Below are 275,245 nucleotides of genomic sequence, written 5' to 3' on the forward strand. Positions count from 1 at the left end.
ATGAAGTATAAATGTGTTTGAATGATGCAAATGCGAAGAAAACTAGCACAACTAGTATAACTACATACTGTACGCTATGCAAGTATAAATATACCTACAATACTATACAAGTAAAATAAGTGGAACATTTATAAAAAATATATATATAGATGTAGTACTGATATATGTAAAATAGTTTGTGAATAGTTTATTAATAGAACACTTATAGAAAAAAGTACTTTTGCATGATGCACATATAGTACAGTAAGCTCAGGTGAAGTATAAAAACACTTAATTTATATTTCTCCATGACTGCACAAGCAGGCCAAAGGTTGTATCTGCAGAAATGTTGCACTTCCTGCAGTTGTGGAGCACATCAGTGTGTCATAACTGAATAGGAAGAGGATGCAACCAGTTTCCTAATAATCACACATCACATCACAAACACAATGACAGGTGGATGGAATTAATGCCTTTTTCTGCAAGGCCATGACCCATGTGTGCACTGGAAATTTTTATGTGGCAACCAGCATTTTTCACTTACCCACTTCATCTGCTATTTATAAAGACAACCACTCGGTTTCTGTTTCATGCAGGTCTGAGGTGATGATCAAATAAAATTGTCAGATTGTGTTTCTCTCTTGACATGGGGGTATTAATTCAGAAAACCCACCGCTTCGAAGTTGCTTTCTGGTTTGCAAATGTCATCAAACCAAATGGGCCTTTACTTTGAGTCAGTCAAACTATCTTGTGCACTTTGTGATACTCATAAATAGCTTAAAACAAAATTAAATATTTGCTTACAGAGTTCTGTTGTTCACCCTACATAGCAGTTCTTCATCTGAGCCACACCACTCAAACCACACTCTATTCCCATACGCTGTGTTTTAAACCACAGCGCTTTGTATTTAGCCTCAGGTTTCTCTTCTAGAGTATTGAAAATATGGATGGCTCTCAGGTAGCTTTTTCTTTTCTTTTCTTTTTTTTTTTTTTTGTAAGATGCATACTTGCACAAAACCAACATGATTGTTAAATGCATTAAGAGCACCACACAATAGGAAGTAATATGATGGCCCATGATTGTCAGCTACTGTAGTACACTGGTGAACTGAAGTTAATATTTCAGTAATATTCTATGTGGCTTCACTTATAGAGAGTGTGGAGAGGGAGGAGTTCCTGTTTCAAGGAGAACTATTAAATCCATAACCAACAAAAATTCTAGAGAGATGCATTACATCTATAGTTTTTCGTTATAGAGTATTTGTTGCTTTGAAGAATCTGATAATCTGTACGTGTATGTTTTACTTTTATACTTTACAGTACGATAAATGCGAGCACGCGTGCTGTTAAAATGATGTGCTATGAATCTTGCACTGATGTGAAACCGCACCCATCCGCAGTGAGAGGACAGGGGAAGCACACAAAAAAGACCCTCCTTTATTTTTCTGGCTGGAGTTTCTGAGGCGTCTCGCGCCCCCTGCTGCTCTTTCCCAGAAATATCAGTTCATAGAAACCATGCATTTTAACATGATTGCCTACATTCATGGATTGAAACCTTTTATTCAACTTAAGGCTTATTCACACCACGAGCAAAAAATAATTCAATAATAATAATAATTCAATAATAATAATAATAAACTTATTATTGTTATCCTCAAGTTAACTTTATATATATTAGGGAAATAATATTTTAATATTTAATCAGCATAATTTACACATTTTTGCAAATACATTATTATTATATGCTTGTAATCACAGTAAACCTTTCCTTTTATATTATTGAAATAAAGTAATATTTATTCAGTATAATAATATTTATAAACATGAATATATTGCTATTATAACAATTCAAGATGAACAGATGAATGAAATTAATATAATGAGCAGAACATATATGCATATATTTGTTTGACTCGACAAATAAGTTTGACTAGACTGATAAGACAGAGAAAAATTCCAGATAGCATCAAACGAAACAATGATTTCACTCAAATGCTTTTTAATGAGATTTATTTAAATAGGACATTTTTTTATAAGAATGGTTATAACACAGGAAAGCCATCGTAGATGAACATTTCTCTAAATCAGAGACTGTTCACTTTTAATTCATATATTCACACTTTGGTGAAGAAAAAAATCTCATCTGTCAACACAGGCAACACTGCCATCCCTCACTTGTGTTTTCTTTTCCAATAAGGGATTCATAAAACATGAACACAATCTTCACGGAGGCCAAAAAATGGGACATTAGAATTAGCTGCTGTAAACTATCCTACAAACCCAGTTCAGACGCAAAGGTGTTTGATGCACTGAAAAAGATTACCATGCATTGGGTGAGGAAATTACATACAGAAAGGGAAAACTGAGAAAAATTATATATATAAAAACAACAACTGTTCACATACTGTACTGAGCTCGATCTCTCTGGCCATTTCTGATATTAGTGTAAACAGCGTTCATATTTGCCCTATTAGTTTCACAGAAAGGCCAAGTTTTTGTTCCTCACAGCCAGGCTTGACTATGCAGTGTTTCGGTTTGATCTACTCTACATAGTGCTCGACATTCAGTACCAGTGAGCCTCGTAACCACTTAGCAGTTACGAAAAGAAATACAACAGTGCTTTCAATATATCATCTGCCTTCTCTCACACTACAAAAGGTGCATACATTTAACAAGGGAAACGAGAAACAGGTCAAAGCGTTTGAGACTTAAGTTGTTAGTGAGTGAATGTCACTCAGGTTTGCTCTCATGGAACATCTGGTAGTGTGTTCGCTATAACAGCTGTCGTAAAGAGATAAACGTCTAGCCAAACATCAACTAAAACGAGATGGTTCATAAAAACAAGCGAGTGAGTGGATGTTCCAGTCGATCTTAGCTCAAACCAAACACCTAAAATGTCCACATCCGGAAATGCATTTAACAAAGAGAGCAGTTGGTTGAATCTCACGTAAAGAACATTTCCAGGTCATATTTCACCTCAAACACAAATCAATTTGATTTGAATATAGAAAATATTTTAGGAGAACACCGACTAATTTTTAATGGTGTGGAATTTGTAATAGAAAAGAGGGACTAAATTGTTTACTATAATACCCAAATTAAGTTGTTTTGCATTTTGGTAATGAGAATTGTGTTAAAATTTCAATGGATTAAATTAAATGATGTAAACTGGTTTAAAAAATTTAATTTCCTTTATGCAAAATGTACGTTTTTTTTTATCCTTTTAATTTTGGGGTGAAAAATGACCCAGATATTTCCGTGTGAGATTTCGTGTAATTCTTAGTAATTAAGGCTACTGTTACCCTTCCTCTGATTCAGGTGTGCAACGTTCTGAAAAGGTTGTTAACCTCCAGCAAAAAAAACTACAAAAAAAAAAAAACTACAAAAAAAAAAAAGAGGCAAAAATGTCACGTGGCCTCTTCTCATTTTGTTTAAACACATTCTTGAATATCTGTAAATAAATATTTTTCCTAAAAAAGATGCATCCCCCTCCATGTTCCATGCATGTGTGCTATTTACAGCTTGAAATACACACTTCTGCATAAAGCCACCCAACCAAGCATTCCCAAAACACAACATACTCCGCATGGCTCAGACCTGTAGAGCGATGCTTAACACAAGCCAATCTCTACTCCAACTATAAAAACAACTTCAGACAAAAAGCACAAAAACAATCAAAATCAAATAAAAACAGACTACTGAAGAATCTCCACAGAAAGCTCGGAGAATGGAATACATTTCCGAGCAGTTTTGATGTTTAACACTTACAGACTGCAATACTGATGTAGGAATTGTATTTGAATACTCTCTTTTTATTTCAGTAAAATGAAATTAAACTCTAAATAATAGCAAAAATCCAGATGCCATGTAAAAAGGATGCAACATGGAGAGGGGTTGTGGTGATGGCCGAATGGAGACCACGTTCTGAAGCTGGTGACGCAGCAGTTCTGCTCAGTCTTCAATGTACTCCCACAAGTCTTTCTCATAGCCCTCGTGAACGTGCTGCAGCAGCACTCGTCGCCGGCTCTCACAGTATCTACACGGGAGGAGAAACGCAGGGGAAAGTCCTCAAATGTGAGCGGTGTTGAACACATTTCTCACAGGAACCATTCAACAATGAATGTCCCTCATTTCTTATCGAGTTAAACTAAGATAGATAGCTTTCTGTAAGGGCATTTTCACTGGAGATTTGAGAGATAAAATAGGTTTGTGATTGGATAACCAACTCTGACAAGAAGAAAAAGCAGCATGCACATGAAAAGATCCAGGTTCAAGCTTACTTATTACTTACATATTTTCAAAGCCAGTAAGATGCATTTAACTTAACTGTCAATGCATTTTCAATGAAGACAAGATGCATTAAAAATTCAAGTGGCTGCAAATTTAATTGTACACAAACAGATGTGTATTATATAAAATCAAAATGTTCTTTTGGAGTCATTGCGTTATTTATTTATAATCATGACATTCATAATTAGGTTTTTCTACAGAGCTGTCAATTTATTTAAAAAAATGTTTATAAATACATATTTTTAAATACATATTTAAATATATAAATATGTATTTAAAAAAAATAACTACAGGTTTATTAGAAATCATAGGTAATTTGAGTGGACCATGAGGAAGTGAGTGGACCATGAGGGTCGACTTGGGAAAGCAGCTCCAGTTCCCCAGGGAGATAGTGGAAACATCCCTGCGGCCCGACATCGTCATGTGGTCAGAAGCTTGCAAGACCTTCCTCCTTGTGGAACTCACTGTACCATGGGAGGGAGGGGTGGAGGCTGCGTATGAGCGGAAGCGAGCCAAGTACTCTGATCTGGCGGCAGAGTGCAGGGAGGCGGCTGGAAAGCCGTTATATGCCCTGTAGAAGTGGGGTGTAGGGGTTTCGTAGGTTCCTCAACCGCTCGCCTACTCCGCGACATGGGATGCACAGGAGCGAGGCATCGGAAAGCCATGAAAGAGCTGGCAGAGGAGGCAGAGAAAGGCAGCTTCTGGCTGTGGCTAAGGAGGAAGGAGAAGGGTTGGGGGGTAAACACCTAGGGCATCAGCAGGGGGTGGCAGGGAGAGATCCCTGCCATCGCTCCGCCACCATGAGACGTACTGGGGTTAAAGGAGCGAAACGTCGATGAGTGGTGGTCCCCAGCTGACGACCCGCTCAGGCTTACAGAAGTGTTCAGTGAGGTGTCACGGCACACCAGTTCAAAAGGCACTGGAGGAGGTGCGTCAGGCAGTGATGTCCAGCAGGAAAACCAACACCTGTATCTTGATATGCACAATCTGGAGGAATCCAGTGACTACTGTGAAAGGGCAGTTGGCATCCAGGGAAGTCTGGAGGACAACCAGGAAAGACTGGATGACTGCAGGAAAGTCTGCACCGGGAGTGGAAGGCTAGTTACCTAACCCACTAGTCCCATAAAAGGGACACCCTACTCTCACTATGAAAATGAATAAGGAAAAACAACCCGATGGCCCTCCGAGAGGCGGGGTGGAAGAAGGGCCAAGACAGACGGATTTCCCGGTAACGACTGGAACGGATACGGACAAAGATTCTAGGATCACGAGAAGATGCAGGTGTGGGTGGGAGAAAGAGACCACCTTCAGAGGGTTGCGGATCCACCAGGGAAGGAAGAAGTGTGTAGAGGGAGGCCAACAGCAACATTGCTCTGCAACCGCAGGTCAGACAAGAGGAACCCAAGGCCAGGTCGCAAACCACAGCGCTGAGGGATCCACCGTTGCTGTAGAAAGGCAGGTGGAGGACACAGGAGGGCCCGCGATGGACGCCAATGCCTCTGAGAGTGGTACTGACGAAGACACACACAGAGCACAAAGCAACCCCAACAACCGCGTACAAAGCCATAGGACAGAAAGGAAAGAACTCGGAAGGAGGCAGATGGTCAAGTGGCCAAAAGCCAACGAAGTTGCGGTCTGGCAGAAGCTGGACAAGGACCTCAGCCTTATCCTGGAGCACTCATTGCATGGACAGGTGGAAACCAAGCTGAACCGTATCGGAGACATCCTGTATGATGAATGCATAGGCAGATTCGGAGTAACTGCTGGAAAGCGGAGAGCTTGCCCAGTGTGGAAGGGGAGGAGGGAGAGGGAGATCGAACAGTTGGTGAAGAGGCGACGTCAACTCCGAAAACAGTGGAGGAAGGCAAGCAGAGAGGAGAAGGAGGGCCTGAAACCACTGTGGGACGAGGTGAGAAAAGAGCTTGCCGGCCTACGGAGGGCAGAGCGCATCCGTAAGCGCAGAAGGCGGAAGGAGAAAGAGAGGAGTAACTTCTTCAAAAATCCCTTCAAGCATGCCAGACAGCTGCTAGAGGATAAGAGAAGCGGAAAGCTGGAGATTACCAAGTCTGAGCTGGAGTACTACATAAAGGAGCAGTACAGTGACCCAGCGCAGTTAACTCCGCTGGGATCCCCTGGGTATGTTCCTCGCCCAGCTCCCCCAACCTCCCTCTTTGATGCTGCCCTCCCCAAACTCAGCGAGGTAACAGAGGTGGTCCGGAAGGCAAGAACAGCCTCAGCCCCAGGCCCTAACGGGGTACCATACAAGCTGTACAAATACTGCCCAGGGGTCTTGAGACACCTCTGGAATCTGCTGAGAGTGGCTTGGAAAAACCAAGTCATCCCGTCAGAGTGGCAGAGAGCTGTCACAGTTTTCATCCCAAAGGAGCAAAACTCCAGTACGATCGGCCAGTTTAGGAGTATCGCCCTCCTGAATGTCGAAGGGAAGATCTTCTTCTCCATCCTAGCCAAGAGGTTGACCAGCTACCTCACAGGAAACGGGTACATTGACACCAGCTGCCAGAAGGCAGGTGTGCCAGGCTTCCCAGGGTGTGTGGAACACTCAGCAGTAATATGGGAGCAGATCCAAAGGGCGAAGAGAGAGAGAGGTGACCTGCACGTAGTGTGGCTCGATCTTGCTAACGCATACGGGTCAGTCCCCCACCAACTCATCGAGTTCGCCTTGGACTTCTTCCACATCCCAGTCGGCATAAGAGCCCTGGTGGCCAAGTACTTTGGAGACCTCCAGATGTGCTGCACCCACCAGGACTTCACAACAGGCTGGCAACAGCTGGAAGTAGGCATTGCCATGGGATGCTCAATCTCGCCCATCCTGTTCATCGCAGCCTTTGAGATCATCCTCATAGGGGCTAGGAAGATGGTCGGAGGAGTGAAACTGCCGTCAGGACAAAGGCTACCAGCAGTTAGAGGTTACATGGACGATATTACCACCATACTCCGGACAGCAGCATGCACAACAAGGCTGCTGAAGAGGATCGACGAGCTTGTGGGCTGGGCGAGGATGAAGATCAAACCCTCCAAGTCACGCAGTTTGTCGATCAAGAACGGAGTCAGAAACGACAACACCATCTTTGTCGCAGGTGGTGAGAATATCCCGTTGCTGAAAGATCAACCTGTCCGTAGCCTGGGTCGTACCTACACAGCAGAGCTCTCAGACAGGCAGATGGGGGAGACGGTGAGGAAGCAGCTCGCAGATGGCCTGGCCAAGATCAACCAAAGCCAACTTCCCGGAAAGTACAAAGTTTGGTGTTACCAGGCCATACTGTACCAAAGGGTGATGTGGCCACTGAAGATGAGTGAAATCCCCTCATCAGTGGTAAACAAGATGGACGGGCTGGCAAACTCGTTCATCAGGAAGTGGCTGGGTCTACCAAGATGCTTCTCGGAGGTAGGCCTCTTCGGGAGGAACACGCTACAACTACCACTGCGATCCATCAGAGTGGGATACAAGCAAGAGAAGGCTCGGCTGGTGCTGGAGCTGAGGGAAACCACTGACCAGCTGGTGAGAGCAGCGGGCACCCAGATAAGAACGGGAAGAAAGTGGAAAGCCCAAGAAGAGGTCGACATGGCAATCGGCAGGCTGAAGCACCGCGAGGTGGTCGGCAGAGTGCAGAAGGGTCGAGCAGGCCTAGGGAGGGGCAATATTCCCTTGTTCTGGTCAAAGGCTTCCAAAGAAGACCGGAAAGCCATGGTGGTGGCAGAAGTGGCAAGAACTGAGCACTAACGCCTTAACATCAAAGCGGTGTCCCAGGGCCAGCAAGGACGTTGGACGTCATGGGAAGGTCTCACAGACAGGTCCATGTCATGGTCCGACCTATGGAAGATCCCCCAAGCTAGGCTCAGCTTCCTGATCAGAGCAACCTATGACACCTTGCCTTGTCCCCGAAACCTCCACCAATGGTTTGGTGCTGAAGAGACCTGTCCCTTTTGCAACACCAGCGATGCAAGCCTCCAGCACATCCTGTCGGGCTGCACGACGGCACTGTACCAAGGCCGCTACAGGTGGCGACATGACCAAGTACTGAAAAAGCTGGCAGAGGTATCAGAGTCATGCAGAAAGGAGGCGAACAGTAGACCTTTCGCTCGAGGACGACATTCCATCCGCGAGGGCTGGAGAGAGCGTCAGACCCTCCCGCCAGAGAGATACAGCAAGGCTCCTCCCACCTGGAAGTGAGTGGACCATGAGGGTCGACTTGGGAAAGCAGCTCCAGTTCCCCAGGGAGATAGTGGAAACATCCCTGCGGCCCGACATCGTCATGTGGTCAGAGGCTTGCAAGACCGTCCTCCTTGTGGAACTCACTGTACCATGGGAGGGAGGGGTGGAGGCTGCGTATTAGCGGAAGCGAGCCAAGTACTCTGATCTGGCGGCAGAGTGCAGGGAGGCGGGCTGGAAAGCCGTTATATGCCCTGTAGAAGTGGGGTGTAGGGGTTTCGTAGGTTCCTCAACCGCTCGCCTACTCCGCGACATGGGATGCACAGGAGCGAGGCATCGGAAAGCCATGAAAGAGCTGGCAGAGGAGGCAGAGAAAGGCAGCTTCTGGCTGTGGCTAAGGAGGAAGGAGAAGGGTTGGGGGGTAAACACCTAGGGCATCAGCAGGGGGTGGCAGGGAGAGATCCCTGCCATCGCTCCGCCACCATGAGACGTACTGGGGTTAAAGGAGCGAAACGTCGATGAGTGGTGGTCCCCAGCTGACGACCCGCTCAGGCTTACAGAAGTGTTCAGTGAGGTGTCACGGCACACCAGTTCAAAAGGCACTGGAGGAGGTGCGTCAGGCAGTGATGTCCAGCAGGAAAACCAACACCTGTATCTTGATATGTAAATCCTAATTTAAAATAAAATTTGCAACTGTTTTCAGAATTCATCCAATGTGTCAGTCACTAAATCCATTATTACGTTTCTGTAAATTGAATTAAAGCTGAAATAAAATGTGAAAAAGCAATGGAATATTGAAAACTGAAAGAAGTGCAATTACTAAACATAATACTAAAATATAATGCAATTCAAGCTAAACAGAAATTTAAAAAAAAAGTTAAAATTACAATGCAAATTGTGTACATTTAGAAGAAAAAACAACAACAAAAGACACAAATATCGGGATTTTGGTTAAATTTCTCACCTATACTTATCCTGAACTTTCTGTTTAATATCTTGCAAAGAATCCTGGGAGATATCTCGCTCTAGATAACCCGAGAGCACCTCTGTAGCGTTCTCCAAATCAGCCTGATTGTTCTGGAAAATCAACAATAGCAGTAAGATTGTGTTGATTTCTCTGACAAGAGTAAACAAAGTAACGCTATAAGAAACATTAAGTTTGAATGTTATTCCCACCAACAGCAGACAGGTGGAGTATATTGGAAACCTATTCAAAAACAGTCATTATTTTTGCAGCTATAAAACAGTCAACCACATGGTGTTGTGCAATTAAAAAACAACAACAACTTGATTTCCTGCTCACCTCAAAAATTATGGACTGGTTGTTCTTTTTGAGGTAGAAGGCGAAGACGTAAGTGAACATGAGCGTGGAGCGACACTGGCACAGCACATCCACGGCCTTCTTCAGGAACTGCACCTCGATCCACGACATGTTGTGCTGCTGCATCTCCTCCATCTTCTGCTTCACCTGTGCATACAACTTGTGCTCGAAGCGCAGACTCTGCATGTGGTTCATGTAGCGGTTGCAGTAGAAGAGGTAGCGCTGCAGGGCTGCACGAGATCGCTGTGACATGGATAAAATACATTCATTCCAAAGAGAACAACAGTTACAGGCTATGGTTTGCTCTGAACAGGGAGAAGTCATGCTTTCCTGCAAGAGCTAAGCTGAGTCTCCTTGGATAGATAAAGGATGCCACATGTTGGGTCGAATAATGCCTAAAGTACCTCTTGAGCATCTCTGGCTGCCTTTGCATCATCTTCATTGTAGCGATTGCAGTTGTACCTGTAATCAGTGTGATATGTACATGTTACTCCACATGACATGCATATAAAAATATAAGCATTTATTTATTAAGAGGTGAAGCAGACTCACCAAGCAGAGCCGTGAGGTTCCCAAGGGCCGAGACAAACCCAGCAGAACTCTGCTTTACAACTCTGGTTTCGACACACCATGTGATTACAGCCGCCGTCTTTTTCAATGGTCACGTGACATTTGGGACATTCCTATGAAAAACAGGAATACCCACAAGAATTAAAGAGATGTTTTGCGTTTACTGACATCACATAACAATCTATTGCATGCTACTGATTCAAATTTGATTTATATAAATATAGATATAATATTGATTGACTAAAGTACACTTTCTAGATTTTGACTCTTTTGTCCTGCATTTATCTGTTCTGCCTGTCAAATAAATGTAAATAAATGGCCAGACCTGTTTAACAAGGTTAAACAATGCTTTTTTTTCTGGATACAGTATGGGCTTAAAATAGAACAACGTTCTCTTCATCACAATAAATAATAAATGATATCAAGTGAACTGATCTTCATAGATCTCATCTGAGTGTTTATGTACATCTCAGTACCTTGGTATTTGCTGCAATCCAGTTGGATGTTTCACTGTCATCATCACACTTCTTTATCCACTTCCTCAACCACTTGAAGAGAAGAAATATGATTAAAGATAAGAAACACCCCTCAGGACAAATCTAATATCAATTTCGACAATGGAAATAATCAAACCTAAAAATTTGTGCCTAATGCTAACATGACAATGATTAGATGCTAACATACCTTGCATTTAACAGGGTCATGCCAGTTCTCTCCACAATTGAAACTATTTATTTAGAAAAACAAAACAAAAATAAATGAAAGGGAGTCGTTCACCTAAAAACGAAAATACTGTCATTACTTACTCCACCTCGTGTCATTCCAAAGCCAAATGCTGTTATTTTTTCCTGCATATTAAAAATAACAGCACACAGCTGATGTGGAGTCAATAATGACAGAAAAGGGTGCACAGCAGAACAAACTGCTTGTACTAACATCATTGTTGCAGCGTTAACACATAAAGCTAAAGGATGTTGCTGATCCACTGAAGCTCTGCAATGCATTCTGCATCAGACTCTTACCAGAACTGTCTCCCGCATTTGCAGCGAACTGGTTTGGCATCAGGATACTGAACTTTGATCACATGGTGGCAGTCAGGAGCTGGACACCATCTCAACAGTCTGTTACACTGCAGAGGAGCAGAGAGACGGAACAGTTCACTGCAGACAGACAATACTACATATACACACCGGTATTCATGCCATTCTAAAGCTTAAACACAAAGCAACCATATATGATTTCTAGATTTAGCACCAGAATGGTTAATACTTTCTTTATATTTTCTGAGTGTGTTAAAAAAGCCTTGTACACAAGTTAGTTAACAAACTTTGAAAGGAACAGTTTGCCTAATAATTACAATTAGCTGAGAATTCACTCACTTTCAGGCCATCCAATATGTAGATGAATTTGTTTCTTAATCAGAAGAGATCTTTTGAAATTTAGCATTGCATCACATGCTCATCAATGGATGCTTTGCAGTGAATGGGTGCCGTCAGAATGAGAGTCCAAACAGCTGATAAAAACATCATAATAATCCACACCGCTCCAATCCATAGATTAATGTGTTGTGAATTGAAAAGATGGATGTTTGTAATAAACAAATCCATCATTAAGACGTTATTTACTTGGGAACACATGTTAGGAGAAAATTGTTAGCTTGAATGCAATGTAAGTCGCTTTGGATAAAATGGTTTGATTTATTACAAAGATGCAGTTTTTCATGTCACAAGAGGTTAGTTAATTGATGGACTGGAGTCATTGTGGATTACTGTGATATTTTATCAGCTTTATCAGTGATGCAATGCTAAATCTCTCCAAATCTGTTCCAACAGAGCAACTCATCTACATCTTGCATGGCCTGAGCTGAGGGTGTCAAACTTCAGCAAAATTTCATTTTTGGGTGAACTATTCCTTTAGTTTATTACTAAATGTATAAATTAAAAAATGTATTTCTTCCTTCTAAATTAAAATTCTCAAATGCTAAATGATTTGAATCTCTATCCCAGCTAATTCATGGAGTTGCAAGCAAGCCAATAGCATTTTAGACACAGTTTATGCAATAAAAACTTCTTACCTCTACAAAACTATTTGTGATTAAATGCTGATACTTCAACTTCACTTTAGAATCTGTGATCAGGCGCCTACAAAATAACCCATAACATATCTTTTTAAAAAAAATATATAGAAGCTATATATATAAACAAGCTAAATTACCCAAAGCACTTACATTACAGTGTTATCGTCAACCAAAATATCACAATTGTGAGCAGGACACGAGATGGTCTGGAAGAACAAAAGCAAAAATAAAAACCAAAATTAAGTGGGGAATCTGATTGTAACATCAGATAGCAATGAGCTGAACAGAAGCCCACCTGTCCCATCCCTTCCTCGATGATTTTGGTGGTTAAGTAGTCGCCCCAGCACTGCATGCAGAACTTGTGCCCACATTCAAGGCCTGTGAAATACTAGGAAAGGAAACACACATTCCTGCCGAATAAGTCACAGAGTTGTGCAAACTGAGTCACTTCAATGGACTTCAGTTTTGTTATCACAGGCCTTTCTAAGGAACTGGTGAAGATTTAGGAGCAGTAGTGAACAAGTGACCAAAACTGACACTGACCGAGTTTGAATAGTTGAGATAGCAGATCTGGCAGGGCATATCCTGACTGGAGGAGCGTGTGCTCATTGGTCGCATTTTGGGCTTTTTACTGGGGTTAATGACGTGGCACTCTGAAAACAACTTGTCGAGATTTCCATCAAAGTACCTAAAACACCATGTAAATGTAGCTCTTTCAAACAGCAAACAGACCAATCGTAAATGTCCTTTAACCAAGATATGCTAAATTTTTATGACAACATATACAAATATAGTAAAATAAATTAAGTAAAATAACTTGCCTTTCCATAAGCTTCTCTTTGTCCCAGTTGAAGTGACTGAGGAGGATTCTGGTTATCGTAGCTGGGTTCTAAAAAAGACACAATACTGTTTATCCTGTACGTATGCATGCAACATTAAACATGGTGCTAATAGCTGAACATGACAAAATCCATCACAAACATTCACACCTGCACGCATGCATGGTTGAAAAACTATGTGGCTTCTCCTGATCGTAATTCCCCTGGCTATTGGTTCACCTGTGTCTTACTCATATAGCCTCCACAACTACCATAATGCCCTGCCTATGCCCCCTAGTGTGCAGGTGGAAGAACGTCACCCCCATGCAACTTACCACCAACAAAAAACATAACACATATCAAAATTGGCTACAACACTAGTTGAAGAGATTTTTTTTTCTTCTTTAAACAATTAAGATCACTGTTAGAGGAGCTAGGTTAGAAGGATCCAAAATTTATCTGCACTCTAGATTCAAAATATCCCAGCATTCATTGTACAGCATTTCACAGACAGTCTTGTTATTATATTTATACACAGAAAAATTGGTGTAGAAATAAGTTTCACTCTTTATGCTAACTCAGTCTTTATAGCCTTGACATGTTGTTTCATTACTGAAGGATAATATATATCATATAGACCACTAAATAGACAGTTCAGATGGTCTTTTTCTGTTTAAGTGGCTGATGCTTGGTCAGGATCAGCTGCAAAGTGATGTCAATCATCTGGCAACGCAAAATAAGGTTTGACCCTCTTGACTGCTTACAAATCAAAATGCCAAGCTGTTTGTCTGTCAAGCTATTTAGGTTTCAAAAGTGGGTGCCAAAACATACATTTGAGTAATTTCACTAATAAACATTTAATTTTTTTTTTTTACAAATCCACCATTAAGCCTTTAACAGCTCAAGGTATGGATGATATAAAATAGGTTGTATAGTTTTATGAAGATACATTTTGAGATGTTCATCTAATAAACTCCCAACACAACGCTAATACTTGGAGGTTTTCCATAAGCTATACAAATTGATAAGTACCTTATCTTTACTGTTACTTTACTTTAAATAAAGTGCCAAGCGTGTTTTAGAAGCTTAAAATTGTCAAAATCTTAACAAATGTGTCATATAACGTTAGCTGCAGTGATTTTAGTAGTCTTCTTCTTCTTCAAAAAAAAAAAAAAAAAAGTAACAATGCACACTGCCATTTGATTCATGCCACAATTTAAACAAGATTAAATGCATACGATACGTTTAGATACTATCCATAAAAGCTATCAACTAACATAAAACACAATGCCATCTGATTAATAACACAATTTTAATAAGGTTTCAAACATAAGATACGTTTGGTATAGATTACTATCCACAATAACTTCGCTGTAAAATAAAACTCAGTAAGTAATCTGTAAACTGGGTCGCGCTAGCAGAATTTCAGCTGAAAAAAGGGGGGGGAAAAAATAACCCAATGAACGTTATTTTTAATTCACTTAAATAACACAAGGCGCCAAAACATAAAAGCAGTCAATAAATCAAACAAATGGTTACCTTCGCACCATTAGACCTCTCATGTCAGTTAGCAGCTAATGCTAAATGCTAACAGCATCAGTCCTCCACATAAACAAACTTATAAACTCCCAGGAAAACTACAGTAAATCTGTTTGTAATCTACCTGTATGACCTCGTTGACCTCCCTGATGCACTCCACCATGTGCTGGAGGATCTGCTCGGTGGTCAGCACCTCGAAGCGGTAGTCCTCCTCCTCCTGGCCGGGCCCCAGGCCTCCTCCTCCTCCGCCGCCGGTGTCAGCGCAATCTTCGGCTTCTCCTCCAGCCACGGCCGGGTCCAGCAGCTCCTCATCCTCGGCCTCCTCTTCCCCGCTGTCCTCGCTGCACTCCTCCTCCTCCTCCTCTTCCTCATCTTCTTCATCATCGAACTCATAATTGTAGCCCTCGTCCGAGTCCATGTCTCAGTGTTGTAGGGTGAATGTGATAAAGTGTGAGTGTGTGTTGATGTTTGACCTGCGCTTTCCTGACTGAGTGAGCGGATCCCTATTAGAAGACAGGGTTGCCAGGTTTTCACAACAAAACCCGCCAAATTGCTACTCAAAAATAGTCCAATCGCGTTTCGAGGAGGGTCCCTCGATAAGAATTGCGTTCCTGTGGATAAAATACACGTTTTTGGCGGGGTTTCCCAGATAAAATTCGCATTTTAGGGGCTAAATATCACGTTAATGTGGTCGCTCCCACCCTCGTACATGAAAAACAATCCGCGGCAACCGTGTTAAAATATCCCCGGGTAAATAAACTGGGACTTGGCAACACTGATTACAGACCCGCCGCATCACTGCTGCGTCACTGTCTACGTACGGTCATCATCGAATAAAACTGCGTTTACAGATATACAAATTCTTCCTATTATATAAAAATATTATACTGCTTATTATTATTATTTTGTATTTTTTTATTGTAACGGCTTTTATTGGTTGATATAATGTTCGTAATAAAGAAAGAAAGAAATCCTCACAAGCCGCTGTCCTCGTACGAAATCCTATTCATATGCTGGAAATACTTTTTTGTTTTTTACAATAGGCCTAGTCTACCTAATAATTTTTTTTTCAACTTCTTTTCTTTATTACAGTAATAATAATAAATGGTGGGGCACATTCCATGATTGGGGTACATAGGCCCTAAACAACAGTGAAAACAGCCAGTGAAAGGAAATTCTTAACTTCAACGAAACACTTATTGCAGGGTTATTACAGTTTAAATAATGCATAACCTGTAAACAAAATAAAATATAAAAACCCTTATTTCTACTTTCATAGGCAGCATTTATATATATATTTTGTCTACTTTAGTCTGTAAAGCTAAAACTGAAATAAAAATGAATAGAAATGACATTTCTAGTTTTTGATCTTTAAAATGAGCTACTTAATACAAGTAATTCTAATTAATTGAATATCAAATCAATAGATTGTCAAAATTAAGATTTTGTGGGAATTCAATTGATAGAATCAAGAAGGTCTTAACCTCTGAGGTGGGACAAACTAAAATAATTGTATTACAGACATTTTACGTTGTCAAAAATATTGAAAACCCTTGAAAATATTTTCCCCCCAAAAGAAAGATTTATATTTTCCATAAATACAAGAACAAAATATTCAATCATTTCTTCTTCTTGTCATGCTGTAGAAATAGTCCAGATAATGAAGAACATGTTTATATTCTGTTTTAATTTTTCAAGCTTTCTCTAATGAAGTGAAGGTCTTTATGCAAACGAGCCATAAAAAGGGTTACTCTTTTTTTTATAATAAAATCATTTGAATATTGTATTGCCATTATGTTGTAAACTTTAAGTTATTAAAACATCCAAGCATACCCCCTAGACAGCTTAATAAACAAAGGCAAGAGAAACAAGGTCAATCAGAGATTCATATGATTTATTATATTACAGGCAGGGCAGTGTAAGTGTGTGCATTTAAATACATTCTCATTCTTGAAAGTTGAAAGACTGGCAGGGTATTTTTATTTTTTTAAGAATGAATGTTCAATCATTATGTATTTTTCTGAAGTCAGCATATCAGATTTTCATTCCTGAATAGTTATAATTTTTCTCTGTTTATAATTAATACTGTAGATATATCAATATAGCTATACATTTGAGATAAATTCATCACTATGGTACATGATAGAGCTTTTTATTGATAAGTCCCATTGATTTTATATTTATTTTTTTGAACACAACAACTAAAAACAAGACAGTATTTACACTCACGTGAAAAGGCAATGCTATACACAACTTTTTGTGAAAAAGTACAGCTGTCACAGCTTATTAAGTTATTTAGTCAACTTAAAAAGAGTAATTTAATAAAGCAGCAATAAAAGAACAGGAAAATACGATTTTTTTTTTTTTGCAAACCTTTGATAATTTATTTATTACATTTACATCAGAAAAAAATATTTGAAAAAAAGTTTGGTTTTGTCTCATGCAGAATCCATAACCAATTATTAACAATTATCACATGCAACCAAAGCATGGGAATTGTGCTATAAAACAATTGACATAAAAAAAAAAAAAAAATACTTGAGAACCACAAAGCTCTTGTGGTGACAAACTGCTGTACTTTTTCACACAACCACCCAAAAACTCAAACACTTAATCCTGAAACGATATATAAAAAGCAAGTCTAAGTTATTAAAATATTTCGCCATTGAGATAAACCACTATTTATTGTATTATAGCAACAACAGTAGAAATGGTTTTTAAAAAAAGCAGATGAGAAGAAATCTCTCTATGCTTATTTTGCTACTGATTGCACGCCATACTCATACCGAAAGAGATTTTTCACGAAGGACGCGTCTCGTGCTTTGTAAAAGACATCGCAGATTCAAGCGAGCCATTTAAAGGGCGCATTTTGTGACTGGTGCACATCTCGTACCACTCAACGACTCTTCCTGATGCCGTTTGCATTTATGGGCAGTGGTTTTTAAAAATAAATAATAATGACATTAATTATCATTGTACATTAATTTCACAGTTCAAAAATTTGACTTGTATGAGGTTGACTTTTTTGGCAATCGGTGGAAAAAGAAATGATAGAAAACTTGCATGCGTAAATTCAAGTGGGTTTATGTAAATACGAAATGACAAAAGTTAGCAAAATTAAACACTTAACACGAACATACAGTATTTTCTCATGCACAACGAGAACTCATAGATGTCCACCAACCGTCAGTGCCACTAAGTACTCAGTAGGACATTCCACACAATCTTCAATAAAAAAAAGAAAAAAAAAAGAAAAACTACAATCCCCCAAAAATTAACAATGTATTATCTTTCGTCTGAGACGTTTTTGTCCCATTCTTCATTCTTCAAGGTCCTGAGGAAATGTACCCCACTGCTTGTTGTGTGCCCCCTCCCCATAACTCAATTAGGTTAGTTAGTCTTCCCTTTTTCCTATCCCAACCTTTACCTTACATGAAACTGCCAACATTTGTGAAAGCTTGGTGTTCTGTGTCAATGTAAACATAAGCGTAACATTAGATTCAATGTGAATGTAGGGTCATTTGTGCAAGCTTCTCGATATGCTAGCAACATCTTTAGTGTTTGAAGGAGCTCCCCAGCACCTTGTGTAATGGTCCTCCTTCATAATAGCGATGCACAAGACGCAATGCATTCAGACACGTCTTACAACAGTCAAAAAAATGAGGTCTTCTGTTCTTGATGAATCCTTAACTGTCCAGAAGTCTGGAAGGACTGGCCGCAGTGCTACGCATGCATGTTTCTACGATGGGTTCAGAAGGAAAAAGGAAACCGTAGGGTCAAATAAATAGATGAAAATGGGCCACTACACCATAGAGGACAACACGGTTTCTTTAGGGTTGGGACTAACAGTGGAAGTTCGTAGCGCAGATGTATGGTTGGTGGGTAGCACTCCGTCAGGAGGAGAGAAATCGTTGAGTTCTCCAGAAGATGAGAGCGGGAAGGATGGAGAAAGTGAGATGCCGGAGGAAGGGTCGGCCGAGCCGGCAAACGTGCGAGGGGGCTTGGGAACCAAGTTGGGCTCTAGAGTGGCTCTAGCCAGTAGCTGCCTGTCCTTGTCTGCGTTTTCCCCATGGTGTCCCTCAGCTTGGCTATACGATCCCCGTCCAGACTCGGATTCTGCATCGGAGAGCTCAAGAGGTGGAGAGCTGCTGCCATCCAGCCTAAATAGAGAGTCCAGGTACTGGGCGAACTCTAGGACCGCCTGACTGGGAGTGCCGTTAGGCAGCGGAGGAACTGGTGGAAGAGTCTGGGACCGGACACTCTCAACTTCTCCCTCTTCATACTCTCTATCCTTGGGCGTTTCTGGCATAGAACCAGTCCGGGATGCTACTGGGCAGGATTCTTCACTGTTGGGAACAGCTGATAGCTGGCAAGCCACAGGCGTTCCTGAAGACCGCTGGGAGTTCTTGTCCGGGCTGTCTGGCTGATCTACGATAGTTTGTCCGAGCGAGAGCGGAGAGAAGTTGACATGATGGGCGACATTGGAAGGTACTTCCAGTTCTGGAGGAGTTGGGCAGTATGGGCCGGCCTCGCCCAGTTCACGGTCCAAGCCGTCTGCCGCCAGCAGCTCCGTACGGGAACTCAGTGAAGGATTCTCTTCTGGGATGGTAGCATCCAAAGGGAAAGGTAGACTCCCAAAACAGGGCGAGCCTCTCAGGGCGGCAGATGATCGTCGGGAGTCCAAGCTGTAAACGGATTCAGCGTCAGATAGACTTTCCATGATGGCCAAGGGGGCTTTTCGTTCCCGCAGCTCCACGGCCAATCGCTCACGGGCTCCGGTGAGCACCACAGGCACAGGAGGAGGTGGACACTCCGAGAAACCGTCCAGCGAGATCTCAGAACGGGCACAGGAACTACAGCAGGACAGGACAGGACAGGAAGTGGGCACAGGAGTAGAGTAGCATACGGAGAAAATAAACAAGAGAACAGACAGACAGAAAGCATGGAGGGGGAAAAAAGAAGGATGATAACAACAAAATTAGGGAATTAAAAATAGTTTGCAGGGAGGAAAAATGGATATTAAAAAAGAAAAATGCATTAAAAAAAAGATAATGTCATAAAATGCAGGGGAAATAAAAAGTTGAATGGAAGAAAAACAGACAAAAAATATTATTAAAATGATAAAAAATGTATTTAATATGCATAATTTTATATGCATATATTTATATATACATATAGAGAGAAGATGAAAAATAATATGTCATAAAAAAGTAAGGGTAGAAACAAATAAATATTCAACATATTAAAATCCAAAATAAATCATTGAACAGGGAAGAGAAGGAAAAAATTAGAAAGAGGGGAAAAAAAGGGATGTTTATGGTAAGGCAACACTAATGTGACTAACGTCTAGGCTGGTCTTTTTTACTGAACCAAAGAGGACGAGGGGGGAACTGTATAGTACCATACACTGTACCTCTGCAGTCGGCATGAGCGAGAAGGACAGGCAATAGAGTTAAAATCAAATGATAAGATATGCTTAAAAACAGCTAAAGAAAATCTGCATCATCGATCACTCATTGGTGTGTTCTGATTGGTAAGTGAGATTGTTTCAAAATCTGATTGGCTTTCGTGACTCACCGGACACTACTGTTTCTGCGGTGATGTGTGGCAGGCGTGGGCTGCAGTGAATTAGACGCATCGAGGAAAACCGTTTCTGGATTCAGGTCCACTTCTGTGGGACTAACCATTATCTTAGCAGCTGACAGTAAAGCTGTCTTCCCTTTATTATAGTTTTCCAACACCTGCAGGACAGAGAAGAAACAAGACAGATGATAAAAACTACACATGAGAATAAAGATGTGCATGAATATATGAATGAATGGAAAAAAATAAGCAGGTCTCACAGCCTACTTGAAATTTTGAAAAATGTTATGTATTATATATCAAGATGAAACAAATGCACCAGAATACATTTTAATAAGGACAAGGGCTATTCTTTATCACATATTCATTTGTTGCAATGCCAAATGTAGATTACTAACGCATACTTTTCTTTGAATAAAACACTGTGAAAATATGTCATCTGCAATCATACTAGAAATATTTAATGCTTTGGAATTTCAATTCAAATACAATTTTTCTTTCAAGCACTCTTTAGCCAAACAGGGCTTTCACGTTTCATTCATTTTTGTTCACATCCAAGTAAAACGGAGATGTCAATCATGAGACAAATATCCTATTTTATCCCCAATCTAGCAATTTTACATCAGAATATTTGATAGTTTCAAACACAAAAACACAGTGACATAAAATCACAGACAAATCAACAAAAACAAAGTTGAATGGAACAACAAAGTTAAAAGTCCAGTTACACAGCCACAAGATGATAATGCATTTTTATTCATGAATGTATGTAAACATACGAGTATGGCTAGAGTTAGAGACAATAATCAAAGATATTAGTTAATGGATGCAATGAAATGCAATGGAAGAACCTGTGTAAAACAATGATGTACATGTACCATGCAAATAATTTAATAAAATAATAATACAAGCTACATACTACAAATAACAATAAAATAATTGAACAAAACCATTTACTTCAAATAAGAGCAACTGTATAAATTTCAGTCAATTTGAGCCTGTACAGGCAGTTAGAGACAAAAAAGAAAGAAAGTAAGAAAATGGTTGTTGGATTAAGCACAATTTTGCATGTTAGGTCAACCGATTAGTGAGTAAACATGATTTTTAGTCCATTTAGATACATTTTATGCAATATTAGTGCAAATCAAATATATATCTATATATCTCTATATATATACCTCTATATATCACAAAAGGAGATATTTATCCTGGTTATAGATGTCGTAACAATGATGACACAGTGTTCACTGTTTCTTTAAATGCACCATCTGAGGCAGAACTACCACCAACAACAAGCAGTGTAAGCAAACGCTGAGGCCCACCGCAAGAACCACAGGCATAAATCCACCTCAAAGAGTAAAGCTCCAAGCGTAAAAGACCAGGTGACTAACTCAAAACACACGGAGAGGGAGAGAAGCTGCAATGAAAATCTTGCTGCAAACTGCTAAAGCATAAACCAGACACCAAAACAGGAAGTTAAGAAGAACTGATAGAAAGACCAGGAACCTGCAGAAAGGAAGAGAATGCCACCACAGATGCCCAAAGCTCGAGCTGATGGGTGCTTCTGGCAGCGAGGAACAGAGATTATTAGCTGCAAAGGAAGAAAGCACATGCATTTGGCTGTACTGTACATTGTGTAACACACACAAACAAAAGATTTTTTAAATGTTTCTGAAATAAGTCTTTTATGTTCACCAAGGTTGTATTTAATTTCATCCAAAAAAAAGTACAAATTTGTGAAATTTGTTATTACAATTTAATGCTTTCTATTTTAATATATTTTATTTTCATCAGTAATCATTCTAAAATGTTAATTTGCATCTCAAAAAAAATGTCATAATTATCAATGTTGAAAACAGTTGTCTTGCTTACGTGGAAACGGATGCACTTTGTTTTCAGAATTCTTTGATGAATATTAAGTTCAAAAGAACAGCTTTATTAGAAATAGAATTTCTGTAACTTTATAAATATCTTACTGTCACTTCTGATAAATTGAATGCATCCTTGTTGAATAAAATTATTAATATCTTTAAATCATATTTATATTTTACTGACCGCCGACTTTTGATTTAGTGTATATCAGAGGCTTGAGATATAACAAGTGGCACTAAAATTGGTCTCTTCAGATCGGGCAGTCAAGGAACTCAATTTTCTAGAACTGTTCTCCACTGAGAGTTCAGCTGATGTTTCTTTAGACATTAATCCAGTTGAGGGCAACTCTGAAAAGTCTGGATTTATGCTGGTTTTTAACAGGAACTCTGGGGGAGAAGAGGAATCTGATGTGTTTGGAAATGGAGTTTGGAAAGTTGGCTTCTGGAACTGAGGATGGGACTCAGTAATGGATACATCCGAGGAGGAATTTGGAATTTTGGAAGATAAAGAGCCGTTAAAGGGGATTGTTGAGTGTTGGACAGATGAGGGCATTTCTAATGTTGGCAAGTCCAACTCTGTAGAGGCCAATAAAATGTTCGAGTGGGGAGCACATGCAACCGTTGGGGATTCAGAGAGAGATGGAGATGTTGATGGTTGTTGAACAGCACAGAAATTGTCTCCTGGCTTGATATCTAAACTAATAGAAGATGCATCTACAGTAACACACATTACAGGGGTGAAAGTTTCTGTGATAGTGTTTTGAGAGTTTGACTTGGAAGCTGCTTGAAGACTGACAGTATTATCGAGCGATAAACCGTTCCCGTGAGTGTCTGAACCTCTTGGTTGGACAGAAACCGTTTCGTTGGGAGTATCTGGAACCATAAAACATTCATCTGAACAGAGAGGCGTTAGATAGGGATCTGGAAGTGCATTAGGGACAGAAACACTCGCTTGGATGCTAGTTCTCTGGCTTCCAACCTGTGCAGCAATCAGTTTTGAAATTAAATATGGGTTTTCCAGCACCTGTGAAGACAAACCAACACATTTAGGAACGTGCTTTCAGAAGAAAACAAAACAAGACAGTACGACAGCCCAGTTTAAGAGCAAATAGATTTATCATTCAATTATATATGCAGCAGGACAAGTTGCGCACCCTAAGTTTAATATTTAGGATTAGGGCTCGGAACAAACCCCTGACCTTATATATGAGCAATAAGCAGAAGAAACAGCCATGCCAGAAATGCTTTTATGCTCGTGGATGACAGCGATGACAGCAGTTTCAGGGGACAAAAACAAAGACAGACCTTTAAGTCCAGCAAAAACACACAAAGGACACACTTTGGCTAAGATGCTGACACACATATACTTGGAGTCCACTGCAGCCCAAAAGCATTATAAGCAATTGATTAATTGACCCCAAACCCCAAAGCCATTCCATTAACAAAAGCAGATCTGGGAACACCAGAATCCATTGGAACTTACCTTATGTTACATGTTATTTCACAGGGCTGGGCAATTTAGACTAACACTTTTATCTGGTTAAGATGCATTAAATTGATCAAAAGTGACAGAATGATTTCTGAAGGATCGAGTGAGACTGAAGACTTAATTAATAATGATAATAAATAATAATAAATAAAAATTCAGATAATTTAACTTTATAATTTAATATTGTATTAAATAGTAGGCTAATCAACACTATTTACTGTACAGTATAAATACTAGATTTTACTATTTAGCAAATTTTGAGATATCTATCAAAATATTTAAATTCAGCACTAATGTAGTTTAAAATATTTAGCGACGTTTTCCACTTTTTTTATAAAAACATTTTCAACCACACTTTAACGTCCATTTGTCTTTTGAATGATGACGCAAATTAATCATCGTTTTGATTTTTTTGATAAACTGACTGAAACGGACAGTCTAAACTGCTTTAAAGACATTACATTTTGTTATTAAAGTTTAATCAGAGGGATTATCAAAATATCCTTGTCTTAACGCTCTCTTATGATCATATAAAAGTCAACAGCGATGCCAGGATCGCAAAAATATTCTAATTAAACTCAAAGAAACTTTAATAGAAGTGTTTCACAATGTATTAATAATTTATTTCGTTATTTAATACATTCTCCGGTTATTTTGGAAAGTTGACTATTTTACTTAGTTAATATTATTATTGCATTTATACATGCTGGATTCGGTGTTACTCAGATTTGCCCAGAATGGCATTTCGTTAGCTACCCAATCAATGACGTTGCATTTGGCAAATGTAAAAAGCGTGCTCACAAATGCAATGCACAGACACACACCTTGTTGAGGCCGTCCATCACCACATGGGGCATGTGTTCATTCAGCATGGCTGGAGAAATGATGACCTCATCAAAGGCCTTGTTATCCCCCCACAGAGCAGAGTAAGTGGGATCGTCCTGACCACAACTACAGAGAGAGAGAGAGAGAGAGAGAGAGAGAGAGAGAGAGAGAGAGAGAGAGAGAGAGAGAGAGAGAGAGAGAGAGAGAGAGAGAGAGAGAGAGAGAGAGAGAGAGAGAGAGATTGTTAGGGGAATCTTAGACTTACAGGAAAACTCTGTAAACTGACGTGACGCATCTCAAGTTAATTACTGGAATTAAAAAAGGTCCAACTCTTCCTAGCAGCATAGAATGAAAAATATTAAACGATTATTATATTACCAACACTTGCATTTCATTAGGCTTCTACACTTCTGTAGACCCCCAACTGCCATCAAAGATAATGTTTGACAAATACAAAAATGAACTGTTCTACATTAGGTATTTAATTCTGTTTAATTAAATATTTCTCTGTAAAGAACAAAACCTTTTTTGCAAACACTGCAAGAGAAACAGGTTTTACTCATGTACTAGTAGATATTTACTTCTACAAAAGTGTAAGGTCAGCAAGATTTTCTTTTAAATAAATAAATACTCAGTATTCAGCAAGGATGCAGCAAACTGATCGATAATGAGAGACTTGTACACAGTTAAATAAATAAAATAAAAAAACACTATTTTAGCCCAGTTTATATAATTTTATTTATGATTCCATTCACGTCAACTTTCTACAGCTCAATTACTAAAAAGGGAGGTAATCTAAATATGCAGACTGGCATTTCTCAGTGCCAGACATTTCAATATAATACCAGGCACTGGAGTGTACCCCGTATCTGAAGAGCAGACTCTCATTTCCATTAATCCATTCAGTTTACTTCCTCTCTACTCACCACATCTCAGGCGGGTGGTTGTGCACCACATGAATGACCCGTCCCGGTGGATAGAGCGGGGTGGAGGCTGACAGAGCGATGCTCAGGTCACTGGGGTGAAGCCACAGGCGAGAGTTCGAGGGGGTCACACCCTGAGATACAGGAGCTTCATCATCAAGAGGCAGCTCTGATTTAGGGATGCACTTTGTACCCCCAGCAATGATCCGCCACTGATGGAAACAGACAGAGAGACCCAAGCATCATTTCCTGTTAAGAACAGCTAACCACCAAAGTAGGCAGCATGATTATGCACATCAATAAGTAGAAATGCATCACATAGAGGCAGAATTTCTCACAAACTTCCCTGAAACTAATCAGAGGCTGGCAGGAAATATATTTGAGATATGAAACGCTGAGGTGTGTACGCTTTCATCATTTATGCATCATCTCTGCTGCACGTCAGAACAGCGTTGGATTTGATAGAAACAGAAAAAAATTAAATTCTCTGAAGCTGTGTGGTGTATGGTGAGTCATTTATATAAGCTAAACTGAGTAGGTGACTACTTTTCCGGACAGCTGGTCTACTATAAGTTATGTAAGCAAGCACTAACATAGATTTTAAAGTTTGAGGTCAGAAAGATTTTTTTAAATAATTTTCGAAAGAAATTAAAGGAATAGTTCACCCAAAAATTTTATGAAAATGTACTCACCCTCAGGCCATCCAAGATGTACCTTTAGATGAGTTTGTTTCTTCATGGGAAAAGATTTGGAGACATGGCCCAGTGGATCTTTTGCAGTGAATGGGTGCCGTCAGAATGAGAGTCCAAACAGTTGATAAAAACATCACAATAATCCTCAAGCAACTCACTTGACTCCAGTGCATCAATTCATGTCTTGTGAAATAAAAACTGCATACTTTAAAATGACACTTCTGGACAAAATATGAGTCCATAATCCATAATAACGCTTCCTCCAGTAAAAAAAAATCCACCCATTTATTTGTTTAGAACTGTTTTGGCTTGTTTTTACCTATAAACGGAGCATATTTCTCTCCTGATTTAGATGAGACAACTTTTTCTCTGGCGAAAGCAATATTATGGATAGAGGACTTTTATTTTAGTGGATGCAACAGTTTGAAATTTGAAATGTATAGATGAATTTGTTTTTCTTTTTACAACCATGCAGCTTTTCTCTTCACAACAAAATGTAAATTCATGGACTGGAGATTACTTGTGAATGTTTTAATCAGCTGTTTAGACTCTCATTCTGACGGCACCCATTCACTGCAGAGGATCCAATGTCGAGCAAGTGAAGTAATGATACATTTCTCCAAATCTGTTCTAAAGAAGAAACAAACCCTGGCCTGAGGGTGAGCATATTTTCAGAAAATGTTAAAACTTTGAATGGTAGTGTGATTTTAAACCGCACCCAAATGTGAGGCCCAAACCCACAACCCTGAGAAAAGAGATTAATGTTCCACTGAATGAACTAGAAAAGAGATGTAAAAAAGAAAAAAGGTTATAATTAGTAACATAACAATTGATCATTTACTTTATTCGCCCAGGGGAAAAGGAAATGGGTGAAGCACAATGTGAGAGATATAATGAGGGCAGTTATTAATGGCACAATATGATGATAAAAGCTACTGCACCATCACCCATATGCATGGACTCTCTAGAATGCTGTACATATTTAATCATATTTAGTTCAATGTAAACATAAACCACATTTGCTATTATGGCAATAAAATAAATCACTCCTTGTCAGGGTCGTAATCTTCCTTATTTTGCAATCAAACCAGAGTGATTGTAGATTGTTTCTTATATACGGTGTACAAAGTTCTTATTTTTTCCTTTCCTGTACAGTAAATTACCAGTTCATTTCAGTTCGTGGTACATCGAGACTATGTTCTAACTCTGGGAATAAAGCAAGTTAAAGCAGCTCACCTTTGCTTTATCACTCTTCTGTAGGACTTCAAGTAGGTGGCGACGGAAGCCCTCAAGCTGAGAGAGGCCAATCCTGAATGAACACAACAGAAGAAGATTAACATCCATCTGCTCAGACTTATAAATATATGCAAGCAGAGCTGAACACTCATTAACCTGGGGACCAGATCTTTTCCCAATACGACTGAGGTGACGAACTCTTTCGAGTACTCCATTGCATCCTCACTATGAATTAAACAGACACAGAAGCTTGTGTTCAAACATGTTCTTTGATGCCAACATAAAAACAGCGTTCACAGTCTGTTCTACTGCCATGATGTGACGGATTTCAGAGTAATATTCAACAGCTGATATAATGCTGACTTTATATTTAGATTTAGAAAGAATATGTCATAAAAAAAATAAAATAAAAAATGAGCAAAGACTTTTTCAAGTGTGGCAGGTAAGAGTTTTCTCATTAAATCAAAAACTCTGAAAAGGTTTTGAGTGACTCTCAACTCAAATAATATCCTTTCCAAAAGATTAGTGCATGCGGTGGATTTGTGCATCCATGCATGTTTTTGGGCTAATATTTTTCACAACCAATTGCATTAGAGAGAAGGAGATCTGTAGCGTGTGACAAATCAAATTGAGTTTTTTTCTTTTATTTTTTTAATTCACTTAGAAAAGCATTAAAAATCTCAGCCACTCTGAAGCTGCCAAAATAGCTTTCAAATAAGCTACTACCAATGAAACATTTGGTAAGATTTTTTAAATGTTTCTGAAAGTCTTCTTTTGTAATAAAAAAAGGTAAAAAATGTAACACTGCAAAATATTCATGCAATTTAAAATAACATCTTTCTCTTTTCATGTAATGTATTGCTGTCCAAATCAAATTCACACTTGCAGTTGTCACTAATACCAAACACCTTTGTCATGTGACTTGACCACAATGCTGCAAAAAATATGATATGAGATGTGGCAGATGAGAAATTAAAAATCACAGAAAAATGCTTTGTTCCTCATATAAATGAATTTATAACTATGGTTCATAAATCATAACTTAGGCTTTAGGGGACTAGTTTTATAATGCTTTTTGGAGCTTATAAATCACCATTCACTTTCCTTGAGTGGAAACAGAAATTCTAATTTCATGATTCATAGCAAAAAGAAAATAATACAGTTTTGGAATGACATCAGGTTGTAACAGTAATGACAAAATTTTCATTTTTGCAAGAACTAATCCTTTAACACATCAGTTTAATCTCTTATCTAATGTCATCATGCTTCAGTGATGGCTAAACAATGTCTCTCTCTCTCTCTCTCAGATGAGATCAGTTTTCAGCTTTCTCTATAAATGTAGTGTAAAACGGATGCCAGAGCAACAATAGAGAGGTCACACTGACCTGAGCAGGCCGCCGGGAGGGGAGTAGGAGTAGCAGTGCAGTGAAGGATACTGCGGCCGGAGGAGGAAGGACAGGATGGCAGCTGTGCCCGCACCCAGGGAGTGACCCACAATCACCAACCCATAATGCATCGTCCCTTTACCCTGAGATACACACGCAAACACCATTGGTCCTTTTAGTGTCATATGATATCATGCACAATGCAAATGTTGCAAGCAACATGCAAATGTTGTTTGAAGATACTGGGCTGAATCTACTACTACTTTAAGTTTTGTCTCAATACCATGCTAAAAAAAATGTAGAACTTTTTTTAAGACCTGCACAAATTAAATGAATACTGAATATTCATACAGAACAAGACCAGACAATCTCAAAAATGATTATTTTACTTCAACAAGCAAACATCTGACTTCAAAACAGGGTCACTTCACGTTTACTGCATGTTTTATTTAAGATATACATAATTTGGTTTATGTACTTCTATAGCAATACATACAAATTTGAGGTTGACTGATATTAGATTTTGCTCCTACATTAATAACAGAGGCAATAAACAGATTATTTTCCCAAAAGTAGTAAAAATTATAGAGAGATTTTCTTGTGGTTCTGAGAGAAGCCACAATATTTTATGTTGACTTAAACACTATATACAGGTGATTGTGTAACCAAAACAACAATAATTTTCTAAACAAACCATTTCATGCATAAAGTGGGACTTTTAATTATAAACAAGCCCCGAAATACACTATTATTTTGACATGTATATGCATTTTTACTCAAAGCTATTCATTCAAAAAGATGAGGGAGGATAAAATATGTACTCTTACAAACATCTACATCTTGTTTGTGACACTGTACAGGGTACATTTTTGGGAATTTATAACAAAATCTGAAAGCTGAATAAATAATCTTTCAATTGATATATGGTTTGTTAGGATCGGACAATATTTGGCCGAGATACAACTACGCTCTGTGATGTCAACTATACGTATGTTTTAAAGCGTGAAAAATGGTACCACTTACCAAATCTCTCCCGAAGGCTTGAGAGAGAATCATTTCTTGCTCTAGTTTCTTCTTTATGTATTCAGCTGAATAAACCATTCCCTAAATAAAAGGATTCATGAGAATGAGTTTGCTAAGTTTCTTGTGTTCGATATGTTAACTGTTTGCCAGTGTTTGTGTAGCACCTTGTGTCCGAGCCATGTGCCGTGCTGCTCCTCTAAAGGCAAACGCTCAGAATCGCCAGTGAGATCGGTTAAAGCGTCCTGAGAAAGACACAGAGAGAGATATAAAAAGGGTACAGCATCAGATATAAAAAGTACAGCAGGCCAGCCATTATCACAAAAAAAACTACTTGGTTTATTTAGCAATATTGACCATCATGATGTACATCGACCCACCTATTGCATGGCTACTTATCAGATAAATAAATAAAAGGACATGAAATACTTTTTTTTTTTATTTGAGTCCAAGTTATTTTATAATTTGAAATGGAAGAGACCACAGAGTCATACGAGAAACATGAAACTAGCACATCTTTGTAGAGCTGAAGATCTTTGCCCGAACCCGACGGGGATTTATATCATCTTACGCGGGCTCGGTCTGGGCTCGGGCTTGCGCTCCGGTTTGCGAGGTAAACGAGTGGTCATGTGATGTGTTTCGATTAGCGCGAGAAAGATGCGATAATGAATGCTGAGTAGGTGTAACGGAGGCTTGCCTCTGGCGATTACGTTTTGGTTGCACCAGCAACTAAAGCAAAGTCTGAGGTGTGGAAAAGTTTTGACCATGTTTATAATGAGAATAATGAGTGAATAATGACGCACCATCAATGAGCGCAGGAATGCGCTGAAGCCATCTACAGTGGATTCAATCATTTTCCTCCACAAAAACATATAGGCTTAGCCTAATCTCTGTGAGTAAAGGTTTTTCAAATGATAACTAAATATTCATTGAGTCTTAAATGCATAATGTGGACAGAGTATTTACGCTAATGTTGGCATTATTCTTTTATTAAATATCATCTGCTAGTGAGAAGCAAATCCGGCGGAGCCCTTATCTTAACTTCGTTATGGCAAATACGCATCTTAATTTAAAATTTATCTTAATTTAATTTGTTAAAAATGACTCGTTTTTATTGGTGCGTTGGTCTATTTATAGGCTAAATGAGCCTATGTCTAGAATGCTGAGATGTTACGATGTCACAGAGGACTTATTTTATTTCTTTATTCCAACTTCCAACTGGTCTAGTCTACGTTAGTTATTAATAAATTATGTTAAAACATGTATAAATGATTCATTATTGACAAAAAGCAAAAGAGTTATGTGCGTGCGCACATTTAAATAATGTCGAGCTGTAAACGGGTTCGGGCTTTAAAAAAGCTGTCAATCAAAATGTACTTGTCGGGCTCGGGCCGAAACCTGTCGGGCTTGGGTCCTGTCAGGCCTAACATTTAAGGCCCGATAACAGCTCAACATCTTTGTAGGAAATTGATGTATAGTTTGGTGTCACTAGGGCTGGGTGATATATCAAATATCAGTGATAATATCGGAATAATTTTTGAATAGGGAAGTCGTGGCCTAGTGGTTAGAGAGTTTGACTCCTAACCCTAGGGTTGTGGATTCAAGTATCGGGCCGACAATACCACGACTGAGATGCCCTTTAGCAAGGCACCGAACCCCCAACTGCTCCCTGGGTGCCGCAGCATAAATGGCTGCCCACTGCTCCGGGTGCCTGTTCACCTTCACTTACTCACATTATAAACTCCTCTCTTCACTCTGGAACATTTCCCTTAGCATTTAAGAAGGCTTGGGTAAGCCCACTGCTTAAGAAACCATCTCTAAATCCAACACCACAGACCGGTATCCCTTCTTCCATTCATTGCAAAGACACTTAAGCGAGCTGCATTCAACCGGCTCTCCATGTTCCTTGTACAGAACAACCTCCTGGACAGCAACCAATCTTGCTTCAAAAGTTGCCACTCAACAGAGACTGCCCTGGCTCTCAGTTACTGAAGCCCTGTGACTGGCAAGAGCATGAGACACTTCCTGGCAGAGCAAGCCACCCAACTTCTTGTCCATGCTCTTGTTCTCTCCAGACTGGACTATTGTAATGTTCTCCTGGCGGGCATTCCTGCATGTACTATCAAGCCTCTGCAACTGATCTAGAATGCAGCAGCGAGGGTTGTCTTCAATGAACCAAAAAAAGCTCACGTTACTCCTCTCCTCATCAGGTTACACTGGCTACCAGAAGCCGCTCGCATCAAATTCAAGCTGATGCTTGCCTACAAGACGACCACTGGCACGGCACCAACATACCTAAACTCACTAGTTCAATCTTATGTGCCCTCCAGAAGTTTGCGCTCTGCAAGTGAACGACGCCTTGTGGTGCCATCCCAAAGAGGTTCAAAATCACTCTCACTGACCTTTTCCTGGACTGTTCCTAGCTGGTGGAATGACTTCCCAATCTCAATTCGAACATGAGTCTTTACTCATTTTTAAAAAACGTCTAAAGACTCATTTTTTTTTTCGCCAGCACTTAACGAACTAATACTAGCACTTACCTTTTCTTTTCATATTCTAAAAAAAAAAAACAAGAAAAAAAAAAAACCTGGCTACCTGTTCTGTACTGGACTAACTGAGACTTGTCATGGCACTTGTATACTTTTGTTTTCTCTTGTTGATCTGATTGTTTCCGTTGTTCTCATTTGTAAGTCGCTTTGGATAAAAGCATCTGCTAAATGATTAAATGTTAATGTCATGGTGTGTCTGTTCACTGCTTTGTGTGTGCACTTTGGATGGGTTAAATGCAGAGCACGAATTCTAAGTATGGGTCACCATACTTGGCTGAATGTCACGTCACTTTCAATTTTCACTTTTTTTTCATTTTCACGACCCTGTCAAATTTTTGAATATTGAATATTTCATATTCAAGCATAATTTCCCAAAAGTCCCAAACATCCAAAAAACTGAACATGTACAGTATACAGTATGTATATATATATACAGTATGTATAAAAAAAATATATATATATATTTTAAAAAACATTTTTTTTAGTTTAATTATTTCCTAAAATTTTTTATTATTTTACTGCAAATGCATACATATCGAGATATATATGGAATATAGTATGGAATATTATATTGTTTTAATTCTATGAACATACAATGAAGCCTGACCTCATGTGCCTATGTGTAAAATGAGAAAGAGGTGTTAAAAGTACACATGTTGTTGACCCACCTTAGGGGACAACGTCCCTCTGATACTGATCACGACTTTTTTCTTCGCATGATCCACTGCTACAAAGAAGGGCGTCTCATAAACCTGCAAATCCCATCAAAAAAACAGACAATAACTTTTCACTTCACATTTCTCACATTAGCTACAGCTTTTTAAAATTGAACTATTTTAGTCAGGCGGTGACTCATTGATGTGAACAGACATTTATCACACAAGACATTACGCCTCAGGATTTTGCAGGATTAAGTCATGGGAGCTGAAGAATTAATTTAAGATGCCGTACCGCGTCATGGAAGGATGTGTAGACAATCTGGACTTCTTTAAGGTCTTGGTCCAGAAACTGTCGTCGGATGGCAAGAACGTTACAGCCACAGCAGTTGTCCTCTTCAACGGTGATGGAATGAGAGAGACGAGAACCTGAAACTGAAGTGTTACAGCTGACGAGAGAAGAAGAGAAGAAATAATAAAGTCATTAGATTTCAGTCATATGTCCTATAACAAAATTTCATTTAATATCCATGTGAAAAAAATATCAAATATAAAAACAATAAAAATGTGATTTATAATTTACAATAAATCACATTTTATATATATATATATATATATATATATATATATATATATATATATATATATATATATATATATACACACACTCAGATTACAAAAGTAAATTATTCTCAGTTATAAAATGCTCAAAAAATTGAAATATTTAAATATAAATCCACACAATCACACACAATTTCCAAAATGTTGGCACTGTATGCCACCGCAACAGAATTAAAAATAAAATAATCAAGAAAATCCCTCACACACACACACACACACACACACACACACATATATATATAAACCGATTAACCAATTAAACCAATTAATGATTTTTTTTACGTACGAGCAAGTGCTGACAAGTCTGCAGAGTCCACACGCTGGTTGTCTTAAAATATATACGGGCCAGCCATACGCCGCCATGGCAAACAGCATGTAGTAACACACCTCCTTATACATGGCCATCTCAGACTGTAAACAGAAGCAGAGCATCATAAATAATAACCATACATTGACACAAGCACACACATCCATTGCATTCTTCAAATACCGAGTTCTTGAGGTCCAAGTATTTAGTGTTGCGAGTTACAGGTATCCCGGACAGAAAGGCTAAAACATCATTGTTTGCCTGCAAGAGAAAGAGAAAAAAACGTTTTCATTAATGTTAGGACAGTGAGGAATAATCATCCAATCAAAAGCAGTACTACTGATAAGTTAAAGCACACCTGATCCAAGATGGCTGCTCTCTTTGCCCGTTGTCTCTGTCGGAGGAGCACTAACCCAGCAATGATGTCACTTGGCACGATATCCAGATCCCGGAAAAACTCGGCAAACAAGCTGGCCACCTCAGAGTAAGCATCCTGAGAGAGAACATCTTCTGCTGACAATGCCGTGTGTGTGTGTGTGTGTGAGACACTCTCACAGAAACTGACAAATGTGTGTATTTGAGCTGGTGCTGGAGACTTACTGATTGTGTATCTTTTGCTCGAGTGCAGCACATGAAGAACTTGAGTCTCCTGCTCCAGCTGCTAGCTTGACCTTCTTCTAGCCTGTGTCTGAAAGAGATAAAACCCAACTGAGCAAATATCATGAGCAGATTTAGGAATTATAGGTCAACAGATGGGTATTACAAGGATCGAAACACATATCTAGAGACAAGAAAAATAGAGCATGCATCACATAAAATGCATAACTGTATACAAATACACAATACGAGTTGATGTTTAGGAGTAGTATGTTTTTATTTAATGTTATGTCAGCATCTAAAGCTATTTTCATGGCAAAAAAAGATATAACAAATAAAATAAAAACCAGCAAACAAACAACGACAAGTTATATTACACAATATATTTTTTACATTAACATGATAAAAATTCAAAAAAAATTTTTTTTGCCAAAATTATACTAAATAACTCTTTAAGTGAGTTCACTTCACAATAGTTTTCTATATACTTTAAAAGAGGGACAGTCCAATAAAATATGTTTCCAGTTAAAGTTTAAAAATGGGATGAGCACAATATTGCTGAAATTTAACAAATGCTTATTTTACATAATATTTAAATAAAATAAAAAAAAATTAAATTAAAATTAAATTAAAATTACATTTATGCATTTAGCAGACGCTTTTATCCAAAGTGACTTACAGTGCATTCAGGCTAACAATTTTTACCTATCATATTAATATAATATAACATAATATTTACTCAATTTTACTTTACAAAAAGACTGTAAGCAAAAATTACAATATTTTTTATTATTTTAATATTTATTATTAAATGTATTTATTTATTTAATTTAATTTATTAAAAGTATTTAAAATTTGTTTTTATTTTTATATTTTCACTTTTCATTTTAAGTAATTCATGTCCTTTTTCATCTGTATTCAATTTAGTTTTTAAATATTTTATTTTATATTTTAACTTTATCTTTAATTTATTTTTATTACTTCAACTTAAATGAAAATTTGAAAATGTCGCCTACTTTAAATGAGTTTTTATTTTATTTTAAAATTAGTTTAAGAATTGGAATGTGCTTTTGTCATTTGTATAATTTTTTATTTTTTATTTTTTTATTAAGCTTTCATTTATTTTTTATTTTTTTTATTTAGTTATTTTAGTACTTCAACTTTAACTTAAATTTACACTTAATTTTATATCAGCTTTATTTCAATTACCTTTTTTTAAGTTTTATTTTTAGTTAATAACAACAACACTGCATAAAATGTGCACTCTCAGAAATCTATGGTGTGGATTTAAATAGGGTAAAATAAATACTACACTCTTATTGGCTGCATAAAACATAATAGAAATAAAATAATGAATAAATGAACACTTAAAGGGTGGGGGAATTGTACAACTTTGCAAAAGACAGGCATTTAAATTGATGGGTATCCTAAAATAAGCTAGCATGAATACCTGAGGGTGTATGTTGTGAGGTTACGCTGACGGCGGCGAGTTGCTTTCAGCTTCACAAAGGTCCGTCCAGTGGGGTCAAAGGTACACATCATGGTGAAACACACACTGAAGATGACCAACCAATTACACGCCACGATTCCTGTCGAAAAGAAATACATGAATCTTATAGATTCAGTTCAGCAGGATGCTCTTTACTGTAAAACAAACCAGCTGTCTCTTTGTCAGTCCGTGTCCTGTATAGACAGAAGATTGGCATGGAAGTGAAGTGTACTATTATGGGATGGGGGGAGGACAATGAGCGACACTGATTCATGGTCGGCACAGACATGGGAAATGCTACACTAGGCGTATTGTTAGAAAGCGTGCATTGAGATTCCAGCACATAAATAGCTGTAAATGACTTTCAAATTTACAGGAATCTGCTGAGATTAACAAGGGGAGGTTTCATGAGATTTTAACACATGCCTGGACTTGCTGCTGATAGCGGTGATACATGTTAAAGCTAACAGTTTCACAAAAATATTAACAACACTGATAATAATAAGAGGCTGAATGGAGTATAAATAATAAACGAGTAGAAAAACAGCATATTAGAATGACTTCTGAAGGATCATGTGACACTGAAGACTGGAGTGATGATGCTGAAAATTCAGTTTTGCATCACAGGAATAAATTACATTTAAAAATATATATATTTAAATAGAAAAAATATATTTTAAATAATAATATTTCACAATATTACTATTTTTACTGTATTTCTATCCTAAATAAATGCAGCATTGGTGTGCATTAGAGACTTTATGATAACATATTTATTTCGAACTTTTGACTGGTGAGCTAAGTTCGTGGGACTATTAGTGGTAGGTTTGTTTTACAATATTTAAACATAGGAGAGACAGACAAAACAAAAATGCACGGTACGATGTGTCCCAGTTTAGCCTTTTACTGTTGTTGAACAATGATGCAACTTGTCACATTAATACAGAATTTAAAGCTTAAAATGTGGCTCTGATCCCAGGCTTATGATACATTCATTATGAATAGTCTTGTCTTTTGGTCTGTATCCATCCAAATTAAAATAGAGAGAAAAAGATCAAATGTGATCCAAGTTGAGGAACAAAAGCAATTTGTGAAACAACAATATCAGTATATATTAGGGCTGTCAACGAATATTCTAAATTCGAATATGTATTCGAATAGTTTAAAAAAAAAACGAATTTCGAAGGTGAAAATTAATATTCGAATATTAAAAAAATGTGGAAAAAAACGCCCGCGGTAGTAGAGGCGTGGTTGTCTGCTTTGCGAGTGGGTGCGCTAGCGCGCCTGAGGGTTCAGGGACAGGACACAGGAGTCGCACTGTCTGGCACAGCATCACTGCTGAAAGTTGAAGCGTCTTCATGCCAGCAAGTGCAGAGCCCAACTCGACCACAGCAGAGAAAGTGAGGTAAAATTGTTGACCCGCGAGATAAAGTTGTATGCAAGCTATTTAAGATACAGTTAGCATACCATTCGACAACTAGCAACATGAGGTCACATCTCAAAAATGTGCACCCAAATGAGCATGGCATAATGTGTGGAACTCCAGCTAAACAGTCACGTCTTGACACTTAACGTTACTTTGCATCGCCCGCCGCAAGCTCTTTGTCTGCAACACGACAAGAGGCCATAACGGATAAAATAATTTCGTTCATTTGTAAGGACATGAGAACGATCAGTATCGCGGATGAGGCAGGCTTCGGGGAGTTCTGTCAAGCAATGGATCCGAGGTTTGATTATTTATCGTTTCATGTCAAGGAAAAGTTCCATGTTTACCACAGCACAGCTCGCTCGGAGCATTTAATGTCAGTTATATATGCTGTAAAACTTCAATTAATATTAATAATATTTGTTTCAATCACTGAATGAAGCCTGCTATATATGGGACAACAGTCGTGACCTTAAATTACTTGCACAAAAATTTGTTTGTTCATTTAAACCATTATGCGCAGAGAACGTGAGGGTGAGAGAGCTCGAGGTCTGCAGTCTTGGCCATTAGTTGATTTCCTTGTTTTTGTGTAGGTAATACATTGTCATATATGTTTAAACTTAAATAGACATAGATCTATACAAGTAGTTATGTCTCTTTGTATTATTTTGTCCTGTTATTGACGTAATGCGCGTCATTGACAACATGCGCAACCAGATGTTCGAATGGTTCGAATATTCGTGTATTTTTTAGAGGGAATATTCGAACGTCATTTTTGAGCAATTTTGACAGCCCTAGTATATATACACCATTAAGACGATTACAAAATTACTCATTGTCAGAAATGTAGTCATATTTCCGACCTCCCTATATAGTGTGTCACTTATTGTTATATTCATGTCTTACCCAGGGTGAGGTTCTTGGCAGTGATGTCCGGGCAGGGCTGGTAGTACTGCACTAACCAGAAGATGCCCACCACTGCATACACCAGCTCCACTAGCAGGATGGCTGCAGAGAGGAATAACAATTAATGTCAAGTGTTGATTTAAGGCCTAACCTCACGTTGCACTGTAAATTTGCTATGAAACAATGCAACACAAAAAATCTTGTTATGGTAAGCATCAGTATTATTATTGCTCACACTTTGATCATTGATTTGGTCAAACCTCCAAACTTGGTCATATGAAAGCCCGTTTCTACAACGGGATAAAATAATTAAAAATAAAAAGGGCAATTGTGAATTAACCTTCTTTCCGACATTTCAGATTTTTCCCCCCTTGCAATTCTATAAAAAAGTCGGATTTGCAAGTTCGTAACTTATAACTGTGCATTCACACCGCTGCCGTCGAGAGCATCAAAAATCGCTCTGGCCCTCTGCCAACAGCGCTGTAGAACTATTTGTGGACGCTCTGATGTAAATCGAATGCTTATCTTGTATTTAAAAGGGCCGCAAAGCAAACAAGTTTGTTGATCTTGTGCAGACCGACCACAAGGAGGGTAATGTTACAAGATAACCTCATTAAAAATTATTGTGGATGAAGTATTAAGATTCTTTACCTAATAATATACAAAGCACTAATGTCACACTGTAAAAACACTGTGATACAAGTAAAAGTCCTGCATTGAACATGTTACTTAAAGAAGTATAATTAGGTATAAACATTATTTAAAGTATAATCAGGAAAATTGATTTAAAGGTTTAAAAGTGAACTGGGACTATTATTTATGATATTTAACACCAACAATCTCAGACACTTTGGTCCACGCATCATTTGTATTTATTTATGTCCCTGTATGCAAACAGGGACACGTTGTAATGGGAAACCCGCCACAGCAATAATCAACCTCTCCTCCATTTTGCTTGGGAACTAATGTGGTCGGAACCAAAGTTTACAGATCTGCGTTCTCTTGAATCCTCTCAAGCGATGGACTTCTACGTTCCGATTCGTTGCCACCAAACCGCGTCATAGCTTATTACCATAAAGTTAACCTGATTTCAACTCTCCTCAATGCTCTCAATGGCCAAGTCATGCCATTGAGAAACAAGCAGAATTGTGAGATGTAAACACATAAATCTGAACTGCAAGATATCAACTTAATATTCCGAAAAAACTTTAGAATTTCAGTCTTAATTCAAAGAAAAAAACTGGAAACAGGAAGAAACACAGTCAGAATTATAAGATTAAAAGTTTTTATAAAATTCTAATCCACATGTGTGTATCAGAAAAAGGGCAAAAGCACACAATTACTGTGATAATAGTCCACTTCAATTAGATTGATTGGTTTTGGTCCATAATTATTTGGCTAAAATAGCAAAAGAAAAACTCCAGGATAGTGTTTTCACATCTTTCAATCAAAGGAGAAAAAGAGAGAGACTGATAACAGCAGTCAGAAAAGAGGACAATGTTAAATTTACCATCCCACTCAGAGATGCTGCATTAAAAACTCCCTCACATTAGCATTAATACATTTTTTTGTAATTTAATGCAAAGGTGATACAAAGTTATAAATGTACATACATTAATATCAACAACTTGATGATTTACTTTGCTGATGACTGTTTAAACGTGTCATCACAGTCTTGTGAAAGTGTCCACTGCAATGCATTCTGGGATTGCTTTCTCCACAGAGGATACTTGCAGTGCTGCCTTAAAATTTGGAATAGCATTTGCTATGTCTATGATGGATCACTACAGTTAACAGAGCTGACATATAAGATTGCATGTACTGAGAGAACTGATGAAAGATTTTTCATGGTTGTTTTTATATGTGACCCTGGACCAAAAAAACAGTCTTAAGTTGCTGGGGTATATTTGTAGCAATAGCCAAAAAACACTGTATGGTTCAAAATTACAGATTTTTCTTTTATGCCAAAAATCATTAGGACATTATGTAAAGATCATATCCATGAATATATTTTGTAAATTTCCTACCATAAATATATCAAAACGTAATTTTTGATGAGTAATATGCATTGCTAAGAACGTCATTTGGACAGCTTTAAAAGCAATTTTCTCAATATTTTGATTTTTTTGCTCCATCAGATTCCAGATATTCAAATAGTTGTATCTCGGTCAAATATTGTCTGCTAACAAACAATACACCAATGGAAAGCTTAGTAATTCAGTTTTCATGTGATTTATAAATCTCAATTTTGAAAAATGTACACTGAAGACTGGTTTTGTGATCCAGGGTCACACTAAGACAAGTGTGTGCCTTACCCAGCCGTATATAGAGCACGTACTGCACTGCCTCTCTGGGTTGTGTATACAGGATGCTGCCCCTCATGCTCAGCCACATGATGGCGCTCTCACAGATCAGACAGCTGACCAGGATGCCTAGGTAACCCCGACCATGATCCACCAGCGTTACTGAGCAAGATTGCTCTAAACTGTATGGCAGCCCAAAGAGAACCACGGACAGAACCACAAGCCTGCCGGAAGAGCACAGCAACAGCATCACATGAACGTACACATATAAGAAATCTGACATTTATGACAAGATGTGCATTAAAATGATTTCCAATATACAAATAAACCCGTTGGGAAATTTCATATTTCAAATTTCTGTTCCACAAAAAAAATTAATTTGGTTTATAAAGCACCAAAGATTACGTCATGCAATCAATATTTTATCTGCGTACTTAATTATTCTTGTGCTGATACAGAGAATTATGGTAATTCTAGTTTGGTTGCAGGAGTCTGTCACCTCAAAACACAAAAATAAGCATCGTTTTGTTCTTTATTGTCAGTTGGCAAAATGTGTATGAAATAAACAGAACTGTTAATAACAATTAACAACTTATATTGGTGGTCAGTGCCAAAAATTTAGAAAAAAACAATTTGTAAAATAGAAACCTAGAGTTTTATTATGATATTTATGCTGAAAAATGTAAAGAATCAAGTCCAGCTGTTTGTGATGTTGATGCAATTACACATGAAACATAAGCAGAATGGATCTGTGTACGAATGTTAAACTACTTCTTATGTAAACTCTAAACTGTTGTATTGATTAATCGCAATTAATCGTTTGACAGCACTAATATATATACATTAACTTTAATAACAAATATTTTACAAGTAAACAGCATACTAAAATATACTATATTTTAAAAGCTAAAAACTGTTTTAAATATTTGTGTACTTCAAATAAATAACTTGCATCATTGTGCAACTCATTCAAATTGTTGGGAGCTGCTATTATATCACAAGACAGAATGTCTAAATTAAGCCCTTAAACCTTCTGTTGAAGTCACAGTGCTTGCTCTAAGAGCTTATTCTTTACTGGTTTGATTGCTTAATTCGTGCATGAATGTAAAAGAACAAACTGTACAGACAAACACAAACACATACTGACTCACCATATGCAGTGTAGTAGGAACAGGAAGAAAGCCGGTAACACCAGGTCATCACTGCCGACTGACCAGCGTCGCCGAAACAGTACCATGCCCGGCATTACTGCCCTGAAACAAACATAAACACACCCCAGTTGTGAACTGCCTGACACACATGACTCACAAACACACACAGTAAGACTTCTCATTCACCACTTCTTCAATTCTGCAATAAAAGACGAGAGTAACACAAGGCCAAACGAGAAGAAGACTGAACACACGCACACACTAAAAGCATGGAAGTGCTTTTGCAGAAAAAAAACTCCTCAATTTACATTAGAAACAAAACAACAACGGCTTTTCACACATCAAAACACAGCATAGGATAACCATTATTGCGGTGATCGGTGATTTTAAAGAAATAGTTCACCAAAAAAATAAAATAAAAATTATATATATATATACAGTACAGACCAAAAGTTTGGACACACCTTCTCATTCAAAGAGTTTTCTTTATTTTCATGACTATGAAAATTGTAGATTCACACTTAAGGCATAAAAAATATGAATTAACACATGTGGAATTATACAGTATACATAACAAAAAAGTGTGTACTGTATATATACAAACAAATACTTCTGCAATATACTCACCCTTATTTCATGACAAAAACACCATTCAAATATCATTTCATTTTTGGGTGATCTATTTTTTAAATCAGCTTTATAATTGTGCATCAGAGACTGAAACTGAACCTGGTCTGATTGGAATAAGACACTAGAGAGAGAGGACTGAGGGAAATTATGAAAGAGGAAAAGAAGGGCAAAGAGGAAGCAACTCATGAGAATGACAACAGGAAAGAAATCAATATTTGTTAAGTGTAACGTGACTGAGAGTTTACTCATGCTAGCCTCAAGCATACAACTTACCTACTAGTTTTTTGTGAATGTGTTTAGGTAGTTGCCAGGACATTATGATGAAGTTATACATAGCTATACAGTTGCCAGAGTGTATAGGTGTTTACTAGGGCTTTGTTATCCAGTTGCTAGGGTGTTCTGGGTGGCCAGTGAATTGACATACAGTTGCTAGAGTGTTTAGGTGGTTACTAGGGAGTTGCTATGCAGTTGTTAGGGCGTTTTGGGTGGCCAGTGCATTGCTATACAGTTGCTAGAGTGTTTAGGTGGTTACCAGGGCATTGCTATGCAGATGTTAGGGCGTTTTGGGTGGCCAGTGTATTGCTATACAGTTGCTAGAGTGTTTAGGTGGTTACTAGGACATTGCTATGCTGTTGATAAGATGTTTTGGGTGGCCAGTGCATTAGTGCTATAGTAGGGCGTTGCTATGATGAAATTAGGCTGTTCTGGGTGGTTGCTAGGGCAATGTTATATGGTTGCTAGGAGGTCTTTGGTGGGTGCCAGGGCATTTTTGTGTGGTTGTTAGGTTGTTCTTGCTGTCAAGGGCATTGCCATGCAGTTGCTAGGTTGTTTAGGATGTTGCCATGATGTTGCTATATCGTTGAAATGCTGTGGAAGAAATGGCATTGCTAAGCACTTGTTAGGGTGTTCAGGATGGTTGTTCGGGTGTTTCACTGCAGTTGTTAGGGTGTTCAGGGTGTTTTTCGGGGTGTTGCAGTGCAGTTGTTAGGGTGTTCAGGATGGTTGTTTGGGTTTTGCACTGCATTTATTAGGGTGTTAAATGTTGTTAGGGTGTTGTACTGCAGTTGTTAGGGTGTTCAGGGTTGTTAGGGTGTTTTACTGCAGTTATTAAGATGTTGAGGGTGGTTTTCTATGTATTGCACTGCAGTTGTTAGGGTGTCCAGGATGGTGGTTTTGCACTGCAGTTGTTAGGGTGTTCAGGGTGGTTTTCCGGGTGTTGCACTGCAATTGTTAGGGTGTCCAGGTTGATCAGATATTGTGCTGAAGTTGTTAGGATGTTCAGTGGTTTGCAGGGTGTTGCAGTTCAGATGTTACGGTGTTTAGGATGGTTGGTAAATGGCCCAAGGAAAAGAATGTTTTGTTCAAATCTCTGAGCTTAAGTTTGAGCAACAGTATTAATGCATGCCTCAGCAATCACCAGTAGCTACAAGACAAAAACAAACAGAGAGAGAGAAAAAGAGAGTCTTGCGATTGTGAAGGAGGATTACTGATGGTTTCCATGGATACCGCTTTCAGTCCAGACACTGTAAAGCTCTGACCCAGCAAAATTTCATTGTGTGGCAAAATCGCACAATTTACAACACAAATCTCTATCAAACCATTTCATCGGACAACAGGTACTTTCAGTGAACACGGATAATGTTCTGTGTTCTGGGGACAAAACTACATGGCTGATGTGATGGCCACATGTTCGGTTGATCTTTTTGTGGATCGGGGTAAAGGGAAACGCCCTGGCAAAGCACTTCCCCAAAACATTTGTGCTTTTTAGTGGGTGGTGTGGAGCAAAGGTTCAAGTCAACATGAAATCAACATTTACTTCGTTCTTCCATGGTTTATTGGTTTTAATATCCAAGTTTTTTCAAATCCCAAACCAAAACCAATCTTAACACTCAGATCACTGATGATTGTTTTATCCGAAGCCAAACTTTTACAATTTTACCATTTCAAATCCATTTTTAAGATTTCACCCCAAAATCAGTGCAGAAATCATGCAAACATGTTCATATTTTGTCTTTGATTTTAAACATTCCATAAAAGACAGAATGTTCACACTAGGCATACATACACACTCATTCGAAGCAGACATAAATCCACAAACACAAACACACACACTGCAGGTGGAGCTGGAAGATGTTGAAAGAGCCGAGTGGGCGGCAGTGAAAGTGAAACATGATGAGGATGCAGGGTAAAGGAGGACTAGCATGAAAATTAGGAGAAATAAGACAGAAGGCAAGCGAGAGCAAGGGTGAGTGAAGGAGGAAGAGAGAGAGGGAAGGAAGAATCTGGAGCAAGAGATGAGAAGAGAGGAGAGGCAGGGGAGAGTGGGTGTGTGTAGCACATGGTCCTCAATCTAAAAAAAGGACGAGAGTGGTTGAAGCCAAGCTCAGAGTATGGATGGGCGAGATGAAAAGGAGAAAAGACAGAGAAAGGAGGTTGCGGCTACACAGAGATGGTGAAAACACAACAAGGACATTTCACTGGAGAAATTAAAGAGACGGAAAATGAGTCAAGTAGGGATAAACCCATTTGATATTAGAAATCTGGTTGATATTAACTAAAAACTTTTCAACTTGCATGTTAAAGCTCAGTGCCCGGTTGCATGAAACTCCTTAAGCTAATAAATCCCTTAGATATAAGGTTAAGGGTACCCTTAGTGAAACTTGGGTTGCAATAAAAAACCCTAAGGGTTTCCTTAAGGAACTTAAAGGAACACTCCACCGTTTTTTGAAATAGGGCTTATTCACATTATTTCCTACATTTAGATAGGTGGGCAAATGCATTTTTGTGTCAGTGCATGCATTGTTTTAGTTTGACTGGGTCGGCGTTAGCTTAGCTTAGCACAATGAATGGAATCCTTTGTTGCCAGCTAGCATGGCCTGAGTAAAAGTGATCAAAAAATTTTAAAAAACCCACCTAATTACTTCTTGTGGCCTGCGTATTCACAACGAGTACAAATAGCGATCCAGATTAACACTAGGCAGATATTGACTTGGGACTATATTATGGGGAAGCACAGGCGAAGCACTGCTACTTCGGTGCAGAGATATCACGCAACACATGAAATCCCACGAATTCCGTCAACATAGCGGCGTGCAACGCGTAAAAAAAAAACAGAAGAAGAAGAACATACCGGCGTGACCTGCACCGAGTGTCTTCGCTTTTGGATGATTTATTTTGAGAAGTTACAGCAAACATGGTTATTACCTGCATAGCAAAAGGTTGTGAGAACAAGCAAAGGACATACACGAATGTAATGTTTCACAGAATTCCACCTAATGTGGAACTGAGAAATAAATGGCTAGCAGCTCTGGAGATCTGTAGTTCAACGCCTCTCAACAAAATAAAGCAGTATCGTGTTTGCGAAGAACATTTTGCACCAGAGGACTACTTTGAAAACACAGGAAGAACAAAGTGCACATGTAAGTTGTCTTTTATTTCTCTTCCTATATAACCTATATTGCCTGTGAAAACATCAACTCTATGTGAATACAGCTATAATATGGGTCGATCTATACATGCGTCATGATTAAAATAATCACTTACTCTGTGGACAGCTGTCCATTTGGTCCATTCGGCGTGGGGCGTTTTTTCCAGTTCACTTTGTCACACCGGAAAAAAAATCGAGTACTGCAGAATGGATCAGCGCCGTGAAATCCTCTGTAGATGTGACACAACTTCGGGCACGCTCATCTTGATCTGACGTGTTGAGCCGGGTCATCAATGGCAAAAACATGTCCCACCCTCTACAGCATAGACACTCTATTTCCGTCGGCATAGATTGGCATATTCCCCCACATTCACACCACCAGTTCATGTTGGCTCTCATCACGAGCGATCGCAACCTCCTCCTCCTGTCGTTCTATTTCCAAAGCACGCAGCTCGTCTTCTGTAAACTCTGGTTCAAATAGGTATGGTTCTGGTTCTTGACTGTCTGAGAAGTCACCCTCTTCGTCTCTCTCAAAATCAGCCATGTTCATCGCCATTCGTGTACTGTAAGGAAAATAGCCAGGCAGCTACTATTCACGCCGGTATGTTGACGGAAGTCGTGGGATTTCATGTGTTGCATGATATCTCTGCACCGAAGTAGCAGTGCTTCGCCTAAGCAGCAGTGCTTCGCCTGTGCTTCCCCATAATATAGTCCCAAGTCAATATCTGCCTAGGAAATCGCCTAGTGTTAATCTGGATCGCTATTTGTACTCGTTGTGAATACGCAGGCCACAAGAAGTAATTAGGTGGGTTTTTTAAATTTTTTTGATCACTTTTACTCAGGCCATGCTAGCTGGCAACAAAGGATTCCATTCATTGTGCTAAGCTAAGCTAACGCCGACCCAGTCAAACTAAAACAATGCATGCACTGACACAAAAATGCATTTGCCCACCTATCTAAATGTAGGAAATAATGTGAATAAGCCCTATTTCAAAAAACGGTGGAGTGTTCCTTTAAGGCTGTTATTAAGTTTTTCCCCTTAATTATCTAAGTGTTCCCTTAAGCGTTGCTACAAAATCCTTAGTGACCATTTCACCTTAATAAATTTAAGGGTACAAAACAGCTCCCTTAAGTCAACTTAAACTCAAAATACGATGTCTGATTTAGTGTTAATTGAAGAGGAGGAAATACCAAGGCGTGTTTTTAATGATCGTAATAATCCCTTGGAGACGATGAATGGTTGATGAAAGGCTGAAAAGTATTATTATTATTATTATAACCACTAACGAAAACAATAATTGCCTTTTCGTCCTCTGTCCAGTTTGGTTTACGTTTTTTTTGTTTTCTGTTATGTTTGTACTCTCCATAGCAAAAATACATTAATACAAGTGTGATTTTACCAAGAGTTTGGCTTTGTGATTCGTTATGATCTGTTTACTGTTAGCGGTAGTAACTATAGCAACCGCGGCGATCTTTGCCATATGTTGTCAGAAACTAATGTGAAATGCTTAGTATAAACACTTAGGCAAGGGTGACAGTTAAGAGGTTTCTTGCAACGCTCTTAATGAAATCCCTTACCTCAGGGATTTTTTCTCCCTCAGGAAAACCCTCACTTACGGAGTTTTATGCAACCGGGCACAGATTTTTATAGGGCTGGGCAAATTGATTTTATAGTTCAATTTGATTCCAATGCAGATGCATATGATTCGATTTACTGAGAATATTTAATATTTTGGGTCAAGTACATGTAACTTTTTAAGCAAAAAAAAAAAAAACATGGTTTAAACTATATACAGGAAACCCTTTTGGTGCATTACGTGATACATGATATTACAAATCATGTGGGTGTCGCTGTTAGACAGTGTTTTCTCTACTTCCTGTTGGCCTTCTGTAGCAAATCGTAGCTCCGTGTAGCTGTTTTTATTTTATTTTTTCTCTAGAATCTTTATCTTACTATCACTCTCTGTTTTTTAAAGTAGTAAAATATAACTTAATTCACACCATATTTCTGATATTATTGATCAATCTTAACGGATTAACTTTGATCGTTCACTTTTACTTTATATCCATGAGTGCAGTACACCTGCAAAGCGTTAGCACTCGTTAGCTTGTCATTAGCGTTTTCATTCGAACCTATCGCTGTTTTCTTTTCTCCTCTCGCTCCAGTTTTTCACAAGTTCATCAAACAACCGCAGTAAGAATTTTCATCAAGCACGGTGAGTAATGGCACCTCCTGTCATTGTTACTTGCACCTCTTGCCACATGTACAGTTTATCTATCTCTGTCGCTGATGAGGGATTCACATGTGATAAATGCAGGGAAATAGTTAGGCTGACAGAGAAGATTTCAGAATTAGAGACACGCATCCAAAATTTAATTGAGGACAGTAAGAATGTTAGGGCTCTAGATATGGCTTTGGATGCGTCTAGCTCAGGGATTCCTGTACATTGTTCGGTTCCGGAAACAGAGCCCCTGCAGCAGGGCAACTGGGTGACGGTGAGGCAGCGTAGTCGTGGGTCAAAACACCGCTCCTCTGTTCTAATCAAAACATTAAACAGGTTCTCCCCACTCAGTGATGCACCCACTGAGAAACCTGATGAAAGTGCTCTAGTTATTGGTGATTCTATTGTACGGAACGTGAATATAGAGACACCAGCCACCATAGTCAAATGTTTACCGGGAGCCAGAGCGCCTGACATCTTGGCAAATTTAAAAGTGCTGGCTAATGCTAAACGTAAATACAGTAAGATTGTTATTCATGCCGGCGCTAATGATGTTCGACTTCGCCAGTCGGAGATCACTAAAAATAACATTAAAGAGGTGTGTGAACTTGCAAGCACGATGTCAGACACTGTAATATGCTCTGGTCCCCTCCCTGCTTACCGTGGTGACGAGATGCATAGCAGATTGTCATCACTCAATGGCTGGATGTCTAAGTGGTGCCCACAGAATAACATAGGTTTCATAGACAATTGGACGAGCTTTTGGGGCAGACCTGACCTGTTTAAAAGAGATGGTCTTCATCCCTCCTGGGGTGGCGCCACTCTTCTCTCTAGAAATATGGCAAATAGTCTTAGTGTTTATACTTGACTAACTGGGGCCCAGGTCAGGAGGCAGACGGACTGGCTAAACCGACCGTCTGCTAGCTGCCTCCCGTCACAGAGGTCAGTTAATTCTCAGCACATAGAGACTTTTTCACCTAGATATCACACTATAGAGACTGTGTCTGTTCCCCGAACTAGAAAAAACAAAAAACGTCCAAACCAAGTTAAGATTAACAATTTAATTGAGGTTCAACAAATAAAAAACAGAAGCAATATGGATAAACAAATGATAAAGCTTGGCTTATTGAATATCAGATCCCTTTCTACGAAAACACTTTTTGTAAATAATATGATCACTGATCATAATATAGATGTACTATGTTTGACAGAAACCTGGCTAAAACCTGATGATTACATTATTTTAAATGAGTCCACCCCCCAAGATTACTGTTATAAACATGAGCCGCGTCTAAAAGGCAAAGGTGGAGGTGTTGCTTCAATTTAAAACAACGTTTTCAGGAATTCTCAGAGGGCAGGCTTCAAGTATAACTCGTTTGAAGTAATGGTGCTTCATATAACATTATCCAGAGAAACAAATGTTAATGATAAATCCCCTGTTATGTTTGTACTGGCTACTGTATACAGGCCACCAGGGCACCATACAGACTTTATTAAAGAGTTTGGTGATTTTACATCCGAGTTAGTTCTGGCTGCAGATAAAGTCTTAATAGTTGGTGATTTTAATATCCATGTTGATAATGAAAAAGATGCATTGGGATCAGCATTTATAGACATTCTGGACTCTATTGGTGTTAGACAACACTTTCAGGACCTACTCATTGTCGAAATCATACTCTAGATTTAATACTGTCACATGGAATTGATGTTGATGGTGTTGAAATTATTCAGCCAAGTGATGATATCTCAGATCATTATTTAGTTCTGTGCAAACTTCATATAGCCAAAATTGTAAATTCTACTTCTTGTTACAAGTATGGAAGAACCATCACTTCTAACACAAAAGACTGCTTTTTAAGTTATCTTCCTGATGTAACCAAATTCCTTAGCATATCCAAAACCTCAGAACAACTTGATGATGTAACAGAAACTATGGACTCTCTCTTTTCTAGCACTTTAAATACAGTTGCTCCTTTACGCTTAAGGAAGGTTAAGGAAAACAGTTTGACAACATGGTATAATGAGCATACTCGCACCCTAAAGAGAGCAGCCCGAAAAATGGAGCGCAGCTGGAGGAAAACAAAACTAGAGGTATTTCGTATTGCTTGGCGGGAAAGTAACATATCCTACAGAAAAGCATTAAAAACTGCTAGATCCGATTACTTTTCTTCTCTTTTAGAAGAAAACAAACATAACCCCAGGTATTTATTCAATACAGTGGCTAAATTAACGAAAAATAAAGCCTCAACAAGTGTGGACATTTCCCAACACCACAGCAGTAATGACTTTATGAACTACTTCTAAAATTGATACTATTAGAGATAAAATTGCAACCATTCAGCCGTCAGCTACAGTATCACATCAGACAGTGCACTATAGACCCCCTGAGGAACAGTTCCACTCATTCTCTACTACAGGAGAGGAAGAATTGTATAAACTTGTTAAATCATCTAAACCAACAACATGTATGTTAGACCCTATACCATCTAAGCTCCTAAAAGAGGTGCTTCCAGAAGTCATAGATCCTCTTCTGACTATTATTAATTCCTCATTGTCATTAGGATATGTCCCCAAAACCTCCAAACTGGCTGTTATTAAGCCTCTCATCAAAAAACCACAACTTGACCCCAAAGAACTAGTTAATTATAGACCAATCTCGAATCTCCCTTTTCTGTCCAAGATACTAGAAAAGGTGGTATCCTCACAATTATATTCCTTCTTAGAGAAAAATGGTATATGTGAGGATTTCCAGTCAGGATTTAGACCGTATCATAGTACTGAGACTGCTCTCCTTAGAGTTACAAATGATCTGCTCTTATCATCTGATCGTGGGTGTATCTCTCTATTAGTTTTATTGGATCTTAGTGCTGCGTTTGACACAATTGACCACAACATTCTTTTGCATAGACTTGAACACTTTGTTGGCATCAGTGGAAGTGCATTAGCATGGTTTAAATCGTACTTATATGACCGCCATCAGTTCGTAGCAGTGAATGAAGATGTATCCTATCGATCACAAGTGCAGTGTGGAGTACCTCAAGGCTCAGTACTAGGGCCGCAACTCTTCATGCTTTATATGTTACCCTTGGGAGATATCATCAGGAAACATGGTGTTAGCTTTCACTGTTATGCTGATGATACTCAGCTCTATATTTCTTCGCAGCCCGGTGAAACACACCAATTTGAAAAACTAATGGATTGCATAGTCGATATAAAAAACTGGATGACGAGTAATTTCTTACTGCTAAATTCTGAAAAAACAGAGGTGTTAATTATAGGACCTAAAAACTCTGCTTGTAATAACCTAGAACACTGTCTAAGACTTGATGGTTGCTCTGTCAATTCTTCGTCATCAGTTAGGAACCTAGGTGTGCTATTTGATCGCAATCTTTCCTTAGAAAGCCACGTTTCTAGCATTTGTAAAACTGCATTTTTCCATCTCAAAAATATATCTAAATTACGGCCTATGCTCTCAATGTCAAATGCAGAAATGTTAATCCATGCATTTATGACCTCAAGGTTAGATTATTGTAATGCTTTATTGGGTGGTTGTTCTGCACGCTTAGTAAACAAACTACAGCTAGTCCAAAATGCAGCAGCAAGAGTTCTTACTAGAACCAGAAAGTATGACCATATTAGCCCGGTCCTGTCAACACTGCACTGGCTCCCTATCAAGCATCGTATAGATTTTAAAATATTGCTTATTACTTATAAAGCCCTGAATAATTTAGCACCTCAGTATTTGAATGAGCTCCTTTTACATTATAATCCTCTACGTCCGCTACGTTCTCAAAACTCAGGCAATTTGATAATACCTAGAATATCAAAATCAACTGCGGGTGGCAGATCCTTTTCCTATTTGGCGTCTAAACTCTGGAATAACCTACCTAACATTGTTCGGGAGGCAGACACACTCTTGCAGTTTAAATCTAGATTAAAGACCCATCTCTTTAACCTGGCATACACATAACATACTAATATGCTTTTATTATCCAGATCCGTTAAAGGATTTTTAGGCTGCATTAATTAGGTCAACCGGAACCGGAAACACTTCCCATAACACCCTATGTACTTGCTACATCATTAGAAGAATGGCATCTATGCTAATATTTGTCTGTTTCTCTCTTGTTCCGAGGTCACCGTGGCCACCAGATCCAGTCTGTGTCCAGATCAGAGTGTCACTGCAGTCACCCGGATCCAGTACGTATCCAGACCAGATGGTGGATCAGCACCTAGAAAGGACCCTCCGCTGAAAGACAGCGGAGACCAGGACAACTAGAGCCCCAGATACAGATCCCCTGTAAAGACCTTGTCTCAGAGGAGCACCAGGACAAGACCACAGGAAACAGATGATTCATCTGCACAATCTGACTTTGCTGCAGCCTGGAATTGAACTACTGGTTTCGTCTGGTCAGAGGAGAACTGGCCCCCCAACTGAGCCTGGTTTCTCCCAAGGTTTTTTTTCTCCATTCTGTCACCGATGGAGTTTCAGTTCCTTGCCGCTGTCGCCTCTGGCTTGCTTAGTTGGGGACACTTCATCTACAGCGATATCGTTGACTTGATTGCAAATAAATGCACAGACACTATTTAACTGAACAGAGATGACATAACTGAATCCAATGATGAACTGCCTTTAACTATCATTTTTGCATTATTGACACTGTTTTCCTAATGAATGTTGTTCAGTTGCTTTGACGCAATGTACTTTGTTTAAAGCGCTATATAAATAAAGGTGACTTTGACTTTGACTTTGAAAAACTATTACATTTTATTGAAAACAAACTAATAAATATTCAATTGCTATTTTTTTTTTGATGTTATAATTAACACAAATTAAAATAAAAACTGAAATTATTCAAAATTGCTAATTGTTTCTCCAATTTGTTGAAGGCTCAATGAATAAATGAAGACTGTCATGGAAACTTACACTAAATAAGACATTTCTTTTGTGTTATAACTAGTAGTAACTCTTGAACTAAACCGATGGCAACGGCGATCAGTCATGCCACATTAAAAAGCATCAAAAATACATGTATTATTAAAATTTCATGATAAATCTGAATTAACAACAGCCCTACAATATTGTTTTTTGTTTTTTTTTTGGTAAAAATCAACCATCAAAATATACTGCAGAAAACACTTCCAAGAGCTCCTGACAAGAACAAATTGACTATGAGAATCATTTGTGATCCTGGACCACAAAACCAGTCTTAAGTCACTGGGGTATATTTTTAGCAATAGCTAAAAAAAACATTGTATGGGTCAAAATTATCGAATTTTCTTTTATGCCAAAAATCAATAGGATATTAAGTAAAGATTAGTGGTCGACTGACATTGTTTTTTTTGACAGGTTTTTGATATATATACATTTTATTTTATGTATTTTTTTTATTAATATTTAAGAAATTTGAAATCATTTGACAATTGATTTAAAAAAATAAATGTGTAAAATAAAATACTTATACTTTAGATGACAAAGTATTTTTCACAAATAAATAAATATTTAATAAAAATATAATTAAAAAGTAAGTAAACACCATAACCAACAGGACACTCAGTATTCTGGAAACAGAATACATGCCATATAGACAGCCATGAAAGACAGCGGAGACCAGGACAACTAGAGCCCCAGATACAGATCCCCTGTAAAGACCTTGTCTCAGACGACCACTGGGACAAGAACACAAGAAACTGATGATTCTTCTGCACAATCTGATTTTGCTGCAGCCTGGAATTGAACTACTGGTTTCGTCTGGTCAGAGGAGAACTGGCCCCCCAACTGAGCCTGGTTTCTCCCAAGGTTTTTTTCTCCATTCTGTCACCGATGGAGTTTCAGTTCCTTGCCGCTGTCGCCTCTGGCTTGCTTAGTTGGGGACATTTCATCTACAGCGATATCGTTGACTTGATTGCAAATAAATGTACAGACACTATTTAAACTGAACAGAGATGACATCACTGAATTCAATGATGAACTGCCTTTAACTGTCATTTTGCATTATTGACACACTGTTTTCTTAATGAATGTTGTTCAGTTGCTTTGACGCAATGTATTTTGTTTAAAGCGCTATATAAATAAAGGTGACTTGACTTGACTTGACACACAGGCTGATTGTCACACAGAGAACACGCGAACATGCTGGTCTGGATACATTTACACACTTCACAAGATCTCACAGCTATATTCGACCAAGTTTGCAAGGTTTGTGAAATTAAATGTTCATTAGTCATTCAAATATTTGTTTAAATGATATAAGTGCGTATTTGCTTAATGCTGACGGCAAACGAAAAATTATTATTATGTTTGCCTTTCTATTAATAATAAAAGCAATATTTTTTGTATACATTAATTCCTTTGTTTAACCGTTCTATCAGATTATTAGACAAAATTCTATCCGTATTAGACAGAACTGTTAATTACGACTGCAAACAAGACGGAGAATGTGAGCTGTGTGCGCTCATGCACTGCCTTTCTCAGCGCGCCATCAAAATAAATGTCCCGCCTCGAACACATCGGTCAAGCAGAAGAACTTATTTGGCATTTTCAAATATCGGCCGATATATCTGCCTTGGCAATTTATCGGTTGACCACTAGTAAAAATCATGTTCCATGAAGATATTTTGTAAATTTCCTAACATAAATATATCAAACAGTAATTTCTGTTTAGTAATATGCATTGCTAAGAATTTATTTGGTCAACTTCAAAGGCAATTTTCTCAGTATTTAGATCTTTTTGCACCTTCAGATATTCAAATAACTGTATCTCAGCCAAATACTGTCAAATCCAAATAAACCATACATCAATGGAAAGGTTATTAGCCTATTATATGATCTATAAATCTCAAAAGGTTTTGTGGTCCAGGGTAAAATTTTTGTTAATTACAAAAACGTAGGAATGCACCAATCAGGATTTTTACGGCCAATAATAATGATTTTGTTTTGTCATCGAAACCATCCCAATCCCCATTATTTAGCCATTTTAAAATGGTCTGTTTTCCTTTAAAAAAAACTGCAGGTTGGTTAACTGATAATCAAATCAAGCTCAAAATATATTCATCTTAAATTTAAACTTTTTTAGGCCTAATAAAAACAAGTAGGTTCAAACTAAATGTTATATTTATTTAAAGTTTTTCTTAATTCATTTAATAAAGACATTTGATGAAGCACTTCTGCATGAAGTGATGGAAAATGTCTCTGAAAATGTCCCTAGTCTGGAAAATGTGCTGTTACTAAAGCCAAAAGTTATGAGGGAAAAATCATTATGTTTATGACTAACTGTAACTTAATGTGGAAAGAGTGAATGCAAAACATCATCAGAACCGAGAAAAAGGTGAGGGAAAAAAATAAACATGGTCGAATCTGGTCAATAATTGATACACTGGGTAAAAAAAAACTGGATGGTTTGAAGGTAAAAGTTTGTAAAGATGGCAACATTCAGCAACTGGCCCTAAAATGCAACAAATAGTGTTGACTTCATAATGGAAAATAGGGATTATGTATTGGCAACGAGTAGGGGGTGGAACGCAGCGTGTTGAAAATAAATAGGCCATGACGGGGGAAAAAGTGTGGAGTATGTGGCAAGGAGAATGAGAAAGACAGAGCAGAGCAGAGCAGGATCCAGTCAGCTGGTTGCTTTCATGCTGACTCCTTCTATCAACACTGAACTCATAGTAGGACTGAACATTTGCCTTTGTACACTCACACGGGACACGTTCTTGCATTCTGTCTGCGCTATTTTGCAATCATTGGTACATGTACACAGAGCAGATAGACGTCTTTGGTTGTTTTTCAGCATGTCACATCAAGTTAAAAATACTTCAACTTGGGACACACAGCCCATCATCTCAATTTGGTGGCGCAGCAAACACACACATTATAAAGTCGCTTTCACTTTGAAAAATCTTTTATTTTTTAACAGCAAAAATATAATATAGCTATTGATTTTTTATGCTTATCAAAATTTGCTTGGCTCGAAGTAAAAGTATAGTATAGTATAGTATAGTATAGTATAGTATAGTATAGTATAGTGTACTGTACTGTACTATAGTGTAGTCTACTGGACTGTAGTGTAGTGTAGTATACAGTAGTATAGTGTACTGTAGTGTAGTCTACTGGACTGTAGTGTAGTGTAGTATAGTATAGTATAGTATAGTATAGTGTACTGTAGTGTAGTGTAGTATAGAATAGTGTACTGTAGTGTACTGTACTGTAGTGTAGTGTAGTGTGGCATAGAATGGTATGTCTTGTTTACATCATTCACACATCGCTTCATGAGATGATTATCTAAGAGCACATCCTGTACCTTCCTCTTGTGTTGGGCTTGTGCATTTGTCTTTTTTTCTGATTTTCAAACATGATCAAGCTTGAATATTTGCACAATACTTTTGCATCAAATTAAAGGTTGTAACGCTATGATTTATCTCTGAGCTAGCTGGTTTGGTTAGAAATTCCTATGGAGAAAATACAAAGGAAATATATTTCCAGAAGCAAAGCCACAAAAAGTGGGCAGTCACTCCTGTGCTCTACTGCGTGTGCAAATTAGCAACTGTGACCTGTCAATTACTGTACCTTCAGACTGCCACGCCTTCTCAATAAATACCTGCCCTGTGACTATGCAAATGTCTCCATCAAATAATCGACTGTTTCTGTGGTTTAACTGCACTTGAGGATAGAAAATCCCATGACCTGCTTGTTTATGACAAGTGTTTCAAACAACCATCCTGTTGTAAGATGAGGTTTCGGATGACTTTAATGTCATGCAATCCTGATAAAGCCTCAGTTAAGCATCGGTGGGATATCATGACGCCCACTTACAAAGCCCCAAAAAAGTGCTTGAGCCACACTTGAAAACATCAAACTGTCATTGAATTATAGCAAAATAATAGCTTGTGAAAAGCTTGTAGAAGTACATCCAGCCTCGCTCAGTGGCCTTATTAATATGAATGATATGCTAATGCTTGTATTATGAGATTGTACATCCATAACACCTCATCCAAATGAGTCATAAATGAAAGCAGCCTGAAGTGTTGAGAAAATATTTTACTATTTTTTTTTCTGGTATCAGTGTTGTCCACCTCCAATGCTGACTATAATCAAACCTGTAGCGGCTAACAAGAAGATTTTTTATGCATATTAATAATAAACAACATCAAAACAATGAATGACAGCAAATATAATGCACACAAAATTGCTGAAACAAAATAAAATGTGACAGTAAATCTGTACAAAATATTTAATCTGCATGGCCATTATCAACCAGTTCATTGCTTCTGGGTATATTTTTGGACATAATGCCACACATATTCTTTGGAAGAAAACAGGAAGACAAATTAACCCTCAATACGGTGTCAAAGAATGTGAGAAGAAAAAACTAATGATACACGAGTAAACAAAAAAAGTTACAAACAATTACAAGACAGTGCAGAGAGAATGCATGGTCTCGTAATCAACATAAAGCACAAGAATATTTTTCCAACTATGGTTAGAAGCTTTATCGATCATGAATGCACTTTCACACATGCATGACAATAACACCAAAGAAAACATCAATCATCAGACTGATTCATACATGAATCACTTTACAACTCAAGACATTGACTGAAAAGCCTGACCGGAGATGGAAAAGCCGGCACTGCTGGGAATCCTGAATAATCCGGGTCCATTATAATCAATGTGAGGTGATGATTAACTCCCAGAGTCAATTATTTTAAAATCAAACCCAGATTTGTCTGAACAGGTTCACGCTGTGAGACGAACAATGTGCTGAAACAGACTGTTAAATTCAACCTGTTGAAATGAGGACAGATGACAATGACCCACATTATACTGGTCAACCACTAAAAGCAATCTAGATATTTGAAATATACTGTAGGATGCAATCAGTTATGTTAATAAAACTTCAGAGAGACTGACTTTTGCATGGTTCTGCAATTTTTTTCAACGCCAAATAAAAGACAAAGAAAGAGCTGTAATAAAAATTATCTCAGCCCTGAAGATCTATGCATTGCTCAATAATATATTACAGAAGCTAATACAATTTTAAACAATTTGGCTATATATCTCTAGGCCACATACAATCTCTTGCTGTTCTTTCTTTCTTTTTTTTTTGGTGACAGACAGCAGGATGTTGAGGGGACAATATCCCTGTTGTTCTTGCAGAGAGCTGTATTTTTAGAGAACATTTGCCTGCATCATATTACAGAGACTGGATATCATATACACACGACAAATTCCACACCATCAATGTTTTATCACAACACAGATCTGCAAACATGAAAAGGTGGTGAACTGCTAGACTAAAGATCAAACACGAACACTGGATCTCATTCAAGAATCATGAGCAAACTGAATGGTTCATAAACCATTCTCATTTATATTATTTCATTCCGTTTGTGTTTTATTAATGAGGCCCAATGGCAGTAATTACAAAACTAGCTATTTTTTTTACTTCCATCTGCTGTAACCCCCCCCCCCCCAAAAAAAAACAGTGTTTTATTAAATAGTTGGAAATTATTTCTATTTTATTTTCAGTAAATTTCAATTAAGTTTTAGGTATAATAAAGGTATAATTTATAATTAATGTATTAAGATGTATAATATTTAATTAACATTTTGTTTATAGTTTTTAGTATTTCTGCAATCACTGTACAGGATGCACCAGAGGAAGTGCACGGCAATCTTGCAATCATTTCCTAAGTCTGTCTATTGCATCACAGTGAGCAGTTAACAGTTACTCTTTATAAACTGTATAATCCTACAAAGGACATCCTTTGATTGGACGATTGTTTATGCCTCTCTTCACTAGCTAATCACAAGTGTGTTCAATACAGTCCAATATGGAAGGTAAGCCTGCTTCAGAAGACCAAATGAAGCCTCCAGGCAATTTCAAGACCACATCTAGAACTCAGCCTTTGACTGAATAATAATAGAGTTGTTTTGCTTGTTCTTCATGGGGGATGGTGGAGAAGTAGGGCTGCACGATGGTTAAATTATTTTGTGATTTAATACATTTATCACATATATCAAATTATGAAAACTGGTAAACCTTCAGAAGCATCTCTTAAAAGTGAAAACTGCGAAACTCCATTACTTCCAATAATTCCAAATTATGATGACGTTTTTCTCTATATAAAATGTAATATATTGTATTGTCTCACAGATGTTGCATATCCATTTATTCAGGAGGCACAATTGCATATTTGATATTTGAGATTTGCATTTGGATTTATTAATAAGCCTTGTGAGGAAACATGGCTGTCTTGAACTTTCATTTGATTATATTGAAATAGTAGATATTTTAAAGCCATGTCAGCAGCATGTCTGAGGCTATTTTCATAGCAAAAACTGTGTTGTCCATTTTCTTCCAGCTGAGTTGTAAATAATGTAATACCGGTAAATCAGAATAAAATTAAATAGAAAAATACAATATATTTAAAAAACATACATATACATATACACATATATATATATATACACATATATATATATATATACACACACACATATATATATATATATATATATAAACATTTTCTGAAAGATTTAATTAAACAAGTCCTTATGAGATCTTACTAAATAAAAATGTTGCTTGCATTAAAAGCATTGCAGTCAAATAAGATATGCATGTTTTATATAAAAGAGAAGGTCTTGCAGAACAAGTTGGACCTTCACTTTTCACAAGAAAGTTATGATATTTCCAAGGGAAACTAAACCATAAAAACAGTATGGTGTGATATGATTTCATCCATCTGAAATAAATTGGATTGAAAAAAAGTGGGCATTTCATACAAGAATTTAGCCATGCTTGAAGTTTCTGAAAAATAATATATGTATTAAAAATGAAAGCACAAATTTAATAGCCTGTTGACTTTTAAGGCACTTTTGCAGGCATTAGTGATAAAAAAAAACTATATTTTGCCCAGGCAAATTAATCATCTGATATTTGGCCATATCTGCATTCATTTTGATTAATGTAAGCAATCATTATACCTAGATTCAACAGTTGTTATCGACAGACAGTGCTGATTTTCTGCTTTCATTTTAGAAGCAGTTTTCTGTGCAACGTATTTCCCCATATTGTCAGTCATCAGCCACTTTGCTCATTATGGATATCAACCACTGAAAATCCCATAATCGGTTGATAATCTGTTAAAATATGGCTCAAGGGTTAAAACAGCAAAACAACACATACACAGAATGATACTAAAACATGCTCTTTGTCCATATACAAAAAGCTGCACTCAGTAATTAACAGCAATTTCCTCTGACAGCAAACATGCATTTGCTGGACCCTTCAAACCATTGATGGGCTTCATCCAGCCTCGAAGATACAACCTCTCCATTAAGAATTAAAAGCCTCTGGTTCAGAACTTCACTCTCCTTTTCACACTAAGTGTGTGTGCAGTAGACATGAAGATCCGCAATACTGCTGTAAAAAAGCTCAGGTCATCCTGAACAAGAGTCACAAGACAGACATCCTCACCGGCAATGAAATGAAATAACATACTCTTAACTCACCCCATTATAATGTAATCAATTGGGCATGTACCAGAAATACTGGGTGTGCTCACATGCCTGCAGTATTGCAAAACTATTCCTTCACAAATGCACGGTTATTCATGCAGGCTGTGAAGGTATGACCTTAAAAACGACTGAAATGTAGAAAGCTCATGCAAGAATCTAATGTACTTCCAAGAGTACCATGTTAGTACCACTGTACACTACATGTATACATATACGTATAAAACATGGTAATACCACGATACTATAAAAGTACTGTGACAGTACTATAGCATCAACTGTTAAAACACAGTACCTTTTTAAGTAATATAACATTGCACAGAATGATCACCATATTCGCATACCATGCTATAAGATAAATGTACTTCAAATAATACCACAGTGATACCAAGATGGTTAGATGGTTAATTCCCAAAACATAGTAAGGTTATCGTTAATGCGAGAACCATGGTATTTGCCCAAAAACATGGTCATTTTCGTTAGTGCTATAACAATATTAACGGGATTATGTGATAACTAGGCTAGTTATTGTGTTGACAGACAGCTGACAGTACCATAGCACTGAAAGTACTCAGAGCTGCTTCAAAGAATCGCAGTAAATGTACCACATTCAAACGAAAACATTTGTGTTTTTTTCGTTAGGGCAAAAGTAGCTACGCTTTTCTGGCGGAAGCTGCGGTTACCATGGTAAATGTTCATATGGGTCGCCAGTAGAGACTCACCTGTAGTATGAGCGCGTCTTCCCGAGACTTTCTTCTGCATGGACTCGCTTAAATCTCCCATCCTCCGCTAACACACACACACACCGACCGCAGAACCGACCCAGATCACGGTTCCGAGTCAGCCACAGGTCTCAGAACAGCAAGAGTCCCGTCAATATCGCGTCCAGTTTGCATTCACACAAACACAGGAAGGAGTAAGGATGTGTTCAATAGCGGCTGTCCAGAAATGGCTTTTTTTATTTCATATCGATCGCCTCAGTTTCACTGACATTCCTCCGTAACGTCACCGATATTTTCACGCCTTTCCAAACGCGCGTCGCGTCAGAAGCCGCTCCGTATTCCCCTCAAACCGCAGAAATATTCACGCACGCACGGATCAATCATTAATTCCTTGACAGTCCCTCTCCATGAATTAAAATCGTGCGCTAAATCCAGATCCCGCACTGTCCTCCGCAGCAGGTCCCGGTCAGATTGATTGCTGTATATCTTCGCTACCGATCTTTTTTCATTTGAAGCAACGTCGTTGCGATTCTCCATTCCAGTTGCGCATCCTGGACCCGCATCCCGTTTCCCACGTGCGCTCCTGGCGTAGCTCACGTCATCCGTTGGCTGCCGTAAGAGGCGCTGCGTTATTGACGTACGACGCTGCGCTATTCCGCTGCTTGGGAACCACTGGCACACTGCTGGGGCGGGCTTATTAGTGAATACAGAGGAGACTCCTCCGAATTAGTATGCTGGGCGTGGATCGACGTCATTTCCTGAATTTCTTAAGCCTTTGTAAGCAGCAGGGAGTGCCACTGCATGAGAATTAATTAATTAATACATACATTTATAAATTACTTCATAGCATAGTATAGATAGACGGACAATAGATTGGCCTATGCGCGCACACACACACACACACACACTATATTCATTTCAATTAAATTCAAGTATATTTGTATAGTGCTTTTTACGATACAAATCATTCCAAAGAAACTTTACAGAAAATTAAGTTTCTACAATATTTAGTAGTAGCTAGCTTATCAGTGGTGACTGTCAGTTTATGTGCATATGACAGGATTTTTCTGAAAAATTAATACTAAATGTAGTCAACCAGACGATGAACAATATTAACAGCAATTATTATATGATGCAGTCACACTTGTAGCAATATTTGTTAGTTCTGTATATTGTTTCAGGGTTAGCATCATCTGAGGTCCTCTGAGGGGTCAGCATCATCTCTTCTCAGGTGTTCTGGATCCAGACTGGAGCTTGTGAAAATCCTACCTGTGGCAAAACAGAGAAACAAATAGAGACATAATTAGCATAGCTGCTGTTCTAACCAAGTCAAATGAATTCGTTTAACCCAAGCTAAAGAATAATAATGTGCATTTGATCAGATGCGAAAAAGTTCTACCTCCTTTAGTGGATTTTGCTATCCTAGCGTTTTGTGACCTTAGGCAGCATGATGGATTGTAGCGTGGCATAAGGCTAGTTAGGTACGCAGGAGCTAAACCATTTAGGGCCTTATAGGTAAGTAATAATAATTTGTAAATGATACGGAAAATAATAGTTAGTCAGTGAAGAGACTGTAATATTGGGGTAATACGATCATATTTTCTTGACCTGGTAAGGATTCTAGCCGCTGCATTTTGGACTACCTGTACCTTGTTTATTGAAGATGCAGGACAACCCCCTTGCAGTGCATTACAATAGTCCAGTCTAGAGGTCATGAATGCATGAATGCTTTTCTGCATCAGAAACGGGTAACATGTTTCGTAGCTTGGCAATGTTTCTAAGATGGAAGAATGTGGTTTTTGTAACATGAGAAATATGGTATTCAAAACAGAAGTTGCTGTCTAATATAACACCCAGATACACCCCTGTGTATATATAAAATAGTTATGGTGGTTTCTTGGCTATATTTGCACATCCTGGTGGTCAATATTCAATGATTTCATGTTCCACCAGTAAGACCAGAGTGTGAAGGTTGAATTAGCAGAGCAATAGCAGAGCTGTACATAAAATATTGCTATGCACACAACATAAAGAGAGACATATCAGAGTACAAAAGGTGACAAATTATTGGTGCACATCTTGCTTGCATCATAGGCCCAATACTTGTGCTAGATGGGCACATCCCTGCCAAGGACTATTGAACCATTCTGGAGGACCATGTGCACCCAGTGGTTCAAACATTGTACCCTGAAGGTGGTGTCTTGTGTCAGGATGATAATGCATCAATACACACAGCAAGACTGGTGACAGAGTGGTTTGATGAACATGAAAGTGAAGTTGAACATCTCCTATGGCCTGCACAGTCAGTTTTAAATATTATTGAGCCAGTTTGAGGTGTTTTGGAAGAGCGAGTCTGGAAATGTTTTCTTCCACCAGCATCATGCAGTGACCTGGCCACTGTTCCTCAAGAGGGATGGCTAAAAATCCCTCTGGCCACTATATGCAGGACTTGTATCTATTATTCTGATGATTAATTGATTATGTATTGGCCGCAAAAGGAGGCTCTACATTTATATATATATATATATATATATATATATATATATATATATATATATATAAACACAATTGGCACTCCCTGCTGCTTATATGGTTAGATACATAATTTGTATACAGTATTTAGATTTAGATCTAGATAGATAGATAGATAGATAGATAGATAGATAGACAGACAGACAGACAGACAGACAGACAGACAGACAGATAGACAGACACACACACACACACACACACACACAGACAGACAGACAGGTAGATAGACATACAGAGTCATGTTAATTTAAGGGCATGATCTGGCTCTTCAATTAAATAAATAGGTTCATACCAAGCAGTCTTTGTATGATTGGTATGTGGGAATTTGATGTAACACATCTTGAATGACATTACAATGGAAGTGAGGTTGCAAAACCTTTCTGCTCGGGTAAAACCTGCTCAGGCACTCCTCCAAAATGCACTTTCTGTTTTTCTAATGAATGATTGCCCAGGATAGTAACTGTCTTTGTTTGCTGCAAACTATAGGAGCTACATGACGTCAATCAAGTAAAATTACATAAAACTTCAATGCAACATCCATTACACCAGTTCGAGCCAAACAAAAGCACACACACCCTAGCTTCACTGCACCCCCGTTCTTACTGATGGAGTGGTACAGCCCAGTTCTTCTCCTCCTCCTCCTCCTCCTCCTATAGCTGCTGTGTCCTCCATCACTCCATTTCCTTTGATTCTGTTTCTCCTTGAGGACGGATTCAGGCCTTTGTGCAGGGCAGATCTTCTGGTTTCTCTTCATCCTTCTTTGAAAAGAAGACAAGGAGAGCAAGGATTTCAAGGCAACATAAAGAAGGTATGTTCCATCCATCATCATCTTTCCATCCATCCATCAGAACTGGAAGAGAATGTGATGCGCTTATGTGGCCTGTGCAGCATCATAACTGCATCACTACATTACCATCACATGCTCTTTTAACCCATTTTAAGTCCATCTTTCCATTCTCTGCATGGCTTCATTTCTTTTTTTTGTGTGTGATTTTATTTTATTTTAATGTTCAGTTCTCCCCTTCCCTCCACTGGACTCATGCAGATTCACAGGGATATTTCTGCACGCTGCAAACGAATTAGTTCATGTTTATTGCTTCAGAAATAGGTGGGTGCAAAAGGTCTGTAAGGAACATGAATGATGTTAAGAGTTAATTTTTACTTTTGTCCCACATAGCCTAAAAAAAGAGCTTCTATGCACAAAAGACATACATGTTTTTTAAGGTAGCCACGACTAATGGATGATGCCCTTTGGCTGTCTAATACAAGCAAATATAGCACGTGACAGTCAGTAGGCCACTGCATATACAGTAATGTCATTGCTACGTCAAGGTCAAAGACTCAAGTGCTTCATGTGATATAATTCTATTTTTGTGACATATTCACATATTTTTTCAGTCCATACTCATTCGCATTTTTCTGTGGAATGCAAAAACAGAATTTGCTTCAGCAGCTATTTTTCATATAATGTTCATTCCACTGATGTCAAGCAAAAACTATAAACAAATAAATAAATAAATATGAGAAAAGTATAAGAATGAATTTGTAATTTTTTATTTATTTATTTTTTACATTTTTGTTAATTCTTTTAATGTTCTTTTAATATTTTTACATATAGGGTCAGTAAGTGTTTTTTTCTTTCTTTCTTTATAATTGGTCAAAAGTTACAGTACAGATCTTTATAATGTTACAAATAACTGCTTTTTTATCTCTCTATTAATATAAGAAATCACAGAGCACAAAATATTAAACAGAACAACTCTTTTCAACATTGATAGTAATAAATGTTTCTTGAGAAGCAGATCAATAAATCAGAATGATTTCTGAAGGATTACATAACTCTAAAGACTGGAGTAATGATGCTGAAAATTCAGCTTTGCATCACAGGAATAAATTACATTTAAAAATATATTAAAACAGAAAACAGTTATTTTAAACTGTAATAATTATTACAATTTTACTGTTTTTACTGTATTTCTAATCAAATAAATGCAACCTTGCTTGGCAAAAGAGACTTCCTTAAAAAAACTGACTCAAACTTAGAACAGTTGTGCACACAGAGAAATTTAAAACCTCAATCTCTCCCTTTTCTGTATATTCCTAAAAGAAAGCCCAGGAAAAACTGCCGTATTCCTCGATCCCTTGATCCCATTCCCACATGGAAGCAAAAGCCAAAGGAGCATCGAAATCTGCCTCAAAAGCAGAGAAGAAGGAGGTAGTGCCACCGCCAAAACCAGACCCCGTCTCTGCAGAACCTGCAGAGCCCGAGAATCCGGCGGAAGATGGAGCAACCAACCAACAAGGGGAGGCGGAGTCTGCAGGAAGTAGCTGTGAAGCCTTAGAAAGTTTAAAGCCTTTCCTGATTGGAGGAGCAGTCATTGCCCTTGGAGCTGTATTGGTGGGCGTAATCTTATTAGCCAAGAAAAACTGACCCAAGGCCTAAGATTGGTTGTTAAACAGTGGAACTGAATAATTCACAAACTATTAAAGTTTAAATAAAGGGGTGGGGAGTCACTAGCGGAGTGAACATATGTCCTCTTTGTCCTGAACATGTGCTGGCCAGGATTTCCAAATTGCCAAAAATGTCTGGGTTTTGGCTTTGATTTTCATAATGACTGAAATGTAGCATGCAGTCCGGCCAATCATGGCACACGAGAAGATGGGATCTAAACAGAACGGCCAAAGCAATGCAAATTCACATACAATGTATGAAGACTATAGAGACTGCTTCAACAGAGAAACAAAGTCAAAACCCGGGAATTTTAAGCAATGTAGAACTCCTGACCAGGACATGTGCTGGAAACGAGAACATGTGGTCACTCTACACACTAGGCATCTTAATTTTATGCTGTACTTTAATTTCAGTGCTTGTGGTGACATTCCTGCCAGCTATTAAAGCAAGCTAGAGATGCATTTAGGCCAAGCACTTTTCATATAACATTCATCCTAGCTGTAGCCAATGCACTTTTCCACCAAAACTTTCATCCAAGTCACTCTTCCTGCTAGTTGACACCCAAAAACACCCTCATCCATGCCACAATGCTGAGATTAAACCAATTATCCCAAAAATATTTCAGTTAATTTTCAAGCTGGACTTAAACTCATAAGTGCCAACTGTAAGATACAATAACATTAAGATGCACGAGTCAAGGTTAAAAATACAGAATTTTTCTTGATGTCAATAAAAGCAATTGGTTTCATACTTAAATGCTTGTGCAAATCCATATGTACATATCACGCCACTGACATCTATTACAGTTAGGCCTGTATTGTTGACAGAAGGTGAAGAAATGTAAAGAAAATCTAAATTATTTCAAATATTATATAGGTTCATTTTGTATTTGACATCAGCCATCGAACAAACACAGGTCATTCAATAATTCAATAATCTTGCCTGTGAATTGCATACTATCGAACAACTGTGCCATTTCAAGATCTTAGTTTCTTGTTTGAACGATGTTGACGATTTTCTGAAGTGGGCCAATGGAAATAGATGCGTGATGCAACATAGATGCAACGTAGATTATGACGGATCTCGGCCAATAGCTTCAATTTAGCATTTACACTATGATGAGCGCTACACACTACAGAAACAATCCCTTAATGCATGCAGACACGAACAATAAACACTCACACGTCACATGACATACTATTACAGAAAAAGAAATTTTCTTTAAAGTGCGTATATAATGCAATAATTCAAATAGAATTCTGTATTTAAAAGAAAGAAGACTGTGTATTAGTTGTGATACTGAGAGTAAAGATGAGGCTGAGGATGTGGCAACATGGTGGTTGTCTTGGTGATGATAATGATGATGATGATTATGATTTTATTTGTTTGTTCTAATGAAGTTTACTTGTTCCTCTAATGTTGCATCTTTCCTCCTGCCATATGTATTTATTTTACACAACCTTTACACAACCTTGCTTGCTGTATTTCCGCTGTTCCTCGTGTGAATTAAAACAAGATGGCTCCCTTGTGGCTTGATGACCTTATTAAAGGACAATGAAGCATATTTTCCCAGACTCAGTGTGTTTTTTTTTTCTCTCTGGTTATTTTTGGACAGAATTCAATACTCGATGCCTGTTTTTTTCATACTTGTGACAGATGTCTTTTCTATTTTTAAATTAATCTATTTACTAAATGCAGCACAGTCACTATTAACAAGGAATTAGTAAATTGGGTAATAAAGACACGCATCTATCACTGGAAAAAGGATGAAGAACAACAAAAACACACAAAGGTCAGGGGTTATGCATAATACTTTATCAGTGGGTTAAATCAATCATCAAAGGACTTCATGTCATGAAAACATGGCTTCTATAGCTGCATTTGAGTCTCGCTGCAATTCTACAAAAAAAAATCTGTTTACTGAATTTTACATTATTAAAGAATCATCTGCTTTTTAAAGTCATAAAATAAATTGTGATTATTTGATTCTAGCTGTAGTTTAAAAATAAATATTATATACCCTCAGCAACGCTATAGTTTTTAACAGTACGAAACACTAAAATAACACAATATAATAATAAATCTCTCCCTATAGCTCTCACTACACATCCTATTTATTTAGAATTTTCTAAGGTTTTTACATATTGTTAATCAAATCATTTAAAAACAGCTGATGCAGATAAAGTGTCTGGCTAAAAGAAGCTAAAAAAAATTATATAAGATTTTTTTTTGTTTATGTGTGTGTGTTGTTACAGAGATATGGTGACTTTAATTGACACTTATTATTGGAGTTTTGACAGAGGGTGCTTCTCAATATCCCTCCTCCTTTCCTCGATCCTCCGTCCTCCATCCTACGACCCGGAAACCGATCAAGCTCAGCCATCTTGAAGGACATCTCAATTCTCTAATTGCACCACGAGGATCGAGGAGGCTTCACGAGGAGCGATGAGCGAGGATACACAGGTGTATCCTTTGCGGAAGTGTTTTTCATTGAAAAACATCTCGGTTACGTATGTAACCATGGTTCCCTGAATAGGGAACGAGATGCTGCGGTGACGTCACCGTATGGGAACACCCCTCGGTGTGACTGAGGCTACGTTCACACTGCAGGCTGAAACGACCCAATTCCGATTTTTTTGCCCCTATGCGACCTGTATCTGATCTTTTCATGACAGTCTGAACGACACAGATCCGATCTTTTCAAATGCGACCCAGGCCACTTGGATATGTGGTCCTGAATCCGATACGTATCCGATCTTTTGAAATGCGACCTCCGTCTGAACGGCCAGGCCACATGTATCTGACCCGTACGTCATTGATACGCAACAAACGTCATAATTCTGCGTTGAAGTAGGCGGGAACGAGAAGATAAACTGATGAATTCTGTATTAGTGAAGCCACTCACATCAGTATCCCACCACTCCTGGCTCCGACTCCGCACCCACACGTTTCTCTGTACCGATGTTGCTAACACTGCTCCACAAAACATCATGGCCAAAAACCTTGCTCTCCTCCTTCTTTTTAATTTTCTTCTTAAAATGAGAAGATTGTAATTGTGCTGGCTCCGTTGGGAAAATAACTTTAATATTGCAAAAAGAGCTCCGCTGTTGACTACACTGTTGTTGACATCCATGTTTAACGTTAGCTACTTCCGCAAACAACGAGTGACATCGTTGAGCGTTGAGTACTCTTCTGTGCATGCGGGTCACTTCTGGGTTATTTCACGTTCACACAGGAGATCACAAAAGGTCGCATTTAATTGGAAATGTGAACGACCTTGCAAAAAAATCGAATTTTTTCAAAAAATCGGAATTGAGCATTAAGCCTTGCAGTGTGAACGTAGCCTAATGTCTGGAGCCCTATATCATCCCGCCAATCCTTTTGGCCAAATAGCGCTTGGCACCACCCCTACGCATGCGCACGCATTGTATACCTGGGTGCCGCGCGCTATTTTGCTCAGATTTAATGAACTGAAGAAGAAGAATGCTATCAAGGTATGGAACGGCCAGGACCGCAGCATCTCGTTCCCTATTCAGGGAACCATGGTTACATACGTAACCGAGATGTTCCCATTCATAGGTCACTTCGATGCTGCGGTGACGTCACCGTATGGGAATGCTATACCATAACGCCTTACGTACCTGATAGCTGGGATCCAAGGAAGCATCTGCTCAAGCGGAGAGAACCCGGGAGCCAGGAGCCATCCTCACATCCAGACTGTAAGACTTGATAAAAGTGCTCGGTGAGACCATCCTGCTGCAGCACAGATATCATCCATAGAAGATCCACTGAGGAAAGCTCGTGAAGAAGCCACTGCTCTCGTGGAATGAGCTCTAATTCCTAAGGGCGAAGCGAGTTCACGCGCCTCATAGGCAAAAGATATTGCTTCCACCAGCCAATGGGACATGCGTTGTTTTGTGACAGCATGGCCTTTATTCTTATGTCCAAAACAGACAAACAGCTGGTCAGACAGGGGAAAAGGGCTGTTCGATCAACATAAGTCTTTAGCGCTCTGACAGGGCAAAGACTTAGATCTCCTGACCCCGCCTCAGCAGGGGGTAAACCCTCCAAGACCACTTGTTGAAAACGAAAGGGGTTAGAAGAGACCTTAGGGACATAATTAGGCCTCTGTCGCAACAACACCTTCACAGAGCCCGGTGCAAATTCCATGCATGTGGGTGAGACAGAAAGAGCCTGTAAATCCCCAACTCTCTTGAGGGAGGATAAAGACAGAAGAAGAACTGTCTTCATAGTCAGGATTTTATCCGGTATAGATTCCAGGGGCTAAACCGGATGCCCTGATAAACCTTGTAACACAATAGATAAGTCCCATGAAGGAACTCGCACAGGGCAGAAAGGCCTCAGCCGTCGCGCACCCTGTATAAAACGAGAAACCAGCTGATGACGGCCCACCGAGGCACCATCTATATATTCGTGGTTAGCTGAAATGGCTGCCACGTAAACTTTCAGAGTGGCTGGCGTCACTCCATCAGAAAAACGGTTCTGAAGGAACTCCAGTACTGAAGCCACTGGGCAGTAAACTGGGTCCATATTACGAATTCCACACCAGGTCATAAACAGTTTCCACTTGAAAGCATATAAGCGTCTCGTAGAAGCTGCTCTAGAATTCAGTATAGTCTCGGTGGTTTCAACAGAAAGACCAGGACATACTAGCTCACTCCGCTCAGAGGCCATGCTCACAGTTTCCATAGATCTGGCCTTGGGTGCCACCGCGGAGCCACCAGCAGCAGCTGTTCCACTCTGTCCAGCCGTATCCTGGATAATACCGCTGGAATTAAACGAATCAGGGGAAAAGCATACAAGCTGGTTTTGGGCCAATTGTGAGCTAACGCATCCAAGCCCAGGGGCGATGGAGGGCATAGGGAGAACCATAGCGGGCAATGCATAGTCATGTTCGACGCGAATAAGTCCCCTCTTGCTTCTCCAAAAATCTGCCATAAGAGGTTCACCGTTTGGGGGTGCAATCTCCATTCCCCCTGCTCCAGAGTCTGTCTGGATAACAAATCCGCTCCGAAGGTCAAACGTCCGTGGACATGAACCGCTCGGATCGACAGGAATTTGTTCTGAGACCAAAGAAGAATATGTCTCGCCAGCCTGCACAGGGAGCGAGAGCGTAATCCTCCCTGAAGATTCAGATACGACACAACCGCTGTGTTGTCTGACCTGAGCAGTACATGACGGCCGATCAGCAGATTCGAGAAATACTGGAGAGCTAGAAAAACTGCCAGTAATTCTAACCTGTTTATGTGCCAACTGCGTTGAGTTGCTGTCCACACTCCGTGGGCTGGGCGCCCTTGACAAACAGCTCCCCAACCGGTCAAAGACGCATCTGTCGTGACAGTCTCTCCGGAAGCACAAATCCCCAGCCGAACTCCGGCTAGAAGAAATTCGGTTGACATCCACAGTTTTATCGACATTACACACCTCCGTGTCACCGAAATCGTCCGATGCAGAAGACAACGGGGTGAAATGTTCCGTCTTTTCGTCCACCACTGAAAAGGGCGCATGTGAAGTAATCCCAGACAGATTACGGGGGATGCCGCTGCCATTAGACCCAAAAGTCTGAGGCACAAGCTCACCGTCACCGTGCGACCCGCTTTGAAGCGGCGCACGCATGACACGATCGACTGAGCGTGCGGGAGAGATAGCTTTGCTGTCATCGCGTGAGAGTCCAAGTCTATTCCCAGAAAGGTTATCCGTTGAGAGGGAATTAAAACACTCTTATGGAAATTTGTGCGTAAGCCCAGGCTGTTTAAATGATTCAGCACAAGATCCCGATGAGAGTGTGCTTGAGTCTGCGATTGTGCTATCACCAGCCAATTGTCTAAGTAGTTCAAAACGCGAACGCCCTGGAGCCGCAACGGGGCCAGAGCTGCGTCCATGCATTTTGAAAAAGTACGGGGAGCCAGAGCTAAGCCAAAGGGAAGAACGAGGTACTGATACGCTTTGCCCTCTAAAGCGAATCTGAGGAATTTCCTGTGTCTTTTGATGATCTGAATATGAAAGTATGCATCTTTCAGATCGATCGTGACAAACCAGTCGTTTGGTTGAATCTGAGACAAAATAGACTTTACCGTTAACATCTTGAATTTGCTCGTCCTGAGTGCAAGATTCAAACGGCGTAAATCCAGAATGGGTCGCAACCCGCCGTCTTTTTTTGGTACCACAAAATAGCGGCTGTAAAACCCTGACTCCATCTGAGAGGGGTGTACTTCTTCTATAGCCCCTTTGCTCAGCAGAGTTGACATCTCCTGTCGCAGCACCGCTATTTCCTCCGGTTTCACAACCGTGGGAAGAATTCCGCGTAAAGGAGGCGGGCCTTTTTGAAACTGAATGATGTATCCGTGACGAATTGTGCGTAACACCCATTGCGAGATGTCGGGCAAGCGAAACAACATTAGCGGTCTCAAGATTTCCGCTTCCTGCAACGCTTTCATGCACATTAAAATGTCCAGGCATGAAAAGCTTGTGGCGTTCGTGAACAGGGGAAGTGCATGCGTAAAAGTCATTGCGTCTCGTTGTGTATAATCCTGAAACATGTCCACGGCAGGAATTAATCCAACAAGATGAACATCGGGCTCTGCCGCTAGCGAAAAGGTGGTGGCTGTATGAGCCGCCATAAACTGGTCGTCTTTGCCAGACCCTTGAACTGTCCCTCGGAGTCTGAAAGCTGCATTGCGCAGAGTGTCGGCATGATAACTCGATCCAATGCTGCTCGAGGCGCTCTTTGCAGCAAGACAGTCAGTGTTTGAGTGTGGGGACTGAAGTGAGAGGGTTGGATGCGCAAAAGCGGTCCAACAGCGCTCTCTAGTGGAGGGCACAGTCCCTGGCAAGCAGCGAGAACATCAGGAGCTGCTATTCTGGGCCCGAGAATGAGAGGCATTAGCCGTCGAGCTCAGGTCTAACCTCCGTTGCCGCTGGTGAGCCAGTGGAAAAACCTTAGGACCCCAATCCTTACGAGGGGGCGCCATAGGTGGAGGCTCTTCCCGTGAGGCAACTCGTTGGCGGTGAGAGGAGGTTGAGCGAGAACGCACAGGTGCCTGCCGGCGTTCAACCTCCCTGGGCCTGCGAGGAATCCGCTGGCGGAAGGCGCTGGCACATTTCTTTGTTCTTCATTTTCTACAACACGAGTTTAAAAACATTGCTGTATTTTTGTGTTTTTAATTAAGAGAAAGTACTCCACCATCATGCTCCGACCAAAGTGACTTGAACGCACATGCCGTCATAAGCACGACTTCCCACCTCGTGCGTACGAACTTCCCAGGAAGACTTGAACGCACCATGAGAAGCACCAGAGAATGTCTAATATGGCGAGAAGTTTCACTCTCACTACACTTCCGGCTTCTGAACTGGTTGCAGTTCCATATGAGGGCGCTCACAGGACGAGTGCAGAATGAATGGAGGTCAATGGCGGTATACCCCTCAAAATCCACTTTTCTCAAGATATAATTTTTGTCTAGTAATTTGAATGTTGTATTCGAAAGGAGATGCAAATAAATTACACATTGCTGGGTGTTAGATTTTTTAGAGTCACTTATTTGCTTTAAAAAGTCTTTTAAAATGTCAATGACGTCATACACATTCACATTCATTAGCAGAATGCTAGCGTGTTATGGGCAACAACAACTCAACCTGTAAGAAATCGAAAGGACATAAGTACTCGTTCATTCAACTTTCGACCTATAACCCATGTTGAACTTGCAAAACCTACAATCAGATCTGAGATTTCTCTAATGCAATCTGGTGAAAGGGACAAATTTAGCCGTCTAGCCCCATAGACTCCCATTCATTGTGCACTCATGTTGATCGCCCCCAGTGGAACTCCGGTGGTACTGCAACCAAAATTCGGTACAATAGGACTTAATAGGGAGTGGGAAGGCTCTCCGTAGACAGGCTCTGGAAGAAGCACCCAGAATGTTTTCATGTTGCTCACTTCCGCACTTCAGAAGCGCGCGGATCTCCTCTCATGACGTTGTTTCCACCCGTGCGTTTTTGACAAACGTAACGCGGAACTTACGCAGATGTAATGCGTCTGTTGTAAGCGGCGCAAGAAGAACGTGTGTCGCGTGCGAGATTGTTTTGGTAATGTTTCTAACATCTTTTTGACATCTTCCATTATAATAACCGGTTCTAATTGTAAGAGTTTAGTTATGGATTCTTAACTAAGGAACATATCTTGGGCTGAACGTCTCTATTACAAATGTTATGTAGTGTTACTGTAAATATCTAGGCATCACATGAATATCTCTAACTATTACTGAGTTTTGTGTGGTTTTCTTATCTATCTATCTATCTATCTATCTATCTATCTATCTATCTATCTATCTATCTATCTATCTATCTATCGAGCATATTTATTTACATATATTTGCAGAGTAAAACCTCATAAGCCATCATGAACTGTTGAGAGACATCGCAGAGACTTTTAAACACTAATATATATATATTAATTCACTGATCTAGTAAAAACATTGCTTATCTTTATTAAAAAGTTTGGTACTTGACATACAAATAAACAAAATACATACAAATGTCAGAAGTCCAGCAATCTCTAGGAAATTATTCCTGAAAATCCTTTTCTGATAATTGTGAATGATTGGAAAAATCTATTCAAAAACAGGCTAATCGTGAGTTTTCTGATAAACGCTTAGTTTTTCTTCAATTCAGGCCTCTGGTGCTTCACCATGATTATCCCCGTTCGCTGCTTCACTTGTGGGAAGATTGTTGGGAACAAATGGGAGGCGTATTTAGGTCTTCTTCAAGCAGAGTATACAGAAGGGTGAGTTCATAAACTTTCATATAGGTGTGATTTCTTCTGTGATCACAGTGGTGTCAAACTGAATCTCACTCTGCTGGTCTTCACAGTGATGCTCTTGACGCTCTGGGTTTGAAGAGATACTGCTGTCGTCGGATGCTTCTGGCTCACGTGGATCTCATTGAGAAGCTGTTGAATTATGCACCGCTGGAGAAGTGAGGAGCTTTCTGTGAAACTGAAGATGTACATGCCACTCAACCTCATATTTTCAAAGACTTGATCCTAATGTAAGAAATACAGGCAAAGGCATGGAGACGTCTGGTTCATTATTCTATATCTGAAGCAAGCTTATGATGTTTAATTTTTGTTAATTATAATTTTGTTAAATAAAGATCGAAATGTATCTGTTGTGTGGTTCACACATTTTTTTTTTAAAATCACAGTATTTTGGAAGGGCAAGAATAAATGTCATTTTTCACCCTTATTTTCTAAATTTGTCTGCTGTCATTTTTTTCTGTAGAACACAATGTTTTTTTTTTTTAATCTTTACTATATAACAATGATTCATATTGACACATCTGTTAAGCGATGGAATGACAAAAAAAGTAGAGAACAGAGTGCTATTTAAGTGATTTTAATCTTACCATGTAACTCGGAAATATCATGTCAAAGCACTTGCCATCACACAGTTTATCATTATTAAGTCAAACTATTAAATACATATTTATTCATTCAAATAAAGCTAAAAACAAAATATAAATATTAGATGAAAAATGTAAACAAAAAATGATAAATGGTGCCTTGCCAAGTAACTGATGTGCTGAGGATGAAGCACTAAAATGAAACTGGAAATAAAAAACGAAACGTAAATAAATTAATTTAATTGAACAAAATAGTAATATTTAAACAGCAAAGTATTAAAATGACAACAAATTATTAAGATAAAAGCTAATTCTGAATAAATATATGTAAAATAATAATAATACTAAAATAACTGCTACATTTTTTGTTAACTTTGTACACCCAGATTTAAGTCATTAGGACCTTTGTAATTTGTATTTTGGGGACAAACTGGAACTGTAGTTTTAGGCTTTGGGATGTAATTTAAGGTTGTCTTCAGACATTGAATATGTTTTGTGCTTATTTTGCGTATAATAAACGTAAAGCAAAGATAATTATTATGGGATTACTGTACATAATTAGTATCACTGTCCCTTTAAAAATTGATATACGCTGAAAATGACGTCCATCCGCTCGCACAAGCGCTCACTGAAATACATTCCCCGGAAAACAAAGACTAGCTTTCAAAGACTTCACCTTAATTAAACTCGCGCGTGTCAGCCCAGAGGTCAAGGACAAACATTAAGGTTAAAATACACACACGTCACGTCTGCACAACATGGAAACAAAGATCTATTAAAAGCAGCATTCAAATAATATTCAAATAAGAAAGCGATATTGACCTTCCCAACATGGCGCTCGCTGCACGGCGTTTCTTGCCTTGATGGTGAAACAGTTGCATAAACTCTCCTTAAAAAAAAAAAAAAACTGTCAGCCAAACACCTGATCAGCCACACATCGCTGAAAACACTCCACGATAACATGTTTTCAGCAACTATAGCACGAAAGGTATGTTTGTTTGCTTTTTCATTCAAATGTGGCGACAAGTTTTAAAGCTCACATTTGACCTCATGTATCTGAAATGAGATATCAAGGTCCTCTTTCTGCAGCCCATCATACTAATTTCATACAGCTAATGTATAACATACAAATAAACGCAGGGGTTTGGATAAATTGTTTAGTTGGATTGGATTTTTATCCTGTTGTCCTATGAGCAGCAAGGGCAGATTGGAGGACACTTACGCTAAAAGTGTACTTCATACACAAGCCACATTTTTTTGACTTTTATTTTTTTATACTAATTTAAAATATTAGTTTTTTTAGAATACAATGCTGGTTTATGAACATCTAATGTTACAGATTATTCACCTCTTGAGACTTTGTTTTGTACGTTTGTGTGCATATATATATGAACACACACACACACACACACACATATATATATATATATATATATATATATATATATATATGAACACACACTATATATATATATATATATATATATATATATATATATATATGAACAAACCAGGGTTATTATAGTAAACCAAAGTTATATATTTCCAGGTGGTTCATTCTGTTTGCTGGGCATCACTGCGTCCAGCTGTCAGCCCAGTGATTTCTCGGGGATACCGTGGTGATGCTCCAGAACCGACCATCATTGAGATCCCTCTGCCTCCGTGGCAGGAGAGGACTGGAGAGTCCCTGGAGATCAAGAAGAAGAGACTCCTGTACGAGAGCCGCAAGAGAGGCATGCTGGAGAACTGCATCCTTCTGAGGTCAGCAGGTCACGAACACATCTATATAAATGCCACCAACTCAACAGACAGCTTAACTTATTCTAGTCTTGGCATCAGCATATAATATTGTCTAAGGCCCGGTTTCACAGACAGGGCTTAGACTAAGCCAGGATTAGACCATAGATCAATTAGGACATTTAAGTCATTTTTATAAACATGCTTAGAAAAAAACATTACCGATGTGCATCTTAAAACTAAAAAGGCACTGATATATTTTTAAGATCAGTCAGTGTAAGTTTATTTCAGTGGAAACAGCTCAGACTTACATTTTAGTCTAGGACTAGTCTTAAGCCCTGTCTGTGAAACCAGGGGTAAGTGTATCTAAGTACATATTTCACATTGGGCCAGACAAGTTTTGACAGCTTTTTTCCCGTAATAAATGTAATAAACGTAAGAAATTTTTTCATTGTCTTTGTCTAATATTACAATTTGTATAATGATCTGAATCATTTAAGTGTGACAAATATGCAAAAAAAAAAAGGTTGCAAAAACCTTTTCATGGCACTATATATATAGATTAGATTCAACTTTATTGTCACTGCACATGTAAGGTACAAGGCAACGAAATGCAGTTCGCATCTAACCAGAAGTGCAATAAGCAGTAAGTACAGAATATACCAGGTCTACAATAACTATACAGATAAGTATTATGGACATAATTTACAGATTTTAAATACTATCAGCATGATATACAGATATGTGTACTATGAACATACTATACAGATGGATTATGTAAAAGTGTATGTACACTATAGGCAAAAGCGCCTCCCAGAGGGCAGGAGGTTAAACAGTCTGTGATCAGGGTGAGAGGAGTCCTTGAGAACGCTGCGAGCTAGTCGTAGACAGCGTTTCCTCTGGATGTCCTTAATAGCAGGAAGTGGTGTCCCTGTGATGCGTTGGGCAGTTTTCACCACCGTCTGCAGTGCCCTGCGGTCAGCCACTGAGCAGTTCCCATATGGCTGACCGCAAGGCACTGCCGAGGGTGGTGAAAACTGCCCTATACACACATATATATATGTGTGTGTGTAAATATATCTTGATGTATGAGAATAACTAAATTGGAAATAAAAATGGGCACAAACTATATACACAATAAAAACAAAAACTATTAGAAATGACAAGCACACAACAAAATTACTCCAATTAAAATGAAAAAAGAAGATATAAAATAATTAATAAAAAATATGAAAAAAGACTATAACAGTATCTCAGTGTGTGTGTGTATATATATATATATATATATATATATATATATATACATGTATATGTATATATATATATATATATATATATATATATATATATATATATATACATGTATACATATATAATAAGGTTCCATTTGTTAACACTGGTTAATGTATTAACTGAAATGACCTAACAATAAGCATTTGTCACAGTATTTATGAATTAATCTTTGTTGAAATAAGTTAATAAAATACTGTTCATTATTGGTTCATGTCTATTAAATAACATGAACAAATACAACGTTTGATTGTAATAATGTATTAGTGAATATTAATACTAAAGTAAATATAATAACTGTATTTTTCATTGTTAGTTCATGTTAACTAAAAGTTAGCTAATGTTGACAAATGGAACCTTATTGTAAAGTGCTACCATTATTATTCTTAATCATATTAACTTAAAAAAATTTTTAAAACCATAAATAAGCATAATATTTATTACTACATACTATGTAACTGCTCTGACTGTGATTTTTTTTTAAAATTTTTAACCAGCCTTTTTGCTAAGCAGTACCTGAACACAATGAGTGAATCTCAGTTAAAGCAGTATGACAGACTCATCAATGAACCCAGCAACGACTGGGACATCTACTACTGGGCAACAGGTATGTATGAACGGACAAACTAAACAGAAGAGATGAACAATGGTACACAGTTCAGGCATTCAGCTGAAATCTAAATCAAGACTTTGACTTGATTTCATCCATTGATTTTTTTCTTTGTAATAACATGCACTGGTTTATCACACACAATAAGACCAGGAATGTGTTTCTAAATACGGTCTTCCTCCCGTCAGAGGCTCAGCCAACACCTGATGTGTACCAGAGCGAGGTGATGGACATGCTCAAAGAGTTCGCCAAGAACAAGGACATGGAGCAGCGTCTAGATGCCCCTAATCTGGAATATCTGGACAAGAGCAGTTAAAACTCACCCTTCTGCCAGAGACTGTCATAGAGAAGCAGGACTGAGCTCATCCGAACAGGGCAGACACCTGAGACCTTTTCAAAAGTCATTTTAAAGGTTCCTGGGATTCAATATTACATTAGTGACTGTAAAATGCACATCATATATTGGACAGTTTGCATGTCATCATAAAAATCTGATCTTCTTGATTCATGTTAACATATACTTTAAATAAACTTACATTTTCTACATATGTACGTAAAAAATAAGTTCATTTAAAATGCCTATATATGTGTATGTGTGCAATTAATTTTAAATAAAATTATTTAATATTATCTCAAGATGTATTTGGACATTTATGTTAATTTTTCATAATTTAATTTTTCATTGCATTTCGTTTTTCATTAATGCAATGGCACGCAGATAGATAGATAGATAGATAGATAGATAGATAGATCGACAGATAGACAGATTGATAGATAGACACAGATAGATAGATAGATAGATAGATAGATAGATAGATAGATAGATAGATAGATAGATAGATAGATAGATAGATAGATCGACAGATAGACAGATAGACAGATCGACAGATAGACAGATCGATAGATAGACACATAGATAGACAGACAGATAGATAGATAGATAGATAGATAGATAGATAGATAGATAGATAGATAGATAGATTTTATTCTCCATCCAACTATGTTTTGGGATTGGTTCAAAGTCTAACGTGTATTGGAACTATCTCTACCAGTAGATGGCAGACTTTTCCTAGCTAATGAGATGAATGTAAAGAGATGTGCAGGGACTAATGCAGTTCCTCTCTGTTGAAACGCATCCAAGTATTTTGTCTTTGTCATCATCATCATCACACTCAAGCAGAGCGCTTCGCACCAAAACAGATCCGACACTGCCCTGAATGCTGAGGTACACAGACGCCAAAGGGCATCCCACGATTTGACGGCAGTGAGCTTGTAGTCATGACAGTTTTCGCCTTTAAGCGAGCGTTGTCCCAGATATGTGTCTGTACCTGTGTACCCTGCATTTCTGAAAATGACTAAACACAGCCGCTCTCACTGCTTAAAAGTACAGATAGCCTACCACTGGGCCGTTCTTCATTCAAATAATGGGTTCCAGAGTGAATACCAATAAATCACAATTTCTTAAGAAAAAGACAGATCATGGTTCTTCATTGGAATCGATGAATAACTTCCAACTTCAGTAGAACCTTTTTAATGCACAAAATGTTCTTTAGACCCAATGTGGTGAAAATCCAGCTTTTAACATTGTTTGCGTGTTTATCTGGTGGTTTCAATAGCACTGATAATATAGGCAAGCAATATTCATATTGTTTTACAGAAAATGTACAAATTCACTGTCTTGCTGTTATTTTAAGATAATGTATGCTATGCACATCATCCTAAATCCTGGACAGGAACATAAAGGGGAGGGTGAAATTGTCATATAGCTTTAGAAAAGAACTGCTAGAACTGTTGCCAAGCCATATAAAGCCACAGAAAAGGAAGAGGACATGGTGGAGGAAAAATGGAAAAATATACAAAGAAAAATTTGAAAAAAAAAAAAGGGCAGAATGTCAGTAAAAGGCAAACATACTGTATAGCTACAGTACTATGCTTAAAAGTTTGGGGTTGGTAAGATTTTTTTAATGAAATTAAAAAATAAAATTTGAAAGTCTTCAACGCTCATCAAGGCTGCATTTAATACTCTTAATTAATTAATTAATTAATTAATTAATTAAATTTAATTAATTTATTCCTGTAATGCAAAGCTGAATTTTCAGCATCATTACTCCAGTCTTCAGTGTCACATGATCCTTGTGTTAATAGCTCAAATAAATAGAACAAAGATTGAAAATAAACTAAATTATTCAAGTTTTTAGGCTTAGGTGTTCAGGTACAGAAAACCAATATGCATAGTCTTCACTGCAGTGTTTTAAATACACAGTGTAAACTACAAAGTAATTCAGTAAAGAGCAGTGAGTGATTTTCTCTCTTTAAAATTTTTGGATTAACATTAAGGACAGCGACAGCAGCTATACACTCACAGGCCACTTTATTAGGTACACCTGTTCAATTGCTTGGTAACACAAATGGCTAATCAGCCAATCACATTGGCAGCAAGTGCATTTAGGCATCTAGATGTGGTGAAGACGACTTGCTGAAGTTCAAACTGAGCATCAGAATGGGGAAGAAAAGGGATTTAAGTGACTTTGAATGTGGAAGGAAAAAGTGTGGAGACAAAAAAAATGCACAACCAACAGAGGGAACCGCAGCCTTATGAGGATTGTGAAGCGAAATTGATTCAAGAATTTGAGTGAACTTTACAAGAAATGGACTGAGGCTGGTGTCAAGGCATCAAGAGCCACCACACATAGATGTGTCAAGGAATTTGGATACAGTTGTCGTATTCCTCTTGTTAAGCCACTCCTGAGGCGTCTTACCTGGGCTAAGGAGAAGAAGAACTAGACTGTTGCCCAGTGGTCCAAAGTCCTCTTTTCAGATGAGAGCAAGTTTTGTATTTCATTTGGAAACCAAAGCCATAGTGTCTAAAGAAAGGGTGGAGAAGCTCAAAGCCCAAGTTGCTTGAAGTCCAGTGTTAAGTTTCCACAGTCTGTGATGATTTGGAGTGCAATGTCATCTGCTGGTGTTGGTCCATTGTGTTTTTGGAAAACCAAAGTCACTGCACACGTTTACCAAGAAATTTTGGAGCACTTCCTGCTTCCTTCTGCTGACCAGCATTTGTAGATGCTGATTTCATTTTCCAGCAGGATTTGGCACCTGCCCACACTGCCAAAAGCAACAAAAGTTGGTTAAATGACCATGGTGTTGGTGTGCTTGACTGGCCATAGAGACCCCATAGAGAATCTGTATTGTATTGTAAACAAGAGACCAAAAAATGCAGATGAGCTGAAGGCCACTGTCAAAGAAACCCGGGCTTCCATACCACCTCAGCAGTGCCACAAACTGATCACCTCCATGCCACGTCGAATTGAGGCCGTAATTAAAGCAAAAGAAGCCCCTACCAAGTATTGAGTACATGTACAGTAAATTCCAATTTCCAGAAGGCCAACAATTCACTAAAAAAATTTTTTTTTTTGAAGTATTCTAATTTAGTGAGATTGTGATTTGGTGGATTTTGGTTAAATGTGAGCTTAAATCATCACAATGAAAATAACCAAAGACTTAAACTACTTCAGTCTGTGTGCACTGAATTTATTTAATACACAAGTTTCACAATTTGAGTTGAATAACTGAAATAAATGAACTTTTTCATGACATTCTAATTCATTGAGAAGCACCTGTATATAATTACACTGTAACAAGGACACCTTAAAATAAAGTGTAACTTTAAAAGGCACTATAGTTAATTAAGATCATTATTATTATTTCTATAACAGTGGTTCTTAGTTTGCTTTTACACTGCACATAAAGTGGACACAGTACATTGTACACTTGTAAACAAAAATCATACCATCAATGTTAACATGACATAGGCTGAATTTGAAAATTTACCATTGTAAATGCAGAAACAACAGTAGAAGTGTGATTTATCACATTAATATACACGCAAAACCAACACTAAGATTCAGTTTAATAACAGCTGCATGTGGCTTCATTTTAGTCTGTGTCTGTCATTTAGTTAGTGTGTTTTTTTTTATTAAAAGTGTATAGTTTAGAGTTTGCTTGAATCTGTTTTATATCTTTGACCTGCATTCACATTGAAAAACATCTGAGACATTGTTGTTTTATAAAGGACACACTCAAATGTACTTCTGAGAGAGGGTGGTAGCTGGTAGCACACACACACACACACACACACACACACACACACACACACACACACGCACACCTCTCAGACAGAGAGACTGTGTGATACCTGGCTCACAGGTGAGCTCTGCCTTTATATAGCATTGAAAGGGCCTTCTGTGTGATCTCACTGACCTCTGCCATCTGTCTCTATGGAGATGAGGAGAAATGGAGCCGGCCAGAGCTGCTGCGTAACACGTCCACATATAACCACTGAAGACATCTACACTGCAGCCCAACCCACCAACACAACAAAAACATGCACATAAAAGTGTTATCTGAAGGTTGGGTGCTGTGTAGGTTTTTGCAGAAATATTCACCATGTTCTGAGAGCTGCATAAAAAAAAAAAAAAAAAGATATTTTAGCCACAAGAATTCTTCATGCTTTTTCCATTGCATAATGTGCATGGTACAGGGTTATCACTAAATAAAACTAAAAGCATAAAATATTTAATAACTTCAAACAAAAGAAACGTTAAATGAAATAAACTTAAATTAAAAAATATATATATAAATGAATAAACCTATTTTATTTCAGCTATAGTTGACAAGGCAATATTTCTAATTTTCATTTTGTTTAACATAAAGTAGTAAAATAAGTAAAACTGAAATTTGTATAACTGAAAGAAACACACACACACACACACACACACAAACTCAAACGAATACAAAAGACTAAAAACACAATTAAATCACAAAAAAATTACTAAAATTAGTGAAAACAGGAAATATAAATATAGAATATAAAATAAATTTCAAAATACTTACAAAAATATAGTAGAATAACAATGATGCTAAAATAACACAGGCATGGTATACATTAATTATTATATATTTAAGTAATACCGCGCCTCTGTATGGAGATTAATCAAGGCATGTGGAAGGCATTACTGTATGTTTAATGTAAACTAAAACCACAAAAAACAAAAACAAAAAAAATGTCCTCAAATTAAAATTAAATGGATAAATAAAATTAAAACTGAAATAATGCATAGAAAATGACTAATGAAAATGGCAAAAACACAATAAAATTAGTAAAATCTAAATTAAATGGAAAATATAAAATGTAAAATGCAAAAAATACAAATATTTATAAAAAACTGGTATATGATACTAAGATAACACTGAATCAGGGAATATGCCATATTTAATTTGACTTAAATGCAAATTAAAGAATATCAAAAAGGTATAATATATTACAATCTAATTAGTGAAGTACAAATAGAGCACCAACATTATTGATTTCACCGACAGTAAAATGATTAATTAATTAGACGTGAAAAAGAATGGATGAGTGTCTTTTGACCTTGCACCAAGATGACTGATGCTTTCTCCTACTGCAGACCACTGATGTCAACTATATGCAAAATAAAAAGCTCTATTTGAAGTTTGAGTTAAAGGGTTAGTTCACCCCAAAATGAAAATTAGCCCATAAATAACTCTGAAGTCATCCTAGATGCATATGGCATTTTTCTATCAGAATAATCCAGTCTGAGTTATAAAAAAAATGTGTTTGATCTTTCAAGCTTTTTCATGGCACTCAGTAGGTGTTGTATGCATCAGTCCAAAAAAGTTAAATAAAAAGCGCCCATTTAAAAACAAGAAGGAAAGGCACAGATCTAATGTCCAGAGGTATGCTGTTCCACAGTCTGGGACAGGCTACAGAAAAAGCCTGATACCCCTTTAAATTTCAAGCAAAAGCAAGGTATATGCAAGAAAAGTTTATCAGAGGATCTGAGAGAGCAAGAGGATTGCTCATAGCTGAGAAGTTCAGACAAATATGATGGGGCTAGATCATTTAATGCTTTATAGACAAATAATATAATTTTAAAATGGATCCTATGCTGCACCTTCAACCATTGAGATGCTAGGACAGGAGAAATGCTTTCTCTTCTCTTAGTACCAGTCAGAATCCTCGTGGCTGTGTTCTGGACCAACTGCAAGTGATTCAGCGATGAATGATTGAAACCCATATAAAGCACATTGCAATAATCAAGTCTGGAAGTGATGAAGGCATGAGTAACTATCTCCAAGTCCTTGAGCATATATTTTAATTTGACTATTTGCCTTAGTTGAAAGAAGCTGCTCTTCACCACAGCACTTATCTGTTTTTCAAAATTTATATCAGTGTCAAAAATCAAACCTAAGTTTTTTGCAAAAGAATGAATACTTGATGACATTGAATCTAGATTAATAGTGATATCAGAGACAGCACCTGGGGGTCCAATGACAACAATCTCAGTTTTGCTCTCATTTAGTTGAAGAAAGTTTCTGCCAGTCCAGCCTTTTAAGGGGTCATATGATGTGATTTCAAGTTTTCCTTTCTTATTGGAGTGTTACAAGCATAGATAAGATCCCTGAAGTTGCGAAGACTAAAGACTCAAAACCAAAGAGATATTCTTTATCAAAATTAAGACTTTGCCACGGCCCCCTAAAATGGCTCATTCAAACACGCCCCCACATGTCTACGTCACAATGTGGGAATATTTGCATAATGCCGCCCAAATGCTCTTGCAAAGAAAGAAGATGTGGTTTCAGTAACCGCAGTTAGTGTTGAAGCAGCCATGTCAGGGAGATGCTGTGTGTCTTTATTTTATTTGGCCTTCCGAAAGTAGATGGATTTAGGAATCTATAAAATTGAAGTTTTTTAAGATTAAAGACTTTAAGATTACTTACAACAGAACACCAACGCATTTTATGGACGACCATTTAATTGTAATTCTAAGTAATTCTGACTTTGCTACGACAAACTGGCGCTTCTGAATCAGTTACTGGAAGTATGTTTTGTTATTAGTTTAAGTGTTTGCTATTGATTATTTAAATGCAGAGTTTTGCACTTTGTATGTCACTCAATTTCCAACGAGTGCTTATGTTGTTCAACCAATCACAATGCACTGGGTCAGTTGGCCAATCAGAGCAGACTGCGCTTGTCGGAAGGAGGGACTTTGTAAAAAACGATACGTTTGAGAAAGGCTGGGCATAGAGGACCTACTGTACAATAATGTACTGTACACCAAACACACAAAATAATGATCTTTAAAAAAGCATCATATGACCCCTTTAATATCTTCAAAGCAATTAAAAAGGTCAGAATAAGAGTGATCAGAGCTAAGAGGAATGTAGATCTGAGTATCGTCAGCATAAAAATGATATGAAATATTATATTTCCTCATGATCGGACCCAAGGGGAGCATATACAAACAAAATAAGATAGGCCCCAAGAGGGACCTCTGAGGTACCCCATAGGTGAAAGGAGAAGGAGCAGAAGGAGAGGACGAGTTTCCAATCATCACCTTAACTGATCTATCAGAGAGGTATGATAAGAACCAATCCAGTGCCGTTCCCCTAACGCCAACTTCATCCCGAAAATGTAGGAAAAAAGGTAGCATGATCAACTGAATCAAATGCAGAACTAAGATCGAGTAGCATTAAAATAGCAGATCTACTGGAGTCCAAAGCAAGAAGTAGATTGTTTGACACCTTAAGCAATAGAGGCGTAGTGCTATGATGGTCTCTAAGACCAGACAGAAATGTATCTAAAAAAAATTTTTATTAAAAAAATGAAGATAAATGATTAAAAACAATTTTCTCAAAATTTTTTGACAGGAATGGCAACTTAGAAATAGGGCTTAAGTTATTAAGATTGGTTTAAAATTTAGCTTCTTAAGAAGAGGCGTGATCACTGCACATTCGAAGCATATAGGAACATGGCCACTGTCTGAGGATCTGTTTATAATAGCCAATACACTAAGGCTAATAGTATCCAGGACCTCTTTAAAGAGTCGAGTGGGGATAAAATCCACAGTAGAAGTGGTAGGCTTAATCTTGTGAACTATATCGCCCAGCTCAGAAAGAGATATTGGTTCAAACTAGGGGTGCACCGAAATTTCGGCCGCCGAAAATCTTCGGCCGAAATGGCATTATTGGTTTCGGGCCGAAAGAAAAAAAACAGCCGAAAACGTAAACCGAAAATGAATGTCACCCGCCCCTCCCATCCGTGCGCAAGCGCTTAGGTTTCACTCACGGTCGAGCTGTTATCACGCATCTGCCTATCAAAGATTAAGCATGTCAAAGGGCTGTCACAATCAAAAGAAGCTTTTCACAAAAGCTGCACAATCGATCGGACCAACCAACCAACACAAGTTTCGAAAACGAAAATAGGGTATCGATTTTAACGGCCATCTTTTGGAGTGCGTCCAGCTCGCCACTATACGCTCGCAGCGAACGCACGTCACACAGCAACTGCAGGTTCTGACACACACACACACACACACACACACACACACACAGCCTATTAGTGCATAATATCAATGTAGCCTTCAGTAATGTTTTTCATTGATGTTCTGGCAGTCCACATTGCTGACTTGTGCGCGTCTCAAGCGCCCTCTTTACGTTCGCCCTAATGCCTGTTTAGTTGTCGGTGGATTTGCCTATATTTGGCGTTGAAAAATGGATCAACGCCAAATATAGGCAATTTACTAACGATTCAATGAACACTTTGCCTATGTCTCAAAAATCGAACAGGATTTTTTTTTCACAAAAGTGACAGCCCTATACAAGAGCCCTATATATTTTCATTTCGGTGCATCACTAGTTCAAACCATTCAAAAAAAGCATGGCAAGTGAGTGGTTCAGAGGTTAAGACTGCACATTGTAACAGTAGACCATATGGCGTCCACCTTTCCCATAAAAAATGTAGGAATGCTGCACAGGTCTCACAGGAGTACTGACCAGACCAAAAATGTTAGCAGGAGAAAAAAATAGTATTTAACGTATATTAAACAGAATTTTTTGATTGTGTGAATTTTTAAAAAATATTAATTCAGAAAGATATTCCTTTCTTACATTCCTGTCTGAAAGCTCGTATATTACTATTTATCCAAGGTTCTGACCTTCGTTTGGGTTTTAAAACTTTAAAAGGAGCAACAGAAACTAAAACACAAGAGCAGGCATTATTAAAAAGCGTTATTTCTTCTTTTCCAAGATCTGAGTCAGGAAGTTTTAACACACTTTCAGACAGAGAATAGAAGGCCTCAGAGAAAAGACTGGCTGGATCAGAGGTGACAATACAAAAAAAAAAAAAAAAGACTGTGAGTAAAATGATTTCTGAACTGGACCAGACATTGCGATATTAAAAAGAATAGGCAGACATATCAACATTATGTACAGAAATTCCATAAGATAAGATCAGATCAGATCAGATGGTCATGAGTAGTGCCAGAAATACGCTGTGTAAGATTAAGATTAAATGAGCTGAATAAAGTCCCTAACCATTGGCTTGGAGGGGCAGCAGACATGAATATTAAAATCAAAGAGAATAATTACACTGTCCTTAGAAGGCACAATGTTTGAAAGAAAACCAGCAAAGTGCTGAATAAAACCTTGTCATACAAATTATTGGACAAGGCAACTGTAACTGGAGTAATTGAACTTCAAATGTATTATAATGATCTGTAGGCAGTGCTCGCCTGGTGGCACTTAAAAATGTTTCTAAATACCCGTGCCAAAGCTCCAAGAACTAAGAAAAACTGACAGTCATTTGGGGAAAGTTCAATTAAAGGATCCAACTCACAGCTGCGAAGCCAGTTCTCCGATATAAATAACAGTGGATAATACACATGCCTTTGGTTTGAGAGACCCGGGTTCGAATACACTGTGAGACACCAATGTGTCCCTGAGCAAGACACTTAACCCCTAGCTGCTCCAGAGGCGTGCAACCTCTGACATAATTAGCAATTGTAAGTTGCTTTGGATAAAAGCGTCAGCTAAATGAATAATGTAATTTCCTCAGGGCATATGATTGATGGCTTCGCATCCAGTGACCAGAGATTTCGTAGATTAGCGCCTCTTTTGATGATCCGCGTGATCCACGCTGTAGTGCAAACAGATGTAGCCACATCTGGCAGGATAGGCAGTAGGCCGGTGTAACAGGGGATCGTAGTGCGTAGTGTTCACCTCCCGGAGCAGTTAAAGACACTTTTATTTAAGGATGGGCGGTTTTTATTTCACTACTTTTGGACTGAAGCTCTGCAACACCCACTGAGTACCATGAAACGGCTTGAAAGATCAAAGACAATTTTTAATATAACTATGACTGGATTCGTCTTAGGGGTGTGCTGATCACGATTGGCCGATCGTTATGCGTATTTCGTCAGTAAAGCCGGTTCTCTAATCAGCGGTGAATTAGAGGTACCTGATGGAATTTACTGCTGATTAGAGAACCTGCTTTACTGACGAGATGCGCATTAACGATTGGCCGATCGTGATCGGAGCACCCCTAATTCGTCTGAAAGAAGAAAGTCATATACATCTAGGATACCTTGAGGCCCAGGGTGAGTAATTTATGGCCTAATTTTCATTTTTGGGTGAACTAACCCTTTAAAGTGAATTGCTTTCAATCATGATGTGTTAAGGTGCCATCATTCCCTGTGAGACCTGCTGCTGAGAGCCAGTCACCGCAAGAACATACTGATGGTGATGTGGATGACTGAGGTGATTGTTCTTGTTAGAGAACCACATGAGGAAATGTGTTTCATGTGAAGTTGTACTTCTGAGACTCTGTAATGCTGTTATTGTAGGATGGAAATTGCATGTTGACAAAACTAACTTTTCTGTAAAACTTGTGTATGGATCCACCCGCAGGCCCAAAAAGTGGAATCCAGTGGCCTGGTCAAAGGTTTAATGGATATTCCGTCTTTTACTTGCGCTTGTGAATTTATCAGGATTTAGTTAAAATTTTAGTCTAGCTCTCTGTACAATCTGACTCCAATTTCACATGATCATTACATTTAGGCAATAGTTCTATCAAAAGCTGAGCACAGATATGGATTGTTTATTAATTTAGATATTTGAGTATTCTGGAAATCCCAAACTTTCAATTCTTCGTTCATTAGGGACCAGGAATCAATAGGAATTACACTGATAGTGAACGCATGGATACAAACTCATCAGTGCTGAATCCTATAACCACGAGAGCTACACCGTGTTAAGTCAGCGACAGTCAGAAATCTAAAGCACCTAATGGTGTTCCCCATGGCTCATCCATTGGTGCTGCAGTATGATCTGTCCTGAACGCAGATTTGCGGAAATACCATTAGACATTAACCTACTTGAAAAATTATTACAGAAGAGGTCAGAATAGATCAAATATATCTATTTATTATTAGTCAGGTAAAACTGTATCATGCCAATTACATAATGAAATGATTAGAAACCAATTTATAAAAGATAATGAAATTGTGAATCACATTGTAACCTCATGGCAATTCTATGCTTCTGTACATGGTTCACTGTAACTATATGGAAAATAGCCAAGTGTTCCGTGCAGGAGACAAACAAATTTAACATAATCACACATGTAACAATTATCCTAATTTAACACAAGACACACGGTCTAGAATGCATAGCATCAACAACCTTTTACCTAAGTATCTAAAAGAAAACTTACAGCAAAGTTATCGTGTTTTAAAGAATAAACTTAACTAGCCTATGTGCACATCTAGTAGCACAAACAACTATATAGTGTGCTCTATGGGCACAATGTGTTTAACACAATTACATTTTTTAATCATACCTGACAGCAGAGAGACACACAGCAGCGAGAGTACTGGTGCAGAGCTCCAGAGACTCTCACACACTGCATGGGGGGTTTTCTCACTACAGATTCCCAAAGTAATGCTTGTCATTTCCCTTTCATACAAGGAAATCTTCAAATCAGTTGTAAAAAACATAAAAACCTTTTGCTTTGTTAGGTTCTCGTGACCCCAGGATTGCACCTGGCCAGAGATAGGAAAACATTCTCACAGACCCTAAAGTGGGACACACACCTTCCTCAGCAGAACACAATTCTACAAAAGTTTTCAATATTTTTAATAATACAAGTCACTACTGTGAAATTGAGACCATTTTACCAATCGCACAGAGACCTTTAAAATTATACCAAACATGAAGTGGAAAAAACAACATATTTGCAAGATATGGCATGCCATATGCATATTCTTGCTTTTAGGGGAGAAGTGTGAGAGTTTAGAGGCAGGAGGAGAGAGGAGAGGGAGGAACGGAGATAGGTGTTGTTTGCTCTCTTTGAAGATTTTCTGCTCTAGATCAGTTTTATTGTTTTATGGTTTTGTGTGTGGCATGGAATCTGTTGTGTGTTCCTGAATTTTGGCTTCATGAGGAGTTAATTTCTTAAGGAAATAATTTCAATCCTTTCACTTGTAATGACAAGTTTGGGATTCAAGTAGAAATGTGAGAAGTTTGCATCATTGTAGAACACTACCAAAATTTCCAACTATTTCAACTTTTTCACTTGAAAATGTTTCAAAAATGTAAATTTTAAAAAACTATAATCTAATTGACTGTACAAGTCATTTCTACTGATATGTGATGACTTACTGATCAAACAATTTTTTACAGTATTGCTGCGGACATATTTTGTCCCACAAAGCATTTTAATAGGCCAATCAATCAATCAATCAATCAATCAATCAATCAATCCATGCAATTATACACAAGTTTTTTTTCTGTTGGTTTATCAGATCCAGTTTTGAGAATGAGAAATATTAAAATCACATGAAAGACAAAAGCACAAAAAAGTCACTACAGCTACTACTAGAATAAAACTGATCGAATAATTTCGAAATGTGATAGCATACGATTTGAGGTAATACTTAATGCTTAAAAGTATTATAATAGTTCACCCAAAAACAAAAATTATTTATTATCTTATTTTCTTCTACCCAATGTAAAAGAAGATATTTTAAAGAATTTTGGGGTCAAACAAGATTGAACCCCATTGACTTTTTACTGTAAGGACAAAAACATTTCTTGAAATATCTTCCTTTAAATGGAAGGAAGAAAGGCAAACAAGTTTGGAAGAACGTGAGTAAATGATGACAGAATGCTTGTTTTGTTTTACATGAAATATCCAGTTAGAAGTTTGTTCAACTCACTAAACCCACATATGAGCAATACTAACAGCGAGCACAGCTAACTACTTCCGATCTAAACAGCGTCTCCAAGGTTTCTGGCAGCCCTCTTCATGGAGCTCTACACATCAGCTTGTGGGCGTCTACTCAAGACAAGTTAAAAACAGCTTCTGCACTAACCAGCATCTTGTGTGCAAACGCTTTACATAAATGTTCAGTATCCATGGAGAAACCATTATGCAATTGTGTTTATTGCACCAGTGATTGGCTGCGTCTCCACCTGTCTGTTTCCCTTGGTCACTTCTCAAAACTTCTCATTTGTTTTTGTGTACACAATCTGCTTGCCTATACACACACACACACACACCTGTGGATTTAAGGGTAATAGTGTTGAAAGCACGAGGCAGATTTATGCATTTGCCTACAGCTTGTTTGGTGTGTGGATCAGCGTTTCGCCCCCACACATCTCTATGACATGTTCCTGTCATCCTCCACCCTGGCAAACATGTGCGTGGTCTGTGTTTGAGTCGTGACAGCTGTGTATTTCATCGTTTGCCCTCTTCTCTCTCAAAATTGCTCCTCTATTCCTCTCCATCCACAAATATGCAACTCTCTTTGCTTGGATTGCTGGAGTAAACTGCGTTAATTTTCCTCTAGTGCACACTAAACACACAACAGAGTCAGATGTGAGTGACCACATGGCAAACCCAAGGTTTTGACAATTGCCTCTCCATGTGCAACACCTAAAATCAACATTAAATCAGAATGGACAAGACGTTCTTGATCTTATTGAGCATAATTCATCAGTGAACGTTATTCCACAGAAAGAAAGAATATTTCTGGAATAACATGCATTTAATCACCTCTAAAATTATTTTTCTTTTTTATTTGATGAATGGTTCTACTTTTCAACTCCTTTTCTTTAACTACTTGTCTCCATTCTGTTATAGATGCCCAGTTTTCATGATCTAAAACCTAATTTACTAGACAAATACTGCATAGTATTTCAGCTTTGGATGCACAATGGGTTCTTATAATCTTCTCATGAACAAAATCATCTGATATTTTTATGATTTTAATTATTTTTCCTAGACAATAAAATCAAATAGAAACATTTATTGCATCTTTGATTTGTCTCCTAAGAAAATTAATCCAGCAATCTCACGTGTGTCCTTGAGATCTGGCTCAGATTTGCCAAAGACTGCATTCAAAGTCTAAACAAAAGAATAAACTCAACCATTTCTCATTAAAGTCTTCCAAGAACAAATGATCTGAGCTTCACTCTGTCAATTGTTTTCTCATTTGTGCCTGATTTTACTTTCAAGAAATTTAAGGAGAAAATCTTTCTCGAAAGTCAATTGCCAAATTTGGACATTATTTATTTCTCATGGGGATGTAAACGCTTTCATCGCTTACAGGGGTTAATTTGTGATTTTATTGCTTTTATTACTAAACAACTGAGTATTCACAATGAAGGTTGGAATTTGAACTTATTCAACCCCAATTGAATTCGCATTCATTTTATTCCATAATTTGAAAAATGTCCAAATAAAAAAAATATTCACAAAATGTAGACTGAATCTGTATTTTTATCAGTCCGTCCAGCATTTTCACAACCCATTTTACTTCCATAAAGTGAGAAATTTTCAAATACAGCCCAACAAAATATTCACAAAATCTAGGATCTTCCCTTCTACTTTGCAACCCATTTTATCTCAATAATTTGACAAATTTGTTATTAAAACTACAGACTTTTCACAGAATGTAAGATGGAATTTGATTTCATCAATTTACTCATCGACTGGATTGTGAAAAATTATGTGATAGTTCATTAAAAATGTATAGTTTCCCATGATTTACTCACCCTCAAGCCATCCTAGGTGTATGTGACGAATACAATTGTAGTTTTATTTAAAAAAAAAATTCCTGGCTCTTCCAAGCTTTATAATGGCAGTGAATGGGTGTTGAGATTTTGAAGACCAATAAAGTGCATCCATCCATCATAAAAAATACTCCACACACCTGAGGGGGGTTAATAAAGATCTCCTGGAGTGATGCATTTGTGTTATAATATAAAAAATATCCATATTTAAAACCTTTAAACCGTAATCTCTATCTGTCTAACTGTCGTACCTACCTTCACGAGAGTGGTGTTACAGTGGATGATGTAGGTTTAGTGTAAGCTTCAGTGCAGAATATGCTAGTCTTGCGAGAAGCAAGTTTTCTTTTCGAACAACGGAAAACCAGTCTCCCCCTGTGCTTATATCGAAAATATTATATTGGTTTTTTTTTCTAATTTGTGACTGTTTTTCTTTGCTCTCTCGTCTGCGCTTTCAAAGTTCGTCACATCTCAGTGAAACTTACGCTAGACATACGTCCAACCTCTCTTGGGAACGTGCGAACCACAGTTATTGGAAGCTAGAGACTAAAGTTTATAAAGTTTAAATATAGATATTGTTCTTACACAAACACACTGATTTGCTTCAGAAGGCTTTTATTATCCCCCTGGAGCCATGTGGAGCTCTTTTTGTGATAGATGGATGCACTTTTTTGAACTTCAAAATCTCAACACCCATTCAATGATATTATAAAGCTTGGCAGAGCTAGTAATTATATATATATATATATATATATATATATATATATATATATATATATATATATATATGTGGCGAGTGGGGCGGGGCCGAGGGATGTGGGAACACGAGTGAGGCCGGTGGAGTGATTGGGAAATCCGCTACACCTGCGACCCACCACCGGTCTTGAGTCCCACAGAGGAGATGGAAGGATATAAAACTGGAGCGACGACAGTGAAGGACGAGAGAGGACCAGGCCTGGGTTTTTAGTTGTGTTTTGGTTTTTATTTGAGCATAACAGTCGTCCGTAAGGGGCTGGTGCGCTGTTTTGTGTTTATTTTGTATTATTAAAATGTTGTTTGATTGTCCGCCGGTTCCCGCCTCCTTCTTCCGGATGAATAGGAAGTTTTAAATCATTACAGTGGTGCCGAAGCCCGGGAGAAGGAGGGACGCGCTGCTGAAGATCCCGCAGGCGAGGAGGATGCCGCCATGGACGCTCGAGGCGGTGGACTGGACCGAGTTGCCGGAGACGGGCGAGCTCGCTGCCGACCGCCCACGATATGGAGGGACGGCTGCCATCCGTGAGGGAGCAGAGGAGTTGGCGCCGTTCGCCAGGGGGCCGGAGCCTGCTGCGTCCGTGAAGGAATCCGGAGGTGCAGGGAACGGGGGACTCCTGCCGGCTGCCCAAAACCGGAGGAGCCGTCGCCGTCCACAGGGCGGCGGAGGAGTGTCGTGCCGTCTGCCGAGGGCCGTCCAGTGCCACCGCCAGGCACCGCGGAGGAGATCACCCAGCCGGTGGAGGGCCGAGCAGCAGTGCGTCTGGGAACCGGAATTTTTTTTTTTTTCTCTCTCCCCTCTCTCGTCTCGGTCGCTCCTCCTTCCATCTCCGTTTCTCTCGCCTCGTCTGTCCTACCCCCAGGTTCCCGCAGGTCCCCGTGAGCGGTCCCCCCCGGAGGGAGGGGAGGGGAGGGGAGGGGGGGGAGTAGAGCGCAGTCTCGAGGGTACCCCCCGGCCTGCGAGGGGCAATGGGGGTATGTGAGTGGGGCAGGGCCGAGGGATGTGGGAACACCCCTCATCCGCGAGGGGCTGGTGCGCTGTTTTTTGTTTATTTTGAATTATTAAAATGTTGTTTGATTGTCCGCCGGTTCCCGCCTCCTTCTTCCGGATGAATAGGAAGTTTTAAATCATTACAATATATATATATATCTGAGTTATATATATATATATATATATATATATATATATATATATAACTCAGATAATCGTCAAATCCGATGATAGAAAGAATAAAGTTATATATACCTAGGATGGCTTGAGGGTGAATAAATCATGGGGTAATTTGAATTTTTGGGTGAACTATCCCTCTAAATACCAGAATGGTGTCAGATGGTTAAAGAGGAGAAGTTTAAAACAAAGCATTTTGGATGTCAGCTGAAAGCGAAAGTTGTTTTAAGCACAACGTTATTTCATTTTGATAAAAGGTTATGAAGACCCTTTCTTATTTGGAATAATGTGCACAGATAAATTGTGCAGGAACTGTATTAAGAAAGTAATAGCATCAGTTTCAATCTCCATTATGTTTCTGGAGTTATGAAAGAATGACCTCTGAGCAATAAAGCCTTCCTCTGGGTGCATCCATTGAGGTTATTTTCTACTCCTGATGTGCGTCAGCGAGGACAGGTGTAGTGCCCTGGATGACCATCATGAGATGAAAGACATTCTTCACAAACTAAAAGAGGATATGAGTTTTCCACCAATTTCCATTTATTAGTATCAACTTCATTCTCTTTCAACAAAAGACAGACGAAAACTCTGATTCATTTCGGATGCTGGTAGCACTGTTGAAGGGTTACAATTTGGGTCATTGTAAATGAATCAGTAAAACTCAAGAGTCAATTTACGGCAAAAAAGGTGGTGCAACATTGCAACAGTTGTCTTATTTTGTTGAGTCAGAACACACACGCTCACACATAATTTCTTGAACCGAACAATGCTTTTTTTGTTGTTGCAGTTTTTGCAAACAAACAAACAAAAAACCCTACAGAACATTAGATTTGTGCAAAGACAAAATCAGATCACACAATATAACAAAAACAAGTTATTTAAAGAAAGAAACCAAAAATTTCTATCATAATTCTAAATTCTATCATAGAAATACTATCGTAATTACCTTTTCAAGCAAAGTGAACTCATTCTCTCAACTTATAAATCAAGAGACTCCAAGAAATGTGTCAGTTTCCTTCTTTTATATACAGGTTTACATCTATTTACACTGTACATTTATGCCAAAATAAATCATCAGTATGTCAAATCATATTGTGCACACCACAGAGATGCTGAGAAACATCAAGGGGTCTTGGTCAAAACTCCCCAGGTAACATACATTTTTACAAGCACACACACAAGTTCACACAACATCTTGAGATGGGTTGTCATCACACACATCAAAGTTCAGTTCCGACTCTGTCGCTCCACATTCAGATGTCCGTAACGCCTCTGTGATGACAGATGTTACAATTTGAATGCTGGTTATATCAAACCTGGTTTGGCATTTTAATTCATAAGGTCAAAACCTCTGCAATCCAACAGCTGAAAAACGAATTCAAACGGAAATTTGTGGATACTACAGTAAAACAGACAAGTGAGCCACACAACTAGACGAGACAAAACAAAGCATGCCGCTTCACTGGTGCATTTATTTCATTTTCACTTCAGGTGCTCGTTGTTTTCAACTCACAAAGCAAAACTCACTCAGAATTGGAACCTAAAAGCAGGACCATCAAAACCTGGCAAGATTCTTCAGCAAAAGAGAAAAAACTAAGCAAAATATCTGATGTTATGAAGAGTTTGACAATATTAGGAGCATAATGAGACCCTTTTTTTGATTTAGCTATCAAAAAAGTATTATTACCAGTTTGAAGTAATAATTAGAATTAGAAAATATTTCAAGACATTTTATAAGTTCAGTTAAGTTAACAACATTTGTGGCATAATGTGGCAAAATCATTCATACATTTTATTATATATATATATATATATATATATATATATATATATATATATATATATATATATATATATATATATATATATATATATATATATATATATATATATGTATAAGTTTTTAGTTTTGTATTAATAATTACAGTTACGCTGAGACTATGCTGATGTTTGAAAATGTGCTTGTATTTTTGTTAAAAGCAATGGACTTTTCATTTTTATTTATTTACTTATTAAAATATATATACATTTTTTAATCTGTAGGGTCTAAATCGTCCTTTTAAAGGTGGAACTACTTTTCTGCTTGGATGAACATCTGGTTATTAAATGTTTTTGTTTATCATCACCACCTTGGTATTTTTTATTGAACAGCTGGACATTATGCCAAAAAATGCTGTAAACAGACTAACTTGTATGTGATCCAGAACATTCTTTAAATGAAAAGTTACATGAGGCTGAATTTGAACCAATAAGATTGCACTGTGGTTGGAGCTACTCAACATAAAAGAATACAGGTGCGAAAAATTCAGACATGTAACAGAAAACGTTTATCATTTGATGCTTTATCGAGTCACAAATGTAACCATGAATTAATGTGATGGTCCTGCTTACAAGTCCAAATGAACGAATCCACGCTCACTTTCATCCATCTTCTGTTTTACTTCTTTGAACCCAATTTCATCGACTGAGAAACACAGTATACAAAGTTTTTCTGAAGTCCTTGAATATTATTTTTTAGGTCTTGCTCTCACATTGTCTTTGAGGACGCGTCTGTCACAGGGTGTTAGTCGGGGGGAGGACAGGCTGCGAGAAACATCTGGCAGTGATATTCACGTGTAATGTCGGCTCTGACACTGAAAGCACAGGCATATGGAGGGGAGAAAGGTGATGGATGTTTCACTTCCTGAAGCACTGCGTGTGTTTGTATGAACGGATGTCCTAACCCTGAAGTTTACCCTTACATTAAATATTGCTTGTCTACAGTACATTGCCTTATGTTTTCAAGTAAGAAGTTTTGTTTTCTGTCATAATAAGTATAATAGTGTAATATTCTTAATTTAACTGTTGACATGATAACAATTTGAATTCTTCCCTTTCTATATATCTGCCTTTTCTCTGTTACGTAAGTAACACATTAGGAGGCGACAGAAATCGCAAGCAATTGCAGCATACAAAATGTTATTCGAAAAGCAAAATGTGAGAGTATTGCTATTATATCCTGCAGACCTGCCATTTATAACTCATATTGTCCCAACCCCAGCACCAGGCTAATGCTGCCTTCAAGTCATGCCGGAATGATCGTGTTTACCAGATGAGACCGTATGAACAGCATCGCAATGTCGCAATTAGCGTAATTATTTTCATTGAGCACAGACTTTGCGAGTTGAGGGCATGTTGATTCAAGAGTTCTGCCAGAAGCTAATTGCTATCATAATAAGCTCTAATTATGAATGTTGATGGTACAATTCAGTTTGTACGCATTTTGTGTACTGTTCATGAAGAATAACCAAAAAAGCTTATTACAAAATAATACTAATTTAACAGTTTTATGAGCTAACAGGTTTGTGCAACTTTACATTCCACACAATTCTCTAAATGAGGAACATTAGAAAAAATTTTGGAAGCTGAACATCTCTGACCTAAAATTTGTTCTTAAAAACCCCTGAGACTTTAGGAGAAAACATTTAAATAATCTGTAACTGAAATATATATTCAAATGGTCACGGTTTTGAGATATAGGATGGTCACATGATGGACAGCTAAACAAATACCTATCTCTCTATATATATATATATATATTTTTTTTAAAATATGTATATATTGACATTTAATGAATTATTAGCTTTTCATTAACTTCCAAACTCTATTTTGTGAAACCCTGCTCTAAAGCATTAATATACAGTTTCATCCAAGTTAACTTGTGCAATAATAATACAAAAAATTGCAACAATTGTGAATATTGCAATAATTGTGAAAAATAAATCTTGTTGTTGTTGTTGTTGCAATATTCATATTAGATTATTTTATTTTATTTTAGCTGTTTTTTTTTAAATGTAATACATTTTATGATTCATAAAAATTAATAAAACGTACCCTCTATATGTATAGATATGTAGTATATACATATGCAGTATACAATACAATAGTGGTGTGCATATTAAAAATGAATTATATATACTGTTACACAAAATTAATTAAAATGAATGTTAGATTAATTTTCTGATGTGGATCTAATTTATTTTGCAAATGTTAGTAATTTCCATCATTTTACCATTTAAAAGAAAATGTATCCTCCTCAAGCTTATATGCTTTTAAAGCCATTTTCTTGCTGTTTTCATTCAAGAATTTAATGCAGTACCCCAAATTTCAATAAAAAATGTGTTGATGTGTTGAAACCTAGGTATTCATATTTTAATGTGTTGCAAAAACTATTTTACTTCAACTAAAATCATGCTGTATTTCTCAAACTTTGCAGGAAGGCTCGAAGGCAGCATGAGCACAATAAAGATTCAATCGGATGACCGCAGTAATACAAATTCTCATCACACACACACAAATACACACAGCGACAGATGCAAACACACACACTAAGCCGAAGACGCACAAACAATCACATGACTTGCGTTATATTTTCCTGCTTCTGCTCTTTTTCTTTAGATTAACTTCTAAATTGCACATCTTGTTTGGGAGGGACACTAAGAACGTCTTCAGCCCTTTTGAAAATGAAGTGCATTTTGGCAGCGTTTAACTCACATTGGCAGTGTCATTGCATACTGGTTAAGTGGTTGATGCAATCCTCTGCAAGATGTGTATGTTACATGAGGAATGTTAGTTTAGATAAAAGGATTTCTGTGGTTCTGCTTCTATCTGCTGACACACAGGCTTCAAACACTCACTCCTATCTTGTCCATCACGCTTCGCTTTGAAAGACGAATCAGTATAGTACTCTACGCAAGTACACAAAATGCTTTGGCCAAAGCACTGCAAGCACGACATTCTGATATATATACTTATGCTGGGTTCTGTAGCAGTAATAAACATCAGATGTTTGCATCAATAAACCGAAAGTGAATCAGGAAACTGACCATAGTGCCTCTTGTCATATCATTAAGAATTCAGGATGTTTTTGCATTGTGTAACTGAGTAACTGTTTACACTTGGTGTTAAGATACATTTTCGTTGACCTAATCACAATTGGATGATGCTAAACAGTGTTGTAAATGGAATCTACAATATTTCGAGCTTTTCCACTTTCAATAACAACTAGATGAGACTTTCAACTTGGAAAGCAAAATTCACTCAGATATAGAGGCTGTAAAAACAGTTCTATCAAAACATCGGAAGAACAACTTATCTTCATAGACAGTGAAAATGCAAAGCGACGTAACACAATCACAGCCAATTAAAAACCATTTGATATTTTGGGTTCAGTATACCGTGAGTTAAAGTCTACTGACATTTGGGGCCTAATGTGACAGTCATCTTTCATTTTTATTATTATTATAAAAATATAGTAAATATATTATCTTTTTAATTAACATTAATATGAAAAATAATAATTAATCACACAGTTTCAAGACGAACATTTGTGGAATGGAATAATGGGGCAAAATCATCTTTCAGTTTTGATTATTACAATAAAAATAGATATAATTACATGCATTTTGTGATTTAATAAATATTTTTATTTTTAAAAATTGCTTTCATCATGACTTTCATAGATTTGATTAATATTTTGAGTCCGTTTTTATTGTATATTTTTTGTTTTCATTTTAGTTTAGTAATTTTGGTTTGTTTTTGTAATTTTTAGCCTATATACATATCTGGTTAAAATTAAACTTGTTGACTAGTAAGTAGTTGAAGTAAAAAGCTATATATAAATATATATATATATATATATATATATATATACATATATATTTTTTTCAATTAATGTTTCTTTTACTTCAAGTCACAAAACTGTTCTTATGGTTTTAGTTTTAATTCAGTTTTAGTTAACTATAATAACGCTGGTATGTAGTCGAATGCAATCAATGCAAATTTTGCAATGCCTAAACATAGATTACGATCAAAATCTGTTCCCATTAACATTGCCATTGGCAACACTTCTGGGAAACTAATGTAGCAAGTTACGAAAAAGGGTTATCATAGATATCAAGTTATCATAAGAAATGCATTTAAATGCAGGAGTAAACTATAATGCATCTTGAATGACCACTTGTGATTACATCATTGACAAGCATCTTAATAGCAGGTGGAAACAAGGCCTGAAGCATTCAATAGGAAAACACATTTAAATCAAGCTAACATGGCTAGAAATGTTTGCATTTATGTACTTGCGTAGATTCTCAGTTTTTTGTCCCTATTTGTTGAAATGTTCTAAAATGGTTCAAATGTATTTCCCCAACACACTTGAACTGATCCAGTCAATTAAAGTGAGTTTGAATTTTAACGTTTTTCCAAGTTTTTTTTTTTTTTTTTTAAACAAGACCTCTTTTTTCCGTCACATAACAGCACCTACAGTACATAAAGACAACGAAGAGTTCCAGCGAATTTCTACACTGTTCCGAGAAAAACATCAAGAGGTGACGACGTCCAACACACAACAAGTTCATCCCTCCTTCAACTAAGTATTGCACTGTGGTTGCGATCCTTCTGGATCTTTCCGTATGGTCAGAGGGACGGCGCAAGGGAGGTGAGACACAAACATGGCAATAAAAGGGTCTGTTCGGGAGATTGTTTTCAGCCGTTTCAAGTTCAGCGATGATAGAAGTCACCCTGTTCAGCTGATCAGAGAACAGTTGAGTTGTCAAACTTTTTTCTCAAGGAAGACGAGTCTGTTTACTCATCTCTCGGTTTCTCCCCCAGGCTTCTTGGCAGTGCTTAGCCTCTTTTTGGTGGGAAAAATAAAAGCAGTGAATTAAGGAAGGGTCTCCATAAACAAACTGCAGGAAAAAAATGAGAAGGGAGGAAGAGAGAGAGAGGGAGTAAGAGAAAGAAAGATAGTTGGATGGCTTTTGGTACCCGTGTTTAAACTTGTGCATATCAACAGGGTTTTGAAGGTTTAGTTTACTTTTGGTAGGCGGGTCCTTCAAGCTTTGAGAGCGTGCCATTGGGCAACGGCAGTGCGCGGATGACTCATCATGTCTTTCCAATGCTTTACCTCTGCTGGGCCACTCTTCCATGAGAGATAGATCTAGAAATATGGCATAAAAAGAAAGAAGGTGGAAGAAACAAGAACAGGAAAAATAAGGATTGTGCTTCCACTGTGGTAATTTACCAATAAAGCCACAAACCTATAAATAAAATAAAAAACCTTAAGAGTTAATAACCATTTTGTACACTATAAATTATTCTTATCTTTTTTAATTGTAAGTAAAACTAAGATAACTGGAGTATGTTTTACAAGAAAATAATATTTAGGTCTTTAAAAAATAATTTTTTATTCAGTTTAACTTGTAATTTCTTTGTAATCAATTGTGAAATTACCAATCAATTTCTGAGTGAAAAGTGTTTTTTTTTCTTTCAAATGCAGTTAAAATTGTGTCTTTTAGATCAACTTCATTGCATTTAGTAAATTCAAGTCATTTCCATGATTTAGTATATATATACTACCAAAATACCAGTATATACTGTTGGTAAGTTTGAAAATATAAGTTTGATTCAAAAGTTTGGGATCAGTAACATTTAAAGTAGTGCCTTATGCTCATGAAGGTTGTATTTATCTGATGAAAAATACAGTAATATTGTGAAATTTAAAACAATAAAATATTTCTATTGTAATATATTTCAAAATGTAATTTATTCCTGTGATGCGCAGCTGAATTTCCAGCATCATTACTCCAGTCTTCAGTGTCTCATGATCCTTCAGAAATCATTCTAAAATGCTGATTCATTATCAATGTTAAAAACAGGCATAATAATTTTTGGAACCTGTGATAATTTTTTTCTCAAGATTGTTTGATGATTCTTTACAAATGTAACATATTCTTGCCAAATAAAAATATTAATTTCTTTCAAAAAAGATAACACCCATGCACACACTGACCCCAAACATTTAAACGCTAGATTACATTGTCCCAAAATTCCATTTCTTATATTCCAATAATTCTATTTAGTTTGTGACATCACACCTTGCCTATGACATCATTGCGGCTCAGTCTGTCCTTATCCATGACTGTGATGATGATGGTGGTCTCTCTGAGGACGTGAGTGGGGACATCAAAGGGAAAGGACTCATTAAACACGGGGTTCAAACACCTCTTCATCACCACCGTCTTCTTCTTCTCCACTCGTTTATCTTTGTTCATCAGCCACACTTTGACGTAGGGATCTGAAACGCACACAAACAGGGAACAGTCCACAGCGATTCAGGTCTGGGGAATCAGAATTCCTGCAATGAATTCTAAATTACATTGAAGATGAATACTGCACAGATGGCACCTTGACAAGGACATTTCCACAGAAATCCCACAAGCATACAGTGCACGGAATTTAACTTTATCACATTTGCATTTATTCACTTCAAAACAGATGCTTTGTGAAATAACTTACAGAATATTTAAGGTTAACACATATACATTGTGTCCTGTGGGAATCGAACCCATGATGGTGTGATGTTTTACACGATGATCTACAGGAATATAACTATAACATGAAGTTAAATGATTTATTTGTGAGGTTTTATGGAGGTATGCTGATACCAGATGTTCCCCCGATGTCCATGGCTTTGAGATTGCGTGCCTTGATGATGCTCACAGTGATGGTGTTGGCAGTGGGATTGTAACACAGAGACACGAGCAGGTCTCCTCGACTCCCCTGAAGATAAGAACACAGTAAGATCAGTACTGAACCGGTTCATTTGTTTAAACCTCAGTCACGCAAGCTGGTTCATATGAGGTCACAGATTTTTTTCTGTGACAAGTAATGAGGCAAACACATATTATTACAAAAAAAATTCAACTAGTCAGTGGTTGACGCTGATATTTTGTTAAACATATTTATATTATTATTTAATTTTAATTGATTTTAAAACAAATATTTTATTCAGCTTTACATTATATATATATATATATTTTTTGTTTTGTTTATACAAATATTTTTTTCTTTCATTTTAATATTTTCTTGTTAACACTAAAATAAGTACATCATATTATATTCAGAAGTAATATTTATTATGTATGTGCATATATAATAAAAAAATATTATAAATATTATAATTTTATAATGATAGTTAATGATAGTTAATGATAATTGTTAATGATAGCAAATACAACGCACAATAAATTTTTTTAAAGGTCAGCCAATTAATGTATCTGTGTCATAATACTGTATATCTGAAGCATATATTGCTTGTTACTAAAACTGTCTGCTACACAATTCTTCCATTCCTTCCACAATGATCACAAATGCAGTTCTAATCACCTCATATTAATCGTGACTTCATGTAATATTTATACTTTTAACAATTCATTTGTCACACCACAGGACCATTTCAATGAACTATCAAGTTTCAGTCCAAACCCTACAGCTTCAAACACTAAGCACAGAACAGGTGATGAGTGTGCCATGGGAGATCTTTAGTATGCCTCATGCCAGAAAACCTACCTGGAGAACCTCAAAAACTCTTTATGCTAAAGACACACTTGTGCATCTCTTGTTCTTGTGTAAAAGGGCTAAAACATTTGACAGCATCATTACTCGAGGCTCTGCACGTCGTACTCTACCCACTGCACAATTAAAGTTGTATTGTTCCTGTCCCCAGCCAACCACTTTCAGTCACTTCATCTCTTTGGATGCTTTTCTTTGACTATTATTGGCGTCTGTTGCTCCTGCTTTGGCTCCTTCCTCTCTTCAACTTTCATAATGACAGAAATGGTAATTTAGTAGAAACACACAGATCCACTCACACTGCCATCGCTGCAGGGTTTCAGCTCCTTCCAGAAGGTCTGCACATGGGCCAGATCGATCTTGTTCAGGGGGATGGACACCTCCCCTATAGGGTCATTCCTGCTAAAACGGTCATAGTCTAGCACTTGCAGGTAGAGCGTGCGCTGGACCACCTTCTCAAACGGGAACCCTGGGAGAGAGAGATGAGAGGAGGATCATTTTAACTCACTCAGCTCAACTCATACAGCTCAATATTGGGTACCAAAATACTTTGGACCGGCCCCCTTTATTGACCACTTGATGCACACTGCATACAAAATAGCATACTTTTGTTTCCACTGGGAAATGTTTCCTGTTTAGAAGGTGCTGGGTTGATTTTAGCACTTGTGATGAATAACTAATATACAATTGATTTTGAATTTATTTAATTTACATTTGTTACACAATACATATGATGTAATACAATATTATGATTTTACAATATTACTGTTTGTACTGTATTTTTTATCAAATAAATCCCTTTATAAAAGACTTATTAAAAAAAATATAAAAAATTTTCCTTTCAAAGTGAGTTAAATCATATTACACGAACATGATTTAACGAGTCAGATGTCAGGCTACATTTGGGGAACCACCTTTGAACTGCAAAAGTCCTATAGACTCTAAACATATAATAATAGCTGAGATTTCAAAACATAGTGACCTTCAAACAGGAAGGTCTCGTTCCAGTGAGGGTTGAGGTTCTTTCTTTTGACCTTGGTCTCAAGTTTGTGCTTCTTGTCTGGCAGAAGGTAGAGTTTGACGAATGGATCTGAAGTGCCGGAGAAATCTTTCGCAGGTAGATCCTGACCCTTCAGGATTTTCACTGTCAGTGTGGAGTCCTGAAAATTGTATCCCACGCTGAACTGGATGCGTCCCAATTTCTCGCACACGGGTCCTTCGTGTTCCTCTTCCTCAGAGCCTGGGGACAACTTACAAACCAAAGTGGACAGGATTGTCATTAAAAAGCTTAATCACTCCTCATTGAATAATTATTAACAAAAGGTTAAATAAATAATATTCAACTTAAATGTGATGATATGAAATACCAGCTACTGCTAAATAACTTTACTGGTTGTACAGGAAAAAAACATAAAAACAAAACAAAACAAAACAAAACAAAACAAAACAAAAAACAGTATTCTTATTGTTAATCAAAACTAAAATTTTTAAAATAGTTTCCTTTAACTGAAGTTGAAAGAAAACAAAAAATATAAATAAAAATATTCAGTAAAAACTTTTTATTAAATATTAAAGTAGCCTTGGCAACTAAATGAAATAAATTAGGTTTGAGTTAAGAAGCTAATTTAAAATATGAATAAATGCAAGTATTATAAAAATAATACTGAAATATCACTGAATCTGATTCATGAACAGTCGACTGTTGTGAACTACTTCTTGTGTTAAAAGTTATTATTTTAAAACCAAAAACCTTAAAAAATTCTTGCCATATTTGAGACAAACTATAAAAAACTAAGATAAATAAAACCACAAAGATTGAAATCTGAAGTTTTAAAATGACTGAAACTGAAATAAAAGCCAAACAGAAACATAAAAATGAATAAAACAAAAGCATATAACACTTAAACAACTAAAATAAAACTGAAAATACAAAAGTAAAAGTTAATTCTAAATATTAATAAATACTAGTATACAAATGATAACAAAATAACACTGAATCTGATTCAAGAACAGATGATTCTAATGTACCGATGCTTTTAGTAAATTGATCAAAAGCACTCACAAGTTTCAGTTTAAATACCAAAATATACAGAAAAACAAGATTTTTTTTTTTTATTGTTTTCTCATGAGAATATCTTCAAATTATCTTAACTCTACTGAAATCAAATGAGTCAAGTCTCTTGTGCTTCTCAATATTGTTATGTGAGTACTGTTTTGAATCGGGCAAACTAATGGAACAGACTCCCCTGCTGCCTAAACATGACTAACAAAACACTGTATTTGTCAAATATGAGACAAACAAGTTGCCAGGATGCTCTCTAACAAGTTGTGAAAAGCTGTTGCCTTCACATTAATACACGTTGAAGGGTGAAAAGTTGGGAACCAGTTGGTGGTCTTTACAAACACCTTAGTGATCCATCACTTAAAATGGTCTGACAAGCAGCAGCATATCGAATTAATGAACTCCCATCCGTGTCAGGACCTTGGCTAAAAGTTGGGCTAAATTTGACATGCCATGCCCTGATGCCTGGATCCCCCTCAGTGGGACTCAGAGCTGTGAGAGACTGGTGCTTACAAGAGCTTCTGGCACCCTCTTAAAGAGGAAGCACCATCATTAGCCCTCATCACATCTCTTTAAAAACGCCTTACAACCCACATACTGACACGCAGATCCTGTGAAGGCTGTTGTCCGCGTCCCAGCAGCACACTGTACCAGTTCTAATTATGGGGTTTCTCTGCAGGTAAGTTCCCTTTGACACATCTCTGTGTGAGTGACTGAATGCATTAAGGGAGAGCACCAATTACACATGATGCATCCCTGTGTTTAAAGGGTTCCCATCAAAACTAGTGCCACGTCAGAGAAGCAAAACAAGAGGAAACTATGGAAGCTCATTGCCATAACAAAATAAAAGTATAAAACCTATTTCTCACAATCCTGAGATGTTTAACTCGCAAATTGTGAGATATAAAGTTGCAAAAAAGTTGGAATTGTGAGATAAAGTCACATTTTTTAAATAATGTAAAAGAAAACTGTTGTAAAAGTAAAAGAATTGCAAAATGTAAGTTCAGAATATGTATAAAAATATGTAAACTTATAACTTGCAATTATGACATGAACTGGCAATTGAGCGAAAAAGTCTGACATGCAAGATGTACAGTAAACTAGCAATTCTGAAATGAAAAGTCAGAATTATTAGAAAAAACATGCAACTGTGAGAAAGAAAGTCCAAATTGTGATGTAAAAAGCTGCAATATTTTTTTTTCAATGAAGGAAAAGTCTGAATTTCAAAATGTAAACTTGCAATCATGATTTTATGACCCAGAGATACAAATTCAGAATTCAGAGAAATAGTAAAAAAAATTGACAAACCCAGAATAAGGAGAATTGCATGATATAATCTGGCAATTGTGAAAAAGTCTTAATTGTTACATATAAGTTGAAAATATGAGCTTCAATAGGGAATATACACAAGCAAAAGTTCATGTTACCATCAGCATATCACTGGTGACAGAGTTGGCCAGGTCTGAGACGGAGGAGTTAGCGTCTGTCCGGCGGCTGCTCTCGTCTGGGGTCTGACCTTTAGGGCTGCTGCCGGGTTTATTAGATCTGGCAAAGAACCACAAGAGTAAAACCGTCACTTTTTATATAGCATTAAACACTGCAAGACCTTGATTGCCTGCAGCGCTAGTATTTGTTTGAGACTGGGTTTTGGATAGCATTGCTTTGTTAGAACCTGCTGTCTGATGCTGTAAAACCATCTTTTTGACCGTCATTTAAATGTAGCAGTGCGTTCTAACAAAATAAAAAGCAACATAAAGTACCATTCAAAAGTTGAAATAGGTGCATTTTTTTTCAATTTTGAAAGTCTCTTATGCTCACCATAGCTGCATTTATTTGATTCAAAAGACAGTAAAAACAGCAATATTGTGAAATATTTTTTACAATTAATAATCACTTCTTTCTATTTGAATACATTTGAAAATGTAATTTATTTCTCTGATACTTCACTGTCACGTGATCCTCCAGAAATCATTATAATATGCTGATTTGCTGCTCGAGAAACATTGCTAATTAATTTCAATGATGAAAATAGTTATGCTGCTTAATATTTTTGTGGAAACTGTGGTACGTACTGTAGGTAGTAGACAGCAAGGCAGTTTATTTTGGAACAGAGCCTTAGTGAAGTCACACTGAGCTACAGTCTGACCTTTGTCCTCACTGGAAAGCTAAAAAATAGTGTCATAGTTGTAATACAAGAACATTACAGTTCTGTGGAGATTTGGAATAAATAATAAATGCAGGAGAAAGAACATGACATAGTGAATGCGACAATGTTCTGCCTGGGATTGAAGTGTATGAAGAAGGACACAACAGAAATGCTGCTGTGAGACAAACATTACGTCCAGTATTTACTCAGTTCAGAACAGCAAAGAGATAAAAGGATGGAAAACCTGTGAGATAAAGCGGTGGTTTTTATATTCTTTTTCGTATTAAAGAATGTTTGGATCAAAAGAAAGCCAAAGCACAAACACGATTATCATCACAGCTAAAGGGTCCAACAAATGAATTTTGAAGTGAAATCAGCAACAGAAGAATTGGAGTCTGAAATCAGAGAGCTGTCATGGCCAAGGGCATAGTTTTGGTTTGAACAGTGGGGGCTTGAAGTGTGAACTGTTTTAGTAGAGTCACGGGTCATGCTCACTCATATTGTTTTTTTATTGGCTTGCTTATATATTTATTTTTGTGAAATAGTCTTTTGTGCTATCATCTATGCAAAGTTGATGCAATAAAGTAACATCATAGCAAACATATATATATATATATATATATATATACAGTGCCACTTGAAAGTTTGTGAACCCTTTACAATTTTCTATATCTCAGCATAATTATGAACCAAAACATAATAAGACTTTTGCACAGGTGCTGAAAGTAGACGAGGGAACCCAATCAAACAAGTGTGAACATGTCTATTTTAAAATTCTTGACAAATTTATTCACTTTTTTTTTAGATTATGACAGGCCAAACAATGTTTACATGGAAAAAAATCCCATTGGCCCTTTGATTGTTTTTAAATGCTTGCATTTGAATACAACAAATATCAAGAATATAGATTGCTCTTTAAAATATGCTCTTTGATGGTTTGTATTATGGACTTGAAATCATGTTATGGAACCAAGAGCAAGATCATTATTTTTAAATTTTTTGATACTTCAACGTAACAGTCTTTCATCACATTATCACTTCACAGGCTAGGCTTTACTTATTTTAATTTGTTTTCTTTGCAGCACATTTGGTTTAGACATTAGCTACACAAATACTTGAAGAGTCTGACCGTCTGACTGGTCAGTGCCTTCCTGTTTGTTTTATTGTCTCATATATACAAAAAATAGCCCTTTATCACTGAGCAAATGCAAAGGTGGCACAGTGTAGATCATCTGAACAAAAAATGAAGGCTACAGTCACTTTATTCCTTTTTTTGAATCTCTCTGTACTGAGCTTTAGTCTGTACAGAAAACACTTCCTTGTGAAAGAAAGTTTGACCTGGGGAGATGCGCAGAAATACTGCAGAAAGCACCATTCTGACCTGTCCACTATCAATGAAGAAGAGGCACAACTGATTTCCACTAATCCAGAAAACAATTGTGGATATTTTTGGATTGGACTGCACATGATTTGTAACAACCTATGGAGCTGGTCTGGAGGCGAGGGTCAAAACATTGACTATTGGGTCAATGGGGAACCAAGCGGTCTCGCTGAAAAGAGTGGATGTTTTAACAGATACAGTATACTGCTAAACTGTACAATGCCATGTGCATGTATTATTTGCCATTCTACTGTATGGAGTTCTTTGAGCCCATTCTGGTGCATCAGAATAAGACATGGGATGAATCTCTGAACTACTGCAGGCAGAACTACACTGACTTGGTAAGCCTACGTTCTCAAATATATATGGAAGAGATGATAAATAATACTCTAACATCCCAGACAGCTTATGTGTGGACTGGTCTGCACTTTATGGCTGGCCATTGGTTCTGGGTCAGTGGAGATTATCTTCAATATAAAGCCTGGTCTTCAGAGGGAGAGATCCAGTGTCCTGCTCTGGACAGAGAAGAGAAGCTTTGGAAACCAACAGACTGTGAGGAAAGACATCATTTTTTCTCTGCCTTAAGAAGCCATAAAAGTGCTTAAAATATATGCAGTCTGATATGTAAACTTTCAAGTGTGCTCTCATTTGTTTTGAAACAGATTCTCTAACCAATCTTTAGTGTTTTGCAATTACAAAATATATTTTTGTTCATATATATACTATATAATAGTCTTAAATCTGACACGTTATTCGTAAAATTTATTCGTAGGTTTATGCATTTATTGTTTTATTTATTGTAAAATAGGATTTGCACAGGTATATCTTTAAATATATATTAATTAAAAGTTTAATGGACCTTCTGTTAGCATTTTACCTATGGTTTAATTTTGTTACTTTAGGAAATATACTGTTTTTAATGTACAATATGTGTAAGATAATGTACAACATTTGTAAGAAATATTTTTTATAATACTCCTGATGTACTAGTTTTATGATTACATCAAACTGTTAGTGTAAGATTTTGTTTGAGATGATCATTCAAAAATATCAAGAAAAGCTATTTGAAAATCTGTACTGTAAAATGCATCCTCTCCTGTATGTGTACATAAACACAAATGTAGTCGTGATTGTCATGTTGTGGTTTTCAGGTCAAAAAAAAAATTATAATAATTAAATACACAAAATTGGTTTGATTTAAATGATATACTGTAGCAAAGTGAGCAAGACATCAGCGAGATATATTGAAGAAAGTTTAAACTGTTTTGTTCACACAATGAAAGTGACTTGCATCCAAAACAACACTAAACCCCACTGATCTTTTTTTGAGTTCCTCAGAAAGAAAAAGTCATACACTTTTAGAATGACATGAGGGTGAGTAAATGATGATAAAATGTTCATTTTTGGGTTAGCTATCCCTTAGATACAGATTTACTGGATGCTAGAAACACTGGTTTGAATCCTGCTTGGAGCAAGAATGAGGGGCACAGAACCAGAGGGGCTACACTTATACTAACTCAATTGCTTGCCCGCCTTTTGAAGTAGGCCTAAGGCAAGATCTCTTAATCAAGCACAATTTGGATTTTGTGCTCTTAATTTTGAATAAATGGATTATCTGCTTTTCTCTTTCAGCAAATTTGCAAATGATTTTTTTCATAATTTGTTACACAAATAAGAAGAGAGAACCAGTCTGATTGGCTGATTTACTTTCTTTTTTATTAGTCTCTTATCTACAAAACATTGGAGGGGTGTGGTAACATTATCGAGTTCCTACAAAGGATTCACTGCTTAGATTATCGGTTCAGAAATTAAAGGGGTCATGAACTGCCTTTTCTTTTCTATTCTCTGAGATCCGCTTATAATGTTTTCAAGATTTTTGCATCAAAAATCAATAGTTTTGACCCACCTCATCAGAACGCTCAGTTTGAATAGGTGTGGCAGATTGTAATCTCAGAAGTAAACACCCACTGCTATGATTGGCTAACAGATGTGTATTTTTGAGCCTACATCCTTCACTGCTTCCGTGATTTAGGTTAAAAATGCATAAAAACAAATCAGCGGTAAAATGAAGTGAACAAAGTACCAAGTTCTTACTGTTGTGGTCTGGCACTCAGTGTTGATTAAATTAAATTAAATTACTTATCCACTGAAAAATTTAAGTAAGGGATTACTGCTCATCCTTATGTAATTTAATTACAGTTACTTCTAAAGTACTTGCGTTACATAATGTAAATATTTTCAGCAGTTTTAAATCAACACTGAACTTGAAATCTAAATGTATTATCTAAAAGGTAATATTGAATGTAGCGTCTTTAACCCTCTGCATGCGGCATGTTAACTTGTAATATTTTCTGATAGAGAAAATAATCGAATATACTAAGATACAGTAGATAAGACTAAAATCAATCATATCTGAAAAGCGGAAGTAATTAATTACTTTTTGAAAGTAACTTTCCCAACACTGCTGGCACTTCATAAAAAATTAAGTTCCGCAAATATTATCAAATTATATTATTTATCATTTGATTTCTGCATAGAACTGCATTTGCAGTTAGTGTCATTTACCTACTATGTGCTCAAATTGGTGGGAGGGGCTAAACAGGCAGCGCTGTAGAAGTCGGCGTTGATCTTTTGCGGAGGCAGTGCTTAGCCACATTATTATGTCATAAAGTGGCACATTCCAAAATCTGTCGTTTTAGCAGACTGGCTTCAATATGTTCTATTTTTAGACTAATTTCAAAGTTTTGAGTTCTGAAACTTACAGAATGATTTTATAGCACAATGACATCCTATAAATCAAAAGATAAAGGGAATTTAGAATTTTTCATTTAATGACCACTTAAAAGCTTTGGTCAAAGGCAGAGTTTAATTTTTGAGTTGATTTTTCTGGGTTGGAATATACATATGGGTTTGGTCTGGAGATACAGAACTAAAGAATGTATGGAATGGTCTGCACTTTATGGCTGGTCATTGATCCAGCGTCCTGCTGGAAATCTGTGCTCTGGTTCCAGCTCAATCTTCCTTTTTATTCCACACACATACACAAAACAACAACAAAAAACTTATTTACATGACTGTACTAATAAAGCTTGGACAAATAAATTGATTAACAAAATGAATATGTGGTCATACAAATCTTTTTACTTTTAAGTTATTTGCTATAGATTGTTTTTTATATTAGTTCACTGAAATCTTACTCCTGCTTTCTAAGACATAAATTGTTTATATTTAGGTACAATTTATATACTGACTGTTGTATAAGGACTTCCACAGATAATTATTAGATGATATCCTTACTTGCATTATAATGTTTAAAGGAGTAGGTCACCCAAAAATCAAACATGGACACATTAACGGATCAATAAAACCAGGGATGGGAATCAAAAGGAATGTAATGGTTCCATTTCAATTTCCAATTCCATTTACTGATATCTTAATGATTCTCAAGCAACTTACGGGTCCCTAATGATTCCATTAATGAGCCTTTGGTGCTTTGGAGGAAGTAATTTGGTTCTAAATATATACTAAACAAAAACAAGAGCAAATTGCTTCTACAAACACCAGAGCTTTGCTCCGAAATCTAGTGAGCTGCCTATGCAAGCAGCATTTGACAGGCATTAAGTGCATTCTTCATGATAAAGGCTCTAAAAGGTAGTTTGCATGATGGCTGCCTTCTAAGATACCGTCTTTTGGGCCTAACTTTATACTATGAACCAAAACGCTTCTAAAACAATTAGAATTTTTTTTTTGGTAATTTAAATAAAGCTTAAACCTAAACAAATATGATAAAATTAGCTTTGGCAACTAACTGAAATAGATCTGAAGTACTAAAATTACTAAAATAAACAAATGATTTAAAAAAAAATTAAGAAAACAAGAGCAATAAACAAAATTGCTAACAACTTAAACAAAAATTTAAATGCAAAAATAAAAATAATTTCTAAATATTAAAATATGAATACATACTATAAAATATATAATGAATACTAAAATAACACTTAGACTCTCTCTCTCTTGCTATAAAAGCACATAAAATTACAAAAATGTTAACCAAAATTAAACTAAAATTATTTGTCCATTATAAAAACAACAAAAGCACATTACAACAACAACAAAAAAACTTTTGTCATTATAAAAATGGCAAAATTAAATTAAAAAATTATTAAAATAAAACCTCATTCAAAATTTGAAATACTTTAATAGTATAAATAATACGAACATTTACTAAATAATAGGGCTGCCCTTGACTAATGATTCTTCTGGTTGACTAGTAGTTGTTCTTTTTAAGCATTAGTCGACTAATCGCACGTTTATTAATAAGCCATTTAAATCAGTATAACGAGACTTTAATCACAGCCTAATAAGCGCTCAAGCGCACGCATAAAGCTTGCCACAGCGCACCGCCAGAAGTAATGATTATGAATGTGTCAGTGAAAAACAGTAAGGAGGCTGCATTAATATTTTAATAATTCGACAAACTAGTGCTTTCTTTGTTATAAGTTTAAGAGATGACACTGACTCGTCATCACCGCAGTAGATGCACCTCGTTTCATACGGATTACATAATCTGAGAATATTTGTTTTGTATTTGAATTGGTTCATTTGAAAGTAGACATTTCACTCTCTATAGATATATTTTTAATGTCTGTAAGGCAAACACTGAGTCTTGTGCTCAAGTTCACACAGACCGAGACGGCAGAAAGTGGATCCTGGTTGCTTTCACTATTTTCGAAACGTGTATTACTCTTATCTGTTTGACCGAATATGAAAATGAATATTTTATGATATTTTATTTTAGTGCACTGGCCCCTTTATCTGTCCTGTGTAGTGCGCTACTGTTCAGCTGCACACTCTGCAAAGACACTGAATAGTGCACATTTCTCTATGTTAACATTAGATTGAGCGACCATGTAAAGTTGCTATAATTTATATATTTCAGATGATAAGCCATATTTGAGGTCGATGAATGATTGGATGTCCTGGCTTATGTACTGTATTACCACACAGATCACCCTTTAACGATCTGTCCCTCATGAACTGCGTGACTTCACATGTGGATTATTTGTTTTATTCTGCGACTAAGTGACTAATGAAGTGTTGGTCGACCAAGCCTCTTCTGGTCGACTAACGATTAGTCGATTATTAGGGGGCAGCCCTACTAAATAATATTATTTAGTTATTAAATTTAGTTATCACAGTAAACCATCAACCAAACTCAACACAATCACTACAGCCAAATAACTTTACATACTGTCATATGAACCAATCAGATGTGACCCTGAATTAACAGTCACAAGCCTTGTGTAAACGCAATACAATAACAATTCCAGTTTGATTTTCAAGCTAGATGCAAAGTAATGGCCTTGAATTCACTTAGATTTCATTCGTTTAAAAGACGAAACTCAAACAAGCAAATCATTCACAAATGAAAGCCAGATTTTTATTCAGAAACCAGCATTTCTGTAAAAACTGAAGCTCATGATTCCCAACCCTAAAACTGACACTAGAAAAACCGTTCAGCAAATGCGTGTTGAAACGTGGCCCCTCCAGTTATTACGAGTCCAGCGCTAATAGACCTATGATGAGTTTGTAGGAATATGACTGCCAGAGGGGGGAGATGAATAGCCGCCTTTGACTTTTCATCCCCGGGGGAAAAGAAAACGAGAAGAAACAAGTGCCGTTGGCATGGCAACGAGATGGTGAGTGCACCTGGTGTGGGGAATGCTGGGAGATACAAGTGACAGGCAGACTCATGACAGACATAGTGTCTGAAGAGAGATGATCCACCCACCCACAAACACATCCTCATGAGACAGCCTCAGTCATCATTTCATAACACCCTGTCTGAATTCGTCTCTGTCAGAGTAATTTCCTCCGGCTGTAATGATGATCAGAATGACACGGTCAGGGTCCGAGGGGTTATAGTGACCACAGACGCTCCTTATGTTCTGAGTGACATGACAGAGAGCTCTCAGACAAAGCAGTGTTTCTATTATTAAAGTAATGTTCTACATGTAGTTGAAGGGGTCCTGTTATGCACTGTAAGGTTTGATTCGATTTTTTGTGGTTTACTTGAATAGGTTTTCATGCTTGATTGTTCCATAAATGTGTTATTTTTAACATTATTGCAATACCGCTCTTCCCAGTTGACCTGTTCAGTTCCTGTTCTGATGAAACCCCTCCTTCCTTATCTCAAAATGCGCTCTGATTGGTTAGCTGGCCCAGCAGTTTCATCTGCTCCTCTGGAAATATTAATGATGATGTCAATTGTGTCCGATTAAGACACTGAGAATTTTTACAAACAAGAGGATCTCGCAAGACATTTGCAAGCAAAGATTTAACAGAACATTTCAAAGTGGTATTTTATTATTATTATTTTTTAATATATTGTTGTTGGGAGTTATTTAAATGAGCAACATTGTGACTTCAAGGGATCCAGAACAAGTGCCCTGTAGTCTGAACAAGCCGTTTTTTTGTGTTGAAAAGTGTTTTCTATATCTTATTTCAAGATTAGACTTTCACTTTGTAACCTTGCAGATCTTTTTTACGCTCAAACTGCATCACTACATACTAAAGCTGAAAAGCTGAAAGGCCCCCTTTAACATGATTTGGATCCTTAAAATCAATCTTAAACGGATGGTTCAAAAACGTTGTCATATTTACTTTACCTTGTCCCTTGGGTCATTCTGAACTCTTCTGTGGAAAAGGTACACAAACAATTTTAACTCAGAAACTGCTTGTAAACGTGATTTCATCACAAAGAGATTCAATTAATGATTTTTTTTTTCATAACAGAATCAATTTAGACCAGAAAGCAATCTTGCTTTAGATTTTGGACTACTACTTTTCTTACAAAACACCACTGGCACTCACTCTTGAGAAGGCTTTTTGACCAGGCAATGGAGTTTTTTAAAAAACCTTTCATGCTAAGTACCAAAGATATGATAAATTGCACAATCAAAAATTTAAAAGGCAGTTACATATTTTACAGAGTCATTTATACGTTATCAAACATTCAATTCTCAAAATAAGGTCCAAAAAAAAAGAATTCTCAGTCAAAAAGCAGTTTCAATCATTTTTACATCAGAATAGCAATAAAAAGATTATCACAATTGCTGTTTCATGCTGACTTTAAAAACCCCTGGCAAATGAATCAATAGCTAGTAGGCTAAGAAAGTCATTTCAGAGGAGCAGCAAGAAGAATCCTTTCTTGAATAACATGTAAATATATTCTAAACACAATGTGCAAAAAATAGGATATATATTCAGATCTCATACAGCATTTTCTTCCTAGAAACCACTGATGTTTCTTTCAGACTTTTTAAGACATGCATTCAGTTGCACATCAGTGTTCACATCCCAAGTTGCTAAATGTTTCCTCCCACCATATCAGTTATGCAATATTCAAGGTTTCCTGTGGATTTTAACACAAGCATGAACGAGTAACCGTAGGGCAATCTGGAACACATGCGACCTTTGTTTGCCTTCATACTTAAGGTTTTTATATCTAAAATCCTTCCATTGGTGGAAGATCAGGAGGTCATCGCAGACTTCCCTGCATTAATGTCTCCCGCAGGGCTGCATGGAGATTGTGTAAGCATCAGATTTTTACCAGTGGACTCGACTAAGGTTATTATAACCTTCAAGAGCATGTTTAAGAGGTTCTATTGTGAAACCCAGGTCAACATTGGACTAAAAGCCAAACAAAATGAATGCATTTGCATTCATATTCATTTTCTTGGCAGGCTGTTTCTTAGTAAAGTGACCTATGGGAGAGGGAATATATTGTGCTATGACAACTACATCAGGTACCAAAATACAGTCTGGGTCTAGATTGACGTGTGGCTCTCTGGGTGAAAGGAGACGGCCAGCTGGGTGATAATTTATAAACTGTGTTGTGCACAATTCAGAAGCAAAAAGATTTTGAAACGAACAGCCGGAATAGCCTGACATTAGGATATTGCCATTATTTCAGTGCTTAACATGGAAAGAATAATGAAGGCCTTCAATGAAATGGAGCCCAAAACTGAAAAATAGAAAACAGAATAAGACCAAAAAGAGAATTCTTCGCTTCTTTTTCAACAAGAGGTCAGTGAATCAATGAGGCACTATGCACTTTCCAAAAATATTGATCTTCGAACTGAAGTACTAAATTTACAATCTAAATTTTATGTGAGCCCTATGAAAAATATCAACAAATGGAAAATAGCTTAAAAATCATTTTGTGCTCAAATGAAAAACACTAGGTCTATCGTAAAGATCTGAAAAAGTGTGAGGCTGGGTAAATGTTTTCAGCGAGTCCTTGAATTTCAATTCCAGTTTAGGCCTGAATGACAAAAAAATAAAACACATGCTACAGTAGCAACCTTTCCACCGAAATCTAAGCACTAAATCTCTCTACATAACGACAACAACAACAAAATAACATCAACACACTGCTATTCATTCAGTTTGAGCTCTTAGGGTCTGATAGATAAAGGAGCTTTGAGATAACATCGATCTGATGCTGGATCAGGTGTTTGAAAAAAAATAAAAATAAAAATAAATAAGAGACAAAAAGTCTATTTAAGGCAGGTGCATTCCATACAGTAGATAGATAGATAGATAGATAGATAGATAGATAGATAGATAGATAGATAGATAGATAGATCACACAGCAGAAAGGCGATATCATATGCTCTTCAGAGCAGCAAACCGTGTTGCTAATTGTGAGGATATTGAAGAAGAGGTGTGTGTGTGGGAGGAAGCCTTGTGTTTTTCTGAATATTCCAGCTTCTCGGTTAAGCACATGGGAGTTTGCGGAGATTTCGAAGAGTGGATTCATTCTCATCTCTGGAGCTGAATATCAAAGCAGCATTTTTAGAAATGGGCTAGAAGCATCCCTGTTGGCTTTAGTGGTTAAAAATGTCTGATTTATTTTATTGGACACAAGACTTTGTCTTTCTGGTCTTCTATCTTTTCCCAGAGAAACATATTTATTTAATTTACTCTTCACTAGAGATGAATCCGAGATATTCTGTGGTTTTTGCTTTATTTTAATATTTTAATGGAAACCTTGTAACTTTGTTTTTTCAGGATTCTTTGATTAAGTTCTAAAGTCCAGCATTTATTTGAAACATTTTGTAATTTTCTAACTGCCTTTACTGTGTTTCTGTGATCAATTTAACGCTTGCTGAATAAAAGTATTACAACACCGCCTAGCATCGTATTTGCTGACTGAAATCCAAAACTTGTTATTTTCTAATATTAAGGTGCTGGTTCCAAAAAACGTGTCTGCTTTCTCTCATAAAATATGATAGCATTTTTGCTTTCAACAATCCTTTGTAAGGTGAAGAAGTATCATATCATCTCTTAATCACCAGAAAAACTGCCAGAAATGTTCCTATCGTTCTCCAAGTCAGGTTACAACTATTTGGTCAATTCTCAGCCAGTTTTCACATGCACAGCATTATTTTATGCCTAATCCTGATCGTAAGGTTAGAATAACGGCCAGTGAGAAGGAATAAAAACAGAAGAAAATGCAAACATGAGTCATGACTTCATACAAACAGTGACCGAAAATTACAGATTTAGTGAAAAAAGCCTATTGCTGTAAAGCTCTTTGACATTAAATGGAGTATTTTGAACATATTTTCACACTCCTTTGTAGATTTTAAGTTGAATTATACATTTTGAATACTTTTTGACATTTGGCTGCTTTTGTTATTTTGTTAAGCGCATTAAAGCTGACATGCACAAAAAGCTTTCTAACCTCTGACACGGGTTAGTGGTTAAAAGTGCCGATGTGTTTCATTGTACACTAGAATTTGTCTTTCTGTTGCTTCCAGACAAACAGTTTTATTGCTCAGGCATAGCTCTTTCAGCATGGTGCTGTTCACTAGAGACAAATCTAGAGAGATTCTGTTGTGTTTTGCTTTATTCTACAACAACACTTTTCCTCTCAGTTCACAGTGGCTCCTTTGGGATCGTCTGGACATGCTCAGTGGCCCAATGTGGCCCAGCTGTCTTCCCGAATCCATTTAACAAGGTCTGTGTTCACCTTACCTACACCACTGTGAGGGTGAACATGCGGGCTGCTGGCCTCCAGGACTACAGCATGGTTTTGGATGTAGTCTTGGAAAGCCCTGCAATCACAGCCTGCACAAGGATTCACGAACAGACTCTCAGTAAATGACTGGTAAAGTGCATTTTGCACTGACAGCATTAGAAGCACATGGCTATTTAATATGCACGTGTATCACACTACTTGCCCAGACCAACAGACTAACACTAAAAAATGGGGGTTTCTTTTAGGTCTGGACTAATCCAATAACTAAGTGTTTTTATCGATCCTCATTACATTGACATTTACCTATTACATCCTCATTCATTTGAACTGAATAACTAGTTTGCGTGCATTTAGTAAAAAAAAAAAAAAAATAATAATAATAATAATAACATAAAAAAAAAATAATAATAATACAACAATTTAAAATAGTTTCTTATTAGTAAAATACCTAATTCACTACATTTGTGTAATTTTATAAATGTTTTACTTAGTTTTTGTAATCAATTTAATGCATTACTGCTAAATAAAAGTTTTTTTTTGTTTTTTTTAAGTATTTCTAAAAAAATCTTACACCCAAATTGTTATCAGCCAATGCAATAATCTAAAAATAGCCAGAATCCAGCTGATAAATCAATCCATCATTAAAGCACTGCATATGACAGTCAAGGAGAGACCTGTGAGCACAGTGTATTATAAGCAGTACATTACACTCGGAGCAGAGTATATAAACCTGTGGCCATGTGCTTCCGTGGCCTTCAGGCAGGTTATCTGTAACTGTCATAGTAGCAGAACCACGTAAACTAATGAGGTGTTTCCTGTATCAGTGTACATATGTGTGTTTGTTTCCTCAGAGCTTGTGTGAGTGTCCTGCTCTGAACTGAAGACACAGAAGAATCGGTCCTCAGCCTCGTGGGCCTGACACTCATGTGGCCTGACATCAGACGCCACTCAGTGTGCCAACAGCCACCTAGAAGGCTCTGAACTTCAGTATTGCACAGACTGAAACCATTTATAATAATTTAATGTCACTGGATCTTTGTTTTGTTTTGTTTTTTGGAAAATATTGTTGTTCTATCATTTTTTTTTCTACCATTCAAAAATGTGGGGTTTGTAAGATTTTTTTAATAAGTCTCTAATGCCGATCAAGGCTGTACTTATTAGATAAAAATACAGTAAAACAGCAATATTCTAAAATATTATTACAATTTAAAATACCTGTTTTCTAATTCAATGTGTTTTAAAATGTAATTTATTCCTGTGTAATTTTTCAGCATCATTACCCCCAGTCTTCAGTGTCACATGATCCTTCAGAAATCATTATAATATGCTGCTCAGGAAACATTACTTAAATTACTATAACAAATATAGTAATAGCTGAAACATATTTTTGTGTAAACAATCACAGCAAGAAAAGCATTTATTTGAAATAAAATTATTTTGTAAAATAAAGTCTTGAATTGTACGTGTCCTTGCTAAATAAATTTTTTTGTTGTTGCTTTTTTTGCTGACCCCAAACTTTTGAATGGTTGTGTATATGATTTCTTGATTCGGGTAATCTTATATAACTGTTTTTGGGATAAAATTAAATACTTTCCAAACCCTTTTTTCAATTCTTGAGCTTGGACGCAAACCAAAAAGTTTATTCACATCAAATGATTGATAAGTTTGGCATTGCAAAAACTGAAAGCACTTCGCATTGTTAAACACTTCAGTTAAAACAAAACAGGATAACTCATGTTACAAAACAGATATATTTCTGGTTGGATGAGTCACATTTGAAGCTGTAAAATAGCTGATACGTCAACAGAACTCTATATGCAACGTGCTGTGAGATGGAAGAAAACAATATACATTTAGATGAGGGAGGAGAAGACTAGGATGGATGACTGAAGGGTTGGGATGGGAGGAGATGAGAGAAGTGAACAGTGAACTATGAGGCAGGCACCGAGCGAGAGATGAGCATGACAACGTGGATGCGTGTTGATACACACGTGCATGATGCATGGAGCTAAACAGTCAACATGTGGACAGACTCGGGGTGAGATGCCAAAGATGGTCGCTGTATGATGGAAGATGTTTCCATGAATATCCAACCTCCTGTGGAGAATAGAAACCCACATATGAGTGAATTGCTGGAACCACTGGTGCTAAACCACAGCATCCCTTGACGGATGGAAGGATATGTGGAGAGTTTGACAAGTGCTTCTTTCAGCTTGGAGCTCATGCCACTACACAAAAAATGCAGCACTCTTATCAAAAAACATACCAGGTTCTGCATTTGGTCTAAAACCGGGATACTCACTGAAACACTGATGCATTGGAATACAAGCATAATGCATGTACTGTTTCTGCAGTGTGCATACTAGCAAATGACTAAACGGTAAAATCAATAATGAAAATAATCAACCAAATTGAATATCAATTAATAGCATATGAGCACCATGCATGGAAAACATCCATCAGTCACATTCTTTTACAGCTGTGTATGTAAGAATCTCTATGCAAAATAATTGAATTTGAATGACAGTTTTCCATAGAGTTTGCCTATAAACAGGGATGATAAACAAACAGCTTCTAACATTACAGAAATCACATATCACCATCACATAAAATACATTCAAAATACACAATAAATGGATGCTGACTTGCTGAATTATAGATACATAATGAGGTCATGTGACAATTATTGTACTAATTGTAGTTGTTGAAACGTATCCTGGAATAGCACATATTGTACTGTTTCAGAGTCTGTTTTTAACAGCAGGCACTATGCAGTAGACTAGTGTTCTATTTCTGGTGCTCGGGTTAATCCAGCCTCTGCGGGGGAAGCCTTCAGCTGCTTGTAGGTATTTCTCACATGAATTAACATGCCGAAGTTTGATTTTGTGATCTAGTTTTAAGACTTTTCTGCATTGCTCATCTTTTATTGGGACCATAAGCATTCTCTCAGTCTCTTTAGAGTTAATTAGTGTGTTCTGGTGCACAAATGAGATTTATACGGCTCATATTTAGGGGTGTGAACACCCAAAGTATTACAATTCTGCATTTAAAGAAATAAAGCCAAACTGGTTTGAAAGAAGTGAATATGGCAATTCTGTTTTTAAGAATTTTTTATGGCAGTTGTTTAATCCTTCTTTGGTTTGATATTGATTTCATCAAGGCTGTTTGGCTGTATAGTTGTTTCTGCTCACCTCTTCCCTTTTTTTCTGTTTGTGCTGTTCCTTTTATCCTCAGTGATTTTGCTTGTTAACTGCAGGTGTCATCACTAATGCTCAGTCATCACTTGTAGAGTGAATCTACTTTATTTCACTAACTACAACACTGCTTCGGTGTTTTACTCTCTGTAGATTAGGATTATATAAGAACTGAGCAGTGTTTGTTTGACACTGGGGATTTTACAGGGGATGTTTTTCTTTATTAAATAATTCATTAAAGTTTATTTGGAAATTGTCTTGGTCTTTAACTCTTGCTGGGATCATACCAGCACCCAAAAGACAACAAATGCTGGTCTACCAGCACACCAGCATCCCAAGCTAGTCCCAACATGCAAAACATACCTTATGCCTAACCTTCTGTTTCACAAAAAATATATTTGTGGGCGAAAGAAGGCTCTTCATATTATAAAAAGGTAAGAAAGTGACGATTCTTTAAAGAACCTTTGGCTGAATGGTTCTTTGTGGAACCAAAAATGGTTCTTCAATGGCATCGCTGTAAAGAACCTTTTAAGCACCTTTATTTTTAAGAGTGTATGCATCATATTTGATGTCTAATTGTCATTTTTGAAACGCTGTTGGATGAACGTGTCCAGAGAGCAGCTGCAGGAGCTTAAGGCTGTTTGGAGACATGGTCAAGACGCCGCTGACATCTCCCCGTCTGCTGCTCTCATTTGATCATGCTGCACACCTCATTTACAATTCAATTAGTCTACGTTCCACTGCAATTAAATGCCGAGGCTGGAAAACAGGTTGATGTATAAATCCTATATAATTCAGAATAATATTGTATTTCTTATCAACAACAGTAATGTTTTAATATTTATTGTTTCCTAGAAGATATTTGTGGACAATGTGACATATGCATTAAAAAGTGTCAAAAACAAAGCAAATACATATAGTCTGTACTGTAGTTTTCACTGTATAATAAAAGCATTTGGGTGAATCACATGAAAACATATTCCCACCACATTTTACCATAATAAATAATGGAATAATTACAGGAAATTAAGCCATTTGAAGAAAATGTGATTTTTGCATTGCATTTTCATGACAAAATATGCACATTTTTAGGAAAAAAAATAAATTCTAAAATAAACATTTTATTTATCCTAACATGAAAAAGTTAATTGTCCTTGAGAAACGTTTAGCAAAAAAAGCCTGCGTGCTAGATACATAGCCTGCGTGATAATTTGGTAATACATTTCTGCATTTTTGGTGTGCCAACCTTTGTTTTGTTTCCTTGAGAAACCTTTAATCACTACAAAACACTGCCTCCAGGGAAAAACAAACAAACAAAAAAGCAAATTTAAGGTAATAAATAACTTGGTTTACAGACAGGGTTTAGACTAAACCAGGATTAGGTCATAGTTCAGTTAGGACATTTAAGTAATTTTTTATAAATGTGCCTTAGAAAAATATTACTGGTGTACAAATACAAAGACAAAGGCACTGATATATTTTAAGATCAATCAGTGCATGTTTCTTTCTGATGAAACTGTTCAGATTTACATTTTAGTCTGGAACTAAGCTTAAGCCTTGTCTGTTTAACTTAAAACAAAACAATAATAATTTATAATTTAATAATTACAAATAATAAATGTTCTATTCTACTGACAATTTCAGACTTCAACAATAAAAATTGCTATGTGAAAATAAAAAGTTAATATTCATCTCTTTTTCCTTGTGACATACATAATTCATAAAACAACAGTTTGCATTGTGTTGTGAATCTTTCTCCTCACCACTGTCACATTTAGCTTCTCACTGGGGTTTATGATAATATCATCTATTAATTTACTTTGGAACAGTATTTTTTGTGAGAAGTTCAGTATTAAGAAGTTTAAAAATGTTTGATCTAAAGCACTAAAGTTATGAATGATGAAACAGAGCCCATCTTATGTCCTACCTAGACAGACACAGTCCAGTGCACCAGACCATCATCCCTTATAAAAGCTGCCGATGGCCTGTCGGACACATATGCATCAAGCACCGGCGGAGCGCTGAACCATGAAGCCTAGCACACATTAACCCGTCTTCCTCCATGAACCCTGTCGCCAAACATGCGGGAGAGAGTTAAAGCTGTATTTATGTTGTGTGTGCGCAGGTGTCTCGCTAAGCCCAATGCTGTCATACTTGGCCGCTCTTTATTTCCATATCACTAGGAGGGTGATATTGAGCCTGGCCCTGTCTCTCTGGCAGAATGCTTCCATCGCTATCTGTGCACGTGTGTGTGTGTGTGTGTGTGTGTGTGTGTGTGTGTGTGTGTGTGTGTGAACACGAGAGGTAAATAGTGAAATGTGTGTGTGTCTGACAGTGACTTAAGCTGTCCGTCTCAGCACGATGCTTCTGTTCTGAAATGACACACAGCAGTGAGTCTGGCAACAATGAGGAGGACAGCGGTGAGGAAGATGACTGGATATGTGTGGGCAGTTTTCTTTAAATGCGTGTCTGATCTCGTGTAAGATGGATGTTTTACCTTCATTAACCTTTGGAATGACTGATCAGACTGCCGAAGCTCAACATTGAATAACACTTAAGCTAAAAAATCTGTCATCATTTACTCACCCTCATGTCATTCCAAACCTGTATGACATTCTTTCTTCTGTGTAATGTGAAAGGTTAAATTGTAAGAAACTTTAAGGTCACTTTAGTGAATACAATGAAAGTAAATGGAGGACTGGTGAGGTCAAGCTCAAAAATGACCAAAAACAAACAAACAAACAAACACTATGAAAGCATTATATATTTCTATTCAAAAATGTAGTGATCAGCAAGACTGATTGATTGATTTGAAAAAAAAAATACTTTTAATATTTCCGTAAGTAAATATTGACTCAAAAGTGACAGAAAAAATATTTATTATGTTACAAAAGATGTCAATTTCAAATAAATGCTGCTTTCTCTTCATGCAAAGAATTCTGAAAATAAAGGATATATTTGGTTTCCAAACCATATTAAGCAGTGCAACTGTTTTCAACTTTGAGAACAATCAGAAATATTTCTTTTTGCAGCAGATCAGCATATTCGAATGATTTCTGAAGGATCATGTGACACTGAAGACTGGAATATTGATGCTTTATCATCACAGGAATAAATTACATTTTCAGATAGGTGGGTTTGACTTCAGAAGATTTAGGAACTACATTACATGGTGATTTTGTGTCCCTTTTGAGCAATGAAAGCTCCAGTTATTCTCTGTAATTGAAACTTTATTCAAATTACTCATAGCACATTATTCAAAATGTGTCCTTTTGTGGAAAACCGAAAAGTCATACAAGTTTGGAACAACATGAGGGTGAATACACGATGACAAAATTACCCTTTGTGGATCAAACATCTCTTTAAACTGCTCAGACAGTATCAATGAAACCAGAATATAGAAAAAAGATGTGTGTTATCAAGCCCTTTGTTCTTATAGTCCTAAATCCCACCTGCGGTTCACTCAACGATGGCAGGATACCTAGGGATCATCGCTTGTACCCAGCCTCCCGTGTACCAATCAGTGCGTCTCCACTGCAATGATTCAGCAGCATTGACAAACAAAAATACATGACTGTAACAGCAAGCTGGGAAACGACACACACCTTAAAACACTTCAAATCCATTATGTCACGATGCAGTCGAGGGCTCCACTTCAGGGACATCTTGAGAAAGAAACTTCTCTTGTTTCTCTCTCTCTCTCTCTCTCTCTCTCTCTCTCTGGCTCTCTCCACAGGCTAAAGCAGACGGCTCTATTCTCACAAGCCAGACTTCTGACTAATGGCATACAATAGCTTTTTTCTTGCAATTTTAGCAGCCCTTTATGATTGATGCTGTTCAAATGACTTCACCGCAATTAATTGGCTGTCACAGACTCTCTGCAGGTGGTCCACGGGCAGTTGTCTGGCTAGAATAACTCATTTCCTTTAGTTACATCATAAGAGAATCAGCACACATATCTACAGGAACATGCCTACTCTGAAGATCACTGTGTCAGCATCACTTACTAGATCATGGAGGTACGTGAACTAAATACAGAAGGTGTGTAACAAATAAACTTTCACAGTATTTTATTAACCAAAATGAATGGGGCTGTATGATTTGGCCAAACAACATATATTGTGATTGTTTCGCCATACAGTATATTGTGACTTGAACTGCAGTTTGATAAACATTTAAAATCTTATACTGCTGCTGCTTTGATATCCAGAAAAAAAAATCAATGGCTTCTACAAACCTAACTTAATAGTTGTGAGATGTGTTCAGTCTACTTATATATATATATATATATATATATATATATATATACAGTACAGACCAAAAGTTTGGAAACATTACAATTTTAATGTTTTTGAAAGAAGTTTCTTCTGCTCATCAAGCCTGCATTTATTTGATCAAAAATACAGAAAAAACAGTAATATTGTGAAATATTATTACAACTTAAAATAATAGTTTTCTATTTGAATATACTTTTAAAAAATAATTTATTCCTGTGATGCAAAGCAGAATTTTCAGCATCATTACTCCAGCCTTCAGTGTCACATATAACAGTCTATCACATGATCATTTAGAAATCATTCTAATATTCTGATTTATTATGATTGTTGGAAACAGTTCTGCTGTCTAATATATTTGATGAATAAAAGGTTAAAAAGAACTGCATTTATTCAAAATAAAATAAAAAATTCTAATAATATATATTCTAATAATATATTTTCTTTACTGTCACTTTTTATCAATTCAACACATCCTTGCTGAATAAAAGTATTGATTTTATTTAAAAAAAAAAAAAAAAAAAAAATTACTGACCCCAAATTACTGACCAGTAGTGTATATTGTTATTACAAAATATTTATATTTTAAAAACATAGCTTCTTTTTTTTTATTCATCAAATTATCCTAAAAAAGTATCACATGTTCTGAAAAAATATTAAGCAGCAGAACTGTTTCCAACTTTGATAATGAATCATCATATTAGAATAATTTCTAAAGGATCATGTGATAATGATCCTAAAAATTCAGCTTATCATCACAGAAATAAATGATAATTTAAAGTATAATACATTTAAAAACAATTATTTTAAATTGTAATAATATATCACAATATTACATTTTTTTCTGTATTTTTGATCAAATAAACGCAGGCTTGATGAGCAGAAGAAACTTCTTCCAAAAACATTATAAATAGTAATGTTTCCAAACTTTTGGTCTGTACTGTATATATATATATATATATATGTGTGTGTGTGTGTGTGTGTGTGTGTGTGTATATATATATACAGTACAGACCAAAAGTTTGGACACACCTTCTCATTCAAAGAGTTTTCTTTATTTTCATGACTATGAAAATTGTAGAGTCACACTGAAGGCATCAAGGGCTATTTGACCAAGAAGGAGAGTGATGGGGTGCTGCGCCAGATGACCTGGCCTCCACAGTCACCGGACCTGAACCCAATCGAGATGGTTTAGGGGTGAGCTGGACCGCAGACAGAAGGCAAAAGGGCCAACAAGTGCTAAGCATCTCTCGGGGAACTCCTTCAAGACTGTTGGAAGACCATTTCAGGTGACTACCTCTTGAAGCTCATCAAGAGAATGCCAAGAGTGTGCAAAGCAGTAATCAAAGCAAAAGGTGGCTACTCTGAAGAACCTAGAATATGACATATTTTCAGTTGTTTCACACTTTTTTGTTATGTATATAATTCCACATGTGTTAATTCATAGTTTTGATGCCTTCAGTGTGAATCTACAATTTTCATAGTCATGAAAATAAAGAAAACTCTTTGAATGAGAAGGTGTGTCCAAACTTTTGGTCTGTACTGTATATATACATACATACACACACACACACACACACACACACACACACACACACACACACACACACACACACACACACACACACACATATATACATTTAAAATTATTATTATTAAAAAATAAAACAGTAAAATAAAATATAGTTTTCATTATTATTATCAATATAAAACTAAAATAAGAGCAATATAACTAATATTGTAATATTATATAATATATTGTAATATTACTGTAAAAATTACATACATCTAAAATGATTGTAAAATCAATATACACTGAAAATCAAAATATTCACTAATACACTTATAATGAAAAAAAATGAAAAAAATAATTATGTTATAATATTAATATTATTGTGGTTATAAAAATAACCAAATTTTTTAGAATACTATTGTACTGTAAAATCAATGATAATTTTCTATAATGAAATAAAACAATTATCATATATTTATAATATTAATATAATAATATTATATATCATATATATGTTTGCTTTCAAGAACTACCGAATTTGAACCATTGAAATATTAATATTATACTCCAAGTTAAATGAATAACAATATTTTACAATATCATAGTAAAATTACAATAGGTATATATCCTCACTTTAATGGAGTCATAGTCTCAATTTTTATTATTTATTAATTTATTTTTGGCTGTATATATCTGTAGACAAAGATGTTTGAAATATGTGAAAACCTTATGAATCTGGAGCTCTTTGAATTCTAAAGGCATGCACTGTCACACACATTGTGTGAGAAAATAACCAACACTGTACCTTTACCATGTGTCCACCATTTCCCATCACATCAATGTAGCTCAAATCATCAGGAATCACAGCACCATATGCACATGAGAGACGTGCAATTGTGTGCACTGCACAATTAACCATTGAAACAAATAAACTCTGAATGCTTGAGCACTCAGTAGGGGCCACTGGCGGTACAGTCTACATCTGATGCCCTGCTGCTTGATTCACAAACCCAAATGGCCTTTGCTACTCAATGCAGATCTATAAACATAATACGGCTTCGTCCTCTCATGAGCACACATAATCCGAATGTGCTTTCTGCTATTAGAATCATACCCATAAGTGGCTCGCACAGGACAATTTAATGGAAAGCTATAACTGAGCTGTGGCAGGAGGATATTGATACAGATGCATTTCTCATATGTATGGCTTGTTTCTCAAATGGATTGATTCGGCTGGGCTCCTGGGGAGTGGCTTCGTGGTGCTGTTGTGATTCATTTCAAACTGGGCCATGGGAGGGCGGAGGAATGACAGCGAGGGATGAGAGCGTAAAGGAGCATGGTTTTAAACATAGAGAGTTACAAGTACTTTGATGAAGAGCTCGGGTATCGGGGGAGCAGGTAAAGGCACTGTCTGAGCGGATGTTACTCTCTGCTTATATCCTCTGAGGAGTCAAGTTTGTCTCGCACTTTTCTTTTGGTGTGTCGTAGGCTTTTATGAGCTGTGTGAGAGATAGAGGTAAATACTGTAATGGATAGCAAGGTTAGGGAGTTACTAACTGAATAGCAAAATGTAAAGAAGCGAAGCTATTAATGTACTATAACTGCAATTTTCAGTATTGTGATAAATAGTGCACTTTTCTTTTCCAATGCACCGCAAGTGTAAATGCTGCAATGATGTTCAATAAGTTTGTAAGTTCAAAAGGTAATTTAAAAATGATTCACCAATTTTGAGTCCTTTTTAAATATTAGTAAAATATTAAAGCTAATTGTGTGAGTTTAATGGAGTGAAAGCATAATCACTCTGCATTAACTCTATACTGGGTTATCTATTTCCCACTTAATAAAATAAAATAATAAAAATTATAGAAAATAATACACTACAAACTATTAAGGATGCGTTAAATTGATTCAAAGTCACAGTAAAGATGTTTACTTTGTAACAACACACACATTTAAAAATAAAAGCTTAACTTTATATTTATCAAAGAATACTGCAAAAATGTATAACCACTTCGACAAAAAAGCAGCACATCTGTTTTCAACCCTGATAATCAGAAATGTTTCTTGAGCATCAAATCAGCATATTAGAATGATTTTTGAAGATCATGTGACACTGAAGACTGGAGTAATGATGCTGAAAATTCAGCTTTACATTACAGGAATAAAATGCATTTTAAAATATATTCAAATAGAAAGCAGTTTTTATAAATTTTAATATTTCACAATATGTATTTTTTTGATCAAAACAATGCAGCCATATGTGAGCCTAATTCTTTCAAAAACAATCAAAATCTTAATTACACCAAATAGTAGCATACACTAGGCTCTGACTATACATTTTTTAATTATTTATTATTATTTTATATTATTGAGTATATAATTGAATTTGAAATAAAAATAAATGAATAAACAATAGATAGATAGATTAAATAGATGGATAGACAGATAGAATCTATAGTGCAACCCATTTTCTTTAAATACTTCCCTGTCTTGCTTTGCTATGTCAATTAACAAAAAGCAGGAACTTCTTAAAAAAACAAACAAAGCAACATGATTTGTGGTTTGTGTGCTGTATGATAATGGAGGCTGGTGGGTGTGACCCTGCTGTTGCCCTAGTGACAGTGCTCTGGCTACTGAGTGGAGTGATTGAAGGCAGTTATCAGTAGAGTAAGGACACTCTCCATGGCGACCAATCCAGACGGACCCCAGAGGGCCAGGGTGAGCTTTGATCACAGTCTAATGCTTTGACAGACACCCTACCCCAACAGAGCTTCACAGAGAACACTTCAGGCATGTTCCAAAACCCACCGAATCTATCTATCTATCTATCTATCTATCTATCTATCTATCTATCTATCTATCTATCTATCTATCTATCTATCTATCTATCTATCTATCTATCTATCTATCTATCTATCTATCTATCTATCCATCCATCCATCCATCCACCTGCATGTCTAAAATTCAAACTGACTGACTGACTGAATTCTAAACAGCACACAAAAATCTAATTATGTATTATGCATTTTGTATGACTTCTAAGGAGATATTTAAGATAGAATTTGCACTTTGTCACTTTGCAATATAGTGGCAATACAGAAATTGGGCCATGTTTTGGCAGTTCAAAGGGAACTGGATTTAATAACTTTTACAATTACAAAGTTCTTTGAAATTAAAAAAGTGGGTACAGAAAAAAAAACCATATAAAACTCTATAAAGAATGTAAAAAAATAATAATTATTTAAAAATAAAATAAAATAAAAAAGAATAGTGAATGAGAATGCAATTGCTTAGATCAAATCAATATTTGTTGGATGTCAAATTAATGTTGTAATTCAAATATAAGCAACTGAAATCCTATAGCCTTCCATTTAAAGGTTTGGGGCCAATAAGTTTTTTAATTCAGTCATTCTTCAGCGTGATTGGACACAGAAACTCTGAGTGGGCGTGTCCGAGTAAGGCTCTCGCTACAGGCAGGCTCGCCACAGGCCGCTGGGTGTTACACTGGTGCTATTGTGTTTCCTTAAAGAAGTCTAATACGTCAACATAAGGCAGAAGGACAGGCCATCGAGAAGCGAACTTCCTTCCAGGATAAATGACTGTGCTTGTTAATAGGTTTGTGTAAAACATTTCCTGAGCGAAGTCAGATCCTGACACACACTCTTTTGGCAAGAAGGACTGATGCCGAATGGAGCTAATCAAGACTTTCAAACACTCTTTGATTCTCGTTGGAAAACGTTAGATTTGCTTTAGTGGGGGACAACATTTTTGAAGACGTGAGTAGTTATGAGAGTAGTTGTTATTTAGCTAGTTTTCAATAATACATATGTGAAGCACAGTTCCCTGTAGCGTTAGGATGTTATCATAAACAGTTTTACTGATTCTTTTAAAAGAACAGGTTCATCTGAAAATGAACATTCTGTCATAATTTAATCACTTTAGTTTGTTTCGAACCTGTATGACTTCCTTTCTTCTGTGGAAAACAACATATTTTGTCAATACAATGATAGTCAGTGGGGTCCAGTGTTATTTATACCTCAATAAAATCTATTTGATTTTCTTTTGTGTTGCACAGATAAAAGAAAGTCTTACAGATTTGAAACATGAGGCTGAGTTTATGGAGCAGAGACGGCCAGTGTGCTGAAAACTTCATGCCGTTCACAGATGGTTGGTTAAATTATTTAATAGTTTTAAATCATTTAAACTTTCTTGTTTACCTTTCAAAGAATATGAAAGTGAAAAAAAAAAAGGGGACATCTAAGTTCTGTTCTCTTTGCATCACAGAAATATAACTCCACACATTCAGTGCACAACAATAACAACTGATCTGAATGCAGGGAAAGAGAGAGGAATAATGCAGTACTCTAATATGCATAAATATAGTGTTGTCCTCCAAAAGTTTTGAAACGCCACAGGCAAAGTGGGGTTTTGGACAATATCAGCATAAATCCTTGTCATTTTAAATGACTTTGCATTGAAAACATACAAAGCAAACTATTAAAACATATTTTATTAAATAAAAAATGCATGAACAGAAAACCTGAAATATATATTTTTTGTATTTATGCATTAATGCCAAGAAATTATTTATGCTGATTTTGTCCAAAACCTCACTTTGGCTAGGGTTGTAAAAAATGTTGAGGAAACTTTATGTCATTTCATGAATTTTTGATGGTTTTTAAGATTTTCAATGTTTTTATTTTTATCAATTATACATTTTTAGTAATAATTGTAATACAATAAACAACAACATCAACAACAATAAAACATATTTTCTTTTACTTTTCCCATAGTAGTAGTTTTATTTATGACTTCGCATGGATATTGGCTTTAAAAACGACCTCATATTTCCAGGTTTTCCCTGATCAAGGCAGATTGCAGGAATGGACCTCGACTGAGCAGACGGGATGAAAATGATTATAAATTGGGAGCAGATGGACACAGAATAAAATTCCCGGCTGGGTGGGGAATGAAACTTGCTGGAGTAGGATGGAAAAATCTGTCCTCTTGTAGGCCTCTACACTCCAGCTTAACTGGTCTGAGAGACTGTGAACTCCTGAGAGTGTCTGATTATAAAGTGCTGTGTGTGTTTGTGTGGGTTGATGTGTGTTTAAAGAGTCAAGACTTATTCTCCCGGCAGAAGCCAGAACGGGGAGTGTGTGCGCATGATGCGTGTCTCAGCCAGACGGAGGAGGGTGTATTTTTAGTTGCAACTACACTCTCTTATAATGAGCACACCCCCACTGCGATCCTGACACCTCACTAAAACACAGATCACAGAAAGAGAGAGAGAGAGAGAGAGGGCTACCAAAGGGAATGTGTGATGATAGCAAAAAAGTTTAAAATGACAGACCAAATGAGCCAGATGAGGATTCAAGAACAAATAAGCCAAAAATAAAAAACACCATAATATTACTCACATAAAAAATAGAAGCCAAAATAAGCATGAGCTCATATGAATATTTTTTTTTACCATTTTTTACAAAATATTTTGCAAAAATATTTTTTTAGTGAAAAAGTAATCTCATCTGAATCAGGAGAGCAATATGCACAGATCAAGTGGCAATGGATTTGTTTATTACAAACATGTAGCTTTTTGCTTAAGAAGCCGTTAATGGATGAAATGGAGTGGTGTGGATTATTGTGTTGTTTTATCAGCTGTTTGGACTCTCATTCTGACGGCACCCATTCACTGAAGAGCATCTATTGGTGAGCAAGTGATATAATAATACATTTCTCCAATAGTGTTCTGATGAAGAAATAAACTCATCTACATTCAGAATAGCCTGATGCTGAGTAAAGTTTCGGCAAATTTTCATTTTTAAGTGAGCTTGTCCTTTAAGACAAAGTCAAACGTTACGAGCAGATAGAATAAACTCACTGGTACGACTTATTGACACAGTGATTGATAACTGGGGGTAGGATACACATTGACGACCATTGATTTTGAGATAAGCTTGTGTAGATGGAGTACTTCATTAGCAAAAAACTGACCTCATACTTAGGGACTGGCCAATGACTAACTGCTGATTAGTCACCTCCACTTCCTGTGGACTGACCGAGCGGCACTAACCAAAGTTGATGTCAAGAACAGCAGCAGACAGACACAAATATATGCCTATTTCCAACTTTTAAAAGCCCTCCAAAAAGAAAAAGATTGCAAAAAAGAAAAAAAAAGCTCATCTGTAAAGCCTGACATGAAATTATAGTCCACAAAGATCATTAAAAAAGGGAAAAGTTTACTGGACCTTTGCACAAAATTGACTCATGAAATTGTCATGTTTGATAAATCAGACTTTTATGGCTCATATAGTGTGATATAGTAAGGACATGAAGCTTTTACTTGAGGAGGACAAAAAAATGGCTCAAACTGAGCAAAAAAAATTTCTATTTGGTGCAGAGACTGATATTTATATGGCCAAAAAGTAAGTAAAGTAAAACTATTTACACAAAATGCATCAGGTGTCAACTCTATATCTGCCAAAAATATGTCTTAGTAAGATAATATTTAAATGCTTAGGTTTTATGATCAAAGCTCAGTAGTTTGAAAACATATAATGCAATGCAATGAGGATTGAGATAAAAAATAAATGTTCCTCAAATCCTGATGGCTCATAGTTGTAAGAATAATCAAGTAAAGCCAAGTTGCTTCAGTCCAGTAAGTGTTCCTATTGAAATATTAACATTATAAAAGTTATTTTTATGTTTACTTAAAAAATCAGATCAGACTTCACAGCAAAAAGTCATGTGAACCACAACCTTAAGGTGGACGTTTTTTACAGCCTTTTACTTGCAAAAAAATATAAACTATAAATCAGACAAGGCATGTAGAAGATTGTGTACTACAATTTCCTCAGCAATTTTGATCATGTTTATAATTTAGGGGCCTTTAGAGGAAATCCATGTATCAAATATGATACAGTAGGGTTTATTAAATGTCCAGCAATGGAGAAATATGCCTTTTTTATGCCTTTTGTTGTAGTTATAGCATCAACCAGCAAGAACAAACTGTCAAACACCAACAAACCAACAAAGAAAATACTGTATTGGACAAAATCTGCTTTTAGAAAGGATATTTCAAGCCCAGAGAAAGCAATTTAAAATGTATATATCTGCTTATTTTGAGACTCGCATATGGAAATGAAACTGTGTGTTTTAAACCAGCCTTTACCTTTTGTCGGCGGGAGGGGTTTCTTTGTTGGCTGGCACCTCCTGTAGATCTGGAAGGTTGGCAAAGTCATCTTGTTCGGCCAATCCGATCGCGAGGGACAGAACGACCATCTTCCCCTCTCTGTTACAAAACACATAATCAACCAAGTGGTGAGAAGAAGCCATTATAGAGTAGAAAACAAAAGCTGATCAAAGTAAACTTGGATGTTGATTTGACAAATTCTGGTCTGAAAGCCAGACAAAACAAGAAAAAGATTGTACAATAACAGCATGTTGGCAAGCTTAGGAACTTTTCTGAAAAGATAATCATCAGAAATGTTTCTTAAGCATCAAATCAGTATATTAGAATGATTTCTGAAGAATCATGTGACACTGAAGACTGGAGTAATGATGCTGAAAATTTAGCTTTGCATCCCAGGAATAAATTACATCTTAAAATATATTGAATAAGAAAACACTTAAATTAAATAGTAATAATATTTCACAATATTACTGATTTTATTGCATTTTTGATCAAATAATTTGATTGCAGCCTTGGTGAGCATGAGAGACTTATAAACAACAACAACAACAAAATCTTATCAACCCCAATTTTTTGAATAGCAGTGTGAATTTAATATTTTGATTGTAGACAAAGTTGACACTTAAATGAAATACATTTTTAAAAAAGTCTCTGAAATCTTAATACAAAATTACAAATAAAATAACATTTGGAGACCAAATGGAAAACTTCAATAGCGATCTAAACAATGCCTCAAAACTGCATGCAAAAAGAGACATGATCTACATCTCTTCTCCTAAAGAATCTTAGGAGAGACACCTGAAAGAGCAATCTCAGAGCCATACATTATCCTCCATCTCTCTAATGTTTCCATTAATCTACTGATTTTATAATGATTTACACTCATAAAGGAGTTGTCAGTCTGGCATGTAAAGTATTCTTTGCTGTGGGCTACGACAGAATCGGTGTTATGCAGGAGCTCATTAAGCCCACACACTCGTTTATCGATTACGGTAAGTCTAAAACATCACCCTTACAAGGGCTGTAAATGGCCTTCACAAGAGCCATCAGCTCACATTCACAGCAGGGTCCTCAAGGGAGATCCATTCGCAGCGTGTCTCTTGTCTGATTTCATCTCCAGATAGCAGCAGGTCAAGCACAGGAGGGGTCAGGGCTGGGAGCTTCATTATAAACCATTGATTGAGCACTGCACGCAAAAAGCTATTAGTAAACTTAAATAGAAATATAGGACAAAGATGCATGCCAATACTAAAGTAATATTAATATTTTTGTAAAATATTTTTATATAAATTTACCAGTGTTATTTTGCATATTTAAGGTTGTTTTTACGTAGTGATTTTTATAAAAAATTTTTTTTAAATGTATTGATATGTATTTCGTATTTTCAAAGGTGTTTAACTTTTTCTTTTTAAACAACCTTTAAATATATTTACATTTTTGTTATTTTAACAATTTTAAAATAAATATTGTTTGTTGCAATATAAAACTTGACATTTAAAAAAAGCCAACCCTTATTATTTTTATTTTTAGTTGTTTTAATGTTAACGATAAACATTTTTTTAAAAATAATGGTTATTTTTGTTGCAAAATAAAACTTGAAAAACGAACTCGGTTACTAAATGTAACCTCGGTTCTCTCTAGAAGAGCGAACGAGTACTGCGTCTTAGCTAAGACGCTACGGGATAAGTCTCTTTTCACGAAATACTGAAGCAAAAAATTATCCTTAATTTTGTATTTTTGTAAAGCGCATTTGCAGCAGTACACAGCCATAGGCGAGACGGCTCGTTCGCTCATTGGCTTGTTCTGTGGTAACTGCACAGCCTATCGAGCGCGGGCTGATGCAACATCAGACCAATAAGGGCGCTTCGCGCCCTTCTTGCCACTTCCCGCCGAAACGGGTGTGGCCCAACCTGTAAAAGGAGCTCGAAAAGGCTGACTCACCTGATTTATTTCATCGCCGAAGCGAACCAGAGTGAATCGTGCGCACGGCAGAGAACGCAGTACTCGTTCGCTCTTCTAGAGAGAACCAAGGTTACGTTTATTAACCGAGTACGTTCTCTTACGAGAGCTCTCTCGTACTGCGTCTTAGCTAAGACGCTACGGGAACCCAATGTAAAACGCTGTGCGCGCAGGGATCACACACCAATAAACCTGAAGCAACGCCCAGGATTTACAGTGCACAGTCACCTGAGGGACTCACAGAGAGTCCAGGACAGAAAAGGGAAAAAGCCCTCCGTCCCATATCTAGCAGCATCCGTAGATGCGGCAATATGACATCACACAGCCGAGGCAAGGCCTGACCAATGTGGCAATGCGGGTCTTACGCAATACTGCCCATATAACAGTCGGCAGCGCATAGCGCTCGTGAACTCAGAATTCCCCTCAGGGCCCTGATTCGCCTATACCGACAGCAGCCTTGCTTGCAAGGCGGGAACCTCCAGGTTATAGAACCTGATAAATGTAGACGGCGAGGCCCAACCTGCCGCCATACATATATCCTGCAAGGAGATCCCAGTAGACCACGCCCACGACGAGGCGACGCCTCTTGTGGAGTGTGCTCTGACGCCCAACGGGCACTGAAGGCCCCTGGAAGCGTAAGCTAACGCTATGGCGTCAACTATCCATCTGGATAGCGTCTGTCTCGAAACAGCCATTCCCTTGGAACGCCCACCGAACGAGACAAATAGCTGCTCCGTCTGCCGAAAGGCAGCAGAGCGAGACACATAAGCTCTTAAAACCCTGACAGGGCAAAAAAGACTCGAGTCTCCATCCTCCCCTGACACCGGCAGGGCAGACAGGGCAATAACCTGAGTCCGAAACGGTGTGTTGAGGGATTTCGGCACATTACCGTGCCTAGGTTTGAGTATGACTCTTGAGTCATTGGGCCCAAACTCCAAGCACGACTGGCTCACAGAGAGCGCGTGCAAATCACCCACACGCTTCACAGAAGCGAGAGCCAACAAGAATACTGTCTTGAACGACAGATGCTGAAGGCTAATCGATTGGATAGGCTTGAAAGGGGGACCCTTCAAGGCCTCCAAAAGGAGGAACCGGATGACTAAATCATTCCTTCCTATTGACTGACCGGACGCCGTTTCAGAAAACGCTGCGATGGCAGCCACATAAACTTTGAGCGTGGATGGGGCTCTGCCCTTATCCAACAGCTCCTGAAGGAAGGAGAGGACCTCCGTCACCTCACAACTAATGGGTGAATAACCTCGAGCTGTGCACCAGCTGGAGAACACCGACCACTTCGAGGCATACAGACGTCGTGTCGACGGAGCTCTAGCCTGAGTGATGGTATTTAGCACTCCCACTGCGAGATCAGCGGGTAACCGTTGAGTGCCCATACATAGAGGGACCACAACTCCGGTTGAGGGTGCCAAATCGAGCCCCTGGCCTGCGAGAGGATTCTCTCCTCAACGGTACCGGCCACGGGGCGACATCTGCTAACTGCATCAGATCTGGGAACCATGGTTGGTTCTTCCAAAGAGGTGCTACAAGCAGTATTGAACATCTCGTTTCTCTCACCCGTTCTATCACCTGCGGAAGGAGGGAGACGGGAGGGAACGCATAAAGCGGGCAGCACGGCCATCTCCGTGACAGCGCGCTTTCGTTCTTGGAAAGAACGCGGGGCATTGAACGTTTTTGTGGGACGCAAAGAGGTCCACCTCCGCCATGCCAGATCTCTCCCACAACAGCCGGACTGTTTGCGGGTGTAGAGACCATTCGCCCGTAGGAACATTGCCTCTGGACAGCCTGTCTGGACCCAGATTCTGCAGTCCAGGCACATGCACTGCTCTCAGCGAGCGCACGTTGCGCTGAGCCCAAATCAGGAGGCGTTCCGTCAGCCTGCACAGGTTTCGGGACCCGAGACCGCCCTGGCGATTTATGTAGGACACCACGGACATGTTGTCCGAACGGACTACGACGTGGTGATCCTTGATATGGGGACAAAAGCGCGTCAGCGCGTTCTCCACTGCCAGCATTTCCAGGCAGTTGATATGATGGAGCTTTTCCCGTTCTGACCATAGGCCAAAGGACGGTCTGCCTTCGAGCAGCGCTCCCCATCCCGAAGTGGAGGCGTCCGTCGACACCACTTTCACACTCGGGGAAGTCCCCAGGCTTACACCTGATCGGTACCAGCCGTTCGCTGTCCAAGGTGCTAGAGCCGCAACACAGCTCTGATCGACCTTGAAATGCAGCCGGCCAGACGCCCACGCTCTGCGCGGCACCTGAGCCTTCAGCCAGAACTGCAGGGGGCGCATGCGGAGCAGGCCCAGCCGCAGAACCGGAGATGCTGAGGCCATGAGACCCAGCATCTTTTGACAGTGTTTGAGCGACACAGTCGCGCCACAGCGGAAAGAACTTGCTGCACGCTGAATGCCCATCGCGCGCTGTGGTGACAGCCGCGCCGTCATGGAACACGAGTTCAGAACTATACCCAGAAACAGGATCGTCTGACTGGGGTTAAGCGAACTCTTCGCCCAATTGACACTGAGGCCGAGCTTCTCGAGGTGATCGAGTAAAACGGCTCTGTGGTCCACGAGCTCCGCTCATGATCGGGCCAGAACCAGCCAGTCGTCCAAATAATTCAGCACTCGTATGCCTCTGAGTCTGAGAGGAGCGAGCGCTGCATCCATGCACCTCGTAAACGTACGAGGAGCTACGGACAAGCCGAATGGCAGGACTGCAAACTGGTATGCCTGGCCCTCGAAGGCGAATCTCAAATATCGCCTGTGGTTTGACGCTATCTGTATTTGAAAATACGCGTCCTTCAGATCTATTGACATGAACCAGTTCCCTCTGCGAATCTGCGCGAGGAGCTTCCTGGTCGTGAGCATTTTGAAACTGCGTTTCATCAATGCCTTGTTCAGCTGTCTTAGATCCAGTATGGGCCTGAGACCCCCGTCTCTCTTGGGCACCAGAAAGTATCTGCTGTACAGCCCCCCCTCGCTTTGAGACACAGGCTCTGCAGCCCCTTTGCTCAACAGTTTTGATATTTCGGCCCGAAGTATGTGTGCTACTTCTGTTTTGACCGTAGTTTCGACGCGCGCTGAAAAGCGCGGTGGGCGTCGAGAAAACTGTAGCGAGTAGCCTCTCTTTATAATGCCTAGCACCCAATCCGAAACCCTTGGAAGCACTGACCATGCATCTGCATGAATGGCTAAGGGCTGGATGCGAAACGCACTCTGTTGACTGGGCAACGGCGGCGCTCGAGTGTGCTGCGCATCTGAGGCGGGGAGCGCGCTGATCACAGCGGGCAGATCGCTCTTCCTCGACCCCGTTCCGGCGCTTAACCGACTGGAGGGAGGCTGAGCGGGTCCCGTGGGACTCGATATATCTGCGAGTAACCGTGGGCTGCATGTGTGCACTTTTACCACTTTCAACTCGCTGTCTGCCTGTGCAGAATGTACGTGCACGGGCCTCGTTTTTACAGAAGCCCCGCGCCGTATGTGACATAGTGTATGTGGGCACTGGGAAGTGGGCACGTTTACTATGCGGCGCGCTCGACCGATCTGTGTCGATCTTATGTGCGCCAGCCCTGTGTGCAGGGCTGTGCTTACATGTGGAGATGGGCACTGGGTAGTGGGCTTCGTCACTGCATTTATAGCACCATCGGCCGTGGCCGGACGAGCATGCACGGGTTTCGTTTTTAAAGAAACCACATGACGCGTGTGACATAGTAATTGTGGGCACTGAGGGGTGGGCACGTTTACTATGCAGTGTGCGCGACCGACTTGAGTCGACATTATGGGCGCAGGCCCTGTGTGCAGGGCTGTGCTTACATGTGGAGATGGGCACTGAGGCTTGGGCATCGTCACTACATTTATAGCACCATCGGCCGTGGCCGGACGAACGTGCACGGGTTTCGTTTTTACAGAAACCACATGACGCGTGTGACATAGTGATTGTGGGCACTGAGGAGTGGGCACGTCTACTATGTAGTGCGCGTGATCGACTTGAGTCGCTTTGCGAAGGGCTGTGCTTATATGTGGAGATGGGCACTGAGCAGTGGGCATCGTCACTACATTTATAGCACCATCGGCCGTGGCCGGGACACCAGAAATTACACATTTTTCGGGAAATATCTGGGTAGCCGTGATAACGGTTTTCGTGTGCAGGCAAGTGGGCAACCGTACAGGCTTGCGCATTGCAAAAAATGCTGAAACAGTCACAATCTCTGGATACTGAAACAGCGGCGCGCTTAGGTGAGAGCCCGGCCACAGCGGAACTCGTACACTGGCGCTTCGATGAAGCAGCCATCGTGTGTAGTGCCGACGCAGCGTCATGCAGCATGCGTAGATGGCTTTCCTAGGATGGCTTCGGGGCTCCCGGTCTCACCGTAATCCTCTGCCACGGTCCCCGCGGCGCGGGGCGACGGCCAGTAGAGCGAGAACGGGGGTCTCGAGCTGCGTTGCTGAAGCTGTTGTGATAACGGCTTTTGTGTGCAGGCAAGCGGGCAACTGTGCAGGCTTGCGCATTGCAGAAAACACTGAGACAGTCACAATTCCTGGAACTGAAACAGCGGCGCGCTTGGGTGAGAGCTCGGCCACAGCGGAACTCGTACACCTGCGCTTCGATGAAGCAGCCATCGTTAGTAGTGCCGACGCAGCGTCACACAGCAGGCTTTAGATGGCAACACCGCTTTTGCCGCCATCCAGCAGAGGGCGGACAAAGGTGCGTCGCTATCGCCTGTTCCACCGGCGGAAGTGAGTGGTAGTTCCTGTTTTTAGCATCATCAGTGTGGAGAATGCTAGTGAGACAGACGAACGAGTTCGTGCCGAATATGGAGCGTTCCAAGCCTTCGCCACCTCTTCGTGAAGCTCAGGAAGAAAAGAGGCGGGCTTTGAGAAGTACGCTCATCCGAAAGGGAAATACCATCCAGCCGGGAACGAGAGGGGGGGCGCTGGTGCAAACCACTCGCGGCCGAGACTCATCGCGGCCAACACGAGCATTCGCCCCGGCTCCTTCTCCAACCATTGTTATAAAGTAATAATTTTTATTATTATTATTATTTATTTTTTACATTTTAACAAAACCATGAAAGATTAAAAATTTGTTTTGAAATGGCTTTTGTTTTTAATAAATTTGTACTATTATTATTAATTTTTTTTTACATAAATCTTTTTTGTTTAAATATGAATGGGATGCTTTTCCTGTTTATATGCACAGAATCTGTTTATCATTCATTTGTTATTGCTTGTGTTAAAATCAATAAAGTGCAGCAGTGCTAAAGTCCACTTGAGTAAAAGCCCAGAGCTTCACGGCTCCAGCGCTACAGCACAAATCACTCACGTCCCCTGAGCAGGCAGCGGCTTAATTGCCTGTCAGACAATCATGCTATCAGGGAATTAGAGCTGGAGCCGGTTACAGTTACACAATCCTGTAAAGTGAAAGATTATTGCCAGTGCGCTAAAGGATATTAACTGTGCTGGATATTAAATTTAAACTTGTTGCACAGAAATATCTATTGAATGCAGAGATCTATGTACACACCCAACATATTCATACTACCAGTCGAGAGTTTGGACACATCCTTTCCAAAATTATTCTTACAATTTTCAACACTTTAGGATAATAGCAAAGCCAGCAAAACAAACTGAAGCTAGGAATGATAAAACCCTCTCATATTTGGGCTTCTTATTTGTCTAGATTACAGCTCTGCTCACTTTGAATATTCATTTAACCAACTTAATGAGGTGCATCTTGGAAAATTAGTTGGTAATGAGTTACCATTTGTTGGCTTTTTCCCTTCAAAAGCTGGTCCAATTCATTCATTCATTCAATCAATTAAATGTAATATATATTAAAAGTAAAATAAAGAAAATGAACAAATAGCAATTTAAATAAAAAAATTAAATAAATACATAAAATATAAGAAAATGAAAAATAGATTAAAGCATAAAATGCAAAATAATTAATAAATAAAAAAATAAATGACAAAGAAATTAAAATTAAACCAATGAAATAATTAAATATTTTTTATTAAAAAATAAACAGATTAAAATAAATAAATAAAAGATAACTAAATAAACAAAACAAACAAATAAATAGCAAACAATTGTTTGTGACCCTGGAGCACAAAACCAGTCTTAAGTCACTGGGGTATATTTCTAGCAATAGCCAAAAATACATTCAAAATCAAATGAAAAATTTTATTTTATGCCAAAAAACTTTATAGGATATTAAGTAAAGATGATGTTCCATGAAGATAATTTGAATTTTTTTTATCGTAAATACATTAATATTTTATTTTCGATTAGTAATATGCATTGCTAAGAACTTCATTTGGACAAGTTTAAAGGTGATTTTCAAAATATTTAGAATTTTTTTTTTGCACCCTCAGATTTTCACAATTTTCAAATAGTTGTATCTCGTCAAAATATGGTCCTATCCTACCAAACCATACATCAATGGAAAACGTTTATTTATCTTTCAGATGATGTATAAGTCTCAGTTTCATAGAAATGACCCTTATGACCCTTATTTTTCATTTTTGTTTTCAAACACAAATTTGCTCAAGCGTGTCGGAACTTCTAACTTGTAGTGTGAACAAACAAGAGGGTTAGAATGTCTTTCTTTTGAAGACGTTGACTTACAGGTAAAGCACAAGATGTGTTCCTCAGACCTGGCGTGAACCGTTTCTTTCTCTCTCTCTTTACTTGTCCATAACAGTTAATCATGCTATTAATGATGGTGAGGACAGGAGATCAATGCGGTGTAGAGTTGATCTGCCAGCAGACAACACATACTTACTTCTCTAATCCATTGACCCACACACACACACACACACACACAATATCGGGAATATATGCTGCTAAATGACCTTGGTACAGATACACAGTCAAACAGGCTCGTGTGTGTAGATCACAAACCACAAAGACACACAGAACGTTACTTCTTTCTCCTGTCTTTCATTCCCTCCTCTTTTGTCTGGCAGGAGGGGCGTTAAAATCACTGAGTAGGTGTCATGAAAGACACTGGATATTTGAGCTCAAATATATCAGTTCTGCTCGTCCACAGCATGTTTGCTTGATTTTATACAGGTAAACCTGAAGTGTGTAATTTCTGCACCAGAAGCATCACCAAACACAAAAAATACCCCTTACCTGCCATTTTAAAAATAGAAAATTAAATGTATTAAAATGTGATATAATAAAAATAATGAAGTAGCATTTGAGTGAAGGGTCTCAAATAAACATTTTAAAGATATATGCTTTATAATAAAACAATAAAACAAATCAAATTAAATATTGTATGGGTAATGAAGGTCACAAGTACAAAATCCTGAAGAAATGCATAATAAAAAGAGTATACAAGTATATAAAAATAAAATAAGAAAATAGCATGAGGGATGCATTACACACAAAAAACATGGCTTAAAAATAAAATAGAAAACAAAAAATAAATAAATAAATAATCTTAAAAAAAGCATAAATAAACAAATTAATTAAATAATAATAATAATAATAATAATAAATAAATAAATGATAACTCTATGTGTAAAAACATAAATATTTAGAAATGTTGCCTGGGCAACTATATGAAATAAAAGAAGTTGTAGTATTAATATTCAAATAAAAAAAAACTAAAACTTTAAAATGTATAAATAAAATAAAAAATACATTAAATATAAATAATAAATATATATAAAACAAAAGCTAATAGGAATAACAACAGCAAACAGCAAAAAGACTAAATTTGAAATGAAAACTATTCATTTAAAATACAACAATATAATATAACATCAATATAATAAATAATATCAAAGCTAATTCAAAATAATAATAAACACTATAATACTTTATAAACTACTAAAATAACACCATACTACTTAATACTTAAACACCAATAACTCAGCAAACGTTGTTTGTCAAGATGCTCATCTATCTATATATCTTTAAATAATCTTACTTTAGGTGTGTTTATAAACACTGATTTATTTTATCAATTAATTAGCATGTCATGTTTATTTAATTCTATAGACAATTAACTAATCAACTAATAAGCAACATTAGCATCTACAACACTACACAAATTCACACCAGTGATTTAAAACTAATTCAAAATGCACTGTTAGTCATAGATTAGGCTCCTGAAAAACACAGATCCACTTCATTAGATTGAGTCGCTGTGTTTGAAGGTAGTCAACTCAGACGAGGATAAACACTCATCGATTATGTAAAGAGGTTCCCTCCTCTGCGCCGCAGATTGATAAGTGTGTTCACTTCAAGATTAAGATAGACACAGTTGAATAATCCCCGTCCTCGGCTCCTCTTCTACCCCGCGGCGTTCAGGTGACAGGTGTAGAGCCATGAAGAAGACACTCGAACTAAACAGATGGGCAAACAGAGAGAGAGACAGAAGGGCCCAGAGAGAGACGGGACGCAATCAGGCATGAGTAAGAGACGAGCACGAGCAGAAACAAAGAGCACGGGCAGGCATGAGCACGCAACAGTGCATAAGAGAAGTCAGGAATCAAGCATGACGAAGTGACACAGCGTTAAGAAAGGACAGCGTATGATCAGGTGGGACACACATGAGGTGTGTTTTGGATGCTGGTGTCTTCATCAGAATTCTTAATAGCTAAACCAGCACAAGGGAGAAATTTGGTTATACTGGTACACCAAACCATCATAAATCCATGCTGGTCTTTTCTGCAGAGTGAACACGGCTGGATGCAATGATGGTATCCTAGACACGAATATTATGAGGATTCGCTTGAGGGCAAAAACATCAATTACATTCAGCTTTCATTAGAAATGGAGACGTTACTATGGAAGCATTAATAAAGTGACTGGTATAGCAACCAGAAGTTCATCAGACAGACGTGAAGATCACAGCAAAAAACCACAGTAGAGACAGTGAATATTCACACATGCAGCACCATGTTGGGCCTTGGAAAAAAGGACTATTTAGAGACCCCTAAACCAATCAGGGGTCTGTAAGGTTTTTTATATTAAAAACATTAATGCAATGCAATTTTTTTTAAACTCTTGCTATATTTGTGATGTTATTGCACAATATCCAACGCCTCAAAGAATTCAGATGATCAAAAACACTTTTACAAACAAAATACTGATATGATATATGATATGACAATGCGATAAATAGCATATAATATTTGAATACACACACACACAAACACACACTATACAAAAGTATATGCACCCTTTCTCGAACACCCTTTATAAACTTTATAATGTATACGATTGTATGTGAATTAACATTAAGATAATTATTATAATTGAATATAAATGGTGCAAAATACAGTTTCAAAAGGGGATAAAATATATGCACCTCTCTCGACTTCAGTATAATTTTAATCATATAATTAATAAAACCTTATTTGAATTCATATTAGATGTATTCAATGTACTTTTGAAAGCCCAACTTCAGCATTTCTTTAATTTGATAATGTATTCAATGTTACTTGAATCAATATTAATATAATTAAGTTATGCAGAATATTGGGGGGGGGGGGTTCTTTCTCTACCCCTTTCTTTTTTTCTTGAAATCCAAACTTCAGCTACAGTCATAGGTCTATTATATAGAATATGTATTATAATATGGATTATCAAAAGAGTCATTCAGTATAACCTCAAAATACCCAGTCTACCATTACTGCCTGTTCAACACCCCTGGATCCAGTACAATATAGTCTTGAGGTCATCAACTTAAGCAACTTGTAAGATGAGCCCCTAAAATTGCAAACATCATAACAGTGGTAAGGAAGCAAAACAGCATTGGTATATTTATCTCTGGCTGACTAAATAAATGCATTACACCTTAAAGGTCAAGTGTATAACATCATACTTTCTCCAGTGCCAGTTTAGCGAGCAAAGAAAACTAATACAACTCAGTTTGTCTGAGCAACTTAAGACTGCTTGGAAACTCTCGTTATAACTGCAAATCCTTTTGATGCCACTAGTGGTGCTAAAATTACACACGTCACCTATAAAGCCCAGCTCACACTGTGCAATTTTGGCCGCGATTTGTTTGTGACAAGTTTTGAAAATCCTAAAAGATTCCTATAATCCTAGGCTAAAATCTGTAGTCTTTGATTGCTGGTCCAACAGCGAATTAATCCAGTGAGATCAAATTTGACCTCTGACAAAATTCGCACCCGTTTTTAACTCATCTTGAATGTCGTACAGTCTGACATTAATGGCACCTGAGATCCCACAGTATTACATGGTCATCATGTTCGTACAGTCTGACAAGCAAAAATCTTAAAGATTAAGAACTATATTTATAAGATCCGTATAAACTGGCAATTGATACTCACAGAAATGACTTGACATCCATGCCTCTGTTCCGGATCTGTCCCACCATGTGATCCCAGCTTCCAGGGTTGGAACGCGATCGTGCCCCTCCACCCGACCTGTAGCGGGACGCCCCTGCCCCAGCCGGGCTACCACGCACCCCCCGCGGGCCCCCCCGGAGGCCCCCACCCCCAGGTCCAGTGTGCAGTTGGCCCAGACTCTGGGAGGTGGCAGGGGGGTCGTTGGGGCCTGGCGGGGGCTGGTGGGTAAGGGGCTGCTGGAGGCTTTGCTGCCTGACCAGGGGCCTGGGGCGGGCTGCTGAGGACGGGATATGCTCCAAGGTGGAGGTGGTGGAAAGAGAGGGGTCCCCAAAACTGGCACCGTATCGTACGAATGGGGCCGAGTTGTGGGGCAAGACGAAGACAAGAAACAGGGACAGAAAGGAAGTCACAAGATAAAGGGAAGAGAAGGTAGATATGATTAATGAAGACCAGAGAGACCCAAGAGAACAAGGGAGAGGAAGCCAGACATGAAAAGAATGTTGGGACAAAGAAGAGAATCAAAGGAGACAGCAGAGTTGGGGGAGGGAAGGGTAGAGAATGTAAAGGTATTGACATTTTAAGACGTCCATTGGGGGGACAAATACACAATGAGGGAATGAGGGAAAAAGAAGAATGCAAAGTTAGCCAGCAACGTTAGCACAATGTAAAACATGTACACTACATTACCCCCCTTTTCCACTGACAGTACTGGAAATGGAGCCCAATCTGGAACCAGTAGGCAGTTACTCTTTTTTTAAGCAGAATCAAAAATGTAGCACTTTGTGATCTTGTTTAATGGCACCAAAACCAAGTTTATTGGCTCGATACCCAGGAATTGCATGAACTGTTGCAATGGATACTTTGGATCCAATTCCACGTGCCTACCAAATGCTAGATTAAAATTTAGATCAATTTCTAATCAGGCACCAAATAGAGTACCCCAAAAAAGTCCAAAACGATAGGAGCTTGCACCAAACTGGTTTTCATAATGTTCACAGTTCCTCCGGGACAAGCCCCTGCACCATTTCAATAGAAAAGGGGTAGTTACGTTTCTTGTGGCATGACCTGACAAAGGCATACATCTTGTAAACCCAACTTCCTTCTGCTAAAGTCCTCTCTACATCTTCCGGCATTTCAATTCAATTATCATTTTTATCCGTTCGACCCCTCCCAACATCTTCCTTTGCTCTGTGTCACGTCTGATTAGTGCAAAGTCCCATTGAGCTGTTCTGTTTGATGCTAATTCTCTGCTGGAGGATTTACTGCACCAGGGTTAAGCACCACACACCCCTATCGAGGTCCCAGTGCTGTAATTCTCACACAGCATTCAAGTGAGGCGTCCCTGGTGAAAATATTTGGAATGAATGTCAGCAATAACTCAAACTCTGATACAACTAGACTTTTTATACTTTTTATAAGGTTGCAAGAGGAACGGCGGCACGTTAATGGACATGAATTCATGTAGATGAGTTAAATGAAGGATTTACTACTGTAGAGTCTGTGATTGTCTTTTGAATGTTATGATGGATAGCTAGTATGATTATTAGAGTTAGTGAGTAGGCATTTATTATCACAGCGCATGACGTGATTTACCCAAGTAGGAAGTGTTCCTGAATCAACATTCTTTGTTAAACTATTACACAATCTCATGGCAATTCGTAACAATTTTAAGTTTTGGTGAATTGGTGGCTAATTCGATATATATACAATCAATATATACAATCTCATTCGTACATTTTTGTATGATCTGCTTATATCCCAGTGATGGTTATGTTTAGGGGTCTGGCTTAGGGGTGGACCTTCTTACTTTTTTTCAACTAAAAATTTTACATTATCACAGAATTCATGATGTATGAATTCATGCAAAATCATGATCTTATAATGCCACCTTATTCTAATGTGATTGAATTATCATAATCATAACCTTTAGACCCTTTCACATGACTCATGCCAAACTTCTCCAAATGTATAAAAGAGTAAAGCCAGATTGTATGCAACTCAAGTGTTTTAATGTGACATTTGAAGTTTCTAAGTTTCTATTTCTGCAATAACATGCTGCAAAATTTTGACACAGGGCCAAGGATTACCATTCAGTCTACATGATGAATCATGGGCAATGCCAAAATGCAAACACAACCTAGGGCAAAAACAAGGATTATGTATGCTGTAGTTGGGACTTTTGATAGATAGCTAATATATGATTATTAGACTATTTCTATATATGATATATATGTAACATGATTTTTACTTGCTGCCAAAAACAATTCAGATTTTTAGTAGTGCTTTTTTTTTCTTGAAGATTTCCATGAAATGTTGGGTTTCCATTTTTATTTTTTGTTCTGTTACAAAAAGAAAGAATTGGAAATTAAGATTTATGAATACACAATAAAAAAAGTCATAAAATGTATACAGTATATTATCGACGACGACGAAGGCTATTAGGCAAACTTTTTTTTACATTACATTATTTTACTACCAGATCAGCAGAATTTGCAACAACAATGTAGAATATATCACAGAAAACCAAATGTTAAAGTTTTCAAGGCCAAAAAACAACAACAATGGACTTACAAAATCAATGAATATAAAACTCTCTCACACTGGCCCAAGACCAGTGTATCATACTTATGCCTGTGTCCTACAGTATTAAAGGCATGTTATAAAGTTCAGAGAACAATTTTCTGATATATTCTAAGATGGATAGTAAAATAGTGAAATATCTGAGTGTCCAAGGCATCTAAGGTTGAGAGTGAGTCAGGTGAAAGTATCTTTACCTTAACCCTCATGCTAAAATCTGACTGGTTGATAGAAATTTAGTTGGTCCATGCACACGTCCTATTTTAAATCACGTAATAATGCCACAGGCATTGCGACGGCACTTGTTTCACACATGACTGTTACCATTCCATACAGTACATATATCCATATTTATATACAGCATATATGCATGTATGTAATAAAGAATATCATCCTGCACTTACACCCATTTTGCAGCTTGAGCTGTCATTAAGTAACTTACATTCCCCATCTACTCGTTTTCTCATCTCATCTGCTTCAGTTCTGTGTGTTATAAATAGGTTTAGAAAGCAAGGAAGAAAAAGTAGCGTGTGGGGGTTGCAGACTCACTCGAAACAATGATCAAAGCCAGAAAATACAGAAGCAAAAGAAAGTGTCAAAGAATGAAAGAAAAATACAGCTCTCCAAATGAAGTTTTGCTGTCTTTAGAAGGAAAAAATGAAAGGTTGTTCTTGTTGGATTCGTCTAGCCTCTAGCCTTCAGCAGACATGAATACTGTGTGAAATTCAACATTAAAGTACAAGCGCTTTGTTAAAGACTAGTCTTGAAAAAACAATTTTAGGCCAGTACTTCCTCATATGAATGTTACATATTCAGTGGCTAACTGAGAAACTGTGCATCACATTACTGAAGCTTCTATCATATCCTCTGTAATAGAGCAGCAATTTTATATTAGAAAGTTATAAGGCCTCAAGGGTCTCAGGGCTAAAATTACGTTTAAGGGTAGACTAGAAAGCGCACTTATTTATTACAAGGAACAGATCAATAAAAAATGAAAATACTGTCATCATTTACACACCATCCACTTTCATTATGAGGAAATGGTGGCCAGGATATTTATTAAAAATAAAATAAAATAAAATAAAAGTCTTGAAAAAACATGCTCAAAATAAAATAATAATATAATTTAATAAAAGAATACGGAGTGTTAAAGTTCTCAGATACAAAAATCTTGAAGAAACATGCTTAATTTTAAATCAAATAAATAGTAAAATACAATAGCATAAGAGTGATAAAGGTCTAAAATACAAAATGTTGAAGAAACATGCTTAAATAAAATAAAATAAAATAAAATAAAATAAAATAAAGTATTGTGTTCCAAGGAAGAAAGAAAATTAGGGTGTTCTGTCCTTTTAACTGTCATCTTATCTGAGCTAAATATTTGATTAGTAAAGAAATATCTAATATGTCTTGTTGAGAAAATCATTTTCTGGACGATTCTCAAAGCAGTCCTGATAAAAACTGACATTCTGAACTGCACGTTTCCAAACACAGGTTGAAGAAGAACTGTTTGGTAATTCTCAGAGTCCTCCAGCAAATCCTTGAGCTTTAGCAGAAACCTGTAGCTGCTTGTTATTACAGAGCTTCAAGACGTCGGATGATAGAAATTCTGATGGAGAATGTGTGTATAAGACAGCAAGAGGAGCAGTAGAGAGATACGAGGGGAAGGGTCGCAACTCTTACCCACCCAAAAATAGAAACCAATTATAGGTCGAAGATGAGAGTGGACGGAAACATGAAATGAGAGACAGTCAAGATCTTTCGAGGACTGAAAGAGACACGACTAAATAGAAAAAAAAAGGTTTTAAATGTCATTTAACAGTGAAACAAAATATTAAGGTGTCTCAATTTTTAAAATGATCGTTGATGTGAGTAGGTGTTTTAACACATAATGAAACCAACTTGATGTCACATTAGGCTTGGATAATATTTCAACAACTCATTATATTCCTGATGAGTATGAGCCTGATCAAATTTAGCAACATTGCGAACATATTATTGTGTTATAATGTGTGTTTAATTAGCCTTTTAAGCTATGTAATTTAAGAGTAAATAAATATACTGTTCAGTACTGTGCAAATGTCTCAGTTCTTGTGTAGATTTATGCTTAGTTATGATATTTATCTTATTGCTAAATGTCTTTTTTATGTTGTAGGACTTCTGGTTCATATAAAAATTATTACAATTATTGGAAAAATAATATTTCCTACTAGCACACTAAAGAAATATATATATATATATATATATATATATATATATATATATATATATATATATATATATATATTATATTGTAAAGCATTGTTGTCCAAAGGCTGAAAAATTTCATAAATATATAATTTTCTTAGATTTAGCATCTATCCCTATTATGTCCATTAAAAGCCTCCATTTATCCTACAAAACCCCAGTCAGCTTGCACTAAAAACAATCAAATAGGCCTAAGGTTTATTAAATTTTTCTGAGTGTAGTCACAAATTACACACTGCTACGCTTTTTCCAAGTACTTGAAAGCTAAGATTGACAGCTTAATGTGACAAATGTCATCACTCAGGGGCTGTTCACAGCTCAAAAACGGATAGGCCGAGCGTAATTCAATTAAACAGAAGGCATTAACTCACCACTAACATAAACAACTGTAAACACACATATAGAAATGTAATTATCGTAACCCCCTAATCATCTGATTGGTCCATTATTTCAAAACTGTCATCGATTCACTGTCAAACATTAAACCGTTTTTATTGTTGTGTGACAGTGAAAAAAAAAGAACACTGCAATGATATTAACATAAACCAACCATTACTATTTAGCATTATGATTATTTAATATTATCACATTGTTTATGTTTAAGTCAAAGCAATTTGTTACCTCCAAACAATAGTATCTTGGTTTTATTCCATCATTTTCTTTTTACTTATGTGAAATTACCTGCTATTCTAAACTAAATTTAACAAAAATGTCAATACATGCATTTACTTGTTTTAACGATTGTTTGCTAGTTAAAGGAATATTTTTTTCCGAACATTGTATCATTATTTACTAATACACATATCGTTCACATACACTACCATTCAAAAGTTTGGGTCAGTAAGATAAAAATAATATATCAGTAAAAAAAAAATATATATATATATATTATTTTTATTCAGCAAAAATCAAAAGTGACTGAAGATATTTAAAATGTTATAAATATTTCTATATCAAATAAATGTTTTTTTTTTCTTTCTTTCTATTCATCAAAGAGTCTTGAAAAAATTTAATGATGTAATGATGCAAAAAATTCAGCTTTGCATCACGGGAATAAATTAAATTTTAAAACATTAAAACAGAAAACAGTTGTTTTAAATTGTAATAATATTGATCATAAAAGGCTTTTTTTTTTTAATAAAAAAAATAATCGTAACATCTCCAAACTTTGAACATTACTGTAAAACACATGGGGGCCAGTGATTGAAATTCATCAAACCTGCTAAAAAATGGCAACTAATCTTATGACTATTGGCTACTTTTATGGTATTTTTCTGTTCTTTGCAGTCATGGTCACAGTCGTAGTAAAGAAAAGAGCAAAGCAAAAAACCTTCAAAATGACAAAAGAGTTTTTCACCCAAAAATGACACCATTTTGCTCTGCGCAACCATCATGCTTCTTTGCCCTAAACATCTGAAAGAAAAGGCAGTCAGCCTCTGACACTCACTTGCTGGGTCTCAAGCTGCCGGAGTGCAGGTGGCTCTGGACAGTGTGCCACCTCCCGGACTTGCTGGTCCCTGCGCCTATGGAGCTGTCACTGCGACTGGGACCCCCCACCGCCCCCCCACCCACCTCCCCTTTCTCCAGCGATCCGCTGAAAGAGGGAAGAGAGAGATCAGGAGAGCTAGAAGAAGAAGGCAAGATGGGGCTTGTAAAGAGTGCGGGGAGAGCAAGCAGGTGCACGGGGCTGATTTACCAGGAACAGACAGTAACAGGAAGGTGATGTTGTTGGAATAGCTGCATCCTATTTGTTTGCTAAGTCACACACCAAAGAAAAGTGATATTGATGTCTAATACTGTCCCTGCAAGAAACCGAATAAAAGGCACAGTGAGAACTTGATTAAAAGATCAATTTTTCTTGGTCTGAAAGGAATCAAAATGAGGTATACCTCATACCTCATAATATATATATTTCTTCTATAGGGCTGCACTATTTGGTCTTGAGTGATTATTAAACAGCTTAAGGCTACAATTTAATAAATTTGAATATAGTTATAGGTGTTTTTAGCTGTTTACAACCACTAAAAATGTCCACGTAAAAGCTTTAAGACCAAGCCTCTGCCAAACATTTTTACTGTACCATCATCTCTCTTTCAGTGAAGCAGGTAGTACACATAGAGTCTACTGAATATGAGCTCCATGTACAGTAATTAATATTCATGAGCGAGGATGAAATGTTTTAACATTGTGCCCTATTCCCATTTTTTTTAATTTATTATTTTATTCAATAAAATATTCAAGTGGACTGCCTGATGCATGCTTAATGCAAAGCCCAAACCAGTCTAAGTTAGTTTGCTGGACTTGTCTGGTTTCAGCTAGTCTCTCAGCAGCCGGTGATGTTAACTACACTAAAATTAATACAAATGAAAAATTCTAAACTGAAAAAAAGCTGAAATAAAGGAAAAAAATTTAGATGAAAATTGTAACTTAATTTTAATTAATTTTTTATTTATTTATTTAATTGAAGTTTAAGATGAAGTATTAAAATTACTAAAACGAAATAACTAAATAAATAAATATTACAAATCAATCAAAATTATATAAAAATTATAGGCACATAACAAAATGACTAAAACCTAAAATGAAATAAATATTGAAAACATAAAAATACAGTACTAAAAAAATTCTTAAATTGCAACTAAAAGTTAAATTGAAATATTAAAAATGATCAAACTAAACTAAACTAAAATAAACTAATAAAATGACAGGCAGATAACAAAATTTCATAAAATAAATGTCTGCAGATTTTGTCAATAAAATGAATTAAATTAAATTAAATAAAAAATGTTATAAAATAAACATTAAATTAAATTAAACAGGCAGGTAACAAAAATTCATAAATGTCGGCAGATTCTGACAATAAAATAAAAATAATAATAAAATAAAATAATTAAAAACCTAAATTAAAATAAAAACTCAAAATATAAAAATGAAACTATTTTAGAATATTAATACTATAATTCTATATAAATAATACTAATATAACTGGACAGCCATTTGGTCTGCTAGTCTGGCCATCTGAAAAGCTCCCAAAAACGTGTTAACAGATGGTTTTTTCCCTCGGGGTGGGTTCCAATCAAACTTTGGGAATGCTAAGAGAGCTGAATGGGATTTGAGAGAAAGAGAAAAGCTGAGAACTTCATCATGGAGAGTAATTGAATTGGTTCAGTCATCAGCAGAGCGTGGTTAATACACAACTTCATTTACAGCCTTCATGTGCTAGTTTGCAGTCTGCACACACAGTTCAACATGAGAGCTGCTGCTTCAGTGAGATTTCTTGTCTTTTTCTTTTGGCTTCCAAATCACAGTATCTGTCAAAATAGTCACAATATGATTACATTTATACCAAATTGTGCAGCCCTACTTCTAGTATTAAAAAAATTGGAGTCAGTAAGATTTTTTTTTTTTTTAAGTACTACTTTTATTTAGCAATGATGCATTAAATTAATCAAAAATGACTTATGAATTATTTTTATTTTTAAATAAATGTTTTTTTTTTATCTTTACATTAATCAAATAATCTTGAAAAGACTTCAACACTGATAATAATAAATGTTTCTTGAGCAGCAGATCAGAATATAAGAATCATGTGACAATGAAGACTGGAGTAATGATGCTGAAAATTCAGCTTTGATCACAGAAATAAATATCTTATAATATATTTGAATTGCATTAATATATCACACTATTACAGTTTTTACTGTATTTAACTGTTCTTTGATCAAATAAATGCAGCCTTCATACTCCAAAATACTGAAAAATCTTACCTACCCCCAAACTTTAGAATACTACATTTGATCGCATACATATCAGTCATTTCTATCAGCACACGCTGTGAAAGAGATACCAGCCTGCAGGTCATATCATGTATTAATCATTCTTGCTTTCCCTTCATGTCAGACAGGAACTGACGTTGACTAGATCTGGACAGTACAGTTACACAGAGACGGGAGAGACAGAGCGAAGGTTAACACTTCAAACACAGCATAGACGCAACAGATCGACGATGGCCATTTAAGACACAGATGACCCAGAACGCAACATCTGTGCATCAAGCTCAGGGTGAACAGAAACAGAGGGGGCTTGACATTTGTTAAAGACGATGGCAAGGTTGCTGTCTGCAGTAAGATGTCTTAGTCTCTTTTTTCCTTTTATTCTCTAGTATTTAAATCTCTCTAGGAAAGGTGTTCACACTGACAGTGATTTGCAGCGACTGGTCAGCATGAATGAGAACTTTTTTCACTGAAATTGTGGGCAAAGTGCCAACCTTTCCATCAGGGTTGCTATTGTTTGCTAAATCTAAAACTATTAAACATGATTTTAAAGCTGAAATAAAATAAAACCTTTAAAACCTGACCTCAAATTAAAAAGGTAGAAACTAACTGAAATAAAATAAGTTTAAGCTGAATTATTAAAATTACTAGAACTAAAACAGAAATAAAAATGAACGGAAGCTAAACAGAGAAAAAAAGAATAAAATATGAATGAACTGCATAAAACCAAGGCTAAACATTCATTTAATTCACTAATTTCTGTATGAATTAATTCTAAACAGAAATTGTATATAATAAATCATTAAAACAATGACATTCAATTTAAATGTTTTTTTAAATAATTAAAAAAATAATGTTAAAATAAATAAATAAATATAATTGAATTGTTTTCAGTGTGAACGCAGCTTCATGTACAAAATAGCACAATCATTTTCACAGAAAAACTCCTATAAATAAATATTATACAGTTAAATGTAAGTAAATACGAGGAGACTATGATAAGTGCAATCAATTCTGTCTCAGTTAAAAAGCAACTACAAAAAGAATACAAAAATAAAAAATGAAGCAGCAATCGGAAGCAGATCTCAAATGTGAAGATGTTTTGGAAACTGTGACACACAGATATAACAGTATATACATACTGAGAGTCAAACTACAAAGGGGAAGTGACAGGTGACTGGAGAGACGAAATACAACAGCTACCATAAAGACACAAAAACACAGCAGTGTTTCTGACGGTCAACCCTCGACATTCAATCAGGACCAGATAAGAGACAAGACAGCAGTGCACCTCCAATCAAGATGCTCTAAATGCATCCTAACCTTTAAGGTCAGAGGTCAGAGATTTCGAGGGTTGTCCGTCTCCATGGAAACCATCCATGAGCAGTTAGAGACATTAGTGCTGCTGGCAGGGCTGTAGGGAACAGGGGCCTTCAGATAGCAATTGGGATCCTGTAATCCGTTAATGTTTTAGCGATCCATCAGTCACTACTTAATGAAACGATAAATAATAATAAAGAAAGATATTCTGCATTTATTGTCTTTCTTTTGTGAAGCACAAGGTAAAAGTAGTGCATATGACTCGTGTGTTTGAAGTCTATGTATATGTACAATGCAACTATTTTATGAACTGCCGATTTTGTATGAATTTGTACAAATTGATTTATATGATTTTTTTTTTTTTTTAAACATACAATTCCATTGAATGGGAAAAAGTGAAAAAAATAATTAATAAAATAAAATAAAATAAAATAAAATAAAATAAAATAAAATAAAATAAAATAAAATAAAATAAAATAAAATAAAATAAAATAAAATAAAATAAAAACATACTGAACATACAATTTTACAGTAGATGACTGACTACACCTAGCACACACAGCTGATGTTTTTTGTGGGAGGGAATTTAGAGATTGTAATTATGGGCATGTGTGTGAGAAGTGGGCAGGGATCTGCAGTCTGTATCCGTCTCCTATCAATTAGATTCTGATTTATCCTGGGAATTAATGCAGAAAGACTACTTCCCCTCGAAGATAATGACTTCAATTAAGCAATTAAAACTCAAGGAAACGGCAGACTGAAGCGAACCTCACAACCCTCTGTGGAACTCAAGCCACGTCTCGCTGAGAGTGATGGGCTGACCTAAAGATTGGACATTTCATCTCATTTCAGGCTGGATTGTGGTGACTGAATGATAAAAAGCCAACTAGAATGCTAGAAAATGACATGTTCTGCCCTAGATATAGCTCTTACAGATGGGGTCAATGGGAAATACGACTGGCGCCACCCCCAAGCTTTGGGCATGTTTTGTGGGTCATGCAAATTGACCTTGAAGAAGTAGTTTTTTTTAAACAAAATCAGCTTAATTTTAAGCATGAGATCAGAGGTGAATTTAACAAAACATGGATAGTAGGTAATAATTTACTCCAAAAATCTAAATAAAAGATAAGAAATAATATTTTACATGAAAAATTAAGCCTTTATTAGAGCCCTTAGGACATTATCTAAATTACCCTTAATTACATTTTTCACATCAATTCTCGTTAATACTTTGTTATTAGCATTTGGCGTTTTAAATGCGCTCAATTATTAAGAAACTAAGGGAAAAAAATATAACAATTATTTATTTATGACAAAAATATTTTATATTACTATGGCTTTAATAGCTGTTTTTATAGTTGTTAGATCTATATCTATATATATCTATTTATGCATCACAGTAAAAAGAGGGGACTAAAACTTGCTTATATGTATGAGGGTATAAAATGTTACTATTACATTAATTTTGTATTATATTGTAGTATAGTAATATTTTTATAAATCTTGCTGCACAGATTATATAAACATAAGATTATATAATATTATTTGTTGTGTGTGTGTGTGTGTGTGTGTGTGTGTGTGTGTGTGTATATATATATATATATATATATATTAAACTTTTGTTTTTCTTTTTCCTGTCCTTTTTTCCCCTGTTTTTCGTGTGAAATATGATCCGGACATTGCTTTTTGACAATCACCCTTTTATTTTTCCTGACACAGGTACAGTAAGTTTCTGTAAGCTAAAGTGGATCGCTGGAACTGAAGGCCAGAACAGACAGGACTGAATGGACTTCCCCTTTCAGTACAGCCCTGCGCAGAGAGAAGGGGTCCCTTACCAGCCGTAACCAAGACTCACTTGGGCGTGAGGCGAGGGTCTCCGTAGGGGGCGTAGGGGGACATGTTGAGGATGAACTCCTTGGGCGGATAGGAGCTCCAACGCTGCTGCACATTGCTGCTGTCGTTGTTATTCCAAAAGTCCCTGTCGAGTTCACTGCAGACAGACAGAAAGACAGCTGAAAGAGCCACAGTGCATCTTCAAGAAGAGTCAAACTGAGAAAAAAACTGCAGAAAGAGAGTTCAGATAGACAGAGAGAGAGAGAAAACACGGGTGTAATACTACAGTAACTGGCTGAGTGGAACGATCCAGCCACAGAGAGACTTTTTAAGAGAAGCGTTCTCTTGTCTAACAGCGTTCCAGAGCTGCTGTGTTTTTAAGTGGCACCAAGTCTTGAAAAAGTAAAAGATTTCTGAACACGAGCTGATGTAAAAATAGCTCTAAGGGTGAGATTAAAGGGGTTTTGAGATGGATATCTTGCACAAACAACTTAAAGTCATATTTATTCTGTGCTGTCAGTACTCTGGATCTGACTCACAGAGGATGCAGTCTTTCATAACCTGCTGTAGTTTCAAACTCCTTTTCTCTGTAAAAACAACTGAAGCAACGGATACAGGAAAACAGAAAACATATCAAGAGGTAAGAAACCCAATTAGTGCTGAGCATCATGACTAAAATCATATATAATACCGGTATATATATAAAAACAATATAGTTATTTTTATGTAAATTAAGCAAAAGAAATGCCAGTTAATACTTTAGATGCTTTCTTCTCATTTAATCGTTTTATAATTTTATCTGAAACATAATGGATGGCTACAAAGCACAAGATATTGATAACAAATAAAAAATCAGAATCAGAATCAGAATCAGAATGAGCTTTATTGCCAGGTATGTTCACACATACGAGGAATTTGTTTTCGTGACAGAGCTCCGCAGTGCAACATAACAGCGACAGAACAAAAAACACAATAAGGAATAAAAAATACAAAAAAATACAAATAGGTGGGTAAGGATTGACAATATACAAATTGACAATGTATGGCAGGTATATTAAAAAGAGCATTTATGTATGTACATGTATATTATGGGAAAAATTGTAACTGTACGCTAAGTATGTGTGTTTGGATAAATAAGTGTATGTGTATATAAATATAAATATAAGTAGTATAGTGTGTTCCATGTATGTACATGTATATTATGTGCAAAAGATTTACGTGTATGCTAAGTATGTGTGTTGGATAAAAAGTGTAGTGTATATAAATATAAATAGTGTAGTGTGTCCCACAGTTATTATCAGCTGTTCATAAGATGGATTGCCTGAGGGAAGAAACTGTTCCTGTGTCTGGTCGTTCTGGTGCTCAGTGCTCTGTAGCGTCGACCAGATGGCAACAGTTCAAAGAGGGAGTGTGCTGGATGTGAGGGGTCCAGAGTGATTTTAACAGCCCTTTTGCTCACTCTGGATAAGTACAGTTCTTGAATAGATGGGAGGGTTGTACCGATAATTCGCTCAGCAGTCCGGACTACCCTCTGTAGTCTTCTGAGGTCCGATTTGGAAGCTGAGCTGAACCAGACAGTTACTGAAGTGCAGAGGATGGATTTGTGAGTTGTGAAAACTCACAACTCACAAAAATCTCACACAAAAAGTCTCACATTATGTCACATACATAAAATATTTTGCCAAATGCTAGCATATTTTCCACATTAGAAAGAAATTAAGTTATAAATGAAGTATATTTTCTAACGGACCGGCCTGTGACTTAAACACTGCCAGTCTTTGAGACATGATGCTTAGGGTTTTCATCTGATCTGACAATGTCTGTGTGACGAGTGGGGCGGGGCCGAGGGACATGGGAGCGAGGCCGGTGGAGTGATTGGAGATGAGCTACACCTGTTCGACCCACCGGTCTCGAGGCCCACGGAGGAGATGGAAGGATATAAAACTGGAGCGACGACAGTGAAGGACAAGAGAGGACCAGGCCTGGGCTTTTAGTTGTGTTTTGGTTTTTATTTGCAGTCGTCCGTGAGGGGCTGGTGCGCGGTTTTGTGTTTATTTTTGTAATTAAAGTTTCATGTTGATTGTCCGCCGGTTCCCGCCTCCTTCTTCCGGATGAATATGAAAGGTTTTATCATTACAGTCTGACTGGTCTTTATTAAAACTTAAAGCTATATAAATGAATCCCTCATTTAATATTTCATTTGGGTCGATGCAGGCACTTAATATGATAATAAAACTCAAGGTATTGGAGTTGGTCCAGGAATTAATTAATTCACAACACACACACACACACGCACACAACACACACACACACACACACACACACACACACACACACACACACACACACACACACACACACACACACACACACACACACACACACAAACACACAAACACACACACCTGGGTATAGGGACACATGCAATCATACAAGAGACACATTAAATAATTTCTATCTGCACAGAAGGTTAACAATAAATACTGTAATTGTTTACTTATTTACTCCCCTTCTGGCTCGTAATACTTTTAGTAACACATAAAACAAGACTTAAAGCTTATTTTTCAAATGATCTAATGCTACAAAGTAGCAAATCATGGTGTAATTTTTCACTTATTCACTTTCTTGTCCTGGAGAAAGAAACAATTAAATAGTTTTACTATAAATTAATTATGATGGTGTTTTAGTGCCACTTAAAAAGTGTTATTCGAGTTATATAATATTGTTTAAAAAATTACTACTTTAATTTCAAAACGGTTATGTTATTAGTTGCACAGTAAATGACATTTATATAGATTATATAATATATAATATTATAATATAATATTTTATATACTAATATATATAAAAAGTATTTTTCCCCCTTTTTATTTTTGCATTATTGCACTGAGAAATTGGGAGTTCAAATATGCTCAATTAAAAGTAAACTAATTAAAAAACATAACATAACATAATATAATATTACTTATTATAAAGACAAAATACAATAATCCAACACATTTTATGGCTTAAAAAAATAAAACCAAATATTACAAACCATTTAATAGCTGGTTAGATGTGTATGTATGCATATGAATGTAAAACAAAACAGAAACAATAAAGTGGTGCTGTCAAATGATTAATTGAATCCAAAATAAAAGTTTTTGTTTACGTAACGTGTGTGTGCTGTGTATATTTATATATTTTATATATATGTGTGTGTGCTGTGTGTATATATATATATATATATATATATATATATATATATATATATATATATATATATATATATATATATATATATATATATATATATAGAAACACATGCATGCATACATTTAAGAAAACTGTTATGTTTATATATTAAATAATTTAATTAAATTAACGAGTAAATTAAATTAAATTAACAGTAATTAAAGCAAAAGGAGCCCCTACCAAGTATTGAGTACATGTACAGTAAATGAACAAACTTTCCAAAGGCCAACAATTCACTACAAAGTTTTTTTTTTTGGTCTTATGAAGTATTCTAATATGTTGAGAATTGGTGGGTTTTTGTTAAATGTGAGCCAAAATCATCACAATTAAAAGAACCAAAGACTGAAAAGAACCGAAGACTACTTTAGTCTGTGTGTATTGAATTTATTTAATACATGAGTTTCAATTACTGAAATAAATGTACTTTTCCACGACATTCTAATTTATTGAGATGCATCTGTATATGACTGACAGACTGCTACGGTTTGAGTTAAAAATCTCAGTTTGAGTTCTACTGAAGAAACAAAGTCACCAACATCTTGGATGCACTGGGGGTAAGCAGATTAACAAAATTTTCCTTTTTGGGTGAACTATCCCTTTTTAGTATCATAAGGCATGCAAACATTTCACACTGGTGTTGTGGGGTCATCCTTCAGTAAAAGAAATCTAAATGTCTCATTCACAGGCTGAGGAACACAATGAACGTCTCTTCCTGCCCTTGTGCGGTCACAGGTGATTAGCTGTCTGACTCTTGTGCTGATATAAAAACAGCATCCATCTGCTGTGGGCTGCATTGGTGTCTAATTAGAGCATTGTCTGATTAATATTCAGGCTGCAGTAGTTACCAGAGCAAGTGCTCCAAGTGGACCAGTGCTGGAAGTGTACTGCTTCACACTGCTGACCTGATAAACATCATCAAGTGTGTGAAAGCCATCATTTCACACACACTTACTATTTTTAAAGTGCTTCTGGGTTATTCCTGTGGTTTGCTCAGAAACAATGGCTGTGTTCAGAATGAAAAAGGCTTTAGGGTTGGCTTGATTCCAATATTTTGCCTGTGGTAGCAGTTCTGATTCCTCAGTATTGATAGCAAATTGATACCTCAGTATGAACAGATGGTACAGTAGGTAGACCACTGAATTTGCATGATAGATTTACATAGTATGTAATAACAACATACAAAACCAATGAATAAACTAATAAATGGCATTAGCCAATTATTGTATATTACCAGTGAGGTTTTTCTTTATATACTATTTTATATATTTATATATATATATATATATATATATATATTCTGATCTCATTTTAATTTTAACTAAAGTTTCTTTTAATATTCTTTCTAAAGTTTTTTTTAATATGTCTATATTGTTCTTATTTTATTTCTGTTTTATTTTAGTGTACTCAAAGTTAAGCTAAAAGAAAATGAGAATAGATGCCTTGGCAACTAGCTGAAATAAAATTGAAGTTAATTGAAATAAAATAATATATCTATCTTTATTTTTTCATTTATTTTAATGTTTTCATTTTTAAAAACAATAATCCCGATAATCCACTGTATTTGTTCTGTACCAATTTACTACACAGCTATATAGAATTACAGATTAAGAATTTCAAAAAGTACAAAAAGATACATTGATCATACATTGTTGTTAATAATCATACTATATTGAAGAATTGACAAAAAATATATATACTAAAAAGGGCTTAATTTAAAATAGAAAATACAAATAATTTCAGCTTCATTCATCACTTTGAAAATTCTCTCAATTCAAATGTATTTCCATTTTGTATCCATATCATGAGTCTGCAATGAAAATTTGCATACTGCACACAGCATAGAAAGGGCACACTGAAAATATGAAATGATGGCAGTACGGCATTAGCCAGAACATGAGAACATAGCCAGTTTCTGATATTTGCAAACAGCAAGCCAGTGTTGTTCATATAGTATTGACCATGACAAATGCCAACGCTGGTGCGAGAATTAAATATAACACTTCTGAAACTATAAATACAAATGAACACTGCTGAATAAATCACAGCTAGGAAGGAAATATGAAACAAAACGTGTATCAATAACACAGTTAGTAATGACACATTTGCTGTTTGTTATTTTTCAACATAGGCAGTCCTTGGAAGAGTGAGCTACTCCAAATATTTATGTGCACAGTACGCAATTAACATATACATACGTATATGTAACATAACGGTGAAAAATGTAAAACAATACTGTATTTGTTCAGTGCATGCTTACCAAAATGAAAGACCCCTAATGAAAATGTACATTACATTTACATACCTAGTATCCAGTATATACTGTACAGTATGCATTATGCATTGGGATTTTCGGTTCAACTTTGAGTACCGAGACATTAACTGCAGTAGTTAAGCCCTGCAGGAGGCACCTACTTGATGGCTTTATTTTCTCCTCGTCCTCTCCCAGAAACAGACACCGAGTCCGGGGTCCCCGCTGTCTCCACCCCTGGCTTATTCCTCATTCCCTTCACAGAGAAAGAGAGAAACGTTAAAGAAGAAGAACACAAAGTGGATGAGAAACTGATGAGTGCCTGATATAAATTCATCAGGTGCCATATTTCAGCAAATTCTGTGCAACTGCTGCAAGTCACACGCTTTAATTAATCAGTGAAGCCAGACAGATGCAGTGATAGAGCTAATACACAGCATCAACAGCCTATGAGGGGTTTAACGCTGATATTAATGACAAGTCTGAGACCCTCGGGGTGTTTACACACTAGAGAAGCTCTGATTGAGTGTTTGATGGATTGGAAGGCATAATATGCATTTTGAAGAATTCGAAAGAGGAGTTCAAGCTGCAATCAGGCGGGAATACAGTCATTTGGAATCTGCAAAAGCATAAGCGGATGCCTATATTAAAATGTGTTACAAATGTTACATTTTCTTCAGTCTTGAGAAACTCTAGTAGATGATCTTTTAAATAAGGAGGGAAGAAATGTAGAAACCTTAAATGTTATTTCAGTTAACACTTATTTCAGGTAAGAATGATATATTTATACTTAAGACTAACTATAATAACTTTGGTTTACAGATAAATATTAATATTAAAATAAATGTTTATTAGAAAAAAAAACTATAACTTGAATAAAAAATATATTAACCAGATCAATTAGAGCAATGAAGAGCTCCTCCATGACCCATGATGTAAAAATCAAAATACAATCAAATTGACATCTATAGATAGAATTTTTAAAAAAAAAAATAATAATAATAATAAAAGAGTCTAAGCTAAAGTGGTCAAATATTTCTAATGTTTATTTCAAGTAACAAATGTTTTTTTTTTTTATTTAACAATAATAACTCTGGTTTCCAAAAAATTATTAATATTTAAATGAATATTTATTGGGAAAAAAACTGAATAAATAAAATAGAGTCATGCTAATATGGTCAAATATTGTTAATGTTTATTTATTCCAAGTAATGAAAATGTTTTTAACCGTTTTAGTTATTTATAACCCTGGTTTACAAATTAATATGAATATATAAAATGATATTGATTGGAAAAATAAATGATGAAAAATAATAAATAATCTAAATATATGTAAAATAAATAAATCAACTACATATACTGTACATACATACATACACACACACACACACACACGCTTGTTTTTGTAAAAAATGGGGACATCCCATAGGCGTAATGGTTTTTATACTGTATAAACTGTATATTCTATCATCCTACACCAACCCTACACCTAACCCTAACCCTCACTGTGCATTTTTACTTTCTCAAAAAAACTCATTCTGTATGGTTTATAAGCGTTTTGAAAAATGGGACATGGGTTATGTCCTCATAAGTCACCCTCTCCTTGTAATACCTGTGTCATACCCAGGTCATTTTACAGAGTTGTGTCCTGATATGTCACAAAAACACGCTCACACACACATATATATATATATATATATATATATATATATATATATGTGTGTGTGTGTGTGTGTGTGTGTGTGTGAGACATATAAATTTGAGTAAAGTGAACTCATTGTCACTAGTCTGAGATGATTTGGTCTTTGTGACATGTTGCATTATCCTGCTGGAAGTAGCCATCAGAGGATGGGTACACTGTAGTCATAAAGGGATGGACATGGTGAGCAACAATACTCAGGTGGGCTGTGGTGTTTAAACAATGCTCAGTTGGTACTAACGGGCCCAAAGTGTGCCAAGAAAATGTCCCCCGCACCATTACACCACCACCAGCAGCCTGAACCGTTGAGACAAGACAGGATAGATCCATGCTTTTATGTTCTTTACACCAAATTCTGACCCTATCATCTGAATGTCGCAGCAGAAATCGAGACTCATCAGACCAGGCAACGTTTTTCCAATCTTTCATTGTCCAATGTTGGTGAGCCTGTGAGAATTGTAGCCTCCGTTTCCTGTTCTTAGCTGACAGGAGCGGCACCCGGTGTGGTCTTCTGCTGCTGTAGCCCATCTGCTTCAGGGTTCGATGTGTTGTGTGTTCAGAGATGGTATTCTGCATACCTTGGTTGTAACGAGTGGTTATTTGAGTAACTGTTGCTTTTCTATCTTCTCTAACCAGTCTGCCCATTCTCCTCTGACCTCTGACATCAACAAGGCATTTTCATCCACACAACTGCCCCTCACTGAATATTTTTTTCTTTTTTGGACCATTCTCTGTAAACCCTAGGGATGGTTGTGTGTGAAAATCCCAGCAATTTTTAAAATACTCAGACCAGCCCATCTTACACCAACAACTATTCCACATTCAAAGTCACTTAAATCCCCTTTCTTCCCCATTATGATGCTCGGTTTGAACTTCAGCAAGTCGTCTTCACATCTAGATACCTAAATGCATTGAGCTGCTGCCATGTGATTGGCTGATTAGCAATTTGTGTAACGAAGCAATTGAACAGGTGTACCTAATAAAGTGGCCGGTGAGTGTACACACACACACACACACACACACACACACACTCACATAAATATATAATGTATGTATATATGGTTGATATAATTTACATTAATTGTACATTAATTCATTAATTTAATTAGAGCAATAAAATGTTCTTCCACCGTATCCCATGAAATAAAATGTATTTGAACTAATTATGAATTGTTTATTGTACCCGTGAGGAACACTGTCTAGGTACAGAAAAATGTCTGAAAAACTGAGACTAGGGCAAATGTGCCCAAATACTGTCCTCTCATTCAATGCATAATTAGCCCTAAAACTGAAAAGCTTTGTTTCAATGGACATTCGAGCCAAAGGACTAGAGTTCAGCTTGAGAAAACACTCATATGCTTCCATAACGCACCATATGCAAACAGTCGGGCTATTGGCAGACAACTGAGACAACTCTACTGATCGATGCAACCAATTACATAAAGGCTAATTACATCATTTCCTGTCTGTCAAAGATGCACTCCTCCCCACCATCTCTTGATTGGCCAATCCATCTCAAAGTGATTCTGCAGGTGGAGTATTCATTACAAAGTCCTCTGAAAGCCATCAGCCGCCAGCGGTTGTGTAAGAGATGATAAATGATCTGAACGGGAGGAAGAAAGAGCAGCGTCTTGGCCCGGGCACAGCAATAGCCTGCCAGTTTCCAGCATTTAAGTTACGCCGCCTGCCAACATGCCATGATCTGTCTACTCATGTAATGAATGGGAACAAAAGAGGGAGTGAAACAAGCGTGTTCATACACAGGTACAAACATCTTGTGATTTTGGGACGCGAGCATGCTCATTTGCATAGGAGACATGAGCTGGAACTTCAAATCATGCCACGCCCCACAGGCAGTGGAATAGAATTTGAATTGGAATAACAGGAAGAGGAATTTAGTAAAAGAAATTCAACAGTTACAGAAGAGACGACAGAAGCGAGATTTTGCAACAACAAAACACAACATTCATTTTGACTATTTATAACAGTTTTTTTCCTGTTATTTAAAACACAGTCAACTGTTAGCATCTTACTATTATTTGTTTATATATATTGTTTTATTTGGATTTTATTTTTATATTCTCTATTAATTTTAATTTAAGTAAAAAAATTTAAGTACAAATTTTGTTGCATGTTTTTGTTATTTGTATTTTAGTTTAGTTTTTACCAGTTTTTAGTGTAAGAGAAAATGTTGCCTTTTGTTACTTTGCTAGGTGAAATAAGTTTATTTCTTTATTTTTAGTTTTAATTAATGTTTGTTTTAAGTGGTTTTAACTATAACAACCCTGGTTTACAGATAAATATTAATAGTAACATATATATATATATATATATATATATATATATATAATTAATTTATTTTTTATTAACTCCATAAGATTTCATTTAAATATAAAATTATTATTAAATATTTATAATTACTAAATGATTTAAATTATTAATAAATAAATAAAAATTAATCAAATGAAAGATACATTTGAAATGAACTTTAATATGATAAAATTCATATAGAGAAAAACAAACAAAAACAAATGTAAAGTGCTCTTCCACCATCTATAAAATAAAATTTGAAAATGCCATAAAATGCATCAAAATTAAAATAAACAGTATATAAATTAACAAAAATTATTTGAGCTAATTTAATAATTAAATATTAATTTCATATTTTGTCTCTCTAGAAATACCACGTTATTATGTATGATAACATGTTTATGGTTAATTCACACCGAAATATTAAACGTGTTACTAAGAACTACATGTACAGAAGTACTCTGACCTTTCGATTCTTTTTTTTTCCCCACTCCAAATCCTTAAATTACAATTATGCAAAACTATGGTTATACATTCATGAGAGATGTACTGTAATGCAGAACTTCTTGCCTTTTAAAGACCTTTGGCTTTTGAAATGACAAAAGTTCATGCAGTACTGAAAATTGCTAGGTGTGTAGTTCTGCCAGTGTAAGGTCAATTTACACGAAGAACATACAATTTAAATTAATGAAGAATAGCTGGTCTCATACATATTACCCTGCTCATTAACACCGGGTCAACTTCACATCCAGCTTTATTATTTTAATACAAAGTTAAAACAAAGAGCGTGCTGAGAGAGACTGTAAAATAAATCAAGGCTGGCTATACAGTTGACTATTGCTTATTGGACTGAACAAAGTATAACCACAATTAAATCTTAAAATCCAATATATCTTAGTTGCAAAATTATGGTATTTTATATATATATATAGTATACAAGTTAGTATACAAGTTGTTTATATATACAGTGGGGCTCGAAAGTTTGGGCACCCCTTGCAGAATCTGTGAAAATGTGAGTAATTTTCAAAAAATAAGAGAGATCATACTAAATGCATGTTATTTTTTTATTTAGTACTGTCCTGAGTAAGATATTGTACATAAAAGATGCTAACATTTAGACCACCATACAAAAAAATTGCTGAAATTATTAAAATAACCCCACTCAAAAGTTTGGGAACCCTTGGTTCTCAATACTGTGTGCTGTTACCTGATGATCCACGACTGTCTTTCTGTTTTCTGATGGTTGTGCATGAGTCCCTTGTTTGCTCTGAACAGTTAAACTGAGCAGCGTTCTTCAGAAAAATCTTTAATGTCATGCAGATTCTTCAGTTTTCCAGCATCTTTGCATATTTGAACCCTTTCCAGCAGTGACTGTATGATTTTGAGATACATCTTTTCACACTGAGGACATTTGAAGCACTCCAACACAATTATTAAAAAAGATTCAAACATTCACTGATGCTCCAGAAGGAAACACGATGCATTAAGAGCTGGGGGTGAAAACTTTTGGAATTTGAAGATCAAGGTAAATTGTACTTTATTTGTGTACCGGGAAACATACAAGTATCTTCTGTTGCTTACGAAGGGCAGAACTAAATGGGAAAAAAAATCATATTTCAACAAAATAAGACAAATTTGGCCATCGTTTTAATGCATCTTGTTTCCTTCTGGAGCATCAGTGAATGTTTGAATCTTTTTTAATAATTGTGTTGGAGTGCTTCAATTGTCCTTAGTGTGAAAAGATGTATCTCAAAATCATACAGTCACTGCTGGAAAGGGTTCAAATATGCAAAGATGCTGGAAAACTGAAGAATCTGCAGGACCTTAAAGATTTTTCTGAAGAACGCTGCTCAGTTTAACTGTTCAGAGCAAACAAGGGACTCATGCACAACCATCAGAAAACAGAAAGACAGTCGTGGATCATCAGGTAACAGCACACAGTATTGAGAACCAAGGGTTCCCAAACTTTTGAGTGGGGTTATTTTAATAATTTCAGCATTTTTTTGTCTTGTGGACTAAATGTTAACATCTTTTATGTACAATATCTTACTCAGGACAGTACTAAATAAAATATAACATACATTTAGTATGATCTCTCTTATTTTTTGAAAATTACTCACATTTTCACAGATTCTGCAAGGGGTGCCCAAACTTTCGAGCCCCATATATATATATATATATATATATATATATATAAACAACTTGAATTTGCTTTATGTACAAGAATGTGTATTAAAGTAAATAAAGGTCATTATTACTCCATGTTGAATTGAAGATTATTACTACTGTACATGCAAAAAAAAAAAGATGAATAAAGTATGACATAATGATGAATAAAGTATGGTTAAATCATACTTCTCACACCTCCTCTCACAAAGACACAGTGGTTTAAGATGGGAAATGCTAGTGTAGATGTCTGACAGGCATTCAGTGCACTGTCAGGAGTGGGGAAAGAAGCAAAGAAAAAGAAAGAAACAGAAGAAAAACAGCAAAGGCAGACTAGGAGTGGGTTTTCAAACAGAATTCACAATCACAAAAGAAAGGCGAATGAGCATGGGGAAATACGACATCATGGGCTGATAGAGAGAGCGAGACGGTCTGTAAGAGAATGGGAGATCTTTCCCGGGTGGTCTCACAGCAGATCCAGCTCTTCCTCACGTGTTCAGAGCAAACCGAGAGATCTCCTCACTGACCTCATCTGCATTCCTCTGCTTCATCTTATTTACGTGATTTAATGATTCCAACAGTCACATCAGAAAGAAAAGAGCTAGACAAAGAAAGATGGACAGGAATCTATTAACATAAATATGATATATAAACAGAGCGATGCACAGATACACAGAAGAATAGATAGATGAATAGATAGCTGGACAGACAGAATGATAGAATATGGATGGACAAATAGATGGATTAAACAAAACGATAGACGGATGGATAGAATGATACATGGATGGATAGACAGATGCATGACAGACAGACAGACAGACAGATAGACAGATAGATAGATAGATAGATAGATAGATAGATAGATAGATAGATAGATAGATAGATAGATAGATAGATAGATAGATAGATAGATAGATAGATAGATAGATAGATAGATTTTACAGTATGAATGTACAGCATTTGTTATGAAAAAAAAAATTCCAGCAGATACAAGACATCAACTTCAGCGAGATTTCCATCAACTTCAACATGCTGCTCTCTCATCTCTCAACATTCTCCAGATCCCTTCTGTTCAGAGTCAGAACCGGATCAGCCAGAGAGAAACTCTGTAGTCTTGACCTGAAACCTCCCAGCTCTGTCAAATCTGTTTGGGAGGAGAAGGAGAAAGCAGCCAGTCTGTCTGCGTGGAGCGTGGGGTGTTGTGGGCAAAAAAACATATGAATCATTAGTGAGCCCTGCAGCGTGGCAGTATGAGGTATGAGAAACATAAAGGCCAGGGAGACTCTCGCTGTGCAGCCTTACATAACACATCCCGGCTTACTCACTCATTAAGAATCTGTTGTTCTGATCAAAAGACTGACCACAGACGCTTTAATTAAATCAACAACACTAATCTTTATTTTCTGCAACAATCAAAGTCCATTTGTGAAGGGGTTTGGATCAGGACGACTCATGGCTGATGATGACTCATTAATGACTTTTTGCTTGAATCAAGGAATTCTGTTGTAGAACAATAGTTTTTTTTTTCATGTAATTTACTTCACAATAAAGTACGTTACCCTCAAATTCTAAGTATTGTCATGCAAAGAATGTGTCAACTAGTTATTATTGTAATAAATAAATGTAATGTAAATAAATAAATAAAATGTAGAATTAATACAGTACCTTTGTAATGCCTTAAATTTAGCTGATTTGAAAAAAAGCCCCTTTTTCCATTAATAATGGTAATTATAAAAACTCAAAAGCAAAACATCTGGATGCATTAAGATAATGAGAGTTTGCTGTGAACGTGCTTAATTATCATGAAAATAATGGGCCCTATTTTAACGATCTAAACGCAAAGTGTAAAGCGCACGGCGCAGGTGCACTCAGGGCGTGTCCAAATCCACTTTTGCTATTTTAACGACGGAAAAACGGTTGGCGTGCCCGGGCGCATGGTCTAAACAGGTTGTCCCTATTCTCTTAATGAGTAATGGGATTTTTTTGGGCGTAACGTGCAATAAACCAATCAGTCTCATCTTCCATTCCCTTTAAGAGCCAGTTGCGCTCATGCCATGACGGATTTGCTATTTACACAGCGGAATTTGGCAAGCGCAAAGACAGAACGCGTCTCCGAGATGAAACGGATCTGCTGGTGTGCGAGCAAATAGATAGCCTAACTCTGATACATGTGATGACTATCCATTATGACATGTAGGCATTTATATATATATATAAATATATATATAAATGCGTCGCATTCCACCGGGTGTATGATAGGGCCCAATGTCTCCATGCAAAAAAACAAACCTAAGTTTCTTTAACCAAAGTATAATTGTTTCTTCAACAGGACTTTTATTTTTATTAATACTAACAGATTATTATTATTATTATTATTATTATTAATAATAATAATAATAATATTTACAAAACTAGACATGTTTTTTTGGCTACTAAAAAAACAATATTATGAAATATATTTTATGAAATAAAAAATACTTAATTTAAAGAACTAAAATGACCAAAATTGAAACTGAGAAAAAAATAAATAAATAAATAAATAGATCTATAAAAGACAACAACTAATAAAAATGTCACAAAAAATAAAAATAAAATAAAAGCTAATTTAAAAATATGAAATTCTATAACAATATATAAACCATCCTAAAATACACAATCACATTCAAAACAAAAACATAACATGTTTTTCCTACTTTTCAAATGTTATTTATAGATTGTATTGTTTCACTCACTTAAAATATAAAAAAGAATAACAAACAACATGACATTTAACTTGTTTACCAAAGAGACAAGATGAAATATGAAAGCTATAAAAGTCAATTTATGCAAAAAGCATGTTATCAGAATACATATAACTCTAGCAAAGAAGTTAACCTTAGCAAGTGAAATGTACAATTTATTCCAAATATGTCAAATAAAGGCATTTCCAGCTCAGAGAATGACAGAATTTTCCCCTGAGAAAACATTTCCACTGTCGACCACTGTATGTAAAGAAACTTAAGTTAAAAAGAGTTTTTTCATGAGATTCACACTTCTAGAAATCAGTCACCTATGTAATTTTGCATTAATAAACAGCTCTAAGTTTTGGAGGATCACTGACGCATACCAATCCCAGATGACAGGCCTGGTCCAGATAAGAAGCTCTATTGTAAAATAAGAAACACTACAATTTGATGACAAAATGCATTTTGCTCTTTTATTTTATGGTCACCAAACAGCAATTAAGACCAGCCTAGTACTGTATAAAAACAGAGGAGGGGGAACAATAACTGAAAAATACCATGAGAAGCGAGTTTGTTATCCCTCACTGTAATAACATGAAGATGGTAGATGCCCGCCGGCCGGGCACGTGGAGGGTGTCATTACTGAGTGTAATTAAAGGTTGAAGTCTCTTTTTAGCCACCCTGCAGTCTTCCCATCTGCCTCTCACTCCTCCTCTCTTTCACTTGCTCCGTCTGGCCTGCGCTGACCATCTCAAAACCCATCGCTCCTCTCAGCTGACGAGTGGAAAACCTGGATTTGTATTACGCACGCTTGAGAAACATTCTGCTACTCTTCTAGGCAAAATGCAAGTGACACATTAAATGTGTTAAAGGTAATTAATTTTGAATGATAGGTGATCCGTTTATTTCGGGAAGAGTGTAATTCAATTAAACTGAGCACAGGTGATTAATTTTGTTTGTGGATTCTATTTATCAACTGGCTATTAATCAGAAAGTGGGTGTAATCACATTTTCATGTTTATATATAAATCATTTAGCCTAATTATTCTTTTTCCATAATACACGTTCTTCCTCGCTCACGATTCAGTCTCATTCGGCTGCCTTGTGCTGAATTGCTTTACTCGAATTGAATGGCAAATCTTGTTTTGCAGATGCTGAGGCTGAACAGAAAACTACATGCTCAACAGCTAATTATCCAGACAGAAAATAAGATTTACAACTGTTGAAAGGCAATCTGGATGGAGGTCTGATGTAAACACAAATGAGGGCACGTCATGTCCCCCCTCCCCCTGTAATACTAACAATACGCTGTTTAAATCCTTCCATTACGTTCCAATTTGTGGAAATGGCAAACAAAAATAATTAGATGACTCCTATTTTCTTCTGTTTTATGACTGAGCCCCCAACACAGCTGTAGTGGGTTTAAATTTCAAACTTGGTGACATCATGGCTCTGTTCCAGAATCTAGAGAGCTGCCTAAATATGTAGCTGTCTTCTCAGATAGCATCCTAACTGAAACAGAATTCCAATAGAGTTGGGAGAAAACTTAAATGCATACATTACTGTGTAAAAGTGTGGGGTCTGTAATTTTTTGTTTTTTATTTTAAGTTTCTCATGCTCACCAATGCTGCATTTATTTGAATATTTAAAATTTTAATATTGTGAAAAATGATTAAAATCTAAAATAACTTTTTTATTTAAATATATTACACAAAGTAATTTGTTTTATGTGAATTTTCAGCAGTAATTACACCAGTCAGTCCTGGTGATAATAATAATAATAAAAAAATTATAAATTGGACATGAATTAGGTGAATCGTTACTTAAAGTCAACAAAAAGTGTTGAAGTGACCATCAAAAAAATAATGAATAATTAATTACTAACCCCAAACTTTTGAAAAGTACTATATATTGTTACAAAACATTTGTATTTTGAATAAATGCTGTTTTGCATCATGAAAATAAATTATATTTAAAAGTATATTAAAATAGAAAACTTTGATTTTAAATTGTAATAACATTTCACAATATTACGTTTTTTTTTTTAGGGTTTTTTTTTTGATCAAATAAAATGCATTCTTGATGAGACTTCTTTATAAAACATTAGTAGTAGGACATTATATGCAAATAAAAATAGTTCATACTATTTAATTAGAACTGTTATTAATTAAACATTTTATTAATTAAATATCTCTTTTTTATTGAGCTTGTTGCATTGCGTTCTCCAAAAGACATACTTGCATAAAACTCCCTAGAATCTTAGGTACAATACTGCCTTTCCGCCTACTTGGTTTTGGAACAGAGCACATGCATCTGTCTTTCAGATGTTGGTAGACTGCTGTCAGAGTGTACCAGACAAACAGCCATTAAACTAAAAACACTAAAAAACCTCACCGTAAATGCATATCAGCTCTTCCATGGCTGATTGGATATGCAATTTTACACACTAACAGATGTTAATGTCTATTACCACATCTATTTAAGACACTTTAAATCCCCTGTTGTGCAGGAAGTGACATCACTCACCAGTTTGCGCTGGCACCATCCACAGACCCCGCATAGTGCCACCAGCCACACGACACACACCGTTAAACCCACAGATACCAGGAACACACTCAGTGACAAAGAACCTGTGGAGAGACAAGGACTTAACATTAGAGCTGCCAAAGGTGATGCATTAACACTGTGTGCTGCTGGTCACTTTCCCTTAACAAAGTTATTCCAGTTGTGTTATGTCAACAGGTTATCAACATGCTAATGTCAAACTTCATTGGAATCAACATATTCAACAGTTCATGCACAAATGTGTAACTAAACGAAATGCTGCTTAAATGGTTGTGTCATCTGAAGGACAAAGTGACTCAGCTCTCTCAGCCATGTGTATCCTAAAAATCATACCAATTTATCCCTTTGAACCTTGATAAAAACAAAAAAATTTTAAAAAGCATGGCCGAAGGTCAAGGAAAAATTCTAAAGAAACATATTTAAAAAAAAATTAAAATGTAAAAAATAAATGAAATATTTAATAAATTCAATAATAATATAATTACATTTTTAAATAATTATGCCAAATAATTGCTTTTGAAAAATGGTCTCAATAAGATTTCTAATAAAATAATAATGCAAAATCAAACAAAATATTTTTTTTGAAGAAACATGCTTTATAAGAAAAGAATGTAAAATATAAAAGATGACAAAAACAGTATATGAATGAAGTACATAATGAAGAAACATGGTTTAAAAATTAAATGAGAAAAGAAAAGAAAATATGATTTATAATAAAATAAAAAATAGGATAAAATAATAATAATAATAATAATAATAATAATAATAATAATAATAATAATAATAATAATAAAATATAAAATAAAACGTGAAAAAATAAAATAAATAAAATTAAATAAAAAATATAAAATAAAATATAAAAATAAAATAAAAAATAATATCTATCTATCTATCTATCTACAATATAATATAAAATAAATGGTATCTTAATAATAATAGACTACATAATATAAAAACTACAAGAGACAAAAAAATGCATGTGAGTGATAAACATCTCTAATAAAAACCCTAAAGAAACATGCTTTATGATAAAATAAAACTAAACTATAGTAACAAATGTTTATTAGGCATGGGGGCACATCTAATTCATTATGATTAAGCTGACCTGTACGATACTCCCCATTGCCATTTTTTAATTATTAGGCATAAATTATTAGGCAAAGACATTTTTTTGAAGGACAGGAATTGATTTAATTTCTCTGGTGCAGCAGTGAAGTGAGAGGGGGCGGTGAAATTAAACGCAGGCAGCTGCTCAGAAAAGGGATTCATCTTCACTGAGATGGGCAGAACAGAGAAAGCAGTTAAACTGACTAAAACACACGTGAAATATAGAAAATATAGTCTGGTCCAATACAAGCAGACTGACCCCGTCATGACATTAGAGTCCATAAGAGTCCAGGTGAGGTCTGAGTCCCAGCGCGTCCGTGAGACTTTCAGAGCCGAGGGGATTTAGGTGGGAGGTGAGGAGAACAGAAAAGCTCTGAAATCAAGCGATCGCCGCTTTCTTTTTTTCCTTTTGAAACTGCTGTTTAGAAGCACAGTTGAAAAGTTTGATGTTTGGAAGGGTAATACTTTACATCAAAAAAAGTGAGAGAAAATTTGACAGTAATCCAGTAACTGAGAAGGCGAAGAAAAAAGGGAATAATATATATTGTGCAAAAAAAAGAAAAAGAACCGTAGAGGAGAAAGGGGGCAGAAGGGAGCAGGATAAATGATTTTATAAGAAATATAAAAATGAGGAAAATTACAGTGAGAGGAGGAAGAGGAGATAAATGTGTGCGAGAGAGAGTGTGTGCTGAGGTTATGGGAATTTTCTATCCTTTTATTTAATTTTATCAGTTTATTAGTCTTGTGAAGCCAGACGTCTGACTAATGGCATAAAGGCTGATTCATACCCCAGCTAAACAGGAAGAAACCATCTGACTGACCTGGAAAAAACACTTTTATAATTAGCATTTATTTCTTGCTTTTACAGTTAAAATATCTAAACATAAACAAGATACATTTACTGGAGAAGTTAAGCTGTGTAATTATTCATTATGACCCAATTGCAAATATTTTTGTTTTTGTTTTTAAGCTTAAATCTAACAGAATTTGAGTTGCATTAAAAACAAGAAAACTATTTTCCATCGAGGTAAGACAAAACTAACTTATTTCAAGATTTATTCTTTTAAAACAAGTTATATCTTCTAAGCTATTTTACGTGAGTAAATGTATCGTTTTTAGTCATTTTTATTAGAAAACTACTTATTGAAAAAAAATAGTATGAGTATGATAATTATAAAGAAACATGCATTGAACAATAAACAATAAACAATAAAATATTAAAATATTAAATCGTGTGCATAGTATGCAAGTCCTAAAGAAATATGTTTTACACAAAAAGAATAATAAAATAGATAGAATACAATATTGCATGGGTGATGAAGGTCTCAAGTACAAAATCTGAAAGAAACATGCTTTATAAAAGAATATAAAGTATAAAAAAATCAGGTGTGTATGAGTGATGAAGTACATGAAGGAAGATGGTTAAAAAATGCAATATTTAAAAAATTATTATTATTACAGCATACGAGTAATAAAAGTCTCAAATAAAATCCTAAAGAAACATGCTTTATAATAAAATAAAAAGAAAAAAAAACTGAGCACTTTTTATGAAATTTGTGATTTGGGTATAGCATTTTGTCTGAAATACCACCACACCACAAATGAAAAAAAAAAATCTGTGGTGAAAAAACTAATTATTTTTAAATAATACTTTGTGACATTGAAAAAAGGAATTGGAAAAACAGCAGCTATCTCCTAGTGATCGTAGTGATCAGAATTTCATCTTTCTTCCTGTAGACAAGATGTCTTCACTTCTGTTGGTCTGTTGGCAACACTCACTGTACCGTGAAAGATGAAAAGTGTCTCTGAGGGGTGATATCTGAAAACCGTTCCCCACTGACTGCACCATTAGCAACTTTATCTAGCCTTTCTGGCCTTTCAGAAGCAGAGACAATGAGAGAGAAGACAGGAAGCAATATGGAGAAGATGAAGGGATCAGAAAATGACCTGAAATAGATGGACTCAAATCTGAACGATTACTCTGACAGGGCAAAATTCAGAACTGGCTCCCATTTAAATAATACGTGTGAACTTGAAGTAAAAAACTGGCTACACTATAAAGGAAGTTGAGTGACAGGAAGAGGAATCTAGGTCAATAAACAATCAAATAAACCAGTTTCAACATTTTTGTTTTTGAAAACTTTCAAACAAGGTTTTTTGACAAAATGTTATAGTCTGTAATGCTCACCAAGGCTGAATTATTTATCGCGAATACAGTAAAACATACTGTAGTAATATTTTAATAATATTTTATAATTTAAAATAACTGTTTTTAATATTTTAATAACTATTTTAAAATGTAATTTATTCCTGTGATCAAAGCTGATTGTTCAGCATCATTACTCCAGTCTTCAGTGTCACATTATCCTTCAGAAATCATTCTAATATGCTGATCTGCTGCTCAAGAAACATTTATTACTATGTCGAAAATGGTTGTGCTGCTTAATATCTTTGTTTTTATTTTGAATTAGAACTTTTGTAACATTTTAAATGTCTTTACTGTCACTTTTTTTGCATCTTTGCCGAAAAAATGTATTAATTTCTTAAAAAAACAAAAAAACGTTACTGACCTCAAACATTTTAATTTCAGTACGTCTCATTTCACTACTTCCTTACATATAAATTCAATTGTATAAACTAAACTGGAAATTAAAACTCATGCTCAAATAAATTCTGAATGCCGCACATCCCTGATCTCTGATCTGTGAATCGGACAATATGACACTACATATATAAGCCAATTTATAAGCAAATTAGTGGCTTAGTTGAACTCAATGATCACCTGTAAATAATGTTGAGAAAACCCTCTTGATAAAGTCTGTTATGAGACAATGGCCCAAATAATAACATCCCTGTGGCCCGGCGCATTTTGGGTCATGGCACGTGTGACAAATGGGGCCATGTCGTTTCTCTTCGGACATTTCTCAAGCAGCGGCAGCAAGGATTCTGACAAGGTTGTGCCAAATAACTGACAAGATTATTTGTGGGTCAGATCCACAGCAAAGCCACGAGAGCAGATCCTTCACTCGTGTGTGACAGGACGAGCCTATAATGGCACTGACTGACGGATTTCAGTCCAACTTTAACAGCTGATGATGTACAGTAGATGCATGATTGCATATTTCAAGTGATTTAAAGGGATAGTTCACTCAAAAATGAGAACTGTTTGTCTATCAGGATCTATCTGTATCTCACTGTTACGATCGGGACACAGGAGACGAGAGATCCAAGAGCAGTGTGTGTTTATTGGGTAATCCAAAAATCAGAATCAAACAAGCAGGGGGTCATAACCAAAAATCAGTCCAGAAATAAACAAACAGGAAACAAGACACTAGAGGGAACACAAGGAAACCAGGTGACGGAAAACAAGGACTCCATGACACAGACAGAAAACAGACCGGTTTAAATAGACAGGATAATGACAATGAAAGTGAAGACAGCTGAGTGCAATTAACAGGTGTGCAATTACCGTGATGAAGGGACAAGGCTTTGTGGGAATTGTAGTGCCTGCGGTGAGGTGCCTATGGGGAAGTGAGACCACTAGTGGACACCCAGGGAAACACAGACCAGACACCTCGACACTCACTCCATCAGCCACACAATAACAAGGACAAATGATTAAAACTCATTAGGCCTCCCAAACACTGGCAGCGTCTACTGATAATTATTAGCATTTTTGGAAAAAGCCGTGGAAAAACCAATCGTCTAGACGCTTGTCAGAGAGCCCCCTATGGTATTCTCATTGAATATCTCAGATTAGAGATCAGGTGATCAAACAAAAAGCTTCTTGGTATAGTTATAGAAACAAAAGGCAGGAACTTGGGCAACCTTAAACGCTTTTGACGCTACTTTCAAAGTTTCAAGATTTAATATACTGAATATGAGTTCAAACACCATTATACAGTTTTAAAACAACAAAGACTATTAGAGTATGTTTGACAGTTTTTATTTAAAATGTCATATTTAATTCACTGTGTAGCTTGCAGTTTTTTGTAATTACTTGTGGAATTTACTAGAAGTTTCTGTGTAAAACTGTTCCAAAGTAAATCCTACACAATTTCTTTATCCAGCGTATAATCATAACATATACTGTATTACAGGGCACAGGACAGAAATGAAAAACGTGACTTTAATTAATAAATTAAAGTTGCACCTCATGCCACCATGAGATGGCTAATAATGATTCAAAAAGATGATAAGTATTCATAATCATAATAATAATTACAATAAAAACAACAACAGTTTGTGGTAATAATATACACAATATATATACAACTTTTTTTTCAAAGGAAATAACGTACTCAGTTACTAACGTAACCTTGGTTCTCTGAGATAAAGGAACAAGTACTGCGTCTGCTAAGACACTTTGGGGAAAACTCCTTTTTCTCAGAATACTGAAGCCTTTTTCAAAAATGTAGTGTAACTGCTCGGCCATTGGTTCATGCAGTGTATTAAAAATGAGCCTATGGCGATACAGCCCGCCAGAGCCCGCCAATATGAGCAAGGTATAAGGTTATATAAGCGTAAACTTCGCCATAGGATCCTCAGGTTACTTCAACTCAAGCAGCTACATAGAACAGCCAGCAACGCAGTACTCGTTCACATATCTCAGAGAACCGAGGTTGCGTTAGTAACCGAGTACGTTTCTAAATGATACTTCACTCTTACTGCGTCTGCTAAGGTGCTTTGGGAAACCAGTAAAATCCCACCATGCTGTTAAAGGAATGACCAATGCTAGAACTTCCAGCATAAATTTCTGCAATGGAAACTCCACTAGACCAAGACCAGGAAGAGGCAATGTTGAGTGGGATCTTACTCCCAAGGGGCATTGAAGGACCAAAGAAGAGTATGCTAGCTTGATAGTTTCAGTTATCCATTTGGAAAGTCTCTGCTTCGTGACTGGAGACCCTCTGGTGAGTTCACCGAAGCATCCAAAAAGCTGATACGACAGCCTGAATGTGGAGGAATGCTCAATGTATATTCTCAATGCCTTGACGGGGCAAAGTAGATTTAGCTCTTGGTCCTACTCCGAAGGAGGAAGCAATGAAAGAGCTTTCACCTGTGCTCTGAATGGAGTCTAGAGCACTTTAGGTACATAACCATGCCATGGCTTCAGGACAAACTTAAAGTCATTGAGCCTAAATTCGAGGCAGGTAGGGCTCACAGAGAGCATCTGCAGATCACCTATATGCTTAACCAATGCTAACGCCAGTAGCAGAGCAGTTTTTAGCATAAGGGGACGAAGGCCAATGGACTGTAGCAGCTCCAAAGAAGAGCGATTAAATATTGCAGTTTCCCCAGTAACGGCTGTACATGAAGCAGCTCTGCGATCATAAACACTGCCTTATCAGGAATTATAGGTAAAATTAAATAAAAATGCCAGTGACACATTTCTGAATACGAAATATGAAATAATTTCCTTTTGAAGTTTAATCCAGCCGTGTAGCGACTCTTGTCTTTCCGTCCCCAAATGTAAGACCTCTTGAAATTATCATTAAGACATTTCTTATACCATTTATCGTATTTAAAATCGTATGGCCTTAAGTTTGATACAATTCACTTCAGGAGTTTTTAAGGACCCACGGGAGATCAGTATTTAAGAGCCCGTCGGGCAGAGTGCGGATACATTTTGGTAGCCCGACTGGAAAACACAATAGCCCCGGGACATCTGCTTATATATATATATATATATATATATATATATATATATATATATATATATATATATATATATATATAGTTAGTAGGGGTGTAATGGTACGTGTATTCATACCGGACCGTTTCGGTACAGGGCTTTCGGTACGGTGCACACATGTTTATCGAATGACCGAATGCAAAATTTTGTATGCGGAACATAGGTAAATTTTCGCGTTTCCAAATGAACATATTAAGTGCCGGAAGTCTCCGCGTTCAGCGCAAATCCCGCCCTGCAGCTGATTCTAAGACCGGTGGCACTGGCTGCGTGGCGTGAGTGTGGCGTTTCTGCTGTGTGTCAGTTGCATGACGGCTGCTTCGCGTTTTCTGTGTCTTTACACACCAGAATCGTGCCTGACGCGGCGCTGGCGCGCTGCTGCTGCTGTAGGTGACATAGAGGGAGGCCGCCGACAGACCAGGATTTTGTCTTCACGACAACAATATCTATACTTCATGTTGAGCATAAATATAAAGCCTACTGATAAAGGACACCATCAACAGTATTGACGGCAAAATAGACTATGTTTGACAGGTGCAATATGCCAGTGTGTCACCGGCCTAAGGTTTTCAAAAGGCATCACGCGAGTGTGAACATCACTACAACTAGGAAAAAACCGATTGTAATTCAAACGCAGCTCCCGACGGCATTTAAACAGACCTTTGCTCTTAATTCCGATCGATCCAACGCAATAACGAAATCTGAGCAGGTCTAAAAACTTAAACTGTTGATGCTGCAACTTTATACTTTGGAAAAGTTATATATATATATATTTTAAATATGAGTAGGCCTACAAGCCCGGATTGGTAATGCTGCACTGTAATCATAGTTATTTATTTATATTTTTCATTATATTTTATTATATGATATTGGTTTGAGACTGAGAGTATTTTATTTAGTGGAGAACTTTGCAGCAGTATTTTATTTCCTATTCTTTTATATATATATATATATATATATATATATATATATATATATATATATATATATATTATTAAAAAGTATTTAAAAATAAGTGTAAACAAATTGTAAAAAAAAAAGTTTATAGTAATAAACAACCTTCAGTTTAATGTTTGCATTTCTTTCCCTTACTGTACCGAAAATGAACCGAACCGTGACTTTAAAACCGAGGAACGTACCGAACCGTGATTTTTGCGTACCGTTACACCCCTAATAGTTAGCCTACTTATATATAAAAAAAAAAAACAATTAAAATGATAGATAGATAGGTAAGTAGTGGTAGAAATGCATTAGTACATTCTAGAACAGTGCTTTCAGTTTGTGCACTGGTTTCAGGTCCACAGGGAAGCTTTTACTAAACCATGCATCAACAAATGATGTGAGTGCCTTTAAAGCAGCTAAATTACAGCCAGAACTGAGGCCTCTTTGATCTGATCAAAGAAAAAGTGCAGACTGTGGACAAAACGGGATAAAAGCCACTGCTAAAGATCTGGAAGAATCATAGGGCAAAGGACCAGGTACAAAATGCGAACCCTGACAGCGGGTCAGAAGCAAGCACCGCCCAAACAGCAGGAGACGGCAACGTTTGGGAGCTCTGGGTTTCCAGTAACCTACTTACAGACGGACCAACAGAGGCTGGAGTCCATTCACAGCCCTCCATGTCTGCACAGCCCGTCAAGAGGCTTATTTAGGCTATCTCGGGCCCCACGCGGTCCCCAAAGATCCAGCTGTCTGCTGGTGTCATCAACTTAGTGTCTATATGAGGAACTGCGTTTCTCATCATTGGGAGATGGGAAAAAACTGGAGCAACTGAAAGCATTTTTCTTTCATATTGGAAAAAAAATTACAAAAATGGAAGGGAAAAAAATTGAGGAACAAAATGTTTTTTGTTGTTTTTCTTTGTTTGTTTTTGTTTATATTTGACAAAGGCAAAGTGTACAGCAGACTGATATTTTACTATTTTATTTATTCACCCTTTATTTGTCCTGACAGGTTACTCGGAACAAATGTCAATATTGCTTTATTCATTTTTTTTTTATTTCAACTTTAGATATAGCTATTTTCTTAAAGTTAATTAAAAATGAGAAATTGGCAAATAAAATTATTTCATATATTTGATATATATTTTAAGTATAAAAAAGTATGTTTTTATGATTTTTATGAACATTTTGTTGATGAAAATCAGGAAGCTAGGAAGATATTAGTTGAAAAATAAAAATGTTTGTGTTTTTATTAATATGTTAATCATATTTTTATTCATATTTTTAATAAGAGTTTACTCAAATATTTTACATTTGCATTTTAATTTTTGTCATTTTTATCAGTTTATTTATATATGTCTGTAGGTTTTATAAACTTTTTATTTCAGTTATAGTTTATTATTATTTAGTTATTCAGGCTTACTTGTTTTAGTGCATTAAGTTCTTTTGGTAACCTTATATATATATATATATATATATATATATATATATATATATAGTTTCAGTAATGTTTATTTTATTTTAAGCAACAATTATTCTTAATGGTTTTAGTTTTAACTAACTATACTAACCCTACATAAAAATACTTTTTAGGAAAAATGATTTAAGAAAAAAAAGGTGAAAAATAAAAATGTTTTGAAAGAAGAACGAGAAAGACCAAATAATATGACTGTACTATGTATGCATTTCTCCATCATTGGGAGATAACTGGAAACTGGAGCAACCGAATGCCCTTTTTTTTCATATTTGACAAAGACAAAGTGTACAGCAGTCAGCTATTTTTACTATTTTATTTATTCACCCTTTATTTGTCCTGACAGGTTATTGGGAACACGTTACCTTTATAATAACAACCTGGCTAGCAATCTGAAACTCTCTCGGTGGTGATGAAATAGATGTAATTTGCCACATGCTTCGGCTGGGCCGGCTCGGTGAGAAACGTCTGACCCAATAAAGAACAATCATGATGAGCCAATCAAAGATTATGTAATACTGAGCAATGATGCCGGACAGCGGCCCGAAACAATACGGCTTTCCATTACAAGATACTTTCCATCTAAAGATGATCATATTACGCCAAAGAACTTCATCTATTTTTAAAGCAAAATGTCCTGCTGGGATTTCAGCAGTCTCGGGTACATTGCTTGAGCCTGATGCTCTTACTACATTTGGGATTATTATTATTATGATTCCCAAACACTTTCCTCGGTCTGCCACTATTCAACAAACATTCCAAACCCATTTATTAATCAATAAAAATCACTGATGAAAGTCCTAATTGACAAAGGTCTTGAATCATCTTGAATTTGTATATCTATTTTTATTTTATTTTATATCAGTCAACATTTGTTTCATTTCAAATAAGGAAAATACAGAAAAACATCTGACCTGAAATCACTTCTTCTCTTTCTCCTCTCTGAGAGAGACCCAGAAACACAGATTCTCACAGCGTTGTCTCAAAGATGAAACAATGAATCCAAAACTATATCTTTGAAATTACTTGCAAACCATAACTCAACATAAAAGGTGAAGCAAGTGCATATTAACTTGCTCTCAAAGTTTGGTTAAAGGATGAAGGCATAAACTCCTAGCATAAGCAAACAGTGTATTAGCATTGCATTTACATTTATTCATTTAACAGATGATTTCATCCAACTTAAAACAAGGAATACAAGCAGCGATTAATTTTGAGGAGGCAATAACACAATAAGTGCTAGCAATACAAAGTTTCAAACATCGTCCAGAATAGCACAAGCTATGGGAGCAATTAAGAAATAGTGAAAGCATAGAAGTAGTCAGCAGGATGTAGTAAAGTGCTCTCATTATCAACTGTACTTTTCTCAACCAGGGTTCAGCTCCCATGCAGGAAACACACATACTGACATACGAACACCCTGAATCGAATAGACAGAGTATGCATGGAATGTAGTGGACTGACAGCTGTGTGAATGCAGCTATAGAGCAAAAGCACTGCTAGATTATGAACTGGTGGCGACCTGCCAGCCCCTCTCTGCGTACAGGACCCCTGAAGAGGCCAGATGGGAGCCCTGCTGCGCCCCCCTGCAGTCACGACATGCACAGCCAATATTCCTGTCCAAACTCACACCTTGTGCTTTACATAATCCAGGTTGAAAAATGTGCCTTAATGCCTTGAGATCCCAGTGAAATACCTTACAGATGAATCATACGTCATCTCAGTTAGCCTAATTATTTCATCTTTTAAACATGTATTTTATCATAAATTCTTTACTGTCTCTGTAGACGTACAATGAAACTCTGGTGAAGCAACCTCCAGATAAGTGGTCGACCGATAAATCGCCAAGGCCGATATTGGCCGATATTTTTAAGATATCGGCATCGGCCGATACATTTTTCTGCTTGGCGATGTGTTCGAGGCTCGACTTTTATTTTGACAGCGCTGAGAGTGGCAGCACCTGAGCGCGCACAGTGCTCACACTCTCCCTCTTGTTTACAGTCGTCATTAACAATTCTGTCTAATACGGACAGAAGTCTGTCTAATAATCAGATAGAACGGTTAAACAAAGGAATTAATTTATACAAAAAGTATTATAATGATTGCTTTTATATTGTTATTAATAGAAAGGTAAACAAAACAAAAAAATGCTGTCTTGGCAAATAGTTTAAATAAAAACAATAAAAAATAAATACATAAAACTAATAAACCTTACGTTGATACACTTGGAATAAACTGTCAAATTGTATAAATTAAATTGATTAGATTAAAAAATTTCATAGGGCCCTACTTTTCTCAGGAGAAGCAGGTCACTTTATTCTCTGACTCTTCACTGAAACTCATCCCTGGCTCAGAGAAACAATTTCAACATTAGTGACATTTAATTTGTGATTATTCTTCCGAGGGGGGTTATCTTCCCAGTGTAAGCATAAAAAAATTAATTCAGGAATATTTAATAACACTCACCATATGGAAACCTACACACCCCTTCACTTTCCCTCCATCCAACTCTCTTCATTATCCGTCTACAATATTTACCTCATGCAGTCTCCAACTGGTTATCCACCAATAAGATAAAACGGACATTATATTTAATGTTTCAGGGATCAGTCGCACTGATGTTTATTTGCAATACTTGTAAAGCTTTGCCGAATCCTCTCAGTTTCTCCACACGTGGCTCCTGTAGCAGGCGACTCGCTCGGCTGCTTTAATCATGTGCTTATAATGGTGTGTGTTTCAGAGAGGCCCATTCATTCAGTCAAACTGAGCTAATCAAACACAGCCCAGCGTCCCAGTGAGGCTCCGTGGTTTGCATGTGTTCAGAGAGGCCTGTAAGTGTTACCCTCCAGCTCCCCACACCTTTGGACAAATCAATTTCCAAGACCATTACTGGCTAAGGTTTTAAAAAAAAAACATTAATTCATTATTGACTTTCAAAAACTGAAATAAAAGCAGCCACAAATGAGACTACACTTCGCATGCAGTAACAATGCAGAGAAATGAAATGTATGAGTTCACAATCACAAATAGTCATTTCTAGCTGAATAATATTGTACAGCTGAGTATATTGAGTGACTTCCTCGATATATTCCATCAAACATATTCATCAAAAATGATTCAGGAAAAACCAAATTGTCCAAAACATTGATTTTCATTTATTTGCAACTATTATTTTAATTGTATATTAATAATATACAGATTTATTTTATATTAACCCACATTAATATAAAATAAATGAAAATATAAAATGTAAATATTTTTGTTTGAATATAAAATTAAACATTAAAATAAATAGAAATGTTACATTTATTTGTTTTATTTTAAATTGTATATATTGTTTTAATATATTCCATATTCAAACAACATTAAATAAATTCAAATAATATAATGTAAAATAATAAAATAAAAATAAATAAATTCTAATTTACAATATAAACTTAATTTTAAAATCACAGAATATTCAGTGTGTATTATCTGAATTTAAATTCAAATCAAATAAATTAAAATGATTATTTTATATTCAAACGATATGTTTATATCTATATTACCTTATATTACTGTATAGTATATTCTTTATAGTTTTATTACATTTTATTATAATTCCTTATAATTTCCATTTATTCCATATTCAAATATTCTAAAACAAATTCAAGTAATATAATCTAAAATAAACAAATAAATAAAAAAATCTAATACACGATCTAAAAGTCAAATAATATAAAATATAAAATGTATATTATTTGAACAAAAATATTATCTTAATTTACATTCAAACAATATAATAAAGAAAATATATATTATTTAATATTATTTAAACATTGGAATATTATAAAATACATTTGTTTGAAGGAACAAACAAATGAACGAATAACTTTGGCAAATCGAGTGATTAGTTTTTTCCTCAGACGTGCTCATTCTGTCAGCATGGTGCATTGTAAACACCACAAATAATAAAACCTGCGTGCTGTCACCTGAAAGTTGCAAGTCAGTCAATCAAAACCCATCACATCAGTCAGAGCCTACTATTTTTTTGGCCTGGACCTAGTTTGTTTGAAAGAGGGTGGAAAACATCACATCTTGAGAAGTAGAAAGAAGAGACTGGGATATATTTTATAGAGAGAAATTAAAACCGACAGATGCAGGATGGAAGATGAGACGAAAAGGCCTGAAGTTAAGACAGTAAGAGATGTTGAGGATTGAAAAGGGTGGGAAGGTCAGCTGGGAGTGGAGGATGAAGTGGACGAGGGGATGAAAGAGAAAGAGAGTGTATTAAGAGCAGGAGGCGTGTAGGTAGAGGACACACAGGAGCGAGAGAAAGAAAGAACGAGAGTGATGGCAGCTCATAAAGGAGTATGACAGATGAGACACCGAGTGCCACTTGAGTGACAGAATACAGAATGAAAATGAAGGAGGAAATAAATGAGTGGAAAAGGAAAGCCTGATACCATAATACTATAAATATATTTTTTATAAATATTTTTTTTTAAATAATACAAATAAAAACATTGTGTGTTTGATGATCAAGAATTCATATTTGTATTTGTTTCAAATATAATTGGTTCCCAATTCCAAGTCAAAATCCAACATAACTCAAAAATCTAAACAAAAATGTCTTATTATTTTTGTAGAATATTATAAATACTACTAAGTTAGGAAAAAAAATTGTTTAATGTGCATAAACCAAATCAATAAACGTCTATTTAAAATACAGTATGGGTTACACCTTGTAAGGTTTCCTTTTTTTTTTTTTTTCTCGAGGACAAGTGTATGGTCTCACAACCAATCAATTTTCTAATCTTTCTAATGTTAATCTTTTTCTTGTCCGTTTTAATGTTGCATAAACCTTTTTTTTTTTTTTCAAATGCACGATTCTATAATTTTTATTATTAGTTTTTATTATGCATTTTATTATTTGAATCCAACATTGTTTTTTCCTGGCTGTCCCAATTCAGTCATAACGGACCAATTAAGAACCATAGATATATAACACGCTTAGAAAATACTGTACAACCTCGGTAGGATCAACCTGCATTATTATTACCGAAAAGCAATGAGTTTTGACATTTCACCATCTTCATATAATAGTTAGTGACTCAATTAGAACAGATGAAGCGGGAAACTCTTGTAATTTGAGGAAATAACACCAGCAATGCTATATCGGGAGAACTCAAGCCTGTCACGAGCAGTTTAAGAGGTCTCATGATGATGCATTGCATGTTGAATTTGAGGACACATTGGAATTGAATGAGACAGACTGGTATGTTTTCAAATGCCATTTCACAGTCGACTCGAATGCCTGTTGAGAGGAAGGTGCCGCTTGTTTGTCATCACCACAGCTGAACGGACGACTCGAAACAATAGCTCGGAAAGTGACGTAAAGACAGTTGTTACCTGTTTGTTACAGATATCTGAAACGATCTCACCGATCATGGTGACTACTGAAAAATCTGTGTTTTGAGAAGGGCTTTAAGTCACATCTGCTCCCTCAGAGCACTGTGAACACAACTGTAAAGCCTGCTTTGACAGAGCGTTTAGTGAACACATGAGCCCACATCTGCCTCATAAGCTTCAGCAAAAACAATCTCCCCGAGGGTGTGAGATTGGTACCACTGGATGTTAAATTGTCTGTAGAAAATGTGAATGGTGTTTCCAGCACAGAACTCACTGCCATGATGCCAGAGTGTTGCTATGTGGTTGCTAAGGTGTTCGGGATGGTTGCTAAGTGGTTGTTTACTGGAAAGACAATCAGTCATGGCAGTGTAGACTTGTTTAGAAACTGATTTAGAAAACAAAGGAAAAAAATAACAGAAAGTGTATATAGTGTCTTATCAGACATTCTGTCCATCCAACAGAAGTAAAGTGAGTTATGTAACAGGAGAAAGTTTGGCTTTAATATCACAGGCAAAACGTCAATAATGCTGAAAGAAAGAAAGAAAGAAAGAAAGAAAGAAAGAAAGAAAGAAAGAAAGAAAGAAAGAAAGAAAGAAAGAAAGAAAGAAAGAAAGGACACAATATTGGGGCAAAATGTTAAAGTTTTTTACTCTTTTTTTTTTTTATTATTATTATTAAAAAGCTACATTGGTGACCAGAAGCATGCATTTCTTGTACAAAAACATAAAAACATCTCATCTACACAATACACTTAAAAACATTTTCTATATAGTTCTGTTTTGTGTCAGATATTTCAAATCACACCGTGTATAAACAGGTAAAAATAGTACAGAAAAATCTCAACTGCATAAAACCTTGCTCCTATCATTGTTTTATGGTTTCGTCACCAGCAAGGTGGCCAGTGGGAATGTATGAATTTATGTGTATGTGTCTTGCAGCAAGTTGATTGAGTGTTTGTGACGGCTGAGTCCATTGCAAAGAGACTGAAACACAAATACATCTGATCTGATCCGATATCTGTCTGCTTCCTAAAGTATATGTCCTCTAGCTGTCTGTCTGTGCTCCTCACGTGGGGCCACATAGGTCCTTACAGTGCCTGAAGACTAGAAGAAAACCTACAGGTACAGAGCCCGCTGCTTCCACCAACATCCACACAGAATCAGGAAAATACTGAACAAATTTGAAACTTGTAAGTAATTTAATGCAACAAGCATTTAACAATACAAAAGGGAGACAGTGCATGGAGAAGCTCTCAAACAGGACAGTTTTTAAATAATAAGTACAATGAATATTAATGCATTTTATATGCATTTAGAGAAGGATTTCCTCTGGAAAGACATCATGACTTTTGAAACTTGGAAAAATGGCAGATGATCTGTGATTTTTGCTTCAACCACAAATTCAAGTTTAAACAGGACAAAAAAGCACCATGACAATAGTCCATTTGACTCTACTCTCCAAATCTTCTGAAGTCTTACAATGGCTTTGTGTGAGAAACAGTTTGAAATAAGATGTAAGATGTTATTCACTGATAATTTCCCTCTGCTCCAGAGCTTACAAAGGTTATGGTCCATTGCAATCATAACTGAATGTTTTATAATATTAGCCTTACTGTTTAGGACTGATGCCAGACTTATTATTAATTACTACTTTATTCCACCAAAACAGAACTGTGTGGCCTTCATCTCACAAAATAATAATTGAGTTTCTAGAAAACTATTTCTTGCCCCATCTTTAAAATCAAAATTTTAGTTTACGCTGATTTACAGTAGGTGTACTCAATTCTTCAGCGACTGAAAAATGACCCTGCACTGCTGTTTCCACACTACATTGAGCAGAACAACCTTTTCAGCCGTGCAAATGATTAAAACAGCTTTCTGGAGTACCAAATGAGCACATTAGATTGATTTCTTAAGGATGATCAACACTTTTTAGCATCATAATTTACTTAGTAGACGGAAGTGATGCATGCAGAAAATTGGGCTTTAACATCAAAGGTGTTATTTATTAGAAAGTGATGTGACATTCAGCCAAGTATGGAGACCCATACTCAGAATTCGTGCTCTGCATTTAACCCATCCGAAGTGCACACACACAGAGCAGTGAGCACACACACACACTGTGAACACACACCCGGAGCAGTGGGCAGCCATTTATGCTGCGGCGCCCGGGGAGCAGTTGGGGGTTCGATGCCTTGCTCAAGGGAACCTAAGTCATGGTATTGAAGGTGGAGAGAGAACTGTACATGCACTCCCCCCACCTACAATTCCTGCAGGCCCAAGACTCGAACTCACAACCCTTCGATTGCGAGTCCGACTCTCTAACCATTAGGCCACGACTTCCTATATATAGAGTTTGAATACACCTTCTGGTGCTACTTGGACACGTCATCAGTGAAAATCCCGGGGTCATAGGGTGTTTCGGGTCTTTAATCTTCATACACCCTCACCCGGGCAACCCTGCCTGGGGTTGTTCAGTCCCCGGCTTGTGTCCAAGTGGCATGTTGCTCCACGGATCCTCCCTACGGATCCACAGCCACCGAGAAGCCCTCTCTGCGGCCTCTAAGATGTTTGCGGTAGCTTTTTTCAATTGCAGTCCTTTCACTCCAAGGAGTTTGAGGGTTTGCAGCAGTGAGTGGCCAGCGAAGCCTCGGCACCCAACTTCGACTGGCTCGCAGCGAGTTTTCCAGCCGTTGTTCCGGCACTCCGAGCTGGGCCCTGCGTACTTAGCCCTCTTACGCTCATGGGCCTCTTTAATACGGTCTTCCCAGGGGACAGTTAGTTCCAGGATAACCACTTGCTTGGTAGACTCAGATGTTAGCACCATGTCTGGGCGGAGAGAAGTGACTGTGATGTTGCCTGGGAACTTAAGCTGTCTTCCAAGGTCAACCTGAAGCTGCCAATCACGAGCAGTGGAGAGGAGCCCCCCCGTAGAGCTAGGCCGGTGGAATTGTTCCTTCTGCCCAGCTCTAATGAAGGTGATTGTTTGTTTGGGGGCTACCTGGGTCTTGCTGAGCTGGATCGCTGTGCAGATGGAGTCCGCCAAAGCCTTAAGCACCTGGTCGTGGCGCCAGCCTTCCCCTAGCGCTCTTGAGCAGCTGCTCAAAAAGTGCTCCAGTGTGCCCCTCTTCTGGCACAGCTTGCACTCAGGAGTGTCTGCCAGGCCCCAGGTGTGCAGGTTAGCTGGGCTTGGGAGGACGTCATAGACGGATTGGACAAGAAAATTTATCCAAAATGCTTTCCAGAGCTCTGCCCAGGTTATTCTGCGTGGATCTGCATGTTCCCACCTGGTCCACGCTCCTTGTTTGGACATGCTGGCCATTTTGGTGTAGCGTTCTTTCTCCACCTCTGCTCGTATCTCGTCCTGAATCAGTCTGCGCCTCTCTTTTCCACGAGCCAGATCGTAACGTGGCTTGGGAAAACAACCAAGACCTGCTCGTCCCATTGCCATGGAGCCCACCAGCGTTTTGTGCCTTAGTCGTGCCTCAGCTTTAGTGACGGCTTCTTGCACCTGCCACTTTCTCCCGGTCTTCACGAGGATTCCTGCTGCTGCGACTTTTGTGTCTCTGGAGTCCCTGTACATCAATACCTCTCTGGAGCGGGTGACTTTGAACTCCTCTGATAGTCCACTCAAAGGAAGATGCAGCTTGGTGGAATGGCCGTAAAGGGCAATGCTGCTCAAGGACCGAGGGAGCCCCAGCCATTTTCTGAGGAACTGGCTGATAGACTTCTCTAGAACCTCGACTGTTGATGTTGGTACCTCGTAGACTAACAGGGGCCAGAGTAATCTTGGCAAGACTCCGTGCTGGTAGATCCAGGTTTTGAATTTTCCGGGGAGGCCAGATCTGTCAATCACTGTGAGCCAGGAAGTCAGGTCGCACTTGGTTTGTCTTATGGCAGCTGAGTCCTTCAGGGAGCTATCAAAGAGCTTCCCCAAGCTCTTGACTGGTTTTTCAGTCACGGATGGAATCATGGTCTCTCCCAGGGCAGAGCGGAAATGGTCGGACACTTTACCCTTCTTTAGGACCAGAGACCTGGACTTAGCAGGCTTGAAGCTCATCCTTGCCCAGGAGATGAGCCGTTCAAGCCCCTGGAGAAGCCACCTGCACCCTGGAACAGATCTTGTCATCACTGTTAAGTCGTCCATGAAGGCTCTTATGGGGGGCTGACAGGTCCCAGATTTTGACTTGGGCCCTCTGCATTCCACCTCGGCCGACTTGACAATCATGTTCATGGCCAGTGAGAAGAGAGATACAGAGATTGTGCAGCCAGTGATTATCCCCTTTTCAAGTTTATGCCAGGAGGATGTTACTTGGCCTGAAGAGACCTTGTGCGCTGAAGTTGTTGTAATAGTCCATGATGAGGTTGCGGATCTTGACAGGAACATGGTGTCTTACCAGTGCGGTTTCAACGAGCTTGTGTGGAATAGACCTGTAGGCATTGGCCAGGTCAAGCCAGAGAGTTGCCAGATCTCCTTTGCTCTCCTTAGCCTACCGGATCAGCTGTGTCACCACCCCTGTGTGCTCCAGACATCCAGGTACTCCTGGGACTCCTCCCTTCTGGACTAAGGTGTCAATGTAGGTGTTCTTCAGGAGGAAGTCTGTAAGACGTTGGGACACGATTTTGAAAAAGATCTTGCTTTCAACACTGAGCAGCGAGATGATGCGAAACTGATTAATGTTGCAAGAGCCCTCCTTCTTCGGGATCCAGACTCCCTCAGCGTACCTCCATTGCGCAGCGACTTTCCCTCTCCGCCAGATCACCTTCAGGATCTTCCAGAGATGTCTGAGGAGCTGCGGGCACTGCTTGTAGACCTTATAGGGGACCCCGCTGGGACCGGGAGCGGAGCTGGATCTTGCCACTCTAACGGCTTCTTCCACCTCTTTCAGTGTGGGTTCAGCACTGTCGAATTGGGTCCCTGGTTCAGGTGGCACCACCAAATCCCTGCAAGGTTCGAGGTCATGGTCCCTCAAGGTGTCACTAAAAGTGGCGTGGAGATGGTTGTCGATCTCCTCTACTGGGCAAGCGAGGTGGCCACTTCGCTTCTGGCCCAGTAGTTTCTTGATAAAGCTGAAGGGATTGCCAATGAAAGCACTACGTTTCCGAGCTCTTTCCTTGCCCTTCCTTCGGTGCCGTTCCGCTCTCCTCAGTGAGATGAGTCTCTTCCTTATGATGTTTGTGAGTTCTGACAAGGCAGTCTTTTCTTCTTCCTTGGCCATCTTGAACTGACGTCTCAGGGATTTTAGTTCTTGTCTCAGCTGACTGATCTTGGCTTCTCTCTATATATAAATAGCCCTTGATGCCTTCAGTGTGACTCTACAATTTTCATAGTCATGAAAATAAAGAAAACTCTTTGAATGAGAAGGTGTGTCCAAACCTTTGGTCTGTACTATATATATATATATATATATATATATATATATATATATGTGTGTGTGTGTGTGTGTGTGTGTGTGTGTATGTGTGTGTGTGTGTATAAACTATTAATTAAAAAAAAATGTATATATATATATATAATATAAATTATATATTTGTTTTCATCTCAATAATACTGTTTTTGACCATTTTTAATTAAATGCCACAATGGTGAACATACAGTACATTTCTTGATCAAAAGCATAAAAATATCCAATGTATTTATAATGTATTTGTTATACTTATAACATGTATACTACATTTTCCATGTTATTGAAAAACATATACATAATTTCTATCAATCTATCTATCCACCCATCCATCCATCTATCTATAATGATTATCATGGTGTACCACATACAAAAAGAACAAACAAACATATATTTTATGGTAAGCAGATGCTGATTATGCTATACCACGGCTGATCACGCCCTTCCTATTGTATCTGGAGCACAAGCTTCTATTAGACTGAGCCATGGTGACGGTGAGACCAGCGAGTGCTCAGCCCACTGCAAATGATATATTATTATCATGATAAAACGCCTGATATACCTCTGAATCTTGAAGAGGACATTTCTCTAGTCTCAGAGATGAATTATTGTAATAAACTCTCAAATCAACGTCATTCTTCACCCTCCACACGGTGCACCAATTATCATAACCGTTCGGCAAAACACACAGCATGAAATGATAATAATAAACCATGCGGGCACGGATAATCACGTCTTTCTGTGATGTAAGAAACTCTCTGAACACTAAATTGCTTCTAAATTGGCCCAGATACCGCATGCGAAACAACAGACAGGTGAGTTAGCTTAGCATGACTAATAGCATGAATAAACGTGCAGGTATCAAAGGCTATAGAGTACAAATTCAAACACAAATCAGAGCTGAATGCAGGATCTAACAGAGAACGCTGTAGTAGCACATTAGCTCTTTACTATGACAATAATGTAATGCTACGCTAACCCTGTCTACAACTGGAGACAACGGTAATGATTTTAACACAAGTTCAAGTCATTATATCAGTTTCTGAAAGGTAAAACTTCAGATACAAATGCTAGAGAAACCTGAAGCAGTTAAACTTAATGTACAACATTAACAATAAGGGTCTGCTGACTACATTGGAGACATCCTAACTGAAACGGATGTATATAATAACATAACCAATCAAACCAAACCTAACCAATGTCTAACCTGCACTGGCCAAATGTATTATTTTCTACAATGGCTGTGGGATGTGATGAAATTATTCAGTACTGACAAATTAAAAGAAAATAAAGAAATAAACATTTGAAATATATCAGTCTGTGTGTAATGAATGAATATAATATACAAGTTTCACTTTTTGAATGGAATTAGTGAAATAAATCAACTTTGTGATGATATTCTAATTATATGACCAGCACCTGTAGTTGCCCATACAGGCTAAACAATTATAAAAAAATAAATAATCTTAAAATATATTGTAATTTTCTGTAATATTATCAAACCATCTAATCACAGAACTCATCTTATTCATTGAAAATACTTCCTAATGTTTGTTATTTTGTTTTCCCTCCAAAACTCCATCACTTCCGAGAGGATGATGTCATTAAGGAACTGTTTTACTCTTAAATATACAGTCTTAAATATACAGTACAGAAGACTAACATGACGGAAAGCCAAATAAATAATATTCTCAGAACATTTAAGTTAGAAAAATATTAAGAAGTGCCTGGATTATCAAACCTTGTGCAAAAATTATAGACTTGGATTCATAGGGAGAAATTTGTCAAGTTTGTCCAGACAAGATAGCTTTAAAAAGTCTTGCATAAAAGTTAAAAAACAAAAAAGTAAAAATAAATAATAAATAAAAAACAAACAATAAAGTCCAAAATTTGAAATAATCCTGACATATACCGATAGAAATGTATGTTATTCATTATTGTATGTTATTCATGTATATGTTATTCATGTGTGCACATACATTTGTATATAAGACTGCTGGAATGTCAAATTGATTTCCAATAAAATAATACTATTTTTGAAGCATTTCAATAAGAAAAAAAAATGCCTTGAATATTTCTTAATATATCACCAGTTTTTCAGTTATGCTGGGGGAAAAAGGCAAAATGGCTTGAAAAATTGTGTTTCATAATTTATCCAATGCATCTAAATAATGTATAATGAGGACATGGCCTAATGCACTAGATTTCATCCATATATGATCATAAAATCACAGCAAAATTTTTAGTCAAATATACACCAAGAGATTTTTAAACAAACTTTTAATAAAACGGCGCAAGTGTTTTTGCTAGTTTCAGCCTGAAGCAGTTCTCATTTTCCCGTCCTGCGCCGCGTTGTTTAAATAGCAAATGCATTTGTGCCCACTGTGCGCCCATGGGCATGCTGGTCTAAAAAAGTGGTGTGTTCAGACCCACTGTTGGCGCGTTGCTATTTTGAGGAACTGTGTTATGATCGGTGACCCAGTGAAATGCAGGAGACGAGAGATCCAATCGCAGTGTGGGTTTATTTGGGTAATCCAACTCAGAATCCAACATGCAGGGGTCAAAACCAAAAATGCATCTAAACAAACAAACAAATAAACAGGAAAAGGAATAGGAACAGGAACGGGAACAGGAACGGAAACAGGAACGGGAACAGGAATAGAACCTAGAAACTCGGGATGCGAGGAAACTGGGTGACGGAAGGAAAGGACTCCATCCAGACAAACAGAAAAGGACTGGTTAATATAGGGAGGATAATGACTAACAAGTGAAGACACCTGAGTGCAATTAACAGGAGTGCAATTACTGTGATGAAGGGACAAGGCTTTGTGCGAATTGTAGTGCCTATGGTGAGGTGCCTATGGGGAAGTGAGACCACTAGTGGAGACTCAGGGAAACAGAGACCAGACAGCGTGACAAACTGAAAATAGACTGGGTCATAGACCAAATCAAACCTGGTCTAAAGTCTGCCGCAATATTTTTCCTTTGTTATTTGAAGAACATAGTTAGTAATATGCACCTATAGGCGAGTGCATAACGCACATACACTTTACTTTTTACACACACAAGGACACATTTTTAAAGGGGTCATATGATGCAATTTCAATTACTCTTTTCTCTTTGGAGTGTTAAATGCTCTTGATGTATAAAGAAGATCTGTAAAGTTGCAAAGTCTCAAATCCAAAGAGATATTCTTTATCAAAGTGACAAAATCCCTCCTAAAATGGCTCATTCAAACACGCCCCCACAAGTCTAGGTCACTATGTGGCAATATTTGCGTAATGCCGCCCAAATGTTCACGCAAAGAAAGAAGGCGTGGTTTCAGTGACCACAGTTAGTTGAATCAGCCATGTCAGGGAGATGCTGTGTGTATCTGGAAAAAACAACTTTATTTGGCTAAGTAGATGCATTTAAGAATCTTTAAGTGAAAGTGAAAGTGAAGTGACATTCAGCCAAGTACGGTGACCCATACTCAGAATTTGTGCTCTGCATTTAACCCATCCGAAATGCACACACACAGAGCAGTGAACACACACACACACACACACACACACACTGTGAGCACACACCCGGAGCAGTGGGCAACCATTTATGCTGCGGCGCCCGGGGAGCAGTTGGGGGTTCGATGCCTTGCTCAAGGGCACCTAAGTCGTGGTATTGAAGGTTAAGATTACTTACAACAGAACAGCAACGCGTTTTATGGATGACTGTTTTGTGAACCTAGGTAATTCTGACTTTGCTACGTTATACTGTAAGTATGTTTTGTTATGAGTTTAGATACACAAACAAATACACAAACTAATGATATTTAAAAAAAAAAAAGAAAAAAAGCATCATATGACCTCTTTAAAAATTACATCCTGCCGTGTAAATAGCAAACCCGCCATGCCGTTTGCACAACTGGCTTTTAAAAGGCATGGAACATGAGACTGATTGGTTTATTGGACGTTACGTCGCCAAAAGAAACACCCATAAGACCCATAAAATAGGGCCCAAAGGGTGGATTACTCACCCTTTCTGATTGATGCATAATTCATTCATGGCTTATTTACATTTCTGTACAGAAACTTTGTGGTCCACTTTTATGAAGCAATATGGTTTGCAAATAAAGTGAAAGTGAAGTGACATTCAGCCAAGTATGGTGACCCATACTCAGAATTTGTGCTCTGCATTTAACCCATCCGAAATGCACACACACAGAGCAGTGAACACACACACACACTGTGAGCACACACCCGGAGCAGTGGGCAGCCATTTATGCTGCGGCGCCCGGGGAGCAGTTGGGGGTTCAATGCCTTGCTCAAGGGCACCTAAGTCGTGGTATTGAAGGTGGAGAGAGAAATGTACATGCACTCCCCCCACCCACAATTCCTGCCGGCCCGGGACTCGAACTCACAACCTTTCAATTGGGAGTCCGACTCTCTAACCATTAGGCCACGACTTCCCCTGTTACTGTTAAACAACAGTACAGTACAAACACTGTAAATGTTCTGCAACTCTCAGCACATTATTGTACACAGAATTTAATAACAAGATACAAAACACCTGCTACCCACACAAGCCTCTTTGGTCCTCAAAATTATTTTAAATTGGAGGCAGTTCAGGACAGTTGCATTTTATGAGGCTTCACGTGACTGAAGATGCTTCAATTATGTTTCATTCAAATATGATAAAATTATAATGCTTGAGGATATGTATATTATCCTGAGTCATAAAATTACCCCAATTATGAGCACATTAAATCCTCACCTGGAGCTAAGCATCATTTCTTGGCATTTATCTAACTTCATTACCCCGGCTCTATTAGAGCATAGTCTCAGGCAATGAAGCCCCTGAGCGAAGCGCACACACACAAAACAACTGAAAAGCAAACTTTAAAACCCAGAAACAGAAGATTAAGCTGGAGATTCCTAAATGAACAGCAAGCGTTTCGAATGGAGTCCATCCACACTTCCATTGATTTTCAGTTTGAAGCTAAAGACATGTGAGATATCTTGTGCTGAAAAACACAATGCTGATTCATTTTTAAAACAAGGAGAGCACAACTAACAATAGCAGATATTTTTTGACCAAGCCCAAGTATTTGCACACACACACACAGATCCACATGTGTGTCAGTAGGAAATATCAGTTTACATTTCCAAACTCATAATCCAGTGAGATCTTTGTTTGCACAACAGCCAATGTCTAAGACTAAGACTTGCGTAAATATGTGCATATTATTTGCCAGAAAGTTTAAATAAATATATACTGTATAAATAAGTAAATAAATAAAAATAATGTTTAAAATGGGGCTTTGAATACAAGATAGGCTACCTATTAAAAATATATCAGAAAGACAAAATTATAAGAATATATATACACACACACACACACACACACACAAACACAAACATACGGTACACACATATAATTATATATATGCAATTACAATTATAATATTATATTGATCGAATATGAAAAGTAGCTATAGTAGGACTGCTTGACTTTAGAAACATCGTGCATTTATTGAACTTAAAAAAAAAACATATTTTTTAAGAAAGTGGATTTCTTGAAATTCAGAATTTATAAACTATACAGTAATAATATAATTAAACTTAAAACAAATAAAAAATAAATTAAACAATAAGATTTTAATTAAATAAAACTAAAAGGAAAAAAAATAAAATATAATAAAAAACAAAATAAATAATTACTATATAACACATATTTATATAAATATAACAATGTAAGAAAAAAAAAATAAGATGAATATTGTAATGCAATTTCCCAACCTACAGAAAACTACACATTTAGGGAGGAGTGAAAGTGCACCGTTATAGGAAAGGGTTGCGTTGGATTTATAACATAAAAATAACATAAGAGCAAACAAAATGGAAAGTTGCACAATAATCATCTTGATTATCTTGTTTTCATAATCATTAGAAACCAAAATGGTCAAATAAAATTTTATTAATCACCCAACTCCAGTGTACAGTGTGTACACAGATAAAAACATGGTTTTCTCTTAATAATAAGAGCGTGGCTTCTCTTCGGCAGCCAGCTGATCCACTCTGACTCCAGGGCTGGGACAGCCGTGCTGGTGGCCACCTTGGAGCAGTGCTGGCATTTGAATTCTCCCTGTAAATCACTGCTGAGTAATCACAAACCCAAGAAAACATCCACAAACAGCAGCCACTGAATCAGTGTCCATTCACTGAGAGATGCACTGGAGCTGTCATTGGCTAAAGGACAGAAGTGCTGACGACTAACCTCAGATACACGCTCACATAAATGGAATATAAAAACACTATTGCACATGAACTTGAGTCTGATTTGGTTCAGAATTTTAAGGGTGCATGACTATGACTTAGCAAAGGCTGATACTCACTATAGAGACTTGATGACGACATATAAGTTTTGACAACAATGTTTGAAGTGACATATTGACATGTGACAATCATATAGGTTCAACCCTTATTTCGCAAGCAGATTTCTCACAGACTTTAAGTAATACTTTTTTTTTAAGCAGTTTCTTGTGCTCGCCAAGGCTTTATTTATCTGACCAGTAATACTGTGGAATATTATAGACATTTTAAATAACTGTTTTTTATTTGAATACATGTATTCCTGTGATGCAAAGCTGAAATTTTAGCATCACTTTTGTGGAATTTGTGATACAGTTTTCTTTATTTCTCAATGAACAGAAAGTTTAAAAAAAAAAGGTTTAAAATTAATTTTTTATTCAAATTAAAAAACATTTTTGATCAATTTAATGCATCCTTGCTCAATACAATAATTTTCTTTAAAAACCCCAAACTTCTAACAATAGTATAGCTCAATTTTCCAAAACACAGTTTGACTGAATTTATATTTTACATTATTAATTTTACTTATTTATCAGCAGCCATTTCTCCAGTCTTCAGTATCACATGATTCTTCAGATATAACAAAAATTTCTTATATGTATAAAACAGTTGTGCTATTTTTGTGGAATATTTGATCAATTTAAAGCATCCTTGCTGAATACAATTATTAATTTATTTGAAAATGTTGGCTTCTAGGGCTCACGAGTCGTTATCGGTCACTGCATGCCTGTAGGGAAATTATTCAGTTATGAGGGCCATTTTTAGCCTAAAATATCCTCACATTTCTCTCTCACTTTCTCATCCATGCAAAATTAATTAATTAAAAAACACACACAGGCTTCATCATACTTTTCCCTTCCCTTTTCTTCCATTTGCACCTTTGCCCCTGGCCAAAACCCATCATCAAACGCACATGCAACACAACACACATGAACTCATATGTGGTAAACATACACAAACTCACTGGCAGGCACAAGGGAATACACTGTGTGCAGCAGATATAGGCTTATCATTCACAGCGGACTGCTTTCTGCCCGATTACAAGGTCATTTCCACTTCTGTCAAACTTTCATACCCTCTCCAATAGTTCTAACAGTAATGGAATATCATTTTCTTTAGTATCCTTTCTAGAATTTCCAGGCAAATAGTGTAACGCTTTTCGCCTCTAATCATTGCAAATTGCAAGATCCATATGCGTACCATAATGGCTCTGTTCCAAAGCTTCCTATGTAGGCAGCCTTTTATGTCATCATATTGATTATTGAAATGTCTTTTAAGATAGCTTCTGAAGGCCAAATTCAGGAACACCATTTATCTTTAATGCAAAAGGCTTTCCCATAATGCACTGCCATGCAAAAAAAAAAAACACAGTCTAAATTGTATAATTCATTCAAAAATCACACATGCAAAAAAAATCCATACTCACATTAAAAATTTCTTATATTACTTAATATATGCACAAATGCTTCATGCTTATCAGAGTATCACATGCATAAAAAAACATATTTATAGAATATTTCATATCAATCACTTATTTTAGTTCCGTTTCCACATTTTAATAAAGATGTTGTCTTAGAAGGCAGCATGTAGGCAGTAGACAGCTTACTAGATTTTGGAAACAGAGCCAGTACTCTGTGGTGACACATAAAAGCAGCCAGAAATGATATGCCTTTTACGGTGTAATCTGTAGAGTCCTTAAAAAGCCTCTTGCTAGATTCTGTGAATAATTCACTGATCTTCAATGAGCACCAGCATCCGCAGGCCTTTCACAGATCTCCACCACATCCTCTTCAGAGTGCACATGGTGCTCAACATGCACCAACAACCACACACACACACACACACACACAATAATTGGGCTATGTTTGGAATAGCATACTATAATACTCTACAGTATATAGTATCTTTATCAGGGCTACGTGTTAACACATATTTCACAAATCGATTAGATTCCAATTCAAAAGCTCTTGATTTGCTACAATTAAGATTTTTTTCAATATTAATTCATTTGGATATATCAGGTAAAGTACATGTACATTTTTCTCCATGAAAACGATCTCTGAAGTAATACTGTAAACTATACAAGAAACTTACTCTCTTGGTAGGAAATTCAAATTTAAATTGCAAATTCACTTGCTTTTAAGCTATTTTTAGATATACTGATCAACAGATCAAAAACGTTGAATAGAAACATTTAAATGGCCTGTAAGGCAGTGTTAGATAACATTTTAATGATATGTTTCTACTCCGTTTTCTTTCTGAAATATAAACATTTAAATGGTGACTGTCTTAAAAACTTGTTTTAAAGACAGATTTATTCAAACATACAATAAATTTGACATCACTTACAGATTAAGCAAAAATATAAAGAATACAGAGCCTATATTTTAGCAAAATGCTGCTCTCTAAAGTTATTTTTCTTCCTTCCTTACGAGTTATTGATACTGAATAGCTTTCCTGAGGTAAATGTAATGTTACGTGCACATTGTTTTTAAGCTGTTTTATTGACATCTTTCTGCAGCTGAATGACCTATTAAGCGATTATTCAAGACACAAAGCATTTTATAAATCTGTATTATTTCTTTCAACATACCTTCTGATGTTCATTCATGTATATTTAACTAGTAGCAGTAAAAAGCATGAGAGATGATCGGTTATTTCCATCAACTTGCAGAACAGTGGTCACATCACACTGATTAAATAATGCCAAAATGTTTTCTTGTTTAAATTTAGTCATAAAATGGACAGAATCTGAAAGCTGAGACATTGTTTCACTAAAGAAAGAAATGATGAGAGGTGCGTAACAAATAATGTTCAGTGAAGTTTTGATCACGCATCAATATAATTTTTAGAATCTAAGAACTTATATCAGTACATCTAAATACATATATATTCTAATGAATATTGTCAACAGAGCCCTAACGTTTACTGAAGACTTTGAACTTAAATGTTACTTTTTATTTAACAAGTGCAAATTAGAATAGAGATGTACTAGATGTCATGTCAGTGCATGGAAGTGAACATGATCTGTTTACTGAAAGATTTGTTCAACATCTAAAACATCACTACAGACCTACAGAATGAGCAGGCAGACATCCTAGACATCTTTTCTCTTGACTTCTACTCTAAACAAAGTCTTTATTGTGCATTGTGAATGCTAGACAGAGAGAATAAATTCATTAGGCAGGAGGAGAGATTGAGAAGTCAGATGTGGTGGGAGAAGGAAAGGTTGTCTTGGTCTCTCTGTAGACCACCCTGTTTTACAGTAGTGGCAAAGCAAACAGCAGACGATAAGCAGTGTGTTCCAGCAGTGAGCAGACTACTGATGAACCTCAGGGAACCGAAGGGGTCCACAACAGCAGCAGAGATTGTGTGTGTGTGTGTGTGTGTGTGTGTGTGTGTGTGTGTGTGTGTGTTTGCATTTGAGCACTCATGGTGGGGAGTACCAAGTTGTTGTCTTTGGGTCTGTGTAGCATTTCATGCAACATTTATTATTATGCTACACTGACAACCAATGTAATTTTATAGTACAAATATATCTGGAACAAAATCACTTTTTAAATTAGTATGTATGCCTTATTTTACAAGAATAAAACATCTAACATCTTTCAAACAGATATGTTTATTGGAGAAATAAAATTTATTTATTTTAAGTTTATTTTTGTCCTATTGACAAATAGTTTTTGCATTTTTTTTTCATTATTAAATAAAAATTCCAATGAATTTAATTTTAAAATATATTATATTATGACATGTATTCATATTTTTAAAGGGGTCATCGGAAAAAAAATTCACTTTACATATTGTTTGAAGATAAATGTGTGTTGGAAGTGTGTGTACACAACGACCCTATATTCAAGATTGAGCTTCGTCTTCAGAAGAAGTAATAGGGTTTTCTTTTCCTAATATATGCTAGTAAGCAAGTTTCACAGCTAAAGTAAACAGTACTGCTCCTTACTCACTGAAGAGAGGGGTGGGTTCAGCAGAGCTCATTAGCATTTAAAGCAACATGAATTAAAACAGCTTTCTGAAAACAGAGCTTATTTTTACAGGGTAAAATGGGTGTTTTTTACACTACCATTGAAATTTTAACCAAAGTATGTTACTGACTATTCATTAAGACCCTAAAGAATCATATCAACTTGAGGAAAATGGGCATCCAAAGAACCATTTAAGCTATTCTAAAGGGATAGTTCACCCAAAAATGTTTATCAGCTTATCACCAGGGCATCCAAAATGTAGGTGACTATTTCTTCAGTAGAACACAAATGAAGATTTTTAACACAAACTGTTGCAGTCTGTCAGTCTTATAATGGAGGTAGATAGGAATCACTGCCAAACATACAATAAAAAAACTAAAAATAAAACATACATAAAACCAAATTAAACCCTGTTGCTCGTGACAATACACTGATGTGTAAAGACACAAAACAATCGGTCTGTGCAAGAAACTGAACAGTATTTATATAGTTTTTTTTACCTCTGATTCACGCAATGTCCGAATGAAATATTCTTTTTCGATATATTTGAAAATGTAATTTATTCATGTGATGCAAAGCTGAATTTTCAGCATCATTATTCTAGTCTTTAGTGTCACATGATCCTTTAGAAATCATTCTAAAATGCTGATTTGCTCAAGAAACATTTATTATTAATGTAGAAAACAGTTATGTAGCTTTGATGAATTATTTTGAGTTATAGAAGTCTTTATGGTCAATTTAATGTGCCCTTTTTGAAAAAAAAATATTAATTTAAAAAAACAAAAAATACAAACTGATGCCAAACTTTTGAACAGTAATGTATGTACTGATGGTTCCCTCATACTAATGGTTGAACACCATTAAAACCAATCTCAAGTCACACCCACAGGAAAGTAAGACCACAAAAAGCACATTTGTTTTTCTATCACAGTGGAGCGAGCATTCCATATTGTTTTTATACAAAGTTAATGATATTACACTTCACACTCACAAGCTTTTCTGCATTTTTACATTTTCATTTAGACAATTATTAGTATGTTTATTATGAAGTTTCACATGGGGACTGTTAAGTTGGTCCACACAATGTAGGCATATGTATTATCTTTGTGCGGAAGACCCTCTGGGGCAAACCTGAGCTGCATACACACAAACACACACACAATCAACCAGTAATGAATTCAGGTAACATCAGTGAGTGATTGTTCATTTTTATGATTATACACCTAGATATTACTGTGTGTGTGTGTGTGTGTGTGTGTGCAAGCATTTGTCTTGTTCTTTCAAAGTCTGTGTTTGTATACCTTGCCTGCCTGTCTGAGAATAGATGTGTCTCACCATCTGTTTCTTGACAAAGGTGAGTGTGTGCATCTGTCTCTCAGTATATGTGTGTGTGTGTGTGTGTGTGTGTGTGTGTGTGTGTGTGTGTGTGTGTGTGTGTGTACTGTTAAGAGCTCCTGTCCACTGTACCAGCTTGTCACGGGAGTGGGTGACATGACCAAAATATCACAGTATGAATTTAATATCCCCACAATGGCATGTAACAATTATTACTATTATTTATTCAAGAAAATTGTATACTTTATATAATGTTTTAACCATGAGTTAAATGCGTTAGAGGTTTGGGGGTCAGTATGAATTTTTTTTTTCTTTTCCCAAAAAATCATTTATTTTTATTTAGCAAATATGCATTAAATGAATCAAAAGTGACAGCAAGAACAAATAAAATGTTACAAAAATGTTTACATTTTGAATAAATGCTGTTCTTTTCAAGTACCTATTCATCAAAGGATCCTAAAATAAAAACCTATCATGTTTTCCACAACATAAAGCAGCACAACATTGATATGAATCAGAAATGTTTCTTCAGATCAGCATATTAGACTGATTTTTGAAGGATCATGTAACACTGAAGACTGGAGTAATGATGCTGAAAATTCAGCTTTAACGTCACAGAAATAAACTACATTTCAAAATATTGTTTTTACTTTTTGATCAAATAAATGCATCTTTAGTGAGCATAAGAATGTCTTTAAAATTATAAATAAATTCTGCTGACCCTAAAACTTTTAAACAGTAATATAAATACTTTACAAAGGACAAGTACTTAATTATATATGAATATTTTGTGGTTTTATTTAGAATTTTAATGTAAACTAAAAGATTTTTCCAAAGTAGTTCAACACCCATTAAAATGGTATTATAACACTGCACCTATTCCTTTAATTTAAATGCATGTGCTGATATGTATTTCCATGAGCTGCATTCTGCATGCCATTTGGCATTTTCTGCTATCTGTGCAAAATTTACAAAGTGCCCATAATTTCAAGCTGCCCGAACTGTGCTACTGACCTCTACTGGGACGCTTTCTCCTTTTCTCTCTTTCTCTCATGCCTGGTTTTCAGGTAAGATTTCGCTTGACTGGGTTAATTTCCATTCAGAGGATTTTACACATACTTTGAAGCCCATAGCTGGAATCCTTAAAAACGTTAGAGACATCAGAATGGATTACATTTAAAGGAATAATTTTGCCCCAAAATAAAATTTCTGTCTTCATTTAATCACCCTCACGTCACTTCAAACTTGTATGGCTTACCTTTTTTGGGGAGCAAAGAGGCTTCTTGAACAATGGAAACATATAGTGAAAACACAGAAGCTGTTAGGCTCTAAAAAGCAGCAGAAAAGTAGTACACACTATCCAAATTATTATTTTTTATTTCCATGTATGCATCCCAACTGTTATACTACTGTTCAAATTCTTTGGGCAAGATTTGTTTTAAAGAAATTAATAGTTTTATTCTGCAAGGACACATTAAATTGATGACAATGAATACATTAAATGCATTTATAATGTAACATATTATTTCTATTTACTAAAAAAAAAAACGAAAGTATACAATACGAGTTTTGGACTAAATAATTATTTTATTTTGGGCAAACTAATGGGCCCTATCATACACCTGGTCAGGCGCAAAGCAAGTGCTTTTTGCTTGTTTCAGCCCAACGCAGTTATCATTTTTACGTCCTGCTTCTAGGGGTGTGCACGGATAGTCGAACATTAGAATATTCGTTCTGCTCTAATTATTCGATAAATAAAAATGAAATTCGAATTTCGCAAAAAAATAAAAAAGTTCACAATAAAACCTAATTTGGTCACTTTCTGTGATTCTTCACGGCATATTTGAAGATGTATGCAAGCAAAAAATAATTAATGAATGAATAAGGGGCCGTTCACATATAGTGCCTAAAAACGTGTGGAAAACGCTAGGCGCGCCGCTTTCTCCTTCTTTCCAAAGCGCTCGGGCGGAAGCGCTCCTGAGGCGTCTGCCGTTGCTAAGCGACAATGACGCGCTCTCTCCATGAAGACGTGGAAATTTCAGCAAAGGATAAATGGATTTGAAGCACAAAAAAAAAAATCGCTCTCAGTAGCTCTGCTCCTAAATTTATTTCAAAATGGCAATCCATATACAGCTATGATCAGCTGTTCCTTCATCTTGGCTAAGCTTTCAACGTTGTTACGGGAAAGGATGAAGCTGAATGTTTAGTTCTTGTCACATGACCTGCGGTGCGCTTGCAGCATTCTGAAAAGTTGAGATGTTTTTAACTTGATGCGGTGCGGACGCGTCTGGAAAAAACGGGGCCGCGTCGCTTCCATTATTAGGGCGCATACCGCTCGCCTAACGTTACATTGGAAATAACGAACTTGAACTAAGAACTGCGGTCTTCTACAGTACTATAAATATGCCGTGGAGAATCATAGAAAGTGACCGAATTCAAGAACATTGTTGCGGCATCTCTCAAGCAACGAATAAACACCGCTAACTTGGAGAATGCAGTGAAAACTCCTCTTCTCGTGTCTGCCCTAGACCCTCGGCACATACAATCTCAGGTTTCTCGATGAAAACATGAGAGAAATAAGAAAAAAAAAACTTTTTTGAACATTATCAGAACATTTTCCTTGATGCGAGTGGTGCGGATGCAGCCGCCGCCACCAACGATGAAGAGGATGCAATGCCCACTCGTCGGAAAAGGCTGAGCCAGTTCTTCAGCGATGATTACAGAGAGTCCAGCCGAGACGATTGGGAACAGTTCTTGCTGCAGCCATGTATTCTACCAGATGAGGATCCCATTCAGTGGTGAAACGAAACGATAGACAAAACTTATTTGCTTAGTACACCGTTATTCCCGACAACGTCTGTGCCGTCTGAGCGCGTTTTCTCCGCGGCGGGCCTTGTTGTTAACAGACTAAGAAGCCGACTTTCCCCCGATTATGTTTACATGCCTGTGTTTCTTAACAAGAACATGTAAAACAATAGAAAAAAAGCAAAAAAGATTTGCTGACAGTTTAAAAGTTAACTGTAAGCTACATTCTACAATAGCTTAATTGCTGCAGGCTGCTTTACGTTTTTTCTTTGTTCACTTTTTTTTTCTCTGTTCACTTTTTTTTTAATCTGTATTTTTGTTTGTTTGCACGCATTGTTAAAGGTTTTCAGCTACAAAACATGATGTGTAATGTTCAAGCTTATTGTGTTTAAGCTTGTTCAAAATGACGGAAACAATAAGGTGCTGAAAAATAACGTCTGTCTCATTAAACTTAATTTAAATAAACGAATATTCGCATATTCGTTTTTTGTGAGCTTAAATATTCGAATGTGATATTTGCGGAAAAAACCCATCCCTACCTGCTTCACATTGTTTAAATAGCTGATGCATTTGTGCCCATCTGTGTGCTCATGGGCGTGCTGGTCTGAAAACGCGGTGCGTTCAGGCGCATTGTTGGCGCGTTGCTAACTTGCTATTTTGAGGCAACTGAAATAGACTGTGCCATTGACCAACTAAAACCTGCTAAAGTCAAGGTGCGCAACGGGCTCTTAAAGGGGATGGGAGATGATACCTTTTAGAACATTTTTCCGTCGTTAAACTAGCAAAAGTTAGATCGTTAAAATAGTGCCTGAAGAGTTTTTATTTTATTTTGTTGAAATGCTTTTCTTTTAACAAGTAGGCTAAACCATTTGTAGGTTAATTCACATAAAAAGTATTATCATTGAGGCTTACTAAACATTGCATCCCAACAGCAAATCATTTAGTCAGACCAATGAAAAATGTTGGGAGTATTAGGGTGAATTGTGTAAGATTTCCTTAAGACAAGCACATATGAATAGTGTTAGCACAGTCTGTAAAGATAAACCTCAAACACTCAAAGCCGCTTGTGTTTGTTCATGGGAAGTCGTGGCCTAATGGTTAGAGAGTCGGACTCCCAATCGAAAGGTTGTGAGTTCGAGTCCCGGGCCGGCAGGAATTGTGGGTGGGGGGAGTGCATGTACAGTTCTCTCACCACCTTCAATACCATGACTTAGGTGCCCTTGAGCAAGGCATCGAACCCCCAACTGCTCCCCGGGCGCCGCAGCATAAATGGCTGCCCACTGCTCCGGGTGTGTGCTCACAGTGTGTGTGCATTTCAGATGGGTTAAATGCAGAGCACAAATTCTGAGTATGGGTCACCATACTTGGCTGAATGTCATTTCACTTTCACTTTCACTTTCACTTTACAATCCAAACAATTATTTACTGCTACTGACATGAAAAATGACACCAAAAATGGACAGATATTACAGAATTCGGACACTGAATTCACTGGGTGACAGCACTGCCTCATTTCTCTCCAAAACAGATGCTCAACAAATCAAGGGTCCTCCCTCCATCTCACATGGTGCCTCGAAACATCATCAATCCCAGAGTCCCACTTCTGGAATTTCCCTCATTCCCTCCAAAATTCTTCATATGAAGACAAAATGCCACCCATGTGGCTTGAAGCTTTGAACAATAATTTTCTATTTTCAATTCCATTCATCACCATTTTTGTTTCTCTCCAGCATCCCTATGTGAACTCTCAATTCATCTGACCCCAAGTTTCAACCAAGATTTCTAATGATTGTTTCATTAGACTAGAACTGCAATTAAATTCTTTCTCAAGATTTAGCAACTATGAGAACTTAAGGCAGATGTTACAACATCAAAAATTTCATTTTATATATATATATGACATATTGATGTTTATTTTTGTATTTTTTTTATAATGGTGCCTTGTTGCATATACATAAAAATATCACATTTACTGAATTCGAAACCTGCCTTGATTATTTTTACTAGATTTTTACTAGATTTTAATAGATTTTTTTACAAAAACTACAACGGGTGAAAAACGTGAACACCCTTGTGAACACAAACAAACAGCCCTCACATTTGCTTCAGGGTATGACCTTGCTCCTGTCCTACAATATGAATCGTTTCTTTTTCCATAACGCCTCTCTCTATGCTATCATTACTCATCCATGGTCTTCCTGACACAGTAAGGGTGATTTTTATTTTGACCATAAAAACTCAAAATAAACATAGACAAAAGGAGGGCAACAGACGTGCTTGCTTAGAAGATAAAGAGATCAGCAAAGCAGAGGGAACCAGGACTGTGCCGACGCACGGAAAACGTATCCCAGACTCCCAGTGTGACTGAACTGATCTAGAGACGGTTACGTAATAAGACCTACACACACACACACACACACACACACAGCCTGAGATCTCTCTCTTTCTCATCCTCTTCATCCTGGGATCCAGAGGCCCAGCTCTTGGATAATGAATGAGCTGAACGTAGTGAACTGCATCGGACCACTGTGTCCTTTGGAGAACATCTTATTAAATGGATTGGTATGGGAAGAAGGTTAACACTGTCAAAGTTTATTCTAAATGTGGTTGTGCCCTGAAAGGATGATTGACCAAATATAACTAGACAGGAGTCAGTGAAAACAACTAAACAAAAAAACCTTCATTTTTATTAGTCAAACTCATTTGCCCTAAAACATTTACATGAAGTACACCTGAGATTTGCAGTTAATATTTCAATAATTTAACAATGTACTATGTTCATGATTCTCTGATGTCAGTTTGTGTGTTGTTATCGTTAACTAAAACTCTTAAAATCATTTTCAGTGATCATAAAGCTGAAATAAAATGTAAATATTAGATGGAAAACTTCGAAATGCTGCCTTGGCAACTAAATGAAAAAGAAAAGAAAAAGAAAAAATATATATAAATTGAAATATATAAAAATTTAGAATAGAATTAGAAATAGGATAATTAAAAAATAGAAATATATTTAAGAAAACAAAAGCAAAAATTAACAAATTGTCCTCATTGATCTAAATAAATCTGAAACAAAATATAGATATTAGATGAAAAACCTCAGAAATGCTGCCTAAATTATAATGTGTATACAACCCGAATTCCGGAAAAGTTGGGACGTTTTTTTAATTTTAAAAAAATGAAAACTAAAGGAATTTCAAATCACATGAGCCAATATTTTATTCACAATAGAACATAGATAACGTAGCAAATGTTTAAACTGAGAAATTTTACACTTTTATCCACTTAATTAGCTCATTTAAAATTTAATGCCTGCTACAGGTCTCAAAAAAGTTGGCACGGGGGCAACAAATGGCTAAAAAAGCAAGCAGTTTTGAAAAGATTCAGCTGTGAGAACATCTAGTGATTAATTAACATGATTAGCTATAAAAGCTTTGTCTTAGAGAAGTAGAGTCTCTCAGAAGTAAAGATGGGCAGAGGCTCTCCAATCTGTGAAAGACTGCGTAAAAAAATTGTGGAAAACTTTAAAAACAATGTTCCTCAACGTCAAATTGCAAAGGCTTTGCAAATCTCATCATCTACAGTGCATAACATCATCAAAAGATTCAGAGAAACTGGAGAAATCTCTGTGCGTAAGGGACAAGGCCGGAGACCTTTATTGGATGCCCGTGGTCTTCGGGCTCTCAGACGACACTGCATCACTCATCGGCATGATTGTGTCAATGACATTACTAAATGGGCCCAGGAATACTTTCAGAAACCACTGTCGGTAAACACAATCCGCCGTGCCATTAGCAGATGCCAACTAAACCTCTATCATGCAAAAAGGAAGCCATATGTGAACATGGTCCAGAAGCGCCGTCGTGTCCTGTGGGCCAAGGCTCATTTAAAATGGACTATTTCAAAGTGGAATAGTGTTTTATGGTCAGACGAGTCCAAATTTGACATTCTTGTTGGAAACCACGGACGCCGTGTCCTCCGGGCTAAAGAGGAGGGAGACCTTCCAGCATGTTATCAGCGTTCAGTTCAAAAGCCAGCATCTCTGATGGTATGGGGGTGCATAAGTGCATACGGTATGGGCAGCTTGCATGTTTTGGAAGGCTCTGTGAATGCTGAAAGGTATATAAAGGTTTTAGAGCAACATATGCTTCCCTCCAAACAACGTCTATTTCAGGGAAGGCCTTGTTTATTTCAGCAGGACAATGCAAAACCACATACTGCAGCTATAACAACAGCATGGCTTCGTCGTAGAAGAGTCCGGGTGCTAACCTGGCCTGCATGCAGTCCAGATCTTTCACCTATAGAGAACATTTGGCGCATCATTAAACGAAAAATACGTCAAAGACGACCACGAACTCTTCAGCAGCTGGAAATCTATATAAGGCAAGAATGGGACCAAATTCCAACAGCAAAACTCCAGCAACTCATAGCCTCAATGCCCAGACGTCTTCAAACTGTTTTGAAAAGAAAAGGATATTCTACACCATGGTAAACATGCCCCGTCCCAACTATTTTGAGACCTGTAGCAGAAATCAAAATTGAAATGAGCTCATTTTGTGCATAAAATTGTAAACTTTCTCAGTTTAAACATTTGCTATGTTATCTATGTTCTATTGTGAATAAAATATTGGCTCATGTAATTTGAAAGTCTTTTAGTTTTCATTTTATTAAAATTTAAAAAATGTCCCAACTTTTCCGGAATTCGGGTTGTATATATATATATATATATATATATATATATATATATATATATATATATTATATATACACACACACACACACACACACACACACACAATAACTATAACTATACAATAACTATAATACAATAACTTAAGCTAAAAGTACAATTAAAAATTTAAATATAAAAAATATATAAAAATAATCAATTCTATTTAAATAATACTAATATATATATTCAAATACAATGCAATTTAAATAAAACTATAAAATTCAAATATGATCACTGCAGAGACTTCAATAATTGAATCATTAAAATGTAAAAATTTTCTAATTAAACAATCAAGATAAAACACTTACTAAAAACTAAGAAATATGACCATTAACCAATGTCAGAGAACCATGAACATGTAAATATTAACTAAAAATCTCCAGAAGAACTTAAAATAAACATTTTAGGTCAAAGAGCTTTGGCTATAAAAAAAAAAAAAAATTGGTCTATGAGATCTACTTATTCTTACAATGCTTTTGGGAAAAGCAGCCCTATATCAGTGTATTGCTAAATCTTTCCACTCAAAAGTTAGGATAAACAAGGAAAAATGATGTGTACAATAATGCTGCACTGAATTTGTAATGCTAGCTGTTAGTCTAAAATATAATTGGGTTAAATATTGCACTTTTCACACAGTCATCACCAGTGTTGGGGAGTAACTAGTTACATGTAACGCAGTTACGTAATTTAATTACAAAATTATTGTAACTGTAATTAGTTACAGTTACTACGAAAAAATGAGTAATTAAATTACAGTTACTTATGAAATTTTTAACGATTACAAAGGGGATTACATTTGAATATTTATACACATCCACATACAGATTTAACTGATTTCTTTCCCAAATTGCGCTGACTATTCTGAGACATGGTTCGTAGAATCCAGTCATAAAAACGAAATGCCTAACGCGGACGGAAAATCCCACATTTTGGATGACTAAATCAAAAGTAGGTCAGTACACTTGAATCAAAACATGACATGGACTAGTGTCTGTGAATATTAAGCCCCAAAAATGCAATAGCCTATAGGACTTGCACATTCTGCGTGTCTGTGGAAATCAGGCGCGGACTGGACACCGGGAGAACCGGGACAATTCCCGCTGGCCTGGCAGCCGATTTTGCCCCACTATTTAATATCATTATTGTATAATTGCCTGCCGAATGTACTAAAGCGATCATTTGCGAATCCGCCATTTGATAATTAAATATCTAATAAGTCATTAAGTGTTTAAGGCTCTCCGCGCCTCCGCCAAACGATTTGGATCAGACTAATCAATGCGAGAGAGAGAGAGAGAGAGAGAGAGAGAGAGAGAGAGAGAGAGAGAGAGAGAGAGAGAGAATAGAGTGGACAGCTGGAGCAGAGAAGCAGAACTCCTGTTCAGGGTTTCAGGTCAGTTTCATCTGTAAAGATGCTTTTTTGTCTTTGTTTTTTTATTTATTTAATCAAGCAGCAGCACGTTGCTCATCAGTCATCACTCAAAATACTATATAAAGGACATCATTATTATCAGTTGTAATGTTACAGTAGGAATTTATCTGAAAAAAATTCCGATTTTTTTATAGGTTTAGGGGGAGCTACGACAGACCACAACACAACCCTTACGAAAATTTACATTTTAATATTTAACTATAAATCCAGAGAAAATGGTTACTATTGTTTAAATGTGGTAACCAAAAATGTAAAATTATTTTACAAATGTATTTATTTAAAAATAAATACAAATCCATTTGCAAAAAAAACAAAAACAAAACAAGGTTATTTTACTTTTATATAGGCTAATAAAAGCAAGGTAAATTTTTGTAAGGGAAAAACATGACTCATGTACAGTATTAGGATTTTTCTATAAAGATATTGTAGTATTGTAGAGTATTGTATTGTAAAGTATAGTTTTGTTCAATCTTGAGTATTAAAGTCATGAGAGAGATGGATAACAGGGCAAAATAAAGAGACTGAAGAGAAAAATGGAAGTGAAGGTGCAGTTCAGGAGAGAACTTTTAATTATTTTGCATGTCCCCAAATTAAAGATTTAAACCTTTTTTATGTCAGGTCCATACAAAAAAATAGTTTTGTCCATGAATTTGTTTGTATGAGTTTGAATTTTCCAGTCTGAATTTTTTTCCCAGTCCGCCCCTCCTGTAAATTAATGGCAAAGACATGGTTTCATTTACTACACATATGACTGAAGCTTGCAGTGTTTTCAACCTCTGCCATCTCAATATAGGAGTACACGAGCACATAATTTCTAGAACTGCTTTGTGTCACTTAATGTGCTTTTTACTTATTTTGAGAAAACTATCATCATATACAAAGAGACAGCAGTTTAAAAAAAACACCAATGTTTCAGGAGTTTATTACACAGAATATGTCACATGCTTATTAGATAACTGTATTTAAGTTGATGTATATACTTTTATTTATTATTCTTTAATTTTCACAAATTTAGAAAAGTAATCAAAAAGTACTCAAAAGTAATTAGTTACATTACTTTAATAAAGTAATTGAAAAAGTTACACTACTATTACATTTTAAACAGGGTAACTTGTAATCTGTAACCTATTACATTTCCAAAGTAACCTTCCCAACACTGGTCATCACAAGTATCATTAAAGGATAAAATATAAATTTGTGACAGCCTTTACTCTCAGCATCTGACTAGTTGCTGCTATTGTCTCTCTCTCCAGCTCCCATCGCTCTCTCTCTCTCTCTCGCTCTCTCCGTCTGTCTGGTTGTACCTCACGTCACTCTCATTTGTCAGTATAGCTACTACTCGAGCTGTTCACTTCTCGTTCACTTCGTCTTTGAATGAAATATTAATAGGACCATTGACAAGAGGACTGGAAACAGCCATTAACATGCAATTACCCAGAGACGTGATGTGTACAAACTACAAGGTCAACCTGCGTCTGTGTTTTTCTCCCCGTCTCTGATGCTCGTCTGTCGTCTTTGTCTTTCAGCCTCTGACCTAGACTGGCAGCTTTATCTCAAGCACTGCACTCACTGCATGATGACCGTAAAGACTGCACCTTAAACCACAGCCTTGGCTGTAGATTTATAGCAGTGTTGAGGGCTGGAGGAAGGTTTCGCGATAACATCTTTACGATATGTTACTTAGGAAGTCTGTCAGTTAAAGTGTAAGTGGACAAAGATGAGACACTACATAACACCGGGGCCCAATCCAGCCCCGTTCCACTGAAGAAAAAGCAGTTTTGTACTAATAAAGATACCTAGGAAGTGGCTGTGAGAGCAGGATAATGTCTTAATCACATGGTTTTCAACCCTGTCTGGCTGTAATTATGTTAAATGGAATAAAACTAGATTGCTCCAATTATAACCAACAAACTTTCTACAATGAAAGCGGATGATCTGACATGTCACGCATTCAGGTGAGAGACACCCTGTTTTTATTTCTGTCATGCTTCTCTTCGCACTTTCATTTCTGTCTGAAATAAAATGATCTTATTTACAATCGCTTTGCAATTAAATAACATCTGACTGTTGCTTCAAATATTGACATATTGTATACTTCGCAATGGTATAAATATGCTGTATTAAATTATTTACACTATACTGGATATGTCTTTTCAAAACTAGAATTATGACTCATAAACAGGCTCTTGCCTCCTGTAGAGCTGCCTTTAAAGACACATTTGAACTGTGCCATATAGATCCTGTTTATTATTGTAAAGCTACTTTGACACATTTTTGTGTTTTTGCCATTTTGTTTATATGTCTATATAGATTTAAAGTAGGAGATTTAAGATTAAGTTTGTTTAGTTAAGTAATAATTATTAGCAATTACTGTAAACAAAGATGAGAAATGTTGCCTTGCAAACTAGCTAAAATAATATACATTTTTATATTTTTTAGTTAATATTTATTTGTATTTTTCTATATAACATTTTTTTATTTTATTTAGTTTGTTATAATTTAGTTTATAATTTCAGTTTATTGCATTTGAAATAATACAAATGTTTTTTTTAATGTAGGTTTTAATTAGTTAACAATAATAACAATTCTCTAAAACAGTCTCTATTGTATAAAGTGCTATATGAATAAACATGGGTTGACTTAACTTGAAATCATCCAAAACTTTTCCCCATTTCTTTCTATTGTGCATGCCTCATTGCGCAACCTTCATTTGTGATTATTTCAAAGAAAATGAGGACAAATCTGCCTTTTTTTTTTCCTTTTTTGTAATGCTTTCGATTGAGTTTGCATTGAACCTAGAATATGCTTTAAGTCAGCAAAGCCATAGTTCAGTTTTCAGAGTCATGGGCTGCAAACACAAGCCGGTTCTCAAACAGGTCCAAAAGCAATAACAGAACTCTTACATTCATTCAGTTTTATTAAAAAAAAATACAAATTCATACAGGAAGCATCTAAATGCAGAAGCATCATCTGATCCCTCACTGGCCATCAGTGATCATCGACGTGAGATAAAAGCATTACAAACTCACAATGTCACTCCAATCTGAGTGGAAGCGATTGGCGAGCCTCCAAATGCACCTGTAAGTCCATTGCATCTGTCCACGGTCCCCCTGCTCCGTCCAGAGGTGTCCTTCGCCAAACCCTCCACCATCCGCTTTGCGGCCGCCTCTTGACCTTCTCGCTGTGTTTGTCTTATCACGCCGCTGCTACAACATCAAAACATGCCAGGAATGCCAATGACATTAAGATCCTATCCGGGAAACGACCCCGCATTCAGGTTCGACTCCACAATATGTCAAAGCTCTTCTGCTATCAGCACTCTGAAACAACTGTTGTTATCGTCTGCAAACTTCAAACACTGTGTGCTTGGGTTGAGAGTAAATGAAAGGGTTTCTAAAAAGTAGATACAGAGCAATATCAGAGTTTCTGTGGTGAATTAGAGGCGAGGACGACGCTTCGTCACGTGTGAGGACATCTAACGCGGAGACAGACAAGATGGCTTATGGGGTGTGAAATTATCTGATGTGATTGAAATCTTGCCTCTGTCAAAGATGAACCCTTGTCAGTGTCTCACATATACATTCTTATCGCTCATCGCACAGCGGCGATGCAAAACCACCGCTGGGCAGGTCTCTGTGAGAAGTATCCTTGAGCTGTCAGTTTGATCTTCAGCTGTCCTTAAAGGAACAGTTCACCCAAAAATGAACATTTGGCTGAACTTTACACTAGTAAACTAAACATGTAGATGAGTTTGCTTCTTCATGGGAACAGATTTGGAGAAATGTAGCATTACATCACTTGCTCAGCAATGGATCCTGCAGTAAATGGGTGCCGTCAGAAAGAGAGTCCAGACAGCTGATAAAAACATCACAATAATCCACAAGTAATTCACACCACTCCAGTCCATCAATAAAGGTCTCGTGAAGTGAAAAGCTGCAAGTTTGTAAGAAACACATCCATCATCAAGAGTTTTCTGGCCAAAATACAAATCAATAATCCATAATAACACTTTGCCTCCAGTGAAAAAGTCCATCCCCTGTTGTCCCTTTCATATCAATTTTTTTTTAGAATGTTTAGAACTGTTTTGTACTTGCAAATTGTGCTTGATCTGTTCCTGATTAATGACCTTTTCACTGGAGAAAGCAATATTATGACTTGTATTTTACCTAGAAGCAACAGTTTGAAGATAAAATGTGTTAATGATGGATTTGTTTCTTACAAACATGCAGCTTTTCTCTTCGTTAGACATTCATTGTTGGACTGGAATTTGTGTGAATTACTGTAATGTTTTATCAGCTGTTTGGACTCTCATTCTGATTGCACCCATTCACTGCAGAGGATCCATTGCTGAGCGAATGATGGAATGCTAAATTAAATCAATTTTTGGATGAACCATTCCTTTAAATCTGTCATAAGACTACCAGTCCAGTTCACCTAGTCAGGGTTTTTAAAGCCAAATATCAGCATTTCTCACTTTAGATGTAACTTTTTTCTTTTTTAAAAGCATTAGAGTCCATGTCTGTGTTTTGTAGAGAAAAAAGAGAGAAATGCTTCTCTGCTTAGCTGACTGGGCTAAGCATTTCTTCAACTGGATATTCCCAAATCCGTGCTTACACAATGTGCTTTTGTCTAGTACAGCATGAAATCTCTGGCAATACGTTCAGCTTGAGATTCCCAGCTGAATTCACATTAAGACGAACTAAAGCTGATTACATCCACAACGCTAATACAACTTCTCACATAAATTTGCATGTCTTACAAAAAATTACCAGGGTAGTGCAAATTGTTACACTTATTTTTACTACGATGCTGAAATGTTATATTCTCCACCAAAAAATTTTCATTAATTAACTAATTATTTAATTAATAACAGAACGCAAACAACTACTAGTCTAAAAAAAAATTATTATAAATTACAAATCTGAAATCTTTTGTCAAGGATGTCTAGTGGTCTAAAGATCTCCTGTCTCAAAATTTGCTGAAGGATTATTATTAAAATCACATCTGTCAGCTTTAAAATAATATTCAGTACAGCTCTTATGCTTGTGTTGAGACATTTTCCATTATAAAGGAAAGATCCTGTGTTATACATGTAACTCTAATATGATTTGACTTCACATTAAACCTGTCAAACTATTATTTATGTGGCTCTTAAATGTAAATATAACATTTATTATACAACATTTATGCCCTATGTTTCTGAATTGTGCCACAGTTTCAAATGAATATCTGTGTCATGCACTGATTCCATTTAATTATCCTTCAGGATTTGGGTGGTAAAAAATGGAAATATTCATAAAATTTGAACACAGGGTCACCGAAAGAACCATGCCAAAAGTATGATTCTTTAAGAATCAGACATCGCTATGCAGCCCATTTGAACAGTCCATTGAAAAGAATGGACTCAAAACAGCGATTCATTCACAAATCATCCATCACTAGCTTTGATCCTCAGCAGCCAGCAGGAAATATGACACTCAGTCACAACATGACTAATGAAATACTGTCTCGAATAAAGTTTCTTAGGTACATATACACTAAATGCTCTCATCAGAAAAGAAATAAATCAGTAAAATTTGATGAAAATGGCTTGGTAAATGGGTAGACTGGCAATGACGACAGGAGCCATGAACTGTGGGAACAACGACTGTAGAAAGAATCTATGGTGTTGAGGTGGAAACAACAGTTACTATGGTAAGAAAAACCAAGGCTACAGTTTCCAATGCAGAAACCATTTCTCACAGTAAGTTTAAGTCAATTGCTGCATAGCCACATATCTTGTAGAAACAGCGTTTTTTTCCCATGGGCTCTATACTATATGTGTTCAGAAGGCTTTCCAGCCAAATTAAACAGTAAAACAGCATAAAAAGGAAAGGGTACTATTCAAAATATTAAACCAAGTGGCCAAGAGAAATATACATTTTCCTTTCACAAAATTCCTTCACAAAGACCTAACAACTTAACTATGATCTACATTACATGGTCATTGCCGGTCAAGCCAATTAACAAGCTGATTTCATCAAATTTTACTGATTTATTTCTTGTCTGATGAGAGTGATTACCGTATATTGTACCTAAGAAAAATTATTCAAGACAGTATTTCATTAATCATGTTGTGAGTGTTTTATTTTCTGTTGGCTGCTTGGAATCAAAGCTAGTAGTGATGCATGATTTGTGAATGAATCACTGTTTTGAGTCGATTCTTTTCACTTAATGCACAAATACATTAACCTTCACAACATCTCTGTATGTTTACTGGTAGAACAATATGTGCCTCGCTCAAACTTTTTACAAAATGTAAATATCCTGGATGATACGGACATTTATAGAGTCAGAAGGGAGAGACAGAAAATAAAATAGATGAAGAAAATATTTCAAGTTATGTTGACGCTGTAAATCATGCAGCATACATTATTTTCATGGGAGATTAAAAACTATTAAACTGTAAATAGCAATCAATAGTTTGTATACAGCACCGATGTGTACTGCTATTGTAAAAACCCACGAGAAATTCCCAAGGGTACTCAAGACGAATTAGCCTTCTGGGTTGGTCTACATATTGACGTCATATAGCCATAAATTAAGGTATTTTACGCTCCTGACATTCAAGGGTTAAAATAAAAGCTTTTATTTAATCTTTATCCGCACTGGCACCTCGCATCAGAAATGAATGCTTAATTATTAATTGACGTCTTGCAAAAGCACGACTGTTTTTCTGCAACAGTGTCTCTTGCAAATGACAGAAGTCTGTCTGTGCACACACATCACAATTGACCATCGTAATTTTCCCACCTGACAAATCTCGTGGCGCGCAACAGGAGGGGGCAGAGGCCAACGCATGTCGTTTCCCTTCGTCCTCATAATGACCCATCCTCACTTCTCTTACTATTGCATATGAAAAGTGTGCTTTTGATACATTTGTGTCAAATGCAATCGATAAGACGAACAGTAAACGCACGCGCAGACACCCTGTCATGACTATGTGATGAGAGATGATGACCTTGCGTGTGCATAGATGACAACTCCCTCAAAGGCACCAGGGTAAATGAATTTACCTTCGCGGTACAACGACAACACAACAGGTGCTGTGAATGTGTGAAAACGCGAACGAATGCTAATAGAGAAACCTGGCTGCACCTGTTTGCGAGATCGGCGAGTGACAGTTTGCAGTTGAAGACAAATTGAAGCCAAATCCAATCGAAATGACACGGTACTGACCCGTACGCGAGCGGTACCGGGTGCCGCCACATTGTCTGCTGTTCAAGGGCGGGCATTCTCGCCGAAAACAAACGAGAGGAATCCACTAAAGTAGCTCACCTTTTCCGTCCTCGTCTTCCCGATTCAGGTGCATGGCTGTTCGCCTTTGGCACACCAACAAACGCTTGTTTCTTCTTTCTCTCAAGTCCCCTCCAAGAAAAAGTCGAATCCAAAATGCGCTCTCGAGCTTCCAATGGGCGAGTGACCATGGAGCAGCGCTCCCTGCTTATTTCTTTCTTTCACTCACTTGGTTTTTCTTCCCCAGTCCCCTCATTCGGCTGATGTCGGGAGATGGCAGTGAGAGGGTTTGAAGGGAGGGATGAGGGCGAGGAGTGGTGAGCGGTGTGTCCGTGTCACAGCCAGCTGATGGCACATCTCAGTTTCTGTGGGTGAAGTCGCGTAAAACGGGACGCGTTTTGGTCAGTCACCGAGAGCGCGGTTAAAACAGCTCTGCAGGATGCAGCTCTCGGGTTTATTTTAACATTATATCTTGAAAATGTCACAAAAGAAACTATTTAAGCCCGAGCCATTTAAATGTCAGATGTTACGGGGTTAAGCTAAAACGAGCCAGTGAATCTGGACTGCAAAATCATAATTGTAAGTAAATGTATATAGATATATTTTAAATCTTGAATTTAAGAAAATCGCCAAAAAATATTATAATCATTAAGTGTTCTATTTTAGCTGATATAAAAGTTTTCCCATCCAGCATCTGTAAAGTCATTAGCCCTGCCCACTTTAGCAAACTCGGACCAATCAAATCAATTGATACGTGTCAAGCATTAGTAATATTAGTAAAATATTTTTTCTTCTCACTAAGATTTTAATATTAAAGTTGCTTATTGAAACTAGCTAGGTTAGCTGATACATAGATAATACCATTAGGTCACACTGCTGTTAATAATTTCTCTGATAAGCAGATGCCTGTTTTCAGGATTGGTCAGGTGACATTCAACATATTGGCCTACTGTTTCCCATTGGAAAATGTTTCCAACAGTTTTCGATAATACACTACAGTGATGACGTATTTTAGGCCAAACCAGAAGTTCGCATCATTCTGGTTCCCTCGACAAAAACTGGATTATTGCATTTGCTTTTGGATTATTGAAGGAAATAAGCTCGGTGACTGATAAATGTTTATGATTCTTGCATGTTTTGTTCACCAGGATAATCTTTACAAATGAACACAGAATTCCTGGATTTTGAAGATTCAGTACAAACAGATGTAATAAAAGATAAATACAAACTACACCACGGATGTATATGACCTCAATGTCACCACCCTTAAGCTTATGACAACTCTCTTAGTCTTTATTAAAAAAAAAGAAAGAAATCCCTGAAATTATTAGTTGGAGTAGTTTGCAAGAGCATGATTATAAACACAATATCATTTTCAAGATACATTGCCAATGTAACCAGAAGTGTACATAATTCCATATAATACACAATTCCTGCAGCAGTCCAAGAACTCCAACCTTTACATCACCCTTTGAACGTTTTCTTCTATGTTTTGTCTTTTGCACTTGCTTGCTCTCTCGTAAGCTCTCATTGGCTGCATGTGTGTTGCCTCCATATTCTTAATATGTTTGAGGAAATTCTTGGCTTTAGTTGGTGGTGTGTGTTCTTGTGGAATGCAAGTATGTTGTAAGAATACATTCCAGGTCATACTACACATATGTGACCCTGGAGCACAAAACCAGTCTTAAGTCACTGGGGTATATTTGTAGCAATAGTAAAAAATACATTATATGGGTCAAAATGATAGATTTTTCAATTATGCCAAAATTCATTAGGGTATTAATTAAAGATCACGTTCAATGAAGATGTTTTGTAAATTTCCTTCTGTAAATATATCAAAACTTAATTTTTGATCAGTAATATGTATTGCTAAGAACTTCATTTGGACAACTTTAAAGGCGATTTTCTCAATGTCTTGATTTTGTTTGCTCCCTCAGATTCCAGATTTTCAAATAGTTGTATCTCAGCCAAATATTGTCCTAACAAACCATACATCAATGGAAAACATATTTATTCAGCTTTAAGATTATGTATAAATCTCAATTTTGAAAAATTCATCCCTGATGCATCTTTCTTTTTATATTTCAAGCTTGCAGCTGAACCATATTGATGCTGCTTCTAAGGTTTTTTTTTTAATAAAAATTGTTCATGCATGGTTGTAGCTTTGATCTAAGACACTTGGACTCTTTTTATATTTGTCAATTTTATCACCCTTTAAGTAGTTCACCCAAAAATGATAATGTGTTGAAAACATACTCCGCTTCAGGCCACCCAAGATGTAGATGAGTTTGTTTCTTCAGAACAACAGATTTGGAGAAATTTAGCATTACAGTCGTGGCCAAAAGTTTTGAGAATTACATAAATATTAGTTTTCAAAAAGTTTGCTGCTAAACTGCTTTTAGATCTTTGTTTCAGTTGTTTCTGTGATGTACTGAAATATAATTACAAGCACTTCATATGTTTCAAAGGCTTTTATCGACAATTACATGACATTTATGCAAAGAGTAAGTATTTGCAGTGTTGGCCCTTCTTTTTCAGGACCTCTGCAATTCGACTGGGCATGCTCTCAATCAACTTCTGGGCCAAATCCTGACTGATAGCAACCCATTCTTTCATAATCACTACTTGGAGTTTGTCAGAATTAGTGGGTTTTTGTTTGTCCACCCGCCTCTTGAGGATTGACCACAAGTTCTCAATGGGATTAAGATCTGGGGAGTTTCCAAGCCATGGACCCAAAATTTCAACATTCTGGTCCCCGAGCCACTTAGTTATCACTTTTGCCTTATGGCACGGTGCTCCATCGTGCTGGAAAATGCATTGTTCTTCACCAAACTGTTGTTGGATTGTTGGAAGAAGTTGCCGTTGGAGGGTGTTTTGGTACCATTCTTTATTCATGGCTGTGTTTTTGGGCAGAATTGTGAGTGAGCCCACTCCCTTGGATGAGAAGCAACCCCACACATGAATGGTGTCAGGATGCTTTACTGTTGGCATGACACAGGACTGATGGTAGCGCTCACCTTTTCTTCTCCGGGCAAGCCTTTTTCCAGATGCCCCAAACATTCGGAAAGGGGCTCCATCTGAGAATATGACTTTGCCCCAGTCCTCAGCAGTCCATTCACTATACTTTCTGCAGAAGATCAATCTGTCCCTGATGTTTTTTTTGGAGAGAAGTGGCTTCTTTGGTGCCCTTCTTGACACCAGGCCATCTTCCAAAAGTCTTGGCCTCACTGTGCGTGCAGATGCGCTCACACCTGCCTGCTGCCATTCCTGAGCAAGCTCTGCACTGGTGGCACTCCGATCCCGCAGCTGAATCCTCTTTAGGAGACACTTGCTGGACTTTCTTGGACACCCTGAAGCCTTCTTTACAAGAATTGAACCTCTTTCCTTGAAGTTCTTGATGATCCTATAAATTGTTGATTTAGGTGCAATCTTAGTAGCCACAATATCCTTGCCTCTGAAGCCATTTTTATGCAACGCAATGATGGATGCACGCGTTTCTTTGCAGGTCACCATGGTTAACAATGGAAGAACAATGATTTCAAGCATCACCCTCCTTTTAACATGTCAAGTCTGCCATTCTAACCCAATCAGCCTGACATAATGATCTCCAGCCTTGTGCTCGTCAACATTCTCACCTGAGTTAACAAGACGGTTACTGAAATGATCTCAGCAGGTTCTTTAATGACAGCAATGAAATGCAGTGGAAAGGTTTTTTTGGGATTAAGTTAATTTTCATGGCAAAGAAGGACTATGCAATTCATCTGATCACTCTTCATAACATTCTGGAGTATATGCAAATTGCTATTATAAAAACTTAAGCAGCAACTTTTCCAATTTCCAATATTTAAGTAATTCTCAAAATGAGAATGATGGATTTGTTTCTTACAAACACGCAGATTTATTTTCACTTCACAATACATTTATTGATGGACTGGGGTGGTGTGGTGTGGATTACCTGTAGATTATTATGTTGTTTTTATCAACTGTTTGGTCTCTCATTCTGACGGCACCCATTCACTGCAGAGGATCCATTGGTGAGCAGGTTCAATAAATATTTACATTTATTAATATAAATAGAGTTTATCTGCATTTTGTGCAGTTGAAACACAGTTTGTAGTCGTTTGACAGTATAGAAGTAGTTTTATGATGCCAATATTAAGCGAAGTTTGAAACGTTACCTAGAAAGCTTATCAGTTTGGTCTTCACTGCATGTACTTAGCCAGTGTTTTGCCATTCCTGCTGATTGTCACAAGCTCTTTAGCATCTCCACTTGATGTTGGATGATTGACAGCTGCTTGTGCTAATTATACCTTCTGATGCGCTGATGACAACATTACCTGCACCACCCACTCAGCGTGGGTGATACTCAGCGTGTCCTCTAAACATGCAGAAATGTCTGCTTTTATAAAGTCAGACTCATCTGGGATCACACTACATTGTGCATCTCCTGAGACAATCTGTTTTCCCAGCTGGTGGAACAGCACAACAATCCAATTGACTCTCAGCTCAAGGCTGCAGATTCAGATGCTCTAATGAAACCCAGTGATACTGACGCCCCCTAGAGGATCTTCACTAGAGTTGCAATAGAATTCTAATGCAGAGGAAACAGCAGCCTGTCAAGCAGCTGCCATGCTGCAGAGTCAGTCTGAGTGTTTTTGTAGGAAGGTAATGCCTAAAGACACGTTTCAGACTGGCTTCCAAAACAGAATAACATCGTGTCTAATGGTCTAGACAAAAATCAAGTAAGATTTAGAGATACCAAGCAACATATTTAATGATTACACAGTGATTATTTTTGCAGTAAAATTGGAATCATGCCTAATTGGTGCATGATGCAGGGTGTGAATAAGTGTTATTTTTGTTAAATACCATTATGGTTGTAATTATTATTTTTTTATTACATATTTTCTATTTTTATTTATTTATTTATTTATTGTTTGTCTAAACAGTCTGATTAGTTTTTTATTAATTGCATGCCTTTAAATTAAATGTATTAATATTTTAAATTAGTATTTACATTTTTCATAGTCATTTAACATTTTTTTTTTACATTTGAGTAAATTTTTTGTTTTTGGATTATGCCTGTCTTTTATTAATTGTTTGCCTTTAAAATGTAAAAATGACATTTATGCAAGGTGTGAATCTGTATTTTAGTATACATTTTATTAATATTTTGAAACGGTGTTTTTTTTTTTTTTTGTAATCATTTTGTTGTTGTTTTTATTCTTTTAATTAATTTGACTAATTTCATGCTTAAGTAATTGAAAAGGGTGTAATATTGTCATGGTTTTTGTAATTTTTATCATTCTTTTAAATATTTCTAGTTTATATTACTTTTATTTTGACTTATTTTTGTACATCAAGTTTAACTTAATGCAAATTAGAAATGTTGCCCTGGCATCTAGCTGATATAAAAAAATATCAATTTCATTTCAGTGAACTTCACATTATATTACAATAAAATTTTTGGAAGGTTAACACCATTTACATCTGTAAGATGGACCTCAACAGACTGCACTCCTAAAATGATGTAAAAATCCGTCAAAACCCAGCTAAAAATCATTTTATAATTAGCATATTTCTTTTATTGTATAAATTCATTTAATTATTTCAACCAGTGCGTCATCAGATGCCACTTCTATTCTTTCTATCAGCTGCTGAACTGTATGCACAGGATTGTGGGAGATCACAGATACAGCGATGCTGCTTTGAAAAACTGGCCAGTGAAGGCAGAATGTCTTCGTAGACAGAATGTTACCCAAACACTGGACTCAGATGTGCCTTACAGCACTCCTAACTGTGAAGGCAGAACTTTTCTGGTTTTCGATCAGAAGAAACAAAATCTAATAATTTATGTGAAGTCTGAGATTCACTGACTCAATGAGAGCAATGCTGAACGTCCTTGAAAGGCCTTGAGTATCTCTGTGTCCTTGTGAATAATGCATTTATTCCTCTACCTAAGTAAAAGCATATGCATTTCATAAAGTACAACTGCAACCTGAAAACCACCATGAGTTTGTTATTATTTCAAAGAGATTAGGTAGATTAAACTCTACAGAATTCTATTACTTCATGTATTAAGGACAGAAGAAAAGTCACTTGATATATGTGATCTTCTGACTTTGGCTGCAAAGTATTGTTTTTGCATTAAGAATGTTGAAAAGGGGAAACGGACTGAAGTCATCGGGCATCATTCGGCCTTTCATTGTGTGTGTGTGTGTGTGTGTGTGTGTATCTGCTGGGGGCTTAACCTTGACTTAAGAGTAGCCAGACACCTAAGTGAGAGATAGGACCTGATATGCTGGCTTCTTGTCATTGCCGCTGGCTCACTGATATCACACGATCACTCCTACATCAGTCTGTCTCTCTCTCTCTCTTTCTCTGTCTCTGTCTCTCTCCCTCTCTCTCTCTCACACACACACGTGCAAATGCATAAACAAAAACACTCAACCCACTTGACTCCAAATTTCTTTTGTAAAACCCATTAAGTTAAATTCTTGTCAACATCCTTGACATTTACCCATAATCCTCACATCACCTGTTAGACTTTAGCGTAACAAATTCTCTGAATAAATCACATTTTATCCACCCTGGCTTTGTTCAAAAGCCTAGTGAGCTGCTTAAATAAAGAAATTGTCTTTACTATCTTTTTAATTAAATTAAACAATGTGATATCATATGTATTCTCCGAAAAAAAGGTACAAAAACGGCCACTGGGATGGTACCTTTTTAAAAATTACACTTTTGTAACTTATTTACCCCTAAAGGGTTCATATTTAAAGGTATGTATTAGTACTTAAAATGTAAATATTAGTAACTTCTGAAGACACGTAGCTTTACTGTTCCATTATTATTATTATTATTTATTTTTGAGAGTGTAGGTAAAATACTGTCATTGGTCATCAAAAATATGGACCACTACTGGACACCTTGCATCGATTTCCATTCAATTTCTCACAACTTGCAAAGCAAATATATGTTGTGTGTAAATGTTCCCTTAGAAGGCTGCTTCCTGTGGACAGTAAACAGCAAGGCATCTCACTGAGTTTTGGAACAGAGCTCATATCTCGCTCCCTTTGAGGTAAATATTCATTAAGCTGCCTCGCTGGTTGCTTCTGAACTCAAGTCAACAAGCGTGCCTTTCATCTCACACTGTTTTCATGGGTAATCAAGCACAAGAGTCTGGCTAATTTTATAGCCTTGATCTCCCAGTTCACCTGCACACACAGCGCATGCGGTACATCATACAGTTAAACAACTGCACATTGTTGCCGACATGTTGCTTTTAAGGGTTCAGATGGAACTCTGAACTCTGGCCATTGTAAATTGTTCTATAGTGAAGTGTGGATTAGTTTTCTGGCAGAGCTCTGTGGCATTAAAAAAATGATTATAGTCCTAATAGGATCCTATAATGTGATGTAATGCGAAATGTTTCACAATGCATTGCACTGATTTTTACATTTTCTAGAAAATGTGACTGTTTGTCACCACCATGATGCTGATTGATTGCTGACCTCATATCTTGATGCTATACTGGTCCCTTGAATGGTTTAAGTGAATTCATGCATCCTTTCACTTGTTTTAGTACCTGTCAGGTGAAATTATACTGCAAGTCTGAATGCTTGTAAAAATAATCGAACACATTTTATAACTAAGCTGCATATTTTGAAACTTCTGTCTCTGCAGAACCAATATGGTTGGTTCCATGAGCATTGCCAGTGGGTGGAAGGGTGAAAGAGTACATAGCAAATTCAGTACACAGGGCCCAGAACACCCAGTGGGGCCACTGGTTGGTTCCCTTGTGATTAAAAGAAAATAATAATAATGTGTGTATGTGTGTGTATTTTGCATGCATAGATTCGTATTGGAAAGACTGGATTCCACATGCATGGATTGCTAATGGAAAGAGTGGATTCTGCATGCATGGATTCCTATTGGAACATCTTGATTTAGCATGCATGGATTCCTATATGAATAATTGGATTTTGCATGCATGGATTCCTATTTTGCACATTGGAATGGCTGGATTAAACATGCATGGATTGCTATTGGAACGGCTGGATTTTGCATGCATGGATTCCTATAGGAATGACTGGATTCCACATGCATGGATTCCTATTGTCATGACTGGATTTTGCATGCATGGATTCCTAAAAGAATGACTGGATTTCACTTGTGTGGATTTATATTGGAACGGCTGGATTTTGCATGCATGGATTCCTATAGGAATGACTGGATTCCACATGCATGGATTCCTATTGGAATGACTGGATTTCGCATGCATTTACTTCCTATTTGAACAGCTGGATTTGCACTCAAGGATTCATATTAAAACGATTGTATTTAGATTGCATGGATTATAGGAATGACTAGATTTCACATTGCATGGATTCCTATTGGAATGACTGGATTTTGCCTGTGAAACTTCACAACGTAACGGTAAATGAGACTGTGCTTAAAAATTCTACTTTAAAAAAATGCATCTCTCATATATATGAACCCCTTTGTGAAGATTTAATCCCCAATGTTCCCAGCATCTCGGTTACAAAGTGACTTCACTGGCTGCACATAAAAAGATCTGGCATCATTATGAGCAGAAATCAGAGGAGAATGTAGATGGCAGACATATATTCCCCAAGGTGCAGGCAAAGACACGAGTGCAGTTATTAGAGCTGTCCATGCATTGCATGTATACTCTGCTTCTCTGTGTTCTTTCTGCGAAATTCGCAATGAGCGCTACAAGCTCAGCCATTTCAGGACTATGATATCGAGATGAAATGGATCTCCCAGAATAAGTTTGCGCTGCCACCACAAACAAACAAAAATCAATAATAACAGCAGCCACCGGAGAGATAGAACATTTTTCCGAGATGAGGCCAGAGAGGTATGATTAGAGCAGAGAGGAGATGGCAGAGATTAGAATGAAATGGAGAGAATGCCACTACAGTGCATAGATGAAAATAGCAACCGCTGGAGAGTTCAAAACGTCTCTTCGGACAGTACAATGTGAAAGCTATTAAAAGCCTGCCATGGAAGGGAGCTCTGTGGTCCGAATACTAAATGTGATCTAAAGCCCCTGCAGATACAGTCATATACCAGCAATCAATGCATTTCTCCTGCCACCTTGATTTGCTTGAGTGGTAAGCAGCATGTCTGTTCACAGTCCCTTCTGTTTGCTCGTAGTATATGTGCTTGCAAGGCAGAAATGTATTCACATTCCTCACACTGAAAATGATTTTCTGACTTTCTGAGTTTTTTCTTTTGTTTTTGCTAAATCAAGACATCTTTACTTGAGAGGCAAACTCAAATAAGTCTTGTTTTCTGATAAATTAAGAGAGTTTATTATTGAAACAATAAATAAAATCTGCCAGTGGGGTTAGAAAAAGAAACTTAAACAAAAGGGAAAATAAGATTATTTTTCGGACCCCCGCTGGAAGACATAAACAAGACATTTATGTATTGTTTTAGGCATAAATTTGCATAATTTTGATACACTGTTCAGAAAAACAAGACTGAATATCTTAAGTAATTTTGCCTCACATGTGAATATGTCTTGATTTGAGAATGTTTTGATATTTGTACTGGAAAACAGGACAAAACTACTGAGTAAGAAATTGATTTTTGCAGTGCAGATATTCTGCTCAGGGTTTGTTCCAAACCTCTAACCTTGAGCAGCAAGTTCTGCAGTTAACTCAGTCTGTAAAATACAGACTTCATTCAAAAAGTCTTTGCTGTACATAGCTTACATAAATCACAAAGGATTATGTTTTAATGCACAGACACAAGCTCAAAGAAAATGTCTCTTTTAGTTCTGATAAGACCAAGTTAAATACAATTCAATAAAACGCAGCACTGAGGAAACCAACAGTTTAAATGTAAAACACCTTTTAATTACAAATCTTACAAAGAATCATTCTCGCTCATTTGGCAGAACATTTGAACATAAATTGTTAAATTTTTTTCATAAATTACTCATTCTGAATATATCGTTCAATAATCTGCAATAATTAAATATTCAAAGTAGCTTGAGATATACGATCTATTTTAAAAGACGGGGGACAGCAAGGTTTTACTTTATTATTGTAAAATATTATTACAATTTAAAATCACTTTTCTATGGGAATATATTTAAAAAGTATTTTATTCCTGTGATGAAAAGTTGAATTTTCAGCATCATTACTCCTTTAGTGTCACATGATCTTTCAGAAATTATTATTATATGCTGATTTGCTGCTCAAGAAACATTTCATATTATTATCAGTGCTGCTTAACATTTTTGGAAGCGGTGATACATATTTGTTCAGGATTCTCTGATGAATAGAAAGTCCAAAAGCAATCATTTAAATAGAATTATTTTGTAACATTGTACGTGTCTTTACTGTGATTACTTTTTTTATCAATTCTGCAACTTCTACAGTCTGAATACAAGCCACTGTTCCCAGATCAGCGCCTTCATACAGATTCAGTGCTTTTGTCCAGGCAGGAGACTGAGAACAAATTCCCAGACTCCCAGGAAGTAAAGCGTGCAACAGTACAAGCCCTTCAGGAACGCAGAGGGGCCCTCATGATGGAGAATCTTACTGATGATGAGATGTTAAGAGGACAAAAATAAAAAACAATGATATGGAAATACTTTGATAAATGAGTATGAGAGAATCATTTTACCTGATGCAATCTTTCAATCCGCAGTAAGTGTCCTCCACAGGCCAAAGACTGAAGCCTAGTCTTTACCACAGCAGCACAAACACACACATACAAACCATTAGTCTGTATTCACAAAATACTGTCCCCCCTTAATCATGCTGGTGGTGCTGTAATAATACTGATGACATGATATCATGTTTGCTTTATTCTTTTAGTGGGGGGTGTGGGGGGGGGGGGGGGGGGGGGGTTGCTACTACTATTAATACCACACTTGCCAATTCTTAGGCTGCTGCTCTGTATAAAATAGTCACTGCTAAGATGCAGTCACTTTCATTTTGGCTCACTGATATATAACTTAATTGCATCTGTTGTAAAAAATTAAAAAAATGTATGTCTTATTAAAGTGTCACACACCATTGCACATGACTTGTCATTAGTAGGCAATTGACTCTTGTAGGCAAAACATATTCAGATGTAATTGACTGCTTGTTTGGGTGATCCTAAAACGGTGGATTAAATCTGAAATGCAATTCTTTTTAATTAAATAAGGGATCACTTAATAATATTTGGCATGGCTGACAAACCTACATTTGATGTGAAATTTTAAACATTTTTATTCTCTATTTAATGTATAAAAATATGACAATATACATATTCACATAATATTTGTATATATAAAGAGAGAGATAATTTTTTTATATATTATTATTTATATAAACATGTATTTCTATAATTAATTATTCATGTCATATTATATTTAAACTAAAAATATATTTTATATAGTAAAATAGTTCAATCCAAAATCAAAGTTATTTCAACTGATATTTTTGTGTTATGTATTTTTATGCTTGTGTTTTTAGCCTAGAGAGCTATCACTACACGCTGTCAGGAGTGTTATCTGTATAATGAATGGAGTCATTATGTATGTAGAGTGTCCCAAATCCGTCACTTATGAGGTTCCATTTCAGTTAAGATGCTGTAGGACATAGACAGCAAGGCAGCTAAATAGATTTAGTATCAGTGTTTGTGTTCTGTCAGAGACATGAGATATGGTCTGAATTGCATATTACTCATACTATTTTATAAACACTACTGTTTAAACGTTTTAATTTGTAATTTTTTTAAATAGAAATTAATGCTTTTATTTGCATTAAATTGATTAAAAGTGACCTTAGAGACATTTATAATGTTACAAAGGTATTCTATTTAAAAATTAATTTGAACATTTTGTTTATCAAAGAATCCTTGAAGAAGCCTATCAGAATGATTTCTGAAGGATCGTGTGGCACTGAAGACTGGAATAATGATGCTGATAATTCAGCTTTGCATCACAGGAATAAATTACATTTAAAAATGTATTATTATTTTTTTATTGCATTGAAATTTCAGAATATTTTTTACTGTGTTTTTAGCAATTAAATGCAGTCTTGGTGAGCATAAGTTGTTGTTTTTTTTTCAAGAATAACTGGACGACACAAAATGGTCTTGATACAACAATGTAGCATGCTAAAGTTTTAATTCTAACTAGTTTCAATTTAATTGTTGCTTTATGCATGCCATGCTACTTTTGGAATCACACTGTTGCACACCACATACAGCATTAAGTGTATATGGTGCTGTATACGCAACATTTCATGTTTTTTGTTACAATGTTATCACGTGCCTATAATGCATGTTTAATTCAGCAAGCAGAGTCCTGTTATCAACCATGGTTCATATTGCAGTCAAAGTCAAGACAAGTGCATTGCATGGTGGGATGCAACATGACAGTGTGCTCTGTTGTGCATGCCACTTCTTGCCAAATTGAGTTCATCATCCAGTATTCTGTGCATGCAGACATTTTGCATATTGCACACAATATACATATTGCACACTATAGAATAGTATGCATATATGATACCAGGCACCCCCATCATCAAAAAGACACTTTAAGCTTAAAGTGTTTTAAAAAGACATCTTTCACCTATTCTTTCATCATCCTGCAACTGGATCTTTAATATCTGCATAGGAGTTGTTACCATCATCTGTCAATATACAAACCGTATACAGACAGAAATTAATATTAACATACAAGACATTTCAGTTTAAAAGCAGATATGTGAGGATTATTCCATACAAATGTGTGTTATTTAAGCTGTAAAGGTTTTGAAACTAGGTCATTAAGTTTTAATTGATAATAACGAAAATTTATTTAATTTTGTAAGCAGGGATGCATTAAATTGACCAAAAGTGACCGTAAAGGCTTTTACTTTTTTTAAATTAACATTTTAAATAAATGCTGTTTTTTGCTCTTTTATAAAAAAAAATCCTAAAAAAGAATGTATCATGGTTTCCACAAACATTATAGGCAGCACAACTGTTTTCAACACTGATAATGATCTGAAATGTTTCTTGAGCAGCAAATCATCATATAGGATGATTTCTGAAGGATCATGAGACACTGAAGACTGGAGTAATGATGCTGAAAATTACATTTTAAAATATATTGCATTTTTGATCAAATAATTTTTTAGCTTTGGAGTGCATAAGAGACTTCTTTCCAAAACATTAAAATCTTACAGACACAAACTTTTCTGTCTATTACTTTTTATATTTCTATAGATCTGGAAAGCACACGTTTGAACATTTTGCCCAACATCTGATTGCTTTGCAATGCCAAATTTGCATTTGGGGTGCACCACGTTCCTTCTTAGCAGTATAGCCAGAACATCACTTTAAGATACTCATTACTTTTAGAAAAATAAGCTGTTTTGTGTGTGTGAGGAATGTGGGTCCTTTAAATGCAGCAGAGACATTAACTTGGCAGGTACAAGCAACGCAGCCAGCTAACATTTCTCTAACCAACGTCAACTTCTGTCTGGGAGAAAGCTAGAAAAACAGAAAGATAAAAAGAAAGGAAGAGAGCATTATTTTTAGACGATGATAAGCCCGGTTCCTCTGTAAACAAGTAGCTTTGGGGTCTGACGCTCATCGTGTGATGACAAACACACAGACTCACATGCTTATTTCAATAATTCATCAGTTAATTGCAGTCTACTGGACTCTGTTAATCAATAATTTAGCCATCTAGCTATTAGTCACCACAGAGATGCTCACCACAGCTCCAGGTACTCAAGGTGTACTGAGTTATACTGCAATATCCATCCATAATGCAGAAGCTTATGGGCGGCTTTTATCATATAAGCTCTGTCTCCAAAACTCTGTGAGCAAATCCAGCGGCTCTGTGGATTCATTCCCTTAAAAAATAAGAAGTGGATCTGAGACTCCATCCAACCTAAATTATGCCCCAAGCTAAAAAGGAATAAATTAAAAAATGAGCATTTCTCTTTCCAAATCAGTGCAACTGTTAAATAAATGATGAGACCTCCATTACATCCCACTGCTGAGCACATTCACCGCAAATGAGCAAATTCATTCATTTTACTGAACAAGAATGTACATAATAAAGGTTTATTCTGAAAGGTTGGACAAAAGGGTAATTCTATAATTATTAAGTCATTGCAAGTTGTGTTTATAATTACAATTTCTGTTGGCAAAACCATGAATTTTCAATTGATACGTTTTTTAATTCTTTGTTGTTCATTAAATGTAGCTGAAAAGTCCTTTAAATAACCTATAAAATTTTAAATACAAGTATGTTGTGGAAGACGTTACTCTGTTCCACTATTACACTATTACCCTATTACTCCCTATATTACCCCCTGTCAGACATAGGTTTAGGTGTAGGGTTGGTGTAGGTCGATAGAAAATACAGTTTGTATTGTTTAAAGTCCATTATACCTATGGAATTTCCACATAAAACATAGAAACACAACGTAGGTGAAGTCTGCATGTGTGTGATTTGTAAATCAGGTTTGCATTTAAGAATTTAACTAAAAAAAAAACATTTAAATGAAAGGGTTAGTTCACCCAAAAATGAAAATTCTGTCATAATTACTCAACCTAATGTTGTTATAAACCCGGAAGACCTCCTTTCATCTTCAGAACCCAAATTAAGATATTTTTGATGCATCCTGTGAGCTCTCTGACCCTCCATAGACAGCAAGGATCATTACACGATCACGATTTGAAGAGTTTCACATAAAAACAACGTATGCAACGAATGTATGCGGACACATTGTTTATGTTCAGATCAGAGCGTAAACAACGTATACGCCTACATATGTTGTTTACGTGTGTGATACTCTCCTAAATAGTGCTAGGGTGACACTGAGGAGACAAATTGTTGAATAAAGTCATTATTTTTGTTTTCTTTGTATCTTTGTGCACAAAAAGCATTCTCGTAGATTCATAAAATTTATGTCACATGGATTATTTAATGATGTCCTTACTACCGTAAACAATGTGTCTGCATACATACGTTGCATACGTTGTATGTGATACTCTCCAAAATGATGCTTTTCTGAACCTTGATCGTGTAAGGATTCTTGCTGTCTATGGAGGGACAGAGAGCTCTCGGAATTCATCAAAAATATCTTAATTTGTGTTCTGACGATGAACGGAGGTCTTACAGGTTGGGAACAACATGAGGGTGTGTAATTAATGACCAAATGTTCAATTTTGGGTGAACTATCCCTTTAAATGTCATGTCTCTCAATTTCTTAAACAGTTCCAAATTCAATTATAAGTATTTGAGTTCGAGGATTGAGTCAAAATGAAGCTCTGATGGTCGTTCCCCCCCATACACTTATGCATCCTTGGAGATCTGGTGTCTGAAGAAATCATTGCAGCCAGTTTGATGGCCTTTTCTGAAGTTACCACAGTCAGATTAACCGCAGCTCCAAGAAAGTGAACGTGTGAAGGAGGGATATTAAGAAGAAAGGTGGAAAGATAATGTCGTTTTTCTAAGCATGAACAATTCCATATAATCTAAGCAGATTGTGAAACAGTACATCACCTCTGTATATCCCAAAGAATCCTTCTGATCGAACGGTTTTTATCAGCCAAACCATACACATCCTCACCCATATATACATGAACACAAGCACAGGCATTCATTTGCTCAGACGATTAAAAGGAGCAGGAAACATACATGCTAGAGTAGATGTGAGATCCGCTTTGCTGGTTTTGGAGGCGGGTTTTGCCAGATCAGTAGGAAACACGCAAGTGACACCAATTACCCCGGTTTAGCTGGCAGACTAAAACAACATTAGAGATGAGTGTGCAAAAGAAACCATAAGATATTAAATGCTTATTTTTGATTAAAGCTCTGTAGTATTTATTGTGGGGGCAAAACATGTAATGCAATACAATACAATGATTGACAGATGAACAAATTAACATTCCTCAAAAACCTGATGGATACTCACATTTTAACAGGATTTTTTTTTTACCAAAATATTATGTATAGATAAACATGTAAACGTCAGTCAAGTGTTTATCTTGAAATATTACTAACAACATAAAAGTAATATTTAAGATTAAATGTTTAAAAAATCAGAAAAAAAGGCCTTTTACTTGCTACGAAGTATAACCTATCAATCTTGACAGAAGGCATATAGTAGATTGTGTACAACAGGGTTTTTTAAGAATCATTTTGAATATGTTGATCATTTAGAGGCCTTTGCTATTACTGTTTACGTTACTCTTCTCTATCATACTACAACAAACGTCATTCTGTACGTGCATTCTCAGTTTATATGCAGCGATCAAAACAGTGAATTCAGTAACCATTCAGGCAAAACTTTGCTTCAAGAATGAGCCACAATGCACTGTTGACATGATCTAATTGTTAACACACCCTGAGCACATATGAATTACTCCTCTTATTGACAAGATATATCAACACAATTTTTAATATCGGGCCACATTTAAAGCCATTATCGGCTGATTCCGATATTGGTACAACAATTGATACTAATTAATACAACAATGAGAAACAGCAGGGTGCAAATATGTTGCTAATGAGCAACAAAAGAAGAAATAAGGAAGTTTAGAACCAGAATTTTTTTCTTAAATAATTCTTAATAGACTTCTCACTCATCTTTCAGTTGCATTCAATAATTTCCCTAAGTCATCTTATACGTTGAAATGTCAATGCAACTGAAAAATTTTAGACAACTTCGAAACTTAGTTTTTTAAAGGCAATGGGACTGCATGCTTTTTTTTAAAGTAAGTCTCACTAATTTGATTTTACAGTGTAGACATTTTATACAAATATTTGCACAGAACAACACTGAGAAAATGATTTACTATTTTTGCAGTGCTGCTTGAAAACTCTGCTCAAGTATATAGAGTGAGTTTCTGTAACCTTGGCAACTGCTGACTACACTACAAACATCACAATGTTTTTTGGACTTCAAAACCATGTAAAGCGAATCCAGGGAATGGACACTTCAGACAGCAGGATGCAGGATCAAAGATGGATTGTGACAGCAGCAGAGGTGCCATCAAACCTGCTCACGTTCACTCTGGCCTGCACTAGTATCCATTAGTGAAAACTCTGCACAGTAAGAATCAAAATAATACCAGAGACAATGGCAGGATCCACTTGGCTCTCTGTTCTGTATTCAGAGGATCTCTCTAGAGAGCATGATAAAAGTAGATTTTTGTGTGTGTGATGGGAAAATGACATGTGACACTCTTGCTTTTATTCATCCTTCTTAATCCTGCTCATTTAAATAATACTTGTCTGACCCAACCTTAATCTTTGTGCTTTTTATGAATAATACATCCGTCTCACTCTGTTTCTGTGTGTGTGTGAGAGAGAGAGGGACGTTACATAACTTACTGAGTTATGAATCTAAAATCCACATGAATTATTGGTACTTTCTACAAGCAGTGTGAAAAATACACCTCAAAACTCTTGAAAAATTAAGTCAAACTTGGTTTCTTATTCAACACAATGTGAAATATGAAAAGGGGTGTAACAGTAAAGTAGGTTTTAGTTTTTTCAAACCAAATTATTACATGTGTTTTTTTTCCACTCAAGTCTTGCCTGAAAATCAAAATTACAGTTTATTATTTGCTACCATTAAATAGCATAAAACTTAAATAAACACGTTCTACACGAAAAATAAACACAAAAAATAGCTGAAAATGTAGATGAGTTTTTTTTTTTTTTCAGTGTAACAGATTGGTCACCAGTGGATCCTCTGCAGTGAATGGGTGCCGTCAGAATGAAAGTCATCCACACCACTCTGGTTCATCAGTTAACATCTTATAAAAAACAAAAAGCTGCGTGTTTAAAAGAAACAAATCCTTCGTTAGGATTAGGACATTATTTACTTTAAACCATCACTTCTGGCCAAAATTTGAGTCCATGGTGAAAACCATTTGTCTAGTCTAAACAAAAGAGAGAAATATACACAGATCACGCATCGTTTACAAAAAAAAAAAAAAAAACGTTCTAAACAAATATGTCAGTGGATTTTGATGTCAGAGGACAAAAGCTAATGGACTTTTTCAATGGAGGAAGTGTTATGGATCATGGATTCTGTTTTAGTAGGAGTGATGCTTTAAAGTAAAAAAAAAATAATGATGGATTTATTTTTTATAAACTACTTATGGATTATTTTGATGTTTTCATCAGCTGTTTGGACTCCCTTTCTGATGGCACACATTCACTTCAGAGGATCCATTGGTGAGCAAGTGATGTTACATTAGGGCAAATCTGTTCAAATGAAGAAACAAATTTATGTACATCTTGGGTGGCCCGGGTGCTGGTAAGATATTAATCTATAATATTTGCCTAAATATAAGGAAAAATGTTGCTCACTACAGGTTAGTTATTGGACCAATTATTGATCAATTTACAGTTTTTCCCATACAGTATATATTACAGGGGGGAAAAGTTTGATGCATTACATGCATTTATATCCAAGGAGACTTAAAGTGCATTCAAGCAATAGATTTATTCTAAGCATTTTTGGGGAATCAAAGCCAAGATCAGCACAATGTTCTAACACACCCAATAGCTCTCTCTCTAATGAACATGGAATTTATACTTTCAATGCTTCACAAATCATGGGAAATTGGCAGTTAAGATATGCAAAATCAGAAATAGCTCACTGCTATTACTTGGATCACCAAATGCAGGCTCAAGACATTTTGTGAATCAATTTTCAATTTCCTCTCAATAGCCTAAAAATGTCTCCAGTTTACACGCTAACAAAACATGCCAGCAGCAACACTGGTGGCTGATAAAGTGTTTTGTGGCTGAAGCTCCAGCACAGCGTTTCATTTATAAGTCATGATTGACAAGTGAGGATTTGTGGCAGTTCTATTAAAATGGCTCTTTGAAAAGTACAAATGAAAAACTTCCCAAAAAAGTAGCTTTTTAGAGGCACTAAAAAAACACCTTCATAACAACAAAATGGAAACTAACTTTTTTTTTCTAGAAAAAGACCCCATCAATTTCACATTTATCAAACAGTACTCAAGATAGAGCCTGTAATCAAATGTGAACATTCTCAAAATTAACTCATCATATATCATCAAATTCCTTCAAAACTATTTGATCTGCACTCTATTCACAACCACATATTCACCCACAACTCTATACAATCATCTCATTTGTATCTATTTTTATTAATAAGGAATTAGAAGAAACATCTTAGGCCAAGTTGATACTTACCTGAAACCCAACTGAGAGCTTCATCAAGTCTCCTGAGCTATGAACAAGCAACTCTGAGTGATAGATTTTATTTCTGCTATAAAGGCTTTGAAGGGTTTTTTTCCTTCCCTTTGCACTACAGCTAAAACAAGCCTGTTGAATGATGTGACAAATAAAACACTTGCAAAGCCAGCAGACTTATCCTGAATCAGTCTCCACAGTGCATCCCATTGAGAGATTATGTTCAGAAAACCAAAACCAGCCATTGATAAGACTTACAGGAACAGAGGCTACTAGTGTACAAGGCAGAAGAGAGAGAGAGAAAATAAATATAAGTGTACAAAGAGGACAGAGACAGAAAAGACCTGGGAGGGAATATGAGAAGATGAGAGCAGAGCCCTGAAAGAATCCCAGAGAAATTGAATGGACATCATTGACTTGTTTATAACAGTCACCTGTTTTGATGCTGAATGATTCTGTTTGTTTGAACAAATTGGCTGAGTAGACAATTCAATGACTCACTCATACTTGTTTAACTGAATCAGCCTTTTTGAACAGGTGGATTTAATGAATTACATTTATTCCTAAAGACAAGTGATTGTTTGTTCCTGACAGTTGGGTATAACAGATTACACAGTAACGCATTACTTTAATCTAGTTACTTTTCCTGGTAACGCAGTAAAGTAATGTTACATTTTAATTTATATAATTTGATTACAGTTGCTTATACCAATAATATTATGTTACTTAAGTTACAAATGCAGTTGTCACAACTGGTCAAGGAGGCAAACAGGCAGATTCAAACAAGCAGGTGAGATTAAGGCAACTGAGGAGAAGCTTCCATCTTAGGAGAATCAAAACTGAAGTGATCAATGGAAGCAGAGAAAAACAGTCTTATCTGAGCTGAAACTTCTAGTCCTTCAATAGACAGCCGAGGCTTCCAGGACCGACAGGCTGACGATGTAGCCCAGGAAGTGCATGGTGGAATACACTTTTCTCAGCTTTAAAATACAGGTGATTTTGGCGGAGATATTAGAGTACCCGGGGAACATGGTCATGGTGTTCTTCAAGATTGGGTGATATCATCGATGTAGATGAGGATGAACTGGTTGAGCGTGTCTCTGAAGATCTCATGCATGAAGTTCTGGAAGATGGAAGGTGAGTTGGAGAGCCCGTAGAGCATCACCCGGTACTCTTAGTGCCTGGTGGGCATCACAAAAGCGGCCTTCCATTTTCACCCCTGTGGATGCGGATGAGGTTATAGATGCTCCTCAGATCCAGCTTGCTGAAGACGTGGGCACTGCGTAGTTCCTCCAAGGCGGCCGGAACCAGAGGAAGTGCATGGTAATCGATGCAGGGCCTCAGATCCCCATCTTTCTTGGCCACAAAGAAGAAGCTCGACGCTGCAGGTGAAGTGGACAGACGAAAGAACCTGTCTTGTAAGGCTTCCTGAACGTACTCTTCCATAGAGGCTCTCTCCAGGATTTACAGTGGATAGACGTATCCTTTGGGTAGTTTGGCCCCAGGCAGCAGGTCAATAGCACAGTCCCATTGCCGGTGAAGTGGAAGGTGAGTGGCTGCGACCTTGCTGTACACTTCCTGGAACGCCTGATACTCAGGAGGAATAGGAGTGACATGCGGTGAGCCTGGGCTTTCCACGGAGGTGGAGCAAATGGAGAGGTTGGTTTGGACTGAGATCACAACAGGCAGATCCTTTAAACATTCCTGCTTACACTCCACACTCCACTAGAGAACTTTTCCAGTCTTCCAGGCGATGACGGGTTGATGTTTAGAGAGCCACCTCTGGCGTGCAGTGCCGCGCTAGCCCCTTGCCCAGCGGCTTTCCTTTGACTGTGGTGATCTGGTAGGTGATGCCATTTTTGCAATGGGGAGTTTTGAATCCAGCAAGGCTGTGAGAGGAGATTAAATTTCCAGACGCTCCAGAGTCGATGAGGATTTTGACTGAAAAGGTTTGGTTGATGACACATTAGAAGTGCATCTATATGAGGCATGCAAGATACTTCTGGAGTGATTTGGATAGTACTCATTGCTGGGCATGGTGGATGAACGGGGCAGGTGCGGAGCTGCTGGTGCTTGTTGAATCCACAGTGGAGACAGATGCCATGGGTGAGTTGACGGGATCGTTCCGTAGAGGACAGGTGGTAATTATCCGTGATTATGGGCTGTGGTGCTGGAGGAGAGAGGCTGGGTGAGGCAGCTGCAGCGGGAATGGATTCCATATGGCAATCCGTTGGTGTTGAGGTGTTGAGAGATGAGAGTTGCCTTTTGGAGGAAGCTTTCACGCCCATGGTATCCTTGCAGATGGACATTTGTTGATGTAAAACATGGTTCAGGCCTCGGCGGAACGCCAATTTTTTTGTTGTAAGTATATTTTTGTACATAGCAGTACTGTATAGGCTATTCTATTCTGTTTTGTGTATAGTCTGTGGAAAAGCATTCCAAAATTAACATTATACTTCCTAGTACATTTGATGATAAACAGCTTTAAAAACAGCTGTCAGGGAACCCTGTCAAACAACACCTTTTGCATTTCAAAGAAAGAACTTCATCTTGGTTTGAACAACATGAGGGCAAATAAATGATGATTGAATTTTCTTTTTAGGTGAACTATGCCTTTTATCATTCATGTCACTTGTTTGTCTTTCTGCCGTATTCAAATCCACCTCTCACACCACCATCATTACTAATATCAGTCAGTCTGATGTGTTCTTTACATTGCTCACATTCTCACCAATTGTTCTGTCTGTCAGAGACCTTTTCATTATGATTTTATCACTGACACACTTGGATAGTTCACCCAGAAAATGATAATTCTGTCATTATTTACTCACCCTCATGTCTTTTTAAATGAAACTGCTTTCTTTATTCTGAGAAACAAAAGGAGATGTTGCTCTTTTGTATTGAAGGTGGATGTCATTTATACTGTCAAACTCCAAAAAGGGCAAAATAGTATCATATAACTTCTGCTTTGTGTGATGAACAGATTGCAATACATTTATAGACAACTGTATAATTTATACATAAGAATGTCTGCTATATGTTATGCTATCTTGAGCATTATTTAGCCTACTTACACTTGTGTTTTCAAATAGTTTGAAAATGATGTTTCTCATAAAGGAAAAATCTTCCTGAAACTCATTTACAGGGTGCAATTTTTGCATTTTAATATAAAAGTTATTTTCTTAGTCTGTTGTCTGTGGATGTGATTTTGTATAGGATACTTGGCAAAAATACCCTCCAAATATTTAACAGTGCGTTTCAGAAAAGCATGGCTTGAGTGTAAATCTGTATTAAATAAATATGACATATTTACTTTGTCAATCCACTGATTAGATTGGTGCATGTGAGCTATATCTCAGACACTCCCTTTATATATTTGGTTTATATGCTCATGATAAAAAAAAAAAAAAAAAAAAAAAAAAGACCTCTGCCGGCAGGTTTTATAAGCACATTCCACGTTTTCGATGGGTTAAAATTTTGCAATATCTAAATAATTTGGAATTTATCATAATAATGGCTAATTATTGTTCTTGTGGGTTTTTATAAAAACAATAACAACATACTTTTTACAATCTCACTATGTTAATAATTCGACAATGACCAACAGTGGACGTGCATGCATGACAGAATGACCATATATATATATATATATATATATATATATATATATATATATATATATATATATATATATATATATATATATATATATATATATATATATATATATATATATATATATATATATATATATATAATAAATTATTTGTGTTTCCTAAATGTAACATTTAAATCAACCACACTGGCTAATTACGATTCCCTTGTCATGTCCACTGGGCGCACTGATCTATTATTGTTCAGTGATTAAGCACAAAAATAAAAGACATTTTTATTATTTCTCTCTTTTTATTATTACTAACGTAATATGTTGTATAAACGCCGTGCAGCACTGACAAATACATAAATATCCCTTACAAGGGGGGTGGGGTGGGTGAGAGACTCCGCCCACACGCTCGTGATTGACGTGCTTTTCAGCCTTTCAATTCGCTTCACACGTGTGACGTCATTGGCCGTGTCGTATTTCCGGGTTTCGCCGCCTTTCCGCTTCCTTTCTGCCTGCACGAGCCCGCTAGTGAACACGCTAGACTCCCTCTCTCCGCAAAGTGAGTGAATAAAACCCCCAATTTAACAAGCACAAATAAACGTCAAATGATGAACGTGTTTGAAACGATGAATTCCCTCAGTCCTTCATTTGCGAAGCTGAAGTCGTACAGAATCTCGGATTGATCTATTGATACACAGCCAGCTAACAATAGCAGTCTGCCACGTGCCATTATTTCTGAATTACTAGTAAAAGATGCTATTTTAGCTTAGGTACATTACCAAACAACACTAAAGTCCTCTTAAGCTTTGAATTTAAAATCTTTAAGCTCAAATAGTGAAAGATATGTAATGCAGAGGTTATTGTGTGTACACCTTCAAGATGCATTTTCCTTATTTCTAAAATTCACTCAGTGAGCAGAATACATATTGCGTGAAATTAAGGTCATTTTAAATATAGCAGTGTTATTAGCTAATATTACTTGGACATTACGCTTTAAATATTTCTATAAGCTGTCAATGCCTTCTGCATGTTAATGCATTCTTTTTTTGTGTCTGTTGTAGGATGCGTTACGTCGCTGCTTACCTGCTCGCTGCCCTCGGAGGCAAAGACAGCCCCAGCACAGGAGACATCAAGAAGATCCTGGACAGTGTTGGCATTGAAGCTGATGACACCCGGATGAGCAAGGTACATCTGTACATGAACACCCAGGAGCAAACTGCTGTGCTTGTAAGAGAGACTATGTCCGTTGATATGCTTTTCTTTAATGTTGATTTCTGTATTTGTAGGTAGTGTCTGAGCTCAATGGCAAAAATCTGGAGGAAGTGATTGCCCAAGGTAAGCTGGTCATTGTCATTGGGGGTCTCTTCATAATTTTGGGAATAAGTTGGATGTAGAATTTCCCAATAATTTTCACTTAAGTTAAATTTTGAAGTAGAATTATGTTATGTTCTTGTAAAATGTACTTTAATAGTCTTTATTTACAACTTTTTTTTTTTAATCAAAAATAGTTTTCACAATGTATGATTTAGGCTAATTCTCATGTAATGTTTTATGCAATTGCTGATTTTTTATTTTTACAGAACTTTGAAAGCTTTAGTTTAAGCTTATTTAGTTTAAAATTCTGAATAAAAAGCGCATGCCAAACTAAGCATGATTTCTGGGATAATCCACATCATAGATAAGAAATCAGTGAGTCTGTGTGAGCTTGTCTCAGAGTCTGTGTTTGTGGCCGTCTGACAGGTTTCAGTAAGCTGGCCAGCGTGCCGTCCGGAGGAGCTGTAGCTGCTTCCAGCGCTGCCGCCCCATCCGCTGGAGGATCTGCTGCCGCCCCTGCAGGTCAGTATAGAGTTGGGCGATAAAGCTCAGTGTTTTTCAGTTTTTATGCATGTGTTGATTGAACTGTCATTTCGACCAAATATCCATTATGGGCAAGTAGATAAACCTCAGTGAAATTAGCATAAACTACTCATTAAGAGAGTCAATGTAAAATGCTATGACTGTTTGAAATATGTAATTTGTCTTATGCTTTTGTTATGGACAAATGATTGTGAACTTTTGCTTTTAATTTATTTTGTTAATGTCTATTCCTTTTCTTTTTTCCTGCAGCGGAGGAGAAGAAAGAAGAGAAGAAAGAGGAGTCTGAAGAATCCGAAGATGACATGGGATTTGGACTCTTTGACTAATCTGTCTCCTCAGGACCAAAATAAAGTTTATTACAAATTGATTTCTGCTGCTTTGGTCATTTCAGAATGTTCAAATGATGCTTATGATGTGGAATACGCTGAGTGATGGGAATCTACTCCATAATCACGCCCAGGCAAATATTCGTTTTTGGGCAAGCTATTCTTTCAAATATTCCTCTAATTACAAGTACTAAAACACATCCCATATGGATTTAATGGTATTTTAGCATGTAAAGAGTGTAAACTGAAGCTTAAGCACAGCATTCTGACATTTTGATGTTGAGGCAGTATCTTGTCTCTGTCTTGGACGTGGGTTAGACATGGTAGTTGTGATGTGCCATAAATATTTTGGTTCTTTTGGCTGATTCCACTGTTGCAAAACTATTTCTGGGACATCAGGTGTCTTAGAGACAGCCGTCATTATTTACTTTATCTAATTAAGATCAGAAGGGTGCAAAAAAGGCAATGCGAATCAGTTTGTAACTGAACAGTTTATTTCTGAAACTATTTGTGATTAATTTCTAATACATTTGGCATACACTTTTATTTGAAGCCACTAAAGGTTTACGCATGTCATCGGGTCATGCTTTCCCTTGGAATGAACCTTGATGTTTTTAGTGCATTCCATATTAGAATGAGCTGATGAGTTGAATCTGGTGTGTTTGAACGGAGACATATCAAATATGCAGTGTTGGGGTTCTCCAGGATTGGGAGCCACTGCCTTATGGGACACACTTAAGTGTTTACAGAGATTTTTTTTTATTATTCAACTTTGTATTTTAAAATAAATTCTAAATCTCTTTTCATTAGTCCCTATTACAGAGGACAATTTAATTTTTGGTGCTTCTAATTAAGTGAAAAAATTATTTTCAATATCTAATTATTATTATTATTAATATTTCACATACATTGGAAAGGTTTCTGTGACCCCTCGTGAGATCTCGGCAAAAAGTCTCACAATTTATTCCAAAACATGATGCATGATGGGATACACTAAGCCTGGTATAGAGCTCCGGAGCGGTATTGGAGATAGTGTGGGTTTAGTGTGCATTAAGGGCACTGCACTTTGGAATTATTAAGACTTGCACACTACGGATAACAGTCCTGTTAGCTTGTAATAATTTTTAAAATAATATGAATATAGCTTGTTATTAATGACTTGCTTTTATTAATGGATGCATTTAACATTTAATTATACAGCATCTTTACAGAGAGCTATTACTGAGTCTCGGCGAATCTTACCATGATCAGCTCTTCCCAGGTACATTTGTTTAGAATATTTTTAAATCAACATTTATTTATCAAACGCTCTGGTCTGAATCTTACTTTAAATTAACTTAATTATATGTTTAATTAGCAATATTAATTGCACACAGAGTAAGTAGAGATTATCTTGTTTTTCAGAAGATAAGGAAGACCAAGGAAATTATTTGCTCAGGATGAGGAATGAAGACAATGAAGCAATGCTGTGCTATGTGTTACAGCACTTTATGATTTTATCTCACAGAACTGTTCATCTCAGCCATAATTATTTTTCTAATATGTTTTTTTTTTTTTTTTGATACAGCTATTACAATTATAGCATGTTGGCAAAGTGTGACTGGAACATTTTAAATTTTAAGTAGAAAAAAAAACCTGTATGTCTTAAATAAAAGAATACAAGTTTTATAAATTGGTTTACATTATTTCATTGTTTCATAAATGTTTTGTTATAAATTGTGGATTGATAGTTGATTGGTTTGAAGCCAGGCCTTACACTGCACAGACTAAAACACATTTGTGAGAGAAGTCAGGAACTTTGGAGAAAGATTCTAAAGGAAAAAGACACATTTACTGCAACAATAGATGAATTATAGAGGCAAAAATTTCTGTCAACTGCTAAGGGGTGTCCTTTGCCTTAATTCTTGCAGAATAAAATTTTTATTGCAGTATTTTAATTTGTACAGATGATCTCATCAGCCAAATGAGGGATTTTGACCAAACGATGCTCTTGAAAGGAGTGAAAGAAGAGGATGTGGTAAATTGTCTTCAGAGAAAAAGCTTCTCAAAAGGTCTTAAAGCAGCTTGAAGAATGGTAAGTGAACAGTACTACAAGGGTCATAGTTGCTCACACTGCTAAAATCACGCAGAACATAAGCTGAGCTCTCTGTCCATTAAACAACTTCATCTGTATTGTTTGTGTTTTTTGTTTTACTTTGACCAGGTCTGGGAACTGTCTGAAAATAGGATGTTAGGACTGAGAGATCCTCTGACTGAGAAAAGGCTATACCACATCAGTGCTGGATATCAACCAAAAACTGTTTCCAGACACGAGAGAAGAAGATCACGATGGGGAGATGAAACCAGTTTAGATGTGATGATAAGAAATCATTATTTTCTGAAACAGTATCAAATGTCTTATAAGTATCACATGATCTGTATCACAGTTGACTGGATGGAATCTTTTTACTTTTAAGGACATTTCATCACTCATCTGTGTGAACTGATTAATTTATGATATTAATGAATTTTTGATCCATTATTATTTTCCTTGAATCGTGTTTGTCTTGATGCTACTTTATCAACTACATAGTCTATGCTTCAATAAAATTAATATGGTGAATATTGTGTGTTGAAAATTCTTGGTAAATTCATAATTTTACTAGGTAGGCTCATATGTGTTTATAATACACTTGAAAAACTACATATTATTAATTACCAGGATTATTTTTTACTTAAGACATAACATTTTTTTATCAGATTAATGACATCTGGAACAACAATACACCAGAAAGTTATTAATGTATATATTTAATCACAAATATGCCTTATATATATATATATATATATATATATATATATATATATATATATATATAAAGGGAGTTACTAGATGAATTATTTTGAAAAGCCATTTGCTTTATTGTTACAAACACTTGAGGGATAACTGAGAATGTAGCAGGAATGATCAACGTGGATCTTGTACTCCATTAAAACCAAGAGCATGCACATTACTGATGTCCAGCACCTGAGGAGCAAGATACGGGGTTGAGGAGGACATTTTTACACTGATTGTTGCTAATTAGTGTGTGTGTGTGTATATATATATATATATATATATATATATTAGTATTCTTAGTACTCCATGAATTCTTCTTGTGTAATAGTGAAGTATCACAATGTGTATGCATTGTCCTTGATTACTGATTAACAGTGGGGAATAGATAATGGCAGGTTGTTGCAGGTTTATCCATTATATTTATAACTGTTAACTTCAAAAATAAAATAAATAATCTATTATTTTTATTATTAAATAATTTCTTTATAATTTTTCCATGTTTCATCAGATGGCTTCATCATGTCCTGTCAAAAGCTTTACTAGACATGATGTAAAAATAGAAAAGTGTGGACTGTGAAAACTGTCAGATATAAATGTGACTCAGCTCAGTTTGTTGTCAATGATGAGGAGAACACATATATGTAGGTTTTACTGCCCTTCTACCCCCAGGGGCCCAGTAGCACCCCCCGGAAAAGCCAAAAACTGCACATTTCAAATGGCTGTAAATCAGAGTCCAATTAACGAATCAAAGAGAAAACCGGAAGGATTATTACTTATGCTATACTGATAAAATAATGTCGGGCACAGTTTTCAAAAATAAATGGAAATGTGCCATAAAGGCATTTTAAATATTGCTCACTCTAAAATACCAAATTTCACTCTGTCTTTCAATTATATCATAGAGGTTTACACAGATATCCAGTTTTCCATTAAATATATTCTTTATTTCATTTCGTCAATAAAACGATTTAAACTACATTACCCACAAGCCTCCGTCGTTCTATTTATGGAAAGGGAAAACTAGGCGCTGTTTTTTGTAGTTCATTGAAGTTATGCTTAGGGTTAGGGTTAGGATCTCGCTAAAGAGGTAATTTTCTCAACATAGCAACCCTTAATTGTTGACTTAATCTATTACTAATGTGATAATAGCAGCAAAACATACTTTTGTAACACGATGCGCTGTTTAATATGGGTTAAAAGATAGTCCAACCACAGACAATCCTTCGGTGACAAGGGATATTGACAGCCAATGATATCAAAGCTGAGCACCCGCGTCACGCTTCCTTATCCATTTATGACCGATGTCTTTCTGTTTTCGGCTGAAGGGATAGATTGGTTAACAATCAATAACATTTGCTACATATTAGATTGTGTTTTACTAACGTCAACACCTTCCTCCAACAATAATGGAAATGCTCTAATTATTGTTGTTCAGCTTGACAAAAATTGGGCAATATTGATGAGCACATGGCCAGCATTCTCAGTTCTAACCGATTCCTCTCATTAAATATAAGATTTTTTTTTTCAAAGACAAGTGCATTTTCTAATCAAATGATTAGCTTCTAACATTTACATTGTATGTTATGTTGTTTTAAAGTTGAAAAAGAGAATGCTTTATCAATACGAAAATACTATTTTCAACTATTGTTTTGATCACTGGTTCTGTATACAATATATGGATTGCTGGAAGGTCACAATGTATTCATTATAAGCTTAGAATTAAAACAAAGTTGCATTTTCTGCAAAAATCAAACCACTACAAAGTCTAAACACTGATCAAGGGAGCATTTCTGTGTGTGGTGGGGAGATAAAGAGTTAAAGAGGTGAGTCCTTGTGCATGATGGAGAAGAACAGCATTATCTGCAAACAATCCTGAGAGACAGAAAGTAAGGAAATATTATTTCATTACATAATTTTTTTTTAGACCATAAAAGCAGCCTCTGTAAAGATGCTGTATAATTAAATGTTAAATGCATCTATTATTAAAAGCTAGTCAATAATAGCAAGCTATATTCATATGAATTATTTAAAAAAATATTACATGCTTAAAGGACTGTTATCAGTAGTGTAATTGATCTGGTCACGGAAACCTTTCCAATGTATGTGAAATATTAATAATAATAATAATAATTAGATATTGAGAATAATTTGGTAGTAAAACAAAGTGTTGCACGTTTTCTTGGTGTACAGAAAAGTATATTTATTTTGTACATCATTTGCAACTGCATTTTTTAACTTAATTAGAAGCACCAAAAATTTAATTGTCCTCTGTAATAGGGACTAATGAAAAGAGACTTAGAATTTATTTTAAAATGCAAAGTTGAATAAAAAAAAAAAAAAACAATAAAAAAACAAACTAAAAATCTCTGTAAACACTTAAGTGTGTCCCATAAGGCAGTGGCTCCCAATCCTGGTCCTGGAGAACCCCAACACTGCATATTTGATATGTCTCCCTTTCAAACACACCAACTCATCAGCTCATCAGTTTGATAAAAAAGGTAAAACTATCACAGACTTACTGCTGCAAATGTCTGCCTCCGCAGCTTTCTGTCTTCTCCATTTCTGAAGGAATACCTCTCCAGAAACACCACAGGGCTGACTGCTTCCTTCTTTTCGGCTAAAAATAAATATAATAATAATAACAAAAATAAGGGGGGGGGGGGGGGGTTGTAGAATAAAATAGAACTATAAACAGAATTTTAATAATGTTTTGTGAGCAAAATATTTAAAATATAAACTGATATGAATGAACTGCAAGAGGGGAAATGTGTCCTTTTATTTATTTACTTTTTTGGATTTACACAAAAAGGTATCAAAAGCATGGTACAGTAAATGTGTGATATCTGTCATATAAAAGCACATCAAAAACGACCATCACAGTTGTACAACCATAGTTAGTTTGATGATTATTGTTTTGTTGTATTGATTATTAATATACCATAGTAAAACTACAGTTACTGTGGTAAAAACATGGTAAATGTCCCGTTCCTGGGTATTAACTTGAAATTTAATTTGTTACTATTGTACGTGTCGTGGTTACCATGATTTTACTACAAATTTACATCTTTGAACCTGAAATGAATATATTGAAAGTCTATGGCACGTCACGTGACCGACAGAGTTTAATCACACTAGTTAGCAGGTGTGTTCATTTAGTTAAACGCAATGAAACTCAAAGACAGCCTCGGATGACTGATATAATACAGCGAGTAAACAATACGGCGCTAATCTGATTAATAAAGAAGACAGAATACATTTTATAACAGGCATTAAAAGAGCGTACTTACATCTACTCACCGAACTTGTGGCACATGTAAACTGATGGCAAGTATCGCGATGTGTGCTGAATGAGACTTCTTGAACGTGATTTCATAGTGAAAAACTATGAATATAAGCAATAAGCGAGAATGGGTTGTTACAAAACGGTTAAACTGCTTACTTGCACGCGCCTTGGAGCGTTGTTAAACTCACCTTTTAATGCCGTTTTCCCTGCAGTTGAGTGTTGTTAAACTCACCACTGATGAACGAGCTAAGCCTTTGCACAGAGAGCACTTTGATATCAGATTTCGAGGATTTTTAAACCTCAAAAACAAGTTGGAGGGCCAGATAAAAACGATCTCTGTCATAATAATTTTTTGTAGCCTATTCTTTTTTTATTTTTATTTTATTTAGTCTCGTTGCGGTGTGGTGTGTTGACCCAAGACGTCAAATTTAAACGCTGCTGAGTTCTATAGAAGTCTATCGGACTAACCTGCACGTTGAAAAATAACGCCAAAGGTATACCCAGTGTCAAAAAAGTGACGCCAGATCCCTTGACCATGCGTCAGACATCTGACAAGTAGGGAGTGAGACTGTGTTGGCTCTAGTGTATGAATAAAGCAAGATAATTAATTTATAGTTGTGTAGGGTATGTTTTTAATACAACTCATTGTTTATGTTGGAGCGCCATCAGCTGGGCTTTCAAGCACATTGTCTTTATCTACCAACATTGAAAGAAATTTTGTTACCAATAATTATGGTATTACAAAATACCTTCAACCAGCAACTCAGAATCCATGAACACATGTGATTTGAGTGGCATCGGCAAAGCGGTGAAAATTTAACCCATCTCCGTTTACTGTAGTCAGGTATAGGTTGGTAACGTGAAATCGTGAGATCGAATATGTTTTAGTATCTGAGTAAATAACTTGAGCCATTTGTGTCGCTTTTCATTCAGCTCACTCGTTTATGATGAGCGCCACCGTCTGCATGGTTGCTCAAGCACACGGATCCACAAAGTGTTAATTAAAAAAAAACACTTACAAAAAAAATAGTTTTTTAAAAATATATAATTATTTTGACTGACTATTTATTTGTATAGAGACAGTAAAAAAAAAATCACGATTTCAGCACAAGATAAACTGAAAATAATTCAGTGTGTTAATTTAAAAAAAATTAAAAAGAAGTTTTGTTTTTTTAATATATAACTATTTTTGACTTTGACTATTTGTTTGTATAACAGTTCTAAAAAAAATTATAATCATGATTTCAGCACAAGATAAATTGAAAATAAATAAGTGCTTTTGCTTTTGTGTGGAGGTTTTGTTGTTGTTGTTTGCTCTCCCAAATATTAAAATTTCTTGTTTTTGCGGTGTTAGTCAAAGAAAATATATATGATATATTATTATTAATTTGATATAAATTTCATATTAAAGCACTTTGTGAACTATCACTGTGCTGAAACAAAGCACACAAATAAATTATTAAAACTTTTTAAATAAAGTAACGTATAGTTTTAATGATGCTTGGCCAATCGTCAACCTAACCAATGGCACAATGGTAACCCCACAACCTTACACATGCCAGAAAACCTTTTTTAAATTTTATATTTATACAACATTTAACACTAACAGATCTATAATACTGAGCAAAAACGCATGAAATAACACTTACTTTTGAAACTGTTACTCTCCTTTAACAGTCAGGAGAAAAACATGCTGGGAAATCCGCTGTATCTCCTGAATGTGTGTGTATATCCGGAACATGTGTCTGCAATATATAGTCAATAAAGGGTCAAACTTTGTCAATATTTTAAACTTTGTGTTTTTGTCTTCATTTGCAGTATATTCTCATATATATATATATATATATATATATATATATATATATATAAATATATATATATATATATATATATATATATATATATAGATATATAGATATATATATATATATAGATATATAAATGAAGCATTTAACTTCTTGTTGAATATTAGGAATATGCCAACAAATTTTAGCATTTAACCTATTGCAGAGATAGCCTTAGTTTGTGCTATAATCTCTACAGTATGTACAATACATAATTATTTGATTATTTTGTGCAGAAAGCATTAAACGGTGAGCATCAGTTTATATACCCCTCCGTCATGACAGAGAAGATCAGATAGATAAAGATCCTCTCAAATTCAGTTTAGAACTTTAGCATTGTTTTTGAACAGAAATGCAAAAATGAGGCTCAACCTTTTTTTTTTTATTGAAGCTGTGTAACATTAAAGATTGCTTTTTGATAAATGATTCCGATTGAAATCTGATTTTAATAAATGCAAATTTAGTTAATGCCCAGTCAAGACGAAGATGTTGGTAGATAAATGTGCTTGAGTGACCAGCTGGAGGTGAAGTAATGAAAACAGACACACAATCTACAAATGAATTTGCATGCTTTATTCAGACACTAAAGCGTGTTACATTGACTGAATGATGCTAAAACTTAAAAAAATTCGCATTTGTCATGTCATAAATGCAGATTTAATTAAAGATAATTGTTAAGATGTAGTAAAAAGGTGAAATGTTTTTTGTTTTTTAATGCAAAATTGAGTCATCAGTATTACAGTAAAACGATTTAATCCGTTTCCTGTTGCACTGATGATCTTCTTTTCAGTACTTTTCGAGAAGGCCTTTCGGTCTGTATTTGTTGGGGTCACCGCCGTTACGTCCCCAGCGATTGGCTTCCTGGTCAGCTTCAGAATCCTCTTTACCTTTGCCTGAATCACCCCATCCCTGCACAGCCTCTCTTGCATTACTGCACACATCAGAACAGTGATTTAATTACATAACATAGTAATGTTGCAGTTCAAAATCCAGAAAAATGATTTAAACATGCATAATAGCACTGTGAGCTGCTGTTGCATTATAGTGCAAGGGAGCAAACATTCTTGCTCAGTATAAATGCTCAAATGAATCTCTAAGGAATAAAATCATGTCAAATCTGACATACCTGATCACTTCGGCTGCCTCCTGGGCCCCTTCTTGCAGCATCATAGTTCCCGCGTGCATGGAAATACTTGTCTGAGTTTTTCCAGTTAGCCTCCCTCATATCCTGGTAAGCATGCGACATGTCCTTTGCACCTACAAAACACAGTGAAATGGTTAAATTTGAAGTTATAAGTTTAATAAATTTAATGCAGTTAAAAAGGAAAAAAGTGACCTCCAATGGCTTGTCCTGGGTATTGGTGCCATTGCGCCTGGGTCTCGAGCACCAAAACCAACACCAGCACAGCAAGAACCTTCATGATTAGACCTGAACACATAAAGATATAACTGAGCAAATTATAATACTAATCATGCCACAAACAGTAGAAGTTTAAAATCTCCATAGGTAAAAATGATCTTTGTAGAGATAAGAGTGCAGCTATAGATAAAGCATCTGCAACTTAACATGTTTGCATTAAGAAAGAGATGCATGGTTCGGTCAGTCTCTTACCAGTCAGGTTCGCTCAATTCAGACACATAAGGTCTTCAGGCAGCAAGAGACATTTTATAAGGCTCGGATTGGGCTACCCATGGATTTTCCCAACTGTGATGAGAAAAAATCAGACTAACTTAATCCTGAAACAGCTCCTGTGTTGCATAACCACTTCTGGGAAAACCCACATTTGTGAAACATGTTTTTATAACATTGTGTCAAAGTAAAACTAAACTTAACCCATCAAATCTTTTTTTTTTTTGTTACTACAAAATAAAGTACAATCTTAAAAATAAAGGTGCCTCGCAATGCCATTGAAGAACCTTTTGTCTAAATGGTTCCATAAAGAACCTTTAACATCTGAAGAACCTTTCTGTTTCACAAAAGGTTCTTTGTGGTGAAAGGTTTTTCAGATTATAAAAAGGTAAGAAAGAGGTGGTTCTTTAAAGAACCTTTGACTGAATGGTTCTTTGCGGAACCAAAAATGAATCTTCTTTTTGTGGAGTAAAATGTGGTACATCTACATTTGATTAAAGATCATTGTCAAGATTTAAAAAAAAAGAAAGGAAACTGAAATAGTTTTATAGAAAATTTAATTAAGCTGTGTCAAAGCAAACATTATTTCATCATTTACTGTTGCATTGGTGGTCTTTTTTTCAGTACTTTTTGGGTGCATTCGCAGCGATTAGCAGCATACAATTTTCTATAATCATTTTGTCACCAATTTCAGAACCTTGATGCCATTTCTCAAAAGTCTAGACACAAAATTCAAAACAGTCATTATTATTAACACTGTTTAAAACTTTGCATATTGTGTTTTGTAAAGAAGCCTTGCATTTGCAGAAGTATTTGTCCAAAAAACTCATTTATCATGAAATATCATTACTTTAGATCACTCTCACACAAGATGCCCCTATAGCTTCACTGTGTAGTTGTTAGTACAATCTTTAAATATAGTTGTACAAAAAACGATGATGCAGCTTTCATTTTGGTTCTACACATTCAAACATCATTGTAAAAGACTAGAGAGATTAAATACAGACACTGGAATCATTCAACAAAATTTGAAAAGTATTGATGATGTAATCAAATCACAACAGATTTTTCAAAAACAAACAAACTCGAAATAAGAAAAAGTTAGGTAAGGGAAAAATATTTTTTTTAAGAAAAAATATTATTTTGCAGTATATTCCTATGTATGTTTGTTACGTAAGGGATGGAAATTCCAGATGCCTGCACATAGCCAACACTTGAATATTGTTACCACTCACACTTTCACTTGGAAACTTTGGTAAAAAACAAAACAAAACAAAAAAAACTGTTTTTTACTTTATGACTCTTATTAACCTAAGTTTGAGTTCACAATTACATTGGACACAACAGCATAATATATATATATATATATATATATATATATATATATATATATATATATATATATATAACAAGACAACAAGTGTTATCACTATGTCTGAGACACGCTAGCTTTCCCAAGGCAGAGTGGTTACGATCCTCCGGGTTTAAATCGCGCTCAAATTTATTTGATTTTGACGCAGTATTGACACTGAAGCTCTCAGCATAGACTGTATAAAAGCAGGCTCTCAGGCCGGTGACACACTGGCTGCGTGGAGTGAGCGTGGCGTTTCTGCTGCCTGTCAGGAGCGTGGCGGCTGCCTCGCGTTTTCTGTGTCTTTACCACTGATCTATATATATAAATAGTTCTATATTATAGATCAGTGGTCTTTACACACCAGAAGCGGCCTGACGCGGCGCTGGCGCGCTGCTGCTACTGTAGGTGACATAGAGGGAGGCCGCCAACAGACCAGGATCTTGTCTTCACGACAACAATATCAACTTTTTTTACACACCTACACCTACGCCTACTGATAAAGGACACCGTCAACAGTATTAACGGCAAAATAGACTGTTTGACAGGTGCAATATTTGAAAATCTTTTTAATTTGATAATTATTTATTTATTTTTTAAATTACATTTATATCTGAATTTATGTAAACCTATAGACTTTCAAACATCAAAATGTCATGAATTAATATATATATATATATATATATATATATATATATATATATATATATATATATATATATATATATATATATATATATATATATTATAGCTAGTGTAACAAAGCAGTGCTCATGATGACATGCAGATATTTCATCATACCAGCTGTTCAGGGTTATATGACAGAACTACTGTATGTTCATCTTGACAAGCACAAACTCACACTACAGGTGTTTTGAATTAAATAATTTCCTGTTTCACCGCATATTAACGCTAGCTGATCAGATTAACAATGTAAGTACACAGTGAACTGACATATTAAAATCTTTTTTTTTCACACTTGAGCTACAGTAGATGTTCGTTGGCATGTGGTTATTCTCACAGCTGTGTGGCTCAAACTGGCAAATTTGTGTCGGTTTTGGTCTGCACAAACATGTTTCTACATGCTATAAATGTGTTGTGTGTTTTCACAATATAAATATTTAATACATAATACTTCCCTACTGATATACAGTTTTGTTATATATAAGGATCATACATAATTCATATTACGTTAATAGAAGAGGAAGTGTAAATACTGTAAATACAGGTTATATACCACCTTCTTCTTAAAAGAGAAGTGGGCTGTTTTTATTTCCTTCTTGTATTTCCCCTTTTGTAGTTTTGATTTGATGACTAAAGATACTAGACACCTGATCTGGCTGAAATATGAACACTTTTACAACTGGTTGTTACAGCAAGACACTTAAACAGGACGACATGACTTTTGATGATACATTCTTGCTGTAATCACTCACTTTGGTTTTAGAGAACATGCAAAAACATACAAGCTCAGAGTTGTTCATAATGTGAATCTTTTCTTTCTTGTGGTTCAGAACCATAATATTGTAATATTTTGTATATCAGATTTCATCAGATGGGTGTCTAGTTTCCTTGACTTCAGTTCAAGACTTCTTACATTAGACATTAATAGACTGAGACGACTTTTGGTCATAATTTGATATGCGGACAACTAGAATCACCTTTAAATATCATGAAATCCCCAAACTGCATTTGCCATGATGGGAAAGAGACCTGATGCTAAAGTTTGAAACATATGTGACAATTTATGTAGTCACAGTTAAATTGTATGTGATAAGAAGTAGAAAACACATGAATCCACACCAGAATAAGGTAGTAAACAATGTTATAAGGAATATAGTAGTATAGCTATTAATATTATCTAGGTTTATTTCTTGTCAACCTACAATGCCATTCAGACATCAGGGGCCAGTAATACTTTTATTCAGCAAGAAGGCATTCAATTAATCTAAAGTGAAAGTAAAGACTGGTTTAAAAAAAATAATTAAAAAAAACTATTTCAAATAAATGCTGTTCTTTTGAGCTTCTTACCCAGCAAAGAATCCTTACATTTACCTCACCGTCTTCAAAATTATGAAATATTGAGCAGCAAATCAGCATATCAGAATGATTTCTGAAGGATCATGTGACACTGAAGACTGGATTGATCATGCTGAAAAAACAACTTTGCATCACAGAAATAAATTACATTACATTTTCAAGCATTAGAACATTTTAGATTGATAAATGCAGCCTAGCAGAGGATAATTCTTTCAGTAACAAAAAAAATAAGCACACGCTACTTTTTAAAGCTTCTGCCCTCACAGTGCAACTCAGTATTGATTAAAATAGGCAAGAAAATCTTTGTTCAATGTATTTGACAGATTGTTTGACAGGTGCAATATTTGAAAATCTTTTTTATTTGATAATTATTTATATATATATATTATATATATATATATATATATATATATATATATATATATATATAAAGCACCAAAGTCATAATTTGCATATTTCTATTAATAACCCCTTTTGAAACCTCACACCTGGAAATGATAAATGAGTCACAAGACAAGTTCAGATCCCAGAGGTTTCTATTTTATTGGTTTGGAGCAAAGTTTCATTGACAAATCACACATTGCATGCAGGCAAGTCAAACTGTGAACGAGCTAGATATATAGAGTTCAATGGCTTATGAGAAGTGTGACTTTAAACAGCGAAGCATTGCAGAGTCATACAAGCTAAGAGGTTTTTCTGCTTAAATAACTGGACACACAGGCTGACCAGTCAGTTAAACAACATACTATAGAGTCTGATGGGCTACAAAGAAAAAAACAAACAAACACTTATACAGCAAAACTAATCCGCAAATGATAAGATGGACAGAGTATTTAGCTGCTCTCTTTGCCAAGTGTGAGCTTGTCGAACATGTACTCGGCCATGCCGTTCTGGGGGGCGCCCATGCGGCGCAGGTTGGTCACCCAGTCGCCCAGTTCTTTGATGGACTTCACCTGCTCATCCAAGTAGTGTGTCTCGATGAAATCGCACATCTGTAAGAAGCAAGAAGAGTGAGTTTGGAATAGGTTTTGTTTGTTAATGAGATTGCGTTGGTGTCAGTAGCTGCACACTCACATGAGGGTCGTTGTGCTGCGAGGCCAGCTTATGCAGCTCCAGGAGGGAGTGATTGACACTCTTCTCCAGCTGCAGGGCACATTCAAGAGCTTCCACACCGCTTCCCCACTCATCTTTCTCTGGTTTCTATCAAACACAAACACAGAAGTTAATAACCCTTCTTCCAGTCCATCCCATGTTATCCCCTCACATCAAAAACATATGTTCAGAACTGTTTTTGCTTGTAAACGGTGCTTGATCTGTGCATATTTCCCTCCTGATTCAGACGAGACTACTTTTACTGGAGAAATAAATATTGTGGATGGAGGACTCCTATTTTAGATGGAAACTAAAACACTGGAGTGGTCTGGATTATAGGGATGGGCGTTTTCCGCAAATATCACATTCGAATATTTGAGCTCACAAAAAACGAATATTCGAATATATTCGTTTATTTAAATGAAGTTTAATGAGACAGACGTTATTTTCCAGCAACATTTATTGTTTCCGTCATTTTGAACAAGCTTACACACAATAAACTTGAACATTACACATCGTGTTTTGTAGCTGAAAACCTTTAACAATGCGTGCAAACAAACAAAAGTACAGATTAAAAGCAAAAAAAAAAAAAAAGTGAAAAAAAAAAAGTGAACAAAGAAAAAATGTAAAGCAGCCTGCTGCAATTAGGCTATTGTAGAACGTAGCCTACACTTAACTTTAAAACTTTTAAACTATCAGCAAATCTTTTTTTCTATTGTTTTACATGTTCTTGTTAAGAAACACAGGCATGTAAACATGATCGGGGGAAAGTCGGCTCCTTAGTCTGTTAACAATAAGGCCGGCCGCAGAGAAAACGCGCTCAGACGGCATAGACGTTGGCGGGACTCACAAATAATGCTGTGCTAAGCGAATAAGTTTTGTGAAGCGCTTCGTGTTTTCGTTTCACCACTGAATGGGATCCTCATCTGGAGGAATACATGGCTCCAGCAAGAACTGTTCCCACTCGTCTCGGCTGGACTCTCTGTAATCATCGCTGAAGAACTGGCTCAGCCTTTTCCGACGAGTGGGCATTGCGCGCTCATAATGGAAGCGACGCGGTTGCAATGCACATGCGATGCGACGCGCCCGTTTTTTCCAGGCGTGTTCGCACCGCATCGAGTTAAAAACATCTCAACTTTTCAGAATGCCGCAAGCACACCACAGGTCATGTGACAAGAATTAAACATTCAGCTTCATCCTTTCCCGTAACAACGTTGAAAGCTTAGCCAAGATGAAGGAACAGCTGATCATAGCTGTATATGGATTGTCATTTTGAAATAAATTTAGTAGCAAAGCTAGCATTTTCCACACTTTTTTAGGCGCGATATGTGAACGGTCCCTTATTCATTCATTAATTATTTTTTGCTTGCATACATCTTCAAATATGCCGTGGAGAATCACAGAAAGTGACCAAATTAGGTTTTATTGTGAACTTTTTTTTTTTGCGAAATTCGAATATCATTTTTATTTATCGAATAATTAGAACAGAACGAACATTCGAATGTTCGACTATCCGTGCACACCCCTAGTGGATTATTGTGATGTTTTTAATCAGCTGTTTGGACTCTCATTCTGATGGCACCCATTCAGGGGATCCATTATTGAGCAAGTGATGTGATGCTTTTATGGTTTAATGCATTCAAAGTGGATTTCCTCAGCCCATAACATTTTACAGGTGCATCCTTATCTGTCAATGCCAGGAAGTCATGCAAGTATTTCCATTTTTCATTAAGGTAACAAAAAAGCCTCTGTTAGCAGCGGAATGAAATCATTTTTTAAATAAGATTCTTTCTTAAATGCTTTTTTGCAAGACAATAAATATAAATGTTTAATTCTACATGTATTCAGGAGAACATTAACTAAGATAATTATAATGGAGATTATATTCAAAATGTTCCACCTAATTTAGCCTATGCTTGATTTTTACTCTTTTTTTTTTTTTTTTTTTTTTTTTTTTTTTTAAATCTTCTTTCAATTAGTACGCCATCAGTTTAAATATTAAAACCCTTTTTTGAACAACTGCCTTAATATTTGCCATTTTTTATATAACTGATTAAAACTAATTCATTTAATTTTTTAATTGAAGAAACAATTAACAGATTAATCCATTATCAAAAGAATTGTGAGTTGCAGACATACAGATAAAAATTAAACATCAGGTAAAATGCTGCTAAGAATTTTTGATGCTGTGGCATCTGACTAGTTACCATAACATGTCAACTTCCCGATATTAATTTCATGTGAACTAACCAATTTCCCCATTATGAACGAAACTGGTAAACCAGCTCTACCCAGCAAAAATCACACAATGTATAGCGTCACAGAGCTCTGTCAAAAGAGCATTCATGCACGCACTTTAATCTATTCCCACGACAAAGTAGCGCTTAAACATGCTGACTGTCATTTGAAGTTTATCGTCAATGTCGGTAAAAGATAAAGAGCCCCACCCCAACTTTGTCCTCTCTATCTCTACGTCCTTGCCTTGCCCTGACAAACTGAACACACACTATAGACGTACCTTCACGTCCTGCAGAAAGATCCTCCCTCCCCTCTGGTTCTGAAACTTCATCAGTTTCTCAGCGTGTTCGTGCTCTTCGTGGGACTGATGGCGGAAAAACTTTGCAAAGTTGTGCAGGGCCTGATCATCTCGGTCAAAGTAGTATGACTGCATGAGAGAAAAATAAAACAGAGGTCACAAGAGAGACAGTAAACAAAATGGATCATTAACTAAACTTTCAAAGTTCATTCATGTAGTGAACTCAGTGCCCCTTCCCTTCACCTAGTACACTATATTTTACTCTAAATGGGAATGGGATTGATCTAGTGCGCTGTAATTGCCTTGGACTCTCACCATGGAAAGGTAGACGTAGGATGCATACAGCTCCATGTTGATCTGACGGTTGATGGCCGCTTCGCAGGCCTCCTCGAAGTTCTGTCTCACCTGAGAGCTCATGTTTCTGTAAGAGAGGCAACAAAATAAGCTTGCCACACTTGCTGTACCGTAATTTATGCAGCCCGCTATTAATGTGCGCTGTCCAAATCCAACACTCTCACGCACCATAAACCCACTAATAATAGTGTTTACTGTGACTGTTCCAGACAAGCCAGCATGTGTTTATGCTCTCTGTAAGATGCTTTACAAGACTGAATGTGGTCTCAGGACAGGTGGTGTTGAAGTTTGACCCCATTTCGGTAACTCTTATCATTTGTTTGGTATGGGAAGACGCATGACAGACATTTCCTGGATCACTTCGATAATTCTTCTCAGGGTTTAACCTGTTGGTCCAATCCCACCTGCTCAAGAGCTGGCACACTTACAGTGTAACCTATGTTTAACTTAACTGTAATTGAGAAGCAATATAAACAATTATATATACATGGATCTGAAATTTGGCCTGTGGTGTCAATCTTACAGACAATTTTGTAATTTGTGTACTAAACAAAGGATTATGAAAAACACCTTGGCTTTAAGCGATTTTTTAGAGGGTGACAGCGTCAGTCCCCATAATATTTTGATATTAAATAAAGCTGAAAAACAGTGAAAAAAATTATAGAGTACGTCTTCGTGGGTGTTTACGAAGAAGATTGACATTATAGCGATTATAACAAATAAAGTAAAAAGTGAAAGAATAGGAGAATGGCGTGGTGGGTAACGTAAAGTTATTTGAGGACACGGCAGCCTTTTCAAACATTACATCAATCTAAATGCATGATAATTTGGTAAATTAAGCCAATTCGTAGCTTTATTTGATCGGATTCGTTTTTCCCAGCAGGACTTAATCGATAAAAACAAACAAACGAAGATGGCGCCCCTGCTAGTGATGGATGCCGCGGTCTCTATGCAACCGAGGTGAAGTTATTCATCCGTTATCTAAACAAAAACAAACACTATAAATTGAATATGTGTTGATTCTGAAAAAAAACTTACCTTCAAATCGGTTTTACGGCTTTTCTGATGTTATTTGCACGGATAGTCAACGAAGCTGGTTAGCGTAGAATATATATTTTTAAGCAAGCGTCTTTAAATCTAATTTTCGAAAACAAACTGACTAGAGTCAAATGAGTTGTGACTGATGGAAAAGGCGAAAAGACAGAATATCGGTTGCCGTTCAAGCACTGTTGAAGCAGGTAACCTTCAGCCCGTCCTCGTGGCTGTAACGTTTATGAATGCGTGCTCTGTCCTCTGTAGCGCTTAACAGAGCGTTTGTATGCAATGACGCGACACGCACGGCGTGCAGGATCCGCCCCAAGATGAAACAAGGCGAGACCATTCTATGGGCGAGACAAAAATAAATAAATAAATAAATAACACGCATAAATAAATAATACTAATAGATAATAATATCATATAATATAAATATAATTACATAAATAACTACAAAAGTCTCTAAAATCAAAATCAAAATGAAATTCCGCAGAGAATCAAGGCACCACAATTAAAATATATATAAAAATTTTAAAAAATTGAAAATCCTACTAGAATTTGTTTACAGAGTAAATAAACAGAACCATTCACTTTAAAAATAAACCTTTCATAATGTACTACCTCCTCAATCCTTCCAGCTATTATGCTTTTTGTCTTTAATACTCTCAAAATGCAGCAAAAAGTCCAAAAGGGTCTTCTGTGTTTTCCATAGAATAATAAGGGGTTTCCTTTAAGCTAGCATAGGTGCAGCCTATATTTGAGAAGCATTAATCACATGCTTTGTGATTGCTGGGCTTCAAAATGACCAAAAATTGCAGTCCTTATTAAAATACAGGGGAAGGAAGAACGTCTAGACTCTTGGTCCTTGTGCGTATCAGTGGGATATATAATATGAGGTTTGAATTCAATAGCTTGTTAGGTGCTGATGTCAGGAGTATCTGGAGCTTCTCGCTGACTCTACAATCATGCTCATCGGATTGAAGGGTTTGGGCGTGGCTTTTGTGCAACATAATCTTGAAAAAAAATGATTTAATGCTTGAAGAACAACTATACACGCATGTCAGTAATTATTGACCTAGAGTCTACATAGCTCTGGCATTTTTACTTTGTAATCAGCTTAACTCTGTATGAAGAATTCAATGCTAAGTCAGTAACAGTGTATTGAGGATCACGTGACCACTGCCCACTGGAAACGTGTTATCAAAAAGCGCTGAAACAGTTAAGTTGACTGTCACTTATTCACTCCTTACATTGGTCAGATCCAGTTCCACAGTCAATAACACGTAGATTGTGGCGTAAACATGGTGAACACCAACATTTTCCAGAACTTAATGTTGTGGAACAGTATGTTGTGTAACAGTAAATGTCTGAGTCAGAGACTGTTTTGCTTGCTCATTAGCAGTGTTTTCTACAGTTAAGAAAACTATTAGCCTAAATTATTACTATTTTTAAATCCATCAAGCAAAAAAAGTGTACAGTACAAATACAGCATCTTACTTGGTTGTTTAGTTGGACTTTCATTTTTACCAGTCTTTTACAATTCAAGATTTGTTTCAGAAGCTTTTATTACATGTATTATGACTAAACGAAAAGAACAGAATGTGAATGTAAGCCCAAGATGATAACAATTAACAAAGCATTTTATATTGTCCAAAATCAGCGCATTGGCAAAACATAACAGGCCAGATTTTGCTATCTCACAACAAATTGTTTGTAAGAACTAGAAATACTGTAGGTGTGATCTTTTATGGGATTATAAATATACTTTTATAATATTGTTTTCATTATACATTTAGGGCAACACCTTTCATAATGGCCCAAGAATTTAGAAGCATTTAGAAAATAAGTACATTTAATAAAACCATATTGTGTTAACCATTGTCAATTTTGAATGAATCACTTATAATTTTATTATTTCAATAATGAATTATAAATCTTATTAATGAAATACTCATAGTGTATGACATGCATTTTTATTTTTTGCAAAGTTATGGTTTATGGGCTGCTTTGAAAGTTTTTCCTCATTTTCACCGGGGATTTCTACTTATAGATCTCTACTGTTGGTGTTTTTTTACTGATTGAAAAAAAACAAAAATTGGTCAAAAGAAGTAGCCAGAGACGATAATGGCTAGACTTTCATCTATGAGCCACTAAACTTTCTATGAGACAATAGTTATTCAATATGTGTATCTTGAAGAAGACAGTCATGTTGTCCATGTTTTTATAATGCCATAAACATGCAACAACTACAAGGCAAACTACCTATCACTATATATTTTACATTTGTCACTGTGTACTTTCATCAAAAAGGTAAAACAAAATAAAAATAAATACATAGACGAGGTGAATAAACTGGATAAACTAAATTGGACAATGAAATTGACGTTTTCACACTGCAGATCATTTTCATCCCAACACAAAGTGCACATTTTAGATATGTTTTTCAGTGCCTGATACCAAATCCTGAAGAGCAGAGTGAACGGTGTTGAGGGGAACACATTCCAGGTAAAGCGATTTACCTACTTTTTTCATGTATCTAGTAAAGTAACGCATTACTTTTTTAATTTATAAAAACATATCTGAGTTATGTTTTCAAATAAGTAACTCCAGTTACTTTGTTATCCCAATTATTTATTGACAGTTCTCCCGTCCCAATGCTAAAGAGATTTCGGTAGAAAGTACAGAGGTGTTGTGTTCACTGTTATTGTAGTTCTGGATGAAATGTGAGCACGCATTTACTTATTTCAATTGCACAAAAACAGATTTAGTATTCCTTAAAATGAATAGTTAAATGCAGACCTGCAATAAATTAATGTTAAACACATAAATATCCATTATGTATTTAGGCCTAATTCCATTTTATTAGCAGTGCCAGCACCATTACTTTAGGAAAACATAAAATTTATTCTCCTGTGTCCTATTCTTAATGCTATCTTGAAGTTGCTAAAGGCTGGATGAATTATTGCTACAAGTTGCTAAATGACACTGTGATGCCATTGCGCAAATGCGTCGCTATCTAATCACAATGCAAAACTGAATAGAATATACAAACAGATCACTCAAATCGCAGCATTTTTTAAAAAATTACGAATATGATTAAAAAATGTAAATTTAGATTGTCAGTGAAACTAAAATAGAAATATAATAATATATATAACAAAAATACACACACACACACACACGTTTGTTTTTGTGAAAAGTAGGGACATCCCATAGGTGTAATGCTTTTTATACTGTACAAACTGTATATTCTATGGCCCTACACCAACCCTACACCTAACCCTAACCCTCACAGGAAACTTTTTTTACTTTCTCAAAAAAAATCATTCTGTATGATTTATAAGCGTTTTGAAAAAAATATTTGTATTTGTGTCCTGATATGTCACAAAAACAAGCGCGCACACACACACACACACACACACACACACACACACACACACACACACAATATATATATATATTTATTTTTTTAAATACAATGAATTATTGAACATTTACACATTTTTGAACGATTATATTTTATGTTAGGCCTATTTTCTTATTGACTAGTAAAACTACTTTTTAAGCTCTGGATTAGTTAGTATGCTGCTACACTTCAAGAAAATCTGTAAAATAGGGCATAACGTATACTGTGATAATTTATAGGAATTTTCTTAGGCCTATTGATCTTTTTCACAGGTTTTTAATGTCCTGGCAGAAAATTACCAGTAACTTTTTCATTTTTCATATTTTTAAACTGATTAACAAGTGCAGGTACAAACTAATAACAAGTTGTTATCATAAATGAACAATTATAAATGAACAATTGAAGCTCAAGTGATACGTGTCCTGCTAGACGTTTTTTTGTGTGTGTAATGCAGAAAAAACAATACCTAAATGGGCAACACTTTATAGTTTTGTCTTGCGCCCTCTACTGTACAGATGTGAATTTACATTTCCTTCAACCGCAACCCGAGGCTTTATATTCATTTCGATGTGTGAAAGTTGTGAAAGTTAAAAAAGTACTTTTACATTTGCCAAAAGATAACTTTTTATTTTAAAAACAAAACAAGCAAATCAAGCCCAGATTAGAAAAAATAAAACACAAAAGTAACGTAAGACACTTTCCAAAAAAGTAACTAACACAAAAGTAACTAACTACTTTTTTAGCAAGTAGCGCGATATTGTAATGCATTACTTTTAAAAGTAACTTCCCCAAAACTGCATATGAAGTGCAGATAAAACTGCTGAAGGGTGAAGGACATAAATTCAATTGCTGTGTAACAAATTCATTAATAACCCGTTTTTTTGTTTGTTGAAAACGTGAAACAAACAATACTTTAAAAGGAGCTGACTGAGGAATCTGGGAATAAGAGAGACGTAAAGGACAAACCGAAACCACAAAGCCATAAAGAATAACAAATTAGTACCTAATTTTACCGTCTATGATTAGTACTAGGTAGGACATCTAGTGGTATAATTATGAAGCTACAAGTGAAAAGCCATATTATCAAAACTAAATGTAACTTTTAAACACAGAGTCACATACAGTATAGAACATGACAGAGCAGAGTCTCAGGGGAGTAGGGTTACTATAAGAGCTTATAGCATCAAACCTGCAGGATTTCCATACCTCTTTTTATATAATTATATCTTTTTTTTGTCCACATAGAGCAGAAATATATTTCTTTAAAAAGCTTGCTTTATTTTTTTTATTAAAATTTGACTCAATTATCTAAATATAGATATAGGTTAAATCTTTCTCTTCTTCTAAATCATTTTCTTTTCTTGTCTTTTGGTCTCCCATCTGTATTCTTCATGCTCAAACACTGAATTTGGCAACAACATTTTGTAAAGAATTTGTTCACTCAGCAGGAAGAGTGAGATGCTGAGGTGCTTCTGAATCTTTGGTGGAGAAACATGGCACAATTTTCACCCTGGGTTGGGTTTGCTTTTCAGGTTCTTCAAACTAAACCAACAATGGTTCTGGAACAGTGGAGAAAGATTTTTCCACCTCATGCAGGCAGAGGATGTTGAGCTACCACCTCAGTAGCAATATTTTTACTCCAGCAACTGAAATTTATAGTATGCAGGTTCCTCCACTTGAATGATCAGTGATTCTGCCACAGTGGACAAATGATGCAATATATCATCAGCACAACATTTCTATCTGACAATACACATGGCAGACAATTGTGCTACATTATAATGAAGTAAATTAACACAATTTACATTTTGGGAAGCAACGACCTTACAAATATATTTTGCTGGATATGTAAGTTGCTTATTTTGATAAAACTATTAAGCTTAAGTGCAAGTTTGAATATAAATATGTTAAGCTATGTAATACAATTTTGTTATAATTCATATTTCAACCCAAAATATGTTTTATATATGCAGAAATATTGAGAAATATCTTTATGACATTTAAATAAATTCTTTTAGAATCTGTGTTCAGATGAACACCATTTATTTGAAATAAATCTTTTGTAACGTTATAAATGTCTTTAATGTCACTTTCAAACAATTTACTGTGTCATTGATTTAAAAAAATCCTTTCAAAATAAATAAAAAACAGAACCTCTCTGCGTACCATCTATGTGAAAACAATTCACAGCAAACATCTATTCTGACTCAGTATTCAAATGACATCCAAATGCAACACTGACATTGAGTTTGTTTGCTCAGAAACATTATGTAGGTCAAAAATAATCTTAAAGACAAAAATACCAAACCAATTGCACAGTCAGAGGCATATATGAAAGTCATTTAAGCAAACAAATAGGATGCCTATATAGTTCCCTATTAGCTTGTACTAACGCAAAATGCAACAACAGTAATTTCCTGCAAATGAAAAGTTAAGATTTATTCTCAAGTCTAATTTAGGCATTTCAAACTTTAAAAAATGTAGCAGAATACTGATTAATTGCTGACTTATTCGACTGATTTTCACTAGACATT

General features: G+C 36.6%; 8 protein-coding genes, 1 long non-coding RNA gene and 1 pseudogene across 12 annotated transcripts; 5 read left to right on the forward strand and 5 right to left on the reverse strand.

The window, feature by feature from the left end:
• Positions 1 to 3,770: 3,770 nt before the first annotated feature.
• LOC132117762 (E3 ubiquitin-protein ligase arih1l-like) lies at positions 3,771 to 15,288 on the reverse strand. Its single transcript, XM_059527070.1, has 14 exons — positions 14,890 to 15,288; positions 13,230 to 13,297; positions 12,952 to 13,096; positions 12,704 to 12,796; positions 12,559 to 12,614; positions 12,406 to 12,472; positions 11,354 to 11,460; positions 11,016 to 11,058; positions 10,808 to 10,879; positions 10,314 to 10,444; positions 10,166 to 10,223; positions 9,744 to 10,004; positions 9,405 to 9,517; positions 3,771 to 4,015 (listed from the first exon to the last, which is right to left on the reverse strand). Exons 1-14 carry the CDS (start codon positions 15,181 to 15,183, stop codon positions 3,931 to 3,933), a joined length of 1,593 nt encoding a protein of 530 aa, XP_059383053.1. The 5' UTR covers positions 15,184 to 15,288; the 3' UTR covers positions 3,771 to 3,930.
• A 1,354-nt stretch (positions 15,289 to 16,642) lies between these two features.
• On the reverse strand, positions 16,643 to 62,004 carry LOC132117778 (diacylglycerol lipase-alpha-like). Of its 2 annotated transcripts, XM_059527087.1 has the most exons (20): positions 61,313 to 62,002; positions 41,795 to 41,896; positions 40,656 to 40,867; positions 38,341 to 38,442; positions 35,970 to 36,108; positions 34,523 to 34,610; positions 34,281 to 34,415; positions 34,106 to 34,183; positions 33,902 to 34,026; positions 33,290 to 33,443; positions 33,007 to 33,090; positions 29,957 to 30,034; positions 29,793 to 29,873; positions 28,770 to 28,912; positions 27,541 to 27,609; positions 27,385 to 27,457; positions 25,460 to 25,668; positions 24,533 to 24,659; positions 20,343 to 20,506; positions 16,643 to 19,618 (listed from the first exon to the last, which is right to left on the reverse strand). In XM_059527087.1, the coding sequence occupies exons 2-20, from the start codon at positions 41,887 to 41,889 to the stop codon at positions 18,568 to 18,570; spliced, it is 3,207 nt and encodes a 1,068-aa protein (XP_059383070.1). In that variant the 5' UTR covers positions 41,890 to 41,896; positions 61,313 to 62,002; the 3' UTR covers positions 16,643 to 18,567. The 2 variants fall into 2 exon arrangements, with proteins under 2 accessions (XP_059383070.1, XP_059383078.1); XM_059527095.1 differs by lacking the exons at positions 16,643 to 19,618; positions 20,343 to 20,506 and adding an exon at positions 21,526 to 23,243 and having other exon boundaries at positions 61,313 to 62,004.
• A 2,468-nt stretch (positions 62,005 to 64,472) lies between these two features.
• Positions 64,473 to 67,860, forward strand: LOC132117772 (uncharacterized). The gene is made up of 2 exons (XR_009425842.1): positions 64,473 to 64,652; positions 65,952 to 67,860. It is a non-coding gene; the product is annotated as an uncharacterized LOC132117772 (long non-coding RNA).
• Positions 67,861 to 74,250: 6,390 nt separating this feature from the next.
• LOC132113879 (DNA-directed RNA polymerases I, II, and III subunit RPABC5) lies at positions 74,251 to 75,475 on the forward strand. 2 transcript variants are annotated; one of them, XM_059521928.1, is made up of 3 exons: positions 74,251 to 74,399; positions 74,985 to 75,096; positions 75,183 to 75,475. In XM_059521928.1, exons 2-3 carry the CDS (start codon positions 75,002 to 75,004, stop codon positions 75,289 to 75,291), a joined length of 204 nt encoding a protein of 67 aa, XP_059377911.1. In that variant the 5' UTR covers positions 74,251 to 74,399; positions 74,985 to 75,001; the 3' UTR covers positions 75,292 to 75,475. The 2 variants fall into 2 exon arrangements, with proteins under 2 accessions (XP_059377911.1, XP_059377903.1); XM_059521920.1 differs by having other exon boundaries at positions 74,300 to 74,399; positions 74,969 to 75,096.
• Positions 75,476 to 76,377: 902 nt separating this feature from the next.
• On the forward strand, positions 76,378 to 79,980 carry LOC132113894 (succinate dehydrogenase assembly factor 2, mitochondrial). The gene is made up of 4 exons (XM_059521941.1): positions 76,378 to 76,701; positions 77,263 to 77,474; positions 79,238 to 79,347; positions 79,539 to 79,980. The coding sequence occupies exons 1-4, from the start codon at positions 76,675 to 76,677 to the stop codon at positions 79,664 to 79,666; spliced, it is 477 nt and encodes a 158-aa protein (XP_059377924.1). The 5' UTR covers positions 76,378 to 76,674; the 3' UTR covers positions 79,667 to 79,980.
• A 22,478-nt stretch (positions 79,981 to 102,458) lies between these two features.
• On the reverse strand, positions 102,459 to 226,688 carry LOC132117793 (synaptotagmin-7-like). Of its 2 annotated transcripts, XM_059527106.1 has the most exons (13): positions 226,359 to 226,688; positions 178,369 to 178,472; positions 167,109 to 167,200; positions 161,485 to 161,619; positions 149,695 to 150,045; positions 137,382 to 137,501; positions 109,082 to 109,199; positions 106,575 to 106,842; positions 105,892 to 106,061; positions 104,686 to 104,800; positions 104,116 to 104,315; positions 103,056 to 103,178; positions 102,459 to 102,927 (listed from the first exon to the last, which is right to left on the reverse strand). In XM_059527106.1, the coding sequence occupies exons 1-12, from the start codon at positions 226,390 to 226,392 to the stop codon at positions 103,074 to 103,076; spliced, it is 1,812 nt and encodes a 603-aa protein (XP_059383089.1). In that variant the 5' UTR covers positions 226,393 to 226,688; the 3' UTR covers positions 102,459 to 102,927; positions 103,056 to 103,073. The 2 variants fall into 2 exon arrangements, with proteins under 2 accessions (XP_059383089.1, XP_059383091.1); XM_059527108.1 differs by lacking the exon at positions 149,695 to 150,045 and having other exon boundaries at positions 226,359 to 226,686.
• On the forward strand, positions 111,044 to 111,786 carry LOC132127993 (macrophage mannose receptor 1-like; annotated as a pseudogene).
• A 22,894-nt stretch (positions 226,689 to 249,582) lies between the features above and the next one.
• Positions 249,583 to 251,359, forward strand: LOC132117865 (large ribosomal subunit protein P2-like). Its single transcript, XM_059527193.1, has 5 exons — positions 249,583 to 249,698; positions 250,201 to 250,324; positions 250,426 to 250,474; positions 250,880 to 250,975; positions 251,246 to 251,359. The coding sequence occupies exons 2-5, from the start codon at positions 250,202 to 250,204 to the stop codon at positions 251,320 to 251,322; spliced, it is 345 nt and encodes a 114-aa protein (XP_059383176.1). The 5' UTR covers positions 249,583 to 249,698; position 250,201; the 3' UTR covers positions 251,323 to 251,359.
• An 8,520-nt stretch (positions 251,360 to 259,879) lies between these two features.
• On the reverse strand, positions 259,880 to 260,690 carry LOC132113900 (serum amyloid A-5 protein-like). Its single transcript, XM_059521952.1, has 3 exons — positions 260,604 to 260,690; positions 260,399 to 260,524; positions 259,880 to 260,211 (listed from the first exon to the last, which is right to left on the reverse strand). The coding sequence occupies exons 1-3, from the start codon at positions 260,686 to 260,688 to the stop codon at positions 260,054 to 260,056; spliced, it is 369 nt and encodes a 122-aa protein (XP_059377935.1). The 5' UTR covers positions 260,689 to 260,690; the 3' UTR covers positions 259,880 to 260,053.
• A 4,116-nt stretch (positions 260,691 to 264,806) lies between these two features.
• Positions 264,807 to 269,569, reverse strand: LOC132117833 (ferritin, heavy subunit). Its single transcript, XM_059527142.1, has 5 exons — positions 269,309 to 269,569; positions 268,232 to 268,337; positions 267,899 to 268,045; positions 265,363 to 265,488; positions 264,807 to 265,280 (listed from the first exon to the last, which is right to left on the reverse strand). The coding sequence occupies exons 2-5, from the start codon at positions 268,331 to 268,333 to the stop codon at positions 265,122 to 265,124; spliced, it is 534 nt and encodes a 177-aa protein (XP_059383125.1). The 5' UTR covers positions 268,334 to 268,337; positions 269,309 to 269,569; the 3' UTR covers positions 264,807 to 265,121.
• Between the last annotated feature and the right edge of the window lie 5,676 nt (positions 269,570 to 275,245).

The sequence above is a fragment of the Carassius carassius genome, chromosome 3, assembly GCF_963082965.1.
Source record: "Carassius carassius chromosome 3, fCarCar2.1, whole genome shotgun sequence".
In the NCBI taxonomy this organism is placed as follows: Eukaryota; Metazoa; Chordata; class Actinopteri; order Cypriniformes; family Cyprinidae; genus Carassius; species Carassius carassius.

Excerpts from the sequence above, each read along its gene's own strand:
- LOC132113879 (XM_059521928.1), top strand. The coding sequence starts at position 75,002 with ATGATTATCCCCGTTCGCTGCTTCACTTGTGGGAAGATTGTTGGGAAC. Across the intron at positions 75,097-75,182 it reads CAAGCAGAGTATACAGAAGG|TGATGCTCTTGACGCTCTGG; the intron begins GTGAGTTCATAA and ends TGGTCTTCACAG.
- LOC132113894 (XM_059521941.1), top strand. The coding sequence starts at position 76,675 with ATGTTTTCAGCAACTATAGCACGAAAG. Across the intron at positions 76,702-77,262 it reads CAGCAACTATAGCACGAAAG|GTGGTTCATTCTGTTTGCTG; the intron begins GTATGTTTGTTT and ends ATATATTTCCAG. Across the intron at positions 79,348-79,538 it reads CATCTACTACTGGGCAACAG|AGGCTCAGCCAACACCTGAT; the intron begins GTATGTATGAAC and ends TCCTCCCGTCAG.
- LOC132117778 (XM_059527087.1), bottom strand. The coding sequence starts at position 41,889 with ATGCCGGGCATGGTACTGTTTCGGCGACGCTGGTCAGTCGGCAGTGAT. Across the intron at positions 34,416-34,522 it reads GAGCAAAAGATACACAATCA|GATGCTTACTCTGAGGTGGC; the intron begins GTAAGTCTCCAG and ends GTTCTCTCTCAG. Across the intron at positions 27,458-27,540 it reads GGAAAAGATCTGGTCCCCAG|GATTGGCCTCTCTCAGCTTG; the intron begins GTTAATGAGTGT and ends GTGTTCATTCAG.
- LOC132117762 (XM_059527070.1), bottom strand. The coding sequence starts at position 15,183 with ATGGACTCGGACGAGGGCTACAATTATGAGTTCGATGATGAAGAAGAT. Across the intron at positions 13,097-13,229 it reads AAAGAGAAGCTTATGGAAAG|GTACTTTGATGGAAATCTCG; the intron begins GCAAGTTATTTT and ends ATGGTGTTTTAG. Across the intron at positions 10,445-10,807 it reads GGATTGCAGCAAATACCAAG|GAATGTCCCAAATGTCACGT; the intron begins GTACTGAGATGT and ends TGTTTTTCATAG.
- LOC132117793 (XM_059527106.1), bottom strand. The coding sequence starts at position 226,392 with ATGCACCTGAATCGGGAAGACGAGGACGGAAAAG. Across the intron at positions 106,843-109,081 it reads TCACCAGTGATATGCTGATG|TTGTCCCCAGGCTCTGAGGA; the intron begins GTAACATGAACT and ends TTGGTTTGTAAG. Across the intron at positions 104,801-105,891 it reads AACCCTGCAGCGATGGCAGT|GGGAGTCGAGGAGACCTGCT; the intron begins GTGAGTGGATCT and ends TCTTATCTTCAG.
- LOC132117865 (XM_059527193.1), top strand. The coding sequence starts at position 250,202 with ATGCGTTACGTCGCTGCTTACCTGCTCGCTGCCCTCGGAGGCAAAGAC. Across the intron at positions 250,325-250,425 it reads ATGACACCCGGATGAGCAAG|GTAGTGTCTGAGCTCAATGG; the intron begins GTACATCTGTAC and ends CTGTATTTGTAG. Across the intron at positions 250,475-250,879 it reads GGAGGAAGTGATTGCCCAAG|GTTTCAGTAAGCTGGCCAGC; the intron begins GTAAGCTGGTCA and ends GCCGTCTGACAG.
- LOC132117833 (XM_059527142.1), bottom strand. The coding sequence starts at position 268,333 with ATGAGCTCTCAGGTGAGACAGAACTTCGAGGAGGCCTGCGAAGCGGCC. Across the intron at positions 268,046-268,231 it reads CCTACGTCTACCTTTCCATG|TCATACTACTTTGACCGAGA; the intron begins GTGAGAGTCCAA and ends TCTCTCATGCAG. Across the intron at positions 265,489-267,898 it reads TCTTTCTGCAGGACGTGAAG|AAACCAGAGAAAGATGAGTG; the intron begins GTACGTCTATAG and ends TGTGTTTGATAG.
- LOC132113900 (XM_059521952.1), bottom strand. The coding sequence starts at position 260,688 with ATGAAGGTTCTTGCTGTGCTGGTGTTGGTTTTGGTGCTCGAGACCCAG. Across the intron at positions 260,525-260,603 it reads CCCAGGACAAGCCATTGGAG|GTGCAAAGGACATGTCGCAT; the intron begins GTCACTTTTTTC and ends TGTGTTTTGTAG. Across the intron at positions 260,212-260,398 it reads CCCAGGAGGCAGCCGAAGTG|CTGATGTGTGCAGTAATGCA; the intron begins ATCAGGTATGTC and ends TAAATCACTGTT.